At 49.6% G+C, this 280,719-nt stretch overlaps 19 protein-coding genes, 4 long non-coding RNA genes and 29 pseudogenes across 35 annotated transcripts in view; 25 read left to right on the forward strand and 27 right to left on the reverse strand.

Annotated features, from left to right (window-relative positions):
* LOC108158468 overlaps positions 1-961 on the reverse strand; it is a 1,342-nt gene extending 381 nt beyond the window's left edge. Inside the window, exons 1-3 of the mRNA XM_033394775.1 lie at positions 545-961; positions 241-446; positions 1-179 (exon numbers count right to left, since the gene is read on the reverse strand). The exon at positions 1-179 is cut by the window's left edge and continues 381 nt beyond it. Coding sequence (XP_033250666.1) covers positions 1-179; positions 241-446; positions 545-623 — 464 coding nt within the window. The 5' untranslated portion in view covers positions 624-961. The remainder of the gene's footprint in view (positions 180-240; positions 447-544) is intronic.
* A 17,273-nt stretch (positions 962-18,234) lies between these two features.
* LOC117189685 lies at positions 18,235-20,180 on the forward strand. The gene is made up of 2 exons (XM_033394786.1): positions 18,235-18,552; positions 19,533-20,180. Exons 1-2 carry the CDS (start codon positions 18,409-18,411, stop codon positions 20,088-20,090), a joined length of 702 nt encoding a protein of 233 aa, XP_033250677.1. The 5' UTR covers positions 18,235-18,408; the 3' UTR covers positions 20,091-20,180.
* A 3,450-nt stretch (positions 20,181-23,630) lies between these two features.
* Positions 23,631-30,483, reverse strand: LOC108158464. Its single transcript, XM_033394781.1, is given in 8 exon segments — positions 23,631-24,443; positions 24,506-24,832; positions 24,834-24,897; positions 24,964-25,196; positions 25,274-25,602; positions 25,605-25,713; positions 25,715-26,953; positions 30,411-30,483. Coding segments are annotated over 7 exon segments (2,583 nt in total). The 5' UTR covers positions 26,726-26,953; positions 30,411-30,483; the 3' UTR covers positions 23,631-23,933.
* A 114-nt stretch (positions 30,484-30,597) lies between these two features.
* On the forward strand, positions 30,598-46,345 carry LOC117189683 (annotated as a pseudogene).
* LOC117189682 lies at positions 34,141-57,747 on the reverse strand. 2 transcript variants are annotated; one of them, XM_033394784.1, is made up of 5 exons: positions 56,638-57,747; positions 56,328-56,560; positions 55,870-56,260; positions 55,365-55,807; positions 34,141-34,311 (listed from the first exon to the last, which is right to left on the reverse strand). In XM_033394784.1, exons 1-5 carry the CDS (start codon positions 57,652-57,654, stop codon positions 34,254-34,256), a joined length of 2,142 nt encoding a protein of 713 aa, XP_033250675.1. In that variant the 5' UTR covers positions 57,655-57,747; the 3' UTR covers positions 34,141-34,253. The 2 variants fall into 2 exon arrangements, with proteins under 2 accessions (XP_033250675.1, XP_033250674.1); XM_033394783.1 differs by lacking the exon at positions 34,141-34,311 and having other exon boundaries at positions 53,423-55,807.
* LOC117189675 lies at positions 35,221-43,755 on the reverse strand. 2 transcript variants are annotated; one of them, XM_033394779.1, is made up of 4 exons: positions 42,237-43,753; positions 41,927-42,159; positions 41,466-41,859; positions 40,790-41,403 (listed from the first exon to the last, which is right to left on the reverse strand). In XM_033394779.1, the coding sequence occupies exons 1-4, from the start codon at positions 43,698-43,700 to the stop codon at positions 40,903-40,905; spliced, it is 2,592 nt and encodes an 863-aa protein (XP_033250670.1). In that variant the 5' UTR covers positions 43,701-43,753; the 3' UTR covers positions 40,790-40,902. The 2 variants fall into 2 exon arrangements, with proteins under 2 accessions (XP_033250671.1, XP_033250670.1); XM_033394780.1 differs by lacking the exons at positions 40,790-41,403; positions 41,466-41,859 and adding an exon at positions 35,221-35,384 and having other exon boundaries at positions 42,061-42,159; positions 42,237-43,755.
* On the reverse strand, positions 35,686-37,098 carry LOC117189684. The gene has a single exon (XM_033394785.1). The coding sequence runs from the start codon at positions 36,876-36,878 to the stop codon at positions 35,901-35,903; it is 978 nt and encodes a 325-aa protein (XP_033250676.1). The 5' UTR covers positions 36,879-37,098; the 3' UTR covers positions 35,686-35,900.
* LOC117189670 (condensin complex subunit 3-like) lies at positions 37,285-69,437 on the forward strand. 3 transcript variants are annotated; one of them, XM_033394776.1, is made up of 6 exons: positions 37,285-37,714; positions 37,811-37,987; positions 38,054-38,871; positions 45,608-47,048; positions 68,440-68,544; positions 68,609-69,437. In XM_033394776.1, the coding sequence occupies exons 1-6, from the start codon at positions 37,454-37,456 to the stop codon at positions 68,945-68,947; spliced, it is 3,141 nt and encodes a 1,046-aa protein (XP_033250667.1). In that variant the 5' UTR covers positions 37,285-37,453; the 3' UTR covers positions 68,948-69,437. The 3 variants fall into 3 exon arrangements, with proteins under 3 accessions (XP_033250667.1, XP_033250668.1, XP_033250669.1); XM_033394778.1 differs by lacking the exons at positions 37,285-37,714; positions 37,811-37,987; positions 38,054-38,871; positions 45,608-47,048 and adding exons at positions 65,304-65,782; positions 65,879-66,053; positions 66,120-66,937 and having other exon boundaries at positions 66,996-68,544; XM_033394777.1 differs by lacking the exons at positions 37,285-37,714; positions 37,811-37,987; positions 38,054-38,871; positions 45,608-47,048 and adding exons at positions 65,303-65,782; positions 66,120-66,937 and having other exon boundaries at positions 66,996-68,544.
* Positions 43,979-44,990, forward strand: LOC117189686 (condensin complex subunit 3-like). 2 transcript variants are annotated; one of them, XM_033394787.1, is made up of 3 exons: positions 43,985-44,393; positions 44,490-44,666; positions 44,733-44,990. In XM_033394787.1, exons 1-3 carry the CDS (start codon positions 44,133-44,135, stop codon positions 44,964-44,966), a joined length of 672 nt encoding a protein of 223 aa, XP_033250678.1. In that variant the 5' UTR covers positions 43,985-44,132; the 3' UTR covers positions 44,967-44,990. The 2 variants fall into 2 exon arrangements, with proteins under 2 accessions (XP_033250679.1, XP_033250678.1); XM_033394788.1 differs by lacking the exon at positions 44,490-44,666 and having other exon boundaries at positions 43,979-44,393.
* On the forward strand, positions 45,006-45,378 carry LOC117189687 (condensin complex subunit 3-like). The gene has a single exon (XM_033394789.1). It carries the CDS (start codon positions 45,021-45,023, stop codon positions 45,300-45,302), a length of 282 nt encoding a protein of 93 aa, XP_033250680.1. The 5' UTR covers positions 45,006-45,020; the 3' UTR covers positions 45,303-45,378.
* LOC117189689 lies at positions 47,886-50,784 on the reverse strand (annotated as a pseudogene).
* On the forward strand, positions 51,179-54,992 carry LOC117189672 (annotated as a pseudogene).
* LOC117190074 (condensin complex subunit 3-like) lies at positions 58,493-62,216 on the forward strand. The gene is made up of 5 exons (XM_033395156.1): positions 58,493-58,554; positions 58,661-58,835; positions 58,902-59,719; positions 59,778-61,323; positions 61,388-62,216. Exons 1-5 carry the CDS (start codon positions 58,493-58,495, stop codon positions 61,724-61,726), a joined length of 2,940 nt encoding a protein of 979 aa, XP_033251047.1. The 3' UTR covers positions 61,727-62,216.
* LOC117189681 lies at positions 62,404-158,773 on the reverse strand. Its single transcript, XM_033394782.1, has 5 exons — positions 158,543-158,773; positions 63,856-64,872; positions 63,546-63,778; positions 63,088-63,478; positions 62,404-63,025 (listed from the first exon to the last, which is right to left on the reverse strand). The coding sequence occupies exons 1-5, from the start codon at positions 158,756-158,758 to the stop codon at positions 62,516-62,518; spliced, it is 2,367 nt and encodes a 788-aa protein (XP_033250673.1). The 5' UTR covers positions 158,759-158,773; the 3' UTR covers positions 62,404-62,515.
* Positions 90,798-94,859, forward strand: LOC117189688 (annotated as a pseudogene).
* LOC117189673 lies at positions 106,293-117,652 on the forward strand (annotated as a pseudogene).
* Positions 109,930-113,707, reverse strand: LOC117189678 (annotated as a pseudogene).
* Positions 113,743-117,646, forward strand: LOC117189674 (annotated as a pseudogene).
* Positions 117,844-121,180, reverse strand: LOC117189680 (annotated as a pseudogene).
* LOC117189679 lies at positions 136,212-139,253 on the forward strand (annotated as a pseudogene).
* On the reverse strand, positions 139,445-143,213 carry LOC117189671 (annotated as a pseudogene).
* LOC117189676 lies at positions 143,436-146,590 on the forward strand (annotated as a pseudogene).
* LOC117189669 lies at positions 146,859-158,535 on the reverse strand (annotated as a pseudogene).
* LOC117189677 lies at positions 150,374-153,974 on the forward strand (annotated as a pseudogene).
* Positions 158,774-159,355: 582 nt separating the features above from the next.
* On the forward strand, positions 159,356-171,576 carry LOC117189703 (condensin complex subunit 3-like). 4 transcript variants are annotated; one of them, XR_004473505.1, is made up of 6 exons: positions 159,418-159,678; positions 159,775-159,951; positions 160,018-160,835; positions 160,894-161,581; positions 169,326-169,990; positions 170,059-171,576. XR_004473505.1 is itself a non-coding variant. In XM_033394794.1 (5 exons), the coding sequence occupies exons 1-5, from the start codon at positions 159,418-159,420 to the stop codon at positions 169,617-169,619; spliced, it is 2,238 nt and encodes a 745-aa protein (XP_033250685.1). In that variant the 5' UTR covers positions 159,356-159,417; the 3' UTR covers positions 169,620-171,576. The 4 variants fall into 4 exon arrangements, 2 of the variants coding, with proteins under 2 accessions (XP_033250685.1, XP_033250686.1); XM_033394794.1 differs by having other exon boundaries at positions 159,356-159,678; positions 169,326-171,576; XR_004473506.1 differs by lacking the exons at positions 169,326-169,990; positions 170,059-171,576 and adding an exon at positions 162,315-163,832 and having other exon boundaries at positions 160,894-162,246.
* Positions 163,264-164,432, reverse strand: LOC117189715. The gene is made up of 2 exons (XR_004473510.1): positions 163,371-164,432; positions 163,264-163,314 (listed from the first exon to the last, which is right to left on the reverse strand). It is a non-coding gene; the product is annotated as an uncharacterized LOC117189715 (long non-coding RNA).
* Positions 171,008-172,176, reverse strand: LOC117189716. The gene is made up of 2 exons (XR_004473511.1): positions 171,115-172,176; positions 171,008-171,058 (listed from the first exon to the last, which is right to left on the reverse strand). It is a non-coding gene; the product is annotated as an uncharacterized LOC117189716 (long non-coding RNA).
* A 17,252-nt stretch (positions 172,177-189,428) lies between these two features.
* Positions 189,429-191,230, forward strand: LOC117190407 (annotated as a pseudogene).
* An 82-nt stretch (positions 191,231-191,312) lies between these two features.
* LOC117189700 lies at positions 191,313-195,450 on the reverse strand (annotated as a pseudogene).
* Positions 195,451-195,541: 91 nt separating this feature from the next.
* LOC117189702 lies at positions 195,542-198,949 on the forward strand (annotated as a pseudogene).
* Positions 198,950-199,739: 790 nt separating this feature from the next.
* LOC117189699 lies at positions 199,740-203,010 on the reverse strand (annotated as a pseudogene).
* Positions 203,011-203,592: 582 nt separating this feature from the next.
* Positions 203,593-206,312, forward strand: LOC117189704 (annotated as a pseudogene).
* Positions 206,313-206,679: 367 nt separating this feature from the next.
* LOC117189694 lies at positions 206,680-210,426 on the reverse strand (annotated as a pseudogene).
* LOC117189711 lies at positions 210,426-217,809 on the reverse strand. Its single transcript, XM_033394803.1, has 2 exons — positions 217,346-217,809; positions 210,426-210,539 (listed from the first exon to the last, which is right to left on the reverse strand). Exons 1-2 carry the CDS (start codon positions 217,592-217,594, stop codon positions 210,450-210,452), a joined length of 339 nt encoding a protein of 112 aa, XP_033250694.1. The 5' UTR covers positions 217,595-217,809; the 3' UTR covers positions 210,426-210,449.
* LOC117189698 lies at positions 210,790-213,744 on the forward strand (annotated as a pseudogene).
* LOC117189696 lies at positions 213,567-217,254 on the reverse strand (annotated as a pseudogene).
* A 163-nt stretch (positions 217,810-217,972) lies between the features above and the next one.
* On the forward strand, positions 217,973-220,941 carry LOC117189701 (annotated as a pseudogene).
* Positions 220,942-221,480: 539 nt separating this feature from the next.
* LOC117189693 lies at positions 221,481-225,203 on the reverse strand (annotated as a pseudogene).
* LOC117189710 lies at positions 224,938-232,482 on the reverse strand. Its single transcript, XM_033394802.1, has 2 exons — positions 231,920-232,482; positions 224,938-225,082 (listed from the first exon to the last, which is right to left on the reverse strand). The coding sequence occupies exons 1-2, from the start codon at positions 232,166-232,168 to the stop codon at positions 224,993-224,995; spliced, it is 339 nt and encodes a 112-aa protein (XP_033250693.1). The 5' UTR covers positions 232,169-232,482; the 3' UTR covers positions 224,938-224,992.
* LOC117189697 lies at positions 225,313-229,708 on the forward strand (annotated as a pseudogene).
* Positions 228,139-231,828, reverse strand: LOC117189695 (annotated as a pseudogene).
* A 321-nt stretch (positions 232,483-232,803) lies between the features above and the next one.
* LOC117189705 lies at positions 232,804-237,366 on the forward strand (annotated as a pseudogene).
* LOC117189692 (condensin complex subunit 3-like) lies at positions 235,178-239,427 on the reverse strand. Of its 2 annotated transcripts, XM_033394791.1 has the most exons (5): positions 238,822-239,425; positions 238,549-238,725; positions 237,669-238,486; positions 236,065-237,610; positions 235,178-236,000 (listed from the first exon to the last, which is right to left on the reverse strand). In XM_033394791.1, the coding sequence occupies exons 1-5, from the start codon at positions 239,080-239,082 to the stop codon at positions 235,662-235,664; spliced, it is 3,141 nt and encodes a 1,046-aa protein (XP_033250682.1). In that variant the 5' UTR covers positions 239,083-239,425; the 3' UTR covers positions 235,178-235,661. The 2 variants fall into 2 exon arrangements, with proteins under 2 accessions (XP_033250682.1, XP_033250683.1); XM_033394792.1 differs by lacking the exon at positions 238,549-238,725 and having other exon boundaries at positions 238,822-239,427.
* A 7,068-nt stretch (positions 239,428-246,495) lies between these two features.
* Positions 246,496-263,266, forward strand: LOC117189713. Of its 2 annotated transcripts, none has more exons than XR_004473508.1 (2): positions 246,496-246,710; positions 263,094-263,266. It is a non-coding gene; the product is annotated as an uncharacterized LOC117189713 (long non-coding RNA). The 2 variants fall into 2 exon arrangements; XR_004473507.1 differs by having other exon boundaries at positions 263,113-263,266.
* Positions 252,974-261,055, forward strand: LOC117189714. The gene is made up of 2 exons (XR_004473509.1): positions 252,974-253,182; positions 260,989-261,055. It is a non-coding gene; the product is annotated as an uncharacterized LOC117189714 (long non-coding RNA).
* A 2,151-nt stretch (positions 263,267-265,417) lies between the features above and the next one.
* Positions 265,418-266,148, reverse strand: LOC117189712 (condensin complex subunit 3-like). Its single transcript, XM_033394804.1, has 2 exons — positions 265,933-266,148; positions 265,418-265,874 (listed from the first exon to the last, which is right to left on the reverse strand). The coding sequence occupies exons 1-2, from the start codon at positions 266,109-266,111 to the stop codon at positions 265,430-265,432; spliced, it is 624 nt and encodes a 207-aa protein (XP_033250695.1). The 5' UTR covers positions 266,112-266,148; the 3' UTR covers positions 265,418-265,429.
* LOC117189708 (condensin complex subunit 3-like) lies at positions 266,123-267,556 on the reverse strand. 2 transcript variants are annotated; one of them, XM_033394798.1, is made up of 3 exons: positions 267,064-267,548; positions 266,791-266,967; positions 266,123-266,724 (listed from the first exon to the last, which is right to left on the reverse strand). In XM_033394798.1, exons 1-3 carry the CDS (start codon positions 267,322-267,324, stop codon positions 266,143-266,145), a joined length of 1,020 nt encoding a protein of 339 aa, XP_033250689.1. In that variant the 5' UTR covers positions 267,325-267,548; the 3' UTR covers positions 266,123-266,142. The 2 variants fall into 2 exon arrangements, with proteins under 2 accessions (XP_033250689.1, XP_033250690.1); XM_033394799.1 differs by lacking the exon at positions 266,791-266,967 and having other exon boundaries at positions 267,064-267,556.
* A 606-nt stretch (positions 267,557-268,162) lies between these two features.
* LOC117190408 lies at positions 268,163-271,615 on the forward strand (annotated as a pseudogene).
* Positions 271,616-271,631: 16 nt separating this feature from the next.
* Positions 271,632-280,719, reverse strand: part of LOC117190409 — a 16,492-nt pseudogene continuing 7,404 nt past the window's right edge.
* Positions 275,002-277,794, forward strand: LOC117190079 (annotated as a pseudogene).
* On the reverse strand, positions 279,113-280,403 carry LOC117189707. Its single transcript, XM_033394797.1, has 2 exons — positions 280,140-280,403; positions 279,113-280,081 (listed from the first exon to the last, which is right to left on the reverse strand). Exons 1-2 carry the CDS (start codon positions 280,385-280,387, stop codon positions 279,205-279,207), a joined length of 1,125 nt encoding a protein of 374 aa, XP_033250688.1. The 5' UTR covers positions 280,388-280,403; the 3' UTR covers positions 279,113-279,204.
* The window catches only part of LOC117189709, an 878-nt gene continuing 646 nt past the window's right edge, over positions 280,488-280,719 (reverse strand). For both annotated transcript variants that reach the window (XM_033394801.1, XM_033394800.1), the window contains one exon: positions 280,488-280,717. In XM_033394801.1, coding sequence (XP_033250692.1) covers positions 280,508-280,717 — 210 coding nt within the window. In that variant the 3' untranslated portion in view covers positions 280,488-280,507. The remainder of the gene's footprint in view (positions 280,718-280,719) is intronic.

The raw sequence follows: 280,719 nt of genomic DNA on the forward strand, positions 1-280,719 counted from the left end.
CCGCGGCCCGTATTGCAGAAAGACTCCTCGCAACAGGAGGTGCAGGCGTAGAGCTTGGTCCGCTCCCCGATGATGATGCAGCCAGGCTCGCAGTTGGCGACACATCGGCGATCCAGGGACCACATCTTCGGAGAGCTCGTGGAGTTCTCTGTGCTGGTGGGATAGGAGAACCGCTTGACCTGAGGCAATAGACATGTAGTGTTGTCTGTTTAATGGCTCTCTTCTGGGACTGTCACTCACCATGCAGATGAACTCCTCGCCTTGGCACTTCTTAAACAGAGACGAATCATTGCGCACCGCCACGTCCACGCAGGACTCGACATCGTCCATCGTGTGGCAGGCGTAGCACCAGAGCTTGTTCACCCGTTCGATGGCCGCCGCAGTGCGGTGGATGTGCCCCGTCAGGGAGGTGCTGGACCCAGACCCGGGTGATCTGGTGCCCGTGACTGTCCGGGAATGCAGGCATTTTAAAGATTATTGATTTTTCTCTTCAGCGGCTGCTGGTGAACAAGGTCACATCGCTCCAAGGAGCACACACACTCACCATTGTTGACGCAGGCCGTAAACACAATGGACGAGATGGTCAGGAGGAAGTAGGCGAGCGTGAGGAGCACTCGGCACATGGTTCAAGCCACCAGCTTCTATTTAATCTACGCTGGTGTTCCAAATGCTCCGCCAACAGTCGCTTGCATGTTTGTTGATATTTTATCGATATATCGATATGGGACCTTATATTATAAGGATGTGCCATTTCATACATCAAACGTATCGCAGAAAACTAAATCCCAGATTATTTGGCTCATTATGAGCCAGCCAGGAGAGCAACGCTTTGCATTTGTTTTATTTTCGGTGCGATATTTTTTTCGACGATTAGATTAATAGAAATATCTAGACTGTAAGTGCTTACCAAATCACAAACCCAATTGCCTATTATATTCCAAGAAGGAAGAGTACGCAAATATTTCACAGCTCCTTATTATTATTATTCCGATATATCGATATATTAATGTTTTAAAATTGATACATTCGATACGGCAATATTAAAATTTATAAAATTTGATTTATCGATGTACGATATTTTTTAAAATTTACAATCCCAGTCGCTTGCTTATTATTTACATGCGTTGCCAGGACGAATGCCAGGCGAAGGCGCAGTGGACGAGGACATGCGCAGTGGACTGTGGATAGGACTAGCTGAGACCAAAACCACTGCTTCTTTGGCCCCTTTAATAAACTCGATTACAAGCCCATTCGATAAATGGTGCGACAGGAAATTTTGAAATGGAAGCTGGAAAAAGGATTAAATAAAAAAATCTCAGTGATCAATAGAGGCGCAGATACTGCAGTGCCTGGCGACTCTGCATCGGATACAGGTCGCCTACGTTGTACATGAGATCGACGACGTGGGTGGGGCGCAGCATGCGCCAGGGCATAAACTGGAGGGTCTTCTTGTCGCAGTGAACATCCTTGTCGATCTCCAGCGGCATCGGCACCTCGTTGTACAGCATCCGGCCGTCGACACTGCGCTCCAGGGTGCAGGGCAGGCCGATCTGATCGGCCAGGGCCTTGAAGAGGACTACTGAAAGTAGGACTGGGCCCAGAATCCAGTCCTAGTCCAAAATCGAGCATCCCTTGTCCTGGGTCCTGCCAGTGTCTGTTGATCCGTGCCCTCGCCCCTGTTCACGGCTGGCTGTTGGTGTGGTCTATTTTCCATGTGCATCCTGTTTATTCAGCGACAAGGATTTAGCACCGCGTGCACATACTGGTGACTGCGGTGAGGAAGGAGAAGAAAGAGAACAACCACGAAGCGCACAATATTCCACTAATTATTTTTGGCATATTTTCATTATTGGCGTGGAAATTCCTTCAAAGTTTAGCCAGATGCCATATTAATTCTTAAATTGAAGCATTGTTCTATCAACGTTTAATCGCAGCTTTTTAGTGTCCTTTTTGGACTGGATGACTGGAAAGCCTACGAGTGTAAGCCCAATTTTAAGTAGTTTATTTTCCATAATACATTATTGGAACCTCCGAACATTGCCAACATCCCAGTGAAGAGTCATTTGCCAGCCGCTGGCGAGACGCTGAGACTCGAGTCGACTTTTTGTCTGCCAAATATGGGAGGGGCATGCGACGGGGGTATGTCAACTTTGCCGCGTGGATGATGGAGTGCGCCATTGTTGCATTTTAATTGAAATTTCTGAGTGAACTTGGCGCGACACCCGCGCAGCAGCAGCAGCACCACCAACACTAACGAGAGCCTCGAATGATGGCAAAAAAGGAGCAAATAAAACAGTGTCGGGTGCAATCACAAGGCAAACAAGGACATGACAATGCCAAAGTGGCAATACATAAAAATGAATGAATAAAGCGGACAGCACAATGAAAGAAATGGGAAACGGCAGTACTCGTAGTAGTAGAGCAGAGTCAGTTAAATCTGTCACCGATTTTGCTCCAATTTGTGTAATTTTTGTAATATTAAGGAGTTTTTCATCAGACCACAGGAGTTCCCATTCCCATTCCCCCTTTCACCTCATAGTATGTTTAATGTGAACTCAGTTCGTGGCAATTAAAGTTATTCAAAAGCTGTCTCTTTTTATGCAAATTGACATTCCCATCCGCCTTTGGTTCTTGGGTCGTGGCTCGTGAAATCCGTCGCATTTTTGCGGCTCAACGCAAATATAATAATAAATTTTTGCATATTGCTGTTGCCATTATTTTTCGTAAATGAAACTGTTGTCAATGGCTCAGACGCCTCTTTTTGTTGTCCATCGCGGATGGCGCTCTCGCCGTGGCTCTGCCCCGCCCCCATCCACCTTTGAGGTGGGGTGACGGAGGATGAGACCGCTCGGCTCCCGTTGCGGTCACTTTATTGTTTGCCGGATACGTTCCGCCACATTTCGAAAAGTGCCCCCGAATGCGAAGGATGTCGGAGGACCAGGACGATGGAAACCACGTAATTTGCCGTCTGATGAAGATTTACGACATGGAAGCCGCAAAAATAATCGCCAAATACACGAAGGCCATATAAAGCAACAAAGCGCAAGGTTACTCAACCCACAGCAACCTTCCTCCATCCCAGAGCCACCACCCCAAACCCCTGTTGTCGGGGCCAGGCCATGATGGATTAAGCTCAAAATGAAGGGATTTGTCTCGGGCTTGTTAGCCAAGATGTAGGAACCTAGGAGCCGCGGCGAGGGAGTTCATCTAGAAGGCAGGCCAGGCATCCAAGCATCCCGGCAACATTTTAGCCCCGTCCAAATGTGCCTCCAGGACATATTCTGGTAAGTACCCAGCCATCACATTCTATTCGTTAACGAGGCGACTCTATGTGTGTTGGCGCTCCCAAATTAGTGGGCGTGTCGTGGTGGTGCATGATGGTAGTCCGAACGAGGTGGAACGTTGTGAGTTGCTGCGGACCCCGCAACTCTACAGTTATACCCGATACTAAGTCAGTATGGCTCTCCTCCGGCAGACGCCGCTAATAATGTACAACACGACAAAGAGTGCGTGCAAGAGAGACAGAAAATCAGTCTGAGCGTGACGTCGGGCGCTGCGTAGCCACTGAAAATTGATTTCTTGCTTTTGGCTACAAAAATGATCCGATCTGATCCAGATTCAGCAATCTGATAGTTATGGTCATTGTCTATGATTCTGCGTTTTTAGTTTTCTCGAATGTGCAATATTGTGGATGCAACAGATTTTCGTCTTTTGTGGGGGCGGAAGGGGGTGGGGCGAAATTCTGAGATATACGTTTTATAGTGAGATCTAACAGAAGTGCGGATACCAAATTTGGTTACTCTAGCCTTAATAGTCTCTGAGATTTGTGGATGCCCCAGATTTTCGTCCTTTGCGGGGGCGTAAGGGGGTGTGGCAAAATTTGGACACGAAACAGTCAAGGTCCGATATCACAGGAGTGTGGATACCAAATTTGGTTGCTCTGGCTCTTATAGGTTCTGAGATCCTTGAACTCATATTTTGCAATTGACAAAACCGACCATGAAACCTGTGTGTTAGAGAGAGACAGAGCGAGAAAGAATGAAATTGTTTTCTTGATTCTGGCTATAATCATTATACGATCTGGTTCAGATTTTGCACTGTAGAAGATATGGTCATCCCCACCGATTCTGCGTTTTTGGTTTTATCGTATCTTTAAAAATGTGGATGCCACAGATTTTCGTTTTTTGTGGGGGCGGAAGTGGGCGGGGCGAAGTTTTGAAATATTTTTGTAGCAGTGACATATCACAGAAGTCTGGATCCAAAACATCGTTGCTCTAGCTCTTATAGTCTTTGAGCACTAGGCGCTGAAGGGGACGGACGGACGGACGGACGGACGGACGGACGGACAGACGGACAGACAGACAGGGCTCAATCGACTCGGCTATTGATGCTGATCAAGAATATATATACTTTATGGGGTCGGAAACGATTCCTTCTGGACGTTACACACATCCACTTTTACCACAAATCTAATATACCCCAATACTCATTTTGAGTATCGGGTATAACTGTAGAGTTGCGGTGTCCGCAGCAACTCACAACGTTCCACCTCGTTACTTATTAGAACTAAGAGAACCAACACGTAAGAGAGACGCACACCACGGCTATACGAAGGCGAAGAGAACCAACACGAAAGAGATACGCTCTTACGCCCACGCAGCCAACGCAAGGAAGAGAACGGCTATACGCAGACGAAAAGAGACAACATGAAAGAGAACGAAGCGGCAGAGAAGCCGCCGATCGGTGTTACGCCCACGCAGCCGAGGAAAAGAGCCGACGGCGAAGCAGGCAATACGCACCCGCAGCCATACACCCACGCAGCCGAGACCGGCAGCCGACGGCGGCGCAGCAGCGAAGCGGCAAAGGAAGCCACCGAAGTGACAAGGACCCGCCGTGGGAGAACAGGACCCAAAGAAGGGACACAAGGGTGAGCCACCTCACGTATGTGAGCTCTGGGGGGGATAGATCGGTGCAGTAGGCAGGTATAAGCAGAACATTCCCGCAGTATCTTTACATATCTATGCCCACATGTTGTTCATGATATTTTTTGGCATTTATTTCCCCGCTGCAGGCGCGGGATTTTAAGTAGGGAAATGATCCGAAAACAATAAAGACACCAACCTCAACCCACCTGTCTCAGAACATTCGCCCGTAGGAGTCACTCACCCCCCCCCTCCCCCACCCCTCTCACCCCTTTTCCCGGGAGGCCCGGCGAAGTGGATGTGAGTCGTGGATCATGCGGCATTCACCAAGCTGGGTTTTCCCTCTCCTATACCTTTCTCCCCTGGGGACCCGGCGATGCTGGATGTGAGTCGTGGATTCACGCGGCATTCGCAAAGCTGGGTTCCCTCCCCTACACCCTCGCCCGGGGGACCCGGCGACGCAGATGTGAGTCGTGGATCATGCGGCATCTGCTAGGCTGGGCTCCCCTCTCCCACACCTTTCCGATCCCTGACCCAAACCCCGTCTCCCGCCACACATGACCCCAACGCCCGTCTCTGCAGCTCCCAAGCACGGCTTCACCCACGCCTCGTGGCCGGGCCAGGCCCGACCGTCCCACGATCCACCCCACGGGCGCGCTTTCGCCACGAGCGGCTCTCCCCTTAGGTCCTCACACAACAAATTTTTGCTGTGGGGAAGGACCGGGCCCTGGACAGACTGAGAAGCTGTACCTCGGCCTGAGAACTTCCTTACAGATGGCGCCCGAGCAGGGACTCACGAGGGGAGAGTCGGTGAGCATAGGGAATAAGTGAAAAGCAGTTAAAAGTGGAAAGGGAACCAAGCAGCAGCCAACAATTAAAAGGCAAGACCCACAAAAGCAAAACAGCAAACGATGATTAGGAGCCACGGATCAGGAAAAGCAGCAGGAGAAATGGAAGGAAAACTTAAAATCAGTGATTAGCAGCCAAAAATCAGAGTCCCGGCGAATAGCCAGCACCAATCTTTGATCCCTCGACTTATGTACAGCTGAGGCTGGTTTCTCTAATACCCCCCAAACAACAGCCGCCGGCACGTGTCCCAGACGCGCCGGCAAAAACCACGCGGAAAAAAAAAACCACGCAGCCAGCCACCTACGAGGCAGAAAGAGACGGGGAGAGACGCGAAAAACCACGCGGCCAGCCACCTACGCGACAGAAAGAGACGGGGAGAGACGCCGAAGACACAGCACCGCGTGCCGGGAGAAAATGGCTGCGGACGGCGCCTAAAACTTTGGCACACGACGGCGACAAAGCGGCACCAGCGACAGAGTAGCAAAGCAGCAGCAGCGGCGCAGCGGCAGAGCAGCAAAGCAGCGGCGACAGAGCAACGAGGCAGCGGCAGAGCGGAGAAGGCGCAGCGACAGAGCAGCGAGGCAGTGACAGAGCAGCGAGACAGTGACAGAGCAGCCAAGCAGTGACAGAGCAGCGAGGCAGTGACAGAGCAGCGAGACAGTGACAGAGCAGCCAAGCAGTGACAGAGCAGCCAAGCAGTGACAGAGCAGCCAAGCAGCGAAGCAGCGGTAGAACAACGGAGCAGCGAAGGACAGCCGGCGATCGCAGAGGAGCAGCTACAGCCATGGCCACGGCCAATATAAGGCGGAGCAGGAACACCGGTCAAGACAGTTGTTACCGAGCAGTCAGACAGTCATTACCGAGCAGTCAGACAGTTGTTACCGAGCAGTCACACAGTTACCACCGAGCAGTCAGACAGAACCTTTTTCGAGTACCGTGCCACGTGCCCTTCGAACAGGATCCCTCACCCAGTGCTGTGTATCCTAGTACAGGATCACCGATCTAGTACCGTGCCGCGTGCCCTTCGAACAGGATCCCTCACCCCAGTGCCGTGTATCCCAGTATAGGATCACCGATCCAGTACCTCGCCACGTATCCTTCGACAGGATCCCCCCACCCCAGTGCCGTGTATCCTAGTATAGGATCACCGATCCAGTACCGTACCGCGTGTCCTTCGAACAGGACTCTCCACCCAGTGCCGCGTATCCTAGTACAGAAGCCCCAGACCCAGTACCGTGCTGATAAGGACTCGTACCGGTGCCCCGATTAGTGTACCAGGATCAGGATGAACATCCGCTGGATAGCGTCCCGCAGGAAGGACGAGCTGCAGAGCCTAGCTAAGGAGTTTGGACTAGGAGAAACTGGGACTGTAGAGGACCTACGGAGCCAGATCACCGCATTCATCGCACGCCCTGGAGGGGGTGAGATCTCGTACTCGTTACTGGCGGACAAACTCCGGAAATGGGGATTTACTTTCGACGGCCACGCGAACCCACTAGCGTTCATCGAAAGGCTCGAGGAGCGAGTGGAATCATACGGCGGGAGCCCAGAGCAGTTGCCGCGAGCCATCTCCGGTCTCCTTACAGGTAAGGCCGAAGGATGGTTCCGAACTTTTCAGATGCAGGGACAGAATTGGACAGACTTTCGGAAAGAATTCCTAGAATTCTTCCTGCCCCCAGATACTTCCAGCGGCTGGAAGACACCATACGAAGTCGGGAACAGAAGCCCAAGGAATCCTTCCGGGATTACCTGATCGAGTTGCGTCTGATGATGCAACGAGCCCAGTATACTCGGGAACAGGAACTCGAGCGGATCTACGAAAATCTCCGTCCGGAGTATCAAATGTATACGCGCAGACAAGATTTCCGATCACTCACAGAATTGACCCAGCTCGTCTCGGCCTACGAAACCGCGCGGGACCGAGACGCACTCCGCAGCATCGGGACCACGCAGAACCATCGACCCCGTGCCGCCTTTACCGGCAATGGAACCAACCCCCAATGGGGCAACACACACGAGACGCCCGGGAAAACCGAGATCGCCAACCGAGGAATCGGCCAGGAGGAAGAGCAAGCGATCGATGTACAACGAACCTGCCGGAACTGTGGGGAAAACGGCCATTTCAGTGGTGCGTGCACAAACCGACAGAAGCTGTTCTGTTGGGAATGTGGCCACCGAGGGGTCCGGACCATCAACTGCTGCCGGAAACCAGCGTCGGGAAACGGGTCGGGTCTCCGCCCTAATGGGACATGGACGGAGGCGCGCACCCAGGAACAGGAGAAACCCACCCATTAAGCATGACCGGAGGAAGGATCGCTGCCTGGTGGACATCAATGAGAAAGCATTTGCGGCCACCCTCGACACTGGAGCCACACGATCCTTCATCACTGAGCGGCTGGCGAAGGAGATAGGGACGACCGAGAACAGGCGAAAGGTGAGGACCAGGATCCGCCTGGCAGATGGAACCAGGAAGGAGATCAACCAAGCGATAGCAGTCACAGTGCGCCTGGATCAGCAAGAAACACAGGTATCTCTTCTTATACTCCCCACGGTATTAGACGACTTCATCTTGGGGCTCGACTTCCTCTGTGGCATCCGCGCAAGGATCCACTGCGGACGGGCATATCTACAGCTGAAGCTGCAGCAGAAACCCGCCGGGACGATACCATCATGCACCGCCCAGCCACGCCCACGGTCTGTCACGTTTGCGGACTCCACTGCCATCCGAGACCAGCCGCAGACCAACACCCCACAGCCAACCACGAACCATCCAACCGCAGTGACTACAAAGCCCTACCAGACAAGATCAAGCAACAAACCCAGGACTACGCCACCACAACAGGACACGAAGAAAGCTACGACGGAAAGAACTGTGACACCGATGGAACCAACCATGGCCAGTTCCCCAGCACGAACCCCGACACCAACAGGACAACGCAACAAAACGAAGACTTTGGCAGAGACAGCTACGGCTCCACTGGATCAATCCAGGGCCAGCTCGTCGAACCAGGAGTCACTAACAGGACACAGCAGGAAGCAAGGGACTTTGGCAGAGACAGCTACGGCTCCACTGGATCAATTCAGGGCCAGCTCGTCGAACCAGGAGTCACCAACAGGAGACAGCAGGAAACAAAGGACTTGGGCAGAGACAGCTACGGCTCCACTGGATCAGTCCAGGGCCAGCTCGTCGAACCAGGAGTCACCAACAGGACACAGCAGGAAGCAAGGGACTTTGGCAGAGACAGCTACGGCTCCACTGGATCAATCCAGGAACAGCTCGTCGAACCAGGAGTCACTAACAGGACACAGCAGGAAGCAAGGGACTTTGGCAGAGACAGCTACGGCTCCACTGGATCAATCCAGGGCCAGCTCGTCGAACCAGGAGTCACCAACAGGACACAGCAGGAAGCAAGGGACTTTGGCAGAGACAGCTACGGCTCCACTGGATCAATCCAGGGCCAGCTCGTCGAACCGGGAGTCAGCAACAGGACCCAGGAATAAACAGGATACTCCAGCAAAGATAGCTGCGGCCCCGCGGGATCAATCCAGGGCCAGCTCATCGAACCGGGAGTCACCACGTAGTCACCCAACACGACAGACATCACGCAAGCCACGAACCCCGATACCACAGGACGAGATCACAGAAACCCCGACGACGGACTACCAACTGGAGCCATTAGCCGACGCCGAGATAGCTCGGGAACGCAACCCGTTTCGCCCAGCCGACTCGGATGACTACGAGAACGCGATCTTGGCCACCATTACCGCCCTGTAACTGGAGGACCTATCGCCGTGGCAGCAAGCCCTATACCCCACAACAAAACCCCACGGAACGAGCCAACAGGACGATCAAAACCATGATCGCCCAGTACATCGATGGAGACCAGCGGACATGGGACGAGCTGCTGCCCGAACTCAGTCTAGCCATCAACAGCAGCACATCAAACACCACAGGCTTCAGCCCAGCATTCATCGTACTCGGCCGGGAACCTCGGTTGCCTGGAGCCTTGTACGAAGAGACGACCCCAGGACTAGGCGAATTGACAGATACCCCAACCAACAAGGCCAAGCGACTCAAGGAAATCTTCGCCATCGTACAAGAAAATACCCAGCAGGCATCACAGACGCTGAGTAGGACCTACAACCTACGTCGACGCGAATGGAGACCCACGATCGGGACGCTCGTGATGCTACGCCAACATCACCTGTCCAAAGCTGCGGACAACTTCGCTGCCAAACTGGCTCCCAAATATGAGAGCCTTACAAAGTAATTAAATTTATTTCTCCCACCATAGCACGACTCCAGAAGCATCCGGGAAGACAACGACGAACGGCCGGACTAGCCGACCTCAAGGCCTACCACGACAACGAGCACACACTCGCCAGCGAAGACAACGAAGACAACGATGACGACGACCCCAGCACCAGGAAAACCGCGAGTTCATGAGGGCCACTTATGGTAGTGCGCTGCCGTAATGTCCTCGCCCCGCAAGGGGCAACCGCGTACACACGCAGTAAGATAGCTTAACTCCCCTTAAGGGATTAGAGTAAGAAATAGCCAGAAACTAGAAAATGCACCGATCAGGGAAAGCCAGGGCACAGGGCACATCAGTGGCACAGGTCAGGTTCTAACCAAACAAGGTTTCTTCCCCCCACCAGATCCAACATGGACAACCCAAGGACGAGCGACGCACAGCCTCTAGAGGCAGAGGATGGCACGGAGGGGCATCCTAGGGGTGCGTCGCCGCCCAGCTCAAGGCAACCACGGTCCACGACCAGCCAACCACAAGCAAGACACCACTCCCCGACCCAGCAAGCAGAACCGGGCAACACCACGCAGCATGGACCATCAACAGGAGCCGTACCACGACCACCCAGGCCACCTAGGCCATCCCGACGTCGGGCCCGCCCCGAAGGCCCACCGTCGCCCCGCCGGGCGACAACCATTACCTGGGCATGGCTCAACGACGTCGTCCGTCCGAACACGTCACGAAAAAACCTGTCTGGGATCATCACAGTGGAGGCGATGCGGCCATCGGACTCAGACGAGGAGGTCCGAGCAGGCCGGGCCCAGCAGGAGCCATCCAGTCCAAGGAACAGGCACCGCCGTCACCCCACGCGCGACTCGAAGACGCGTCGAGCCAGGACACGTCAACCTGGACCCCAACTCCGAGGGGCAGAGCAGCTCCCCAGTCGCGCACAAACTGCGGCTGCGGGCCCCACCACCACCGCCTTATTACCTGTACCGCATGGGAGAACCGCTGACCCCACAGCCGAACTACGACAGCAGCTCCGACGAAGGGTTCACCAGCCCGACGATGGAGGCCGACAAGCACTGGGAGCCAACCTGCCAGGCAAGCACCGATGAAGAGTTCTTGCACGACCGACGCTTTGGAAAAGCGGGTGGCCGCCCATGGGTCAAGCACTCCGTCCGGGAGCTAAACCGCCAACTGGAGGCCGAGCGGGCCACGACGGGCCCATACTCGGACGTGAGCGAGGACGAAGATGGGCCGGCCAACTGCCAGAAGAACACTCCAGCCAACATCGCGGTTGACGTAGCACCTTGGACCACCTGGAAGGACGCCGACAGGACCCTGCAACTGCTGCTCGCCCATCCACGGCCCATCACCCCACCCAGGCCCGAGAGGGAGATCATCCCCGCGTCGGACAACGACACAACAAGCGACGACGAGGTACAGCTCCTAGGAGAGGACGACACCACTCCGCTACGGATCAGCGACGGCAGTCTGGGCGATGCGCTGCCCCGACGGCAATGAGCTGCCCCAACTGCTCCAGGAACTCGGCCTGGGGGACGGACCCGTGTCCCCGATACCCAGGGATGACGGAGACGAGGAGGTAGCCTGGATCCTGGGAGGGCAGGAGACCCCAAACGGCCCGATCCCGGACACCAGCTGGGACGACGGGTGGCACGCCAGACTGCAGGAGTGGGACGCGCAGGAGGAGGCGGCAGCCCCGGAAAGAGGGGAGAATCCCGATTGGCAGCCGCTGGACCACGCACCAATGAAGTGGCTATCGCCAGTTCCCACCGACCACAACGCCCCGAACCCGGAACCGACGAGCTGCACGGCCCGAGAGGCCGAACCAGGAAACCCGAGCCAACCAAAGGAGGACAGCGACCTGTCATTGGGCTTGGAAGAGGCAGAGGCGGGCGGACTGCTCACAGCGTTCGAGGAGATGCCCGAGCTAAACGCGCTGCAGGAGGAGCAGAAATGGCCAATCGCCCCAGTCGCCTGGCGGGTAAGCACGCCTGACCGCCGCATCCCGCAAAGCCTGCTGGAAGGCGCCAGCGCTCAGGCAAACGCGGCGCGTCACGGGCGCAGCCGGATCCGCAGCCTAGAACACCACGACGGCCAACGCTTCCGCGTCTGCATCAGCGGAAATTTGGTGCGCATTTCACCGCGCCCCACCCCGAAGTAGGAAGGGAGTGTGAAGGCATAAGCCTCCACAACACTGACCACGACACCATCCCCTGAAGGGACCGCCCCGACGGCTTGTTATCTAATTTCATTATTATCTCAGTTCATTATCACTATTATCCGATTTTATTACTTCTATTATTATTAGTATTACCAAGACAAACAACAATGAATCCTTATTTTCACCCATTAAAGTAAGAAATAGGTTAAGAAACCCCAAAACCTTAGGCCTTTTTACTTATTAGAACTAAGAGAACCAACACGTAAGAGAGACGCACACTACGGCCACGCAGCGAAGAGAGACGCACACCACGGCTATACGAAGGCGAAGAGAACCAACACGAAAGAGATACGCTCTTACGCCCACGCAGCCAACGCAAGGAAGAGAACGGCTATACGCAGACGAAAAGAGACAACATGAAAGAGAACGAAGCGGCAGAGAAGCCGCCGATCGGTGTTACGCCCACGCAGCCGAGGAAAAGAGCCGACGGCGAAGCAGGCAATACGCACCCGCAGCCATACACCCACGCAGCCGAGACCGGCAGCCGACGGCGGCGCAGCAGCGAAGCGGCAAAGGAAGCCACCGAAGTGACAAGGACCCGCCGTGGGAGAACAGGACCCAAAGAAGGGACACAAGGGTGAGCCACCTCACGTATGTGAGCTCTGGGGGGGATAGATCGGTGCAGTAGGCAGGTATAAGCAGAACATTCCCGCAGTTTCTTTACATATCTATGCCCACATGTTGTTCATGATATTTTTTGGCATTTATTTCCCCGCTGCAGGCGCGGGATTTTAAGTAGGGAAATGATCCGAAAACAATAAAGACACCAACCTCAACCCACCTGTCTCAGAACATTCGCCCGTAGGAGTCACTCACCCCCCCCCCCCTCCCCCACCCCCTCTCACCCCTTTTCCCGGGAGGCCCGGCGAAGTGGATGTGAGTCGTGGATCATGCGGCATTCACCAAGCTGGGTTTTCCCTCTCCTATACCTTTCTCCCCTGGGGACCCGGCGATGCTGGATGTGAGTCGTGGATTCACGCGGCATTCGCAAAGCTGGGTTCCCTCCCCTACACCCTCGCCCGGGGGACCCGGCGACGCAGATGTGAGTCGTGGATCATGCGGCATCTGCTAGGCTGGGCTCCCTCTCCCACACCTTTCCGATCCCTGACCCAAACCCCGTCTCCCGCCACACATGACCCCCAACGCCCGTCTCTGCAGCTCCCAAGCACGGCTTCACCCACGCCTCGTGGCCGGGCCAGGCCCGACCGTCCCACGATCCACCCCACGGGCGCGCTTTCGCCACGAGCGGCTCTCCCCTTAGGTCCTCACACAACAAATTTTTGCTGTGGGGAAGGACCGGGCCCTGGACAGACTGAGAAGCTGTACCTCGGCCTGAGAACTTCCTTACAGATGGCGCCCGAGCAGGGACTCACGAGGGGAGAGTCGGTGAGCATAGGGAATAAGTGAAAAGCAGTTAAAAGTGGAAAGGGAACCAAGCAGCAGCCAACAATTAAAAGGCAAGACCCACAAAAGCAAAACAGCAAACGATGATTAGGAGCCACGGATCAGGAAAAGCAGCAGGAGAAATGGAAGGAAAACTTAAAATCAGTGATTAGCAGCCAAAAATCAGAGTCCCGGCGAATAGCCAGCACCAATCTTTGATCCCTCGACTTATGTACAGCTGAGGCTGGTTTCTCTAATACCCCCCAAACAACAGCCGCCGGCACGTGTCCCAGACGCGCCGGCAAAAACCACGCGGAAAAAAAAAAAAACCACGCAGCCAGCCACCTACGAGGCAGAAAGAGACGGGGAGAGACGCGAAAAACCACGCGGCCAGCCACCTACGCGACAGAAAGAGACGGGGAGAGACGCCGAAGACACAGCACCGCGTGCCGGGAGAAAATGGCTGCGGACGGCGCCTAAAACTTTGGCACACGACGGCGACAAAGCGGCACCAGCGACAGAGTAGCAAAGCAGCAGCAGCGGCGCAGCGGCAGAGCAGCAAAGCAGCAGCGACAGAGCAACGAGGCAGCGGCAGAGCGGAGAAGGCGCAGCGACAGAGCAGCGAGGCAGTGACAGAGCAGCGAGACAGTGACAGAGCAGCCAAGCAGTGACAGAGCAGCGAGGCAGTGACAGAGCAGCGAGACAGTGACAGAGCAGCCAAGCAGTGACAGAGCAGCCAAGCAGTGACAGAGCAGCCAAGCAGCGAAGCAGCGGTAGAACAACGGAGCAGCGAAGGACAGCCGGCGATCGCAGAGGAGCAGCTACAGCCATGGCCACGGCCAATATAAGGCGGAGCAGGAACACCGGTCAAGACAGTTGTTACCGAGCAGTCAGACAGTCATTACCGAGCAGTCAGACAGTTGTTACCGAGCAGTCACACAGTTACCACCGAGCAGTCAGACAGAACCTTTTTCGAGTACCGTGCCACGTGCCCTTCGAACAGGATCCCTCACCCAGTGCTGTGTATCCTAGTACAGGATCACCGATCTAGTACCGTGCCGCGTGCCCTTCGAACAGGATCCCTCACCCCAGTGCCGTGTATCCCAGTATAGGATCACCGATCCAGTACCTCGCCACGTATCCTTCGACAGGATCCCCCACCCCAGTGCCGTGTATCCTAGTATAGGATCACCGATCCAGTACCGTACCGCGTGTCCTTCGAACAGGACTCTCCACCCAGTGCCGCGTATCCTAGTACAGAAGCCCCAGACCCAGTACCGTGCTGATAAGGACTCGTACCGGTGCCCCGATTAGTGTACCAGGATCAGGATGAACATCCGCTGGATAGCGTCCCGCAGGAAGGACGAGCTGCAGAGCCTAGCTAAGGAGTTTGGACTAGGAGAAACTGGGACTGTAGAGGACCTACGGAGCCAGATCACCGCATTCATCGCACGCCCTGGAGGGGGTGAGATCTCGTACTCGTTACTGGCGGACAAACTCCGGAAATGGGGATTTACTTTCGACGGCCACGCGAACCCACTAGCGTTCATCGAAAGGCTCGAGGAGCGAGTGGAATCATACGGCGGGAGCCCAGAGCAGTTGCCGCGAGCCATCTCCGGTCTCCTTACAGGTAAGGCCGAAGGATGGTTCCGAACTTTTCAGATGCAGGGACAGAATTGGACAGACTTTCGGAAAGAATTCCTAGAATTCTTCCTGCCCCCCAGATACTTCCAGCGGCTGGAAGACACCATACGAAGTCGGGAACAGAAGCCCAAGGAATCCTTCCGGGATTACCTTATCGAGTTGCGTCTGATGATGCAACGAGCCCAGTATACTCGGGAACAGGAACTCGAGCGGATCTACGAAAATCTCCGTCCGGAGTATCAAATGTATACGCGCAGACAAGATTTCCGATCACTCACAGAATTGACCCAGCTCGTCTCGGCCTACGAAACCGCGCGGGACCGAGACGCACTCCGCAGCATCGGGACCACGCAGAACCATCGACCCCGTGCCGCCTTTACCGGCAATGGAACCAACCCCCAATGGGGCAACACACACGAGACGCCCGGGAAAACCGAGATCGCCAACCGAGGAATCGGCCAGGAGGAAGAGCAAGCGATCGATGTACAACGAACCTGCCGGAACTGTGGGGAAAACGGCCATTTCAGTGGTGCGTGCACAAACCGACAGAAGCTGTTCTGTTGGGAATGTGGCCACCGAGGGGTCCGGACCATCAACTGCTGCCGGAAACCAGCGTCGGGAAACGGGTCGGGTCTCCGCCCTAATGGGACATGGACGGAGGCGCGCACCCAGGAACAGGAGAAACCCACCCATTAAGCATGACCGGAGGAAGGATCGCTGCCTGGTGGACATCAATGAGAAAGCATTTGCGGCCACCCTCGACACTGGAGCCACACGATCCTTCATCACTGAGCGGCTGGCGAAGGAGATAGGGACGACCGAGAACAGGCGAAAGGTGAGGACCAGGATCCGCCTGGCAGATGGAACCAGGAAGGAGATCAACCAAGCGATAGCAGTCACAGTGCGCCTGGATCAGCAAGAAACACAGGTATCTCTTCTTATACTCCCCACGGTATTAGACGACTTCATCTTGGGGCTCGACTTCCTCTGTGGCATCCGCGCAAGGATCCACTGCGGACGGGCATATCTACAGCTGAAGCTGCAGCAGAAACCCGCCGGGACGATACCATCATGCACCGCCCAGCCACGCCCACGGTCTGTCACGTTTGCGGACTCCACTGCCATCCGAGACCAGCCGCAGACCAACACCCCACAGCCAACCACGAACCATCCAACCGCAGTGACTACAAAGCCCTACCAGACAAGATCAAGCAACAACCCCAGGACTACGCCACCACAACAGGACACGAAGAAAGCTACGACGGAAAGAACTGTGACACCGATGGAACCAACCATGGCCAGTTCCCCAGCACGAACCCCGACACCAACAGGACAACGCAACAAAACGAAGACTTTGGCAGAGACAGCTACGGCTCCACTGGATCAATCCAGGGCCAGCTCGTCGAACCAGGAGTCACTAACAGGACACAGCAGGAAGCAAGGGACTTTGGCAGAGACAGCTACGGCTCCACTGGATCAATTCAGGGCCAGCTCGTCGAACCAGGAGTCACCAACAGGAGACAGCAGGAAACAAAGGACTTGGGCAGAGACAGCTACGGCTCCACTGGATCAGTCCAGGGCCAGCTCGTCGAACCAGGAGTCACCAACAGGACACAGCAGGAAGCAAGGGACTTTGGCAGAGACAGCTACGGCTCCACTGGATCAATCCAGGAACAGCTCGTCGAACCAGGAGTCACTAACAGGACACAGCAGGAAGCAAGGGACTTTGGCAGAGACAGCTACGGCTCCACTGGATCAATCCAGGGCCAGCTCGTCGAACCAGGAGTCACCAACAGGACACAGCAGGAAGCAAGGGACTTTGGCAGAGACAGCTACGGCTCCACTGGATCAATCCAGGGCCAGCTCGTCGAACCGGGAGTCAGCAACAGGACCCAGGAATAAACAGGATACTCCAGCAAAGATAGCTGCGGCCCCGCGGGATCAATCCAGGGCCAGCTCATCGAACCGGGAGTCACCACGTAGTCACCCAACACGACAGACATCACGCAAGCCACGAACCCCGATACCACAGGACGAGATCACAGAAACCCCGACGACGGACTACCAACTGGAGCCATTAGCCGACGCCGAGATAGCTCGGGAACGCAACCCGTTTCGCCCAGCCGACTCGGATGACTACGAGAACGCGATCTTGGCCACCATTACCGCCCTGTAACTGGAGGACCTATCGCCGTGGCAGCAAGCCCTATACCCCACAACAAAACCCCACGGAACGAGCCAACAGGACGATCAAAACCATGATCGCCCAGTACATCGATGGAGACCAGCGGACATGGGACGAGCTGCTGCCCGAACTCAGTCTAGCCATCAACAGCAGCACATCAAACACCACAGGCTTCAGCCCAGCATTCATCGTACTCGGCCGGGAACCTCGGTTGCCTGGAGCCTTGTACGAAGAGACGACCCCAGGACTAGGCGAATTGACAGATACCCCAACCAACAAGGCCAAGCGACTCAAGGAAATCTTCGCCATCGTACAAGAAAATACCCAGCAGGCATCACAGACGCTGAGTAGGACCTACAACCTACGTCGACGCGAATGGAGACCCACGATCGGGACGCTCGTGATGCTACGCCAACATCACCTGTCCAAAGCTGCGGACAACTTCGCTGCCAAACTGGCTCCCAAATATGAGAGCCTTACAAAGTAATTAAATTTATTTCTCCCACCATAGCACGACTCCAGAAGCATCCGGGAAGACAACGACGAACGGCCGGACTAGCCGACCTCAAGGCCTACCACGACAACGAGCACACACTCGCCAGCGAAGACAACGAAGACAACGATGACGACGACCCCAGCACCAGGAAAACCGCGAGTTCATGAGGGCCACTTATGGTAGTGCGCTGCCGTAATGTCCTCGCCCCGCAAGGGGCAACCGCGTACACACGCAGTAAGATAGCTTAACTCCCTTAAGGGATTAGAGTAAGAAATAGCCAGAAACTAGAAAATGCACCGATCAGGGAAAGCCAGGGCACAGGGCACATCAGTGGCACAGGTCAGGTTCTAACCAAACAAGGTTTCTTCCCCCCACCAGATCCAACATGGACAACCCAAGGACGAGCGACGCACAGCCTCTAGAGGCAGAGGATGGCACGGAGGGGCATCCTAGGGGTGCGTCGCCGCCCAGCTCAAGGCAACCACGGTCCACGACCAGCCAACCACAAGCAAGACACCACTCCCCGACCCAGCAAGCAGAACCGGGCAACACCACGCAGCATGGACCATCAACAGGAGCCGTACCACGACCACCCAGGCCACCTAGGCCATCCCGACGTCGGGCCCGCCCCGAAGGCCCACCGTCGCCCCGCCGGGCGACAACCATTACCTGGGCATGGCTCAACGACGTCGTCCGTCCGAACACGTCACGAAAAAACCTGTCTGGGATCATCACAGTGGAGGCGATGCGGCCATCGGACTCAGACGAGGAGGTCCGAGCAGGCCGGGCCCAGCAGGAGCCATCCAGTCCAAGGAACAGGCACCGCCGTCACCCCACGCGCGACTCGAAGACGCGTCGAGCCAGGACACGTCAACCTGGACCCCAACTCCGAGGGGCAGAGCAGCTCCCCAGTCGCGCACAAACTGCGGCTGCGGTCCCCACCACCACCGCCTTATTACCTGTACCGCATGGGAGAACCGCTGACCCCACAGCCGACAAGCCGACAAGCACTGGGAGCCAACCTGCCAGGCAAGCACCGATGAAGAGTTCTTGCACGACCGACGCTTTGGAAAAGCGGGTGGCCGCCCATGGGTCAAGCACTCCGTCCGGGAGCTAAACCGCCAACTGGAGGCCGAGCGGGCCACGACGGGCCCATACTCGGACGTGAGCGAGGACGAAGATGGGCCGGCCAACTGCCAGAAGAACACTCCAGCCAACATCGCGGTTGACGTAGCACCTTGGACCACCTGGAAGGACGCCGACAGGACCCTGCAACTGCTGCTCGCCCATCCACGGCCCATCACCCCACCCAGGCCCGAGAGGGAGATCATCCCCGCGTCGGACAACGACACAACAAGCGACGACGAGGTACAGCTCCTAGGAGAGGACGACACCACTCCGCTACGGATCAGCGACGGCAGTCTGGGCGATGCGCTGCCCCGACGGCAATGAGCTGCCCCAACTGCTCCAGGAACTCGGCCTGGGGGACGGACCCGTGTCCCCGATACCCAGGGATGACGGAGACGAGGAGGTAGCCTGGATCCTGGGAGGGCAGGAGAACCCAAACGGCCCGATCCCGGACACCAGCTGGGACGACGGGTGGCACGCCAGACTGCAGGAGTGGGACGCGCAGGAGGAGGCGGCAGCCCCGGAAAGAGGGGAGAATCCCGATTGGCAGCCGCTGGACCACGCACCAATGAAGTGGCTATCGCCAGTTCCCACCGACCACAACGCCCCGAACCCGGAACCGACGAGCTGCACGGCCCGAGAGGCCGAACCAGGAAACCCGAGCCAACCAAAGGAGGACAGCGACCTGTCATTGGGCTTGGAAGAGGCAGAGGCGGGCGGACTGCTCACAGCGTTCGAGGAGATGCCCGAGCTAAACGCGCTGCAGGAGGAGCAGAAATGGCCAATCGCCCCAGTCGCCTGGCGGGTAAGCACGCCTGACCGCCGCATCCCGCAAAGCCTGCTGGAAGGCGCCAGCGCTCAGGCAAACGCGGCGCGTCACGGGCGCAGCCGGATCCGCAGCCTAGAACACCACGACGGCCAACGCTTCCGCGTATGCATCAGCGGAAATTTGGTGCGCATTTCACCGCGCCCCACCCCGAAGTAGGAAGGGAGTGTGAAGGCATAAGCCTCCACAACACTGACCACGACACCATCCCCTGAAGGGACCGCCCCGACGGCTTGTTATCTAATTTCATTTTTATCTCAGTTCATTATCACTATTATCCGATTTTATTACTTCTATTATTATTAGTATTACCAAGACAAACAACAATGAATCCTTATTTTCACCCATTAAAGTAAGAAATAGGTTAAGAAACCCCAAAACCTTAGGCCTTTTTACTTATTAGAACTAAGAGAACCAACACGTAAGAGAGACGCACACTACGGCCACGCAGCGAAGAGAGACGCACACCACGGCTATACGAAGGCGAAGAGAACCAACACGAAAGAGATACGCTCTTACGCCCACGCAGCCAACGCAAGGAAGAGAACGGCTATACGCAGACGAAAAGAGACAACATGAAAGAGAACGAAGCGGCAGAGAAGCCGCCGATCGGTATTACGCCCACGCAGCCGAGGAAAAGAGCCGACGGCGAAGCAGGCAATACACACCCGCAGCCATACACCCACGCATGATGCAATTATACAAGGTGGTCTCGTCGGGAGCCGAAGTTCGTTCGTGTTGTCCCTTATCGTCAGTGCATGCTTGCTTGTTGATGATGAAGGTTGGTCACGGACGAATTTTTTTATATATTCTTATATTTATATATTCTTTTATATACTCTATTCTTCTTTAATATAACTAAAAATGTTGAAGAAAAATTATTAATGGCTGCATAAAATTTAAATATTAATATATCAGTAAAATCATTTTATTTTAAAATTTTAAAACCCACGGGCCTGTTAAGGGTTAATCAACATCAACATATGTACATACATACGTTAAGGGACTAACTTTTGCCGACGAGACCACCTTGTATAATTGCATCATGCACCCACGCAGCCGAGACCGGCAGCCGAAGGCGGCGCAGCAGCGAAGCGGCAGAGAAGCTCCGAAAACGAAAAGCAGAGGCCTGGCACGGTCCAGCGCGAGCCAAGCTCGGGAGTGATCTCGGAGGGCTGATCCAGACCGGAGAACAGGACCCAAAGAAGGGACACAAGGGTGAGCCACCTCACGTATGTGAGCTCTGGGGGGGATAGATCGGTGCAGTAGGCAGGTATAAGCAGAACATTCACGCAGTTTCTTTACATATCTATGCCCACATGTTGTTCATGATATTTTTTGGCGTTTATTTCCCCGCTGCAGGCGCGGGATTTTAAGTAGGGAAATGATCCGAAAACAATAAAGACACCAACCTCAACCCACCTGTCTCAGAACATTCGCCCGTAGGAGTCACTCACCCCCCCCCCCCCTCCCCCTCTCACCCCTTTTCCCGGGAGGCCCGGCGAAGTGGATGTGAGTCGTGGATCATGCGGCATTCACCAAGCTGGGTTTTCCCTCTCCTATACCTTTCTCCCCTGGGGACCCGGCGATGCTGGATGTGAGTCGTGGATTCACGCGGCATTCGCAAAGCTGGGTTCCCTCCCCTACACCCTCGCCCGGGGGACCCGGTGACGCAGATGTGAGTCGTGGATCATGCGGCATCTGCTAGGCTGGGCTCCCCTCTCCCACACCTTTCCGATCCCTGACCCAAACCCCGTCTCCCGCCACACATGACCCCCAACGCACGTCTCTGCAGCTCCCAAGCACGGCTTCACCCACGCCTCGTGGCCGGGCCAGGCCCTACCGTCCCACGATCCACCCCACGGGCGCGCTTTCGCCACGAGCGGCTCTCCCCTTAGGTCCTCACACAACAAATTTTTGCTGTGGGGAAGGACCGGGCCCTGGACAGACTGAGAAGCTGTACCTCGGCCTGAGAACTTCCTTACAATGTTGCAACAGGATATCTATCCCAGCTGTTGCTCCGTGCGTCAGTCATTTAATTGTAGAACTAGCCTGAAGTAGATCGCTTCCTTATACCTAGAATTTTGCAATATACACCCGAAAATCTCTTTGATGACTTTGCGCGCTTTTATAATTTTTACTCGGCATTTGCATTGCAGATATTCACATAAACTAATGTGTCGAAAAGAAAATAGCACGTCCTTTCACAAGATCTTTAATTCCTGTCGATGAAATTAATATACCGGAGGATATAGCGACTCAAGCTAGAAGTTTTCTATCATTTTTAATGTTTCTTCATATTTACCCGTATTTTTTGATGGTTTTTTCCAATTTAAAATTTAAAAAAAAAGTACGAATTCTGTTTTTAGCACTCATTGATTGCATATGTTAGCTTCTGTTGGACTAGATCATTCCTACCATCTTCTTACTGCTCATATATTGTACTAAGCTGAATGTTGTAATTCGATTGGGAAAAATGTATTATACAACTAATTAGTGTTCTCTGCCTGGATTAGTGGATTATCAGCATTGAGTGGCTTATTGTAAGAGACCTAAAGCCTCAGTATGAGTGCGTTTGGGTTCTGCCTGTTAGACGATCCGCGGTCAAGAGGCTGATCCTGACGCTCTTCAAATGGAATGTGTAACATAAATAATAGTTGTTTATGTCACTGCGTTAATATACGCGCTTATGACTTTGCATGGGTTCACTACAAAAAAAACCAAGAGATCTGAGGTGAGAACAGTGTGTCCATGAGCTCACACAGTAGTGACAAAATAATCATTTATTATCACACGGAAAGATCATGGATTGTACTATCTACATACTTTCATAAAACGTAGCATACGTTAGCTTACAGGATCCGAAATCTACTTGGCTAGGAAATTAAAGATAATAGTAGATTTGAGCAACATTGGGTTCATCGAGTAAATTCATTGAGGTTGTACCGCGCAGATCTACGGGCTGCGCTACACGCCCGGAACTAGTGCTGCTTGATGAGGACGTGACCGGAGTGCCTCTTGTACAGGACCAGCGATATGTTGATCAGAAAAGGAGCAGCTAGCCAGAACATACGCGTGCCCCGTCAGGGAGGTGCTGGACCCAGACCCGGGTGAACTGGTGCCCGTGACTGTCCGGGAATGCAGGCATTTTAAAGATTATTGATTTTTCTCTTCAGCGGCTGCTGGTGAACAAGGTCACATCGCTCCAAGGAGCACACACACTCACCATTGTTGACGCAGGCCGTAAACACAATGGACGAGATGGTCAGGAGGAAGTAGGCGAGCGTGAGGAGCACTCGGCACATGGTTCAAGCCACCAGCTTCTATTTAATCTACGCTGGTGTTCCAAATGCTCCGCCAACAGTCGCTTGCATGTTTGTTGATATTTTATCGATATATCGATATGGGACCTTATATTATAAGGATGTGCCATTTCATACATCAAACGTATCGCAGAAAACTAAATCCCAGGTTATCTGGCTCATTATGAGCCAGCCAGGAGAGCAACGCTTTGCATGTGTTTTATTTTCGGTGCGATATTTTTTTCGACGATTAGATTAATAGAAATATCTAGACTGTAAGTGCTTACCAAATCACAGACCCAATTGCCTATTATATTCCAAGAAGGAAGAGTACGCAAATATTTCACAGCTCCTTATTATTATTATTCCGATATATCGATATATTAATGTTTTAAAATTGATACATTCGATATGGCAATATTAAAATTTATAAAATTTGATTTATCGATGTACGATATTTTTCAAAATTTACAATCCCAGTCGCTTGCTTATTATTTACATGCGTTGCCAGGACGAATGCCAGGCGAAGGCGCAGTCGACGAGGACATGCGCAGTGGACTGTGGATAGGACTAGCTGAGACCAAAACCACTGCTTCTTTGGCCCCTTTAATAAACTCGATTACAAGCCCATTCCATAAATGGTGGGACAGGAAATTTTGAAATGGAAGCTGGAAAAAGGATTAAATAAAAAAATCTGTGATCAATAGAGGCGCAGATACTGCAGTGCCTGGCGACTCTGCATCGGATACAGGTCGCCTACGTTGTACATGAGATCGACGACGTGGGTGGGGCGCAGCATGCGCCAGGGCATAAACTGGAGGGTCTTCTTGTCGCAGTGAACATCCTTGTCGATCTCCAGCGGCATCGGCACCTCGTAGTACAGCATCCGGCCGTCGACATTGCGCTCCAGGGTGCAGGGCAGGCCGATCTGATCGGCCAGGGCCTTGAAGAGGATGGCGCGCTCAAACTGGCAGCCACTGTGCACCATGCCCAGGGGTATGAAGTTAGTGTGGTAGACGTAGCGCAGTTCCTGAAGGTGGCATCGCACCGCGTGGCGGGAACACTCTTCCGTCGAGTTGAGGTCGAGGATCTTGAGGTTATCGTTCATCACATTGTGCACGACTTCGGCAATGATCTTGATGCGCTTGGCCACGTTATCAAAATCGATGGCGCTGCGCACCTTTGGCGGATTCTCCACCAGGCCGTGCATCTGTGAATCATCGGATGGGACATGGTTAGCAGCTTATTAAGGATTAGATGGGATAGACCCACCATCAGAGTTTGATTAAGCGTCTCCAGATATTTGGGTAGATGGGGATCGGCAGGACGCTTGCAGTAGCACCAGGTATGATCACCGGCACCATCGGACATCGGAAGGCAGAACGACGGAACTCTCATCAGATCCGCCTCATCCGCCTCCAATCGGTCAAAATTGACCACCAGAACGGCCTCCAGAGAGCAATTGTTGCGTAGAATGTCCTGGAGAGTGCGGAAGTCGTCAAACTTTTTTCTGGACACATAACAGTCCTTGCCGGCAGTAATGTCGGTGAAGGTTAGGCAGTTTCTAATGCAGAACTTCATCGTGGGGCACTTAGAGGGGCACTTCATCGATGGCCGGTCCCCAGGTGGACACGCAGAAGGCGTGTTTCTGGAACAGCATCAGGCTAAGATCGGGATTGGGATAGGAATATGATAATGCAGGGGGGTGAGAGTAGTTGGGAGCCGCTTACACTTCCAGAATGCCGCGATCTATGTAGGCGTCGATGAATTCGCTAAAGCGCGTGGTCTGCAGAATGAAGTTGGTCACAGCCGTCTTGACCAGATTAGAGAGCGACTTCAGAGCCCGCTTGATGGAGGACACAATGTAGTTCTCAAGCAGCACCTCACGAACATCCTGCTTATCGACGATGGTGCACAGGCAACGGAAGATGTTGTTCACGAGAATGGAATGGGCATAGGAGCGCTGTGGAAGTGGGTGAAAAATGCGTTATAGATGCCAAGACACCACAGAATGAGAGTGCTTCCTGAGACTGCCATTACCATCAAAAGTTGAGCAATTTGCTCGGTGAGCGGACGATGCTGGCCCAGGACTGTTCGGTACTCCTCGTTCTGGGCCAAACTCTCGACGATTACCAGCAGAGAGAGGATCAAATCAATGGAGAGAGTAGGCAGGCCCTGCTGAATGCTGGTGGTGAGGACGCCTGGAATGTCCAAGTCCGTCAGCTCTCCAGCCGTGTCGCGATAGGCTCCGGTCAGGAGGCGATTGATAAACTCGGCTGCCTGCTCCCGGGTCTTGATGATCACCTCCGGGGACTGGAAAATGGACACTAGCTTCTGCAGAGCCCCCTCATCAAACTCGGTCACAATTCACGCAGTGCGTCCGGATTATCGGCCATGTGGTTGTGCCCGAGGATCACGAACGTGGCCGGTGCCGGGTCGTTCTCCATGAGGCAGCCGAGGAACATGTCCGTGATCTCGGACAGTGTGCATCCTCACCAGATACTGCACGTACTTCGCAGTTTCCGCGAAGATGGATATGATGGTGCAGCGCAGCTCAAGGGACAGGATATCGATTTGGTCCTTCAGGTGCTCGACAATAAGGTCGAAGAGGTTATGCTCGAAGAACAGCTTGGTCATCTTCTCGGACCGGAGAGCCGTGGCCAGCACCTCAATGATCTCGACCGCATCCGGTCCTTGCAGATCTTCGCAAAATGCTTTGACCAGCTGCTCCAGGACATGGAAGCAGCGATGCAGCGGCTCAAACACACTCTGGTCGCTGGTGTCCACCAGGAGGGTCTTCAAGACTTTCAGGGCCGCAAGCCGAATCTCCTGGTATTTGCTGGTCACCTCACAGATAATGCGATCGATGGGAAAGTCGGGAAGAGTGGTAAACTCCAACATCTCCTCTGCACTCTGGATCAGAAGGATCTTGTGAACGGCCTCGATGGAGCTATGAATGGTGTCGGGATTCTCGGAGGTGGCAATCACTGCCTTTATCTTCTGCAAGAGCTCAAAGTTCTCCACAATTCCCTGGGCCACTTTGGGATCACGCAGGCACATGTTTAGCAGGTGCGAGAGATATTCTATGCAGAAATCGTCAGTTTCCTGCAGGTAGAAACTATAGGCCACCTCCAGGATGCCTTCAGTCGTCTCGGGCTCGAGCGTGTTCATGTCCGTGTTGTCCATTAAGGCGTTCATGAGGTACAAGGCGAAGCGTCGGATGATAACGTTCTCCGAATCAATGAAGATTTTCTTCTCCAGCAGCACTTCCAGCATTTTATGCTCCTTCAGCTCCAGTACATTCTCGTCCTGGCGCCGCGTAAAGTCCATTATGTGACTGAAGACGGTCAACAGGACGCATTCCTCCTTGGAGCTGAGCAAGTCCAAAGTCTTGACGAGGACATTAACCTCGGTGAATGACTTCTCCTCGGACTTTGTGCGGTCCGGGTAAATGGAGCGAGCTTCGTAAACTTTCTTCGTTACTTTAGACATTTTTGTTGAATATTTTGCTGCCGTGTTGTAACGGAATTTGTTTGTGTACTACATTTTTCTCACAGATCACTTTCTTTCTTTCATTTTTAAACAGTATCATTAGAAAGTAAACAAAAGTATAAATTGAAATACCCATTTTTTGTTAATTTTTTTAAATTCACAAGCGAATAGGTTGGAAAGAGGAATCAGATTAACGATGCGATATGTATCGATATATATGTAACATCCCTAGTGTGGAGATAATGTTTTTTATCCCCAATCGGCCGACTAATTATTTCGAATTAAACAAAACTCGGCGCAGAAATAAAATTACGATATGTTCTTTAATGCGTGACATCCAAATTGCAAGTGTGGCTTGCCTGCCCTTTACATTGCCGCTCCGATGGCTAAGCGCAGCTTCGCTCGGCCGACGTCGGTAGGCAGACGCAAAGCGGAGATAGCGAAGAGCGAGCTGGCAGAGAGCGTTTAGCAGGGCAAGCAAGCGCAAAGCTTTAACAAACAAATGAGTGACATAGACATAAGTAACAAACAAAATAAGCGGCTGAGGGCCAAGAATTAGGTGCTATTTGGCAAGCAGCTAATCGGCTGGGTTCTGCTCCGAACATTCACCCCCCGTTGGAAGGCAAAGGCTTTCAACAGATCCATCCTGAAGGGGCAGAACCGCTATTTTTCCAACGGCCCTCTTGAAGATGCTTGCTTGGGCGCAGCTGGCGGCTACGCTGGGATGATCGTCGAACGCAGCAATCGGCGCTTCTTTACGAAGGCGGCTTGTCGTGATTACGTCTTGATCATCGGGAACCTCTGTAATTGTATAGAATGGCAGGAAATTTGGCAATGTAGAAATTGTTGAAAGTTGAATTTCATTTAGCGTGGATATGTAGGTTTTTAATATATGGAAAAGTTCGCGCTGCAGTTCCTGATTCTCCGATCGCAGTTTTTCCACTTGCACCTGGCACTCGAGCAGCTGCTTCCTGCATTGCTGCTCTAAGTTTTGGTACTCCAGCGTTGTGAGTCGAAAATCGTCAATAGAGATGCACGAGGAATTTTCAAAAGCGGCTAAAGCTGCACGCTTATTCTCCGAGCTATCAATGCTTCCTGATACTATCCAACCAAGTTTTGTCTCCTGCAATGTTGGCAATTGGGCTGATAGTCGAATCTGTCCGACGCACATTAAATCGAAGAACAAACCAGAACCTATCAACAGATCGATACGTTGGGGCTTGGAGAAATTAGGATCAGCTAGTTTTAGATTATTCGGCATTGGCCAATCCTTTGCGTCTACGCCGAAGTTAGGCTGCATTTCCGTAATTGAGTTGGTGACAATTGCAGCGAAGGAAGCTCGATAGCTTGCGTCCTGGGATTGTACAACTATATGTACAGACTTGCTCGAAGGTAGAATGGAATCTCCGATTCCAGAGATGTGAACATAAGACGAGCGATGATCCAACTGCAACTGATCAGCAAGTCTAGATGTTACAAAGTTTGCCTGTGATGCAGAATCCAAAATGGCACGACATGGGATAAGTGCTCCATAACGATCTGTTACATGGACGAGGGCAGTAGGTAGCAACACGTTCTGGCTAGGCTGAGATTTCTGGATCGAGGGGGGAGGGCTGGAACACCCGCTTGCTAGAAGCACAGTCGCGGCCTCTTGCTGGATCGATTCCTCGGCCGGTGAAGAGGAAGATGAAGCACCAGTTCCCGATGGAATGTGGAGTAGCGTGTGATGTTTGGCCTGGCAATGCCTGCAAAGTCCTGACCTGCACCTCTGCAATTCATGGCCTTTGTTGAGGCAGTTCAAACACAAGCGGCTCTTCTTTGCTTCTTTGTATCGTTCAAACGCAGAGAGATTCAGGAATGCCTGACATCTAGATATGTAATGCTCGGAGGAATTGCAATGGTTACATATGGGGTTAGGATGGTCGTTACTGGAGGTGATAAGGGTGACAGGTTTGTCTTCTCCCACCTGTTGACTAGGACTTGTTGCCATGGCTGATCCCAAATTCTCCAGCATCCGACATCTCGCTTCCAGAAATGAGGCCATGCTTGACCACCGAGGCAATCCTGACGTCGGCAAGTTCTCTTCCCATTTCTCCTTTGTTTTGTGGTCCAGTTTCGTGCCTATGTTGAAGATTAGCAACCCATCGGATATCTCCTGCGGGGTCGCTAAGGTCTGAAGTGCACGCAAGTGCGAATTGATTTTGTCGCTGAGCGCGCGCAAGCCGATAGCCGAGCCCTTCTCCACCCCTTGCAGCCCGAAAATAGCCTTGACGTGTGCCTGAAAATGTAACAGTTTATTATCGAATCGCAACATTAGTAAATTCAACGCCTTGTCGTAATTCTCCTCAGAAAGTTCCAAGGAACGAATCGTATCCAGCGCAGCACCATCTAGACATCCACGAAGATATTGGAATTTTTCGATGATTGGTATACGATGGTCTTTGTGCACCATTGTCGAGAACATCGAGTGGAATTCTGGCCAATCCATGTAGTTCCCACCGAATCGCGGAAGCTGCAACTCGGGCATTCGAGAACGGCCTATACTATTATAGGCGAACAACGACGAATTCCCCTCGAGAGTATGCCGAGCCGTTGAATTGGCAACATTTACCGTGCGAGCAGCCATCAACTCCCGCGACAGCCTGGACCTAACCTTGACATAAACATTCGAAAAGTCCAGCCGGGCATCATGGGCTAACTGCAGGAAATCCAGCCTTTCAAGGCTCGTTTGAGCGGCATCGAAATCCGCATTCATTCGCTCGAATTGCTCTAAGCGAGCTTGAAGTTCTGCCTCATCTAACTCGGCAAGCTCTTCCTTCATAAGAAAGCGATCCATGGCCTTTAGTTGGCGCGCGATGGACTCGGCCTTGTGCTTGTAGAAATCTACATCACTCGGCATTGCTGCGTTCGCGACATTGGTAGGCTCAGGTGCTGCCATGTTGAGGTTTTAAAAGAGTCTCTCAGCACGACCGAAAAAGACACCCTGTATACGTATAAACGTGGGAACCGAAAGCAAAGGGATTACAGCTAATGCCTTTAGCTGTGCGGCTGTGCGAGCTGTCCGATTCCGCTTTGTACTCCGCTTGTGTGTATTAGTGAGTTCGCTGCCCTGCCTACCGCACTGCACTGACCGAATTGTCGCGACAGAGAAACTAATAGCCAGCAATGCGTGTATGTAGGTGTATGTAAGTGTGTTTTAGCACCGAATTGTGCTTAACCGCCGAAAATTTGCTAGGGCTAACGAATGTCGATCGCGAATGTTTATTAATTGACACTGCAACTCAGAGATCACGTCGGGGTCACCAAATTTTATGTGGAGATAATGTTTTTTATCCCCAATCGGCCGACTAATTATTTCGAATTAAACAAAACTCGGCGCAGAAATAAAATTACGATATGTTCTTTAATGCGTGACATCCAAATTGCAAGTGTGGTTTGCCTGACCTTTAAATTGCCGCTCCGATGGCTAAGCGCAGCTTCGCTCGGCCGACGTCGGTAGGCAGACGCAAAGCGGAGATAGCGAAGAGCGAGCTGGCAGAGAGCGTTTAGCAGGGCAAGCAAGCGCAAAGCTTTAACAAACAAATGAGTGACATAGACATAAGTAACAAACAAAATAAGCGGCTGAGGGCCAAGAATTAGGTGCTATTTGGCAAGCAGCTAATCGGCTGGGTTCTGCTCCGAACACCTAGCATCAGTCTAAAATGCACTAATATTACCGCACGCGTAGCGTTCTTTTTGAAATTAACAAACGAATGGGGGTGAAAAAGAAGAATGAGCAACAACGCTACGCTTGTTTGTGTTCCATCGTACACTCACGAAAATTTTACAAATTGTACAGTATAAAGTAATCGAGCAGTATTTAGTTAGTAAAAGCAAAACAAATCACGAAATGCCCAAACCAAAGGCAAAAGCGAAGCCAAAATCCAAAGCGGCGGCAGCAGCCGCATCAAAAAGGGAGGCGACCAAGAACAACAATGCCGTTTCGGCCGAAAAGGAAAACGAAATGGAGATCAGTGATCCGACCTCCGTTCCCATCCGGGAACAATGCAGAGGAGGCGCGGAATCCATGTACACAATAATGCGTCACGCGGAACTCAAGGAGTCACTCCACAAGCGCTACGAAAAGGAGCTGCAGCAACTGTACTCGAGGGTAAGGAACAGCGTCACTGGGACCCGCTGGCTAGCCAGCTGGCTCAGCCGATTAGAACTCGTCCAATCCAACTATGAATTGTCAATTGCCTTGCAGATGGGCCACCAAGAGTTTCTGAACACATTCATCAATGTGCTGAAGACTACTCTAGGCGGAGGAGAGCAACGAGAACGGTAACAAGGCCCTGTCCTTTTGCGCGAAATTCGTGACCAGCTTCGAGTCGGAGAAGACGCACCCCATGATGACTGAAACATTCCACTGGCTGTTGACTGTAAGGGTCTACTGTACTTTACCATTGAGATTCAATTGAATGCTTTTGTTTGTTTGTTTTTCCCAGACATATTCCAGCAGTCCGCACGTTCGCTATCGGATTTGCTACTTTGTGAATCTGATACTTGAGAAACTGGGACCCAATGCGGCACTCGACGACACGCAGTGCGACGAGATTTTCGAGACTATGCTGGAGCGCGTGAAGGACGTGTCGGCCGGTGTGCGCAAGCAAGCAGTCCTGGCCATGCAGCGTCTCCAGATTCCGGACAATACCGTCGATCCAGTTGTCTGCGCCTATCAGTTCCATCTGTCTGCGGATCCCTTGTCCAGCGTGCGCCAGTGCATTATCACCTGCATGGGCCGCAACTACATCACGGTGCCCTACATACTGCAGCGTCTGTGGGACGTGGACGAGAAGGTGCGCCGCCATACGTACGTCAACATGTGCAACTATCCAGTGCGCGCCTACAGGGTGGCGCAGCGCCTGACCCTCCTGGAGCAAGGTCTGAACGACAGCTCGGCCAACGTTAAAAAGACGGTGGTAAACATCATGCTTAAGGCCTGGATCGACTCCTACCAACAGAACTATGTGGCTCTGATAGCGGCCCTCAAGCTGGACTCCAGCGAGGAGGAGCTGATGCGTTTCCGGAGCGTGACCAAGCAAATGTTGCGTGAAATCTTTGAGCAGACCGACAATCAGCAACTGATGGCACAACTGCCCCTCGGTGACGACTGTGAGCTGCATCGATGTGTACCGCTGGAATGTTTCAACGTGGAGCTGTTGCTCTATTGGCAGTGCCTCGGCGACTATCTGGAGAGCACGCAGGCGGACGAAAGCGACCAGGTGCTGCCCAAACTGAGTGTCTTCTGCACCTATGTGAACAAGTGAGTTGAATGAGACCCAAACGAAATCCAAACAGTAAGTGATTGCTATCCATTGTAGGTTCTGTGAGAGCCAGAAACCGGACATGGACAAGTTCGCCCAGATAGAGTTCCAGAACATGCTGCTCTCGCTGGTGGAAATCCTGGACTCGTACGACCTGGGCGACGAGATTGGGCGTAGCAATATGAAGACGTTGAAAAAATCTATTGAAGGACTGTCTGCTCGACCACAAGATCGTCCACGTGCTCGTGCGTTGCATGGAGAAGCTGATCACCGACCTCAATGACCGGATGCAGTTCTTCATTGAGATCATCTACGAGACGTGTGACCTTAATACCAAGCAGAATGAGCTAGTGCACGATCGCAATCTGATCAGTACGTTGCTGGACGACTTGGACACGCCCTCGAAGATGAAGATATCCTCGTTGAAGGTTGAGATCTTAGAGCTGGAGGAACAGGAGGATAACTTTGGACTCCACATATAGGCTCAGTCCGTGAATAAGGAGAAGATGGCTGTCACAGAGGAGTACACGGAGCTGATCAAACCGCTGCTGGTGAAGCACGGCTTTCTGGACATGCCCGCCCGTCCGAAGCTCTCCAACCAGGAGCGTGTCCTGAAAGGCCTGTTCACCTCATACTATATGGTGGCCTCTCCGCATGTCCAGAAGCTCACTCCCAGCATATGTAAGCTGTACAAGGACTTCATTTGCGGCCATCTCCACTCCTCGGATGTGGACATCTTCGAATGGGCCATCAAATGCGGCGTTCTATGAGGCATACACCGAGACGGTGTTCCGGGTTGTATACCATCAGTTCTACAATAGGAAGGAGGTCCGTCTGTGCGAGACCTCTGTCAGCTGTCTTCTCGAGCTGATGGATCACTATGGCATCGACTATGTCGACAAGTTGAGCCGGAAGATAGGTGCTAGGGGGCTGGGGTCTAAGACGTCCAATCGCCGCCAGCTCTATACCGTGCACGATACATACGACGGGGAGGAAGATGGCGATCAGACAGTGCAGAACAGCGAGCATAGCGTCGACATCATTATGGCGATGGGCCGCTATATGGAAATGGTGGTCAACAAGGGCGTGAGCCTGGCCATAGTGCGAGGCCTTTGTCGCTTGGTCCTGCGCGGTCACATCGACGATCGGCCCGAGGTGCTCGAGCAGCTGCTCAAACGCTACTTCAATCCCAACGCAGAGCCAATCATCAGCCAGGTCTTGGGCATGTTCTTTGAGAACCTTGTCCGCCTCAAGAAGCAGGCGCTTCTGCAGACCTGCCTTCTGCCCACTCTGTGGACCGTCATGAACTGCAGCTTCGACGCGCCGCTGAACACCGTTCAGCCCGATTACGTGGTCAAGTTCTTCATCGATTTGACGATTCAGGAAGCCAGCTCCCCGAAGAGCAACATACACAACAGGATCGCTCTGAGCTTCCTGCACTACATACAGAACTATTTCACCGAGCGCAGGGAAATGTGTCGCCTGCTGGCCAAAGAGCTCACCAACCTCACTATTAACGTGCTCAACGGACAGGAAGTCAATGTAGTGCAGTCAGAGCAGGTGTCAGTCACAAATCCTGAAAAATCTGCGACCGAACAAACCCTGACAAACGCATCTGATCCACAGGCTGAAGCATCGGCTATAGCACCAACTGCAACGCAAGTTTCAGAGCCTATCTTAACCACTTTCGGCACTGAGAATCGTGCCCGTGACTGTCCGGGAATGCAGGAATTTTAAAGATTATTGATTTTTCTCTTCTGCTGCTGCTGGTGAACAAGGTCACAACGCTCCAAGGAGCACACACACTCACCATTGTTGACGCAGGCCGTAAACACAATGGACGAGATGGTCAGGAGGAAGTAGGCGAGCGTGAGAAGCACTCGGCACATGGTTCAAGCCACCAGCTTCTATTTAATCTACGCTGGTGTTCCAAATGCTCCGCCCACAATCGCTTGCATGTTTGTTGATATTTTATCGATATATCGATATGGGACCTTATATTATAAGGATGTGCCATTTCATACATCAAACGTATCGCAGAAAACTAAATCCCAGGTTATTTGGCTCATTATGAGCCAGCCAGGAGAGCAACGCTTTGCATGTGTTTTATTTTCGGTGCGATATTTGGCCCCTTTAATAAACTCGACTACAAGCCCATTCGATAAATGGTGCGACAGGAAATTTTGAAATGGAAGCTGGAAAAAGGATTAAATTAAATTAAATTAAAGATACTGCAGTGCCTGGCGACTCTGCATCGGATACAGGTCGCCTACGTTGTACATGAGATCGACGACGTGGGTGGGGCGCAGCATGCGCCAGGGCATAAGCTGGATCTCGATCTCCAGCGGCATCGGCACCTCGTTGTACAGCATCCGGCCGTCGACACTGCGCTCCAGGGTGCAGGGCAGGCCGATCTGATCGGCCAGGGCCTTGAAGAGGATGGCGCGCTCAAACTGGCAGCCACTGTGCACCATGCCCAGGGGTATGAAGTTAGTGTGGTAGACGTAGCGCAGTTCCTGAAGGTGGCATCGCGACGCGTGGCGGGAACACTCCTCCGTCGAGTTGAGGTCGAGGATCTTGAGGTTATCGTTCATCACATTGTGCACGACTTCGGCAATGATCTTGATGCGCTTGGCCACGTTATCAAAATCGATGGCGCTGCGCACCTTTGGCGGATTCTCCACCAGGCCGTGCATCTGTGAATCATCAGATGGGACATGGTTAGCAGCTTATTAAGGATTAGATGGGATAGACCCACCATCAGAGTTTGATTAAGCGTCTCCAGATATTTGGGTAGATGGGGATCGGCAGGACGCTTGCAGTAGCACCAGGTATGATCACCGGCACCATCGGACATCGGAAGGCAGGACTACGGTACTCTCATCAGATCCGCCTCATCCGCCTCCAATAGGTCAAAATTGACCACCAGAACGGCCTCCAGAGGAGAGCAATCGTTGCGTAGAATGTCCTGGAGAGTGCGGAAGTCGTCAAACTTTTTTCTGGACATATAAAAGTCCTTTCCGGCAGTAATGTCGGTGAAGGTTAGGCAGTTTCTAATGAAGAACTTCATCGTGGGGCACTTAGAGAGGATGCTCTCGATGGCCGGTCCCCAGGTGGACACGCAGAAGGCGTGTTTCTGGAACAGTATCAGGCTAAGATCGGGATTGGGATAGGAATATGATAATGCAGGGGGGGTGAGAGTAGTTGGGAGCCGCTTACACTTCCAGAATGCCGCGATCTATGTAGGCGTCGATGAATTCGCTAAAGCGCGTGGTCTGCAGAGTGAAGTTGGTCACAGCCGTCTTGACCAGATTAGAGAGCGACTTCAGAGCCCGCTTGATGGAGGACACAATGTAGTTCTCAAGTTCACGAACATCCTGCTTATCGACGATGGTGCACAGGCAACGGAAGATGTTGTTCACGAGAATGGAATGGGCATAGGAGCGCTGTGGAAGTGGGTGAAAAATGCGTTATAGATGCGAAGACACCACAGAATGAGAGTGCTTCCTGAGACTGCCATTACCATCAAAAGTTGAGCAATTTGCTCGGTGAGCGGACGATGCTGGCCCAGGACTGTTCGGTACTCCTCGTTCTGGGCCAAACTCTCGATGATTACCAGCAGTGAGAGGATCAAATCAATGGAGAGAGTCGGCAGGCCCTGCTGAATGGTGGTGGTGAGGACGCCTGGAATGTCCAAGTCCGTCAGCTCTCCAGCCGTGTCGCGATAGGCTCCGGTCAGGAGGCGATTGATAACCTCGGCTGCCTGCTCCTGGGTCTTGATGATCACCTCCGGGGACTGGAAAATGGACACTAGCTTCTGCAGAGCCCCCTCATCAAACTCGGTCACAATTCGACGCAGTGCGTCCGGATTATCGGCCATGTGGTTGAGCCCGAGGATCACGAAGGTGGCCGATGCCGGGTCGTTCTCCATGAGGCAGCCGAGGAACATGTCCGTGATCTCGGACAGTGTGCATCCTCACCAGATACTGCACGTACTTCGCAGTTTCCGCGAAGATGGATATGATGGTGCAGCGCAGCTCAAGGGACAGGATATCGATTTGGTCCTTCAGGTGCTCGACAATAAGGTCGAAGAGGTTATGCTCGAAGAACAGCTTGGTCATCTTCTCGGACCGGAGAGCCGTGGCCAGCACCTCAATGATCTCGACCGCATCCGGTCCTTGCAGATCTTCGCAAAATGCTTTGACCAGCTGCTCCAGGACATGGAAGCAGCGATGCAGCGGCTCAAACACACTCTGGTCGCTGGTGTCCACCAGGAGGGTCTTCAAGACTTTCAGGGCCGCAAGCCGAATCTCCTGGTATTTGCTGGTCACCTCACAGATAATGCGATCGATGGGAAAGTCGGGAAGAGTGGTAAACTCCAACATCTCCTCTGCACTCTGGATCAGAAGGATCTTGTGAACGGCCTCGATGGAGCTATGAATGGTGTCGGGATTCTCGGAGGTGGCAATCACTGCCTTGAACTTCTGCAAGAGCTCAAAGTTCTCCACAATTCCCTGGGCCACTTTGGGATCACGCAGGCACATGTTTAGCAGGTGCGAGAGATATTCTATGCAGAAATCGTCAGTTTCCTGCAGGTAGAAACTATAGGCCACCTCCAGGATGCCTTCAGTCGTCTCGGGCTCGAGCGTGTTCATGTCCGTGTTGTCCATTAAGGCGTTCATGAGGTACAAGGCGAAGCGTCGGATGATAACGTTCTCCGAATCAATGAAGATTTTCTTCTCCAGCAGCACTTCCAGCATTTTATGCTCCTTCAGCTCCAGTACATTCTCGTCCTGGCGCCGCCATGGCGGCTTATTATGTGACTGAAGACGGTCAACAGGACGCATTCCTCCTTGGAGCTGAGCAGCAGCAGCGCCGTGTCCAAAGTCTTGACGAGGACATTAACCTCGGTGAATGACTTCTCCTCGGACTTTGTGCGGTCCGGGTAAATGGAGCGAGCTTCGTAAACTTTCTTCGTTACTTTAGACATTTTTGTTGAATATTTTGCTGCCGTGTTGTAACGGAATTTGTTTGTGTACTACATTTTTCTCACAGATCACTTTCTTTACTTCATTTTTAAACAGTATCATTAGAAAGTAAACAAAAGTATAAATTGAAATACCCATTTTTTGTTAATTTTTTTAAATTCAAAAGCGAATAAGTTGGAAAGAGGAATCAGATTAACGATGCGATATGTATCGATATATATGTAACATCCCTAGCATCAGTCTTAAATGCACTAATATTACCGCACCCATAGCGTTCTTTTTGAAATTAACAAGCGAATGGGGGTGAAAAAGAAGAATGAGCAACAACGCTACGCTTGTTTGTGTTCCATCGTACACTCACGAAAATTTTACAAATTGTACAGTATAAAGTAATCGAGCAGTATTTAGCTAGTAAAAGCAAAACAAATCACGAAATGCCCAAACCAAAGGCAAAAGCGAAGCCAAAATCCAAAGCGGCGGCAGCAGCCGCATTAAAAAGGGAGGCGACCAAGAACAACAATGCCGTTTCGGCCGAAAAGGAAAACGAAATGGAGATCAGTGATCCGACCTCCGTTCCCATCCGGGAACAATGCAGAGGAGGCGCGGAATCCATGTACACAATAATGCGTCACGCGGAACTCAAGGAGTCACTCCACAAGCGCTACGAAAAGGAGCTGCAGCAACTGTACTCGAGGGTAAGGAACAGCGTCACTGGGACCCGGTGGCTAGCCAGCTGGCTCAGCCGATTAGAACTCGTCCAATCCAACTATGAATTGTCAATTGCCTTGCAGATGGGCCACCAAGAGTTTCTGAACACATTCATCAATGTGCTGAAGACTGTACTCGAGGCGGAGGAGAGCAACGAGAACGGTAACAAGGCCCTGTCCTTTTGCGCGAAATTCGTGACCAGCTTCGAGTCGGAGAAGACGCACCCCATGATGACTGAAACATTCCACTGGCTGTTGACTGTAAGGGTCTACTGTACTTTACCATTGAGATTCAATTGAATGCTTTTGTTGGTTTGTTTTTCCCAGACATATTCCAGCAGTCCGCACGTTCGCTATCGGATTTGCTACTTTGTGAATCTGATACTTGAGAAACTGGGACCCAATGCGGCACTCGACGACACGCAGTGTGACGAGATTCTCGAGACTATGCTGGAGCGCGTGAAGGACGTGTCGGCCGGTGTGCGCAAGCAAGCAGTCCTGGCCATGCAGCGTCTCCAGATTCCGGACAATCCCGTCGATCCAGTTGTCTGCGCCTATCAGTTCCATCTGTCTGCGGATCCCTTGTCCAGCGTGCGCCAGTGCATTATCACCTGCATGGGCCGCAACTACATCACGGTGCCCTACATACTGCAGCGTCTGTGGGACGTGGACGAGATGGTGCGCCGCCATACGTACGCCAACATGTGCAACTATCCAGTGCGCGCCTACAGGGTGGCGCAGCGCCTGACCCTCCTGGAGCAAGGTCTGAACGACAGCTCGGCCAACGTTAAAAAGACGGTGGTAAACATCATGCTTAAGGCCTGGATCGACTCCTACCAACAGAACTATGTGGCTCTGATAGCGGCCCTCAAGCTGGACTCCAGCGAGGAGGAGCTGATGCGTTTCCGGAGCGTGACCAAGCAAATGTTGCGTGAAATCTTTGAGCAGACCGACAATCAGCAACTGATGGCACAACTGCCCCTCGGTGACGACTGTGAGCTGCATCGATGTGTACCGCTGGAATGTCTCAACGTGGAGCTGTTGCTCTATTGGCAGTGCCTCGGCGACTATCTGGAGAGCACGCAGGCGGACGAAAGCGACCAGGTGCTGCCCGAACTGAGTGTCTTCTGCACCTATGTGAACAAGTGAGTTGAATGAGTTGATCAAAAATCTATTGAAGGACTGTCTGCTCGACCACAAGATCGTCCGCGTGCTCGTGCGTTGCATGGAGAAGCTGATCACCGACCTCAATGACCGGATGCAGTTCTTCATTGAGATTATCTACGAGACGTGTGACCTTAATACCAAGCAGAATGAGCTAGTGCACGATCGCAATCTGATCAGTACGTTGCTGGACGACTTGGACACGCCCTCGAAGATGAAGATATCCTCGTTGAAGGTTGAGATCTTAGAGCTGGAGGAACAGGAGGATAACTTTGGGCGCCAGAAGGAGTATATACAGGCTCAGTCCGTGAATAAGGAGAAGATGGCTGTCACAGAGGAGTACACGGAGCTGATCAAACCGCTGCTGGTGAAGCACGGCTTTCTGGACATGCCCGCCCGTCCGAAGCTCTCCAACCAGGAGCGTGTCCTGAAAGGCCTGTTCCCCTCATACTATATGGTGGCCTCTCCGCATGTCCAGAAGCTCACTCCCAGCATATGTAAGCATATGCCGCCATCTCCACTCCTCGGATGTGGACATCTTCGAATGGGCCATCAAATGCGGCGTTCTATGAGGCATACACCGAGACGGTGTTCCGGGTTGTATACCATCAGTTCTACAATAGGAAGGAGGTCCGTCTGTGCGAGACCTCTGTCAGCTGTCTTCTCGAGCTGATGGATCACTATGGCATCGACTATGTCGACAAGTTGAGCCGGAAGATAGGTGCTAGGGGGCTGGGGTCTAAGACGTCCAATCGCCGCCAGCTCTATACCGTGCAGGATACATACGACGGGGAGGAAGATGGCGATCAGACAGTGCAGAACAGCGAGCATAGCGTCGACATCATTATGGCGATGGGCCGCTATATGGAAATGGTGGTCAACAAGGGCGTGAGCCTGGCCATAGTGCGAGGCCTTTGTCGCTTGGTCCTGCGCGGTCACATCGACGATCGGCCCGAGGTGCTCGAGCAGCTGCTCAAACGCTACTTCAATCCCAACGCAGAGCCAATCATCAGCCAGGTCTTGGGCATGTTCTTTGAGAACCTTGTCCGCCTCAAGAAGCAGGCGCTTCTGCAGACCTGCCTTCTGCCCACTCTGTGGACCGTCATGAACTGCAGCTTCGACGCGCCGCTGAACACCGTTCAGCCCGATTACGTGGTCAAGTTCTTCATCGATTTGACGATTCAGGAAGCCAGCTCCCCGAAGAGCAACATACACAACAGGATCGCTCTGAGCTTCCTGCACTACATACAGAACTATTTCACCGAGCGCAGGGAAATGTGTCGCCTGCTGGCCAAAGAGCTCACTATTAACGTGCTCAACGGACAGGAAGTCAATGTAGTGCAGTCAGAGCAGGTGTCAGTCACAAATCCGAAATCTGCGACCGAACAAACCCTGACAAACGCATCTGATCCACAGGCTGAAGCATCGCCTATAGCACCAACTGCAACGCAAGTTTCAGAGCCTATCTTAACCACTTTCGGCACTGAGAATCGTGCCCGTGACTGTCCGGGAATGCAGGAATTTTAAAGATTATTGATTTTTCTCTTCTGCGGCTGCTGGTGAACAAGGTCACATCGCTCCAAGGAGCACACACACTCACCATTGTTGACGCAGGCCGTAAACACAATGGACGAGATGGTCAGGAGGAAGTAGGCGAGCGTGAGAAGCACTCGGCACATGGTTCAAGCCACCAGCTTCTATTTAATCTACGCTGGTGTTCCAAATGCTCCGCCAACAGTCGCTTGCATGTTTGTTGATATTTTATCGATATATCGATATGGGACCTTATATTATAAGGATGTGCCATTTCATACATCAAACGTATCGCAGAAAACTAAATCCCAGATTATTTGGCTCATTATGAGCCAGCCAGGAGAGCAACGCTTTGCATGTGTTTTATTTTCGGTGCGATATTTGGCCCCTTTAATAAACTCGACTACAAGCCCATTCGATAAATGGTGCGACAGGAAATTTTGAAATGGAAGCTGGAAAAAGGATTAAATTAAATTAAATTAAAGATACTGCAGTGCCTGGCGACTCTGCATCGGATACAGGTCGCCTACGTTGTACATGAGATCGACGACGTGGGTGGGGCGCAGCATGCGCCAGGGCATAAACTGGAGGGTCTTCTTGTCGCAGTGAACATCCTTGTCGATCTCCAGCGGCATCGGCACCTCGTTGTACAGCATCCGGCCGTCGACACTGCGCTCCAGGGAGCAGGGCAGGCCGATCTGATCGGCCAGGGCCTTGAAGAGGATGGCACGCTCAAACTGGCAGCCACTGTGCACCATGCCCAGGGGTATGAAGTTAGTGTGGTAGACGTAGCGCAGTTCCTGAAGGTGGCATCGCGACGCGTGGCGGGAACACTCCTCCGTCGAGTTGAGGTCGAGGATCTTGAGGTTATCGTTCATCACATTGTCCACGACTTCGGCAATGATCTTGATGCGCTTGGCCACGTTATCAAAATCGATGGCGCTGCGCACCTTTGGCGGATTCTCCACCAGGCCGTGCATCTGTGAATCATCAGATGGGACATGGTTAGCAGCTTATTAAGGATTAGATGGGATAGACCCACCATCAGAGTTTGATTAAGCGTCTCCAGATATTTGGGTAGATGGGGATCGGCAGGACGCTTGCAGCAGCACCAGGTATGATCACCGGCACCATCGGACATCGGAAGGCAGAACGACGGAACTCTCATCAGATCCGCCTCATCCGCCTCCAATCGGTCAAAATTGACCACCAGAACGGCCTCCAGAGGAGAGCAATCGTTGCGTAGAATGTCCTGGAGAGTGCGGTAGTCGTCAAACTTTTTTCTGGACACATAAAAGTCCTTGCCGGCAGTAATGTCGGTGAAGGTTAGGCAGTTTCTAATGCAGAACTTCATCGTGGGGCACTTAGAGAGGATGCTCTCGATGGCCGGTCCCCAGGTGGACACGCAGAAGGCGTGTTTCTGGAACAGCATCAGGCTAAGATCGGGATTGGGATAGGAATATGATAATGCAGGGGGGGTGAGAGTAGTTGGGAGCCGCTTACACTTCCAGAATGCCGCGATCTATGTAGGCGTCGATGAATTCGCTAAAGCGCGTGGTCTGCAGAATGAAGTTGGTCACAGCCGTCTTGACCATATTAGAGAGCGACTTCAGAGCCCGCTTGATGGAGGACACAATGTAGTTCTCAAGCAGCACCTCACGAACATCCTGCTTATCGACGATGGTGCACAGGCAACGGAAGATGTTGTTCACGAGAATGGAATGGGCATAGGAGCGCTGTGGAAGTGGGTGAAAAATGCGTTATAGATGCCAAGACACCACAGAATGAGAGTGCTTCCTGAGACTGCCATTACCATCAAAAGTTGACCAATTTGCTCGGTGAGCGGACGATGCTGGCCCAGGACTGTTCGGTACTCCTCGTTCTGGGCCAAACTCTCGACGATTACCAGCAGAGAGAGGATCAAATCAATGGAGAGAGTAGGCAGGCCCTGCTGAATGGTGGTGGTGAGGACGCCTGGAATGTCCAAGTCCGTCAGCTCTCCAGCCGTGTCGCGATAGACTCCGGTCAGGAGGCGATTGATAAACTCGGCTGCCTGCTCCCGGGTCTTGATGATCACCTCCGGGGACTGGAAAATGGACACTAGCTTCTGCAGAGCCCCCTCATCAAACTCGGTCACAATTCGACGCAGTGCGTCCGGATTATCGGCCATGCGGTTGAGCCCGAGGATCACGAAGGTGGCCGGTGCCGGGTCGTTCTCCATGAGGCAGCCGAGGAACATGTCCGTGATCTCGGCAGTGTGCATCCTCACCAGATACAGCACGTACTTCGCAGTTTCCGCGAAGATGGATATGATGGTGCAGCGCAGCTCAAGGGACAGGATATCGATTTGGTCCTTCAGGTGCTCGACAATAAGGTCGAAGAGGTTATGCTCGAAGAACAGCTTGGTCATCTTCTCGGACCGGAGAGCCGTGGCCAGCACCTCAATGATCTCGACCGCATCCGGTCCTTGCAGATCTTCGCAAAATGCTTTGACCAGCTGCTCCAGGACATGGAAGCAGCGATGCAGCGGCTCAAACACACTCTGGTCGCTGGTGTCCACCAGGAGGGTCTTCAAGACTTTCAGGGCCGCAAGCCGAATCTCCTGGTATTTGCTGGTCACCTCACAGATAATGAGATCGATGGGAAAGTCGGGAAGAGTGGTAAACTCCAACATCTCCTCTGCACTCTGGATCAGAAGGATCTTGTGAACGGCCTCGATGGAGCTATGAATGGTGTCGGGATTCTCGGAGGTGGCAATCACTGCCTTGAACTTCTGCAAGAGCTCAAAGTTCTCCACAATTCCCAGGGCCACTTTGGGACCACGCAGGCACATGTTTAGCAGGTGCGAGAGATATTCTATGCAGAAATCGTCAGTTTCCTGCAGGTAGAAACTATAGGCCACCTCCAGGATGCCTTCAGTCGTCTCGGGCTCGAGCGTGTTCATGTCCGTGTTGTCCATTAAGGCGTTCATGAGGTACAAGGCGAAGCGTCGGATGATAACGTTCTCCGAATCAATGAAGATTTTCTTCTCCAGCAGCACTTCCAGCATTTTATGCTCCTTCAGCTCCAGTACATTCTCGTCCTGGCGCCGCGTAAAGTCTATTATGTGACTGAAGACGGTCAACAGGACGCATTCCTCCTTGGAGCTGAGCAGCAGCAGCGCCGTGTCCAAAGTCTTGACGAGGACATTAACCTCGGTGAATGACTTCTCCTCGGACTTTGTGCGGTCCGGGTAAATGGAGCGAGCTTCGTAAACTTTCTTCGTTACTTTAGACATTTTTGTTGAATATTTTGCTGCCGTGTTGTAACGGAATTTGTTTGTGTACTACATTTTTCTCACAGATCACTTTTTTTCTTTCATTTTTAAACAGTATCATTAGAAAGTAAACAAAAGTATAAATTGAAATACCCATTTTTTGTTAATTTTTTTAAATTCACAAGCGAATAGGTTGGAAAGAGGAATCAGATTAACGATGCGATATGTATCGATATATATGTAACATCCCTAGCATCAGTCTAAAATGCACTAATATTACCGGACGCGTAGCGTTCATTTTGAAATTAACAAGCAAATGGGGGTGAAAAAGAAGAATGAGCAACAACGCTACGCTTGTTTGTGTTCCATCGTACACTCACGAAAATTTTACAAATTGTACAGTATAAAGTAATCGAGCAGTATTTAGTTAGTAAAAGCAAAACAAATCACGAAATGCCCAAACCAAAGGCAAAAGCGAAGCCAAAATCCAAAGCGGCGGCAGCAGCCGCATCAAAAAGGGAGGCGACCAAGAACAACAATGCCGTTTCGGCCGAAAAGGAAAACGAAATGGAGATCAGTGATCCGACCTCCGTTCCCATCCGGGAACAATGCAGAGGAGGCGCGGAATCCATGTACACAATAATGCGTCACGCGGAACTCAAGGAGTCACTCCACAAGCGCTACGAAAAGGAGCTGCAGCAACTGTACTCGAGGGTAAGGAACAGCGTCACTGGGACCCGCTGGCTAGCCAGCTGGCTCAGCCGATTAGAACTCGTCCAATCCAACTATGAATTGTCAATTGCCTTGCAGATGGGCCACCAAGAGTTTCTGAACACATTCATCAATGTGCTGAAGACTGTACTCGAGGCGGAGGAGAGCAACGAGAACGGTAACAAGGCCCTGTCCTTTTGCGCGAAATTCGTGACCAGCTTCGAGTCGGAGAAGACGCACCCCATGATGACTGAAACATTCCACTGGCTGTTGACTGTAAGGGTCTATTGTACTTTACCATTGAGATTCAATTGAATGCTTTTGTTTGTTTGTTTTTCCCAGACATATTCCAGCAGTCCGCACGTTCGCTATCGGATTTGCTACTTTGTGAATCTGATACTTGAGACACTGGGACCCAATGCGGCACTCGACGACACGCAGTGCGACGAGATTATCGAGACTATGCTGGAGCGCGTGAAGGACGTGTCGGCCGGTGGGCGCAAGCAAGCAGTCCTGGCCATGCAGCGTCTCCAGATTCCGGACAATCCCGTCGATCCAGTTGTCTGCGCCTATTAGTTCCATCTGTCTGCGGATCCCTTGTCCAGCGTGCGCCAGTGCATTATCACCTGCATGGGCCGCAACTACATCACGGTGCCCTACATACTGCAGCGTCTGTGGGACGTGGACGAGAAGGTGCGCCGCCATACGTACGTCAACATGTGCAACTATCCAGTGCGCGCCTACAGGGTGGCGCAGCGCCTGACCCTCCTGGAGAAAGGTCTGAACGACAGCTCGGCCAACGTTAAAAAGACGGTGGTAAACATCATGCTTAAGGCCTGGATCGACTCCTACCAACAGAACTATGTGGCTCTAATAGCGGCCCTCAAGCTGGACTCCAGCGAGGGGAGCTGATGCGTTTCCGGAGCGTGACCAAGCAAATGTTGCGTGAAATCTTTGAGCAGACCGACAATCAGCAACTGATGGCACAACTGCCCCTCGGTGACGACTGTGAGCTGCATCGATGTGTACCGCTGGAATGTCTCAACGTGGAGCTGTTGCTCTATTGGCAGTGCCTCGGCGACTATCTGGAGAGCACGCAGGCGGACGAAAGCGATCAGGTGCTGCGCGAACTGAGTGTCTTCTGCACCTATGTGAACAAGTGAGTTGAATGAGACCCAAACGAAATCCAAACAGTAAGTGATTGCTATCCATTGTAGGTTCTGTGAGAGCCAGAAACCGGACATGGACAAGTTCGCCCAGATAGAGTTCCAGAACATGCTGCTCTCGCTGGTGGAAATCCTGGACTCGTACGACCTGGGCGAAGAGATTGGGCGTAGCAATATGAAGACGTTGATCAAAAATCTATTGAAGGACTGTCTGCTCGACCACAAGATCGTCCGCGTGCTCGTGCGTTGCATGGAGAAGCTGATCACCGACCTCAATGACCGGATGCAGTTCTTCATTGAGATCATCTACGAGACGTGTGACCTTAATAACAAGCAGAATGAGCTAGTGCACGATCGCAATCTGATCAGTACGTTGCTGGACGACTTGGACACGCCCTCGAAGATGAAGATATCCTCGTTGAAGGTGAAGATCTTAGAGCTGGAGGAACAGGAGGATAACTTTGGGCGCCAGAAGGAGTATATACAGGCTCAGTCCGTGAATAAGGAGAAGATTGCTGTCACAGAGGAGTACACGGAGCTGATCAAACCGCTGCTGGTGAAGCACGGCTTTCTGGACATGCCCGCCCGTCCGAAGCTCTCCAACCAGGAGCGTGTCCTGAAAGGCCTGTTCACCTCATACTATATGGTGGCCTCTCCGCATGTCCAGAAGCTCACTCCCAGCATATGTAAGCTGTACAAGGACTTCATTTGCCGCCATCTCCACTCCTCGGATGTGGACATCTTCGAATGGGCCATCAAATGCGGCAACGCCTACAGTATGTTCTATGAGGCATACACCGAGACGGTGTTCCGGGTTGTATACCATCAGTTCGACAATAGCAAGGAGGTCCGTCTGTGCGAGACCTCTGTCAGCTGTCTTCTCGAGCTGATGGATCACTATGGCATCGACTATGTCGACAAGTTGAGCCGGAAGATAGGTGCTAGGGGGCTGGGGTCTAAGACGTCCAATCGCCGCCAGCTCTATACCGTGCAGGATACATACGACGGGGAGGAGGATGGCGATCAGACAGTGCAGAACAGCGAGCATAGCGTCGACATCATTATGGCGATTGTCGGCTATATGGAAATGGTGGTCGACAAGGGCGTGAGCCTGGCCATAGTGCGAGGCCTTTGTCGCTTGGTCCTGCGCGGTCACATCGACGATCGGCCCGAGGTGCTCGAGCAGCTGCTCAAACGCTACTTCAATCCCAAGGCAGAGCCAATCATCAGCCAGGTCCTGGGCATGTTCTTTGAGAACCTTGTCCGCCTCAAGAAGCAGGCGCTTCTGCAACCCTGCCTTCTGCCCACTCTGTGGACCGTCATGAACTGCAGCTTCGACGCGCCGCTGAACACCGTTCAGCCCGATTACGTGGTCAAGTTCTTCATCGATTTGACGATTCAGGAAGCCAGCTCCCCGAAAAGCAACATACACAACAGGATCGCTCTGAGCTTCCTGCACTACATACAGAACTATTTCACCGAGCGCAGGGAAATGTGTCGCCTGACTGAAATGTTGGAGATGGCTGACAAACTGATCACGGTGAGAACATTTTCTGAATATCCATTGCGGAAGCGCTGTATCATTCGTTTGGTTCGGTTTTCAGAGCGAACTAGAGCCGCGTGTGGTCAAGAACATTAAAGTCTTTAAGACGATGCTCGACGGTAGCTTTAATCCACCATCACGTGAGGCGCGCGACGATCTGGAAAGCGACGAGGAGTGCGACACTGCGACTGTGGCATCTGAAAATGTAGTGCAGTCAGAGCAGGTGTCAGTCACAAATCCTGAAAAATCTGCGACCGAACAAACCCTGACAAACGCATCTGATCCACAGGCTGAAGCATCGGCTATAGCACCAACTGCAACGCAAGTTTCAGAGCCTATCTTAACCACTTTCGGCACTGAGAATCGTGCCCGTGACTGTCCGGGAATGCAGGAATTTTAAAGATTATTGATTTTTCTCTTCTGCGGCTGCTGGTGAACAAGGTCACATCGCTCCAAGGAGCACACACACTCACCTTTGTTGACGCAGGCCGTAAACACAATGGACGAGATGGTCAGGAGGAAGTAGGCGAGCGTGAGGAGCACTCGGCACATGGTTCAAGCCACCAGCTTCTATTTAATCTACGCTGGTGTTCCAAATGCTCCGCCAACAGTCGCTTGCATGTTTGTTGATATTTTATCGATATATCGATATGGGACCTTATATTATAAGGATGTGCCATTTCATACATCAAACGTATCGCAGAAAACTAAATCCCAGGTTATCTGGCTCATTATGAGCCAGCCAGGAGAGCAACGCTTTGCATGTGTTTTATTTTCGGTGAGATATTTTTTTCGACGATTAGATTAATAGAAATATCTAGACTGTAAGTGCTTACCAAATCACAGACCCAATTGCCTATTATATTCCAAGAAGGAAGAGTACGCAAATATTTCACCGCTCCTTATTATTATTATTCCGATATATCGATATATTAATGTTTTAAAATTGATACATTCGATATAGCAATATTAAAATTTATAAAATTTGACTTATCGATGTACGATATTTTTTAAAAATTACAATCCCAATCGCTTGCGCAGTGGACTGTGGATAGGACTAGCTGAGACCAAAACCACTGCTTCTTTGGCCCCTTTAATAAACTCGATAACAAGCCCATTCGATAAATGGTGCGACAGGAAATTTTGAAATGGAAGCTGGAAAAAGGATTAAATAAAAAAATCTGTGATCAATAGAGGCGCAGATACTGCAGTGCCTGGCGACTCTGCATCGGATACAGGTCGCCTACGTTGTACATGAGATCGACGACGTGGGTGGGGCGCAGCATGCGCCAGGGCATAAACTGGAGGGTCTTCTTGTCGCAGTGAACATCCTTGTCGATCTCCAGCGGCATCGGCACCTCGTTGTACAGCATACGGCCGTCGACACTGCGCTCCAGGGTGCAGGGCAGGCCGATCTGATCGGCCAGGGCCTTGAAGAGGATGGCGCGCTCAAACTGGCAGCCACTGTGCACCATGCCCAGGGGTATGAAGTTAGTGTGGTAGACGTAGCGCAGTTCCTGAAGGTGGCATCGCACCGCGTGGCGGGAACACTCCTCCGTCGAGTTGAGGTCGAGGATCTTGAGGTTATCGTTCATCACATTGTGCACGACTTCGGCAATGATCTTGATGCGCTTGGCCACGTTATCAAAATCGATGGCGCTGCGCACCTTTGGCGGATTCTCCACCAGGCCGTGCATCTGTGAATCATCAGATGGGACATGGTTAGCAGCTTATTAAGGATTAGATGGGATAGACCCACCATCAGAGTTTGATTAAGCGTCTCCAGATAATTGGGTAGATGGGGATGGGCAGGACGCTTGCAGTAGCACCAGGTATGATCACCGGCACCATCGGACATCGGAAGGCAGAACGACGGAACTCTCATCAGATCCGCCTCATCCGCCTCCAATCGGTCAAAATTGACCACCAGAACGGCCTCAAGAGAGCAATCGTTGCGTAGAATGTCCTGGAGAGTGCGGAAGTCGTCAAACTTTTTTCTGGACACATAAAAGTCCTTGCCGGCAGTAATGTCGGTGAAGGTTAGGCAGTTTCTAATGCAGAACTTCATCGATGGTGCACAAGCAACGGAAGATGTTGTTCACGAGAATGGAATGGGCATAGGAGCGCTGTGGAAGTGGGTGAAAAATGCGTTATAGATGCCAAGACACCACAGAATGAGAGTGCTTCCTGAGACTGCCATTACCATCAAAAGTTGAGCAATTCGCTCGGTGAGCGGACGATGCTGGCCCAGGACTGTTCGGTACTCCTCGTTCTGGGCCAAACTCTCGACGATTACCAGCAGAGAGAGGATCAAATCAATGGAGAGAGTAGGCAGGCCCTGCTGAATGGTGGTGGTGAGGACGCCTGGAATGTCCAAGTTCGTCAGCTCTCCAGCCGTGTCGCGATAGGCTCCGGTCAGGAGGCGATTGATAAACTCGGCTGCCTGCTCCCGGGTCTTGATGATCACCTCCGGGGACTGGAAAATGGACACTAGCTTCTGCCGAGCCCCCTCATCAAACTCGGTCACAATTCGACGCAGTGCGTCCGGATAATCGGCCATGCGGTTGAGCCCGAGGATCACGAAGGTGGCCGGTGCCGGGTCGTTCTCCATGAGGCAGCCGAGGAACATGTCCGTGATCTCGGCAGTGTGCATCCTCACCAGATACTGCACGTACTTCGCAGTTTCCGCGAAGATGGATATGATGGTGCAGCGCAGCTCAAGGGACAGGATATCGATTTGGTCCTTCAGGTGCTCGACAATAAGGTCGAAGAGGTTATGCTCGAAGAACAGCTTGGTCATCTCGGACCGGAGAGCCGTGGCCAGCACCTCAATGATCTCGACCGCATCCGGTCTTTGCAGAACTTCGCAAAATGCTTTGACCAGCTGCTCCAGGACATGGAAGCAGCGATACAGCGGCTCAAACACACTCTGGTCGCTGGTGTCCACCAGGAGGGTCTTCAAGACTTTCAGGGCCGCAAGCCGAATCTCCTGGTATTTGCTGGTCACCTCACAGATAATGCGATCGATGGGAAAGTCGGGAAGAGTGGTAAACTCCAACATCTCCTCTGCACTCTGGATCAGCAGGATCTTGTGAACGGCCTCGATGGAGCTATGAATGGTGTCGGGATTCTCGGAGGTGGCAATCACTGCCTTGAACTTCTGCAAGAGCTCAAAGTTCTCCACAATTCCCTGGGCCACTTTGGGATCACGCAGGCACATGTTTAGCAGGTGCGAGAGATATTCTATGCAGAAATCGTCAGTTTCCTGCAGGTAGAAACTATAGGCCACCTCCAGGATGCCTTCAGTCGTCTCGGGCTCGAGCGTGTTCATGTCCGTGTTGTCCATTAAGGCGTTCATGAGGTACAAGGCGAAGCGTCGGATGATAACGTTCTCCGAATCAATGAAGATTTTCTTCTCCAGCAGCACTTCCAGCATTTTATGCTCCTTCAGCTCCAGTACATTCTAGTCCTGGCGCCGCGTAAAGTCCATTATGTGACTGAAGACGGTCAACAGGACGCATTCCTCCTTGGAGCTGAGCAGCAGCAGCGCCGTGTCCAAAGTCTTGACGAGGACATTAACCTCGGTGAATGACTTCTCCTCGGACTTTGTGCGGTCCGGGTAAATGGAGCGAGCTTCGTAAACTTTCTTCGTTACTTTAGACATTTTTGTTGAATATTTTGCTGCCGTGTTGTAACGGAATTTGTTTGTGTACTACATTTTTCTCACAGATCACTTTCTTTCTTTCATTTTTAAACAGTATCATTAGAAAGTAAACAAAAGTATAAATTGAAATACCCATTTTTTGTTAATTTTTTTAAATTCAGAAGCGAATAGGTTGGAAAGAGGAATCAGATTAACGATGCGATATGTATCGATATATATGTAACATCCCTAGCATCAGTCTAAAATGCACTAATATTACCGCACGCGTAGCGTTCTTTTTGAAATTAACAAGCGAATGGGTGAAAAAGAAGAATGAGCAACAACGCTACGCTTGTTTGTGTTCCATCGTACACTCACGAAAATTTTACAAATTGTACAGTATAAAGTAATCAAGCAGTATTTAGTTAGTAAAAGCAAAACAAATCACGAAATGCCCAAACCAAAGGGAAAAGCGAAGCCAAAATCCAAAGCGGCGGCAGCAGCCGCATCAAAAAGGGAGGCGACCAAGAACAACAATGCCGTTTCGGCCGAAAAGGAAAACGAAATGCAGATCAGTGATCCGACCTCCGTTCCCATCCGGGAACAATGCAGAGGAGGCGCGGAATCCATGTACACAATAATGCGTCACGCGGAACTCAAGGAGTCACTCCACAAGCGCTACGAAAAGGAGCTGCAGCAACTGTACTCGAGGGTAAGGAACAGCGTCACTGGGACCCGCTGGTTAGCCAGCTGGCTCAGCCGATTAGAACTCGTCCAATCCAACTATGAATTGTCAATTGCCTTGCAGATGGGCCACCAAGAGTTTCTGAACACATTCATCAATGTGCTGAAGACTGTACTCGAGGCGGAGGAGAGCAACGAGAACGGTAACAAGGCCCTGTCCTTTTGCGCGAAATTCGTGACCAGCTTCGAGTCGGAGAAGACGCACCCCATGATGACTGAAACATTCCACTGGCTGTTGACTGTAAGGGTCTACTGTACTTTACCATTGAGATTCAATTGAATGCTTTTTTTGTTTGTTTTTCCCAGACATATTCCAGCAGTCCGCACGTTCGCTATCGGATTTGCTACTTTGTGAATCTGATACTTGAGAAACTGGGACCCAATGCGGCACTCGACGTCACGCAGTGCGAAGAGATTCTCGAGACTATGCTGGAGCGCGTGAAGGACGTGTCGGCCGGTGTGCGCAAGTAAGCAGTCCTGGCCATGCAGCGTTTCCAGATTCCGGACAATCCCGTCGATCCAGTTGTCTGCGCCTATAAGTTCCATCTGTCTGCGGATCCCTTGTCCAGCGTGCGCCAGTGCATTATCACCTGCATGGGCCGCAACTACATCACGGTGCCCTACATACTGCAGCGTCTGTGGGACGTGGACGAGAAGGTGCGCCGCCATACGTACGTCAACATGTGCAACTATCCAGTGCGCGCCTACAGGGTGGCGCAGCGCCTGACCCTCCTGGAGAAAGGTCTGAACGACAGCTCGGCCAACGTTAAAAAGACGGTGGTAAACATCATGCTTAAGGCCTGGATCGACTCCTACCAACAGAACTATGTGGCTCTGATAGCGGCCCTCAAGCTGGACTCCAGCGAGGAGGAGCTGATGCGTTTCCGGAGCGTGACCAAGCAAATGTTGCGTGAAATTTTTGGCAGTGCCTCGGCGACTATCTGGAGAGCACGCAGGCGGACGAAAGCGACCAGGTGCTGCCCGAACTGAGTGTCTTCTGCACCTATGTGAACAAGTGAGTTGAATGAGACCCAAACGAAATCCAAACAGTAAGTGATTGCTATCCATTGTAGGTTCTGTGAGAGCCAGAAACCGGACATGGACAAGTTCGCCCAGATAGAGTTCCAGAACATGCTGCTCTCGCTGGTGGAAATCCTGGACTCGTACGACCTGGGCGACGAGATTGGGCGTAGCAATATGAAGACGTTGATCAAAAATCTATTGAAGGACTGTCTGCTCGACCACAAGATCGTCCGCGTGCTCGTGCGTTGCATGGAGAAGCTGATCACCGACCTCAATGACCGGATGCAGTTCTTCATTGAGATCATCTACGAGACGTGTGACCTTAATAACAAGCAGAATGAGCTAGTGCACGATCGCAATCTGATCAGTACGTTGCTGGACGACTTGGACACGCCCTCGAAGATGAAGATATCCTCGTTGAAGGTGAAGATCTTAGAGCTGGAGGAACAGGAGGATAACTTTGGGCGCCAGAAGGAGTATAAACAGGCTAAGTCCGTGAATAAGGAGAAGATTGCTGTCACAGAGGAGTACACGGAGCTGATCAAACCGCTGCTGGTGAAGCACGGCTTTCTGGACATGCCCGCCCGTCCGAAGCTCTCCAACCAGGAGCGTGTCCTGAAAGGCCTGTTCACCTCATACTATATGGTGGCCTCTCCGCATGTCCAGAAGCTCACTCCCAGCATATGTAAGCTGTACAAGGACTTTATTTGCCGCCATCTCCACTCCTCGGATGTGGACATCTTCGAATGGGCCATCAAATGCGGCAACGCCTACAGTATGTTCTATGAGGCATACACCGAGACGGTGTTCCGGGTTGTATACCATCAGTTCGACAATAGCAAGGAGGTCCGTCTGTGCGAGACCTCTGTCAGCTGTCTTCTCGAGCTGATGGATCACTATGGCATCGACTATGTCGACAAGTTGAGCCGGAAGATAGGTGCTAGGGGGCTGGGGTCTAAGACGTCCAATCGCCGCCAGCTCTATACCGTGCAGGATACATACGACGGGGAGGAGGATGGCGATCAGACAGTGCAGAACAGCGAGCATAGCGTCGACATCATTATGGCGATTGGCCGCTATATGGAAATGGTGGTCGACAAGGGCGTGAGCCTGGCCATAGTGCGAGGCCTTTGTCGCTTGGTCCTGCGCGGTCACATCGACGATCGGCCCGAGGTGCTCGAGCAGCTGCTCAAACGCTACTTCAATCCCAACGCAGAGCCAATCATCAGCCAGGTCCTGGGCATGTTCTTTGAGAACCTTGTCCGCCTCAAGAAGCAGGCGCTTCTGCAACCCTGCCTTCTGCCCACTCTGTGGACCGTCATGAACTGCAGCTTCGACGCGCCGCTGAACGCCGTTCAGCCCGATTACGTGGTCAAGTTCTTCATCGATTTGACGATTCAGGAAGCCAGCTCCCCGAAGAGCAACATACACAACAGGATCGCTCTGAGCTTCCTGCACTACATACAGAACTATTTCACCGAGCGCAGGGAAATGTGTCGCCTGCTTGCCAAAGAGCTCACCAACCTCACTATTAACGTGCTCAACGGACAGGAAGTCAAGACTGAAATGTTGGAGATGGCTGACAAACTGATCACGGTGAGAACATTTTCTGAATATCCATTGCGGAAGCGCTGTATCATTCGTTTGGTTCGGTTTTCAGAGCGAACTAGAGCCGCGTGTGGTCAAGAACATTAAAGTCTTTAAGACGATGCTCGACGGTAGCTTTAATCCACCATCACGTGAGGCGCGCGACGATCTGGAAAGCGACGAGGAGTGCGACACTGCGACTGTGGCATCTGAAAATGTAGTGCAGTCAGAGCAGGTGTCAGTCACAAATCCTGAAAAATCTGCGACCGAACAAACCCTGACAAACGCATCTGATCCACAGGCTGAAGCATCGGCTATAGCACCAACTGCAACGCAAGTTTCAGAGCCTATCTTAACCACTTTCGGCACTGAGAATCGTGCCCGTGACTGTCCGGGAATGCAGGAATTTTAAAGATTATTGATTTTTCTCTTCTGCGGCTGCTGGTGAACAAGGTCACATCGCTCCAAGGAGCACACACACTCACCTTTGTTGACGCAGGCCGTAAACACAATGGACGAGATGGTCAGGAGGAAGTAGGCGAGCATGAGGAGCACTCGGCACATGGTTCAAGCCACCAGCTTCTATTTAATCTACGCTGGTGTTCCAAATGCTCCGCCAACAGTCGCTTGCATGTTTGTTGATATTTTATCGATATATCGATATGGGACCTTATATTATAAGGATGTGCCATTTCATACATCAAACGTATCGCAGAAAACTAAATCCCAGGTTATCTGGCTCATTATGAGCCAGCCAGGAGAGCAACGCTTTGCATGTGTTTTATTTTCGGTGCGATATTTTTTTCGACGATTAGATTAATAGAAATATCTAGACTGTAAGTGCTTACCAAATCACAGACCCAATTGCCTATTATATTCCAAGAAGGAAGAGTACGCAAATATTTCACCGCTCCTTATTATTATTATTCCGATATATCGATATATTAATGTTTTAAAATTGATACATTCGATATGGCAATATTAAAATTTATAAAATTTGACTTATCGATGTACGATATTTTTTAAAAATTACAATCCCAATCGCTTGCGCAGTGGACTGTGGATAGGACTAGCTGAGACCAAAACCACTGCTTCTTTGGCCCCTTTAATAAACTCGATTACAAGACCATTCGATAAATGGTGCGACAGGAAATTTTGAAATGGAAGCTGGAAAAAGGATTAAATAAAAAAATCTCAGTGATCAATAGAGGCGCAGATACTGCAGTGCCTGGCGACTCTGCATCGGATACAGGTCGCCTACGTTGTACATGAGATCGACGACGTGGGTGGGGCGCAGCATGCGCCAGGGCATAAACTGGAGGGTCTTCTTGTCGCAGTGAACATCCTTGTCGATCTCCAGCGGCATCGGCACCTCGTTGTACAGCATCCGGCCGTCGACACTGCGCTCCAGGGTGCAGGGCAGGCCGATCTGATCGGCCAGGGCCTTGAAGAGGATGGCGCGCTCAAACTGGCAGCCACTGTGCACCATGCCCAGGGGTATGAAGTTAGTGTGGTAGACGTAGCGCAGTTCCTGAAGGTGGCATCGCACCGCATGGCGGGAACACTCCTCCGTCGAGTTGAGGTCGAAGATCTTGAGGTTATCGTTCATCACATTGTGCACGACTTCGGCAATGATCTTGATGCGCTTGGCCACGTTATCAAAATCGATGGCGCTGCGCACCTTTGGCGGATTCTCCACCAGGCCGTGCATCTGTGAATCATCAGATGGGACATGGTTAGCAGCTTATTAAGGATTAGATGGGATAGACCCACCATCAGAGTTTGATTAAGCGTCTCCAGATATTTGGGTAGATGGGGATGGGCAGGACGCTTGCAGTAGCACCAGGTATGATCACCGGCACCATCGGACATCGGAAGGCAGAACGACGGAACTCTCATCAGATCCGCCTCATCCGCCTCCAATCGGTCAAAATTGACCACCAGAACGGCCTCCAGAGAGCAATCGTTGCGTAGAATGTCCTGGAGAGTGCGGAAGTCGTCAAACTTTTTTCTGGACACATAAAAGTCCTTGCCGGCAGTAATGTCGGTGAAGGTTAGGCAGTTTCTAATGCAGAACTTTATCGTGGGGCACTTAGAGAGGATGCTCTCGATGGCCGGTCCCCAGGTGGACACGCAGAAGGCGTGTTTCTGGAACAGCATCAGGCTAAGATCGGGATTGGGATAGGAATATGATAATGCAGGGGGGGTGAGAGTAGTTGGGAGCCGCTTACACTTCCAGAATGCCGCGATCTATGTAGGCGTCGATGAATTCGCTAAAGCGCGTGGTCTGCAGAATGAAGTTGGTCACAGCCGTCTTGACCAGATTAGAGAGCGACTTCAGAGCCCGCTTGATGGAGGACACAATGTAGTTCTCAAGCAGCACCTCACGAACATCCTGCTTATCGACGATGGTGCACAGGCAACGGAAGATGTTGTTCACGAGAATGGAATGGGCATAGGAGCGCTGTGGAAGTGGGTGAAAAATGCGTTATAGATGCCAAGACACCACAGAATGAGAGTGCTTCCTGAGACTGCCATTACCATCAAAAGTTGAGCAATTTGCTCGGTGAGCGGACGATGCTGGCCCAGGACTGTTCGGTACTCCTCGTTCTGGGCCAAACTCTCGACGATTACCAGCAGAGAGAGGATCAAATCAATGGAGAGAGTAGGCAGGCCCTGCTGAATGGTGGTGGTGAGGACGCCTGGAATGTCCAAGTCCGTCAGCTCTCCAGCCGTGTCGCGATAGGCTCCGGTCAGGAGGCGATTGATAAACTCGGCTGCCTGCTCCCGGGTCTTGATGATCACCTCCGGGGACTGGAAAATGGACACTAGCTTCTGCAGAGCCCCCTCATCAAACTCGGTCACAATTCGACGCAGTGCGTCCGGATTATCGGCCATGCGGTTGAGCCCGAGGATCACGAAGGTGGCCGGTGCCGGGTCGTTCTCCATGAGGCAGCCGAGGAACATGTCCGTGATCTCGGCAGTGTGCATCCTCACCAGATACTGCACGTACTTCGCAGTTTCCGCGAAGATGGATATGATGGTGCAGCGCAGCTCAAGGGACAGGATATCGATTTGGTCCTTCAGGTGCTCGACAATAAGGTCGAAGAGGTTATGCTCGAAGAACAGCTTGGTCATCTCGGACCGGAGAGCCGTGGCCAGCACCTCAATGATCTCGACCGCATCCGGTCTTTGCAGAACTTCGCAAAATGCTTTGACCAGCTGCTCCAGGACATGGAAGCAGCGATGCAGCGGCTCAAACACACTCTGGTCGCTGGTGTCCACCAGGAGGGTCTTCAAGACTTTCAGGGCCGCAAGCCGAATCTCCTGGTATTTGCTGGTCACCTCACAGATAATGCGATCGATGGGAAAGTCGGGAAGAGTGGTAAACTCCAACATCTCCTCTGCACTCTGGATCAGCAGGATCTTGTGAACGGCCTCGATGGAGCTATGAATGGTGTCGGGATTCTCGGAGGTGGCAATCACTGCCTTGAACTTCTGCAAGAGCTCAAAGTTCTCCACAATTCCCTGGGCCACTTTGGGATCACGCAGGCACATGTTTAGCAGGTGCGAGAATATAACTAAACTATAGACGACGGCGTTAGATCAAAGTGATTGCCGAAGTGGCGGCGGCAGAGAGCCCCTTTAGCGGGAGAGCGCAGCAGCTCTGCAGAACGTCAACGTTTTACAACATAGGCGGCTCTCTCTGCTCATACAATAATAATGTTAAAGTTACGGTTATTCTTCAGCGGCTGGCCCGAACAGTTACTTTAGACATTTTTGTTGAATATTTTGCTGCCGTGTTGTAACGGAATTTGTTTGTGTACTACATTTTTCTCACAGATCACTTTCTTTCTTTCATTTTTAAACAGTATCATTAGAAAGTAAACAAAAGTATAAATTGAAATACCCATTTTTGTTAATTTTTTTAAATTCACAAGCGAATAGGTTGGAAAGAGGAATCAGATTAACGATGCGATATGTATCGATATATATATGTAACATCCCTAGCATCAGTCTAAAATGCACTAATATTACCGCACGCGTAGCGTTCTTTTTGAAATTAACAAGCGAATGGGGGTGAAAAAGAAGAATGAGCAACAACGCTACGCTTGTTTGTGTTCCATCGTACACTCACGAAAATTTTACAAATTGTACAGTATAAAGTAATCGAGCAGTATTTAGTTAGTAAAAGCAAAACAAATCACGAAATGCCCAAACCAAAGGCAAAAGCGAAGCCAAAATCCAAAGCGGCGGCAGCAGCCGCATCAAAAAGGGAGGCGGCCAAGAACAATGCCGTTTCGGCCGAAAAGGAAAACGAAATGGAGATCAGTGATCCGACTCCGTTCCCATCCGGGAACAATGCAGAGGAGGCGCGGAATCCATGTACACAATAATGCGTCACGCGGAACTCAAGGAGTCACTCCACAAGCGCTACGAAAAGGAGCTGCAGCAACTGTACTCGAGGGTAAGGAACAGCGTCACTGGGACCCGCTGGCTAGCCAGCTGGCTCAGCCGATTAGAACTCGTCCAATCCAACTATGAATTGTCAATTGCCTTGCAGATGGGCCACCAAGAGTCTGAACACATTCATCAATGTGCTGAAGACTGTACTCGAGGCGGAGGAGAGCAACGAGAACGGTAACAAGGCCCTGTCCTTTTGCGCGAAATTCGTGACCAGCTTCGAGTCGGAGAAGACGCACCCCATGATGACTGAAACATTCCACTGGCTGTTGACTGTAAGGGTCTACTGTACTTTACCATTGAGATTCAATTAAATGCTTTTGTTTGTTTGTTTTTCCCAGACATATTCCAGCAGTCCGCACGTTCGCTATCGGATTTGCTACTTTGTGAATCTGATACTTGAGAAACTGGGACCCAATGCGGCAGTCGACGACACGCAGTGCGACGAGATTCTCGAGACTATGCTGGAGCGCGTGAAGGACGTGTCGGCCGGTGTGCGCAAGCAAGCAGTCCTGGCCATGCAGCGTCTCCAGATTCCGGACAATCCCGTCGATCCAGTTGTCTTCGCCTATCAGTTCCATCTGTCTGCGGATCCCTTGTCCAGCGTGCGCCAGTGCATTATCACCTGCATGGGCCGCAACTACATCACGGTGCCCTACATACTGCAGCGTCTGTGGGACGTGGACGAGAAGGTGCGCCGCCATACGTACGTCAACATGTGCAACTATCCAGTGCGCGCCTACAGGGTGGCGCAGCGCCTGACCCTCCTGGAGCAAGGTCTGAACGACAGCTCGGCCAACGTTAAAAAGACGGCGGTAAACATCATGCTTAAGGCCTGGATCGGCTCCTACCAACAGAACTATGTGGCTCCGATAGCAGCCCTCAAGCTGGACTCCAGCGAGGAGGAGCTGATGCGTTTCCGGAGCGTGACCAAGCAAATGTTGCGTGAAATCTTTGAGCAGACCGACAATCAGCAACTGATGGCACAACTGCCCCTCGGTGACGACTGTGAGCTGCATCGATGTGTACCGCTGGAATGTCTCAACGTGGAGCTGTTGCTCTATTGGCAGTGCCTCGGCGACTATCTGGAGAGCACGCAGGCGGACGAAAGCGACCAGGTGCTGCCCGAACTGAGTGTCTTCTGCACTTATGTGAACAAGTGAGTTGAATGAGACCCAAACGAAATCCAAACAGTAAGTGATTGCTATCCATTGTAGGTTCTGTGAGAGCCAGAAACCGGACATGGACAAGTTCGCCCAGATAGAGTTCCAGAACATGCTGCTCTCGCTGGTGGAAATCCTGGACTCGTACGACCTGGGCGACGAGATTGGGCGTAGCAATATGAAGACGTTGATCAAAAATCTATTGAAGGACTGTCTGCTCGACCACAAGATCGTCCGCGTGCTCGTGCGTTGCATGGAGAAGCTGATCACCGACCTCAATGACCGGATGCAGTTCTTCATTGAGATCATCTACGAGACGTGTGACCTTAATAACAAGCAGAATGAGCTAGTGCACGATCGCAATCTGATCAGTACGTTGCTGGACGACTTGGACACGCCCTCGAAGATGAAGATATCCTCGTTGAAGGTGAAGATCTTAGAGCTGGAGGAACAGGAGGATAACTTTGGGCGCCAGAAGGAGTATAAACAGGCTCAGTCCGTGAATAAGGAGAAGATTGCTGTCACAGAGGAGTACACGGAGCTGATCAAACCGCTGCTGGTGAAGCACGGCTTTCTGGACATGCCCGCCCGTCCGAAGCTCTCCAACCAGGAGCGTGTCCTGAAAGGCCTGTTCACCTCATACTATATGGTGGCCTCTCCGCATGTCCAGAAGCTCACTCCCAGCATATGTAAGCTGTACAAGGACTTTATTTGCCGCCATCTCCACTCCTCGGATGTGGACATCTTCGAATGGGCCATCAAATGCGGCAACGCCTACAGTATGTTCTATGAGGCATACACCGAGACGGTGTTCCGGGTTGTATACCATCAGTTCGACAATAGCAAGGAGGTCCGTCTGTGCGAGACCTCTGTCAGCTGTCTTCTCGAGCTGATGGATCACTATGGCATCGACTATGTCGACAAGTTGAGCCGGAAGATAGGTGCTAGGGGGCTGGGGTCTAAGACGTCCAATCGCCGCCAGCTCTATACCGTGCAGGATACATACGACGGGGAGGAGGATGGCGATCAGACAGTGCAGAACAGCGAGCATAGCGTCGACATCATTATGGCGATTGGCCGCTATATGGAAATGGTGGTCGACAAGGGCGTGAGCCTGGCCATAGTGCGAGGCCTTTGTCGCTTGGTCCTGCGCGGTCACATCGACGATCGGCCCGAGGTGCTCGAGCAGCTGCTCAAACGCTACTTCAATCCCAACGCAGAGCCAATCATCAGCCAGGTCCTGGGCATGTTCTTTGAGAACCTTGTCCGCCTCAAGAAGCAGGCGCTTCTGCAACCCTGCCTTCTGCCCACTCTGTGGACCGTCATGAACTGCAGCTTCGACGCGCCGCTGAACGCCGTTCAGCCCGATTACGTGGTCAAGTTCTTCATCGATTTGACGATTCAGGAAGCCAGCTCCCCGAAGAGCAACATACACAACAGGATCGCTCTGAGCTTCCTGCACTACATACAGAACTATTTCACCGAGCGCAGGGAAATGTGTCGCCTGCTTGCCAAAGAGCTCACCAACCTCACTATTAACGTGCTCAACGGACAGGAAGTCAAGACTGAAATGTTGGAGATGGCTGACAAACTGATCACGGTGAGAACATTTTCTGAATATCCATTGCGGAAGCGCTGTATCATTCGTTTGGTTCGGTTTTCAGAGCGAACTAGAGCCGCGTGTGGTCAAGAACATTAAAGTCTTTAAGACGATGCTCGACGGTAGCTTTAATCCACCATCACGTGAGGCGCGCGACGATCTGGAAAGCGACGAGGAGTGCGACACTGCGACTGTGGCATCTGAAAATGTAGTGCAGTCAGAGCAGGTGTCAGTCACAAATCCTGAAAAATCTGCGACCGAACAAACCCTGACAAACGCATCTGATCCACAGGCTGAAGCATCGGCTATAGCACCAACTGCAACGCAAGTTTCAGAGCCTATCTTAACCACTTTCGGCACTGAGAATCGTGCCCGTGACTGTCCGGGAATGCAGGAATTTTAAAGATTATTGATTTTTCTCTTCTGCGGCTGCTGGTGAACAAGGTCACATCGCTCCAAGGAGCACACACACTCACCTTTGTTGACGCAGGCCGTAAACACAATGGACGAGATGGTCAGGAGGAAGTAGGCGAGCATGAGGAGCACTCGGCACATGGTTCAAGCCACCAGCTTCTATTTAATCTACGCTGGTGTTCCAAATGCTCCGCCAACAGTCGCTTGCATGTTTGTTGATATTTTATCGATATATCGATATGGGACCTTATATTATAAGGATGTGCCATTTCATACATCAAACGTATCGCAGAAAACTAAATCCCAGGTTATCTGGCTCATTATGAGCCAGCCAGGAGAGCAACGCTTTGCATGTGTTTTATTTTCGGTGCGATATTTTTTTCGACGATTAGATTAATAGAAATATCTAGACTGTAAGTGCTTACCAAATCACAGACCCAATTGCCTATTATATTCCAAGAAGGAAGAGTACGCAAATATTTCACCGCTCCTTATTATTATTATTCCGATATATCGATATATTGATGTTTTAAAATTGATACATTCGATATGGCAATATTAAAATTTATAAAATTTGACCTATCGATGTACGATATTTTTTAAAAATTACAATCCCAATCGCTTGCGCAGTGGACTGTGGATAGGACTAGCTGAGACCAAAACCACTGCTTCTTTGGCCCCTTTAATAAACTCGATTACAAGACCATTCGATAAATGGTGCGACAGGAAATTTTGAAATGGAAGCTGGAAAAAGGATTAAATAAAAAAATCTCAGTGATCAATAGAGGCGCAGATACTGCAGTGCCTGGCGACTCTGCATCGGATACAGGTCGCCTACGTTGTACATGAGATCGACGACGTGGGTGGGGCGCAGCATGCGCCAGGGCATAAACTGGAGGGTCTTCTTGTCGCAGTGAACATCCTTGTCGATCTCCAGCGGCATCGGCACCTCGTTGTACAGCATCCGGCCGTCGACACTGCGCTCCAGGGTGCAGGGCAGGCCGATCTGATCGGCCAGGGCCTTGAAGAGGATGGCGCGCTCAAACTGGCAGCCACTGTGCACCATGCCCAGGGGTATGAAGTTAGTGTGGTAGACGTAGCGCAGTTCCTGAAGGTGGCATCGCACCGCATGGCGGGAACACTCCTCCGTCGAGTTGAGGTCGAAGATCTTGAGGTTATCGTTCATCACATTGTGCACGACTTCGGCAATGATCTTGATGCGCTTGGCCACGTTATCAAAATCGATGGCGCTGCGCACCTTTGGCGGATTCTCCACCAGGCCGTGCATCTGTGAATCATCAGATGGGACATGGTTAGCAGCTTATTAAGGATTAGATGGGATAGACCCACCATCAGAGTTTGATTAAGCGTCTCCAGATATTTGGGTAGATGGGGATGGGCAGGACGCTTGCAGTAGCACCAGGTATGATCACCGGCACCATCGGACATCGGAAGGCAGAACGACGGAACTCTCATCAGATCCGCCTCATCCGCCTCCAATCGGTCAAAATTGACCACCAGAACGGCCTCCAGAGAGCAATCGTTGCGTAGAATGTCCTGGAGAGTGCGGAAGTCGTCAAACTTTTTTCTGGACACATAAAAGTCCTTGCCGGCAGTAATGTCGGTGAAGGTTAGGCAGTTTCTAATGCAGAACTTTATCGTGGGGCACTTAGAGAGGATGCTCTCGATGGCCGGTCCCCAGGTGGACACGCAGAAGGCGTGTTTCTGGAACAGCATCAGGCTAAGATCGGGATTGGGATAGGAATATGATAATGCAGGGGGGGTGAGAGTAGTTGGGAGCCGCTTACACTTCCAGAATGCCGCGATCTATGTAGGCGTCGATGAATTCGCTAAAGCGCGTGGTCTGCAGAATGAAGTTGGTCACAGCCGTCTTGACCAGATTAGAGAGCGACTTCAGAGCCCGCTTGATGGAGGACACAATGTAGTTCTCAAGCAGCACCTCACGAACATCCTGCTTATCGACGATGGTGCACAGGCAACGGAAGATGTTGTTCACGAGAATGGAATGGGCATAGGAGCGCTGTGGAAGTGGGTGAAAAATGCGTTATAGATGCCAAGACACCACAGAATGAGAGTGCTTCCTGAGACTGCCATTACCATCAAAAGTTGAGCAATTTGCTCGGTGAGCGGACGATGCTGGCCCAGGACTGTTCGGTACTCCTCGTTCTGGGCCAAACTCTCGACGATTACCAGCAGAGAGAGGATCAAATCAATGGAGAGAGTAGGCAGGCCCTGCTGAATGGTGGTGGTGAGGACGCCTGGAATGTCCAAGTCCGTCAGCTCTCCAGCCGTGTCGCGATAGGCTCCGGTCAGGAGGCGATTGATAAACTCGGCTGCCTGCTCCCGGGTCTTGATGATCACCTCCGGGGACTGGAAAATGGACACTAGCTTCTGCAGAGCCCCCTCATCAAACTCGGTCACAATTCGACGCAGTGCGTCCGGATTATCGGCCATGCGGTTGAGCCCGAGGATCACGAAGGTGGCCGGTGCCGGGTCGTTCTCCATGAGGCAGCCGAGGAACATGTCCGTGATCTCGGCAGTGTGCATCCTCACCAGATACTGCACGTACTTCGCAGTTTCCGCGAAGATGGATATGATGGTGCAGCGCAGCTCAAGGGACAGGATATCGATTTGGTCCTTCAGGTGCTCGACAATAAGGTCGAAGAGGTTATGCTCGAAGAACAGCTTGGTCATCTCGGACCGGAGAGCCGTGGCCAGCACCTCAATGATCTCGACCGCATCCGGTCTTTGCAGAACTTCGCAAAATGCTTTGACCAGCTGCTCCAGGACATGGAAGCAGCGATGCAGCGGCTCAAACACACTCTGGTCGCTGGTGTCCACCAGGAGGGTCTTCAAGACTTTCAGGGCCGCAAGCCGAATCTCCTGGTATTTGCTGGTCACCTCACAGATAATGCGATCGATGGGAAAGTCGGGAAGAGTGGTAAACTCCAACATCTCCTCTGCACTCTGGATCAGCAGGATCTTGTGAACGGCCTCGATGGAGCTATGAATGGTGTCGGGATTCTCGGAGGTGGCAATCACTGCCTTGAACTTCTGCAAGAGCTCAAAGTTCTCCACAATTCCCTGGGCCACTTTGGGATCACGCAGGCACATGTTTAGCAGGTGCGAGAATATAACTAAACTATAGACGACGGCGTTAGATCAAAGTGATTGCCGAAGTGGCGGCGGCAGAGAGCCCCTTTAGCGGGAGAGCGCAGCAGCTCTGCAGAACGTCAACGTTTTACAACATAGGCGGCTCTCTCTGCTCATACAATAATAATGTTAAAGTTACGGTTATTCTTCAGCGGCTGGCCCGAACAGTTACTTTAGACATTTTTGTTGAATATTTTGCTGCCGTGTTGTAACGGAATTTGTTTGTGTACTACATTTTTCTCACAGATCACTTTCTTTCTTTCATTTTTAAACAGTATCATTAGAAAGTAAACAAAAGTATAAATTGAAATACCCATTTTTGTTAATTTTTTTAAATTCACAAGCGAATAGGTTGGAAAGAGGAATCAGATTAACGATGCGATATGTATCGATATATATATGTAACATCCCTAGCATCAGTCTAAAATGCACTAATATTACCGCACGCGTAGCGTTCTTTTTGAAATTAACAAGCGAATGGGGGTGAAAAAGAAGAATGAGCAACAACGCTACGCTTGTTTGTGTTCCATCGTACACTCACGAAAATTTTACAAATTGTACAGTATAAAGTAATCGAGCAGTATTTAGTTAGTAAAAGCAAAACAAATCACGAAATGCCCAAACCAAAGGCAAAAGCGAAGCCAAAATCCAAAGCGGCGGCAGCAGCCGCATCAAAAAGGGAGGCGGCCAAGAACAATGCCGTTTCGGCCGAAAAGGAAAACGAAATGGAGATCAGTGATCCGACTCCGTTCCCATCCGGGAACAATGCAGAGGAGGCGCGGAATCCATGTACACAATAATGCGTCACGCGGAACTCAAGGAGTCACTCCACAAGCGCTACGAAAAGGAGCTGCAGCAACTGTACTCGAGGGTAAGGAACAGCGTCACTGGGACCCGCTGGCTAGCCAGCTGGCTCAGCCGATTAGAACTCGTCCAATCCAACTATGAATTGTCAATTGCCTTGCAGATGGGCCACCAAGAGTCTGAACACATTCATCAATGTGCTGAAGACTGTACTCGAGGCGGAGTAGAGCAACGAGAACGGTAACAAGGCCCTGTCCTTTTGCGCGAAATTCGTGACCAGCTTCGAGTCGGAGAAGACGCACCCCATGATGACTGAAACATTCCACTGGCTGTTGACTGTAAGGGTCTACTGTACTTTACCATTGAGATTCAATTAAATGCTTTTGTTTGTTTGTTTTTCCCAGACATATTCCAGCAGTCCGCACGTTCGCTATCGGATTTGCTACTTTGTGAATCTGATACTTGAGAAACTGGGACCCAATGCGGCAGTCGACGACACGCAGTGCGACGAGATTCTCGAGACTATGCTGGAGCGCGTGAAGGACGTGTCGGCCGGTGTGCGCAAGCAAGCAGTCCTGGCCATGCAGCGTCTCCAGATTCCGGACAATCCCGTCGATCCAGTTGTCTTCGCCTATCAGTTCCATCTGTCTGCGGATCCCTTGTCCAGCGTGCGCCAGTGCATTATCACCTGCATGGGCCGCAACTACATCACGGTGCCCTACATACTGCAGCGTCTGTGGGACGTGGACGAGAAGGTGCGCCGCCATACGTACGTCAACATGTGCAACTATCCAGTGCGCGCCTACAGGGTGGCGCAGCGCCTGCCCCTCCTGGAGCAAGGTCTGAACGACAGCTCGGCCAACGTTAAAAAGACGGCGGTAAACATCATGCTTAAGGCCTGGATCGGCTCCTACCAACAGAACTATGTGGCTCCGATAGCAGCCCTCAAGCTGGACTCCAGCGAGGAGGAGCTGATGCGTTTCCGGAGCGTGACCAAGCAAATGTTGCGTGAAATCTTTGAGCAGACCGACAATCAGCAACTGATGGCACAACTGCCCCTCGGTGACGACTGTGAGCTGCATCGATGTGTACCGCTGGAATGTCTCAACGTGGAGCTGTTGCTCTATTGGCAGTGCCTCGGCGACTATCTGGAGAGCACGCAGGCGGACGAAAGCGACCAGGTGCTGCCCGAACTGAGTGTCTTCTGCACCTATGTGAACAAGTGAGTTGAATGAGACCCAAACGAAATCCAAACAGTAAGTGATTGCTATCCATTGTAGGTTCTGTGAGAGCCAGAAACCGGACATGGACAAGTTCGCCCAGATAGAGTTCCAGAACATGCTGCTCTCGCTGGTGGAAATCCTGGACTCGTACGACCTGGGCGACGAGATTGGGCGTAGCAATATGAAGACGTTGATCAAAAATCTATTGAAGGACTGTCTGCTCGACCACAAGATCGTCCGCGTGCTCGTGCGTTGCATGGAGAAGCTGATCACCGACCTCAATGACCGGATGCAGTTCTTCATTGAGATCATCTACGAGACGTGTGACCTTAATACCAAGCAGAATGAGCTAGTGCACGATCGCAATCTGATCAGTAAGTTGCTGGACGACTTGGACACGCCCTCGAAGATGAAGAGGATATCCTCGTTGAAGGTGAAGATCTTAGAGCTGGAGGAACAGGAGGATAACTTTAGGCGCCAGAAGGAGTATATACAGGCTCAGTCCGTGAATAAGGAGAAGATGGCTGTCACAGAGGAGTACACGGAGCTGATCAAACCGCTGCTGGTGAAGCACGGCTTTCTGGACATGCCCGCCCGTCCGAAGCTCTCCAACCAGGAGCGTGTCCTGAAAGGCCTGTTCACCTCATACTATATGGTGGCCTCTCCGCATGTCCAGAAGCTCACTCCCAGCATATGTAAGCTGTACAAGGACTTCATTTGCCGCCATCTCCACTCCTCGGATGTGGACATCTTCGAATGGGCCATCAAATGCGGCAACGCCTACAGTATGTTCTATGAGGCATACACCGAGACGGTGTTCCGGGTTGTATACCATCAGTTCTACAATAGCAAGGAGGTCCGTCTGTGCGAGACCTCTGTCAGCTGTCTTCTCGAGCTGATGGATCACTATGGCATCGACTATGTCGACAAGTTGAGCCGGAAGATAGGTGCTAGGGGGCTGGGGTCTAAGACGTCCAATCGCAGCCAGCTCTATACCGTGCAGGATACATACGACGGGGAGGAGGATGGCGATCAGACAGTGCAGAACAGCGAGCATAGCGTCGACATCATTATGGCGATGGGCCGCTATATGGAAATGGTGGTCGACAAGGGCGTGAGCCTGGCCATAGTGCGAGGCCTTTGTCGCTTGGTCCTGCGCGGTCACATCGACGATCGGCCCGAGGTGCTCAAGCAGCTGCTCAAACGCTACTTCAATCCCAACGCAGAGCCAATCATCAGCCAGGTCCTGGGCATGTTCTTTGAGAATCTTGTCCGCCTCAAGAAGCAGGCGCTTCTGCAACCCTGCCTTCTGCCCACTCTGTGGACCGTCATGAACTGCAGCTTCGACGCGCCGCTGAACGCCGTTCAGCCCGATTACGTGGTCAAGTTCTTCATCGATTTGACGATTCAGGAAGCCAGCTCCCCGAAGAGCAACATACACAACAGGATCGCTCTGAGCTTCCTGCACTACATACAGAACTATTTCACCGAGCGCAGGGAAATGTGTCGCCTGCTGGCCAAAGAGCTCACCAACCTCACTATTAACGTGCTCAACGGACAGGAAGTCAAGACTGAAATGTTGGAGATGGCAGACAAACTGATCACGGTGAGAACATTTTCTGAATATCCATTGCGGAAGCGCTGTATCATTCGTTTGGTTCGGTTTTCAGAGCGAACTAGAGCCGCGTTTGGTCAAGAACATTAAAGTCTTTAAGACGATGCTCGACGGTAGCTTTAATCCACCATCACGTGAGGCGCGCGACGATCTGGAAAGCGACGAGGAGTGCGACACTGCGACTGTGGCATCTGAAAATGTAGTGCAGTCAGAGCAGGTGTCAGTCACAAATCCTGAAAAATCTGCGACCGAACAAACCCTGACAAACGCATCTGATCCACAGGCTGAAGCATCGGCTATAGCACCAACTGCAACGCAAGTTTCAGAGCCTATCTTAACCACTTTCGGCACTGAGAATCGTGCCCGTGACTGTCCGGGAATGCAGGAATTTTAAAGATTATTGATTTTTCTCTTCTGCGGCTGCTGGTGAACAAGGTCACATCGCTCCAAGGAGCACACACACTCACCATTGTTGACGCAGGCCGTAAACACAATGGACGAGATGGTCAGGAGGAAGTAGGCGAGCGTGAGGAGCACTCGGCACATGGTTCAAGCCACCAGCTTCTATTTAATCTACGCTGGTGTTCCAAATGCTCCGCCAACAGTCGCTTGCATGTTTGTTGATATTTTATCGATATATCGATATGGGACCTTATATTATAAGGATGTGCCATTTCATACATCAAACGTATCGCAGAAAACTAAATCCCAGGTTATCTGGCTCATTATGAGCCAGCCAGGAGAGCAACGCTTTGCATGTGTTTTATTTTCGGTGCGATATTTTTTTCGACGATTAGATTAATAGAAATATCTAGACTGTAAGTGCTTACCAAATCACAGACCCAATTGCCTATTATATTCCAAGAAGGAAGAGTACGCAAATATTTCACCGCTCCTTATTATTATTATTCCGATATATCGATATATTAAGGTTTTAAAATTGATACATTCGATATGGCAATATTAAAATTTATAAAATTTGAAGGGGAAGTGCTGTGGAAGTGGGTGAAAAATGCGTTATAGATGCCAAGACACCACAGAATGAGAGTGCTTCCTGAGACTGCCATTACCATCGAAAGTTGAGCAATTTGCTCGATGAGCGGACGATGCTGGCCCAGGACTGTTCGGTACTCCTCGATCTAGGCCAAACTCTCGACGATTACCAGCAGAGAGAGGATCAAATCAATGGAGAGAGTAGGCAGGCCCTGCTGAATGGTGGTGGTGAGGACGCCTGGAATGTCCAAGTCCGTCAGCTCTTGTAACGTGTCATCTACGCACGTCTGTGTATATAAATCCTGCCAGGCTAGCTGTCATTCAGCGAAGGGAAGCACACGCTTTGGGTTTCCGGCCTCTGCTCGTCGGCTATTGGAGTGATGTTCTTGCCCCCCTCCTGCTGGTGGCCTATTCGCATTATACCGCGAATGAAGTAGCGTGTCACGACGAAAATGCTTAACCGGGAGACACTGTTTATCCCTGAATAGAATTGTGGATGTGTGCTGGAAAGGTATCTCAACTCCGCCTCTGGTGTTGTCGAGGTCGTGTCGCCCACCCTACCACGGCCATTCCAAACCGTTCGATTTAATGACGGAATGGCCCCTTTGTCCGGGGCGTCCTACATGGGGAATTTGCCAGCGAAAGCAAAGCGGTAAATTAATACATTATAAAGTTTATTCACTTACTGGCTAAAACACTAACATTACCCGCAAATACCATAATATAATCACCCACATTAAAAGAGCAGCTAAATGAAATATATGTATAAAATTCCTACAAATACTTGGCTATGTGTCATACAAACGATATACTAAATAAGTCCGAAATGGACAAACTAACTTGCTTGCTGACTCCGTAATGTTACGAAACCAATTCGAGTGGGCACTTCTCCCTCTCACTCACCGACCGGCCCTAGTTCCCTTGTTTCAAGTTGTATTTATTAATAATAGAATTTAAGTCCACTCATACCTTTTCTCCAGTTTATGGCTCCATCGGCGAAAGCGCTTTCCTCGATGAATACCTAAAGCTGCTGTGGTGGAAGAACACTTAAATGGGCACAAGGTTGGGGGAAATCATATTTGCAGATCGGCGAGAGTCACGAGAAGCCACTACCGGAATCAAATCTAAATCTCTCCTAATTAACTCCGCACAGAAATCATAATTAATTACACATTTACAAACACGAATACAATTACTCCGTCAATCCGTTGCTTCCTCTTTTTTTTCTATTCTCTTTCTCCCGACGGTTATCTATGTTTCCTTTCCACCTCCTGGGCGAACGGGAACAGCTCAAATTCTTTCCCCTGCTTCTGCAGGTGAAAGGTACGCGAAAGCAAAGAAAAAGGCCAAACGGCCAATCTCCGACGGTGCTAGATTAACACTTTCTCTCCGCCGATCTGCTCGCGACCAAGGGACGGGCCCTCCTTATCTGCCGCGTCGCGCTCGACTACTAAAGTGCCGACGCCAACGCCTCGGGAAGCTAGCCGCTTGGGGGACCGAGCGTTCCCCAAATGTCTTCTCCCTCTGCTTCCACGCTCGCTTCTCCGATGGCTGAGCGCTTTCCAGACAATCCCAAAGGTTTAAACGCCACTTTGTTAGGCTTGCGGCTGCTGTTGTTTGCTGGCTGGCTTCCTTGGACGATCGAATCCGCACTGCTTAACTCGATTTACTAAGCGCCAAGACTACAAATGGGACAACTCTTTATTCTCCTTTAGCCCTTCTCTTCTCTTCCCGCAGCACTTACCCCAACCGGACTCAGCGCTATACGGCTTCTGACGACTGAATAGCCCACTCGCCTTCAACCAAGAATCTCGCAGTCGAATCTTGGATTTAGATATTTAGATTCCCTAGAGTTTTTCTCTTCACTAAATTCTTGGTTTTCCTTTCCGTCGGACCGATACGCAACCGACTCAATTGACTTTCACGAGGGAATAGCCGATAGGGACGCCAACGTTCTGGCGGCATATCCTCTAACAGGTCCCTGGATGCATTTTCAACAGAGATAGCCTGACGTTTTGACCTGTTACCGTCTTTTTGGTTTTCCCTTGACCTGTCGTTCGCCTGCCACTCTGAGCACTAGATGGCGCCACAAAAAACTCAGCATTCCCTGCTACAAGCGCTACAAAAGCCCGCCCGAAAGATCAGGCTTGGGGGTTACACTCCCAAGAATGATAACAGGACAGCTTGAAGCAGTTGGTTTACTGACGAAGATCTTTCGCGTGAAACCGTCCTACGTAACGACCCTGCAAATCCTCTAACTCATAGTAGGCCTGCCCTATCTTCTTTTTGACCCTGGCCTTCAGAAAGGCCGGACCCAACTTCGCGCTGTACCCTGACTGAAAATTGCTCTGCCTGAAATTTCTTCGGAACACCTCCTGGCCGACATTGTAGGATATGTCTCTCGACCGTAAGTTATACTGCCGTCCATTCTTATCGTTCTGTTTTTTCATGACTTCTAGAGCCTTGCTTCGAACCAAGTCTAATGAATCCTCCCGCGAGAAAACTGCTGACCTGTCGTCCATCACCCGCAATGCTATCAGAAGCTTGTTTGTTGCCCCGGAAGTGATGAAATGCTGTCCGAACACCATATAATAAGGAGTTGCATTCAGACTTGCATGAACCGCCGAACGCAATGCGCAGCAAATGCTGCTGAGGTGCTCGTCCCAGTCCTTCTGATCCTCGCGCACATAAGATCGGATTGCTGCAATCACCGAGCGATTTACACGTTCGGAAGCATTAGCTTGGGGTGCGTACAGGGCCGTGAGAGTGTGCGAAACTTTATATTCCCGGAGTAGCTTTTGGAATGCCTCAGACTTAAATTGTGTGCCATTGTCGGATACTATTGTCTCCGGAACCCCGAAAGCATGAAAAAGATCTTGCTGCATGTATTTGACTACCACGTCCGCGGTCAACTTCTTCACTGCCTTAAGAAACACATATTTAGAATAGTGATCGAGGACGATGAAGATGCCTATATGTCCACTTCTTGAACGGGGATATGGCCCCAGGAAATCTACATATAATTTCTGGAAGAAACGTTGTGACTCGGGCGCAATTCCAATCTTTGTAGCGCTTGTAGCAGGGAATGCTGAGTTTTTTTGTGGCGCCATCTAGTGCTCAGAGTGGCAGGCGAACGACAGGTCAAGGGAAAACCAAAAAGACGGTAACAGGTCAAAACGTCAGGCTATCTCTGTTGAAAATGCATCCAGGGACCTGTTAGAGGATATGCCGCCAGAACGTTGGCGTCCCTATCGGCTATTCCCTCGTGAAAGTCAATTGAGTCGGTTGCGTATCGGTCCGACGGAAAGGAAAACCAAGAATTTAGTGAAGAGAAAAACTCTAGGGAATCTAAATATCTAAATCCAAGATTCGACTGCGAGATTCTTGGTTGAAGGCGAGTGGGCTATTCAGTCGTCAGAAGCCGTATAGCGCTGAGTCCGGTTGGGGTAAGTGCTGCGGGAAGAGAAGAGAAGGGCTAAAGGAGAATAAAGAGTTGTCCCATTTGTAGTCTTGGCGCTTAGTAAATCGAGTTAAGCAGTGCGGATTCGATCGTCCAAGGAAGCCAGCCAGCAAACAACAGCAGCCGCAAGCCTAACAAAGTGGCGTTTAAACCTTTGGGATTGTCTGGAAAGCGCTCAGCCATCGGAGAAGCGAGCGTGGAAGCAGAGGGAGAAGACATTTGGGGAGCGCTCGGTCCCCCCAAGCGGCTAGCTTCCCGAGGCGTTGGCGTCGGCACTTTAGTAGTCGAGCGCGACGCGGCAGATAAGGAGGGCCCGTCCCTTGGTCGCGAGCAGATCGGCGGAGAGAAAGTGTTAATCTAGCACCGTCGGAGATTGGCCGTTTGGCCTTTTTCTTTGCTTTCGCGTACCTTTCACCTGCAGAAGCAGGGGAAAGAATTTGAGCTGTTCCCGTTCGCCCAGGAGGTGGAAAGGAAACATAGATAACCGTCGGGAGAAAGAGAATAGAAAAAAAAGAGGAAGCAACGGATTGACGGAGTAATTGTATTCGTGTTTGTAAATGTGTAATTAATTATGATTTCTGTGCGGAGTTAATTAGGAGAGATTTAGATTTGATTCCGGTAGTGGCTTCTCGTGACTCTCGCCGATCTGCAAATATGATTTCCCCCAACCTTGTGCCCATTTAAGTGTTCTTCCACCACAGCAGCTTTAGGTATTCATCAAGGAAAGCGCTTTCGCCGATGGAGCCATAAACTGGAGAAAAGGTATGAGTGGACTTAAATTCTATTATTAATAAATACAACTTGAAACAAGGGAACTAGGGCCGGTCGGTGAGTGAGAGGGAGAAGTGCCCACTCGAATTGGTTTCGTAACATTACGGAGTCAGCAAGCAAGTTAGTTTGTCCATTTCGGACTTATTTAGTATATCGTTTGTATGACACATAGCCAAGTATTTGTAGGAATTTTATACATATATTTCATTTAGCTACTCTTTTAATGTGGGTGATTATATTATGGTATTTGCGGGTAATGTTAGTGTTTTAGCCAGTAAGTGAATAAACTTTATAATGTATTAATCTACCGCTTTGCTTTCGCTGGCAAATTCCCCATGTAGGACGCCCCGGACAAAGGGGCCATTCCGTCATTAAATCGAACGGTTTGGAATGGCCATGGTAGGGTGGGCGACACGACCTCGACAACACCAGAGGCGGAGTTGAGATACCTTTCCAGCACACATCCACAATTCTATTCAGGGATAAACAGTGTCTCCCGGTTAAGCATTTTCGTCGTGACACGCTACTTCATTCGCGGTATAATGCGTATAGGCCACCAGCAGGAGGGGGGCAAGAACATCACTCCAATAGCCGACGAGCAGAGGCCGGAAACCCAAAGCGTGTGCTTCCCTTCGCTGAATGACAGCTAGCCTGGCAGGATTTATATACACAGACGTGCGTAGATGACACGTTACATTTATGAATCATAGATATAGTATTATAACTAAAAATTGGCGCCCAACGTGTAGCCACACCTTTTCAGGTGTGACACCATCAACACTGTGACATCCTTTTTTTTTGTCTTTAAAACTTCCCGATTCAGCATAGACGGCATTGACCAAAATTGTTTCTCTGGAAGTGGTCATTGCTCAAGAATATCTTCTTTTCTCAACACCAAGTAGAGGGCTTGTCAGACGATTCGGAAAACGGAAGCAGAAGTTTTGACTTTTCATCCGGCCACGTCTGAGGAGCGTTTCGAAAAGTGCATCGATCTTAATAATACCCTACTTTTTCTGAGGCAGGAGTCTTAAACATGGTCTTTCGGGCGCATAGGACTGCAGAGGGAATCTCGTTTACTTACGGAACCCTGCCCACGGCTGAAGGACTGTGCGGAAGGCTTAGCCATTGCTGCTGATGAGCTTTAGCGCGTTGGACATACTCGGATTAATCTTGATTATAGAATTCCGTTGGCCACGAGTGAAATCAGAAGCAGCATGCTCATTGCAAGTGTAGAGTGCCGAGCCGAGATGTTTGGACGACAGCGGCGCGAATCAAAGCAGCAGCTGGCCACGGCTCGCGCCTGCAGTTGTTGTTGGTTTTGATTAGACAGCGACAAGTGCAAGGCGTCTGCGCGCGTACACATTCTTTTCATTTTCTTTTGTGCTTAGGAATTGGGGTCTCAATTAGCATAGGGTCCGTTTCGCATGGGGATTAGCTATGCGTAAGGCAAACATTTTTATGACTTTATTTTATCGTATCATATTCTTTGCGTTCTATTCTTGTGGTTTACATTCCATGTGTGTTATTTGGTAGGGCTGTTGATTTGCTAGCTCTCTCGCTGTACAAGGGAAGCGAGACTTGAGAACAGCTGTGCCGTTTGCTGGGCCATTGACCCTAAGTTGGCAACGTAGGAAGCTATGAATTATAACACGAGGAATCAGTTCTCTTTGCAATTTGAGTTCACGTACAATTACTTACTATTTTTGAATTTTTAGGTCATCTTAGGTTTGCTAGCATAAGTTATCTGACTTTTAACTAGAATACTTAATTTAGTTTTACTATTAACACATTTTTAACTTTGGTTTTGTCTGCGTTTGATAAGTAAGTGTTTAGGTTTTGTCGTGTAGTTTTTGTGGGACATATTTTTGTCAGGACAGTTAGCAATTAAGTTTAATTTATTTTTTTTACAATGGAGAACCCCGATAACGAGCCTGAACCGGCTCCGGCGCCAAAATGCCAGTTGTGTGGGAAAACTTTGGCTTCGGCTCCTACATTGAAAACAAAGTGCAGCCACGAGTTTCACAAAACTTGTATTGAGTCACATGTCAAGACCCATACTACCTGTCCCACATGCAAGACGCTATGCGTCGATAGAAGTACTCCTCATAATACCAGGTCCCAGGCCAAGCAAAACGATGCAGCAGCCATAACCGCTGAAAGAGTTAGTAGCATGGTTACACAGGCCATCAGCACGATGCAAAACGAGGTGGTAGCCCAGCTCACGGACAAAATGGCTCAAATCATTCAGTCCAGCATAGCAGCACATTTCCAAGAGACTGGCAATAGCATTCCTCAAGGGAATAGACGTGGGGAAGCGGATAATCCGGTCCAACAAAATAGGGACAGAGAAGGGGAGGAAACATTCCGACAGGGACTGAATAGTCAGTATTCAGCGCAGTTTCCGAGCTACGACCGTCCAAGCAGTGCAGTCTCAGATCTGAGTCAGCGACCGGACAAAGTCGCCCATATCCTCAATAGTTGGAAATTACGTTTTAATGGTACCCAAGAAGGATTGAGCATTGATAATTTTCTCTATAGGGTAGAGGCTTTGACGCATCAGACTCTCGAAGGAAATTTTCCAGTTCTGTGCAGTAACGCCAGTCTGCTTTTTGACGGAAAGGCCAGAGATTTTTATTGGCGTTACCACAAGACTTCCGGATCGATGAGATGGGACCGGTTATGCCAAGCCCTAAGAAAGCAGTTTAGGGATTCTCGAACCGATGTGGATATCAGAGAAGCGATAAGGGACAGGAAGCAAAAAGAAAAAGAAAATTTCGATTCCTTCCACGACGCCCTGATACAGCTGATGGATGATTTGGAAACTCCCATGTCAGAGAAAGCGATTGTGGAAACTTTACGGCGCAATTTGCGACCTGAAATTAGACATGAGCTCCTGAATGTCCAAATCGACTCCGTAGAACGCTTGAGAGAAGTCTGTCGTAGAAGGGAGGGTTTTCTCGACGACGTTAGGCGGAGTCATGGGTACCAGAAATTGATTCCTTTCCGGAAACAGGTTGCGGAATTGGTAGAGGAAGCCCAATTAGAGGAGGCCTCCGAATTCTCGGATGTAGAAGAAGAGGACGAGGTGGCAGCCATGGCACTGATTTGCTGGAACTGCCGAAAGGAGGGGCATCGCTACCACGATTGCGATAGCAAAAGGAAAATTTTTTGCTTTGGGTGCGGAGCACCTAATAAATATAAGCCGTCGTGTAGCAAATGCCAAAAAAACGGCAAAGTGAACACCCAGCCTCGCCAGCCGGTCAGTGTTCAGCGCAAGCAGTCGAGTGCAGAGGCGAAATCCCAGTAGGGATACTTAAAACTACCGCCCAGCTTCCGTCTGAGAAATCAGAATCCGACATACATCAAGCTTTAGTCTGGCCACAACTAGTCCATGCCAGATCCCATTCGCTTTTCACCAACGACCAACCCAGTAATAAGTCCCTCACAAGGAGTGCAAGAAGGATGAGAGCGTTCCGGCAGGCGGCGAAAGCGATAAATTGCATTTGTTACAAGCAGAAGGACAAGCGTCCATATGCGGAAGTTCGCCTGTGGGATCAAACGGTCCTTGGTCTATTGGACACCGGAGCAGCTATGAGTGTTATAGGCGGAAAGTTAGCAGAACGCGTAATCCAAAGCCGAATTCCTTTTAAGAGAGGAGTTGTAAATGCTTCCACTGCGGATGGACGGAGGCAAGAGGTAGTGGGACGACTGCGGACACCGGTGCAGTATAAGGGTGCAGTGAAGGACCTTGAGCTGCACATTATTCCATCGCTCAGCCAGGACTTGTATTTAGGGATCGACTTTTGGTCAAGTTTCGATTTATTACCACCCAGCATGTCGCTGGCAGAGATAGTTCATGAACCGCAGAACCTCAGCCGAGGGGAAATGGACCAGTTGCAAGCGACCATCAATTTATTTCCTTCGTTTTCCGTTTCCGGTCTAGGAAAGACGGCTCTGCTTTCGCATTCAATTGATGTAGGTGATGCAAAAGCCGTGAAGCAGAGACACTTCCCTGTATCTCCTGCGGTAGAGAAATTGTTATATGCGGAGATAGATCGGATGCTCAGCTTAGGGGTGATAGAGGAATCCGATAGTGCGTGGTCATCACCGGTAGTATTGGTGCAGAAGCCAGGAAAGGTGAGGCTATGTTTAGATAGTAGGAAAGTTAACGCGGTGACCAAAAAAGACGCGTATCCGTTACCACAAATTGATGGGATTCTAGGACGTCTTCCTAAGGCGTTGTTTATTTCGAGCCTGGATCTTAAGGATGCCTATTGGCAAGTTCCCTTAGAGCCGAGCTCACGCGATAAAACAGCGTTCACGGTTCCGGGGAAACCTCTCTACCAGTATAAGGTAATGCCTTTTGGTCTCACTAATGCTTCGCAGACCATGACAAGGCTGATGGACAAGGTAATTCCGGCCAGTTTAAGAAATGAAGTTTTTGTGTACCTGGACGACCTTTTGATTGTGTCGGACAGTTTTGAGTCACATCGGAGGGTGTTGAGTGAAGTGGCAAGTTACATTAAAGCGGCAGGGTTAACGCTGAATGTGGAGAAAAGCAAGTTTTGCATGAAGTCAGTGCGGTATTTGGGGCATATAGTAGGCGAAGGGGTGATTCGTACAGATCCGGATAAGATTTCGGCCATGTCCGATTTTCCTTTGCCAAAATCCTTAAAGTCTCTGCGTCGCTTCCTAGGTATGGTAGGCTGGTACAGGAAGTTTATAAGCAACTTCGCATCGGTGGCCGCGCCTCTCACGGACTTGCTCAAACCCAGACAGAAATTTTCAATGACTCCAGAGGGTCAGGAGGCTTTTGAAAAGTTGAAGGAGATGCTTTGCTCAGCGCCAGTTTTGCGTAGTCCTGATTTTAGCAAACCATTCTATGTTCACTGCGACGCTAGCAAGACAGGCGTTGGGGGAGTGCTGGTGCAGAAGTCGCCGGAGGGGCACGAATATCCGATTGCGTTTGTATCGAAAAAACTCAACAAAGCCCAAAAGAATTATTCGGTCACCGAACAAGAATGTCTGGCCGCAATAGTTTGCATAAATAGGTTCAGAGCTTATATCGAGGGGCATGAATTTACTGTAATCACTGATCACGCCTCTTTAAAGTGGCTCATGTCACAAACTGACTTACACTCACGTCTAGCCCGATGGGCATTAAAGCTGCAGAGTTTCTCGTTTAAAATCGAGCATCGTAGCGGCAGGCTTAATGTGGTTCCGGATGCTCTTTCTCGCGTAAATGAGGAGGAAGTGGCGACTCTAGACGCGAGCAATGGGTTGTTGGTGGATTTGGAATCGCCAGAATTCAAGGCAGAAGATTACGTGGAGATCGTAGAAAGGGTTAGGGCCAATATTGATAAGTTGCCAGATCTCAAAATTGTAGATAACTTGTTGTATCGTAGGTCAGATCACGCAACAGGAGAGGTGCTACATGATGTGTTCATTTGGAAACTCTGGATTCCTCAAGGGTTAGTGGTTGACGTTTTGCGTAACGCGCACGACAATCCACTGGCTTCCCATGGAGGCATTCACAAAACCCTAGAAAGGATACGGCGGTATTATTACTGGCCTGGTTTGGTTGCCGATGTGAAGAAGTATATCCAGGCTTGTGATGTCTGCAAGACTACCAAGGCCCCCAATACAATCCAGAGACCGAAGATTGGAATTGCGCCCGAGTCACAACGTTTCTTCCAGAAATTATATGTAGATTTCCTGGGGCCATATCCCCGTTCAAGAAGTGGACATATAGGCATCTTCATCGTCCTCGATCACTATTCTAAATATGTGTTTCTTAAGGCAGTGAAGAAGTTGACCGCGGACGTGGTAGTCAAATACATGCAGCAAGATCTTTTTCATGCTTTCGGGGTTCCGGAGACAATAGTATCCGACAATGGCACACAATTTAAGTCTGAGGCATTCCAAAAGCTACTCCGGGAATATAAAGTTTCGCACACTCTCACGGCCCTGTACGCACCCCAAGCTAATGCTTCCGAACGTGTAAATCGCTCGGTGATTGCAGCAATCCGATCTTATGTGCGCGAGGATCAGAAGGACTGGGACGAGCACCTCAGCAGCATTTGCTGCGCATTGCGTTCGGCGGTGCATGCAAGTCTGAATGCAACTCCTTATTATATGGTGTTCGGACAGCATTTCATCACTTCCGGGGCAACAAACAAGCTTCTGAGAGCATTGCGGGTGATGGACGACAGGTCAGCAGTTTTCTCGCGGGAGGATTCATTAGACTTGGTTCGAAGCAAGCCTCTAGAAGTCATGAAAAAACAGAACGATAAGAATGGACGGCAGTATAACTTACGGTCGAGAGACATATCCTACAATGTCGGCCAGGAGGTGTTCCGAAGAAATTTCAGGCAGAGCAATTTTCAGTCAGGGTACAGCGCGAAGTTGGGTCCGGCCTTTCTGAAGGCCAGGGTCAAAAAGAAGATAGGGCAGGCCTACTATGAGTTAGAGGATTTGCAGGGTCGTTACGTAGGACGGTTTCACGCGAAAGATCTTCGTCAGTAAACCAACTGCTTCAAGCTGTCCTGTTATCATTCTTGGGAGTGTAACCCCCAAGCCTGATCTTTCGGGCGGGCTTTTGTAGCGCTTGTAGCAGGGAATGCTGAGTTTTTTGTGGCGCCATCTAGTGCTCAGAGTGGCAGGCGAACGACAGGTCAAGGGAAAACCAAAAAGACGGTAACAGGTCAAAACGTCAGGCTATCTCTGTTGAAAATGCATCCAGGGACCTGTTAGAGGATATGCCGCCAGAACGTTGGCGTCCCTATCGGCTATTCCCTCGTGAAAGTCAATTGAGTCGGTTGCGTATCGGTCCGACGGAAAGGAAAACCAAGAATTTAGTGAAGAGAAAAACTCTAGGGAATCTAAATATCTAAATCCAAGATTCGACTGCGAGATTCTTGGTTGAAGGCGAGTGGGCTATTCAGTCGTCAGAAGCCGTATAGCGCTGAGTCCGGTTGGGGTAAGTGCTGCGGGAAGAGAAGAGAAGGGCTAAAGGAGAATAAAGAGTTGTCCCATTTGTAGTCTTGGCGCTTAGTAAATCGAGTTAAGCAGTGCGGATTCGATCGTCCAAGGAAGCCAGCCAGCAAACAACAGCAGCCGCAAGCCTAACAAAGTGGCGTTTAAACCTTTGGGATTGTCTGGAAAGCGCTCAGCCATCGGAGAAGCGAGCGTGGAAGCAGAGGGAGAAGACATTTGGGGAGCGCTCGGTCCCCCAAGCGGCTAGCTTCCCGAGGCGTTGGCGTCGGCACTTTAGTAGTCGAGCGCGACGCGGCAGATAAGGAGGGCCCGTCCCTTGGTCGCGAGCAGATCGGCGGAGAGAAAGTGTTAATCTAGCACCGTCGGAGATTGGCCGTTTGGCCTTTTTCTTTGCTTTCGCGTACCTTTCACCTGCAGAAGCAGGGGAAAGAATTTGAGCTGTTCCCGTTCGCCCAGGAGGTGGAAAGGAAACATAGATAACCGTCGGGAGAAAGAGAATAGAAAAAAAAGAGGAAGCAACGGATTGACGGAGTAATTGTATTCGTGTTTGTAAATGTGTAATTAATTATGATTTCTGTGCGGAGTTAATTAGGAGAGATTTAGATTTGATTCCGGTAGTGGCTTCTCGTGACTCTCGCCGATCTGCAAATATGATTTCCCCCAACCTTGTGCCCATTTAAGTGTTCTTCCACCACAGCAGCTTTAGGTATTCATCAAGGAAAGCGCTTTCGCCGATGGAGCCATAAACTGGAGAAAAGGTGTGAGTGGACTTAAATTCTATTATTAATAAATACAACTTGAAACAAGGGAACTAGGGCCGGTCGGTGAGTGAGAGGGAGAAGTGCCCACTCGAATTGGTTTCGTAACATTACGGAGTCAGCAAGCAAGTTAGTTTGTCCATTTCGGACTTATTTAGTATATCGTTTGTATGACACATAGCCAAGTATTTGTAGGAATTTTATACATATATTTCATTTAGCTACTCTTTTAATGTGGGTGATTATATTATGGTATTTGCGGGTAATGTTAGTGTTTTAGCCAGTAAGTGAATAAACTTTATAATGTATTAATCTACCGCTTTGCTTTCGCTGGCAAATTCCCCATGTAGGACGCCCCGGACAAAGGGGCCATTCCGTCATTAAATCGAACGGTTTGGAATGGCCATGGTAGGGTGGGCGACACGACCTCGACAACACCAGAGGCGGAGTTGAGATACCTTTCCAGCACACATCCACAATTCTATTCAGGGATAAACAGTGTCTCCCGGTTAAGCATTTTCGTCGTGACACGCTACTTCATTCGCGGTATAATGCGTATAGGCCACCAGCAGGAGGGGGGCAAGAACATCACTGCAATAGCCGACGAGCAGAGGCCGGAAACCCAAAGCGTGTGCTTCCCTTCGCTGAATGACAGCTAGCCTGGCAGGATTTATATACACAGACGTGCGTAGATGACACATTACATCTTCGGTCTCTGGATTGTATTGGGGGCCTTGGTAGTCTTGCAGACATCACAAGCCTGGATATACTTCTTCACATCGGCACCCAAACCAGGCCAGTAATAATACCGCCGTATCCTTTCTAGGGTTTTGTGAATGCCTCCATAGGAAGCCAGTGGATTGTCGTGCGCGTTACGCAAAACGTCAACCACTAACCCTTGAGGAATCCAGAGTTTCCAAATGAACACATCATGTAGCACCTCTCCTGTTGCGTGATCTGACCTACGATACAAGTTATCTACAATTTTGAGATCTGGCAACTTATCAATATTGGCCCTAACCCTTTCTACGATCTCCACGTAATCTTCTGCCTTGAATTCTGGCGATTCCAAATCCACCAACAACCCATTGCTCGCGTCTAGAGTCGCCAATAACTACCAATTTACGCGAAAAAGAGCATCCGGAACCACATTAAGCCTGCCGCTACGATGCTCGATTTTAAACGAGAAACTCTGCAGCTTTAATGCCCATCGGGCTAGACGTGAGTGTAAGTCAGTTTGTGACATGAGCCACTTTAAAGAGGCGTGATCAGTGATTACAGTAAATTCACGACCCTCGATATAAGCTCTGAACCTATTTATGCAAACTATTGCGGCCAGACATTCTTGTTCGGTGACCGAATAATTCTTTTGGGCTTTGTTGAGTTTTTTCGATCCAAAAGCAATCGGATATTCGTCCCCCTCCGGCATCTTCTGCACCAGCACTCCCCCAACGCCTGTCTTGCTAGCGTCGCAGTGAAAATAGAATGGTTTGCTAAAATCAGGACTACGCAAAACTGGCGCTGAGCAAAGCATCTCCTTCAACTTTTCAAAAGCCTCCTGACCCTCTGGAGTCATTGAAAATTTCTGTCTGGGTTTGAGCAAGTCCGTGAGAGGCGCGGCTACCGATGCGAAGTTGCTTATAAACTTCCTGTACCAGCCTACCATACCTAGGAAGCGACGCAGAGACTTTAAGGATTTTGGCAAAGGAAAATCGGACATGGCCGAAATCTTATCCGGATCTGTACGAATCACCCCTTCGCCTACTATATGCCCCAAATACCGCACTGACTTCATGCAAAACTTGCTTTTCTCCACATTCAGCGTTAACCCTGCCGCTTTAATGTAACTTGCCACTTCACTCAACACCCTCCGATGTGACTCAAAACTGTCCGACACAATCAAAAGGTCGTCCAGGTACACAAAAACTTCATTTCTTAAACTGGCCGGAATTACCTTGTCCATCAGCCTTGTCATAATCTGCGAAGCATTAGTGAGACCAAAAGGCATTACCTTATACTGGTAGAGAGGTTTCCCCGGAACCGTGAACGCTGTTTTATCGCGTGAGCTCGGCTCTAAGGGAACTTGCCAATAGGCATCCTTAAGATCCAGGCTCGAAATAAACAACGCCTTAGGAAGACGTCCTAGAATCCCATCAATTTGTGGTAACGGATACGCGTCTTTTTTGGTCACCGCGTTAACTTTCCTACTATCTAAACATAGCCTCACCTTTCCTGGCTTCTGCACCAATACTACCGGTGATGACCACGCACTATCGGATTCCTCTATCACCCCTAAGCTGAGCATCCGATCTATCTCCGCATATAACAATTTCTCTACCGCAGGAGATACAGGGAAGTGTCTCTGCTTCACGGCTTTTGCATCACCTACATCAATTGAATGCGAAAGCAGAGCCGTCTTTCCTAGACCGGAAACGGAAAACGAAGGAAATAAATTGATGGTCGCTTGCAACTGGTCCATTTCCCCTCGGCTGAGGTTCTGCGGTTCATGAACTATCTCTGCCAGCGACATGCTGGGTGGTAATAAATCGAAACTTGACCAAAAGTCGATCCCTAAATACAAGTCCTGGCTGAGCGATGGAATAATGTGCAGCTCAAGGTCCTTCACTGCACCCTTATACTGCACCGGTGTCCGCAGTCGTCCCACTACCTCTTGCCTCCGTCCATCCGCAGTGGAAGCATTTACAACTCCTCTCTTAAAAGGAATTCGGCTTTGGATTACGCGCTCTGCTAACTTTCCGCCTATAACACTCATAGCTGCTCCGGTGTCCAATAGACCAAGGACCGTTTGATCCAACAGGCGAACTTCCGCATATGGACGCTTGTCCTTCTGCTTGTAACGAATGCAATTTATCGCTTTCGCCGCCTGCCGGAACGCTCTCATCCTTCTTGCACTCCTTGTGAGGGGCTTATTACTGGGTTGGTCGTTGGTGAAAAGCGAATGGGATCTGGCATGGACTAGTTGTGGCCAGACTAAAGCTTGGTGTATGTCGGATTCTGATTTCTCAGACGGAAGCTGGGCGGTAGTTTTAAGTATCCCTACTGGGATTTCGCCTCTGCACTCGACTGCTTGCGCTGAACACTGACCGGCTGGCGAGGCTTATATTTATTAGGTGCTCCGCACCCAAAGCAAAAAATTTTCCTTTTGCTATCGCAATCGTGGTAGCGATGCCCCTCCTTTCGGCAGTTCCAGCAAATCAGTGCCATGGCTGCCACCTCGTCCTCTTCTTCTACATCCGAGAATTCGGAGGCCTCCTCTAATTGGGCTTCCTCTACCAATTCCGCAACCTGTTTCCGGAAAGGAATCAATTTCTGGTACCCATGATTCCGCCTAACGGCGTCGAGAAAACCCTCCCTTCTACGACAGACTTCTCTCAAGCGTTCTACGGAGTCGATTTGGACATTCAGGAGCTCATGTCTAATTTCAGGTCGCAAATTGCGCCGTAAAGTTTCCACAATCGCTTTCTCTGACATGGGAGTTTCCAAATCATCCATCAGCTGTATCAGGGCGTCGTGGAAGGAATCGAAATTTTCTTTTTCTTTTTGCTTCCTGTCCCTTATCGCTTCTCTGATATCCACATCGGTTCGAGAATCCCTAAACTGCTTTCTTAGGGCTTGGCATAACCGGTCCCATCTCATCGGTCCGGAAGTTTTGTGGTAACGCCAATAAAAATCTCTGGCCTTTCCGTCAAAAAGCAGACTGGCGTTACTGCACAGAACTGGAAAATTTCCCTCGAGAGTCTGATGCGTCAAAGCCTCTACCCTATAGAGAAAATTATCAATGCTCAATCCTTCTTGGGTCCCATTAAAACGTAATTTCCAACTATTGAGGATATGGGCGACTTTGTCCGGTCGCTGACTCAGATCTGAGACTGCACTGCTTGGACGGTCGTAGCTCGGAAACTGTGCTGAATACTGACTATTCAGTCCCTGTCGGAATGTTTCCTCCCCTTCTCTGTCCCTATTTTGTTGGACCGGATTATCCGCTTCCCCACGTCTATTCCCTTGAGGAATGCTATTGCCAGTCTCTTGGAAATGTGCTGCTATGCTGGACTGAATGATTTGAGCCATTTTGTCCGTGAGCTGGGCTACCACCTCGTTTTGCATCGTGCTGATGGCCTGTGTAACCATGCTACTAACTCTTTCAGCGGTTATGGCTGCTGCATCGTTTTGCCTGGCCTGGGACCTGGTATTATGAGGAGTACTTCTATCGACGCATAGCGTCTTGCATGTGGGACAGGTAGTATGGGTCTTGACATGTGACTCAATACAAGTTTTGTGAAACTCGTGGCTGCACTTTGTTTTCAATGTAGGAGCCGAAGCCAAAGTTTTCCCACACAACTGGCATTTTGGCGCCGGAGCCGGTTCAGGCTCGTTATCGGGGTTCTCCATTGTAAAAAAATAAATCAAACTTAATTGCTAACTGTCCTGACAAAAATATGTCCCACAAAAACTACGCGACAAAACCTAAACACTTACTTATCAAACGCAGACAAAACCAAAGTTAAAAATGTGTTAATAGTAAAACTAAATTAATTATTCTAGTTAAAAATCAGATAACTTATGCTAGCAAACCTAAGATGACCTAAAAATTCAAAAATAGTAAGTAATTGTACGTGAACTCAAATTGCAAAGAGAACTGATTCCTCGTGTTATAATTCATAGCTTCCTCCGTTGCCAACTTAGGGTCAATGGCCCAGCAAACGGCACAGCTGTTCTCAAGTCTCGCTTCCCTTGTACAGCGAGAGAGCTAGCAAATCAACAGCCCTACCAAATAACACACATGGAATGTAAACCACAAGAATTGAACGCAAAGTCATAAAAATTTTTGCCTTACGCATAGCTAATCCCCATGCGAAACGGACCCTATGCTAATTGAGACCCCAATTCCTAAGCACAAAAGAAAATGAAAAGAATGTGTACGCGCGCAGACGCCTTGCACTTGTCGCTGTCTAATCAAAACCAACAACAACTGCAGGCGCGAGCCGTGGCCAGCTGCTGCTTTGATTCGCGCCGCTGTCGTCCAAACATCTCGGCTCGGCACTCTACACTTGAAATGAGCATGCTGCTTCTGATTTCACTCGTGGCCAACGGAATTCTATAATCAAGATTAATCCGAGTATGTCCAACGCGCTAAAGCTCATCAGCAGCAATGGCTAAGCCTTCCGCACAGTCCTTCAGCCGTGGGCAGGGTTCCGTAAGTAAACGAGATTCCCTCTGCAGTCCTATGCGCCCGAAAGACCATGTTTAAGACTCCTGCCTCAGAAAAAGTAGGGTATTATTAAGATCGATGCACTTTTCGAAACGCTCCTCAGACGTGGCCGGATGAAAAGTCAAAACTTCTGCTTCCGTTTTCCGAATCGTCTGACAAGCCCTCTACTTGGTGTTGAGAAAAGAAGATATTCTTGAGCAATGACCACTTCCAGAGAAACAATTTTGGTCAATGCCGTCTATGCTGAATCGGGAAGTTTTAAAGACAAAAAAAAAGGATGTCACAGTGTTGATGGTGTTACACCTGAAAAGGTGTGGCTACACGTTGGGCGCCAATTTTTAGTTATAATACTATATCTATGATTCATAAATGTAACGTGTCATCTACGCACGTCTGTGTATATAAATCCTGCCAGGCTAGCTGTCATTCAGCGAAGGGAAGCACACGCTTTGGGTTTCCAGCCTCTGCTCGTCGGCTATTGGAGTGATGTTCTTGCCCCCCCTCCTGCTGGTGGCCTATACGCATTATACCGCGAATGAAGTAGCGTGTCACGACGAAAATGCTTAACCGGGAGACACTGTTTATCCCTGAATAGAATTGTGGATGTGTGCTGGAAAGGTATCTCAACTCCGCCTCTGGTGTTGTCGAGGTCGTGTCGCCCACCCTACCATGGCCATTCCAAACCGTTCGATTTAATGACGGAATGGCCCCTTTGTCCGGGGCGTCCTACATGGGGAATTTGCCAGCGAAAGCAAAGCGGTAGATTAATACATTATAAAGTTTATTCACTTACTGGCTAAAACAGTAACATTACCCGCAAATACCAGAATATAATCAACCACATTAAAAGAGCAGCTAAATGAAATATACATATGTATAAAATTCCTACAAATACTTGGCTATGTGACATACAAACGATATACTAAATAAGTCCGAAATGGACAAACTAACTTGCTTGCTGACTCCGTAATGTTACGAAACCAATTCGAGTGGGCACTTCTCCCTCTCACTCACCGACCGGCCCTAGTTCCCTTGTTTCAAGTTGTATTTATTAATAATAGAATTTAAGTCCACTCATACCTTTTCTCCAGTTTATGGCTCCATCGGCGAAAGCGCTTTCCTCGATGAATACCTAAAGCTGCTGTGGTGGAAGAACACTTAAATGGGCACAAGGTTGGGGGAAATCATATTTGCAGATCGGCGAGAGTCACGAGAAGCCACTACCGGAATCAAATCTAAATCTCTCCTAATTAACTCCGCACAGAAATCATAATTAATTACACATTTACAAACACGAATACAATTACTCCGTCAATCCGTTGCTTCCTCTTTTTTTTCTATTCTCTTTCTCCCGACGGTTATCTATGTTTCCTTTCCACCTCCTGGGCGAACGGGAACAGCTCAAATTCTTTCCCCTGCTTCTGCAGGTGAAAGGTACGCGAAAGCAAAGAAAAAGGCCAAACGGCCAATCTCCGACGGTGCTAGATTAACACTTTCTCTCCGCCGATCTGCTCGCGACCAAGGGACGGGCCCTCCTTATCTGCCGCGTCGCGCTCGACTACTAAAGTGCCGACGCCAACGCCTCGGGAAGCTAGCCGCTTGGGGGGACCGAGCGTTCCCCAAATGTCTTCTCCCTCTGCTTCCACGCTCGCTTCTCCGATGGCTGACCGCTTTCCAGACAATCCCAAAGGTTTAAACGCCACTTTGTTAGGCTTGCGGCTGTTGTTGTTTGCTGGCTGGCTTCCTTGGACGATCGAATCCGCACTGATTAACTCGATTTACTAAGCGCCAAGACTACAAATGGGACAACTCTTTATTCTCCTTTAGCCCTTCTCTTCTCTTCCCGCAGCACTTACCCCAACCGGACTCAGCGCTATACGGCTTCTGACGACTGAATAGCCCACTCGCCTTCAACCAAGAATCTCGCAGTCGAATCTTGGATTTAGATATTTAGATTCCCTAGAGTTTTTCTCTTCACTAAATTCTTGGTTTTCCTTTCCGTCGGACCGATACGCAACCGACTCAATTGACTTTCACGAGGGAATAGCCGATAGGGACGCCAACGTTCTGGGGGCAAATCCTCTAACAGGTCCCTGGATGCATTTTCAACAGAGATAGCCTGACGTTTTGACCTGTTACCGTCTTTTTGGTTTTCCCTTGACCTGTCGTTCGCCTGCCACTCTGAGCACTAGATGGCGCCACAAAAAACTCAGCATTCCCTGCTACAAGCGCTACACTCTCCAGCCGTGTCGCGATAGGCTCCGGTCAGGAGGCGATTGATAAACTCGGCTGCCTGCTCCCGGGTCTTGATGATCACCTCCGGGGACTGGAAAATGGACACTAGCTTCTGCAGAGCCCCCTCATCAAACTCGGTCACAATTCGACGCAGTGCGTCCGGATTATCGGCCATGCGGTTGAGCCCGAGGATCACGAAGGTGGCCGGTGCCGGGTCGTTCTCCATGAGGCAGCCGAGGAACATGTCCGTGATCTCGGCAGTGTGCATCCTCACCAGATACTGCACGTACTTCGCAGTTTCCGCGAAGATGGATATGATGGTGCATCGCAGCTCAAGGGACAGGATATCGATTTGGTCCTTCAGGTGCTCGACAATAAGGTCGAAGAGGTTATGCTCGAAGAACAGCTTGGTCATCTTCTCGGACCGGAGAGCCGTGGCCAGCACCTCAATGATCTCGACCGCATCCGGACCTTGCAGATCTTCGCAAAATTCTTTGACCAGCTGCTCCAGGACATGGAAGCAGCGATGCAGCGGCTCAAACACACTCTGGTCGCTGGTGTCCACCAGGAGGGTCTTCAAGACTTTCAGGGCCGCAAGCCGAATCTCCCGGCCTCGATGGAGCTATGAATGGTGTCGGGATTCTCGGAGGTGGCAATCACTGCCTTGAACTTTTGCAAGAGCTCAAAGTTCTCCACAATTCCCTGGGCCACTTTGGGATCACGCAGACACATGTTTAGCAGGTGCGAGAGATATTCTATGCAGAAATCGTCAGTTTCCTGCAGGTAGAAACTATAGGCCACCTCCAGGATGCCTTCAGTCGTCTCGGGCTCGAGCGTGTTCATGTCCGTGTTGTCCACTAAGGCGTTCATGAGGTACAAGGCGAAGCGTCGGATGATAACGTTCTCCGAATCAATGACGATTTTCTTCTCCATTAGCACTTCCACCATTTTATGCTCCTTCAGCTCCAGTACATTCTCGTCCTGGCGCCGCGTAAAGTCCATTATGTGACTGAAGACGGTCAACAGGACGCATTCCTCCTTGGAGCTGAGCAGCAGCAGCGCCGTGTCCAAAGTCTTGACGAGGACATTAACCTCGGTGAATGACTTCTCGGACTTTGTGCGGTCCGGGTAAATGGAGCGAGCTTCGTAAACTTTCTTCGTTACTGTTTGAGATGCCAAGCTTTTTTGGCACCTATGTGTTTCAAAAATGAAAAGAGATTTTGGGTTAAACTTTATAATTCGTATTTAATCTTGGTGGCTTAGCGGAAGCCGATTGCTTGCTATTGCCAGATAAACTTTATGCGAGACCGATATGCAACCAATGCGCAGAGGGGTTAGCATAGAACTAAACTATAGACGACGGCGTTAGATCAAAGTGATTGCCGAAGTGGCGGCAGCAGATCAAAGTAGTTGCCGAAGTGGCGGCGGCAGAGAGCCCCTTTAGCGGGAGAGCGCAGCAGCTCTGCAGAACGTCAACGTTTTACAACATAGGCGGCTCTCTCTGCTCATACAATAATAATGTTAAAGTTACGGTTATTCTTCAGCGGCTGGCCCGAACAGTTACTTTAGACATTTTTGTTGAATATTTTGCTGCCGTGTTGTAACGAAATTTGTTTGTGTACTACATTTTTCTCACAGATCACTTTCTTTCTTTCATTTTTAAACAGTATCATTAGAAAGTAAACAAAAGTATAAATTGAAATACCCATTTTTTGTTAATTTTTTTAAATTCACAAGCGAATAGGTTGGAAAGAGGAATCAGATTAACGATGCGATATGTATCGATATATATGTAACATCCCTAGCATCAGTCTAAAATGCACTAATATTACCGCACGCGTAGCGTTCTTTTTGAAATTAACAAGCGAATGGGGGTGAAAAAGAAGAATGAGCAACAACGCTACGCTTGTTTGTGTTCCATCGTACACTCACGAAAATTTTACAAATTGTACAGTATAAAGTAATCGAGCAGTATTTAGTTAGTAAAAGCAAAACAAATCACGAAATGCCCAAACCAAAGGCAAAAGCGAAGCCAAAATCCAAAGCGGCGGCAGCAGCCGCATCAAAAAGGGAGGCGACCAAGAACAACAATGCCGTTTCGGCCGAAAAGGAAAACGAAATGGAGATCAGTGATCCGACCTCCGTTCCCATCCGGGAACAATGCAGAGGAGGCGCGGAATCTATGTACACAATAATGCGTCACGCGGAACTCAAGGAGTCCCTCCACAAGCGCTACGAAAAGGAGCTGCAGCAACTGTACTCGAGGGTAAGGAACAGCGTCACTGGGACCCGCTGGCTAGCCAGCTGGCTCAGCCGATTAGAACTCGTCCAATCCAACTATGAATTGTCAATTGCCTTGCAGATGGGCCACCAAGAGTCTGAACACATTCATCAATGTGCTGAAGACTGTACTCGAGGCGGAGGAGAGCAACGAGAACGGTAACAAGGCCCTGTCCTTTTGCGCGAAATTCGTGACCAGCTTCGAGTCGGAGAAGACGCACCCCATGATGACTGAAACATTCCACTGGCTGTTGACTGTAAGGGTCTACTGTACTTTACCATTGAGATTCAATTGAATGCTTTTGTTTGTTTGTTTTTCCCAGACATATTCCAGCAGTCCGCACGTTCGCTATCGGATTTGCTACTTTGTGAATCTGATACTTGAGAAACTGGGACCCAATGCGGCACTCGACGACAAGCAGTGCGACGAGATTCTCGAGACTATGCTGGAGCGCGTGAAGGACGTGTCGGCCGGTGTGCGCAAGCAAGCAGTCCTGGCCATGCAGCGTCTCCAGATTCCGGACAATCCCGTCGATCCAGTTGTCTGCGCCTATCAGTTCCATCTGTCTGCGGATCCCTTGTCCAGCGCGCGCCAGTGCATTATCACCTGCATGGGCCGCAACTACATCAAGGTGCCCTACATACTGCAGCGTCTGTGGGACGTGGACGAGAAGGTGCGCCGCCATACGTACGTCAACATGTGCAACTATCCAGTGCGCGCCTACAGGGTGGCGCAGCGCCTGACCCTCCTGGAGCAAGGTCTGAACGACAGCTCGGCCAACGTTAAAAAGACGGTGGTAAACATCATGCTTAAGGCCTGGATCGACTCCTACCAACAGAACTATGTGGCTCTGATAGCGGCCCTCAAGCTGGACTCCAGCGAGGATTAGCTGATGCGTTTCCGGAGCGTGACCAAGCAAATGTTTCGTGAAATCTTTGAGCAGACCGACAATCAGCAACTGATGGCACAACTGCCCCTCGGTGACGACTGTGAGCTGCATCGATGTGTACCGCTGGAATGTCTCAACGTGGAGCTGTTGCTCTATTGGCAGTGCCTCGGCGACTATCTGGAGAGCACGCAGGCGGACGAAAGCGACCAGGTGCTGCCCGAACTGAGTGTCTTCTGCACCTATGTGAACAAGTGAGTTGAATGAGACCCAAACGAAATCCAAACAGTAAGTGATTGCTATCCATTGTAGGTTCTGTGAGAGCCAGAAACCGGACATGGACAAGTTCGCCCAGATAGAGTTCCAGAACATGCTGCTCTCGCTGGTGGAAATCCTGGACTCGTACGACCTGGGCGACGAGATTGGGCGTAGCAATATGAAGACGTTGATCAAAAATCTATTAAAGGACTGTCTGCTCGACCACAAGATCGTCCGCGTGCTCGTGCGTTGCATGGAGAAGCTGATCACCGACCTCAATGACCGGATGAAGTTCTTTATTGAGATCATCTACGAGACGTGTGACCTTAATACCAAGCAGAATGAGCTAGTGCACGATCGCAATCTGATCAGTAAGTTGCTGGACGACTTGGACACGCCCTCGAAGATGAAGATATCCTCGTTGAAGGTGAAGATCTTAGAGCTGGAGGAACAGGAGGATAACTTTGGGCGCCAGAAGGAGTATATACAGGCTCAGTCCGTGAATAAGGAGAAGATGGCTGTCACAGAGGAGTACACGGAGCTGATCAAACCGCTGCTGGTGAAGCACGGCTTTCTGGACATGCCCGCCCGTCCGAAGCTCTCCAACCAGGAGCGTGTCCTGAAAGGCCTGTTCACCTCATACTATATGGTGGCCTCTCCGCATGTCCAGAAGCTCACTCCCAGCATATGTAAGCTGTACAAGGACTTCATTTGCCGCCATCTCCACTCCTCGGATGTGGACATCTTCGAATGGGCCATCAAATGCGGCAACGCCTACAGTATGTTCTATGAGGCATACACCGAGACGGTGTTCCGGGTTGTATACCATCAGTTCTACAATAGCAAGGAGGTCCGTCTGTGCGAGACCTCTGTCAGCTGTCTTCTCTGGCATCGACTATGTCGACAAGTTGAGCCGGAAGATAGGTGCTAGGGGGCTGGGGTCTAAGACGTCCAATCGCCGCCAGCTCTATACCGTGCAGGATACATACGACGGGGAGGAGGATGGCGATCAGACAGTGCAGAACAGCGAGCATAGCGTCGACATCATTATGGCGATGGGCCGCTATATGGAAATGGTGGTCGACAAGGGCGTGAGCCTGGCCATAGTGCGAGGCCTTTGTCGCTTGGTCCTGCGCGGTCACATCGACGATCGGCCCGAGGTGCTCGAGCAGCTGCTCAAACGCTACTTCAATCCCAACGCCAATCCTTGTCCGCCTCAAGAAGCAGGCGCTTCTGCAACCCTGCCTTCTGCCCACTCTGTGGACCGTCATGAACTGCAGCTTCGACGCGCCGCTGAACGCCGTTCAGCCCGATTACGTGGTCAAGTTCTTCATCGATTTGACGATTCAGGAAGCCAGCTCCCCGAAGAGCAACATACACAACAGGATCGCTCTGAGCTTCCTGCACTACATACAGAACTATTTCACCGAGCGCAGGGAAATGTGTCGCCTGCTGGCCAAAGAGCTCACCAACCTCACTATTAACGTGCTCAACGGACAGGAAGTCAAGACTGAAATGTTGGAGATGGCAGACAAACTGATCACGGTGAGAACATTTTCTGAATATCCATTGCGGAAGCGCTGTATCATTCGTTTGGTTCGGTTTTCAGAGCGAACTAGAGCCGCGTTTGGTCAAGAACATTAAAGTCTTTAAGACGATGCTCGACGGTAGCTTTAATCCACCATCACGTGAGGCGCGCGACGATCTGGAAAGCGACGAGGAGTGCGACACTGCGACTGTGGCATCTGAAAATGTAGTGCAGTCAGAGCAGGTGTCAGTCACAAATCCTGAAAAATCTGCGACCGAACAAACCCTGACAAACGCATCTGATCCACAGGCTGAAGCATCGGCTATAGCACCAACTGCAACGCAAGTTTCAGTGCCTATCTTAACCACTTTCGGCACTGAGAATCGTGCCCGTGACTGTCCGGGAATGCAGGAATTTTAAAGATTATTGATTTTTCTCTTCTGCGGCTGCTGGTGAACAAGGTCACATCGCTCCAAGGAGCACACACACTCACCATTGTTGACGCAGGCCGTAAACACAATGGACGAGATGGTCAGGAGGAAGTAGGCGAGCGTGAGGAGCACTCGGCACATGGTTCAAGCCACCAGCTTCTATTTAATCTACGCTGGTGTTCCAAATGCTCCGCCAACAGTCGCTTGCATGTTTGTTGATATTTTATCGATATATCGATATGGGACCTTATATTATAAGGATGTGCCATTTCATACATCAAACGTATCGCAGAAAACTAAATCCCAGGTTATCTGGCTCATTATGAGCCAGCCAGGAGAGCAACGCTTTGCATGTGTTTTATTTTCGGTGCGATATTTTTTTCGACGATTAGATTAATAGAAATATCTAGACTGTAAGTGCTTACCAAATCACAGACCCAATTGCCTATTATATTCCAAGAAGGAAGAGTACGCAAATATTTCACCGCTCCTTATTATTATTATTCCGATATATCGATATATTAAGGTTTTAAAATTGATACATTCGATATGGCAATATTAAAATTTATAAAATTTGAAGTGGAAGTGCTGTGGAAGTGGGTGAAAAATGCGTTATAGATGCCAAGACACCACAGAATGAGAGTGCTTCCTGAGACTGCCATTACCATCAAAAGTTGAGCAATTTGCTCGGTGAGCGGACGATGCTGGCCCAGGACTGTTCGGTACTCCTCGTTCTGGGCCAAACTCTCGACGATTACCAGCAGAGAGAGGATCAAATCAATGGAGAGAGTAGGCAGGCCCTGCTGAATGGTGGTGGTGAGGACGCCTGGAATGTCCAAGTCCGTCAGCTCTTGTAACGTGTCATCTACGCACGTCTGTGTATATAAATCCTGCCAGGCTAGCTGTCATTCAGCGAAGGGAAGCACACGCTTTGGGTTTCCTGCCTCTGCTCGTCGGCTATTGGAGTGATGTTCTTGCCCCCCCTCCTGCTGGTGGCCTATACGCATTATACCGCGAATGAAGTAGTGTGTCACGACGAAAATGCTTAACAGGGAGACACTGTTTATCCATGAATAGAATTGTGGATGTGTGCTGGAAAGGTATCTCAACTCCGCCTCTGGTGTTGTCGAGGTCGTGTCGCCCACCCTACCATGGCCATTCCAAACCGTTTGATTTAATGACGGAATGGCCCCTTTGTCCGGGGCGTCCTACATGGGGAATTTGCCAGCGAAAGCAAAGCGGTAGATTAATACATTATAAAGTTTATTCACTTACTGGCTAAAACACTAACATTACCCGCAAAAACCATAATATAATCACCCACATTAAAAGAGCAGCTAAATGAAATATATATATAAAATTCCTACAAATACTTGGCTATGTGTCATACAAACGATATACTAAATAAGTCCGAAATGGACAAACTAACTTGCTTGCTGACTCCGTAATGTTACGAAACCAATTCGAGTGGGCACTTCTCCCTCTCACTCACCGACCGGCCCTAGTTCCCTTGTTTCAAGTTGTATTTATTAATAATAGAATTTAAGTCCACTCATACCTTTTCTCCAGTTTATGGCTCCATCGGCGAAAGCGCTTTCCTCGATGAATACCTAAAGCTGCTGTGGTGGAAGAACACTTAAATGGGCACAAGGTTGGGGGAAACCATATTTGCAGATCGGCGAGAGTCCCGAGAAGCCACTACCGGAATCAAATGTAAATCTCTCCTAATTAGCTCCGCACAGAAATCATAATTAATTACACATTTACAAACACGAATACAATTACTCCGTCAATCCGTTGCTTCCTCTTTTTTTTCTATTCTCTTTCTCCCGACGGTTATCTATGTTTCCTTTCCACCTCATGGGCGAACGGGAACAGCTCAAATTCTTTCCCCTGCTTCTGCAGGTGAAAGGTACGCGAAAGCAAAGAAAAAGGCCAAACGGCCAATCTCCGACGGTGCTAGATTAACACTTTCTCTCCGCCGATCTGCTCGCGACCAAGGGACGGGCCCTCCTTATCTGCCGCGTCGCGCTCGACTACTAAAGTGCCGACGCCAACGCCTCGGGAAGCTAGCCGCTTGGGGGACCGAGCGTTCCCCAAATGTCTTCTCCCTCTGCTTCCACGCTCGCTTCTCCGATGGCTGAGCGCTTTCCAGACAATCCCAAAGGTTTAAACGCCACTTTGTTAGGCTTGCGGCTGTTGTTGTTTGCTGGCTGGCTTCCTTGGACGATCGAATCCGCACTGATTAACTCGATTTACTAAGCGCCAAGACTACAAATGGGACAACTCTTTATTCTCCTTTAGCCATTCTCTTCTCTTCCCGCAGCACTTACCCCAACCGGACTCAGCGCTATACGGCTTCTGACGACTGAATAGCCCACTCGCCTTCAACCAAGAATCTCGCAGTCGAATCTTGGATTTAGATATTTAGATTCCCTAGAGTTTTTCTCTTCACTAAATTCTTGGTTTTCCTTTCCGTCGGACCGATACGCAACCGACTCAATTGACTTTCACGAGGGAATAGCCGATAGGGACGCCAAAGTTCTGGCGGCAAAGCCTCTAACAGGACCCTGGATGCATTTTCAACAGAGATAGCCTGACGTTTTGACCTGTTACCGTCTTTTTGGTTTTCCCTTGACCTGTCGTTCGCCTGCCACTCTGAGCACTAGATGGCGCCACAAAAAACTCAGCATTCCCTGCTACAAGCGCTACAAAAGCCCGCCCGAAAGATCAGGCTTGGGGGTTACACTCCCAAGAATGATAACAGGACAGCTTGAAGCAGTTGGTTTACTGACGAAGATCTTTCGCGTGAAACCGTCCTACGTAACGACCCTGCAAATCCTCTAACTCATAGTAGGCCTGCCCTATCTTCTTTTTGACCCTGGCCTTCAGAAAGGCCGGACCCAACTTCGCGCTGTACCCTGACTGAAAATTGCTCTGCCTGAAATTTCTTCGGAACACCTCCTGGCCGACATTGTAGGATATGTCTCTCGACCGTAAGTTATACTGCCGTCCATTCTTATCGTTCTGTTTTTTCATGACTTCTAGAGCCTTGCTTCGAACCAAGTCTAATGAATCCTCCCGCGAGAAAACTGCTGACCTGTCGTCCATCACCCGCAATGCTCTCAGAAGCTTGTATGTTGCCCCGGAAGTGATGAAATGCTGTTCGAACACCATATAATAAGGAGTTGCATTCAGACTTGCATGCACCGCCGAACGCAATGCGCAGCAAATGCTGCTGAGGTGCTCGTCCCAGTCCTTCTGATCCTCGCGCACATAAGATCGGATTGCTGCAATCACCGAGCGATTTACACGTTCGGAAGCATTAGCTTGGGGTGCGTACAGGGCCGTGAGAGTGTGCGAAACTTTATATTCCCGGAGTAGCTTTTGGAATGCCTCAGACTTAAATTGTGTGCCATTGTCGGATACTATTGTCTCCGGAACCCCGAAAGCATGAAAAAGATCTTGCTGCATGTATTTGACTACCACGTCCGCGGTCAACTTCTTCACTGCCTTAAGAAACACATATTTAGAATAGTGATCGAGGACGATAAAGATGCCTATATGTCCACTTCTTGAACGGGGATATGGCCCCAGGAAATCTACATATAATTTCTGGAAGAAACGTTGTGACTCGGGCGCAATTCCAATCTTCGGTCTCTGGATTGTATTGGGGGCCTTGGTAGTCTTGCAGACATCACAAGCCTGGATATACTTCTTCACATCGGCAACCAAACCAGGCCAGTAATAATACCGCCGTATCCTTTCTAGGGTTTTGTGAATGCCTCCATAGGAAGCCAGTGGATTGTCGTGCGCGTTACGCAAAACGTCAACCACTAACCCTTGAGGAATCCAGAGTTTCCAAATGAACACATCATGTAGCACCTCTCCTGTTGCGTGATCTGACCTACGATACAACAAGTTATCTACAATTTTGAGATCTGGCAACTTATCAATATTGGCCCTAACCCTTTCTACGATCTCCACGTAATCTTCTGCCTTGAATTCTGGCGATTCCAAATCCACCAACAACCCATTGCTCGCGTCTAGAGTCGCCACTTCCTCCTCATTTACGCGAAAAAGAGCATCCGGAACCACATTAAGCCTGCCGCTACGATGCTCGATTTTAAACGAGAAACTCTGCAGCTTTAATGCCCATCGGGCTAGACGTGAGTGTAAGTCAGTTTGTGACATGAGCCACTTTAAAGAGGCGTGATCAGTGATTACAGTAAATTCATGACCCTCGATATAAGCTCTGAACCTATTTATGCAAACTATTGCGGCCAGACATTCTTGTTCGGTGACAGAAAAATTCTTTTGGGCTTTGTTGAGTTTTTTCGATCCAAAAGCAATCGGATATTCGTCCCCCTCCGGCATCTTCTGCACCAGCACTCCCCCAACGCCTGTCTTGCTAGCGTCGCAGTGAACATAGAATGGTTTGCTAAAATCAGGACTACGCAAAACTGGCGCTGAGCAAAGCATCTCCTTCAACTTTTCAAAAGCCTCCTGACCCTCTGGAGTCATTGAAAATTTCTGTCTGGGTTTGAGCAAGTCCGTGAGAGGCGCGGCTACCGATGCGAAGTTGCTTATAAACTTCCTGTACCAGCCTACCATACCTAGGAAGCGACGCAGAGACTTTAGGGATTTTGGCAAAGGAAAATCGGACATGGCCGAAATCTTATCCGGATCTGTACGAATCACCCCTTCGCCTACTATATGCCCCAAATACCGCTCTGACTTCATGCAAAACTTGCCTTTCTCCACATTCAGCGTTAACCCTGCCGCTTTAATGTAACTTGCCACTTCACTCAACACCCTCCGATGTGACTCAAAACTGTCCGACACAATCAAAAGGTCGTCCAGGTACACAAAAACTTCATTTCTTAAACTGGCCGGAATTACCTTGTCCATCAGCCTTGTCATAATCTGCGAAGCATTAGTGAGACCAAAAGGCATTACCTTATACTGGTAGAGAGGTTTCCCCGGAACCGTGAACGCTGTTTTATCGCGTGAGCTCGGCTCTAAGGGAACTTGCCAATAGGCATCCTTAAGATCCAGGCTCGAAATAAACAACGCCTTAGGAAGACGTCCTAGAATCCCATCAATTTGTGGTAACGGATACGCGTCTTTTTTGGTCACCGCGTTAACTTTCCTACTATCTAAACATAGCCTCACCTTTCCTGGCTTCTGCACCAATACTACCGGTGATGACCACGCACTATCGGATTCCTCTATCACCCCTAAGCTGAGCATCCGATCTATCTCCGCATATAACAATTTCTCTACCGCAGGAGATACAGGGAAGTGTCTCTGCTTCACGGCTTTTGCATCACCTACATCAATTGAATGCGAAAGCAGAGCCGTCTTTCCTAGACCGGAAACGGAAAACGAAGGAAATAAATTGATGGTCGCTTGCAACTGGTCCATTTCCCCTCGGCTGAGGTTCTGCGGTTCATGAACTATCTCTGCCAGCGACATGCTGGGTGGTAATAAATCGAAACTTGACCAAAAGTCGATCCCTAAATACAAGTCCTGGCTGAGCGATGGAATAATGTGCAGCTCAAGGTCCTTCACTGCACCCTTATACTGCACCGGTGTCCGCAGTCGTCCCACTACCTCTTGCCTCCGTCCATCCGCAGTGGAAGCATTTACAACTCCTCTCTTAAAAGGAATTCGGCTTTGGATTACGCGCTCTGCTAACTTTCCGCCTATAACACTCATAGCTGCTCCGGTGTCCAATAGACCAAGGACCGTTTGATCCAACAGGCGAACTTCCGCATATGGACGCTTGTCCTTCTGCTTGTAACGAATGCAATTTATCGCTTTCGCCGCCTGCCGGAACGCTCTCATCCTTCTTGCACTCCTTGTGAGGGGCTTATTACTGGGTTGGTCGTTGGTGAAAAGCGAATGGGATCTGGCATGGACTAGTTGTGGCCAGACTAAAGCTTGGTGTATGTCGGATTCTGATTTCTCAGACGGAAGCTGGGCGGTAGTTTTAAGTATCCCTACTGGGATTTCGCCTCTGCACTCGACTGCTTGCGCTGAACACTGACCGGCTGGCGAGGCTGGGTGTTCACTTTGCCGTTTTTTTGGCATTTGCTACACGACGGCTTATATTTATTAGGTGCTCCGCACCCAAAGCAAAAAATTTTCCTTTTGCTATCGCAATCGTGGTAGCGATGCCCCTCCTTTCGGCAGTTCCAGCAAATCAGTGCCATGGCTGCCACCTCGTCCTCTTCTTCTACATCCGAGAATTCGGAGGCCTCCTCTAATTGGGCTTCCTCTACCAATTCCGCAACCTGTTTCCGGAAAGGAATCAATTTCTGGTACCCATGATTCCGCCTAACGTCGTCGAGAAAACCCTCCCTTCTACGACAGACTTCTCTCAAGCGTTCTACGGAGTCGATTTGGACATTCAGGAGCTCATGTCTAATTTCAGGTCGCAAATTGCGCCGTAAAGTTTCCACAATCGCTTTCTCTGACATGGGAGTTTCCAAATCATCCATCAGCTGTATCAGGGCGTCGTGGAAGGAATCGAAATTTTCTTTTTCTTTTTGCTTCCTGTCCCTTATCGCTTCTCTGATATCCACATCGGTTCGAGAATCCCTAAACTGCTTTCTTAGGGCTTGGCATAACCGGTCCCATCTCATCGGTCCGGAAGTTTTGTGGTAACGCCAATAAAAATCTCTGGCCTTTCCGTCAAAAAGCAGACTGGCGTTACTGCACAGAACTGGAAAATTTCCCTCGAGAGTCTGATGCGTCAAAGCCTCTACACTATAGAGAAAAGTATCAATGCTCAATCCTTCTTGGGTCCCATTAAAACGTAATTTCCAACTATTGAGGATATGGGCGACTTTGTCCGGTCGCTGACTCAGATCTGAGACTGCACTGCTTGGACGGTCGTAGCTCGGAAACTGTGCTGAATACTGACTATTCAGTCCCTGTCGGAATGTTTCCTCCCCTTCTCTGTCCCTATTTTGTTGGACCGGATTATCCGCTTCCCCACGTCTATTCCCTTGAGGAATGCTATTGCCAGTCTCTTGGAAATGTGCTGCTATGCTGGACTGAATGATTTGAGCCATTTTGTCCGTGAGCTGGGCTACCACCTCGTTTTGCATCGTGCTGATGGCCTGTGTAACCATGCTACTAACTCTTTCAGCGGTTATGGCTGCTGCATCGTTTTGCCTGGCCTGGGACCTGGTATTAAGAGGAGTACTTCTATCGACGCATAGCGTCTTGCATGTGGGACAATTAGTATGGGTCTTGACATGTGACTCAATACAAGTTTTGTGAAACTCGTGGCTGCACTTTGTTTTCAATGTAGGAGCCGAAGCCAAAGTTTTCCCACACAAGTCTCGCTTCCCTTGTACAGCGAGAGAGCTAGCAAATCAACAGCCCTACCAAATAACACACATGGAATGTAAACCACAAGAATTGAACGCAAAGAATATGATACGATAAAATAAAGTCATAAAAATTTTTGCCTTACGCATAGCTAATCCCCATGCGAAACGGACCCTATGCTAATTGAGACCCCAATTCCTAAGCACACAAGAAAATGAAAAGAATGTGTACGCGCGCAGACGCCTTGCACTTGTCGCTGTCTAATCAAAACCAACAACAACTCCAGGCGCGAGCCGTGGCCAGCTGCTGCTTTGATTCGCGCCGCTGTCGTCCAAACATCTCGGCTCGGCACTCTACACTTGCAATGAGCATGCTGCTTCTGATTTCACTCGTGGCCAACGGAATTCTATAATCAAGATTAATCCGAGTATGTCCAACGCGCTAAAGCTCATCAGCAGCAATGGCTAAGCCTTCCGCACAGTCCTTCAGCCGTGGGCAGGGTTCCGTAAGTAAACAAGATTCACTCTGCAGTCCTATGCGCCCGAAAGACCATGTTTAAGACTCCTGCCTCAGAAAAAGTAGGGTATTATTAAGACCTATGCACTTTTCGAAACGCTCCTCAGACGTGGCCGGATGAAAAGTCAAAACTTCTGCTTCTGTTTTCCGAATCGTCTGACAAGCCCTCTACTTGGTGTTGAGAAAAGAAGATATTCTTGAGCAATGACCACTTCCAGAGAAACAATTTTGGTCAATGCCGTCTATGCTGAATCGGGAAGTTTTAAAGACAAAAAAAAAGGATGTCACAGTGTTGATGGTGTCACACCTGAATAGGTGTGGCCCCACGTTGGGCGCCAATTTTTAGTTATAATACTATATCTATGATTCATAAATGTAACGTGTCATCTACGCACGTCTGTGTATATAAATCCTGCCAGGCTAGCTGTCATTCAGCGAAGGGAAGCACACGCTTTGGGTTTCCTGCCTCTGCTCGTCGGCTATTGGAGTGATGTTCTTGCCCCCCTCCTGCTGGTGGCCTATACGCATTATACCGCGAATGAAGTAGCGTGTCACGACGAAAATGCTTAACAGGGAGACACTGTTTATCCATGAATAGAATTGTGGATGTGTGCTGGAAAGGTATCTCAACTCCGCCTCTGGTGTTGTCGAGGTCGTGTCGCCCACCCTACCCTGGCCATTCCAAACCGTTCGATTTAATGACGGAATGGCCCCTTTGTCCGGGGCGTCCTACATGGGGAATTTGCCAGCGAAAGCAAAGCGGTAGATTAGTACATTATAAAGTTTATTCACTTACTGGCTAAAACACTAACATTACCCGCAAATACCATAATATAATCACCCACATTAAAAGAGCAGCTAAATGAAATATATGTATAAAATTCCTACAAATACTTGGCTATGTGTCATACAAACGATATACTAAATAAGTCCGAAATGGACAAACTAACTTGCTTGCTGACTCCGTAATGTTACGAAACCAATTCGAGTGGGCACTTCTCCCTCTCACTCACCGACCGGCCCTAGTTCCCTTGTTTCAAGTTGTATTTATTAATAATAGAATTTAAGTCCACTCATACCTTTTCTCCAGTTTATGGCTCCATCGGCGAAAGCGCTTTCCTCGATGAATACCTAAAGCTGCTGTGGTCGAAGAACACTTAAATGGGCACAAGGTTGGGGGAAATCATATTTGCAGATTGGCGAGAGTCACGAGAAGCCACTACCGGAATCAAATCTAAATCTCTCCTAATTAACTCCGCACAGAAATCATAATTAATTACACATTTACAAACACGAATACAATTACTCCGTCAATCCGTTGCTTCCTCTTTTTTTTCTATTCTCTTTCTCCCGACGGTTATCTATGTTTCCTTTCCACCTCCTGGGCGAACGGGAACAGCTCAAATTCTTTCCCCTGCTTCTGCAGGTGAAAGGTACGCGAAAGCAAAGAAAAAGGCCAAACGGCCAATCTCCGACGGTGCTAGATTAACACTTTCTCTCCGCCGATCTGCTCGCGACCAAGGGACGGGCCCTCCTTATCTGCCGCGTCGCGCTCGACTACTAAAGTGCCGACGCCAACGCCTCGGGAAGCTAGCCGCTTGGGGGACCGAGCGTTCCCCAAATGTCTTCTCCCTCTGCTTCCACGCTCGCTTCTCCGATGGCTGACCGCTTTCCAGACAATCCCAAAGGTTTAAACGCCACTTTGTTAGGCTTGCGGCTGTTGTTGTTTGCTGGCTGGCTTCCTTGGACGATCGAATCCGCACTGATTAACTCGATTTACTAAGCGCCAAGACTACAAATGGGACAACTCTTTATTCTCCTTTAGCCCTTCTCTTCTCTTCCCGCAGCACTTACCCCAACCGGACTCAGCGCTATACGGCTTCTGACGACTGAATAGCCCACTCGCCTTCAACCAAGAATCTCGCAGTCGAATCTTGGATTTAGATATTTAGATTCCCTAGAGTTTTTCTCTTCACTAAATTCTTGGTTTTCCTTTCCGTCGGACCGATACGCAACCGACTCAATTGACTTTCATGAGGGAATAGCCAATAGGGACGCCAACGTTCTGGCGGCAAATCCTCTAACAGGTCCCTGGATGCATTTTCAACAGAGATAGCCTGACGTTTTGACCTGTTACAATCTTTTTGGTTTTCCCTTGACCTGTCGTTCGCCTGCCACTCTGAGCACTAGATGGCGCCACAAAAAACTCAGCATTCCCTGCTACAAGCGCTACACTCTCCAGCCGTGTCGCGATAGGCTCCGGTCAGGAGGCGATTGATAAACTCGGCTGCCTGCTCCCGGGTCTTGATGATCACCTCCGGGGACTGGAAAATGGACACTAGCTTCTGCAGAGCCCCCTCATCAAACTCAGTCACAATTCGACGCAGTGCGTCCGGATTATCGGCCATGCGGTTGAGCCCGAGGATCACGAAGGTGGCCGGTGCCGGGTCGTTCTCCATGAGGCAGCCGAGGAACATGTCCGTGATCTCGGCAGTGTGCATCCTCACCAGATACTGCACGTACTTCGCAGTTTCCGCGAAGATGGATATGATGGTGCAGCGCAGCTCAAGGGACAGGATATCGATTTGGTCCTTCAGGTGCTCGACAATAAGGTCGAAGAGGTTATGCTCGAAGAACAGCTTGGTCATCTTCTCGGACCGGAGAGCCGTGGCCAGCACCTCAATGATCTCGACCGCATCCGGTCCTTGCAGATCTTCGCAAAATTCTTTGACCAGCTGCTCCAGGACATGGAAGCAGCGATGCAGCGGCTCAAACACACTCTGGTCGCTGGTGTCCACCAGGAGGGTCTTCAAGACTTTCAGGGCCGCAAGCCGAATCTCCCGGCCTCGATGGAGCTATGAATGGGGTCGGGATTCTCGGAGGTGGCAATCACTGCCTTGAACTTCTGCAAGAGCTCAAAGTTCTCCACAATTCCCTGGGCCACTTTGGGATCACGCACATGTTTAGCAGGTGCGAGAGATATTCTATGCAGAAATCGTCAGTTTCCTGCAGGTAGAAACTATAGGCCACCTCCAGGATGCCTTCAGTCGTCTCGGGCTCGAGCGTGTTCATGTCCGTGTTGTCCATTAAGGCGTTCATGAGGTACAAGGCGAAGCGTCGGATGATAACGTTCTCCGAATCAATGAAGATTTTCTTCTCCAGCAGCACTTCCAGCATTTTATGCTCCTTCAGCTCCAGTACATTCTCGTCCTGGCGCCGCGTAAAGTCCATTATGTGACTGAAGACGGTCAACAGGACGCATTCCTCCTTGGAGCTGAGCAGCAGCAGCGCCGTGTCCAAAGTCTTGACGAGGACATTAACCTCGGTGAATGACTTCTCCTCGGACTTTGTGCGGTCCGGGTAAATGGAGCGAGCTTCGTAAACTTTCTTCGTTACTGTTTGAGATGCCAAGCTTTTTTGGCACCTATGTGTTTCAAAAATGAAAAGAGATTTTGGGTTACACTTTATAATTCGTATTTAATCTTGGTGGCTTAGCGGAAGCCGATTGCTTGCTATTGCCAGATAAACTTTATGCGAGATCGATATGCAACCAATGCGCAGAGGGGTTAGCATAGAACTAAACTATAGACGACGGCGTTAGATCAAAGTGATTGCCGAAGTGGCGGCAGCAGATCAAAGTAGTTGCCGAAGTGGCGGCGGCAGAGAGCCCCTTTAGCGGGAGAGCGCAGCAGCTCTGCAGAACGTCAACGTTTTACAACATACAATAATAATGTTAAAGTTACGGTCATTCTTCAGCGGCTGGCCCGAACAGTTACTTTAGACATTTTTGTTGAATATTTTGCTGCCGTGTTGTAACGAAATTTGTTTGTGTACTACATTTTTCTCACAGATCACTTTCTTTCTTTCATTTTTAAACAGTATCATTAGAAAGTAAACAAAAGTATAAATTGAAATACCCATTTTTTGTTAATTTTTTTAAATTCACAAGCGAATAGGTTGGAAAGAGGAATCAGATTAACGATGCGATATGTATCGATATATATGTAACATCCCTAGCATCAGTCTAAAATGCACTAATATTACCGCACGCGTAGCGTTTTTTTTGAAATTAACAAGCGAATGGGGGTGAAAAAGAAGAATGAGCAACAACGCTACGCTTGTTTGTGTTCCATCGTACACTCACGAAAATTTTACAAATTGTACAGTATAAAGTAATCGAGCAGTATTTAGTTAGTAAAAGCAAAACAAATCACGAAATGCCCAAACCAAAGGCAAAAGCGAAGCCAAAATCCAAAGCGGCGGAAGCAGCCGCATCAAAAAGGGAGGCGACCAAGAACAACAATGCCGTTTCGGCCGAAAAGGAAAACGAAATGGAGATCAGTGATCCGACCTCCGTTCCCATCCGGGAACAATGCAGAGGAGGCGCGGAATCCATGTACACAATAATGCGTCACGCGGAACTCAAGGAGTCCCTCCACAAGCGCTACGAAAAGGAGCTGCAGCAACTGTACTCGAGGGTAAGGAACAGCGTCACTGGGACCCGCTGGCTAGCCAGCTGGCTCAGCCGATTAGAACTCGTCCAATCCAACTATGAATTGTCAATTGCCTTGCAGATGGGCCACCAAGAGTCTGAACACATTCATCAATGTGCTGAAGACTGTACTCGAGGCGGAGGAGAGCAACGAGAACGGTAACAAGGCCCTGTCCTTTTGCGCGAAATTCGTGACCAGCTTCGAGTCGGAGAAGACGCACCCCATGATGACTGAAACATTCCACTGGCTGTTGACTGTAAGGGTCTACTGTACTTTACCATTGAGATTCAATTGAATGCTTTTGTTTGTTTGTTTTTCCCAGACATATTCCAGCAGTCCGCACGTTCGCTATCGGATTTGCTACTTTGTGAATCTTGAGATACTTGAGAAACTGGGACCCAATGCGGCACTCGACGACACGCAGTGCGACGAGATTCTCGAGACTATGCTGGAGCGCGTGAAGGACGTGTCGGCCGGTGTGCGCAAGCAAGCAGTCCTGGCCATGCAGCGTCTCCAGATTCCGGACAATCCCGTCGATCCAGTTGTCTGCGCCTATCAGTTCCATCTGTCTGCGGATCCCTTGTGCAGCGTGCGCCAGTGCATTATCACCTGCATGGGCCGCAACTACATCACGGTGCCCTACATACTGCAGCGTCTGTGGGACGTGGACGAGAAGGTGCGCCGCCATACGTACGTCAACATGTGCAACTATCCAGTGCGCGCCTACAGGGTGGCGCAGCGCCTGACCCTCCTGGAGCAAGGTCTGAACGACAGCTCGGCCAACGTTAAAAAGACGGCGGTAAACATCATGCTTAAGGCCTGGATCGACTCCTACCAACAGAACTATGTGGCTCTGATAGCGGCCCTCAAGCTGGACTCCAGCGAGGAGGAGCTGATGCGTTTCCGGAGCGTGACCAAGCAAATGTTGCGTGAAATCTTTGAGCAGACCGACAATCAGCAACTGATGGCACAACTGCCCCTCGGTGACGACTGTGAGCTGCATCGATGTGTACCGCTGGAATGTCTCAACGTGGAGCTGTTGCTCTATTGGCAGTGCCTCGGCGACTATCTGGAGAGCACGCAGGCGGACGAAAGCGACCAGGTGCTGCCCGAACTGAGTGTCTTCTGCACCTATGTGAACAAGTGAGTTGAATGAGACCCAAACGAAATCCAAACAGTAAGTGATTGCTATCCATTGTAGGTTCTGTGAGAGCCAGAAACCGGACATGGACAAGTTCGCCCAGATAGAGTTCCAGAACATGCTGCTCTCGCTGGTGGAAATCCTGGACTCGTACGACCTGGGCGACGAGATTGGGCGTAGCAATATGAAGACGTTGATCAAAAATCTATTGAAGGACTGTCTGCTCGACCACAAGATCGTCCGCGTGCTCGTGCGTTGCATGGAGAAGCTGATCACCGACCTTAATGACCGGATGCAGTTCTTCATTGAGATCATCTACGAGACGTGTGACCTTAATACCAAGCAGAATGAGCTAGTGCACGATCGCAATCTGATCAGTAAGTTGCTGGACGACTTGGACACGCCCTCGAAGATGAAGATATCCTCGTTGAAGGTGAAGATCTTAGAGCTGGAGGAACAGGAGGATTACTTTGGGCGCCAGAAGGAGTATATACAGGCTCTGTCCGTGAATAAGGAGAAGATGGCTGTCACAGAGGAGTACACGGAGCTGATCAAACCGCTGCTGGTGAAGCACGGCTTTCTGGACATGCCCGCCCGTCCGAAGCTCTCCAACCAGGAGCGTGTCCTGAAAGGCCTGTTCACCTCATACTATATGGTGGCCTCTCCGCATGTCCAGAAGCTCACTCCCAGCATATGTAAGCTGTACAAGGACTTCATTTGCCGGCATCTCCACTCCTCGGATGTGGACATCTTCGAATGGGCCATCAAATGCGGCAACGCCTACAGTATGTTCTATGAGGCATACACCGAGACGGTGTTCCGGGTTGTATACCATCAGTTCTACAATAGCAAGGAGGTCCGTCTGTGCGAGACCTCTGTCAGCTGTCTTCTCTGGCATCGACTATGTCGACAAGTTGAGCCGGAAGATAGGTGCTAGGGGGCTGGGGTCTAAGACGTCCAATCGCCGCCAGCTCTATACCGTGCAGGATACATACGACGGGGAGGAGGATGGCGATCAGACAGTGCAGAACAGCGAGCATAGCGTCGACATCATTATGGCGATGGGCCGCTATATGGAAATGGTGGTCGACAAGGGCGTGAGCCTGGCCATAGTGCGAGGCCTTTGTCGCTTGGTCCTGCGCGGTCACATCGACGATCGGCCCGAGGTGCTCGAGCAGCTGCTCAAACGCTACTTCAATCCCAACGCAGAGCCAATCATCAGCCAGGTCCTGGGCATGTTCTTTGAGAATCTTGTCCGCCTCAAGAAGCAGGCGCTTCTGCAACCCTGCCTTCTGCCCACTCTGTGGACCGTCATGAACTGCAGCTTCGACGCGCCGCTGAACGCCGTTCAGCCCGATTACGTGGTCAAGTTCTTCATCGATTTGACGATTCAGGAAGCCAGCTCCCCGAAGAGCAACATACACAACAGGATCGCTCTGAGCTTCCTGCACTACATACAGAACTATTTCACCGAGCGCAGGGAAATGTGTCGCCTGCTGGCCAAAGAGCTCACCAACCTCACTATTAACGTGCTCAACGGACAGGAAGTCAAGACTGAAATGTTGGAGATGGCAGACAAACTGATCACGGTGAGAACATTTTCTGAATATCCATTGCGGAAGCGCTGTATCATTCGTTTGGTTCGGTTTTCAGAGCGAACTAGAGCCGCGTTTGGTCAAGAACATTAAAGTCTTTAAGACGATGCTCGACGGTAGCTTTAATCCACCATCACGTGAGGCGCGCGACGATCTGGAAAGCGACGAGGAGTGCGACACTGCGACTGTGGCATCTGAAAATGTAGTGCAGTCAGAGCAGGTGTCAGTCACAAATCCTGAAAAATCTGCGACCGAACAAACCCTGACAAACGCATCTGATCCACAGGCTGAAGCATCGGCTATAGCACCAACTGCAACGCAAGTTTCAGAGCCTATCTTAACCACTTTCGGCACTGAGAATCGTGCCCGTGACTGTCCGGGAATGCAGGAATTTTAAAGATTATTGATTTTTCTCTTCTGCGGCTGCTGGTGAACAAGGAGCACACATACTCACCATTGTTGACGCAGGCCGTAAACACAATGGACGAGATGGTCAGGAGGAAGTAGGCGAGCGTGAGGAGCACTCGGCACATGGTTCAAGCCACCAGCTTCTATTTAATCTACGCTGGTGTTCCAAATGCTCCGCCAACAGTCGCTTGCATGTTTGTTGATATTTTATCGATATATCGATATGGGACCTTATATTATAAGGATGTGCCATTTCATACATCAAACGTATGCTTATTATTTACATGCGTTGCCAGGACGAATGCCAGGCGAAGGCGCAGTGGACGAGGACATGCGCAGTGGACGGTGGATAGGACTAGCTGAGACCAAAACCACTGATTCTTTGGCCCCTTTAATAAACTCGATTACAAGCCCATTCGATAAATGGTGCGACAGGAAATTTTGAAATGGAAGCTGGAAAAAGGATTAAATAAAAAAATCTCAGTGATCAATAGAGGCGCAGATACTGCAGTGCCTGGCGACTCTGCATCGGATACAGGTCGCCTACGTTGTACATGAGATCGACGACGTGGGTGGGGCGCAGCATGCGCCAGGGCATAAGCTGGAGGGTCTTCTTGTCGCAGTGAACATCCTTGTCGATCTCCAGCGGCATCGGCACCTCGTTGTACAGCATCCGGCCGTCGACACTGCGCGCCAGGGTGCAGGGCAGGCCGATCTGATCGGCCAGGGCCTTGAAGAGGATGGCGCGCTCAAACTGGCAGCCACTGTGCACCATGCCCAGGGGTATGAAGTTAGTGTGGTAGACGTAGCGCAGTTCCTGAAGGTGGCATCGCACCGCGTGGCGGGAACACTCCTCCGTCGAGTTGAGGTCGAGGATCTTGAGGTTATCGTTCATCACATTGTGCACGACTTCGGCAATGATCTTGATGCGCTTGGCCACGTTATCAAAATCGATGGCGCTGCGCACCTTTGGCGGATTCTCCACCAGGCCGTGCATCTGTGAATCATCAGATGGGACATGGTTAGCAGCTTATTAAGGATTAGCTGGGATAGACCCACCATCAGAGTTTGATTAAGCGTCTCCAGATATTTGGGTAGATGGGGATCGGCAGGACGCTTGCAGTAGCACCAGGTATGATCACCGGCACCTTCGGACATCGGAAGGCAGAACGACGGAACTCTCATCAGATCCGCCTCATCGGCCTCCAATCGGTCAAAATTGACCACCAGAACGGCCTCCAGAGGAGAGCAATCGTTGCGTAGAATGTCCTGGAGAGTGCGGAAGTCGTCAAACTTTTTTCTGGACACATAAAAGTCCTTGTCGGCAGTAATGTCGGTGAAGGTTAGGCAGTTTCTAATGCAGAACTTCATCGTGGGGCACTTAGAGAGGATGCTCTCGATGGCCGGTCCCCAGGTGGACACGCAGAAGGCGTGTTTCTGGAACAGCATCAGGCTAAGATCGGGATTGGGATAGGAATATGATAATGCAGGGGGGGTGAGAGTAGTTGGGAGCCGCTTACACTTCCAGAATGCCGCGATCTATGTAGGCGTCGATGAATTCGCTAAAGCGCGTGGTCTGCAGAATGAAGTTGGTCACAGCCGTCTTGACCAGATTAGAGAGCGACTTCAGAGCCCGCTTGATGGAGGACACAATGTAGTTCTCAAGCAGCACCTCACGAACATCCTGCTTATCGACGATGGTGCACAGGCAACGGAAGATGTTGTTCACGAGAATGGAATGGGCATAGGAGCGCTGTGGAAGTGGGTGAAAAATGCGTTATAGATGCCAAGACACCACAGAATGAGAGTGCTTCCTGAGACTGCCATTACCATCAAAAGTTGAGCAATTTGCTCGGTGAGCGGACGATGCTGGCCCAGGACTGTTCGGTACTCCTCGTTCTGGGCCAAACTCTCGACGATTACCAGAGAGAGGATCAAATCAATGGAGAGAGTAGGCAGGCCCTGCTGAATGGTGGTGGTGAGGACGCCTGGAATGTCCAAGTCCGTCAGCTCTCCAGCCGTGTCGCGATAGGCTCCGGTCAGGAGGCGATTGATAAACTCGGCTGCCTGCTCCCGGGTCTTGATGATCACCTCCGGGGACTGGAAAATGGACACTAGCTTCTGCAGCCCCCTCATCAAACTCGGTCACAATTCGACGCAGTGCGTCTGGATTATCGGCCATGCGGTTGAGCCCGAGGATCACGAAGGTGGCCGGTGCCGGGTCGTTCTCCATGAGGCAGCCGAGGAACATGTCCGTGATCTCGGCAGTGTACATCCTCACCAGATACTGCACGTACTTCGCAGTTTCCGCGAAGATGGATATGATGGTGCAGCGCAGCTCAAGGGACAGGATATCGATTTGGTCCTTCAGGTGCTCGACAATAAGGTCGAAGAGGTTATGCTCGAAGAACAGCTTGGTCATCTTCTCGGACCGGAGAGCCGTGGCCAGCACCTCAATGATCTCGACCGCATCCGGTCCTTGCAGATCTTCGCAAAATTCTTTGACCAGCTGCTCCAGGACATGGAAGCAGCGATGCAGCGGCTCAAACACACTCTGGTCGCTGGTGTCCACCAGGAGGGTCTTCAAGACTTTCAGGGCCGCAAGCCGAATCTCCCGGCCTCGATGGAGCTATGAATGGTGTCGGGATTCTCGGAGGTGGCAATCACTGCCTTGAACTTCTGCAAGAGCTCAAAGTTCTCCACAATTCCCTGGGCCACTTTGGGATCACGCAGGCACATGTTTAGCAGGTGCGAGAGATATTCTATGCAGAAATCGTCAGTTTCCTGCAGGTAGAAACTATAGGCCACCTCCAGGATGCCTTCAGTCGTCTCGGGCTCGAGCGTGTTCATGTCCGTGTTGTCCATTAAGGCGTTCATGAGGTACAAGGCGAAGCGTCGGATGATAACGTTCTCCGAATCAATGACGATTTTCTTCTCCAGCAGCACTTCCAGCATTTTATGCTCCTTCAGCTCCAGTACATTCTCGTCCTGGCGCCGCGTAAAGTCCATTATGTGACTGAAGACGGTCAACAGGACGCATTCCTCCTTGGAGCTGAGCAGCAGCAGCGCCGTGTCCAAAGTCTTGACGAGGACATTAACCTCGGTGAATGACTTCTCCTCGGACTTTGTGCGGTCCGGGTAAATGGAGCGAGCTTCGTAAACTTTCTTCGTTACTGTTTGAGATGCCAAGCTTTTTTGGCACCTATGTGTTTCAAAAATGAAAAGAGATTTTGGGTTAAACTTTATAATTCGTATTTAATCTTGGTGGCTTAGCGGAAGCCGATTGCTTGCTATTGCCAGATAAACTTTATGCGAGATCGATATGCAACCAATGCGCAGAGGGGTTAGCATAGAACTAAACTATAGACGACGGCGTTAGATCAAAGTGATTGCCGAAGTGGCGGCAGCAGATCAAAGTAGTTGCCGAAGTGGCGGCGGCAGAGAGCCCCTTTAGCGGGAGAGCGCAGCAGCTCTGCAGAACGTCAACGTTTTACAACATAGGCGGCTCTCTCTGCTCATACAATAATAATGTTAAAGTTACGGTTATTCTTCAGCGGCTGGCCCGAACAGTTACTTTAGACATTTTTGTTGAATATTTTGCTGCCGTGTTGTAACGAAATTTGTTTGTGTACTACATTTTTCTCACAGATCACTTTCTTTCTTTCATTTTTAAACAGTATCATTAGAAAGTAAACAAAAGTATAAATTGAAATACCCATTTTTTGTTAATTTTTTTAAATTCACAAGCGAATAGGTTGGAAAGAGGAATCAGATTAACGATGCGATATGTATCGATATATATGTAACATCCCTAGCATCAGTCTAAAATGCACTAATATTACCGCACGCGTAACGTTCTTTTTGAAATTAACAAGCGAATGGGGGTGAAAAAGAAGAATGAGCAACAACGCTACGCTTGTTTGTGTTCCATCGTACACTCACGAAAATTTTACAAATTGTACAGTATAAAGTAATCGAGCAGTATTTAGTTAGTAAAAGCAAAACAAATCACGAAATGCCCAAACCAAAGGCAAAAGCGAAGCCAAAATCCAAAGCGGCGGCAGCAGCCGCATCAAAAAGGGAGGCGACCAAGAACAACAATGCCGTTTCGGCCGAAAAGGAAAACGAAATGGAGATCAGTGATCCGACCTCCGTTCCCATCCGGGAACAATGCAGAGGAGGCGCGGAATCCATGTACACAATAATGCGTCACGCGGAACTCAAGGAGTCCCTCCACAAGCGCTACGAAAAGGAGCTGCAGCAACTGTACTCGAGGGTAAGGAACAGCGTCACTGGGACCCGCTGGCTAGCCAGCTGGCTCAGCCGATTAGAACTCGTCCAATCCAACTATGAATTGTCAATTGCCTTGCAGATGGGCCACCAAGAGTCTGAACACATTCATCAATGTGCTGAAGACTGTACTCGAGGCGGAGGAGAGCAACGAGAACGGTAACAAGGCCCTGTCCTTTTGCGCGAAATTCGTGACCAGCTTCGAGTCGGAGAAGACGCACCCCATGATGACTGAAACATTCCACTGGCTGTTGACTGTAAGGGTCTACTGTACTTTACCATTGAGATTCAATTGAATGCTTTTGTTTGTTTGTTTTTCCCAGACATATTCCAGCAGTCCGCACGTTCGCTATCGGATTTGCTACTTTGTGAATCTGATACTTGAGAAACTGGGACCCAATGCGGCACTCGACGACACGCAGTGCGACGAGATTCTCGAGACTATGCTGGAGCGCGTGAAGGACGTGTCGGCCGGTGTGCGCAAGCAAGCAGTCCTGGCCATGCAGCGTCTCCAGATTCCGGACAATCCCGTCGATCCAGTTGTCTGCGCCTATCAGTTTCATCTGTCTGCGGATCCCTTGTCCAGCGTGCGCCAGTGCATTATCACATGCATGGGCCGCAACTACATCACGGTGCCCTACATACTGCAGCGTCTGTGGGACGTGGACGAGAAGGTGCGCCGCCATACGTACGTCAACATGTGCAACTATCCAGTGCGCGCCTACAGGGTGGCGCAGCGCCTGACCCTCCTGGAGCAAGGTCTGAACGACAGCTCGGCCAACGTTAAAAAGACGGCGGTAAACATCATGCTTAAGGCCTGGATCGACTCCTACCAACAGAACTATGTGGCTCTGATAGCGGCCCTCAAGCTGGACTCCAGCGAGGAGGAGCTGATGCGTTTCCGGAGCGTGACCAAGCAAATGTTGCGTGAAATCTTTGAGCAGACCGACAATCAGCAACTGATGGCACAACTGCCCCTCGGTGACGACTGTGAGCTGCATCGATGTGTACCGCTGGAATGTCTCAACGTGGAGCTGTTGCTCTATTGGCAGTGCCTCGGCGACTATCTGGAGAGCACGCAGGCGGACGAAAGCGACCAGGTGCTGCCCGAACTGAGTGTCTTCTGCACCTATGTGAACAAGTGAGTTGAATGAGACCCAAACGAAATCCAAACAGTAAGTGATTGCTATCCATTGTAGGTTCTGTGAGAGCCAGAAACCGGACATGGACAAGTTCGCCCAGATAGAGTTCCAGAACATGCTGCTCTCGCTGGTGGAAATCCTGGACTCGTACGACCTGGGCGACGAGATTGGGCGTAGCAATATGAAGACGTTGATCAAAAATCTATTGAAGGACTGTCTGCTCGACCACAAGATCGTCCGCGTGCTCGTGCGTTGCATGGAGAAGCTGATCACCGACCTCAATGACCGGATGAAGTTCTTTATTGAGATCATCTACGAGACGTGTGACCTTAATACCAAGCAGAATGAGCTAGTGCACGATCGCAATCTGATCAGTAAGTTGCTGGACGACTTGGACACGCCCTCGAAGATGAAGATATCCTCGTTGAAGGTGAAGATCTTAGAGCTGGAGGAACAGGAGGATAACTTTGGGCGCCAGAAGGAGTATATACAGGCTCAGTCCGTGAATAAGGAGAAGATGGCTGTCACAGAGGAGTACACGGAGCTGATCAAACCGCTGCTGGTGAAGCACGGCTTTCTGGACATGCCCGCCCGTCCGAAGCTCTCCAACCAGGAGCGTGTCCTGAAAGGCCTGTTCACCTCATACTATATGGTGGCCTCTCCGCACGTCCAGAAGCTCACTCCCAGCATATGTAAGCTGTACAAGGACTCCATTTGCCGCCATCTCCACTCCTCGGATGTGGACATCTTCGAATGGGCCATCAAATGCGGCAACGCCTACAGTATGTTCTATGAGGCATACACCGAGACGGTGTTCCGGGTTGTATACCATCAGTTCTACAATAGCAAGGAGGTCCGTCTGTGCGAGACCTCTGTCAGCTGTCTTCTCTGGCAACGACTATGTCGACAAGTTGAGCCGGAAGATAGGTGCTAGGGGGCTGGAGTCTAAGACGTCCAATCGCCGCCAGCTCTATACCGTGCAGGATACATACGACGGGGAGGAGGATGGCGATCAGACAGTGCAGAACAGCGAGCATAGCGTCGACATCATTATGGCGATGGGCCGCTATATGGAAATGGTGGTCGACAAGGGCGTGAGCCTGGCCATAGTGCGAGGCCTTTGTCGCTTGGTCCTGCGCGGTCACATCGACGATCGGCCCGAGGTGCTCGAGCAGCTGCTCAAACGCTACTTCAATCCCAACGCAGAGCCAATCATCAGCCAGGTCCTGGGCATGTTCTTTGAGAACCTTGTCCGCCTCAAGAAGCAGGCGCTTCTGCAACCCTGCCTTCTGCCCACTCTGTGGACCGTCATGAACTGCAGCTTCGACGCGCCGCTGAACGCCGTTCAGCCCGATTACGTGGTCAAGTTCTTCATCGATTTGACGATTCAGGAAGCCAGCTCCCCGAAGAGCAACATACACAACAGGATCGCTCTGAGCTTCCTGCACTACATACAGAACTATTTCACCGAGCGCAGGGAAATGTGTCGCCTGCTGGCCAAAGAGCTCACCAACCTCACTATTAACGTGCTCAACGGACAGGAAGTCAAGACTGAAATGTTGGAGATGGCAGACAAACTGATCACGGTGAGAACATTTTCTGAATATCCATTGCGGAAGCGCTGTATCATTCGTTTGGTTCGGTTTTCAGAGCGAACTAGAGCCGCGTTTGGTCAAGAACATTAAAGTCTTTAAGACGATGCTCGACGGTAGCTTTAATCCACCATCACGTGAGGCGCGCGACGATCTGGAAAGCGACGAGGAGTGCGACACTGCGACTGTGGCATCTGAAAATGTAGTGCAGTCAGAGCAGGTGTCAGTCACAAATCCTGAAAAATCTGCGACCGAACAAACCCTGACAAACGCATCTGATCCACAGGCTGAAGCATCGGCTATAGCACCAACTGCAACGCAAGTTTCAGAGCCTATCTTAACCACTTTCGGCACTGAGAATCGTGCCCGTGACTGTCCGGGAATGCAGGAATTTTAAAGATTATTGATTTTTCGCTTCTGCGGCTGCTGGTGAACAAGGTCACATCGCTCCAAGGAGCACACACACTCACCATTGTTGACGCAGGCCGTAAACACAATGGACGAGATGGTCAGGAGGAAGTAGGCGAGCGTGAGGAGCACTCGGCACATGGTTCAAGCCACCAGCTTCTATTTAATCTACGCTGGTGTTCCAAATGCTCCGCCAACAGTCGCTTGCATGTTTGTTGATATTTTATCGATATATCGATATGGGACCTTATATTATAAGGATGTGCCATTTCATACATCAAACGTATCGCAGAAAACTAAATCCCAGGTTATCTGGCTCATTATGAGCCAGCCAGGAGAGCAACGCTTTGCATGTGTTTTATTTTCGGTGCGATATTTTTTTCGACGATTAGATTAATAGAAATATCTAGACTGTAAGTGCTTACCAAATCACAGACCCAATTGCCTATTATATTCCAAGAAGGAAAGTACGCAAATATTTCACCGCTCCTTATTATTATTATTCCGATATATCGATATATTAATGTTTTAAAATTGATACATTCGATATGGCAATATTAAAATTTATAAAATTTGATTTATCGATGTACGATATTTTTTTAAAATTACAATCCCAGTCGCTTGCGCAGTGGACTGTGGATAGGACTAGCTGAGACCAAAACCACTGCTTCTTTGGCCCCTTTAATAAACTCGATTACAAGCCCATTCGATAAATGGTGCGACAGGAAATTTTGAAATGGAAGCTGGAAAAAGGATTAAATAAAAAAATCTCAGTGATCAATAGAGGCGCAGATACTGCAGTGCCTGGCGACTCTGCATCGGATACAGGTCGCCTACGTTGTACATGAGATCGACGACGTGGGTGGGGCGCAGCATGCGCCAGGGCATAAACTGGAGGGTCTTCTTGTCGCAGTGAACATCCTTGTCGATCTCCAGCGGCATCGGCACCTCGTTGTACAGCATCCGGCCGTCGACACTGCGCTCCAGGGTGCAGGGCAGGCCGATCTGATCGGCCAGGGCCTTGAAGAGGATGGCGCGCTCAAACTGGCAGCCACTGTGCACCATGCCCAGGGGTATGAAGTTAGTGTGGTAGACGTAGCGCAGTTCCTGAAGGTGGCATCGCACCGCGTGGCGGGAACACTCCTCCGTCGAGTTGAGGTCGAGGATCTTGAGGTTATCGTTCATCACATTGTGCACGACTTCGGCAATGATCTTGATGCGCTTGGCCACGTTATCAAAATCGATGGCGCTGCGCACCTTTGGCGGATTCTCCACCAGGCCGTGCATCTGTGAATCATCGGATGGGACATGGTTAGCAGCTTATTAAGGATTAGATGGGATAGACCCACCATCAGAGTTTGATTAAGCGTCTCCAGATATTTGGGTAGATGGGGATCGGCAGGACGCTTGCAGTAGCACCAGGTATGATCACCGGCACCATCGGACATCGGAAGGCAGAACGACGGAACTCTCATCAGATCCGCCTCATCCGCCTCCAATCGGTCAAAATTGACCACCAGAACGGCCTCCAGAGGAGAGCAATCGTTGCGTAGAATGTCCTGGAGAGTGCGGAAGTCGTCAAACTTTTTTCTGGACACATAAAAGTCCTTGCCGGCAGTAATGTCGGTGAAGGTTAGGCAGTTTCTAATGCAGAACTTCATCGTGGGGCACTTAGAGAGGATGCTCTCGATGGCCGGTCCCCAGGTGGACACGCAGAAGGCGTGTTTCTGGAACAGCATCAGGCTAAGATCGGGATTGGGATAGGAATATGATAATGCAGGGGGGGTGAGAGTAGTTGGGAGCCGCTTACACTTCCAGAATGCCGCGATCTATGTAGGCGTCGATGAATTCGCTAAAGCGCGTGGTCTGCAGAATGAAGTTGGTTACAGCCGTCTTGACCAGATTAGAGAGCGACTTCAGAGCCCGCTTGATGGAGGACACAATGTAGTTCTCAAGCAGCACCTCACGAACATCCTGCTTATCGACGATGGTGCACAGGCAACGGAAGATGTTGTTCACGAGAATGGAATGGGCATAGGAGCGCTGTGGAAGTGGGTGAAAAATGCGTTATAGATGCCAAGACACCACAGAATGAGAGTGCTTCCTGAGACTGCCATTACCATCAAAAGTTGAGCAATTTGCTCGGTGAGCGGACGATGCTGGCCCAGGACTGTTCGGTACTCCTCGTTCTGGGCCAAACTCTCGACGATTACCAGCAGAGAGAGGATCAAATCAATGGAGAGAGTAGGCAGGCCCTGCTGAATGGTGGTGGTGAGGACGCCTGTCGCGATAGCCGTGTCGCGATAGGCTCCGGTCAGGAGGCGATTGATAAACTCGGCTGCCTGCTCCCGGGTCTTGATGATCACCTCCGGGGACTGGAAAATGGACACTAGCTTCTGCAGAGCCCCCTCATCAAACTCGGTCACAATTCGACGCAGTGCGTCCGGATTATCGGCCATGCGGTTGAGCCCGAGGATCACGAAGGTGGCCGGTGCCGGGTCGTTCTCCATGAGGCAGCCGAGGAACATGTCCGTGATCTCGGCAGTGTGCATCCTCACCAGATACTGCACGTACTTCGCAGTTTCCGCGAAGATGGATATGATGGTGCAGCGCAGCTCAAGGGACAGGATATCGATTTGGTCCTTCAGGTGCTCGACAATAAGGTCGAAGAGGTTATGCTCGAAGAACAGCTTGGTCATCTTCTCGGACCGGAGAGCCGTGGCCAGCACCTCAATGATCTCGACCGCATCCGGTCCTTGCAGATCTTCGCAAAATTCTTTGACCAGCTGCTCCAGGACATGGAAGCAGCGATGCAGCGGCTCAAACACACTCTGGTCGCTGGTGTCCACCAGGAGGGTCTTCAAGACTTTCAGGGCCGCAAGCCGAATCTCCCGGCCTCGATGGAGCTATGAATGGTGTCGGGATTCTCGGAGGTGGCAATCACTGCCTTGAACTTCTGCAAGAGCTCAAAGTTCTCCACAATTCCCTGGGCCACTTTGGGATCACGCAGGCACATGTTTAGCAGGTGCGAGAGATATTCTATGCAGAAATCGTCAGTTTCCTGCAGGTAGAAACTATAGGCCACCTCCAGGATGCCTTCAGTCGTCTCGGGCTCGAGCGTGTTCATGTCCGTGTTGTCCATTAAGGCGTTCATGAGGTACAAGGCGAAGCGTCGGATGATAACGTTCTCCGAATCAATGAAGATTTTCTTCTCCAGCAGCACTTCCAGCATTTTATGCTCCTTCAGCTCCAGTACATTCTAGTCCTGGCGCCGCGTAAAGTCCATTATGTGACTGAAGACGGTCAACAGGACGTATTCCTCCTTGGAGCTGAGCAGCAGCAGCGCCGTGTCCAAAGTCTTGACGAGGACATTAACCTCGGTGAATGACTTCTCCTCGGACTTTGTGCGGTCCGGGTAAATGGAGCGAGCTTCGTAAACTTTCTTCGTTACTTTAGACATTTTTGTTGAATATTTTGCTGCCGTGTTGTAACGGAATTTGTTTGTGTACTACATTTTTCTCACAGATCACTTTCTTTCTTTCATTTTTAAACAGTATCATTAGAAAGTAAACAAAAGTATAAATTGAAATACCCATTTTTTGTTAATTTTTTTAAATTCACAAGCGAATAGGTTGGAAAGAGGAATCAGATTAACGATGCGATATGTATCGATATATATGTAACATCCCTAGCATCAGTCTAAAATGCACTAATATTACCGCACGCGTAGCGTTCTTTTTGAAATTAACAAGCGAATGGGGGTGAAAAAAAAGAATGAGCAACAACGCTACGCTTGTTTGTGTTCCATCGTACACTCACGAATCAGAGGTTGTTCAACACTGGTATGGCGCGTACCTAAAATTGTTTGCGGAAGGAAAAAATTAACATATTTGTTCCAGTCCCACCTGAACGATAGGTGGCCAGGGCTGAGGGCGACGCGCCATCTAGCGGAAGTCCAGGGAGGCTCGATGGTGTATGGTGACATCGGGGGGAGCTGGAGCCGTTACTGGGGATATAAGGAAGAGAATAGGATTAGTTATATGTATTAGTAAGGGAAAAGGGGATAAATAGGAGTGAAAATATTAGAAAACGTGGATTGGATTATGGAAATTGTGGAGCGTGGACGTCGAAATTTGAAATTTTGTGCTTAAAACAGAAAGTTTGAAGTGAGTACAGAAAAGGCGGGCGATAAAATAGGTTGTAATGCAGAAAATTTTACTAACAGCCGGCAAGGAATATAGCCACCAGAACCGGGCCAGAAGGTTTCCTGGAGATGGACACTGGAGTTCGAGAAAGTCGACTGCAGAGAAGAAGACTGCCAACGGAACCTGAGTGAGTTCGTTCCAGTTGCGCGTGTGTGAGCCAAGTAGCGCGGGACGTGTGAAGGGGGAGGGTGAAAGAGGACGATTTAGCTGCCAGGGCGATTCTAGCCACACCGCACGATCGTTGCATCGCCTTCCAGTGCGTGCCACACGTTTGGTCTCATTCACCAAGTAACAACCCCGAAACCCTATTCACACACACACACACGCGCACACGTATACACGGACCTATGTATATAAATTTAGGGCTGACCGGCCACGGCCAGCGATCGCCCACGTCGTTTGAACTTAAAGAAAAAAAACATAATCCGCACTCCAAACACCGTTCCACATTAAATGTTATTTTGTTCCGTGTGTTGTCCTTTATTTAGTAATTAGTATTAGCTTAAACCGCTTAACGTAAAATCTTGGCCATTGAAAAAAAATATGTAAAAAAACCAACACCTTTCACGAACCTAAATCTGCGATCAGCTGTTCAGTGCCAGAAGATTAACCCTTAGTGGGTGACGCGGGGGTCCCATCAGTCCACCGTATATGGTCGAGCGATTTGTGGAAAAATATTGTTTATTGTTTATGTCCCGGGGACCCTTAACAAGAGCTCTTGGTAGGTTAAGTCTCCGTAGGGGCCCGAGTTAAATTAACTCACGTAAAACTAGATCCACTCATCTACACATATTCCATTACGTATGGGTGAGGGTATCCCTGTTGGTTGAACGAAATTTCAGCAGTTATTTCCTTGTTTGCCTTTGTGTCGAACGTTTTGGTGTTTCTTAGTGGTTAGTGATAATTTTGAGTATAGCTATTTATTAATGAGAAAGATGAAATTGTCAATTTACGATTATTAAAGCTTGGATATATATTGAAGCATGATGCATTAAATTTAAAATAGAGGGAGGACGCGTGGCGTAAGCCATGGATTAGGCCAGCCGTTACCGTTCCAGCAGAGGGTGGCCAAAATGAACGTTGTGTTTGGTCACAGGTAGGGCGGGCGCGCGAAGTGATAACACCCAAGCTTCACCCACTTGATAGCCGTCTGTTTATGATTTTCTTTGTTGTTGTTAGGTTGTTGTTAGTTTTGATGTCCCGAGAAGTAGTATGTCTCCTTTTTTGTCTACATTTGGTGGGCAAGGGGAACTACCCAGCCCTGGGGTCGACAGCTAGCCGGCATTGCCCTCTGGGAAACAAGCCAAGTGTAACAAATGGCGCCCAATTTATTTTCGAATTCGCATGCATCTGGACTGACGCAGGTTCGGGTGGTATTACAAGAAATGTCACTCGGGCTGGTAAAGGCAGATGAGGGGAATGAAAAAAAAAAATAAATTTAGTGGAGAAGAGGACAGCTCGCGAAGTGCAGTTTAGCTGTCCCGGCAGAAGTCGCTGCTGCAGGCTTAAGGTGAGCGTAAAGCTGGTCCTTAATGGCGCGGGGTGATTGATGCTAGGGATGGATAGACGGAGGCAGTCGACATTGCCCTCTGGGAAACAAGCCAAGTGTAACAAATGGCGCCCAATTTATTTTCGAATTCGCATGCATCTGGACTGACGCAGGTTCGGGTGGTATTACAAGAAATGTCACTCGGGCTGGTAAAGGCAGATGAGGGGAATGAAAAAAAAAAATAAATTTAGTGGAGAAGAGGACAGCTCGCGAAGTGCAGTTTAGCTGTCCCGGCAGAAGTCGCTGCTGCAGGCTTAAGGTGAGCGTAAAGCTGGTCCTTAATGGCGCGGGGTGATTGATGCTAGGGATGGATAGACGGAGGCAGTTAACGGATATATAAAATATGTGACAGGGACTTACGAATTACAGTTGAACATTTTGTCGCTATTCGATGTCGCAAGTGAACGTAAGTCACTGCCGTTCAACAAAAAAATGGACAGGGAGTTTGCGACGGACACATTGCCTGGTGGACTGTGATATCGAATAAGTCTGTGATGGAATGTGATATTGGAATAAGTTAGAGTAAGTCATGTAGGTAAATGTTCATTGTAGTTTCGCACCTGTTTGTTTAAAACAAAGCCGCTTTCGTGTTTTTGAACCTGTTGTCTGTCTGCCGAGAGGTGGTGAGGAGTAGGTGGCCCGGGAGTCGTAAAGACAACCCGCGATGCATCTGTTGTCATGGCAGATCGGGATGATGGATGACAGGAACAAATCACAAGCAAAGTGAGCTCATGCACCGTGAGGCTTCTCGTTTATCGGCCATCGCTTAGAGTGATGACTAGAGTAGATGACAGGCCACACAAAGGTGGTGTTCGTAATTGTAGGATATCCGTAGGGCGACTGTCAAGTGTAGCGCAGAAACTGGAGCGGTTACTGGTCCCGGCTAGTCACGTGTCCCCCTCTTAATGAATCTTGTAAGAAGAAGAAGAACTGTTAGGAATTTTTGTTGTTAGGTTTTGTGTTGTGTTGAATGTGTTTGAAGTTTGAGTGTCTTAGGTGTCGATCGAATATACATGTATGTTATTATTTATTTATTCAAATATTTAATTGCATATATCTCGTTAACGGCGCTGGTTGGCGCAATATTTATATCGGTATTTATTTATTTATTTATCGGAGTATTTATTGGTCCGAAGCGTGGTGTTATTTATTCTTACTAGTTATTTCTTTGGGTATTTATTTCTTTATTTATATATATTATCTTAGTTTAGGAGTTTCCCTTTTTTTTTGTAATATTGGTGTTGCTCGGTGCAGATGCCACAAGAAGGGGGTAGTCGACAGTATCATACGCGATCACGCGTAAACAAAACAGTGAACCAGATAGGAGAAGTGTCAGGGGCGATGTTTCATCAAGATCGGGAGGAACTTGGAGCTGTGGGTGGGTTGCCAAGAACACCGGTCCAGGCCAGGTCAGAAGAATGGCCAATGTCCGATCCTACACCCACGCTTGCTTCCGAACTGGCATCAGCAGTCAACCGCAGCGGGAGGAGGTTCACCACGAGCAGGAGTATCGAGGAGCAATCCCGAAAAGGAAGCCGTCAAGCACGACTGATGCGCCGATTCCGCCACCAAAACCATTTTTGGCTCGCTCGGGGCGAGGTGGTATTGGTCCTGAACCGTCTTCATCAGCAGCATCAACGGGGTGGGCATCAAGCGCGAAATTGGCGAAACCCGATAGCACTCAGACACTCGGGTCAGGGTCGTGGCGAGGGTAGGAGAGCTGGTGGGATTCCTCGAGAAGATCCGCATCCAAATCCCCCGGGTTATAGACCTTGGCCACGGTGGGGCCGAGTCGAAAAATGGGACGTGACGTTCGACGGAGACAGCAACAAAATGACAGTCGAGGATTTTGTGTTCCGAATTGAATTCCTACAAGCCCAATGCCGCTGTCCGTGGGATGAAGTTCTAAAGGGATTTCATCACCTGGTTACAGGAAACGCGCGGGAATGGTACTGGCAGTACATCCGTGATCATGGCGGTGGTGTTTGGCAGGAACTAAGGGGCGACTTAATTGCTCGTTTCCGAGGCACGGCGTCCGAGTTCGACCGCATGAGAGAACTGCGAGAAAGAATGCAGCGGTCAAACGAGAGTGTGGAAGACTTTTTCCATGTCATGAGAAAGCTCGCGTCGAGGTTGGAGATGCCACCACCTGAAAAGGAGATGGTAAAAATCGTCAAAAAGGCACTCACAGATGAGATAGCGAGTTTCGTCTACGGCTTACGGGTTTATTCCTTAGACCAACTGCGGGATGAGTGCGTGGAAATAGAGGCACATCTGAAGAGGAAGGCTCGATCTTCGTGGCGAGGAGCACCCAAAGCCACAAACTATGGTCGCGGGCCGAATGCGAACGTCAGCGAGGTCGCGCAGGATCGGTCGATTGGCGATGAAGAGGCAGAGGTCATTGAGGAAGCGCAAGTGACACAGCGTGTTCCACAGAAGTTGATTTGCTGGAACTGCGGGCAGACCGATCATGGCTTTAGAGACTGTATGGCATCGGAGATGCGAATTTTCTGCTACCGGTGTGGAAAGCCCGATGCATATTGTCCAACCTGTCCGAATTGCGCGGGAAACGTGAAGAGGGGTGCGATCCAAGCAGGCGAATCACGCTCACAGAAGGGGCCTGCGCAGAGAAAGTAGAAGAAAATAAAAATGAATTAGATAGACGTAAATTGCATGCTAGGTTAAGGAACTTATCATATGAAGAGCGCTTAAGAAATTATTTAGAAACCAGAAATAGAATATTTTCTGAACTACGAGTGGATGGTATGCGAGCACTGTCGGTGCGGGTGAGAAAGGCGAGATCCCGTTTTAAGCAAAGGCGAGCTATGAGGAGGCAGGTGATTGCTTCAGTAAAGCGTTGGTGCAAGAAAGACCCGAGAGTTTTCGCAGAAATCTCTATAATGGGCGAGTCCGTGCGAGGCCTGTTGGATTCAGGCGCTACACACAGCATGCTAGGGTATTATGGTCAGGAATTCCTGGAGAAGCTGGGCGTGGAGGCTCGTCGATATTCTTCTATAGTGAAGGTAGCGAATGGGGAAGATCGCGCAATCGTTGGCCGAGTGGAATTAACGGTGAAATACAAGGGAGAGGTAAAAAGATTAACGTTTTTCGTATGCCCTTTCTTGGAACAGGAAATTTACTTGGGGGTAGACTTTTGGCGGGTATTCTCATTGGCTCCTGAGGTGATGGGAGAAGGTCCAGTAGGGGCATCTCACAGATTAGTGGAAGAAGTGCTGGCTGATCAAGTCGCTCACTATGTGGAAGGCCCGGAGAAGGAGATAGTGCAGGAAAAATGGGAGTTGTCAGAAGAGCAAAGGGCAGCCTTGGATCAGGTGAAGGCAGAGTTTCTGACTTTCGAAGCCGTAGGCCTGGGGAGGACGTCGAGAGAGACTCACAAAATTCAGTTGGTGGAGAAGGTCGAGCCTGTGAAGGATCGACATTACCCGCTGTCGCCAGCGATGCAGGAAGTGGTGTGTGGTGAGGTGGACAAAATGTTGGCTTTGGGAGTCATCGAGTACAGTGATAGTCCGTGGAGCAACCGTACCACCGTGGTGCGAAGGCCGGGCAAAAATCGTTTCTGTCTCGATGCCCGAAAGCTCAACAAAGTAACCATCAAGGACGCTTACCCACTTCCTAGCATCGAGGGGATTTTGTCGCGTCTCGATCAGACGATATATATCTCCAGCGTCGACTTAAAATTCGCTTTTTGGCAAATCGAGCTGGACGAGCAGAGTCGACCATATACGGCGTTCACGGTGCCGGGACGGCCTCTGTACCAGTTCCGTATGATGCCCTTTGGCCTCTGCAACGCCGCACAACGCCTATGTAGACTGGTCGATAAGGTGATTCCGGTTGAGATGCGTTCAAACGTCTATGCGTATCTCGACGACTTGCTGATTATAGCTGAGGACTTCCAAACGCACGTGAAGATTCTGCGACAGGTTGCCGAGCGTCTACGAGAAGCAAATTTAACGATAGGGCTGAGCAAATCTCATTTTTGCTATAAAAACATTAAATACCTGGGATTTATAGTGGGAGGAGGAGCGCTGAAGATGGATCCGGATCGTGTGTCGGCCATTTTGCGCATTCCCGAGCCGCGATCTGTTCGAGAATTGCGTAGTTTCCTGGGAACTGCGGGCTGGTACCGGCGCTTTATGAAAAACTATGCTGAGATGGCCGGTCCGCTCACAGACGCCCTGAAAAAGTCGGGAAATGGAAAGTTTAAATTGACGGAGGAGGCAAAACGAGCCATGGGGGAGCTAAAAGCTGCACTCACCTCGGCACCAGTCCTGGTACACGCGGATTTCAAGCGGCACTTCTACATACAGTGCGACGCCTCACATTATGGAGTAGGAGCCGTACTCTTCCAAAGGGATGACGAGCAGAACGAGAGGCCCATAGCGTTTTTCTCTGCCAAACTGAATTGCCACCAAAAAAACTACTCGGTGACAGAGAAAGAGTGTCTGGCAGCCCTCATGGCGATCCTTAAGTTCCGTCCGTACGTAGAGCTTATGCCGTTTACAGTCATAACTGACCACGCCAGTCTCAAATGGCTCATGACCATGAAGAACCTGGATGGTCGCTTAGCTCGTTGGTCCCTTCAACTGCAGGCCTTCGATTTCGGCATAGAACACCGGAAAGGAGCGGACAATGTAGTGGCAGATACATTGTCACGCAGTATTGAAGAGCTGGAAGTGGATCCGAGTAGTATCCTGGGTTTTGAAACGGTGGAGTTTGAATCTGGAGAATATCAGGAGTTAAGGAAGGAAATAACAGAGAACCAAGACCGCTTACCTGATCTCCAGATTGTTGACGGCATGATATTCAAGCGCATGCGCTTTGAACGATTGGATGATCAACTGGAGGGCGCCGTCTGGATTGTGGGTTCCGAGTTCGCTGACGGCCGCGTTGATAGACAAAGCACATTTGGAAGAGAAGACAGCGCACGGAGGAATCGCGAAAACCTTGCACTTATTGCGTAGGCAGTTTTACTGGCCGAACATGGCGATAGAGGTGCGGGATTATATCCGACGGTGCACCGTGTGCAAGGAGTCGAAAGCGCCGAATTATCGGATGCAGGTCGGGATGGGGCAAGAAGTGGTCACTGAGCGCCCGTTCCAAAAACTTTATATTGATTTTTTGGGCGAATATCCGCGGTCAAAGAACGGTCAGGCGTGGATATTTATTGTAGTTGACCAGTTCTCTAAGTTCACATTCCGAAAGACCATGACCAAGGCCACAGCAAAGGAAGTTGTAAGATTCCTCGTTCACGAGGTGTTTTACAAGTTTGGAGTGCCGGAGATGATTCACTCGGACAATGGGGCTCAGTTCGTCTCGAAAACTTTTAAGGAGATGACCGATGCATTCGGAGTCACTCATATGAGGACGCCAGTGTATTCTCCGCAGAGTAACGCAGCCGAACGCGTGAATCGCACAGTACTCAGCGCGATTCGGGCGTATCTGGAAGACGATCACCGGGACTGGGCTGTGCATCTGCCGGAGATAGAACTGGCTATTAGGAACTCGGTTCACGAGGCAACAGGCGTAACACCATTCTTTGCAGTCTTCGGGCAGCAAATGTATTTGCATGGGTCATGCTACAAGCTGGCAAAGCGACTGCGGTCAATCGGCGAGCATGACATATCGCTGCTGGAGGGTCAGGACAAGCGACAACTCATCCAAGAGAGGATTCGCGCTAGTTTACATCAGGCATACGAGCGTAGTAGGGTAAGATACAACCAGCGAGCTCGGGTGTTTTACGCGAGGCCGGGACAAGAGGTATTCCGCCGAAATTTTGTCCTTAGTGACTTCGGAAAAGGCTTTAATGCCAAGTTCTCGCGCAAATTCATCCGATGCCGGGTAGTGAAGCCAGTAGGAGAGAACGCGTATGCTCTGGAGGACCTTAACGGCCGTCACATAGGAGTGTACCACGCCAAAGACCTGAGAATGTAGTGAGGTGTGGGTGTGGCCTACGTTGGGCGCGGCAGAAGAATGCAGGGCACGCCGGCGTGTGCTCAATAGTGTTCCGGAATCCGGTGGGCATGCCCGAGCGTATGTTGTCCCTCCTGGGACTGACGACATACTCGTGGTGGTGTTCCAGTCCCACCTGAACGATAGGTGGCCAGGGCTGAGGGCGAGGCGCCATCTAGCGGAAGTCCAGGGAGGCTCGATGGTGTATGGTGACATCGGGGGGAGCTGGAGCCGTTACTGGGGATATAAGGAAGAGAATAGGATTAGTTATATGTATTAGTAAGGGAAAAGGGGATAAAAAGGAGTGAAAATATTAGAAAACGTGGATTGGGTTATGGAAATCGTGGAGCGTGGACGGAGTAACGTCGAAATTTGAAATTTTGTGCTTAAAACAGAAAGTTTGAAGTGAGTACAGAAAAGGCGGGCGATAAAATAGGTTGTAATGCAGAAAATTTTACTAACAGCCGGCAAGGAATATAGCCACCAGAACCGGGCCAGAAGGTTTCCTGGAGAGGGACACTGGAGTTCGAGAAAGTCGACTGCAGAGAAGAAGACTGCCCAACGGAACCTGAGTGAGTTCGTTCCAGTTGCGCGTGTGTGAGCCAAGTAGCGCGGGACGTGTGAAGGGGGAGGGTGAAAGAGGACGATTTAGCTGCCAGGGCGATTCTAGCCACACCGCACGATCGTTGCATCGCCTTCCAGAGCGTGCCACACGTTTGGTCTCATTCACCAAGTAACAACCCCCGAAACCCTATTCACACACACACACACGCGCACACGTATACACGGACCTATATAAATTTAGGGCTGACCGGCCACGGCCAGCGAACGCCCACGTCGTTTGAACTTAAAGAAAAAAAACATAATCCGCACTCCAAACACCGTTCCACATTAAATGTTATTTTGTTCCGTGTGTTGTCCTTTATTTAGTAATTAGTATTAGCTTAAACCGTTTAACGTAAAATCTTGGCCATTGAAAAAAAATATGTAAAAACACCAACACCTTTCACGAACCTAAATCTGCGATCAGCTGTTCAGTGCCAGAAGATTAACCCTTAGTGGGTGACGCGGGGGTCCCATCAGTCCACCGTATTTGGTCGAGCGATTTGTGGAAAAATATTGTTTATTGTTTATGTCCCGGGGACCCTTAACAAGAGCTCTTGGTAGGTTAAGTCTCCGTAGGGGCCCAAATTAAATTAACTCCCGTAAAACTGGATCCACTCATCTACACATATTCCATTACGTATGGGTGGGGGTATCCCTGTTGGTTGAACGAAATTTCAGCAGTTATTTCCTTGTTTGCCTTTGTGTCGAACGTTTTGGTGTTTCTTAGTGGTTAGTGATAATTTTGAGTATAGCTATTTATTAATGAGAAAGATGAAATTGTCAATTTACGATTATTAAAGCTTGGATATATATTGAAGCATGATGCATTAAATTTAAAATAGAGGGAGGACGCGTGGCGTAAGCCATGGATTAGGCCAGCCGTTACCGTTCCAGCAGAGGGTGGCCAAAATGAACGTTGTGTTTGGTCACAGGTAGGGCGGGCGCGCGAAGTGATAACACCCAAGCTTCACCCACTTGATAGCCGTCTGTTTATGATTTTCTTTGTTGTTGTTAGGTTGTTGTTAGTTTTGATGTCCCGAGAAGTAGTATGTCTCCTTTTTTGTCTACATTTGGTGGGCAAGGGGAACTACCCAGCCCTGGGGTCGACAGCTAGCCGGCATTGCCCTCTGGGAAACAAGCCAAGTGTAACATATTTCAAGACGTTCGCTGATAGTTTTAATCAAAAAGACATCTTCCGAAGCTTCTGGGGGTGCCTCACACGCCTACGAAGACGGCGCGAAGAAATTCCCAAAGCTTCATCAATTAAGTCGAAAAACCTGGAATTTACTGCATGGCGTTCCGGAATAACTCTTAAAACGGCTCTTGGAACTCCGTCTGGACCCTGAGAAGCATGGCAAGCATAGGAAAGACAAGGATGGCCACGGAGAAGGCGACGGGAGTTAAAATTCGCATGGAAACGCTGAAAAAAAGGGAAGGAGAAGCTAAATCCGCCATGCGGGTAGGAGTAAAGATGGCGGCAAAAACGGCTCCGCAGCTTTTGGCTTCTAAACTGCTGTGCAAGAAACCAAACTTGTCGACGAACGTGTCGACAAACATGTCCACGAACACGACAACAAGCATGACATCAAACATTTCTACGACGAAAGAGAGTGAGAAGACTGACGCGGTTTGTGTGGCTTCCGTGAGTACGAAAAACGGAAGTAACCGCAAAATCATCGTTAACAAGTATTATGAGGGGCATAAAGGCCCATACATTGTTTGTATCGACAAAATGAGTGCGAATAATGCCAGAATTGATCTATCCGATCTACTGCTGAAACAGGGCATTAGCGATATCGAGGAGGTTGCTAGAATGGGCTATGGCAGGTGCAAGATTGTGTGCGGGTCGGCGGAGTGTGCAAACGGGCTAGTGGAAAACAGTGTTTTCGCTGCTCAAGGGTACTCAACCCGAATCTTTAGGCACTTCGTCCAAAAAGCAGGGTTAATTTTTGGGATCCCCGGGCACTACTCGGAGGAACAGCTAGCGGAGCTTGTAACCTCGGATATCCCAATTGAGGAGATAGTTCGGATTACGCGAAGGGATAGAGCATCGGGGAACGTGTACCTACTGGCAGGGTGAAACTCTGGTTCAGAGGAGAGCAGTTACCAACCAAAATCAATTTTCTATATTCTAAAGTAGAAGTGAAACCTTTTGTTCAGCTTATTCAATGTTTTAGGTGTTTTAGGTTTGGCCATCTGGCGCAACATTGCAAGAGTGGAGCGAAATGTTTCAAATGCGGACAAGATCACAGCAAAGATATTATCTGCTCAGGGCTGGTCTGTTCTAACTGCAAGGGGGAACATGCTGCCACCCACCCGCAGTGTGAGGCCAGGAAAAAAGCGTACGCCATTCAAAAGTGCATGACACTGGAAAACCTAACTAGAGCTGAGGTCAAGGCTAGATATCCGATCCTTTTTGATAGAACTTCCCCCAACCTAAGGGATCAAGGGGAATTTCCTAGACCCAGTTGGCAATCTAACCGCTCCCCTGAATTCTTAAATAACAGCTTAGAGTCCGCCAGGGAAATTCATTCTGTCACCTCTTTCGCGGAAGTGACCAAATCCAATAGGGTTGCCGCCCGGAACGCAGAGGCGGCCAAGGCAGCAGCCAACATGGCAGAGTGGAAGAACTCAATAAACTCAGACTACGTCCAAATGAGCGAGAAATTTGTGAGATCTTCATCCGTGGCATCTTCTCTGGCCCAGGATAAGCTAAACGCACTAGGAGCCAAACTCACAGCGTTCCTGATTGATCCAAACAACATCATTAAAGGGGATTCTTTAGCGAATAAATTTATTAAGGAAATTAGAGAATTTGTCAATGCTTCCAACGCAGAACTAGATAGGCGTCAGATTGCCCAAGGGATGGCAGTTGGTTCTCAAAACATCCAACAATGAAGATTCTTCAGCTAAATATTCAAAGTCTGACACACAACAACAACAAACAGCTCCTCTCAATGTTCCTAGACAAGAACGCAATAGATATTGCCATCCTCTCAGAGATTTGGGTGTTGAACAACGCGGACTGCAGCATTTTAGACTATAACTTTTTCTGCAGGCACAGAGAGGACGGCTACGGCGGGGTTGGCATCTACGTCAGGAAAAACATTCAATTCAGCATTTTAAAAATAGAGAACGACTTGGAAATTTTAGGAATAAAAACATTAAACCTCAAGAGCAATTTCAATATTTTTAGCATATATGCACCGCCATCAACAACAGTTTCACAGTTTAAATCGGGCACAAAAAAGTTTTTCGAATTCGCGGCTTCGCTTGACATACCCTCAATAGTGGGCGGGGACTTCAACGCTAGGTCTTCTATCTGGGGAAGTCCGATCTGTGATCGCAAGGGTCGCAGCATTGAGAATTCCACCCGAAGGCCGGATTTATCTGCCTAAACGACGGTTCGCCAACCTTCTCCAGGAGCCCATCTCAATTCTCCGTTCTTGACCTTTCTTTTTCGAACTACAGAAATGGAACTATTAACTGGCAAGTCCTCAAAACAAAAATTACGAACAGCAACCACTTCCCAATTGTATTATCAGTGCAAGGCCTAAATGCCCCCCTCCAAGGCAAGAAGATCCTTCACAACAGAATAGCCCGGATTCTGGGTGCAAGTGATTTCTCAAATCTGGAGGAGCTCAATGAAAAAGTGAAATCCCTGACCTTAAAAATCACGGTCACTTTCCCAAGCAAGAACAAGTACGTTCCTAAGAAATGGTGGAACGAGGAAACGGAAAAACTTTTTCGCGTGAGAAACGCTTGCAGGCAAAAATTCTACCTCACCAAAAAATTGGCTGATGCCAGAGCAACCTTAGAAGCTGACAAAAATCTACAAAATCACGTAAAAAATCTTAGAAAGCGCAACTTTTCCAAGTTTATAGAAGAGGTCTCCTCATCGCCCTCTATGTGGAGCAGGGTGAAGAACATCAAAAAATACGGTCAAATCAAAAATGTAGGGAACAAATGGACGAACGAAGATGACAAAAACTTTCTCAATATGGTTAAAGTAACCCCATCCACGTCAAACAGTAGGCCCCCTAAGAAAATTTCTGCCCCTTTGTTAGGACCAGACGACCCGGAACCCCTGGAACTGGAAGAATTCCTGGCCTTCCTAAAAACCAGGAACCCCAATTCGGCTAGAGGCCCTGATGGCATCTCGTTCAGGATGCTTCAAAAGCTACCAAGTGGGAAAAAACAAGACATTTTTGAAATTATAAATAAAGTATGGCTGAGTGGCGTCATCCCTGAAGTCTGGCGCAGGATAAAAGTGGTACCCATCCCCAAGAAGAATGCAGACCCTACTTCCTTCCAAAACCATAGGCCGATTTGTTTGATTAACACGCTGTTTAAATCCTTAGAGGGGTTGATAAAGTTGAAGTTGGACGAGCACATAGCAAACTGTGACCACGGCTCTTTGCATCAACGACCTTATCAACAAAGTTCTGGCGCTGAAGGCGAGGGGTTGTCAGGTTGTCGCAGCTTGCCTAGATTTACAAAGAGCGTTCGACTGCGTAAGAGTGGACACACTCGAGCACAGGATGAGGGATATGCGGTTCAATACAAGCCTCACGGCTTGGATCTCCAGCTTCCTTAACAGACGAATTCTCATAAAGGGCAAAAGCGAGGTAGAGGTGAACAGAGGTGTTAGCCAGGGTAGCTGTCTCAGCCCAACCCTTTTTAACCTTTACACAGCCGAACTACATGATATTAACAGTCATAACTGCTTACTGTTTCAGTATGCTGATGACTTTTTCATAGTTTGTTTTCATAAAGACGTATCCATTGCGAAAGGTGTGCTGGAAGACAGTATAGATAAGTTCGAAGAAAAATGCAATAGGCTAAACCTGTCATTCAATCCGGTGAAGTCTAAAGTGATTTACTTCAACAATCGTAGAGCTGCGCTAAATATCTCGCATCAAGGAGTTGAGATCAGACAAGTAGAGCAGATCAAATCCCTAGGCAGGACTATCTCAGCAAACAACTCAGCCTCTGGTCCGCCAGCCACATTGATCTGGCCATCTCGGAATCGAACAGAAACTGTGCATTTCTCAGATTACTCAGTGGGTGTCACTATGGTATCAGCCCCAAAAGAGGGCTTATATTTTACAAGGCATTTGTCAGAAGTAGGCTAGAGTACGCGTGCTCATCATTCTGCAACCTGTCCAAATCTGCCTTGGCCAAAATCAAATCCCACTGCAACCATCACCTCAGAAAGTCGCTGGGTCTGATAATCTGCACTCCCGTTCCTATCATATATCACATGGCAGGAGAACTTCCCCCGGACTACAGGATGAGATTCCTGGCGGCGAAAGAGTTGGTTAAGGTGTTTGCATTTAATCTCCCAGCAAGTGAAACAGTGTCAGCAAATAGGGATTTAAACACGGGCTACGCTAAGGCATATCGGGAGTTTGGCAGCATAATAGATAGAGTTGAGGTTTTCGAGAACACAGCTTCATTTTGCACTAAAATTAGCTCCGACTTAGAATTTTTCAAGGGTTCTGCACCCAACAAGCACGCTATAGACCAGGCAGGTATCATGCTGCTCCACGGGGAAAAGAAGGATCAGCTGACAAAGGGTGGTTTTGAAATCTATTACACGGATGGGTCAGATGGGCATTCCAGCGCCGCTTTCCTGCACGATAGGACAGGTTTTTTAGATAGCTATTACACGCACAAAACCCTTTCCTCGTTGTCCGCCGAGCTCCTTGCTATCGAGAAGGCATTAGACCATGCTATTTTGTACAATTTTCCTCGTGTCGCGCTCCTGACAGACAGCAGAAACGGGGCCCTCATTCTGGCGAAGAACATTCAGGATAACTCTATCGCCTACAAAATCAGAGAAAAGATCCAACAAAATCCACATCTAAGAACTGTAGAGGTTCACTACATTCCCGGACACGCTAACATCCCTCAGAACACTTCAGTTGACGCAGCAGCCAAAGAAGCCCACAGACGAGGAAAATACACAGTGGTTAAATGGAACCTTAAAGACGCTATGTGCGAAATACACAGAATCTTAAAAGCAGAATGGGAGAGAGAATACGCCGAGTTTGCTAGTATCAAGCACCGAGGTTACTGCTCGCTTTTCCCCTCAACATCATCCAAACCGTGGTTCCTAAATAAAACTAAGCTTAAAGCCATTGACGCTAAAAGAATCAACAGACTGCTTAGTGGTAACGCATTCGATAGGCACACTCTCGCCAAAATGCATGTAGTTCCTAGTAACATATGTGATACATGCGATAGTATCGATAACGCCTCGCATTTAATTTTCAATTGTACAAAGTACAACACAACAAGGCAAAACTTCCCATCTCTAAGAAAATATAATGATATTTACAAATTCTTTGAAAAAGAAAACATCAGCGCGTACCAAACACTAATTGACTTCATCGACGAAATTGATGTAAAGCTATAAACAGTACTCCAACATCTTCTATTCTTTGACTTGGCAATTTCCACCTTCAAAAGGCGGGCGGCCAAATAATCCCACGCTACTCACGGGTAGCTGGTAACTTAAAGCCTAAAAAAAAAAAAAAAAAAAAAAAAATGGGTATTTCAATTTATACTTTTGTTTACTTTCTAATGATACTGTTTAAAAATGAAAGAAAGAAAGTGATCTGTGAGAAAAATGTAGTACACAAACAAATTCCGTTACAACACGGCAGCAAAATATTCAACAAAAATGTCTAAAGTAACGAAGAAAGTTTACGAAGCTCGCTCCATTTACCCGGACCGCACAAAGTCCGAGGAGAAGTCATTCACCGAGGTTAATGTCCTCGTCAAGACTTTGGACACGGCGCTGCTGCTGCTCAGCTCCAAGGAGGAATGCGTCCTGTTGACCGTCTTCAGTCACATAATGGACTTTACGCGGCGCCAGGACGAGAATGTACTGGAGCTGAAGGAGCATAAAATGCTGGAAGTGCTGCTGGAGAAGAAAATCTTCATTGATTCGGAGAACGTTATCATCCGACGCTTCGCCTTGTACCTCATGAACGCCTTAATGGACAACACGGACATGAACACGCTCGAGCCCGAGACGAGTGAAGGCATCCTGGAGGTGGCCTATAGTTTCTACCTGCAGGAAACTGACGATTTCTGCATAGAATATCTCTCGCACCTGCTAAACATGTGCCTGCGTGATCCCAAAGTGGCCCAGGGAATTGTGGAGAACTTTGAGCTCTTGCAGAAGTTCAAGGCAGTGATTGCCACCTCCGAGAATCCCGACACCATTCATAGCTCCATCGAGGCCGGGAGATTCGGCTTGCGGCCCTGAAAGTCTTGAAGACCCTCCTGGTGGACACCAGCGACCAGAGTGTGTTTGAGCCGCTGCATCGCTGCTTCCATGTCCTGGAGCAGCTGGTCAAAGAATTTTGCGAAGATCTGCAAGGACCGGATGCGGTCGAGATCATTGAGGTGCTGGCCACGGCTCTCCGGTCCGAGAAGATGACCAAGCTGTTCTTCGAGCATAACCTCTTCGACCTTATTGTCGAGCACCTGAAGGACCAAATCGATATCCTGTCCCTTGAGCTGCGCTGCACCATCATATCCATCTTCGCGGAAACTGCGAAGTACGTGCAGTATCTGGTGAGGATGCACACTGCCGAGATCACGGACATGTTCCTCGGCTGCCTCATGGAGAACGACCCGGCACCGGCCACCTTCGTGATCCTCGGGCTCAACCGCATGGCCGATAATCCGGACGCACTGCGTCGAATTGTGACCGAGTTTGATGAGGGGGCTCTGCAGAAGCTAGTGTCCATTTTCCAGTCCCCGGAGGTGATCATCAAGACCCGGGAGCAGGCAGCCGAGTTTATCAATCGCCTCCTGACCGGAGCCTATCGCGACACGGCTATCGCGACAGGCGTCCTCACCACCACCATTCAGCAGGGCCTGCCTACTCTCTCCATTGATTTGATCCTCTCTCTGCTGGTAATCGTCGAGAGTTTGGCCCAGAACGAGGAGTACCGAACAGTCCTGGGCCAGCATCGTCCGCTCACCGAGCAAATTGCTCAACTTTTGATGGTAATGGCAGTCTCAGGAAGCACTCTCATTCTGTGGTGTCTTGGCATCTATAACGCATTTTTCACCCACTTCCACAGCGCTCCTATGCCCATTCCATTCTCGTGAACAACATCTTCCGTTGCCTGTGCACCATCGTCGATAAGCAGGATGTTCGTGAGGTGCTGCTTGAGAACTACATTGTGTCCTCCATCAAGCGGGCTCTGAAGTCGCTCTCTAATCTGGTCAAGACGGCTGTAACCAACTTCATTCTGCAGACCACGCGCTTTAGCGAATTCATCGACGCCTACATAGATCGCGGCATTCTGGAAGTGTAAGCGGCTCCCAACTACTCTCACCCCCCCTGCATTATCATATTCCTATCCCAATCCCGATCTTAGCCTGATGCTGTTCCAGAAACACGCCTTCTGCGTGTCCACCTGGGGACCGGCCATCGAGAGCATCCTCTCTAAGTGCCCCACGATGAAGTTCTGCATTAGAAACTGCCTAACCTTCACCGACATTACTGCCGGCAAGGACTTTTATGTGTCCAGAAAAAAGTTTGACGACTTCCGCACTCTCCAGGACATTCTACGCAACGATTGCTCTCCTCTGGAGGCCGTTCTGGTGGTCAATTTTGACCGATTGGAGGCGGATGAGGCGGATCTGATGAGAGTTCCGTCGTTCTGCCTTCCGATGTCCGATGGTGCCGGTGATCATACCTGGTGCTACTGCAAGCGTCCTGCCCATCCCCATCTACCCAAATATCTGGAGACGCTTAATCAAACTCTGATGGTGGGTCTATCCCATCTAATCCTTAATAAGCTGCTAACCATGTCCCATCTGATGATTCACAGATGCACGGCCTGGTGGAGAATCCGCCAAAGGTGCGCAGCGCCATCGATTTTGATAACGTGGCCAAGCGCATCAAGATCATTGCCGAAGTCGTGCACAATGTGATGAACGATAACCTCAAGATCCTCGACCTCAACTCGACGGAGGAGTGTTCCCGCCACGCGGTGCGATGCCACCTTCAGGAACTGCGCTACGTCTACCACACTAACTTCATACCCCTGGGCATGGTGCACAGTGGCTGCCAGTTTGAGCGCGCCATCCTCTTCAAGGCCCTGGCCGATCAGATCGGCCTGCCCTGCACCCTGGAGCGCAGTGTCGACGGCCGGATGCTGTACAACGAGGTGCCGATGCCGCTGGAGATCGACAAGGATGTTCACTGCGACAAGAAGACCCTCCAGTTTATGCCCTGGCGCATGCTGCGCCCCACCCACGTCGTCGATCTCATGTACAACGTAGGCGACCTGTATCCGATGCAGAGTCGCCAGGCACTGCAGTATCTGCGCCTCTATTGATCACTGAGATTTTTTTATTTAATCCTTTTTCCAGCTTCCATTTCAAAATTTCCTGTCGCACCATTTATCGAATGGGCTTGTAATCGAGTTTATTAAAGGGGCCAAAGAAGCAGTGGTTTTGGTCTCAGCTAGTCCTATCCACAGTCCACTGCGCAAGCGACTGGGATTGTAATTTTAAAAAAATATCGTACATCGATAAATCAAATTTTATAAATTTTAATATTGCCATATCGAATGTATCAATTTTAAAACATTAATATATCGATATATCGGAATAATAATAATAAGGAGCGGTGAAATATTTGCGTACTTTCCTTCTTGGAATATAATAGGCAATTGGGTCTGTGATTTGGTAAGCACTTACAGTCTAGATATTTCTATTAATCTAATCGTCGAAAAAAATATCGCACCGAAAATAAAACACATGCAAAGCGTTGCTCTCCTGGCTGGCTCATAATGAGCCAGATAACCTGGGATTTAGTTTTCTGCGATACGTTTGATGTATGAAATGGCACATCCTTATAATATAAGGTCCCATATCGATATATCGATAAAATATCAACAAACATGCAAGCGACTGTTGGCGGAGCATTTGGAACACCAGCGTAGATTAAATAGAAGCTGGTGGCTTGAACCATGTGCCGAGTGCTCCTCACGCTCGCCTACTTCCTCCTGACCATCTCGTCCATTGTGTTTACGGCCTGCGTCAACAATGGTGAGTGTGTGTGCTCCTTGGAGCGATGTGACCTTGTTCACCAGCAGCCGCAGAAGCGAAAAATCAATAATCTTTAAAATTCCTGCATTCCCGGACAGTCACGGGCACGATTCTCAGTGCCGAAAGTGGTTAAGATAGGCTCGGAAACTTGCGTTGCAGTTGGTGCTATAGCCGATGCTTCAGCCTGTGGATCAGATGCGTTTGTCAGGGTTTGTTCGGTCGCAGATTTTTCAGGATTTGTGACTGACACCTGCTCTGACTGCACTACATTTTCAGATGCCACAGTCGCAGTGTCGCACTCCTCGTCGCTTTCCAGATCGTCGCGCGCCACACGTGATGGTGGATTAAAGCTACCGTCGAGCATCGTCTTAAAGACTTTAATGTTCTTGACCACACGCGGCTCTAGTTCGCTCTGAAAACCGAACCAAACGAATGATACAGCGCTTCCGCAATGGATATTCAGAAAATGTTCTCACCGTGATCAGTTTGTCAGCCATCTCCAACATTTCAGTCTTGACTTCCTGTCCGTTGAGCACGTTAATAGTGAGGTTGGTGAGCTCTTTGGCCAGCAGGCGACACATTTCCCTGCGCTCGGTGAAATAGTTCTGTATGTAGTGCAGGAAGCTCAGAGCGATCCTGTTGTGTATGTTGCTCTTCGGGGAGCTGGCTTCCTGAATCGTCAAATCGATGAAGAACTTGACCACGTAATCGGGCTGAACGGCGTTCAGCGGCGCGTCGAAGCTGCAGTTCATGACGGTCCACAGAGTGGGCAGAAGGCAGGGTTGCAGAAGCGCCTGCTTCTTGAGGCGGACAAGGTTCTCAAAGAACATGCCCAGGACCTGGCTGATGATTGGCTCTGCGTTGGGATTGAAGTAGCGTTTGAGCAGCTGCTCGAGCACCTCGGGCCGATCGTCGATGTGACCGCGCAGGACCAAGCGACAAAGGCCTCGCACTATGGCCAGGCTCACTCCCTTGTCGACCACCATTTCCATATAGCGGCCAATCGCCATAATGATGTCGACGCTATGCTCGCTGTTCTGCACTGTCTGATCGCCATCCTCCTCCCCGTCGTATGTATCCTTGGACGTCTTAGACCCCAGCCCCCTAGCACCTATCTTCCGGCTCAACTTGTCGACATAGTCGATGCCATAGTGATCCATCAGCTCGAGAAGACAGCTGACAGAGGTCTCGCACAGACGGACCTCCTTGCTTTTGTCGAACTGATGGTATACAACCCGGAACACCGTCTCGGTGTATGCCACATGGAACATACTGTAGGCGTTGCCGCATTTGATGGCCCATTCGAAGATGTCCACATCCGAGGAGTGTAGATGGCGGCAAATGAAGTCCTTGTACAGCTTACATATGCTGGGAGTGAGCTTCTGGACATGCGGAGAGGCCACCATATAGTATGAGGTGAACAGGCCTTTCAGGACACGCTCCTGGTTGGAGAGCTTCGGACGGGCGGGCATGTCCAGAAAGCCGTGCTTCACCAGCAGCGGTTTGATCAGCTCCGTGTACTCCTCTGTGACAGCCATCTTCTCCTTATTCACGGACTGAGCCTGTATATACTCCTTCTGGCGCCCAAAGTTATCCTCCTGTTCCTCCAGCTCTAAGATCTTCACCTTCAACGAGGATATCTTCATCTTCGAGGGCGTGTCCAAGTCGTCCAGCAACGTACTGATCAGATTGCGATCGTGCACTAGCTCATTCTGCTTGGTATTAAGGTCACACGTCTCGTAGATGATCTCAATGAAGAACTGCATCCGGTCATTGAGGTCGGTGATCAGCTTCTCCATGCAACGCACGAGCACGCGGACGATCTTGTGGTCGAGCAGACAGTCCATCAATAGATTTTTGATCAACGTCTTCATATTGCTACGCCCAATCTCGTCGCCCAGGTCGTACGAGTCCAGGATTTCCACCAGCGAGAGCAGCATGTTCTGGAACTCTATCTGGGCGAACTTGTCCATGTCCGGTTTCTGGCTCTCACAGAACCTACAATGGATAGCAATCACTTACTGTTTGGATTTCGTTTGGGTCTCATTCAACTCACTTGTTCACATAGGTGCAGAAGACACTCAGTTCGGGCAGCACCTGGTCGCTTTCGTCCGCCTGCGTGCTCTCCAGATAGTCGCCGAGGCACTGCCAATAGAGCAACAGCTCCACGTTGAGACATTCCAGCGGTACACATCGATGCAGCTCACAGTCGTCACCGAGGGGCAGTTGTGCCATCAGTTGCTGATTGTCGGTCTGCTCAAAGATTTCACGCAACATTTGCTTGGTCACGCTCCGGAAACGCATCAGCTCTTCCTCGCTGGAGTCCAGCTTGAGGGCCGCTATCAGAGCCACAGTTCTGTTGGTAGGAGTCGATCCAGGCCTTAAGCATGATGTTTACCACCGTCTTTTTAACGTTGGCCGAGCTGTCGTTCAGACCTTGCTCCAGGAGGGTCAGGCGCTGCGCCACCCTGTAGGCGCGCACTGGATAGTTGCACATGTTGACGTACGTATGGCGGCGCACCTTCTCGTCCACGTCCCACAGACGCTGCAGTATGTAGGGCACCGTGATGTAGTTGCGGCCCATGCAGGTGATAATGCACTGGCGCACGCTGGACAAGGGATCCGCAGACAGATGGAACTGATAGGCGCAGACAACTGGATCGACGGGATTGTCCGGAATCTGGAGACGCTGCATGGCCAGGACTGCTTGCTTGCGCACACCGGCCGACACGTCCTTCACGCGCTCCAGCATAGTCTCGAGAATCTCGTCGCACTGCGTGTCGTCGAGTGCCGCATTGGGTCCCAGTGTCTCAAGTATCAGATTCACAAAGTAGCAAATCCGATAGCGAACGTGCGGACTGCTGGAATATGTCTGGGAAAAACAAACAAACAAAAGCATTCAATTGAATCTCAATGGTAAAGTACAGTAGACCCTTACAGTCAACAGCCAGTGGAATGTTTCAGTCATCATGGGGTGCGTCTTCTCCGACTCGAAGCTGGTCACGAATTTCGCGCAAAAGGACAGGGCCTAGTTACCGTTCTCGTTGCTCTCTTCCGCCTCGAGTACAGTCTTCAGCACATTAATGAATGTGTTCAGAAACTCTTGGTGGCCCATCTGCAAGGCAATTGACAATTCATAGTTGGATTGGACGAGTTCTAATCGGCTGAGCCAGCTGGCTAGCCAGCGGGTCCCAGTGACGCTGTTCCTTACCCTCGAGTACAGTTGCTGCAGCTCCTTGCTGACTCCTTAAATTCCGCGTGACGCATTATTGTGTACATGGATTCCGCGCCTCCTCTGCATTGTTCCCGGATGGGAACGGAGGTCGGATCACTGATCTCCCTTTCGTTTTCCTTTTCGGCCGAAACGGCATTGTTGTTCTTGGTCGCCTCCCTTTTTGATGCGGCTGCTGCCGCCGCTTTGGATTTTGGCTTCGCTTTTGCCTTTGGTTTGGGCATTTCGTGATTTGTTTTGCTTTTACTAATTACTTTACGATTACTTTATACTGTACAATTTATAAAATTTTCGTGAGTGTACGATGGAACACAAACAAGCGTAGCGTTGTTGCTCATTCTTCTTTTTCACCCCCATTCGCTTGTTAATTTCAAAAAGAACGCTACGCGTGCGGTAATATTAGTGCATTTTAGACTGATGCTAGGGATGTTACATATATATCGATACATATATATATCGCTTCGTTAATCTGATTCCTCTTTCCAACCTATTCGCTTGTGAATTTAAAAAAATTAACAAAAAATGGGTATTTCAATTTATACTTTTGTTTACTTTCTAATGATACTGTTTAAAAATGAAAGAAAGAAAGTGATCTGTGAGAAAAATGTAGTACACAAACAAATTCCGTTACAACACGGCAGCAAAATATTCAACAAAAATGTCTAAAGTAACGAAGAAAGTTTACGAAGCTCGCTCCATTTACCCGGACCGCACAAAGTCCGAGGAGAAGTCATTCACCGAGGTTAATGTCCTCGTCAAGACTTTGGACACGGCGCTGCTGCTGCTCAGCTCCAAGGAGGAACGCGTCCTGTTGACCGTCTTCAGTCACATAATGGACTTTACGCGGCGCCAGGACTAGAATGTACTGGAGCTGAAGGAGCATAAAATGCTGGAAGTGCTGCTGGAGAAGAAAATCTTCATTGATTCGGAGAACGTTATCATCCGACGCTTCGCCTTGTACCTCATGAACGCCTTAATGGACAACACGGACATGAACACGCTCGAGCCCGAGACGACTGAAGGCATCCTGGAGGTGGCCTATAGTTTCTACCTGCAGGAAACTGACGATTTCTGCATAGAATATCTCTCGCACCTGCTAAACATGTGCCTGCGTGATCCCAAAGTGGCCCAGGGAATTGTGGAGAACTTTGAGCTCTTGCAGAAGTTCAAGGCAGTGATTGCCACCTCCGAGAATCCCGACACCATTCATAGCTCCATCGAGGCCGTTCACAAGATCCTTCTGATCCAGAGTGCAGAGGAGATGTTGGAGTTTACCACTCTTCCCGACTTTCCCATCGATCGCATTATCTGTGAGGTGACCAGCAAATACCAGGAGATTCGGCTTGCGGCCCTGAAAGTCTTGAAGACCCTCCTGGTGGACACCAGCGACCAGAGTGTGTTTGAGCCGCTGCATCGCTGCTTCCATGTCCTGGAGCAGCTGGTCAAAGCATTTTGCGAAGTTCTGCAAGGACCGGATGCGGTCGAGATCATTGAGGTGCTGGCCACGGCTCTCCGGTCCGAGAAGATGACCAAGCTGTTCTTCGAGCATAACCTCTTCGACCTTATTGTCGAGCACCTGAAGGGCCAAATCGATATCCTGTCCCTTGAGCTGCGCTGCACCATCATATCCATCTTCGCGGAAACTGCGAAGTACGTGCAGTATCTGGTGAGGATGCACACTGCCGAGATCACTGACATGTTCCTCGGCTGCCTCATGGAGAACGACCCGGCACCGGCCACCTTCTTGATCCTCGGGCTCAACCGCATGGCCGATAATCCGGACGCACTGCGTCGAATTGTGACCGAGTTTGATGAGGGGGCTCTGCAGAAGCTAGTGTCCATTTTCCAGTCCCCGGAGGTGATCATCAAGACCCGGGAGCAGGCAGCCGAGTTTATCAATCGCCTCCTGACCGGAGCCTATCGCGACACGGCTGGAGAGCTGACGAACTTGGACATTCCAGGCGTCCTCACCACCACCATTCAGCAGGGCCTGCCTAGTCTCCATTGATTTGATCCTCTCTCTGCTGGTAATCGTCGAGAGTTTGGCCCAGAACGAGGAGTACCGAACAGTCAGCATCAGTCCTGGGCCAGCATCGTCCGCTCACCGAGCAAATTGGTCAACCTTTGATGGTGAACAAAATCTTCCGTTGCCTGTGCACCATCGTCGATAAGCAGGATGTTCGTGAGGTGCTGCTTGAGAACTACATTGTGTCCTCCATCAAGCGGGCTCTGAAGTCGCTCTCTAATCTGGTCAAGACGGCTGTGACCAACTTCATTCTGCAGACCACGCGCTTTAGCGAATTCATCGACGCCTACATATATCGCGGCATTCTGGAAGTGTAAGCGGCTCCCAACTACTCTCACCCCCCCTGCATTATCATGTTCCTATCCCAATCCCGATCTTAGCCTGATGCTGTTCCAGAAACACGCCTTCTGCGTGTCCACCTGGGGACCGGCCATCGAGAGCATCCTCTCTAAGTGCCCCACGATGAAGTTCTGCATTAGAAACTGCCTAACCTTCACCGACATTACTGCCGGCAAGGACTTTTATGTGTCCAGAAAAAAGTTTGACGACTTCCGCACTCTCCAGGACATTCTACGCAACGATTGCTCTCCTCTGGAGGCCGTTCTGGTGGTCAATTTTGACCGATTGGAGGCGGATGAGGCGGATCTGATGAGAGTTCCGTCGTTCTGCCTTCCGATGTCCGATGGTGCCGGTGATCATACCTGGTGCTACTGCAAGCGTCCTGCCCATCCCCATCTGCCCAAATATCTGGAGACGCTTAATCAAACTCTGATGGTGGGTCTATCCCATCTAATCCTTAATAAGCTGCTAACCATGTCCCATCTGATGATTCACAGATGCACGGCCTGGTGGAGAATCCGCCAAAGGTGCGCAGCGCCATCGATTTTGATAACGTGGCCAAGCGCATCAAGATCATTGCCGAAGTCGTGCACAATGTGATGAACGATAACCTCAAGATCCTCGACCTCAACTCGACGGAGGAGTGTTCCCGCCACGCGGTGCGATGCCACCTTCAGGAACTGCGCTACGTCTACCACACTAACTTCATACCCCTGGGCATGGTGCACAGTGGCTGCCAGTTTGAGCGCGCCATCCTCTTCAAGGCCCTGGCCGATCAGATCGGCCTGCCCTGCACCCTGGAGCGCAGTGTGATGCTGTGATGCCGCTGGAGATCGACAAGGATGTTCACTGCGACAAGAAGACCCTCCAGTTTATGCCCTGGCGCATGCTGCGCCCCACCCACGTCGTCGATCTCATGTACAACGTAGGCGACCTGTATCCGATGCAGAGTCGCCAGGCACTGCAGTATCTGCGCCTCTATTGATCACTGAGATGTTATTTAATCCTTTTTCCAGCTTCCATTTCAAAATTTCCTGTCGCACCATTTATCGAATGGGCTTGTAATCGAGTTTATTAAAGGGGCCAAAGAAGCAGTGGTTTTGGTCTCAGCTAGTCCTATCCACAGTCCACTGCGCCTTCGCCTGGCATTCGTCCTGGCAACGCATGTAAATAATAAGCAAGCGACTGGGATTGTAAATTTTAAAAAATATCGTACATCGATAAATCAAATTTTATAAATTTTAATATTGCCATATCGAATGTATCAATTTTAAAACATTAATATATCGATATATCGGAATAATAATAATAAGGAGCGGTGAAATATTTGCGTACTCTTCCTTCTTGGAATATGTTAGGCAATTGGGTCTGTGATTTGGTAAGCACTTACAGTCTAGATATTTCTATTAATCTAATCGTCGAAAAAAATATCGCACCGAAAATAAAACACATGCAAAGCGTTGCTCTCCTGGCTGGCTCATAATGAGCCAGATAACCTGCGATTTAGTTTTCTGCGATACGTTTGATGTATGAAATGGCACATCCTTATAATATAAGGTCCCATATCGATATATCGATAAAATATCAACAAACATGCAAGCGACTGTTGGCGGAGCATTTGGAACACCAGCGTAGATTAAATAGAAGCTGGTGGCTTAAACCATGTGCCGAGTGCTCCTCACGCTCGCCTACTTCCTCCTGACCATCTGGTCCATTGTGTTTACGGCCTGCGTCAACAATGGTGAGTGTGTGTGCTCCTTGGAGCGATGTGACCTTGTTCACCAGCAGCTGCAGAAGAGAAAAATCAATAATCTTTAAAATTCCTGCATTCCCGGACAGTCACGGGCACGATTCTCAGTGCCGAAAGTGGTTAAGATAGGCTCTGAAACTTGCGTTGCAGTTGGTGCTATAGCCGATGCTTCAGCCTGTGGATCAGATGCGTTTGTCAGGGTTTGTTCGGTCGCAGATTTTTCAGGATTTGTGACTGACACCTGCTCTGACTGCACTATATTTTCAGATGCCACAGTCGCAGTGTCGCACTCCTCGTCGCTTTCCAGATCGTCGCGCGCCTCACGTGATGGTGGATTAAAGCTACCGTCGAGCATCGTCTTAAAGACTTTAATGTTCTTGACCACACGCGGCTCTAGTTCGCTCTGAAAACCGAACCAAACGAATGATACAGCGCTTCCGCAATGGATATTCAGAAAATGTTCTCACCGTGATCAGTTTGTCTGCCATCTCCAACATTTCAGTCTTGACTTCCTGTCCGTTGAGCACGTTAATAGTGAGGTTGGTGAGCTCTTTGGCCAGCAGGCGACACATTTCCCTGCGCTCGGTGAAATAGTTCTGTATGTAGTGCAGGAAGCTCAGAGCGATCCTGTTGTGTATGTTGCTCTTCGGGGAGCTGGCTTCCTGAATCGTCAAATCGATGAAGAACTTGACCACGTAATCGTGCTGAACGGCGTTCAGCGGCGCGTCGAAGCTGCAGTTCATGACGGTCCACAGAGTGGGCAGAAGGCAGGGTTGCAGAAGCGCCTGCTTCTTGAGGCGGACAAGGTTCTCAAAGAACATGCCCAGGACCTGGCTGATGATTGGCTCTGCGTTGGGATTGAAGTAGCGTTTGAGCAGCTGCTCGAGCACCTCGGGCCGATCGTCGATGTGACCGCGCAGGACCAAGCGACAAAGGCCTCGCACTATGGCCAGGCTCACGCCCTTGTCGACCACCATTTCCATATAGCGGCCAATCGCCATAATGATGTCGACGCTATGCTCGCTGTTCTGCACTGTCTGATCGCCATCCTCCTCCCCGTCGTATGTATCCTGCACGGTATAGAGCTGGCGGCGATTGGACGTCTAGGTGCCCCCTAGCACCTATCTTCCGGCTCAACTTGTCGACATAGTCGATGCCAGAGAAGACAGCTGACAGAGGTCTCGCACAGACGGACCTCCTTGCTATTGTAGAACTGATGGTATACAACCCGGAACACCGTCTCGGTGTATGCCTCATAGAACATACTGTAGGCGTTGCCGCATTTGATGGCCCATTCGAAGATGTCCACATCCGAGGAGTGGAGATGGCGGCAAATGAAGTCCTTGTACAGCTTACATATGCTGTGAGTGAGCTTCTGGACATGCGGAGAGGCCACTATATAGTATGAGGTGAACAGGCCTTTCAGGACACGCTCCTGGTTGGAGAGCTTCGGACGGGCGGGCATGTCCAGAAAGCCGTGCTTCACCAGCAGCGGTTTGATCAGCTCCGTGTACTCCTCTGTGACAGCCATCTTCTCCTTATTCACGGACTGAGCCTGTATATACTCCTTCTGGCGCCCAAAGTTATCCTCCTGTTCCTCCAGCTCTAAGATCTTCACCTTCAACGAGGATATCTTCATCTTCGAGGGCGTGTCCAAGTCGTCCAGCAACTTACTGATCAGATTGCGATCGTGCACTAGCTCATTCTGCTTGGTATTAAGGTCACACGTCTCGTAGATGATCTCAATGAAGAACTGCATCCGGTCATTGAGGTCGGTGATCAGCTTCTCCATGCAACGCACGAGCACGCGGACGATCTTGTGGTCGAGCAGACAGTCCTTCAATAGATTTTTGATCAACGTCTTCATATTGCTACGCCCAATCTCGTCGCCCAGGTCGTACGAGTCCAGGATTTCCACCAGCGAGAGCAGCATGTTCTGGAACTCTATCTGGGCGAACTTGTCCATGTCCGGTTTCTGGCTCTCACAGAACCTACAATGGATAGCAATCACTTACTGTTTGGATTTCGTTTGGGTCTCATTCAACTCACTTGTTCACATAGGTGCAGAAGACACTCAGTTCGGGCAGCACCTGGTCGCTTTCGTCCGCCTGCGTGCTCTCCAGATAGTCGCCGAGGCACTGCCAATAGAGCAACAGCTCCACGTTGAGACATTCCAGCGGTACACATCGATGCAGCTCACAGTCGTCACCGAGGGGCAGTTGTGCCATCAGTTGCTGATTGTCGGTCTGCTCAAAGATTTCACGCAACATTTGCTTGGTCACGCTCCGGAAACGCATCAGCTCCTCCTCGCTGGAGTCCAGCTTGAGGGCCGCTATCAGAGCCACATAGTTCTGTTGGTAGGAGTCGATCCAGGCCTTAAGCATGATGTTTACCACAGTCTTTTTAACGTTGGCCGAGCTGTCGTTCAGACCTTGCTCCAGGAGGGTCAGGCGCTGCGCCACCCTGTAGGCGCGCACTGGATAGTTGCACATGTTGACGTACGTATGGCGGCGCTCCTTCTCGTCCACGTCCCACAGACGCTGCAGTATGTAGGGCACCGTGATGTAGTTGCGGCCCATGCAGGTGATAATGCACTGGCGCACGCTGGACAAGGGATCCGCAGACAGATGGAACTGATAGGCGCAGACAACTGGATCGACGGGATTGTCCGGAATCTGGAAACGCTGCATGGCCAGGACTGCTTGCTTGCGCACACCGGCCGACACGTCCTTCACGCGCTCCAGCATAGTCTCGAGAATCTCGTCGCACTGCGTGTCGTCGAGTGCCGCATTGGGTCCCAGTGTCTCAAGTATCAGATTCACAAAGTAGCAAATCCGATAGCGAACGTGCGGACTGCTGGAATATGTCTGGGAAAAACAAACAAACAAAAGCATTCAATTGAATCTCAATGGTAAAGTACAGTAGACCCTTACAGTCAACAGCCAGTGGAATGTTTCAGTCATCATGGGGTGCGTCTTCTCCGACTCGAAGCTGGTCACGAATTTCGCGCAAAAGGACAGGGCCTTGTTACCGTTCTCGTTGCTCTCCTCCGCCTCGAGTACAGTCTTCAGCACATTAATGAATGTGTTCAGAAACTCTTGGTGGCCCATCTGCAAGGCAATTGACAATTCATAGTTGGATTGGACGAGTTCTAATCGGCTGAGCCAGCTGGCTAGCCAGCGGGTCCCAGTGACGCTGTTCCTTACCCTCGAGTACAGTTGCTGCAGCTCCTTGCTGACTCCTTAAATTCCGCGTGACGCATTATTGTGTACATGGATTCCGCGCCTCCTCTGCATTGTTCCCGGATGGGAACGGAGGTCGGATCACTGATCTCCCTTTCGTTTTCCTTTTCGGCCGAAACGGCATTGTTGTTCTTGGTCGCCTCCCTTTTTGATGCGGCTGCTGCCGCCGCTTTGGATTTTGGCTTCGCTTTTGCCTTTGGTTTGGGCATTTCGTGATTTGTTTTGCTTTTACTAACTAAATACTGCTCGATTACTTTATACTGTACAATTTGTAAAATTTTCGTGAGTGTACGATGGAACACAAGCAAGCGTAGCGTTGTTGCTCATTCTTCTTTTTCACCCCCATTCGCTTGTTAATTTCAAAAAGAACGCTACGCGTGCGGTAATATTAGTGCATTTTAGACTGATGCTAGGGATGTTACATATACATCGATACATATCGCATCGTTAATCTGATTCCTCTTTCCAACCTATTCGCTTGTGAATTTAAAAAAATTAACAAAAAATGGGTATTTCAATTTATACTTTTGTTTACTTTCTAATGATACTGTTTAAAAATGAAAGAAAGAAAGTGATCTGTGAGAAAAATGTAGTACACAAACAAATTCCGTTACAACACGGCAGCAAAATATTCAACAAAAATGTCTAAAGTAACGAAGAAAGTTTACGAAGCTCGCTCCATTTACCCGGACCGCACAAAGTCCGAGGAGAAGTCATTCACCGAGGTTAATGTCCTCGTCAAGACTAAGGACTCAGCTCCAAGGAGGAATGCGTCCTGTTGACCGTCTTCAGTCACATAATGGACTTTACGCGGCGCCAGGACTAGAATGTACTGGAGCTGAAGGAGCATAAAATGCTGGAAGTGCTGCTGGAGAAGAAAATCTTCATTGATTCGGAGAACGTTATCATCCGACGCTTCGCCTTGTACCTCATGAACGCCTTAATGGACAACACGGACTTGAACACGCTCGAGCCCGAGACGAGTGAAGGCATCCTGGAGGTGGCCTATAGTTTCTACCTGCAGGAAACTGACGATTTCTGCATAGAATATCTCTCGCACCTGCTAAACATGTGCCTGCGTGATCCCAAAGTGGCCCAGGGAATTGTGGAGAACTTTGAGCTCTTGCAGAAGTTCAAGGCAGTGATTGCCACCTCCGAGAATCCCGACACCATTCATAGCTCCATCGAGGCCGTTCACAAGATCCTTCTGATCCAGAGTGCAGAGGAGATGTTGGAGTTTACCACTCTTCCCGACTTTCCCATCGATCGCATTATCTGTGAGGTGACCAGCAAATACCAGGAGATTCGGCTTGCGGCCCTGAAAGTCTTGAAGACCCTCCTGGTGGACACCAGCAACCAGAGTGTGTTTGAGCCGCTGCATCGCTGCTTCCATGTCCTGGAGCAGCTGGTCAAAGCATTTTGCGAAGTTCTGCAAGGACCGGATGCGGTCGAGATCATTGAGGTGCTGACCACGGCTCTCCGGTCCGAGAAGATGACCAAGCTGTTCTTCGAGCATAACCTCTTCGACCTTATTGTCGAGCACCTGATGGACGAAATCGATATCCTGTCCCTTGAGCTGCGCTGCACCATCATATCCATCTTCGCGGAAACTGCGAAGTACGTGCAGTATCTGGTGAGGATGCACACTGCGGAGATCACGGACATGTTCCTCCTCGGGCTCAACCGCATGGCCGATAATCCGGACGCACTGCGTCGAATTGTGACCGAGTTTGATGAGGGGGCTCTGCAGAAGCTAGTGTCCATTTTCCAGTCCCCGGAGGTGATCATCAAGACCCGGGAGCAGGCAGCCGAGTTTATCAATCGCCTCCTGACCGGAGCCTATCGCGACACGGCTGGAGAGCTGACGGACTTGGACATTCCAGGCGTCCTCACCACCACCATTCAGCAGGGCCTGCCTACTCTCTCCATTGATTTGATCCTCTCTCTGCTGGTAATCGTCGAGAGTTTGGCCCAGAACGAGGAGTACCGAACAGTCCTGGGCCAGCATCGTCCGCTCACCGAGCAAATTGGTCAACTTTTGATGGTAATGGCAGTCTCAGGAAGCACTCTCATTCTGTGGTGTCTTGGCATCTATAACGCATTTTTCACCCACTTCCACAGCGCTCCTATGCCCATTCCATTCTCGTGAACAACATCTTCCGTTGCCTGTGCACCATCGTCGATAAGCAGGATGTTCGTGAGGTGCTGCTTGAGAACTACATTGTGTCCTCCATCAAGCGGGCTCTGAAGTCGCTCTCTAATCTGGTCAAGACGGCTGTGACCAACTTCATTCTGCAGACCACGCGCTTTAGCGAATTCATCGACGCCTACATAGATCGCGGCATTCTGGAAGTGTAAGCGGCTCCCAACTACTCTCACCCCCCCTGCATTATCATATTCCTATCCCAATCCCGATCTTAGCCTGATGCTGTTCCAGAAACACGCCTTCTGCGTGTCCACCTGGGGACCGGCCATCGAGAGCATCCTCTCTAAGTGCCCCACGATGAAGTTCTGCATTAGAAACTGCCTAACCCTCACCGACATTACTGCCGGCAAGGACTTTTATGTGTCCAGAAAATAGTTTGACGACTTCCGCACTCTCCAGGACATTCTACGCAACGATTGCTCTCCTCTGGAGGCCGTTCTGGTGGTCAATTTTGACCGATTGGAGGCGGATGAGGCGGATCTGATGAGAGTTCCGTCGTTCTGCCTTCCGATGTCCGATGGTGCCGGTGATCATACCTGGTGCTACTGCAAGCGTCCTGCCCATCCCCATCTACCCAAATATCTGGAGACGCTTAATCAAACTCTGATGGTGGGTCTATCCCATCTAATCCTTAATAAGCTGCTAACCATGTCCCATCTGATGATTCACAGATGCACGGCCTGGTGGAGAATCCGCCAAAGGTGCGCAGCGCCATCGATTTTGATAACGTGGCCAAGCGCATCAAGATCATTGCCGAAGTCGTGCACAATGTGATGAACGATAACCTCAAGATCCTCGACCTCAACTCGACGGAGGAGTGTTCCCGCCACGCGGTGCGATGCCACCTTCAGGAACTGCGCTACGTCTACCACACTAACTTCATACCCCTGGGCATGGTGCACAGTGGCTGCCAGTTTGAGCGCGCCATCCTCTTCAAGGCCCTGGCCGATCAGATCGGCCTGCCCTGCACCCTGGAGCGCAGTGTCGACGGCCGGATGCTGTACAACGAGGTGCCGATGCCGCTGGAGATCGACAAGGATGTTCACTGCGACAAGAAGACCCTCCAGTTTATGCCCTGGCGCATGCTGCGCCCCACCCACGTCGTCGATCTCATGTACAACGTAGGCGACCTGTATCCGATGCAGAGTCGCCAGGCACTGCAGTATCTGCGCCTCTATTGATCACTGAGATTTTTTTATTTAATCCTTTTTCCAGCTTCCATTTCAAAATTTCCTGTCGCACCATTTATCGAATGGGCTTGTAATCGAGTTTATTAAAGGGGCCAAAGAAGCAGTGGTTTTGGTCTCAGCTAGTCCTATCCACAGTCCACTGCGCATGTCCTCGTCCACTGCGCCTTCGCCTGGCATTCGTCCTGGCAACGCATGTAAATAATAAGCAAGCGACTGGGATTGTAAATTTTAAAAAATATCGTACATCGATAAATCAAATTTTATAAATTTTAATATTGCCATATAGAATGTATCAATTTTAAAACATTAATATATCGATATATCGGAATAATAATAATAAGGAGCGGTGAAATATTTGCGTACTCTTCCTTCTTGGAATATGTTAGGCAATTGGGTCTGTGATTTGGTAAGCACTTACAGTCTAGATATTTCTATTAATCTAATCGTCGAAAAAAATATCGCACCGAAAATAAAACACATGCAAAGCGTTGCTCTCCTGGCTGGCTCATAATGAGCCAGATAGCCTGGGATTTAGTTTTCTGCGATACGTTTGATGTATGAAATGGCACATCCTTATAATATAAGGTCCCATATCGATATATCGATAAAATATCAACAAACATGCAAGCGACTGTTGGCGGAGCATTTGGAACACCAGCGTAGATTAAATAGAAGCTGATGGCTTGAACCATGTGCCGAGTGCTCCTCACGCTCGCCTACTTCCTCCTGACCATCTTGTCCATTGTGTTTACGGCCTGCGTCAACAATGGTGAGTGTGTGTGCTCCTTGGAGCGATGTGACCTTGTTCACCAGCAGCCGCAGAAGAGAAAAATCAATAATCTTTAAAATTCCTGCATTCCCGGACAGTCACGGGCACGATTCTCAGTGCCGAAAGTGGTTAAGATAGGCTCTGAAACTTGCGTTGCAGTTGGTGCTATAGCCGATGCTTCAGCCTGTGTATCAGATGCGTTTGTCAGGGTTTGTTCGGTCGCAGATTTTTCAGGATTTGTGACTGACACCTGCTCTGACTGCACTACATTTTCAGATGCCACAGTCGCAGTGTCGCACTCCTCGTCGCTTTCCAGATCGTCGCGCGCCTCACGTGATGGTGGATTAAAGCTACCGTCGAGCATCGTCTTAAAGACTTTAATGTTCTTGACCACACGCGGCTGTAGTTCGCTCTGAAAACCGAACCAAACGAATGATACAGCGCTTCCGCAATGGATATTCAGAAAATGTTCTCACCGTGATCAGTTTGTCAGCCATCTCCAACATTTCCGTTGAGCACGTTAATAGTGAGGTTGGTGAGCTCTTTGGCCAGCAGGCGACACATTTCCCTGCGCTCGGTGAAATAGTTCTGTATGTAGTGCAGGAAGCTCAGAGCGATCCTGTTGTGTATGTTGCTCTTCGGGGAGCTGGCTTCCTGAATCGTCAAATCGATGAAGAACTTGACCACGTAATCGGGCTGAACGGCGTTCAGCGGCGCGTCGAAGCTGCAGTTCATGACGGTCCACAGTGTGGGCAGAAGGCAGGGTTGCAGAAGCGCCTGCTTCTTGAGGCGGACAAGGTTCTCAAAGAACATGCCCAGGACCTGGCTGATGATTGGCTCTGCGTTGGGATTGAAGTAGCGTTTGAGCAGCTGCTCGAGCACCTCGGGCCGATCGTCGATGTGACCGCGCAGGACCAAGCGACAAAGGCCTCGCACTATGGCCAGGCTCACGCCCTTGTCGACCACCATTTCCATATAGCGGCCCATCGCCATAATGATGTCGACGCTATGCTCGCTGTTCTGCACTGTCTGATCGCCATCCTCCTCCCCGTCGTATGTATCCTGCACGGTATAGAGCTGGCGGCGATTGGACGTCTTAGACCCCAGCCCCCTAGCACCTATCTTCCGGCTCAACTTGTCGACATAGTCGATGTCAGAGAAGACAGCTGACAGAGGTCTCGCACAGACGGACCTCCTTGCTATTTTAGAACTGATGGTATACAACCCGGAACACCGTCTCGGTGTATGCCTCATGGAACATACTGTAGGCGTTGCCGCATTTGATGGCCCATTCGAAGATGTCCACATCCGAGGAGTGGAGATGGCGGCAAATGAAGTCCTTGTACAGCTTACATATGCTGGGAGTGAGCTTCTGGACATGCGGAGAGGCCACCATATAGTATGAGGTGAACAGGCCTTTCAGGACACGCTCCTGGTTGGAGAGCTTCGGACGGGCGGGCATGTCCAGAAAGCCGTGCTTCACCAGCAGCGGTTTGATCAGCTCCGTGTACTCCTCTGTGACAGCCATCTTCTCCTTATTCACGGACTGAGCCTGTATATACTCCTTCTGGCGCCCAAAGTTATCCTCCTGTTCCTCCAGCTCTAAGATCTTCACCTTCAACGAGGATATCTTCATCTTCGAGGGCGTGTCCAAGTCGTCCAGCAACTTACTGATCAGATTGCGATCGTGCACTAGCTCATTCTGCTTGGTATTAAGGTCACACGTCTCGTAGATGATCTCAATGAAGAACTGCATCCGGTCATTGAGGTCGGTGATCAGCTTCTCCATGCAACGCACGAGCACGCGGACGATCTTGTGGTCGAGCAGACAGTCCTTCAATAGATTTTTGATCAACGTCTTCATATTGCTACGCCCAATCTCGTCGCCCAGGTCGTACGAGTCCAGGATTTCCACCAGCGAGAGCAGCATGTTCTGGAACTCTATCTGGGCGAACTTGTCCATGTCCGGTTTCTGGCTCTCACAGAACCTACAATGGATAGCAATCACTTACTGTTTGGATTTCGTTTGGGTCTCATTCAACTCACTTGTTCACATAGGTGCAGAAGACACTCAGTTCGGGCAGCACCTGGTCGCTTTCGTCCGCCTGCATGCTCTCCAGATAGTCGCCGAGGCACTGCCAATAGAGCAACAGCTTCACGTTGAGACATTCCAGCGGTACACATCGATGCAGCTCACAGTCGTCACCGAGGGGCAGTTGTGCCATCAGTTGCTGATTGTCGGTCTGCTCAAAGATTTCACGCAACATTTGCTTGGTCACGCTCCGGAAACGCATCAGCTCTTCCTCGCTGGAGTCCAGCTTGAGGGCCGCTATCAGAGCCACATAGTTCTGTTGGTAGGAGTCGATCCAGGCCTTAAGCATGATGTTTACCACCGTCTTTTTAACGTTGGCCGAGCTGTCGTTCAGACCTTGCTCCAGGAGGGTCAGGCGCTGCGCCACCCTGTAGGCGCGCACTGGATAGTTGCACATGTTGACATACGTATGGCGGCGCACCTTCTCGTCCACGTCCCACAGACGCTGCAGTATGTAGGGCACCGTGATGTAGTTGCGGCCCATGCAGGTGATAATGCACTGGCGCACGCTGGACAAGGGATCCGCAGACAGATGGAACTGATAGGCGCAGACAACTGGATCGACGGGATTGTCCGGAATCTGGAGACGCTGCATGGCCAGGACTGCTTGCTTGCGCACACCGGCCGACACGTCCTTCACGCGCTCCAGCATAGTCTCGAGAATCTCGTCGCACTGCGTGTCGTCGAGTGCCGCATTGGGTCCCAGTTTCTCAAGTATCAGATTCACAAAGTAGCAAATCCGATAGCGAACGTGCGGACTGCTGGAATATGTCTGGGAAAAACAAACAAACAAAAGCATTCAATTGAATCTCAATGGTAAAGTACAGTAGACCCTTACAGTCAACAGCCAGTGGAATGTTTCAGTCATCATGGGGTGCGTCTTCTCCGACTCGAAGCTGGTCACGAATTTCGCGCAAAAGGACAGGGCCTTGTTACCGTTCTCGTTGCTCTCCTCCGCCTCGAGTACAGTCTTCAGCACATTGATGAATGTGTTCAGACTCTTGGTGGCCCATCTGCAAGGCAATTGACAATTCATAGTTGGATTGGACGAGTTCTAATCGGCTGAGCCAGCTGGCTAGCCAGCGGGTCCCAGTGACGCTGTTCCTTACCCTCGAGTACAGTTGCTGCAGCTCCTTTTCGTAGCGCTTGTGGAGTGACTCCTTGAGTTCCGCGTGACGCATTATTGTGTACATGTGTACATTATTGTGTACACTGGTGAGGACGCCTAGAATGTCCAAGTCCGTCAGCTCTCCAGCCGTGTCGCGATAGGCTCCGGTCAGGAAGCGATTGATAAACTCGGCTGCCTGCTCCCGGGTCTTGATGATCACCTCCGGGGACTGGAAAATGGACACTAGCTTCTGCCGAGCCCCCTCATCAAACTCGGTCACAATTCGACGCAGTGCGTCCGGATTATCGGCCATGCGGTTGAGCCCGAGGATCACGAAGGTGGCCGGTGCCGGGTCGTTCTCCATGAGGCAGCCGAGGAACATGTCCGTGATCTCGGCAGTGTGCATCCTCACCAGATACTGCACGTACTTCGCAGTTTCCGCGAAGATGGATATGATGGTGCAGCGCAGCTCAAGGGACAGGATATCGATTTGGTCCTTCAGGTGCTCGACAATAAGGTCGAAGAGGTTATGCTCGAAGAACAGCTTGGTCATCTTCTCGGACCGGAGAGCCGTGGCCAGCACCTCAATGATCTCGACCGCATCCGGTCCTTGCAGAACTTCGCAAAATGCTTTGACCAGCTGCTCCAGGACATGGAAGCAGCGATGCAGCGGCTCAAACACACTCTGGTCGCTGGTGTCCACCAGGAGGGTCTTCAAGACTTTCAGGGCCGCAAGCCGAATCTCCCGGCCTCGATGGAGCTATGAATGGTGTCGGGATTCTCGGAGGTGGCAATCACTGCCTTGAACTTCTGCAAGAGCTCAAAGTTCTCCACAATTCCCTGTTCCATGTTCCATGTTCCATGTTTAGCAGGTGCGAGAGATATTCTATGCAGAAATCGTCAGTTTCCTGCAGGTAGAAACTATAGGCCACCTCCAGGATGCCTTCAGTCGTCTCGGGCTCGAGCGTGTTTATGTCCGTGTTGTCTATTAAGGCGTTCATGAGGTACAAGGCGAAGCGTCGGATGATAACGTTCTCCGAATCAATGAAGATTTTCTTCTCCAGCAGCACTTCCAGCATTTGATGCTCCTTCAGCTCCAGTACATTCTAGTCCTGGCGCCGCGTAAAGTCCATTATGTGACTGAAGACGGTCAACAGGACGCATTCCTCCTTGGAGCTGAGCAGCAGCAGCGCCGTGTCCAAAGTCTTGACGAGGACATTAACCTCGGTGAATGACTTCTCCTCGGACTTTGTGCGGTCCGGGTAAATGGAGCGAGCTTCGTAACTTTCTTCGTTACTTTAGACATTTTTGTTGAATATTTTGCTGCCGTGTTGTAACGGAATTTGTTTGTGTACTACATTTTTCTCACAGATCACTTTCTTTCTTTCATTTTTAAACAGTATCATTAGAAAGTAAACAAAAGTATAAATTGAAATACCCATTTTTTGTTAATTTTTTTAAATTCACAAGCGAATAGGTTGGAAAGAGGAATCAGATTAACGATGCGATATGTATCGATATATATGTAACATCCCTAGCATCAGTCTAAAATGCACTAATATTACCGCACGCGTAGCGTTCTTTTTGAAATTAACAAGCGAATGGGGGTGAAAAAGAAGAATGAGCAACAACGCTACGCTTGTTTGTGTTCCATCGCACACTAACGAAAGTTTTACAAATTGTACAGTATAAAGTAATCGAGCAGTATTTAGTTAGTAAAAGCAAAACAAATCACGAAATGCCCAAACCAAAGGCAAAAGCGAAGCCAAAATCCAAAGCGGCGGCAGCAGCCGCATCAAAAAGGGAGGCGACCAAGAACAACAATGCCGTTTCGGCCGAAAAGGAAAACGAAATGGAGATCAGTGATCCGACCTCCGTTTCCATCCGGGAACAATGCAGAGGAGGCGCGGAATCCATGTACACAATAATGCGTCACGCGGAACTCAAGGAGTCACTCCACAAGCGCTACGAAAAGGAGCTGCAGCAACTGTACTCGAGGGTAAGGAACAGCGTCACTGGGACCCGCTGGTTAGCCAGCTGGCTCAGCCGATTAGAACTCGTCCAATCCAACTATGAATTGTCAATTGCCTTGCAGATGGGCCACCAAGAGTTTCTGAACACATTCATCAATGTGCTGAAGACTGTACTCGAGGCGGAGGAGAGCAACGAGAACGGTAACAAGGCCCTGTCCTTTTGCGCGAAATTCGTGACCAGCTTCGAGTCGGAGAAGACGCACCCCATGATGACTGAAACATTCCACTGGCTGTTGACTGTAAGGGTCTACTGTACTTTACCATTGAGATTCAATTGAATGCTTTTGTTTGTTTGTTTTTCCCAGACATATTCCAGCAGTCCGCACGTTCGCTATCGGATTTGCTACTTTGTGAATCTGATACTTGAGAAACTGGGACCCAATGCGGCACTCGACGACACGCAGTGCGACGAGATTCTCGAGACTATGCTGGAGCGCGTGAAGGACGTGTCGGCCGGTGTGCGCAAGCAAGCAGTCCTGGCCATGCAGCGTCTCCAGATTCCGGACAATCCCGTCGATCCAGTTGTCTGCGCCTATCAGTTCCATCTGTCTGCGGATCCCTTGTCCAGCGTGCGCCAGTGCATTATCACCTGCATGGGCCGCAACTACATCACGGTGCCCTACATACTGCAGCGTCTGTGGGACGTGGACGAGAAGGTGCGCCGCCATACGTACGTCAACATGTGCAACTATCCAGTGCGCGCCTACAGGGTGGCGCAGCGCCTGACCCTCCTGGAGCAAGGTCTGAACGACAGCTCGGCCAACGTTAAAAAGACGGTGGTAAACATCATGCTTAAGGCCTGGATCGACTCCTACCAACAGAACTATGTGGCTCTGATAGCGGCCCTCAAGCTGGACTCCAGCGAGGAAGAGCTGATGCGTTTCCGGAGCGTGACCAAGCAAATGTTGCGTGAAATCTTTGAGCAGACCGACAATCAGCAACTGATGGCACAACTGCCCCTCGGTGACGACTGTGAGCTGCATCGATGTGTACCGCTGGAATGTCTCAACGTGAAGCTGTTGCTCTATTGGCAGTGCCTCGGCGACTATCTGGAGAGCACGCAGGCGGACGAAAGCGACCAGGTGCTGCCCGAACTGAGTGTCTTCTGCACCTATGTGAACAAGTGAGTTGAATGAGACCCAAACGAAATCCAAACAGTAAGTGATTGCTATCCATTGTAGGTTCTGTGAGAGCCAGAAACCGGACATGGACAAGTTCGCCCAGATAGAGTTCCAGAACATGCTGCTCTCGCTGGTGGAAATCCTGGACTCGTACGACCTGGGCGACGAGATTGGGCGTAGCAATATGAAGACGTTGATCAAAAATCTATTGAAGGACTGTCTGCTCGACCACAAGATCGTCCGCGTGCTCGTGCGTTGCATGGAGAAGCTGATCACCGACCTCAATGACCGGATGCAGTTCTTCATTGAGATCATCTACGAGACGTGTGACCTTAATACCAAGCAGAATGAGCTAGTGCACGATCGCAATCTGATCAGTAAGGTGCTGGACGACTTGGACACGCCCTCGAAGATGAAGATATCCTCGTTGAAGGTGAAGATCTTAGAGCTGGAGGAACAGGAGGATAACTTTGGGCGCCAGAAGGAGTATATACAGGCTCAGTCCGTGAATAAGGAGAAGATGGCTGTCACAGAGGAGTACACGGAGCTGATCAAACCGCTGCTGGTGAAGCACGGCTTTCTGGACATGCCCGCCCGTCCGAAGCTCTCCAACCAGGAGCGTGTCCTGAAAGGCCTGTTCACCTCATACTATATGGTGGCCTCTCCGCATGTCCAGAAGCTCACTCCCAGCATATGTAAGCTGTACAAGGACTTCATTTGCCGCCATCTCCACTCCTCGGATGTGGACATTTTTCACAAGCTGGTTTGTAAATGTTTGGAATGCCACACCCATAGCAAAAGATCTTGCGTTTGGATTCGCAATCCTGGTACCGATGTCCTTCCTTATGGTAGTTCCAACATACCAAGGCCAACGCTCCTATTTCGCCTTCGCCCTCCCCTTCGGAAAACTCCGTTGCGTCATCATACATGTGCTCCTCCACCAACTCAGCCACTTGCCTACGGAAAGGGACACTCTTTTGATAACCATAATTCCGTCTCACGTCATCCAGGAAACTCTCTCTTCGTCTGCATATTTCCCTGAGCTCCCCAACCGAAGTTATGTTTATATTAAGCAACTCGTGCCTTACTTCGGGCCTCAAATTCCTTCGCAGTATGTCTACCACAGACTTTTCTGACAAGGGAGACTCTAAACTATCCATTAGCTGAACTATGGCGTCATAAAAAGCATCGAACCCTTCCTTTTCTTTTTGCTTCCGGTCTCTGATCGCTTCTCGAATGTCCACATCCGTGCGAGTGTCTCGGAACTGTTTCCTTAATGCCTGACAAAGCAAGTCCCATTGTACAACTACCACTGACTTATGAAACCTCCAAAAGAATTCACGAGCCTTTCCGTCAAAGAGGATGCTAGCGTTGCTACATAGCACCGCGAAGTTGCTTTCCAGCGTTGAATGGGTAAGAGCTTCTACTCTATAGATAAAATTATCAACGCTAATTCCTTCCGCATTCCCGCTAAATCGTAGCTTCCAACCATTCATAATGTGTACGACCTTGTCCGGCCTTTGGGACAGGTCGGAAGCTAAACTTCTAGGAGTGTCTCTGCCCTCTCTGTAAAATCCTGTCGATTCTCGGCCTCCGCCTGCTTCCTGACCCTGCGAACTATGGTCCTGAGCTAAGTTTCGAGTATGATGATCTCGGCCAGTCAGTTGAAGATGAGCAGCGACATTGGTTTGTATTATTTGCGCCATCTGCTCCGACAACTGGGATAAAAGGTCGTTTTGCATGGCCCGCACTGCTTGGGTAATCATGATCCCTATATTCCCGCTATCCACTGGAGCCGACCCTGGGTTATTAACGGGTGCTCCCGCCGCTGGGGTGCCTGAAGCTTTTTCTTTGCCTCCTGCCTGCTGTTTGGCGGTTTGCATGCCCGAGCCCGATGCGCCGCCTTGCAAGTCAAAAGTGACTCTTCCACACCTAGGACATTTGGCTTTTTCCCTCGAATATGGCACTATGCAAGCTTTATGAAATTCGTGGCCACACCTGGTCTTGTATAACTGCTGAGATCCAAACTCTTCTCCACACAGAATGCAGACGGACGGATCTACAGGTTCTCCCTCCATTATTAATACGTTCCCTTTATCTCCAACTGCTAACTTCCGCTTACTCTGTCACTCACTATCAACGAGATTTAACGATTCGAGATTCAAAACAGCTGACCCGCTCAATTCCCTTCGGTACTTCAACTAGCCTTTCCTTCTTCAGCGCTCACAACTCTCTGCCGGTCAATGACCTATCTCAACTGAACCAGCTGTTCCGCGTTTTATCACCCTTGTTCTCTCCTAACACCTTCGTTTGTGACACTTTTTTTTTTTTTTTTGTTTGCCGCTTGAGGAATTGAGACGCGTTTATTGTTGAAAACAAAACATAAAACAAATTATAAATAAAAAATAATATTTTGTAAAAACCGCAATATATAAAGAAATACAAAAACATTTATTTGCCTTCAAGCATAGCTTAGTTCCCCTGAAAAAAAAATCTTATTGGAACTGGTGTGAGAAGAAAGAACCAACATAATTTACCGCTACTTGTGCCGTGCTAATCAGCCCTCGCAACAACCAAACGTCTTGTTGCTTTGGCGCGCCGATCCGCAAGACAAAAACAACGACTGCAAGCTAAAGTGCGAGTAAATCGAAGCTAATCAGTTTCGTCTTCTTTACTCTCCTTCGCACTCTTGCTTCTGCGGACAGGTATGCTGGTTTTCCATCACCCGTGGCCAGGCAAACTCTTTATAAAGAGATTGTTCTGTCTTTCCAAGCGTTTGATGGCTAGCTCTGCCGCATACTATTGCTGAAAGTGGATGGGTCTTTGCCAAAACTTGTTATCCGTGGTCAGGGTAGACTTATCTAAAGACTTCTTCCCTGCTTTTCCAAACGTCTAACTAGTTGGGCTACGGACTCCATTACTGTAGGGTATTTAATCGCCTACTAAGCTCTACGACGTCAGCCGTGGCTTGTCGATCGCTGCTAGCAACTTCTCAACAATAACTCCTATGCGAATGATTTGCAAAATTTTGCTGACTGTGAAGCTCGTTATTCTGGCCCAGATGCTGCAGCAACCGTAGTTTGAGAATAAAAGCGGACAAACGTATATGCTTCTCTTCTCAAGCTCACTACATAGTATCTAGTTTGCCAGAAAAATCGAAAGTGTTTTTGATGTGTGTTCCTGCGATATTGTTGACCACATCGAGATGCGGTTCTACCAATTATTTTGGGTCCCATTGTTGGGCGCCACTAACTTTATAATAATGAAATTAATAATTACTTATAACTGTAACGAACTTGGCAGGTGTCGGGGAGTGAGAGAAGGGGGCACGCAGATATTCCCGGCTGGGAGGCTCGTCGGCTAGGTGGGGTGGTGATCTTGCCCTCCTCTCACTTAATGCCTATTCTCATTATTACAAGGTTATAATCTGTGCGTGCTACGACGAGAGTTAATTTGGACCTAAAATTCGACTGAACACATAATTGGCTCTTTCTTCTACCTGTTCCCGAACGCTTTTCCTCGCCTCCGATCTCGTTGAAGCGGATTGACCCTCCCTTCCTTGGCCATCCCTAGGTCGCAATTTTCACGGAATGACCCCTCTGCGTTCTCATGGGGCTCTCTGGGGCATTTGGCTAGCCGAAGGCAAACAAAAACTATATTCTAGAACATTATAAAATTGATTGAACCCTACATAAACAAATTTCTAAACTAAAACTAAACCTAACCCAAAAATAGGTACGCATAAAACAGATAAAATAGATGGAATTTCAAAATGACTTAATAATAGTGATAAACAAAATGAATAATTATTTCACATATAAAAAAGATTAACAACGGCCAAACCGAAAGGGGGAAGAAATAGAAACAGTAAGGGGGGAAGCATATAAAGTATTTGTCCCTCTCCTCTTTACTTTTTCAGTGGGACTCGAGTCAAATCGTTCGAGTTGAGTCTTTTACATTTCTCTTTCACACTCACCCGCAGATCCGCATGTCCACCGACGAAAGCGCTTTCCGGAGGCGAATCGGACCTGGAACGAGAACTCCGATAGGGAGTGGCATAAAGCACAACAAAACTCACTCACAAATTCCCCACTTTCCTCTCTCCACACTTACTTTGAGCGACTCATTACATAAAAAAAAACTTTCTCGCCCCTTTTCTTTTTCTCGTTCGCGCCGCCCCTTGCCGACTGCCGATGTCTTTCTCAAAAAAAACTAACAAAAAAAAAATTATTTAAATTAACATAAAACACTCGACAATACACATAATAATTCTTTTCAAATTTCTGCCTTCCCGATCTCTTCCCGATCTCTTCCCGACCTTCCGCAATCGGGCTGTTTTCGACGACCACTCGCGCCGCCACTCGAAATCTCAGACTGTTCTTGATTGCGCTCAGTCTACGCTATGTAGCCCTTCCTTGGCTCGCTCTCCAACCAGAAGATGGAGTTTTTTTTTCTTCCAAAAACCACTCAACTCCCGCTAGCGTCGTTGGTGCCCGGGTACTTGGGCCTGTAAATTTTCCACCGCAGCTTCGGCTGCTCCTCTGGACCTCTTTTGCGTCCCTCGGTCTCTCGATCTACTCGACGCCTCGGCGTCTTTGGATCCGTGAAGCTGAACCGGGTCGGTATTGTAATAAAAATGCGGCGACACGGCGTTCCTCTTCTGCCGTATAAACTGCGCCAATGGCCGGTCCTATGTGGATGAAATCATCTAACTAGTTTGACCAATTACTTTATCCCCTTCTCCATCTTACCTAGCTTGGAAAAACTAACGCCGGATTAACTCGAGACTTTCTCGTTTCAGAAGCACTTAGATACAAAAATATATTTTTTTTCTGATAAAAGAAAACGAATGCTCGGGTCGAGCGCCAAAACGGGAAGAGACCGACGCCAAGCCCCTCAACATGCTAGAACCTTCGGGCCCTCTCATAGAACAAGGGAAATGCCAGAGAAAGTTGACAATCTGGGCTGTTAAATCTATCACCCTTTCCTATGCCCCTTTTCGTGACCTCCCAAACCTAGCCCATAGAGGGTGTATGCTCTGCCACGGCCATTACGGTGCCGACCACTAGATGGCGCTGCGAACTAGCTCTCTCGGCTGATCCAAGCGTTACAAATACCCCCCGCCGAAGATCTGACTTAGTGGTATCACACAAGTCGGATCCCAAACTGCGCGGATCAGCTATTGTTTTAAGTCTTTCGCGTGGTATCGACCAATAGACCGTCCTTGCAGATCCTCTAATTCATAGTAAGCATTCCCTATTTTCTTGCGTATTCTGGCCTTCACATATGCTGGGCCCAGTTTGGCACTATAGCCAGCCTGGAAGTTACTCTGCTTGAAGTTCTTTCTGAGCACCTCTTGGCCCACTTGATACGAAATCTCCCTTGATCTCAAATTGTAAATCCGTTCGTTTTTCGCCCTTTGCTTCTCCATTATCGTTAAAGCCTTGCTACGTACCAACTCTAACGAATCCTCCTTGGAAAACACTAGGGATTTATCATCCAACAATCGAAGAGCTCTCAGAATTTTGTATGTTTCCCCGGAGCTAACGAACTGTTGCCCAAATACCATATAATACGGCGAAGTTCCGAGGCTGGAATGGACCGCGGTTCGCAATGCGCAACAGATACTGCTCAGCTCCTCGTCCCAATTTTTCTGATCTGCCCTCACGTATGAGCGAATGGCGGCAATTACCGACCGGTTTACTCGCTCTGACGCATTCGACTGCGGAGAGTATACTGCTGTGGCCGTATGTGATATCTTGTGCGCCTTGAGAAACTTCTGGAAAACTTCCGACTTAAATTGAGAGCCATTGACCGATACAATGATCTCCGGAAAGCCAAAAGTATGAAACAGATCTTGCTGCAGATACTTGATCACAAGATCAGCCGTTAGTTTTTTAACAGCTTTCAGAAAGACGAACTTTGAATAGTGATCTAACACTATAAATATACCAATGTTCCCGCTTTTTGAGCGTGGATACGGGCCTAGAAAGTCGACGTATAGCTTTTGGAAAAACCTCTGCGACTCAGGTGCCACTCCCATCGGGGGTCGATGGACAGAGTTCGGTGCTTTAGTAGATTTGCACGTGTCGCACGCGAGTACATATGCTTTTACATCTTTGACTAAACTTGGCCAATAGAGAAACTGTCGCACTCGCTCTAAAGTCTTATGAACTCCCCCATGCGATGCTAAGGGATGGTCGTGAGCATTGGCTAATACCTCTGGAATAAGACTCTGTGGGATCCATAACTTCCAGATAAAATTATCATGAAGAGTACTCCCTGTGGCGAAATCACACTTCCTGTACACAAGACCTTCGACCACCCTCAGATCCGGCAGGTTAACGTCATTGGCTTTTATTCTGCTTGCCAGTTCTACATACTCGGCGGACTTAAAAGCTGGGGACTCGAGATCAACTGCTTGACCATAACCAACATCCACGGCCGCCAAATCTTCTTCATTGACTCTGGACAAGGCATCGGGTACAACATTTAAACGACCACTCCGGTGTTCAATTTTGAAGTTAAAGCCCTGTAACTTTAATGCCCATCGGGCTAGCCGCGAATGAAGATCCGTCTGAGTCATGAGCCATTTCAGAGATGCATGATCGGTGATAACCGTAAAATCATGTCCTTCAATGTAGGCTCTGAAACGGTTGATGCAAACGATTGCCGCCAGACACTCTTGCTCGGTCACAGAATAATTTCTTTGCGCCTTATTAAGTTTTTTCGACACAAAAGCTATCGGAAATTCGTCTCCCTCTGGAGTCTTTTGAACCAAGACGCCTCCAACTCCCGATTTGCTGGCATCGCAATGCACAAAGAACGGCTGGTTGAAATCCGGACTGCGAAGAACTGGCGCAGAGCACAACAATTTTTTAAGTACCTCGAACGCTGTACGTCCTTCTGGTGTCATGACAAATCTGCACTTAGGTTTCAGCAAGTCAGTGAGAGGGGAAGCTATCGACGCAAAATTTGCTATAAATTTACGATACCATCCAACCATTCCAAGGAATCTCCGTAAGGCTTTCAGAGAGTTCGGTACTGGAAAGTCCATCATGGCCGAAATTTTCCCGGGATCCGTTCGAATGACACCCTCCCCGACGAAATGACCAAGATACTTCACCGAACGCATACAGAATTTGCTCTTTTCCACGTTAAGCGTTAATCCGGCCAATCGAACATGCTGCGCTACAACTCTCAATACCTTTAGATGCGACTCAAAGCTATCGGAAACGATTAACAAGTCATCCAAGTAGACGAAGACTTCATTGCGAAGTTCCGCCGGGATCACCTTGTCCATCAATCTGGTCATGGTTTGCGACGCGTTGGTGAGACCGAACGGCATGACCTTGAACTGATATAAAGGTTTACCCGGAATTGTGAAAGCAGTTTTGTCCCGAGACTCCGGATCCAAGGGTATCTGCCAATAGGCATCCTTGAGATCCAGACTTGAGATGAACATTGCTCTGGGGAGGCGACTTAGTATACCGTCTATTTGCGGCAACGGATAGGCATCCTTTCGTGTAACGGCATTGACCTTCCGGCTGTCTAGGCAAAGTCTAACCTTTCCCGGTTTCTGGACTAGCACAACTGGAGAGGACCAGGCGCTATCAGATTCCTCAATAACTCCTAATTTGAGCATCCTGTCCACTTCAGAATACAGCAATTTCTCCACTGCTGGTGACACGGGAAAATGCCGTTGTTTTACGGGCTTGGCATCTCCTGCATCGATCGAGTGCGACAAAACCGATGTTCTACCCAAACCAGAGACTGCAAAGGATGGAAATCCCGACACAACCTTCTGCAAATCCTCTTTCTGGCTTAGAGTTAGTTCATGCGATTCCTGACAAATTTCTACTACCTGCATCTCCGGAGGTAATAAATTGAACGTGGACCAAAAATCGATTCCTAAATATAAGTCCTGGCTAAGCGACGGAGTGATATGTAGTTCCAAGTCCTTTACAACCTTATCATAGGTGACTGGAGTTCTCAATCGCCCCAGAACCTCCTGCCGCTTGCCATCTGCAGTATGAGCAACTGAGATTCCCCGTTTAAATGGAATCCTACTGGTGATTATTTGTTTAGCCAAATTCCCACCAACTACACTCATCGCTGCCCCCGTATCTAACAACCCAAGCACTGGCCGCTCAAAAATGTTTACCTCTGCGTACGGACGTTTATCTAGCTCTTTGTACCTAATCGCATTTATTGATTTAGCTGCCTTCCAAAATGATCTCATCCGTTTGGAGTGTCTTGAATTGGATTTACGACGGAACAGTGTTTCTGCAGCCTCTGCATCTGAATGAGAATTAATGAAATTGTGCCATAAATTTGTTGCTACACTACTGACGGACTGGACTGGAATGGTTGTATCTATAACTGCCTGGTGTTGCTTTTCTACTGGCTGGCGTCTGGGTTCGCGGATTTTTGGCGACGCACACTTTGAAGCTGACGAGGCTGTGTGCTCGCCCTGCCGTTTTTTTTCTGACATTTTTCACAAGCTGGTTTGTAAATGTTTGGAATGCCACACCCATAGCAAAAGATCTTGCGTTTGGATTCGCAATCCTGGTACCGATGTCCTTCCTTATGGCAGTTCCAACATACCAAGGCCAACGCTCCTATTTCGCCTTCGCCCTCCCCTTCGGAAAACTCCGTTGCGTTATCAGACATGTGCTCCTCCACCAACTCAGCCACTTGCCTACGGAAAGGGACACTCTTTTGATAACCATAATTCCGTCTCACGTCATCCAGGAAACTCTCTCTTCGTCTGCATATTTCCCTGAGCTCCCCAACCGAAGTTATGTTTATATTGAGCAACTCGTGCCTTACTTCGGGCCTCAAATTCCTTCGCAGTATGTCTACCACAGACTTTTCTGACAAGGGAGACTCTAAACTATCCATTAGCTGAACTATGGCGTCATAAAAAGCATCGAACCCTTCCTTTTCTTTTTGCTTCCGGTCCCTGATCGCTTCTCGAATGTCCACATCCGTGCGAGTGTCTCGGAACTGTTTCCTTAATGCCTGACAAAGCAAGTCCCATCGTACAACTACCACTGACTTATGAAACCTCCAAAAGAATTCACGAGCCTTTCCGTCAAAGAGGATGCTAGCGTTGCTACATAGCACCGCGAAGTTGCTTTCCAGCGTTGAATGGGTAAGAGCTTCTACTCTTTAGATAAAATTATCAACGCTAATTCCTTCCGCATTCCCGCTAAATCGTAGCTTCCAACCATTCATAATGTGTACGACCTTGTCCGGCCTTTGGGACAGGTCGGAAGCTATACTTCTAGGAGTGTCTCTGCCCTCTCTGTAAAATCCTGTCGATTCTCGGCCTCCGCCTGCTTCCTGACCCTGCGAACTATGGTCCTGAGCTAAGTTTCGAGTATGATGATCTCGGCCAGTCAGTTGAAGATGAGCAGCGACATTGGTTTGTATTATTTGCGCCATCTGCTCCGACAACTGGGATAAAAGGTCGTTTTGCATGGCCCGCACTGCTTGGGTAATCATGATCCCTATATTCCCGCTATCCACTGGAGCCGACCCTGGGTTATTAACGGGTGCTCCCGCCGCTGGGGTGCCTGAAGCTTTTTCTTTGCCTCCTGCCTGCTGTTTGGCGGTTTGCATGCCCGAGCCCGATGCGCCGCCTTGCAAGTCAAAAGTGACTCTTCCACACCTAGGACATTTGGCATTTTCCCTCGAATATGGCACTATGCAAGCTTTATGAAATTCGTGGCCACACCTGGTCTTGTATAACTGCTGAGATCCAAACTCTTCTCCACACAGAATGCAGACGGACGGATCTACAGGTTCTCCCTCCATTATTAATACGTTCCCTTTATCTCCAACTGCTAACTTCCGCTTACTCTGTCACTCACTATCAACGAGATTTAACGATTCGAGATTCAAAACAGCTGACCCGCTCAATTCCCTTCGGTACTTCAACTAGCCTTTCCTTCTTCAGCGCTCACAACTCTCTGCCGGTCAATGACCTATCTCAACTGAACCAGCTGTTCCGCGTTTTATCACCCTTGTTCTCTCCTAACACCTTCGTTTGTGACACTTTTTTTTTTTTTTTTGTTTGCCGCTTGAGGAATTGAGACGCGTTTATTGTTGAAAACAAAACATAAAACAAATTATAAATAAAAAATAATATTTTGTAAAAACCGCAATATATAAAGAAATACAAAAACATTTATTTGCCTTCAAGCATAGCTTAGTTCCCCTGAAAAAAAAATCTTATTGGAACTGGTGTGAGAAGAAAGAACCAACATAATTTACCGCTACTTGTGCCGTGCTAATCAGCCCTCGCAACAACCAAACGTCTTGTTGCTTTGGCGCGCCGATCCGCAAGACAAAAACAACGACTGCAAGCTAAAGTGCGAGTAAATCGAAGCTAATCAGTTTCGTCTTCTTTACTCTCCTTCGCACTCTTGCTTCTGCGGACAGGTATGCTGGTTTTCCATCACCCGTGGCCAGGCAAACTCTTTATAAAGAGATTGTTCTGTCTTTCCAAGCGTTTGATGGCTAGCTCTGCCGCATACTATTGCTGAAAGTGGATGGGTCTTTGCCAAAACTTGTTATCCGTGGTCAGGGTAGACTTATCTAAAGACTTCTTCCCTGCTTTTCCAAACGTCTAACTAGTTGGGCTACGGACTCCATTACTGTAGGGTATTTAATCGCCTACTAAGCTCTACGACGTCAGCCGTGGCTTGTCGATCGCTGCTAGCAACTTCTCAACAATAACTCCTATGCGAATGATTTGCAAAATTTTGCTGACTGTGAAGCTCGTTATTCTGGCCCAGATGCTGCAGCAACCGTAGTTTGAGAATAAAAGCGGACAAACGTATATGCTTCTCTTCTCAAGCTCACTACATAGTATCTAGTTTGCCAGAAAAATCGAAAGTGTTTTTGATGTGTGTTCCTGCGATATTGTTGACCACATCGAGATGCGGTTCTACCAATTATTTTGGGTCCCATTGTTGGGCGCCACTAACTTTATAATAATGAAATTAATAATTACTTATAACTGTAACGAACTTGGCAGGTGTCGGGGAGTGAGAGAAGGGGGCACGCAGATATTCCCGGCTGGGAGGCTCGTCGGCTAGGTGGGGTGGTGATCTTGCCCTCCTCTCACTTAATGCCTATTCTCATTATTACAAGGTTATAATCTGTGCGTGCTACGACGAGAGTTAATTTGGACCTAAAATTCGACTGAACACATAATTGGCTCTTTCTTCTACCTGTTCCCGAACGCTTTTCCTCGCCTCCGATCTCGTTGAAGCGGATTGACCCTCCCTTCCTTGGCCATCCCTAGGTCGCAATTTTCACGGAATGACCCCTCTGCGTTCTCATGGGGCTCTCTGGGGCATTTGGCTAGCCGAAGGCAAACAAAAACTATATTCTAGAACATTATAAAATTGATTGAACCCTACATAAACAAATTTCTAAACTAAAACTAAACCTAACCCAAAAATAGGTACGCATAAAACAGATAAAATAGATGGAATTTCAAAATGACTTAATAATAGTGATAAACAAAATGAATAATTATTTCACATATAAAAAAGATTAACAACGGCCAAACCGAAAGGGGGGAAGAAATAGAAACAGTAAGGGGGGAAGCATATAAAGTATTTGTCCCTCTCCTCTTTACTTTTTCAGTGGGACTCGAGTCAAATCGTTCGAGTTGAGTCTTTTACATTTCTCTTTCACACTCACCCGCAGATCCGCATGTCCACCGACGAAAGCGCTTTCCGGAGGCGAATCGGACCTGGAACGAGAACTCCGATAGGGAGTGGCATAAAGCACAACAAAACTCACTCACAAATTCCCCACTTTCCTCTCTCCACACTTACTTTGAGCGACTCATTACATAAAAAAAAAACTTTCTCGCCCCTTTTCTTTTTCTCGTTCGCGCCGCCCCTTGCCGACTGCCGATGTCTTTCTCAAAAAAAACTAACAAAAAAAAAATTATTTAAATTAACATAAAACACTCGACAATACACATAATAATTCTTTTCAAATTTCTGCCTTCCCGATCTCTTCCCGATCTCTTCCCGACCTTCCGCAATCGGGCTGTTTTCGACGACCACTCGCGCCGCCACTCGAAATCTCAGACTGTTCTTGATTGCGCTCAGTCTACGCTATGTAGCCCTTCCTTGGCTCGCTCTCCAACCAGAAGATGGAGTTTTTTTTTCTTCCAAAAACCACTCAACTCCCGCTAGCGTCGTTGGTGCCCGGGTACTTGGGCCTGTAAATTTTCCACCGCAGCTTCGGCTGCTCCTCTGGACCTCTTTTGCGTCCCTCGGTCTCTCGATCTACTCGACGCCTCGGCGTCTTTGGATCCGTGAAGCTGAACCGGGTCGGTATTGTAATAAAAATGCGGCGACACGGCGTTCCTCTTCTGCCGTATAAACTGCGCCAATGGCCGGTCCTATGTGGATGAAATCATCTAACTAGTTTGACCAATTACTTTATCCCCTTCTCCATCTTACCTAGCTTGGAAAAACTAACGCCGGATTAACTCGAGACTTTCTCGTTTCAGAAGCACTTAGATACAAAAATATATTTTTTTTCTGATAAAAGAAAACGAATGCTCGGGTCGAGCGCCAAAACGGGAAGAGACCGACGCCAAGCCCCTCAACATGCTAGAACCTTCGGGCCCTCTCATAGAACAAGGGAAATGCCAGAGAAAGTTGACAATCTGGGCTGTTAAATCTATCACCCTTTCCTATGCCCCTTTTCGTGACCTCCCAAACCTAGCCCATAGAGGGTGTATGCTCTGCCACGGCCATTACGGTGCCGACCACTAGATGGCGCTGCGAACTAGCTCTCTCGGCTGATCCAAGCGTTACAAATACCCCCCGCCGAAGATCTGACTTAGTGGTATCACACAAGTCGGATCCCAAACTGCGCGGATCAGCTATTGTTTTAAGTCTTTCGCGTGGTATCGACCAATAGACCGTCCTTGCAGATCCTCTAATTCATAGTAAGCATTCCCTATTTTCTTGCGTATTCTGGCCTTCACATATGCTGGGCCCAGTTTGGCACTATAGCCAGCCTGGAAGTTACTCTGCTTGAAGTTCTTTCTGAGCACCTCTTGGCCCACTTGATACGAAATCTCCCTTGATCTCAAATTGTAAATCCGTTCGTTTTTCGCCCTTTGCTTCTCCATTATCGTTAAAGCCTTGCTACGTACCAACTCTAACGAATCCTCCTTGGAAAACACTAGGGATTTATCATCCAACAATCGAAGAGCTCTCAGAATTTTGTATGTTTCCCCGGAGCTAACGAACTGTTGCCCAAATACCATATAATACGGCGAAGTTCCGAGGCTGGAATGGACCGCGGTTCGCAATGCGCAACAGATACTGCTCAGCTCCTCGTCCCAATTTTTCTGATCTGCCCTCACGTATGAGCGAATGGCGGCAATTACCGACCGGTTTACTCGCTCTGACGCATTCGACTGCGGAGAGTATACTGCTGTGGCCGTATGTGATATCTTGTGCGCCTTGAGAAACTTCTGGAAAACTTCCGACTTAAATTGAGAGCCATTGACCGATACAATGATCTCCGGAAAGCCAAAAGTATGAAACAGATCTTGCTGCAGATACTTGATCACAAGATCAGCCGTTAGTTTTTTAACAGCTTTCAGAAAGACGAACTTTGAATAGTGATCTAACACTATAAATATACCAATGTTCCCGCTTTTTGAGCGTGGATACGGGCCTAGAAAGTCGACGTATAGCTTTTGGAAAAACCTCTGCGACTCAGGTGCCACTCCCATCGGGGGTCGATGGACAGAGTTCGGTGCTTTAGTAGATTTGCACGTGTCGCACGCGAGTACATATGCTTTTACATCTTTGACTAAACTTGGCCAATAGAGAAACTGTCGCACTCGCTCTAAAGTCTTATGAACTCCCCCATGCGATGCTAAGGGATGGTCGTGAGCATTGGCTAATACCTCTGGAATAAGACTCTGTGGGATCCATAACTTCCAGATAAAATTATCATGAAGAGTACTCCCTGTGGCGAAATCACACTTCCTGTACACAAGACCTTCGACCACCCTCAGATCCGGCAGGTTAACGTCATTGGCTTTTATTCTGCTTGCCAGTTCTACATACTCGGCGGACTTAAAAGCTGGGGACTCGAGATCAACTGCTTGACCATAACCAACATCCACGGCCGCCAAATCTTCTTCATTGACTCTGGACAAGGCATCGGGTACAACATTTAAACGACCACTCCGGTGTTCAATTTTGAAGTTAAAGCCCTGTAACTTTAATGCCCATCGGGCTAGCCGCGAATGAAGATCCGTCTGAGTCATGAGCCATTTCAGAGATGCATGATCGGTGATAACCGTAAAATCATGTCCTTCAATGTAGGCTCTGAAACGGTTGATGCAAACGATTGCCGCCAGACACTCTTGCTCGGTCACAGAATAATTTCTTTGCGCCTTATTAAGTTTTTTCGACACAAAAGCTATCGGAAATTCGTCTCCCTCTGGAGTCTTTTGAACCAAGACGCCTCCAACTCCCGATTTGCTGGCATCGCAATGCACAAAGAACGGCTGGTTGAAATCCGGACTGCGAAGAACTGGCGCAGAGCACAACAATTTTTTAAGTACCTCGAACGCTGTACGTCCTTCTGGTGTCATGACAAATCTGCACTTAGGTTTCAGCAAGTCAGTGAGAGGGGAAGCTATCGACGCAAAATTTGCTATAAATTTACGATACCATCCAACCATTCCAAGGAATCTCCGTAAGGCTTTCAGAGAGTTCGGTACTGGAAAGTCCATCATGGCCGAAATTTTCCCGGGATCCGTTCGAATGACACCCTCCCCGACGAAATGACCAAGATACTTCACCGAACGCATACAGAATTTGCTCTTTTCCACGTTAAGCGTTAATCCGGCCAATCGAACATGCTGCGCTACAACTCTCAATACCTTTAGATGCGACTCAAAGCTATCGGAAACGATTAACAAGTCATCCAAGTAGACGAAGACTTCATTGCGAAGTTCCGCCGGGATCACCTTGTCCATCAATCTGGTCATGGTTTGCGACGCGTTGGTGAGACCGAACGGCATGACCTTGAACTGATATAAAGGTTTACCCGGAATTGTGAAAGCAGTTTTGTCCCGAGACTCCGGATCCAAGGGTATCTGCCAATAGGCATCCTTGAGATCCAGACTTGAGATGAACATTGCTCTGGGGAGGCGACTTAGTATACCGTCTATTTGCGGCAACGGATAGGCATCCTTTCGTGTAACGGCATTGACCTTCCGGCTGTCTAGGCAAAGTCTAACCTTTCCCGGTTTCTGGACTAGCACAACTGGAGAGGACCAGGCGCTATCAGATTCCTCAATAACTCCTAATTTGAGCATCCTGTCCACTTCAGAATACAGCAATTTCTCCACTGCTGGTGACACGGGAAAATGCCGTTGTTTTACGGGCTTGGCATCTCCTGCATCGATCGAGTGCGACAAAACCGATGTTCTACCCAAACCAGAGACTGCAAAGGATGGAAATCCCGACACAACCTTCTGCAAATCCTCTTTCTGGCTTAGAGTTAGTTCATGCGATTCCTGACAAATTTCTACTACCTGCATCTCCGGAGGTAATAAATTGAACGTGGACCAAAAATCGATTCCTAAATATAAGTCCTGGCTAAGCGACGGAGTGATATGTAGTTCCAAGTCCTTTACAACCTTATCATAGGTGACTGGAGTTCTCAATCGCCCCAGAACCTCCTGCCGCTTGCCATCTGCAGTATGAGCAACTGAGATTCCCCGTTTAAATGGAATCCTACTGGTGATTATTTGTTTAGCCAAATTCCCACCAACTACACTCATCGCTGCCCCCGTATCTAACAACCCAAGCACTGGCCGCTCAAAAATGTTTACCTCTGCGTACGGACGTTTATCTAGCTCTTTGTACCTAATCGCATTTATTGATTTAGCTGCCTTCCAAAATGATCTCATCCGTTTGGAGTGTCTTGAATTGGATTTACGACGGAACAGTGTTTCTGCAGCCTCTGCATCTGAATGAGAATTAATGAAATTGTGCCATAAATTTGTTGCTACACTACTGACGGACTGGACTGGAATGGTTGTATCTATAACTGCCTGGTGTTGCTTTTCTACTGGCTGGCGTCTGGGTTCGCGGATTTTTGGCGACGCACACTTTGAAGCTGACGAGGCTGTGTGCTCGCCCTGCCGTTTTTTTTCTGACATTTTTCACAAGCTGGTTTGTAAATGTTTGGAATGCCACACCCATAGCAAAAGATCTTGCGTTTGGATTCGCAATCCTGGTACCGATGTCCTTCCTTATGGCAGTTCCAACATACCAAGGCCAACGCTCCTATTTCGCCTTCGCCCTCCCCTTCGGAAAACTCCGTTGCGTTATCAGACATGTGCTCCTCCACCAACTCAGCCACTTGCCTACGGAAAGGGACACTCTTTTGATAACCATAATTCCGTCTCACGTCATCCAGGAAACTCTCTCTTCGTCTGCATATTTCCCTGAGCTCCCCAACCGAAGTTATGTTTATATTGAGCAACTCGTGCCTTACTTCGGGCCTCAAATTCCTTCGCAGTATGTCTACCACAGACTTTTCTGACAAGGGAGACTCTAAACTATCCATTAGCTGAACTATGGCGTCATAAAAAGCATCGAACCCTTCCTTTTCTTTTTGCTTCCGGTCCCTGATCGCTTCTCGAATGTCCACATCCGTGCGAGTGTCTCGGAACTGTTTCCTTAATGCCTGACAAAGCAAGTCCCATCGTACAACTACCACTGACTTATGAAACCTCCAAAAGAATTCACGAGCCTTTCCGTCAAAGAGGATGCTAGCGTTGCTACATAGCACCGCGAAGTTGCTTTCCAGCGTTGAATGGGTAAGAGCTTCTACTCTTTAGATAAAATTATCAACGCTAATTCCTTCCGCATTCCCGCTAAATCGTAGCTTCCAACCATTCATAATGTGTACGACCTTGTCCGGCCTTTGGGACAGGTCGGAAGCTATACTTCTAGGAGTGTCTCTGCCCTCTCTGTAAAATCCTGTCGATTCTCGGCCTCCGCCTGCTTCCTGACCCTGCGAACTATGGTCCTGAGCTAAGTTTCGAGTATGATGATCTCGGCCAGTCAGTTGAAGATGAGCAGCGACATTGGTTTGTATTATTTGCGCCATCTGCTCCGACAACTGGGATAAAAGGTCGTTTTGCATGGCCCGCACTGCTTGGGTAATCATGATCCCTATATTCCCGCTATCCACTGGAGCCGACCCTGGGTTATTAACGGGTGCTCCCGCCGCTGGGGTGCCTGAAGCTTTTTCTTTGCCTCCTGCCTGCTGTTTGGCGGTTTGCATGCCCGAGCCCGATGCGCCGCCTTGCAAGTCAAAAGTGACTCTTCCACACCTAGGACATTTGGCATTTTCCCTCGAATATGGCACTATGCAAGCTTTATGAAATTCGTGGCCACACCTGGTCTTGTATAACTGCTGAGATCCAAACTCTTCTCCACACAGAATGCAGACGGACGGATCTACAGGTTCTCCCTCCATTATTAATACGTTCCCTTTATCTCCAACTGCTAACTTCCGCTTACTCTGTCACTCACTATCAACGAGATTTAACGATTCGAGACTCAAAACAGCTGACCCGCTCAATTCCTTTCGGTACTTCAACTAGCCTTTCCTTCTTCAGCGCTCACAACTCTCTGCCGGTCAATGACCTATCTCAACTGAACCAGCTGTTCCGCGTTTTATCACCCTTGTTCTCTCCTAACACCTTCGATTGTGACACTTTTTTTTTTTGTTTGCCGCTTGAGGAATTGAGACGCGTTTATTGTTGAAAACAAAACATAAAAAAAATTATAAATAAAAAATAATATCTTGTAAAAACCGCAATATATAAAGAAATACAAAAACATTTATTTGCCTTCAAGCATAGCTTAGTTCCCCTGAAAAAAAAATCTTATTGGAACTGGTGTGAGAAGAAAGAACAAACATAATTTACCGCTACTTGTGCAGTGCTAATCAGCCCTCGCAACAACCAAACGTTTTGTTGCTTTGGCGCGCCGATCCGCAAGACAAAAACAACGACTGCAAGCTAAAGTGCGAGTAAATCGAAGCTAATCAGTTTCGTCTTCTTTACTCTCCTTCGCACTCTTGCTTCTGCGGACAGGTATGCTGGTTTTCCATCACCCGTGGCCAGGCAAACTCTTTATAAAGAGATTGTTCTGTCTTTCCAAGCGTTTGATGGCTAGCTCTGCCGCATACTATTGCTGAAAGTGGATGGGTCTTTGCCAAAACTTGTTATCCGTGGTCAGGGTAGACTTATCTAAAGACTTCTTCCCTGCTTTTCCAAACGTCTAACTAGTTGGGCTACGGACTCCATTACTGTAGGGTATTTAATCGCCTACTAAGCTCTACGACGTCAGCCGTGGCTTGTCGATCGCTGCTAGCAACTTCTCAACAATAACTCCTATGCGACTGATTTGCAAAATTTAGCTGACTGTGAAGCTCGTTATTCTGGCCCAGATGCTGCAGCAACCGTAGTTTGAGAATAAAAGCGGACAAACGTATATGCTTCTCTTCTCAAGCTCACTACATAGTATCTAGTTTGCCAGAAAAATCGAAAGTGTTTTTGATGTGTGTTCCTGCGATATTGTTGACCACATCGAGATGCGGTTCTACCAATTATTTTGGGTCCCATTGTTGGCCGCCACTAACTTTATAATAATGAAATTAATAATTACTTATAACTGTAACGAACTTGGCAGGTGTCGGGGAGTGAGAGAAGGGGGCACGCAGATATTCCCGGCTGGGAGGCTCGTCGGCTAGGTGGGGTGGTGATCTTGCCCTCCTCTCACTTAATGCCTATTCTCATTATTACAAGGTTATAATCTGTGCGTGCTACGACGAGAGTTAATTTGGACCTAAAATTCGACTGAACACATAATTGGCTCTTTCTTCTACCTGTTCCCGAACGCTTTTCCTCGCCTCCGATCTCGTTGAAGCGGATTGACCCTCCCTTCCTTGGCCATCCCTAGGTCGCAATTTTCACGGAATGACCCCTCTGCGTTCTCATGGGGCTCTCAGGGGCATCTGGCAAGCCGAAGGCAAACAAAAACTATATTCTAGAACATTATAAAATTTATTGAACCCTACATAAACAAATTTCTAAACTAAAACTAAACCTAGCCCAAAAATAGGTACGCATAAAACAGATAAAATAGATGGAATTTCAAAATGACTTAATAATAGTGATAAACAAAAATGAATAATTATTTCACATATAAAAAGATTAACAACGGCCAAACCGAAAGGGGGGAAGAAATAGAAACAGTAAGGGGGGAAGCATATAAAGTATTTGTCCCTCTCCTCTTTACTTTTTCAGTGGGACTCGAGTCAAATCGTTCGAGTTGAGTCTTTTACATTTCTCTTTCACACTCACCCGCAGATCCGCATGTCCACCGACGAAAGCGTTTCCGGAGGAGAATCGGACCTGGAACGAGAACTCCGATAGGGAGTGGCATAAAGCACAACAAAAACTCACTCACAAATTCCCCACTTTCCTCTCTCCACACTTACTTTGAGCGACTCATTACATTCAAAAAAAAACTTTCTCGCCCCTTTTCTTTTTCTCGTTCGCGCCGCCCCTTGCCGACTGCCGATGTCTTTCTCAAAAAAAAACTAACAAAAAAAATTATTTAAATTAACATAAAACACTCGACAATACACATATTAATTCTTTTCAAATTTCTGCCTTCCCGATCTCTTCCCGACCTTCCGCAATCGGGCCGTTTTCGACGACCACTCGCGCCGCCACTCGAAATCTCAGACTGTTCTTGATGGCGCTCAGTCTACGCTATGTAGCCCTTCCTTGGATCGCTCTCCAACCAGAAGATGGAGTTTTTTTTTCTTCCAAAAACCACTCAACTCCCGCTAGCGTCGTTGGTGCCCGGGTACTTGGGCCTGTAAATTTTCCACCGCAGCTTCGGCTGCTCCTCTGGACCTCTTTTGCGTCCCTCGGTCTCTCGATCTACTCGACGCCTCGGCGTCTTTGGATCCGTGAAGCTGAACCGGGTCGGTATTGTAATAAAAATGCGGCGACACGGCGTTCCTCTTCTGCCGTATAAACTGCGCCAATAGCCGGTCCTAGCTTGGAAAAACTAACGCCGGATTAACTCGAGACTTTCTCGTTTCAGAAGCACTTAGATAAAAAATATATTTTTTTTTTCTGATAAAAGAAAACGAATGCTCGGGTCGAGCGCCAAAACGGGAAGAGACCGAAGCCAAGCCCCTCAACATGCTAGAACCTTCGGGCCCTCTCATAGAACAAGGGAAATGCCAGAGAAAGTTGACAATCTGGGCTGTTAAATCTATCACCCTTTCCTATGCCCCTTTTCGTGACCTCCCAAACCTAGCCCATAGAGGGTGTATGCTCTGCCACGGCCATTACGGTGCCGACCACTAGATGGCGCTGCGAACTAGCTCTCTCGGCTGATCCAAGCGTTACAAATACCCCCCGCCGAAGATCTGACTTAGTGGTATCACACAAGTCGGATCCCAAACTGCGCGGATCAGCTATTGTTTTAAGTCTTTCGCGTGGTATCGACCAATAGACCGTCCTTGCAGATCCTCTAATTCATAGTAAGCATTCCCTATTTTCTTGCGTATTCTGGCCTTCACATATGCTGGGCCCAGTTTGGCACTATAGCCAGCCTGGAAGTTACTCTGCTTGAAGTTCTTTCTGAACACCTCTTGGCCCACTTGATACGAAATCTCCCTTGATCTCAAATTGTAAATCCGTTCGTTTTTCGCCCTTTGCTTCTCCATTATCGTTAAAGCCTTGCTACGTACCAACTCTAACGAATCCTCCTTGGAAAACACTAGGGATTTATCCTCCAACAATCGAAGAGATCTCAGAATTTTGTATGTTTCCCCGGAGCTAACGAACTGTTGCCCAAATACCATATAATACGGCGAAGTTCCGAGGCTGGAATGGACCGCGGTTCGCAATGCGCAACAGATACTGCTCAGCTCCTCGTCCCAATTTTTCTGATCTGCCCTCACGTATGAGCGAATGGCGGCAATTACCGACCGGTTTACTCGCTCTGACGCATTCGACTGCGGAGAGTATACTGCTGTGGCCGTATGTGATATCTTGTGCGCCCTGAGAAACTTCTGGAAAACTTCCGACTTAAATTGAGAGCCATTGTCCGATACAATGATCTCCGAAAAGCCAAAAGTATGAAACAGATCTTGCTGCAGATACTTGATCACAAGATCAGCCGTTAGTTTTTTAACAGCTTTCAGAAAGACGAACTTTGAATAGTGATCTAACACTATAAATATACCAATGTTCCCGCTTTTTGAGCGTGGATACGGGCCCAGAAAGTCGACGTATAGCTTTTGGAAAAACCTCTGCGACTCAGGTGCCACTCCCATCGGGGGTCGATGGACAGAGTTCGGTGCTTTAGTAGATTTGCACGTGTCGCACGCGAGTACATATGCTTTTACATCTTTGACTAAACTTGGCCAATAGAGAAACTGTCGCACTCGCTCTAAAGTCTTATGAACTCCCCCATGCGATGCTAAGGGATGGTCGTGAGCATTGGCTAATACCTCTGGAATAAGACTCTGTGGGATCCATAACTTCCAGATAAAATTATCATGAAGAATACTCCCTGTGGCGAAATCACACTTCCTGTACAAAAGACCTTCGACCACCCTCAGATCCGGCAGGTTAACGTCATTGGCTTTTATTCTGCTTGCCAGTTCTACATACTCAGCGGACTTAAAAGCTGGGGACTCGAGATCAACTGCTTGACCATAACCACCATCCACGGCCGCCAAATCTTCTTCATTGACTCTGGACAAGGCATCGGGTACAACATTTAAGCGACCACTCCGGTGTTCAATTTTGAAGTTAAAGCCCTGTAACTTTAATGCCCATCGGGCTAGCCGCGAATGTAGATCCGTCTGAGTCATGAGCCATTTCAGAGATGCATGATCGGTGATAACCGTAAAATCATGTCCTTCAATGTAGGCTCTGAAACGGTTGATGCAAACGATTGCCGCCAGACACTCTTGCTCGGTCACAGAATAATTTCTTTGCGCCTTATTAAGTTTTTTCGACACAAAAGCTATCGGAAATTCGTCTCCCTCTGGAGTCTTTTGAACCAAGACGCCTCCAACTCCTGATTTGCTGGCATCGCAATGCACAAAGAACGGCTGGTTGAAATCCGGACTGCGAAGAACTGGCGCAGAGCACAACAATTTTTTAAGTTCCTCGAACGCTGTACGTCCTTCTGGTGTCATGACAAATCTGCACTTAGGTTTCAGCAAGTCAGTGAGAGGGGAAGCTATCGACGCAAAATTTGCTATAAATTTACGATACCATCCAACCATTCCAAGGAATCTCCGTAAGGCTTTCAGAGAGTTCGGTACTGGAAAGTCCATCATGGCCGAAATTTTCCCGGGATCCGTTCGAATGACACCCTCCCCGACGATATGACCAAGATACTTCACCGAACGCATACAGAATTTGCTCTTTTCCACGTTAAGCGTTAATCCGGCCAATCGAACATGCTGCGCTACAACTCTCAATACCTTTAGATGCGACTCAAAGCTATCGGAAACGATTAACAAGTCATCCAAGTAGACGAAGACTTCATTGCGAAGTTCCGCCGGGATCACCTTGTCCATCAATCTGGTCATGGTTTGCGACGCGTTGGTGAGACCGAACGGCATGACCTTGAACTGATATAAAGGTTTACCCGGAATTGTGAAAGCAGTTTTGTCCCGAGACTCCGGATCCAAGGGTATCTGCCAATAGGCATCCTTGAGATCCAGACTTGAGATGAACATTGCTCTGGGGAGGCGACTTAGTATACCGTCTATTTGCGGCAACGGATAGGCATCCTTTCGTGTAACGGCATTGACCTTCCGGCTGTCTAGGCAAAGTCTAACCTTTCCCGGTTTCTGGACTAGCACAACTGGAGAGGACCAGGCGCTATCAGATTCCTCAATAACTCCTAATTTGAGCATCCTGTCCACTTCAGAATACAGCAATTTCTCCACTGCTGGTGACACGGGAAAATGCCGTTGTTTTACGGGCTTGGCATCTCCTGCATCGATCGAGTGCGACAAAACCGATGTTCTACCCAAACCAGAGACTGCAAAGGATGGAAATCCCGACACAACCTTCTGCAAATCCTCTTTCTGGCTTAGAGTTAGTTCATGCGATTCCTGACAAATTTCTACTACCTGCATCTCCGGAGGTAATAAATTGAACGTGGACCAAAAATCGATTCCTAAATATAAGTCCTGGCTAAGCGACGGAGTGATATGTAGTTCCAAGTCCTTTACAACCTTATCATAGGTGACTGGAGTTCTCAATCGCCCCAGAACCTCCTGCCGCTTGCCATCTGCAGTATGAGCAACTGAGATTCCCCGTTTAAATGGAATCCTACTGGTGATTATTTGTTTAGCCAAATTCCCACCAACTACACTCATCGCTGCCCCCGTATCTAACAACCCAAGCACTGGCCGCTCAAAAATGTTTACCTCTGCGTACGGACGTTTATCTAGCTCTTTGTACCTAATCGCATTTATTGATTTAGCTGCCTTCCAAAATGATCTCATCCGTTTGGAGTGTCTTGAATTGGATTTACGACGGAACAGTGTTTCTGCAGCCTCTGCATCTGAATGAGAATTAATGAAATTGTGCCATAAATTTGTTGCTACACTACTGACGGACTGGACTGGAATGGTTGTATCTATAACTGCCTGGTGTTGCTTTTCTACTGGCTGGCGTCTGGGTTCGCGGATTTTTGGCGACGCACACTTTGAAGCTGACGAGGCTGTGTGCTCGCCCTGCCGTTTTTTTTCTGACATTTTTCACAAGCTGGTTTGTAAATGTTTGGAATGCCACACCCATAGCAAAAGATCTTGCGTTTGGATTCGCAATCCTGGTACCGATGTCCTTCCTTATGGCAGTTCCAACATACCAAGGCCAACGCTCCTATTTCGCCTTCGCCCTCCCCTTCGGAAAACTCCGTTGCGTTATCAGACATGTGCTCCTCCACCAACTCAGCCACTTGCCTACGGAAAGGGACACTCTTTTGATAACCATAATTCCGTCTCACGTCATCCAGGAAACTCTCTCTTCGTCTGCATATTTCCCTGAGCTCCCCAACCGAAGTTATGTTTATATTGAGCAACTCGTGCCTTACTTCGGGCCTCAAATTCCTTCGCAGTATGTCTACCACAGACTTTTCTGACAAGGGAGACTCTAAACTATCCATTAGCTGAACTATGGCGTCATAAAAAGCATCGAACCCTTCCTTTTCTTTTTGCTTCCGGTCCCTGATCGCTTCTCGAATGTCCACATCCGTGCGAGTGTCTCGGAACTGTTTCCTTAATGCCTGACAAAGCAAGTCCCATCGTACAACTACCACTGACTTATGAAACCTCCAAAAGAATTCACGAGCCTTTCCGTCAAAGAGGATGCTAGCGTTGCTACATAGCACCGCGAAGTTGCTTTCCAGCGTTGAATGGGTAAGAGCTTCTACTCTTTAGATAAAATTATCAACGCTAATTCCTTCCGCATTCCCGCTAAATCGTAGCTTCCAACCATTCATAATGTGTACGACCTTGTCCGGCCTTTGGGACAGGTCGGAAGCTATACTTCTAGGAGTGTCTCTGCCCTCTCTGTAAAATCCTGTCGATTCTCGGCCTCCGCCTGCTTCCTGACCCTGCGAACTATGGTCCTGAGCTAAGTTTCGAGTATGATGATCTCGGCCAGTCAGTTGAAGATGAGCAGCGACATTGGTTTGTATTATTTGCGCCATCTGCTCCGACAACTGGGATAAAAGGTCGTTTTGCATGGCCCGCACTGCTTGGGTAATCATGATCCCTATATTCCCGCTATCCACTGGAGCCGACCCTGGGTTATTAACGGGTGCTCCCGCCGCTGGGGTGCCTGAAGCTTTTTCTTTGCCTCCTGCCTGCTGTTTGGCGGTTTGCATGCCCGAGCCCGATGCGCCGCCTTGCAAGTCAAAAGTGACTCTTCCACACCTAGGACATTTGGCATTTTCCCTCGAATATGGCACTATGCAAGCTTTATGAAATTCGTGGCCACACCTGGTCTTGTATAACTGCTGAGATCCAAACTCTTCTCCACACAGAATGCAGACGGACGGATCTACAGGTTCTCCCTCCATTATTAATACGTTCCCTTTATCTCCAACTGCTAACTTCCGCTTACTCTGTCACTCACTATCAACGAGATTTAACGATTCGAGACTCAAAACAGCTGACCCGCTCAATTCCCTTCGGTACTTCAACTAGCCTTTCCTTCTTCAGCGCTCACAACTCTCTGCCGGTCAATGACCTATCTCAACTGAACCAGCTGTTCCGCGTTTTATCACCCTTGTTCTCTCCTAACACCTTCGATTGTGACACTTTTTTTTTTTGTTTGCCGCTTGAGGAATTGAGACGCGTTTATTGTTGAAAACAAAACATAAAAAAAATTATAAATAAAAAATAATATCTTGTAAAAACCGCAATATATAAAGAAATACAAAAACATTTATTTGCCTTCAAGCATAGCTTAGTTCCCCTGAAAAAAAAATCTTATTGGAACTGGTGTGAGAAGAAAGAACAAACATAATTTACCGCTACTTGTGCAGTGCTAATCAGCCCTCGCAACAACCAAACGTTTTGTTGCTTTGGCGCGCCGATCCGCAAGACAAAAACAACGACTGCAAGCTAAAGTGCGAGTAAATCGAAGCTAATCAGTTTCGTCTTCTTTACTCTCCTTCGCACTCTTGCTTCTGCGGACAGGTATGCTGGTTTTCCATCACCCGTGGCCAGGCAAACTCTTTATAAAGAGATTGTTCTGTCTTTCCAAGCGTTTGATGGCTAGCTCTGCCGCATACTATTGCTGAAAGTGGATGGGTCTTTGCCAAAACTTGTTATCCGTGGTCAGGGTAGACTTATCTAAAGACTTCTTCCCTGCTTTTCCAAACGTCTAACTAGTTGGGCTACGGACTCCATTACTGTAGGGTATTTAATCGCCTACTAAGCTCTACGACGTCAGCCGTGGCTTGTCGATCGCTGCTAGCAACTTCTCAACAATAACTCCTATGCGACTGATTTGCAAAATTTAGCTGACTGTGAAGCTCGTTATTCTGGCCCAGATGCTGCAGCAACCGTAGTTTGAGAATAAAAGCGGACAAACGTATATGCTTCTCTTCTCAAGCTCACTACATAGTATCTAGTTTGCCAGAAAAATCGAAAGTGTTTTTGATGTGTGTTCCTGCGATATTGTTGACCACATCGAGATGCGGTTCTACCAATTATTTTGGGTCCCATTGTTGGCCGCCACTAACTTTATAATAATGAAATTAATAATTACTTATAACTGTAACGAACTTGGCAGGTGTCGGGGAGTGAGAGAAGGGGGCACGCAGATATTCCCGGCTGGGAGGCTCGTCGGCTAGGTGGGGTGGTGATCTTGCCCTCCTCTCACTTAATGCCTATTCTCATTATTACAAGGTTATAATCTGTGCGTGCTACGACGAGAGTTAATTTGGACCTAAAATTCGACTGAACACATAATTGGCTCTTTCTTCTACCTGTTCCCGAACGCTTTTCCTCGCCTCCGATCTCGTTGAAGCGGATTGACCCTCCCTTCCTTGGCCATCCCTAGGTCGCAATTTTCACGGAATGACCCCTCTGCGTTCTCATGGGGCTCTCAGGGGCATCTGGCAAGCCGAAGGCAAACAAAAACTATATTCTAGAACATTATAAAATTTATTGAACCCTACATAAACAAATTTCTAAACTAAAACTAAACCTAGCCCAAAAATAGGTACGCATAAAACAGATAAAATAGATGGAATTTCAAAATGACTTAATAATAGTGATAAACAAAAATGAATAATTATTTCACATATAAAAAGATTAACAACGGCCAAACCGAAAGGGGGGAAGAAATAGAAACAGTAAGGGGGGAAGCATATAAAGTATTTGTCCCTCTCCTCTTTACTTTTTCAGTGGGACTCGAGTCAAATCGTTCGAGTTGAGTCTTTTACATTTCTCTTTCACACTCACCCGCAGATCCGCATGTCCACCGACGAAAGCGTTTCCGGAGGAGAATCGGACCTGGAACGAGAACTCCGATAGGGAGTGGCATAAAGCACAACAAAAACTCACTCACAAATTCCCCACTTTCCTCTCTCCACACTTACTTTGAGCGACTCATTACATTCAAAAAAAAACTTTCTCGCCCCTTTTCTTTTTCTCGTTCGCGCCGCCCCTTGCCGACTGCCGATGTCTTTCTCAAAAAAAAACTAACAAAAAAAATTATTTAAATTAACATAAAACACTCGACAATACACATATTAATTCTTTTCAAATTTCTGCCTTCCCGATCTCTTCCCGACCTTCCGCAATCGGGCCGTTTTCGACGACCACTCGCGCCGCCACTCGAAATCTCAGACTGTTCTTGATTGCGCTCAGTCTACGCTATGTAGCCCTTCCTTGGATCGCTCTCCAACCAGAAGATGGAGTTTTTTTTTCTTCCAAAAACCACTCAACTCCCGCTAGCGTCGTTGGTGCCCGGGTACTTGGGCATGTAAATTTTCCACCGCAGCTTCGGCTGCTCCTCTGGACCTCTTTTGCGTCCCTCGGTCTCTCGATCTACTCGACGCCTCGGCGTCTTTGGATCCGTGAAGCTGAACCGGGTCGGTATTGTAATAAAAATGCGGCGACACGGCGTTCCTCTTCTGCCGTATAAACTGCGCCAATAGCCGGTCCTAGCTTGGAAAAACTAACGCCGGATTAACTCGAGACTTTCTCGTTTCAGAAGCACTTAGATAAAAAATATATTTTTTTTTTCTGATAAAAGAAAACGAATGCTCGGGTCGAGCGCCAAAACGGGAAGAGACCGAAGCCAAGCCCCTCAACATGCTAGAACCTTCGGGCCCTCTCATAGAACAAGGGAAATGCCAGAGAAAGTTGACAATCTGGGCTGTTAAATCTATCACCCTTTCCTATGCCCCTTTTCGTGACCTCCCAAACCTAGCCCATAGAGGGTGTATGCTCTGCCACGGCCATTACGGTGCCGACCACTAGATGGCGCTGCGAACTAGCTCTCTCGGCTGATCCAAGCTTTACAAGACTTTAATGTTCTTGACCACACGCGGCTGTAGTTCGCTCTGAAAATCGAACCAAACGAATGATACAGCGCTTCCGCAATGGATATTCAGAAAATGTTCTCACCGTGATCAGTTTGTCTGCCATCTCCAACATTTCAGTCTTGACTTCCTGTCCGTTGAGCACGTTAATAGTGAGGTTGGTGAGCTCTTTGCCCAGCAGGCGACACATTTCCCTGCGCTCGGTGAAATAGTTCTGTATGTAGTGCAGGAAGCTCAGAGCTATCCTGTTGTGTATGTTGCTCTTCGGGGAGCTGGCTTCCTGAATCGTCAAATCGATGAAGAACTTGACCACGTAATCGGGCTGAACGGCGTTCAGCGGCGCGTCGAAGCTGCAGTTCATGACGGTCCACAGAGTGGGCAGAAGGCTTGGACATTCCAGGCGTCCTCACCACCACCATTCAGCAGGGCCTGCCTACTCTCTCCATTGATTTGATCCTCTCTCTGCTGGTAATCGTCGAGAGTTTGGCCCAGAACGAGGAGTACCGAACAGTCCTGGGCCAGCATCGTCCGCTCACCGAGCAAATTGCTCAACTTTTGATGGTAATGGCAGTCTCAGGAAGCACTCTCATTCTGTGGTGTCTTGGCATCTATAACGCATTTTTCACCCACTTCCACAGCGCTCCTATGCCCATTCCATTCTCGTGAACAACATCTTCCGTTGCCTGTGCACCATCGTCGATAAGCAGGATGTTCGTGAGGTGCTGCTTGAGAACTACATTGTGTCCTCCATCAAACGGGCTCTGAAGTCGCTCTCTAATCTGGTCAAGACGGCTGTGACCAACTTCATTCTGCAGACCACGCGCTTTAGCGAATTCATCGACGCCTACATAGATCGCGGCATTCTGGAAGTGTAAGCGGCTCCCAACTACTCTCACCCCCCCTGCATTATCATATTCCTATCCCAATCCCGATCTTAGCCTGATGCTGTTCCAGAAACACGCCTTCTGCGTGTCCACCTGGGGACCGGCCATCGAGAGCATCCTCTCTAAGTGCCCCACGATGAAGTTCTGCATTAGAAACTGCCTAACCTTCACCGACATTACTGCCGGCAAGGACTTTAATGTGTCCAGAAAAAAGTTTGACGACTTCCGCACTCTCCAGGACATTCTACGCAACGATTGCTCTCTGGAGGCCGTTCTGGTGGTCAATTTTGACCGATTGGAGGCGGATGAGGCGGATCTGATGAGAGTTCCGTCGTTCTGCCTTCCGATGTCCGATGGTGCCGGTGATCATACCTGGTGCTACTGCAAGCGTCCTGCCGATCCCCATCTACCCAAATATCTGGAGACGCTTAATCAAACTCTGATGGTGGGTCTATCCCATCTAATCCTTAATAAGCTGCTAACCATGTCCCATCTGATGATTCACAGATGCACGGCCTGGTGGAGAATCCGCCAAAGGTGCGCAGCGCCATCGATTTTGATAACGTGGCCAGGCGCATCATGATCATTGCCGAAGTCGTGCACAATGTGATGAACGATAACCTCAAGATCCTCGACCTCAACTCGACGGAGGAGTGTTCCCGCCACGCGGTGCGATGCCACCTTCAGGAACTGCGCTACGTCTACCACACTAACTTCATACCCCTGGGCATGGTGCACAGTGGCTGCCAGTTTGAGCGCGCCATCCTCTTCAAGGCCCTGGCCGATCAGATCGGCCTGCCCTGCACCCTGGAGCGCAGTGTCGACGGCCGGATGCTGTACAACGAGGTGCCGATGCCGCTGGAGATCGACAAGGATGTTCACTGCGACAAGAAGACCCTCCAGTTTATGCCCTGACGCATGCTGCGCCCCACCCACGTCGTCGATCTCATGTACAACGTAGGCGACCTGTATCCGATGCAGAGTCGCCAGGCACTGCAGTATCTGCGCCTCTATTGATCACTGAGATTTTTTTATTTAATCCTTTTTCCAGCTTCCATTTCAAAATTTCCTGTCGCATCATTTATCGAATGGGCTTGTAATCGAGTTTATTAAAGGGGCCAAAGAAGCAGTGGTTTTGGTCTCAGCTAGTCCTATCCACAGTCCACTGCGCATGTCCTCGTCCACTGCGCCTTCGCCTGGCATTCGTCCTGGCAACGCATGTAAATAATAAGCAAGCGACTGGGATTGTAAATTTTAAAAAATATCGTACATCGATAAATCAAATTTTATACATTTTAATATTGCCATATCGAATGTATCAATTTTAAAACATTAATATATCGATATATCGGAATAATAATAATAAGGAGCGGTGAAATATTTGCGTACTCTTCCTTCTTGGAATATAATAGGCAATTGGGTCTGTGATTTGGTAAGCACTTACAGTCTAGATATTTCTATTAATCTAATCGTCGAAAAAAATATCTCACCGAAAATAAAACACATGCAAAGCGTTGCTCTCCTGGCTGGCTCATAATGAGCCAGATAACCTGCGATTTAGTTTTCTGCGATACGTTTGATGTATGAAATGGCACATCCTTATAATATAAGGTCCCACATCGATATATCGATAAAATATCAACAAACATGCAAGCGACTGTTGGCGGAGAATTTGGAACACCAGCGTAGATTAAATAGAAGCTGGTGGCTTGAACCATGTGCCGAGTGCTCCTCACGCTCGCCTACTTCCTCCTGACCATCTCGTCCATTGTGTTTACGGCCTGCGTCAACAATGGTGAGTGTGTGTGCTCCTTGGAGCGATGTGACCTTGTTCACCAGCAGCCGCAGAAGAGAAAAATCAACAATCTTTAAAATTCCTGCATTCCCGGACAGTCACGGGCACGATTCTCAGTGCCGAAAGTGGTTAAGATAGGCTCTGAAACTTGCGTTGCAGTTGGTGCTATAGCCGATGCTTCAGCCTGTGGATCAGATGCGTTTGTCAGGGTTTGTTCGGTCGCAGATTTTTCAGGATTTGTGACTGACACCTGCTCTGACTGCACTACATTTTTTAGATGCCACAGTCGCAGTGTCGCACTCCTCGTCGCTTTCCAGATCGTCGCGCGCCTCACGTGATGGTGGATTAAAGCTACCGTCGAGCATCGTCTTAAAGACTTTAATGTTCTTGACCAAACGCGGCTCTAGTTCGCTCTGAAAACCGAACCAAACGAATGATACAGCGCTTCCGCAATGGATATTCAGAAAATGTTCTCACCGTGATCAGTTTGCTGCCATCTCCAACATTTCAGTCTTGACTTCCTGTCCGTTGAGCACGTTAATAGTGAGGTTGGTGAGCTCTTTGGCCAGCAGGCGACACATTTCCCTGCGCTCGGTGAAATAGTTCTGTATGTAGTGCAGGAAGCTCAGAGCGATCCTGTTGTGTATGTTGCTCTTCGGGCAGCTGGCTTCCTGAATCGTCAAATCGATGAAGAACTTGACCACGTAATCGGGCTGAACGGCGTTCAGCGGCGCGTCGAAGCTGCAGTTCATGACGGTCCACAGAGTGGGCAGAAGGCAGGGTTGCAGAAGCGCCTGCTTCTTGAGGCGGGCAAGGTTCTCAAAGAACATGCCCAGGACCTGGCTGATGATTGGCTCTGCGTTGGGATTGAAGTAGCGTTTGAGCAGCTGCTCGAGCACCTCGGGCCGATCGTCGATGTGACCGCGCAGGACCAAGCGACAAAAGCCTCGCACTATGGCCAGGCTCACGCCCTTGTCGACCACCATTTCCATATAGCGGCCCATCGCCATAATGATGTCGACGCTATGCTCGCTGTTCTGCACTGTCTGATCGCCATCCTCCTCCCCGTCGTATGTATCCTGCACGGTATAGAGCTGGCGGCGATTGGACGTCTTAGACCCCAGCCCCCTAGCACCTATCTTCCGGCTCAACTTGTCGACATAGTCGATGCCAGAGAAGACAGCTGACAGAGGTCTCGCACAGACGGACCTCCTTGCTATTGTAGAACTGATGGTATACAACCCGGAACACCGTCTCGGTGTATGCCTCATAGAACATACTGTAGGCGTTGCCGCATTTGATGGCCCATTCGAAGATGTCCACATCCGAGGAGTGGAGATGCCGGCAAATGAAGTACTTGTACAGCTTACATATGCTGGGAGTGAGCTTCTGGACATGCGGAGAGGCCACCATATAGTATGAGGTGAACAGGCCTTTCAGGACACGCTCCTGGTTGGAGAGCTTCGGACGGGCGGGCATGTCCAGAAAGCCGTGCTTCACCAGCAGCGGTTTGATCAGCTCCGTGTACTCCTCTGTGACAGCCATCTTCTCCTTATTCACGGACAGAGCCTGTATATACTCCTTCTGGCGCCCAAAGTAATCCTCCTGTTCCTCCAGCTCTAAGATCTTCACCTTCAACGAGGATATCTTCATCTTCGAGGGCGTGTCCAAGTCGTCCAGCAACTTACTGATCAGATTGCGATCGTGTACTAGCTCATTCTGCTTGGTATTAAGGTCACACGTCTCGTAGATGATCTCAATGAAGAACTGCATCCGGTCATTAAGGTCGGTGATCAGCTTCTCCATGCAACGCACGAGCACGCGGACGATCTTGTGGTCGAGCAGACAGTCCTTCAATAGATTTTTGCTACGCCCAATCTCGTCGCCCAGGTCGTACGAGTCCAGGATTTCCACCAGCGAGAGCAGCATGTTCTGGAACTCTATCTGGGCGAACTTGTCCATGTCCGGTTTCTGGCTCTCACAGAACCTACAATGGATAGCAATCACTTACTGTTTGGATTTCGTTTGGGTCTCATTCAACTCACTTGTTCACATAGGTGCAGAAGACACTCAGTTCGGGCAGCACCTGGTCGCTTTCGTCCGCCTGCGTGCTCTCCAGATAGTCGCCGAGGCACTGCCAATAGAGCAACAGCTCCACGTTGAGACATTCCAGCGGTACACATCGATTCAGCTCACAGTCGTCACCGAGGGGCAGTTGTGCCATCAGTTGCTGATTGTCGGTCTGCTCAAAGATTTCACGCAACATTTGCTTGGTCACGCTCCGGAAACGCATCAGCTCCTCCTCGCTGGAGTCCAGCTTGAGGGCCGCTATCAGAGCCACATAGTTCTGTTGGTAGGAGTCGATCCAGGCCTTAAGCATGATGTTTACCGCCGTCTTTTTAACGTTGGCCGAGCTGTCGTTCAGACCTTGCTCCAGGAGGGTCAGGCGCTGCGCCACCCTGTAGGCGCGCACTGGATAGTTGCACATGTTGACGTACGTATGGCGGCGCACCTTCTCATCCACGTCCCACAGACGCTGCAGTATGTAGGGCACCGTGATGTAGTTGCGGCCCATGCAGGTGATAATGCACTGGCGCACGCTGGACAAGGGATCCGCAGACAGATGGAACTGATAGGCGCAGACAACTGGATCGACGGGATTGTCCGGAATCTGGAGACGCTGCATGGCCAGGACTGCTTGCTTGCGCACACCGGCCGACACGTCCTTCACGCGCTCCAGCATAGTCTCGAAAATCTCGTCGCACTGCTTGTCGTCGAGTGCCGCATTGGGTCCCAGTTTCTCAAGTATCAGATTCACAAAGTAGCAAATCCGATAGCGAACGTGCGGACTGCTGGAATATGTCTGGGAAAAACAAACAAAAGCATTCAATTGAATCTCAATGGTAAAGTACAGTAGACCCTTACAGTCAACAGCCAGTGGAATGTTTCAGTCATCATGGGGTGCGTCTTCTCCGACTCGAAGCTGGTCACGAATTTCGCGCAAAAGGACAGGGCCTTGTTACCGTTCTCGTTGCTCTCCTCCGCCTCGAGTACAGTCTTCAGCACATTGATGAATGTGTTCAGACTCTTGGTGGCCCATCTGCAAGGCAATTGACAATTCATAGTTGGATTGGACGAGTTCTAATCGGCTGAGCCAGCTGGCTAGCCAGCGGGTCCCAGTGACGCTGTTCCTTACCCTCGAGTACAGTTGCTGCAGCTCCTTTTCGTAGCGCTTGTGGAGTGACTCCTTGAGTTCCGCGTGACGCATTATTGTGTACATGGATTCCGCGCCTCCTCTGCATTGTTCCCGGATGGGAACGGAGGTCGGATCACTGATCTCCATTTCGTTTTCCTTTTCGGCCGAAACGGCATTGTTGTTCTTGGTCGCCTCCCTTTTTGATGCGGCTGCTGCCGCCGCTTTGGATTTTGGCTTCGCTTTTGCCTTTGGTTTGGGCATTTCGTGATTTGTTTTGCTTTTACTAACTAAATACTGCTCGATTACTTTATACTGTACAATTTGTAAAATTTTCGTGAGTGTACGATGGAACACAAACAAGCGTAGCGTTGTTGCTCATTCTTCTTTTTCACCCCCATTCGCTTGTCAATTTCAAAAAGAACGCTACGCGTGCGGTAATATTAGTGCATTTTAGACTGATGCTAGGGATGTTACATATATATCGATACATATCGCATCGTTAATCTGATTCCTCTTTCCAACCTATTCGCTTGTGAATTTAAAAAAATTAACAAAAAATGGGTATTTCAATTTATACTTTTGTTTACTTTCTAATCATACTGTTTAAAAATGAAAGAAAGAAAGTGATCTGTGAGAAAAATGTAGTACACAAACAAATTTCGTTACAACACGGCAGCAAAATATTCAACAAAAATGTCTAAAGTAACTGTTCGGGCCAGCCGCTGAAGAATAACCGTAACTTTCACATTATTATTGTATGAGCAGAGAGAGCCGCCTATGTTGTAAAACGTTGACGTTCTGAAGAGCTGCTGCGCTCTCCCGCTAAAGGGGCTCTCTGCCGCCGCCACTTCGGCAACTACTTTGATCTGCTGCCGCCACTTCGGCAATAGTTTAGTTCTATGCTAACCTCTCTGCGCATTGGTTGCATATCGGTCTCGCATAAAGTTTATCTGGCAATAGCAAGCAATCGGCTTCCGCTAAGCCACCAAGATTAAATACGAATTATAAGTTTAACCCAAAATCTCTTTTCATTTTTGAAACACATAGGTGCCAAAAAAGCTTGGCATCTCAAACAGTAACGAAGAAAGTTTACGAAGCTCGCTCCATTTACCCGGACCGCACAAAGTCCGAGGAGAAGTCATTCACCGAGGTTAATGTCCTCGTCAAGACTTTGGACACGGCGCTGCTGCTGCTCAGCTCCAAGGAGGAATGCGTCCTGTTGACCGTCTTCAGTCACATAATGGACTTTACGCGGCGCCAGGACTAGAATGTACTGGAGCTGAAGGAGCATAAAATGCTGGAAGTGCTGCTGGAGAAGAAAATCTTCATTGATTCGGAGAACGTTATCATCCGACGCTTCGCCTTGTACCTCATGAACGCCTTAATGGACAACACGGACATGAACACGCTCGAGCCCGAGACGACTGAAGGCATCCTGGAGGTGGCCTATAGTTTCTACCTGCAGGAAACTGACGATTTCTGCATAGAATATCTCTCGCACCTGCTAAACATGTGCCTGCGTGATCCCAAAGTGGCCCAGGGAATTGTGGAGAACTTTGAGCTCTTGCAGAAGTTCAAGGCAGTGATTGCCACCTCCGAGAATCCCGACACCATTCATAGCTCCATCGAGGCCGGGAGATTCAGCGACCAGAGTGTGTTTGAGCCGCTGCATCGCTGCTTCCATGTCCTGGAGCAGCTGGTCAAAGAATTTTGCGAAGATCTGCAAGGACCGGATGCGGTCGAGATCATTGAGGTGCTGGCCACGGCTCTCCGGTCCGAGAAGATGACCAAGCTGTTCTTCGAGCATAACCTCTTCGACCTTATTGTCGAGCACCTGAAGGACCAAATCGATATCCTGTCCCTTGAGCTGCGCTGCACCATCATATCCATCTTCGCGGAAACTGCGAAGTACGTGCAGTATCTGGTGAGGATGCACACTGCCGAGATCACGGACATGTTCATCGGCTGCCTCATGGAGAACGACCCGGCACCGGCCACCTTCGTGATCCTCGGGCTCAACCGCATGGCCGATAATCCGGACGCACTGCGTCGAACTGTGACCGAGTTTGATGAGGGGGCTCTGCAGAAGCTAGTGTCCATTTTCCAGTCCCCGGAGGTGATCATCAAGACCCGGGAGCAGGCAGCCGAGTTTATCAATCGCCTCCTGACCGGAGCCTATCGCGACACGGCTGGAGAGCTGACGGACTTGGACATTCCAGGCGTCCTCACCACCACCATTCAGCAGGGCCTGCCTACTCTCTCCATTGATTTGATCCTCTCTCTGCTGGTAATCGTCGAGAGTTTGGCCCAGAACGAGGAGTACCGAACAGTCCTGGGCCAGCATCGTCCGCTCACCGAGCAAATTGCTCAACTTTTGATGGTAATGGCAGTCTCAGGAAGCACTCTCATTCTGTGGTGTCTTGGCATCTATAACGCATTTTTCACCCACTTCCACAGCGCTCCTATGCCCATTCCATTCTCGTGAACAACATCTTCCGTTGCCTGTGCACCATCGTCGATAAGCAGGATGTTCGTGAGGTGCTGCTTGAGAACTACATTGTGTCCTCCATCAAGCGGGCTCTGAAGTCGCTCTCTAATCTGGTCAAGACGGCTGTGACCAACTTCATTCTGCAGACCACGCGCTTTAGCGAATTCATCGACGCCTACATAGATCGCGGCATTCTGGAAGTGTAAGCGGCTCCCAACTACTCTCACCCCCCCCTGCATTATCATATTCCTATCCCAATCCCGATCTTAGCCTGATGCTGTTCCAGAAACACGCCTACTGCGTGTCCACCTGGGGACCGGCCATCGAGAGCATCCTCTCTAAGTGCCCCACGATGAAGTTCTGCATTAGAAACTGCCTAACCTTCACCGACATTACTGCCGGCAAGGACTTTTATGTGTCCAGAAAAGTTTGACGACTTCCGCACTCTCCAGGACATTCTACGCAACGATTGCTCTCTGGAGGCCGTTCTGGTGGTCAATTTTGACCGATTGAAGGCGGATGAGGCGGATCTGATGAGAGTTCCGTCGTTCTGCCTTCCGATGTCCGATGGTGCCGGTGATCATACCTGGTGCTACTGCAAGCGTCCTGCCGATCCCCATCTACCCAAATATCTGGAGACGCTTAATCAAACTCTGATGGTGGGTCTATCCCATCTAATCCTTAATAAGCTGCTAACCATGTCCCATCTGATGATTCACAGATGCACGGCCTGGTGGAGAATCCGCCAAAGGTGCGCAGCGCCATCGATTTTGATAACGTGGCCAAGCGCATCAAGATCATTGCCGAAGTCGTGCACAATGTGATGAACGATAACCTCAAGATCCTCGACCTCAACTCGACGGAGGAGTGTTCCCGCCACGCGGTGCGATGCCACCTTCAGGAACTGCGCTACGTCTACCACACTAACTTCATACCCCTGGGCATGGTGCACAGTGGCTGCCAGTTTGAGCGCGCCATCCTCTTCAAGGCCCTGGCCGATCAGATCGGCCTGCCCTGCACCCTGGAGCGCAGTGTCGACGGCCGGATGCTGTACAACGAGGTGCCGATGCCGCTGGAGATCGACAAGGATGTTCACTGCGACAAGAAGACCCTCCAGTTTATGCCCGGGCGCATGCTGCGCTCCACCCACGTCGTCGATCTCATGTACAACGTAGGCGACCTGTATCCGATGCAGAGTCGCCAGGCACTGCAGTATCTGCGCCTCTATTGATCACTGAGATTTTTTTATTTAATCCTTTTTCCAGCTTCCATTTCAAAATTTCCTGTCGCACCATTTATCGAATGGGCTTGTAATCGAGTTTATTAAAGGGGCCAAAGAAGCAGTGGTTTTGGTCTCAGCTAGTCCTATCCACAGTCCACTGCGCATGTCCTCGTCCACTGCGTCTTCGCCTGGCATTCGTCCTGGCAACGCATGTAAATAATAAGCAAGCGACTGGGATTGTAAATTTTAAAAAATATCGTACATCGATAAATCAAATTTTATAAATTTTAATATTGCCATATCGAATGTATCAATTTTAAAACCTTAATATATCGATATATCGGAATAATAATAAGGAGCGGTGAAATATTTGCGTACTCTTCCTTCTTGGAATATAATAGGCAATTGGGTCTGTGATTTGGTAAGCACTTACAGTCTAGATATTTCTATTAATCTAATCGTCGAAAAAAATATCGCACCGAAAATAAAACACATGCAAAGCGTTGCTCTCCTGGCTGGCTCATATTGAGCCAGATAACCTGGGATTTAGTTTTCTGCGATACGTTTGATGTATGATATGGCACATCCTTATAATATAAGGTCCCATATCGATATATCGATAAAATATCAACAAACATGCAAGCGACTGTTGGCGGAGCATTTGGAACACCAGCGTAGATTAAATAGAAGCTGGTGGCTTGAACCATGTGCCGAGTGCTCCTCACGCTCGCCTACTTCCTCCTGACCATCTCGTCCATTGTGTTTACGGCCTGCGTCAACAATGGTGAGTGTGTGTGCTCCTTGGAGCGATGTGACCTTGTTCACCAGCAGCCGCAGAAGAGAAAAATCAATAATCTTTAAAATTCCTGCATTCCCGGACAGTCACGGGCACTATTCTCAGTGCCGAAAGTGGTTAAGATAGGCTCTGAAACTTGCGTTGCAGTTGGTGCTATAGCCGATGCTTCAGCCTGTAGATCAGATGCGTTTGTCAGGGTTTGTTCGGTCGCAGATTTTTCAGGATTTGTGACTGACACCTGCTCTGACTGCACTACATTTTCAGATGCCACAGTCGCAGTGTCGCACTCCTCGTCGCTTTCCAGATCGTCGCGCGCCTCACGTGATGGTGGATTAAAGCTACCGTCGAGCATCGTCTTAAAGACTTTAATGTTCTTGACCAAACGCGGCTCTAGTTCGCTCTGAAAACCGAACCAAACGAATGATACAGCGCTTCCGCAATGGATATTCAGAAAATGTTCTCACCGTGATCAGTTTGCTGCCATCTCCAACATTTCAGTCTTGACTTCCTGTCCGTTGAGCACGTTAATAGTGAGGTTGGTGAGCTCTTTGGCCAGCAGGCGACACATTTCCCTGCGCTCGGTGAAATAGTTCTGTATGTAGTGCAGGAAGCTCAGAGCGATCCTGTTGTGTATGTTGCTCTTCGGGCAGCTGGCTTCCTGAATCGTCAAATCGATGAAGAACTTGACCACGTAATCGGGCTGAACGGCGTTCAGCGGCGCGTCGAAGCTGCAGTTCATGACGGTCCACAGAGTGGGCAGAAGGCAGGGTTGCAGAAGCGCCTGCTTCTTGAGGCGGGCAAGGTTCTCAAAGAACATGCCCAGGACCTGGCTGATGATTGGCTCTGCGTTGGGATTGAAGTAGCGTTTGAGCAGCTGCTCGAGCACCTCGGGCCGATCGTCGATGTGACCGCGCAGGACCAAGCGACAAAGGCCTCGCACTATGGCCAGGCTCACGCCCTTGTCGACCACCATTTCCATATAGCGGCCCATCGCCATAATGATGTCGACGCTATGCTCGCTGTTCTGCACTGTCTGATCGCCATCCTCCTCCCCGTCGTATGTATCCTGCACGGTATAGAGCTGGCGGCGATTGGACGTCTTAGACCCCAGCCCCTAGCACCTATCTTCCGGCTCAACTTGTCGACATAGTCGATGCCAGAGAAGACAGCTGACAGAGGTCTCGCACAGACGGACCTCCTTGCTATTGTAGAACTGATGGTATACAACCCGGAACACCGTCTCGGTGTATGCCTCATAGAACATACTGTAGGCGTTGCCGCATTTGATGGCCAATTCGAAGATGTCCACATCCGAGGAGTGGAGAAGCCGGCAAATGAAGTCCTTGTACAGCTTACATATGCTGGGAGTGAGCTTCTGGACATGCGGAGAGGCCACCATATAGTATGAGGTGAACAGGCCTTTCAGGACACGCTCCTGGTTGGAGAGCTTCGGACGGGCGGGCATGTCCAGAAAGCCGTGTTTCACCAGCAGCGGTTTGATCAGCTCCGTGTACTCCTCTGTGACAGCCATCTTCTCCTTATTCACGGACTGAGCCTGTATATACTCCTTCTGGCGCCCAAAGTTATCCTCCTGTTCCTCCAGCTCTAAGATCTTCACCTTCAACGAGGATATCTTCATCTTCGAGGGCGTGTCCAAGTCGTCCAGCAACTTACTGATCAGATTGCGATCGTGCACTAGCTCATTCTGCTTGGTATTAAGGTCACACGTCTCGTAGATGATCTCAATAAAGAACTTCATCCGGTCATTGAGGTCGGTGATCAGCTTCTCCATGCAACGCACGAGCACGCGGACGATCTTGTGGTCGAGCAGACAGTCCTTCAATAGATTTTTGATCAACGTCTTCATATTGCTACGCCCAATCTCGTCGCCCAGGTCGTACGAGTCCAGGATTTCCACCAGCGAGAGCAGCATGTTCTGGAACTCTATCTGGGCGAACTTGTCCATGTCCGGTTTCTGGCTCTCACAGAACCTACAATGGATAGCAATCACTTACTGTTTGGATTTCGTTTGGGTCTCATTCAACTTACTTGTTCACATAGGTGCAGAAGACACTCAGTTCGGGCAGCACCTGGTCGCTTTCGTCCGCCTGCGTGCTCTCCAGATAGTCGCCGAGGCACTGCCAATAGAACAACAGCTCCACGTTGAGACATTCCAGAAGTACACATCGATGCAGCTCACAGTCGTCACCGAGGGGCAGTTGTGCCATCAGTTGCTGATTGTCGGTCTGCTCAAAGATTTCACGCAACATTTGCTTGGTCACGCTCCGGAAACGCATCAGCTCCTCCTCGCTGGAGTCCAGCTTGAGGGCCGCTATCAGAGCCACATAGTTCTGTTGGTAGGAGTCGATCCAGGCCTTAAGCATGATGTTTACCGCCGTCTTTTTAACGTTGGCCGAGCTGTCGTTCAGACCTTGCTCCAGGAGGGTCAGGCGCTGCGCCACCCTGTAGGCGCGCACTGGATAGTTGCACATGTTGACGTACGTATGGCGGCGCACCTTCTCGTCCACGTCCCACAGACGCTGCAGTATGTAGGGCACCGTGATGTAGTTGCGGCCCATGCAGGTGATAATGCACTGGCGCACGCTGGACAAGGGATCCGCAGACAGATGGAACTGATAGGCGCAGACAACTGGATCGACGGGATTGTCCGGAATCTGGAGACGCTGCATGGCCAGGACTGCTTGCTTGCGCACACCGGCCGACACGTCCTTCACGCGCTCCAGCATAGTCTCGAGAATCTCGTCGCACTGCGTGTCGTCGAGTGACGCATTGGGTCCCAGTTTCTCAAGTATCAGATTCACAAAGTAGCAAATCCGATAGCGAACGTGCGGACTGCTGGAATATGTCTGGGAAAAACAAACAAACAAAAGCATTCAATTGAATCTCAATGGTAAAGTACAGTAGACCCTTACAGTCAACAGTCTTCAGCACATTGATGAATGTGTTCAGACTCTTGGTGGCCCATCTGCAAGGCAATTGACAATTCATAGTTGGATTGGACGAGTTCTAATCGGCTGAGCCAGCTGGCTAGCCAGCGGGTCCCAGTGACGCTGTTCCTTACCCTCGAGTACAGTTGCTGCAGCTCCTTTTCGTAGCGCTTGTGGAGTGACTCCTTGAGTTCCGCGTGACGCATTATTGTGTACATGGATTCCGCGCCTCCTCTGCATTGTTCCCGGATGGGAACGGAGGTCGGATCACTGATCTCCATTTCGTTTTCCTTTTCGGCCGAAACGGCATTGTTGTTCTTGGTCGCCTCCCTTTTTGATGCGGCTGCTGCCGCCGCTTTGGATTTTGGCTTCGCTTTTGCCTTTGGTTTGGGCATTTCGTGATTTGTTTTGCTTTTACTAACTAAATACTGCTCGATTACTTTATACTGTACAATTTGTAAAATTTTCGTGAGTGTACGATGGAACACAAACAAGCGTAGCGTTGTTGCTCATTCTTCTTTTTCACCCCCATTCGCTTGTTAATTTCAAAAAGAACGCTACGCGTGCGGTAATATTAGTGCATTTTAGACTGATGCTAGGGATGTTACATATACATCGATACATATCGCATCGTTAATCTGATTCCTCTTTCCAACCTATTCGCTTGTGAATTTAAAAAAATTAACAAAAAATGGGTATTTCAATTTATACTTTTGTCTACTTTCTAATGATACTGTTTAAAAATGAAAGAAAGAAAGTGATCTGAGAGAAAAATGTAGTACACAAACAAATTTCGTTACAACACGGCAGCAAAATATTCAACAAAAATGTCTAAAGTAACTGTTCGGGCCAGCCGCTGAAGAATAACCGTAACTTTAACATTATTATTGTATGAGCAGAGAGAGCCGCCTATGTTGTAAAACGTTGACGTTCTGCAGAGCTGCTGCGCTCTCCCGCTAAAGGGGCTCTCTGCCGCCGCCACTTCGGCAACTACTTTGATCTGCTGCCGCCACTTCGGCAATCACTTTGATCTAACGCCGTCGTCTATAGTTTAGTTCTATGCTAACCCCTCTGCGCATTGGTTGCATATCGATCTCGCATAAAGTTTATCTGGCAATAGCAAGCAATCGGCTTCCGCTAAGCCACCAAGATTAAATACGAATTATAAAGTTTAACCCAAAATCTCTTTTCATTTTTGAAACACATACATAGGTGCCAAAAAAGCTTGGCATCTCAAACAGTAACGAAGAAAGTTTACGAAGCTCGCTCCATTTACCCGGATCGCACAAAGTCCGAGGAGAAGTCATTCACCGAGGTTAATGTCCTCGTCAAGACTTTGGACACGGCGCTGCTGCTGCTCAGCTCCAAGGAGGAATGCGTCCTGTTGACCGTCTTCAGTCACATAATGGACTTTACGCGGCGCCAGGACGAGAATGTACTGGAGCTGAAGGAGCATAAAATGCTGGAAGTGCTGCTGGAGAAGAAAATCTTCATTGATTCGGAGAACGTTATCATCCGACGCTTCGCCTTGTACCTCATGAACGCCTTAATGGACAACACGGACATGAACACGCTCGAGCCCGAGACGACTGAAGGCATCCTGGAGGTGGCCTATAGTTTCTACCTGCAGGAAACTGACGATTTCTGCATAGAATATCTCTCGCACCTGCTAAACATGTGCCTGCGTGATCCCAAAGTGGCCCAGGGAATTGTGGAGAACTTTGAGCTCTTGCAGAAGTTCAAGGCAGTGATTGCCACCTCCGAGAATCCCGACACCATTCATAGCTCCATCGAGGCCGGGAGATTCGGCTTGCGGCCCTGAAAGTCTTGAAGACCCTCCTGGTGGACACCAGCGACCAGAGTGTGTTTGAGCCGCTGCATCGCTGCTTCCATGTCCTGGAGCAGCTGGTCAAAGAATTTTGCGAAGATCTGCAAGGACCGGATGCGGTCGAGATCATTGAGGTGCTGGCCACGGCTCTCCGGTCCGAGAAGATGACCAAGCTGTTCTTCGAGCATAACCTCTTCGACCTTATTGTCGAGCACCTGAAGGACCAAATCGATATCCTGTCCCTTGAGCTGCGCTGCACCATCATATCCATCTTCGCGGAAACTGCGAAGTACGTGCAGTATCTGGTGAGGATGCACACTGCCGAGATCACGGACATGTTCCTCGGCTGCCTCATGGAGAACGACCTGGCACCGGCCACCTTCGTGATCCTCGGGCTCAACCGCATGGCCGATAATCCGGACGCACTGCGTCGAATTGTGACCGAGTTTGATGAGGGGGCTAGGCAGAAGCTAGTGTCCATTTTCCAGTCCCCGGAGGTGATCATCAAGACCCGGGAGCAGGCAGCCGAGTTTATCAATCGCCTCCTGACCGGAGCCTATCGCGACACGGCTGGAGAGGTGACGGACTTGGACATTCCAGGCGTCCTCACCACCACCATTCAGCAGGGCCTGCCTACTCTCTCCATTGATTTGATCCTATCTCTGCTGGTAATCGTCGAGAGTTTGGCCCAGAACGAGGAGTACCGAACAGTCCTGGGCCAGCATCGTCCGCTCACCGAGCAAATTGCTCAACTTTTGATGGTAATGGCAGTCTCAGGAAGCACTCTCATTCTGTGGTGTCTTGGCATCTATAACGCATTTTTCACCCACTTCCACAGCGCTTCCGTTGCCTGTGCACCATCGTCGATAAGCAGGATGTTCGTGAGGTGCTGCTTGAGAACTACATTGTGTCCTCCATCAAGCGGGCTCTGAAGTCGCTCTCTAATCTGGTCAAGACGGCTGTGACCAACTTCATTCTGCAGACCACGCGCTTTAGCGAATTCATCGACGCCTACATAGATCGCGGCATTCTGGAAGTGTAAGCGGCTCCCAACTACTCTCACCCCCCCTGCATTATCATATTCCTATCCCAATCCCGATCTTAGCCTGATGCTGTTCCAGAAACACGCCATTACTGCCGGCAAGGACTTTTATGTGTCCAGAAAAAAGTTTGACGACTTCCGCACTCTCCAGGACATTCTACGCAACGATTGCTCTACTCTGGAGGCCGTTCTGGTGGTCAATTTTGACCGATTGGAGGCGGATGAGGCGGATCTGATGAGAGTTCCGTCGTTCTGCCTTCCGATGTCCGATGGTGCCGGTGATCATACCTGGTGCTACTGCAAGTGTCCTGCCGATCCCCATCTACCCAAATATCTGGAGACGCTTAATTAAACTCTGATGGTGGGTCTATCCCATCTAATCCTTAATAAGCTGCTAACCATGTCCCATCTGATGATTCACAGATGCACGGCCTGGTGGAGAATCCGCCAAAGGTGCGCAGCGCCATCGATTTTGATAACGTGGCCAAGCGCATCAAGATCATTGCCGAAGTCGTGCACAATGTGATGAACGATAACCTCAAAATCCTCGACCTCAACTCGACGGAGGAGTGTTCCCGCCACGCGGTGCGATGCCACCTTCAGGAACTGCGCTACGTCTACCACACTAACTTCATACCCCTGGGCATGGTGCACAGTGGCTGCCAGTTTGAGCGCGCCATCCTCTTCAAGGCCCTGGCCGATCAGATCGGCCTGCCCTGCACCCTGGAGCGCAGTGTCGACGGCCGGATGCTGTACAACGAGGTGCCGATGCCGCTGGAGATCGACAAGGATGTTCACTGCGACAAGAAGACCCTCCAGCTTATGCCCTGGCGCATGCTGCGCCCCACCCACGTCGTCGATCTCATGTACAACGTAGGCGACCTGTATCCGATGCAGAGTCGCCAGGCACTGCAGTATCTGCGCCTCTATTGATCACTGAGATTTTTTTATTTAATCCTTTTTCCAGCTTCCATTTCAAAATTTCCTGTCGCACCATTTATCGAATGGGCTTGTAATCGAGTTTATTAAAGGGGCCAAAGAAGCAGTGGTTTTGGTCTCAGCTAGTCCTCTCCACCGTCCACTGCGCATGTCCTCGTCCACTGCGCCTTCGCCTGGCATTCGTCCTGGCAACGCATGTAAATAATAAGCAAGAGACTGGGATTGTAAATTTTAAAAAATATCGTACATCGATAAATCAAATTTTATAAATTTTAATATTGCCATATCGACTGTATCAATTTTAAAACCTTAATATATCGATATATCGGAATAATAATAATAAGGAGCGGTGAAATTTTTTCGTACTCTTCCTTCTTGGAATATAATAGGCAATAGGGTCTGTGATTTGGTAAGCACTTACAGTCTAGATATTTCTATTAATCTAATCTTCGAAAAAAATATCGCACCGAAAATAAAACACATGCAAAGCGTTGCTCTCCTGGCTGGCTCATAATGAGCCAGATAACCTGGGATTTTGTTTTCTGCGATACGTTTGATGTATGAAATGGCACATCCTTATAATATAAGGTCCCATATCGATATATCGATAAAATATCAACAAACATGCAAGCGACTGTTGGCGGAGCATTTGGAACACCAGCGTAGATTAAATAGAAGCTGGTGGCTTGAACCATGTGCCGAGTGCTCCTCACGCTCGCCTACTTCCTCCTGACCATCTGGTCCATTGTGTTTACGGCCTGCGTCAACAATGGTGAGTGTGTGTGCTCCTTGGAGCGATGTGACCTTGTTCACCAGCAGCCGCAGAAGAGAAAAATCAATAATCTTTAAAATTCCTGCATTCCCGGACAGTCACGGGCACGATTCTCAGTGCCGAAAGTGGTTAAGATAGGCTCTGAAACTTGCGTTGCAGTTGGTGCTATAGCCGATGCTTCAGCCTGTGGATCAGATGCGTTTGTCAGGGTTTGTTCGGTCGCAGATTTTTCACTATTTGTGACTGACACCTGCTCTGACTGCACTACTTGTTCAGATGCCACAGTCGCAGTGTCGCACTCCTCGTCGCTTTCCAGATCGTCGCGCGCCTCACGTGATGGTGGATTAAAGCTACCGTCGAGCATCGTCTTAAAGACTTTAATGTTCTTGACCACACGCGGCTCTAGTTCGCTCTGAAAACCGAACCAAACGAATGATACAGCGCTTCCGCAATGGATATTCAGAAAATGTTCTCACCGTGATCAGTTTGTCTGCCATCTCCAACATTTCAGTCTTGACTTCATGTCCGTTGAGCACCTTAATAGTGAGGTTGGTGAGCTCTTTGGCCAGCAGGCGACACATTTCCCTGCGCTCGGTGAAATAGTTCTGTATGTAGTGCAGGAAGCTCAGAGCGATCCTGTTGTGTATGTTGCTCTTCGGGGAGCTGGCTTCCTGAATCGTCAAATCGATGAAGAACTTGACCACGTAATCGGGCTGAACGGCGTTCAGCGGCGCGTCGAAGCTGCAGTTCATGACGGTCCACAGAGTGGGCAGAAGGCAGGGTTGCAGAAGCGCCTGCTTCTTGAGGCGGACAAGGTTCTCAAAGAACATGCCAGGACCTGGCTAATGATTGGCTCTGCGTTGGGATTGAAGTAGCGTTTGAGCAGCTGCTCGAGCACCTCGGGCCGATCGTCGATGTGACCGCGCAGGACCAAGCGACAAAGGCCTCGCACTATGGCCAGGCTCACGCCCTTGTCGACCACCATTTCCATATAGCGGCCAATCGCCATAATGATGTCGACGCTATGCTCGCTGTTCTGCACTGTCTGATCGCCATCCTCCTCCCCGTCGTATGTATCCTGCACGGTATAGAGCTGGCGGCGATTGGACGTCTTAGACCCCAGCCCCCTAGCATCTATCTTCCGGCTCAACTTGTCGACATAGTCGATGCCAGAGAAGACAGCTGACAGAGGTCTCGCACAGACGGACCTCCTTGCTATTGTAGAACTGATGGTATACAACCCGGAACACCGTCTCGGTGTATGCCTCATAGAACATACTGTAGGCGTTGCCGCATTTGATGGCCCATTCGAAGATGTCCACATCCGAGGAGTGGAGATGGCGGCAAATGAAGTCCTTGTACAGCTTACATATGCTGGGAGTGAGCTTCTGGACATGCGGAGAGGCCACTATATAGTATGAGGTGAACAGGCCTTTCAGGACACGCTCCTGGTTGGAGAGCTTCGGACGGGCGGGCATGTCCAGAAAGCCGTGCTTCACCAGCAGCGGTTTGATCAGCTCCGTGTACTCCTCTGTGACAGCCATCTTCTCCTTATTCACGGACTGAGCCTGTATATACTCCTTCTGGCGCCCAAACTTATCCTCCTGTTCCTCCAGCTCTAAGATCTTCACCTTCAACGAGGATATCTTCATCTTCGAGGGCGTGTCCAAGTCGTCCAGCAACTTACTGATCAGATTGCGATCGTGCACTAGCTCATTCTGCTTGGTATTAAGGTCACACGTCTCGTAGATGATCTCAATAAAGAACTTCATCCGGTCATTGAGGTCGGTGATCAGCTTCTCCATGCAACGCACGAGCACGCGGACGATCTTGTGGTCGAGCAGACAGTCCTTCAATAGATTTTTGATCAACGTCTTCATATTGCTACGCCCAATCTCGTCGCCCAGGTCGTACGAGTCCAGGATTTCCACCAGCGAGAGCAGCATGTTCTGGAACTCTATCTGGGCGAACTTGTCCATGTCCGGTTTCTGGCTCTCACAGAACCTACAATGGATAGCAATCACTTACTGTTTGGATTTCGTTTGGGTCTCATTCAACTCACTTGTTCACATAGGTGCAGAAGACACTCAGTTCGGGCAGCACCTGGTCGCTTTCGTCCGCCTGCGTGCTCTCCAGATAGTCGCCGAGGCACTGCCAATAGAGCAACAGCTTCACGTTGAGACATTCCAGCGGTACACATCGATGCAGCTCACAGTCGTCACCGAGGGGCAGTTGTGCCATCAGTTGCTGATTGTCGGTCTGCTCAAAGATTTCACGGAACATTTGCTTGGTCACGCTCCGGAATCGCATCAGCTCCTTCTCGCTGGAGTCCAGCTTGAGGGCCGCTATCAGAGCCACATAGTTCTGTTGGTAGGTTTACCACCGTCTTTTTAACGTTGGCCGAGCTGTCGTTCAGACCTTGCTCCAGGAGGGTCAGGCGCTGCGCCACCCTGTAGGCGCGCACTGGATAGTTGCACATGTTGACGTACGTATGGCGGCGCACCTTCTCGTCCACGTCCCACAGACGCTGCAGTATGTAGGGCACCGTGATGTAGTTGCGGCCCATGCAGGTGATAATGAACTGGCGCACGCTGGACAAGGGATCCGCAGACGGATGGAACTGATAGGCGCAGACAACTGGATCGACGGGATTGTCCGGAATCTGGAAACGCTGCATGGCCAGGACTGCTTGCTTGCGCACACCGGCCGACACGTCCTTCACGCGCTCCAGCATAGTCTCGAGAATCTCGTCGCACTGCGTGTCGTCGAGTGCCGCATTGGGTCCCAGTTTCTCAAGTATCTGAATCACAAAGTAGCAAATCCGATAGCGAACGTGCGGACTACTGGAATATGTCTGGGAAAAACAAACAAACAAAAGCATTCAATTGAATCTCAATGGTAAAGTACAGTAGACCCTTACAGTCAACAGCCAGTGGAATGTTTCAGTCATCATGGTCTTCTCCGACTCGAAGCTGGTCACGAATTTCGCGCAAAAGGACAGGGCCTTGTTACCGTTCTCGTTGCTCTCCTCCGCCTCGAGTACAGTCTTCAGCACATTGATGAATGTGTTCAGAAACTCTTGGTGGCCCATCTGCAAGGCAATTGACAATTCATAGTTGGATTGGACGAGTTCTAATCGGCTGAGCCAGCTGGCTAGCCAGCGGGTCCCAGTGACGCTGTTCCTTACCCTCGAGTACAGTTGCTGCAGCTCCTTTTCGTAGCGCTTGTGGAGTGACTCCTTGAGTTCCGCGTGACGCATTATTGTGTACATGGATTCCGCGCCTCCTCTGCATTGTTCCCGGATGGGAACGGAGGTCGGATCACTGATCTGCATTTCGTTTTCCTTTTCGGCCGAAACGGCATTGTTGTTCTTGGTCGCCTCCCTTTTTGATGCGGCTGCTGCCGCCGCTTTGGATTTTGGCTTCGCTTTTGCCTTTGGTTGGGGCATTTCGTGATTTGTTTTGCTTTTACTAACTAAATACTGCTCGATTACTTTATACTGTACAATTTGTAAAATTTTCGTGAGTGTACGATGGAACACAAACAAGCGTAGCGTTGTTGCTCATTCTTCTTTTTCACCCCCATTCGCTTGTTAATTTCAAAAAGAACGCTACGCGTGCGGTAATATTAGTGCATTTTAGACTGATGCTAGGGATGTTACATATATATCGATACATATCGCATCGTTAATCTGATTCCTCTTTCCAAACTATTCGCTTGTGAATTTAAAAAAATTAACAAAAAATGGGTATTTCAATTTATACTTTTGCTTACTTTCTAATGATACTGTTTAAAAATGAAAGAAAGAAAGTGATCTGTGAGAAAAATATAGTACACAAACAAATTCCGTTACAACACGGCAGCAAAATATTCAACAAAAATGTCTAAAGTAACGAAGAAAGTTTACGAAGCTCGCTCCATTTACCCGGACCGCACAAAGTCCGAGGAGAAGTCATTCACCGAGGTTAATGTCCTCGTCAAGACTTTGGACACGGCGCTGCTGCTGCTCAGCTCCAAGGAGGAATGCGTCCTGTTGACCGTCTTCAGTCACTTAATGGACTTTACGCGGCGCCAGGACTAGAATGTACTGGAGCTGAAGGAGCATAAAATGCTGGAAGTGCTGCTGGAGAAGAAAATCTTCATTGATTCGGAGAACGTTATCATCTGACGCTTCGCCTTGTACCTCATGAACGCCTTAATGGACAACACGGACATGAACACGCTCGAGCCCGAGACGACTGAAGGCATCCTGGAGGTGGCCTATAGTTTCTACCTGCAGGAAACTGACGATTTCTGCATAGAATATCTCTCGCACCTGCTAAACATGTGCCTGCGTGATCCCAAAGTGGCCCAGGGAATTGTGGAGAACTTTGAGCTCTTGCAGAAGTTCAAGGCAGTGATTGCCACCTCCGAGAATCCCGACACCATTCATAGCTCCATCGAGGCCGTTCACAAGATCCTGCTGATCCAGAGTGCAGAGGAGATGTTGGAGTTTACCACTCTTCCCGACTTTCCCATCGATCGCATTATCTGTGAGGTGACCAGCAAATACCAGGAGATTCGGCTTGCGGCCCTGAAAGTCTTGAAGACCCTCCTGGTGGACACCAGCGACCATCGCTGCTTCCATGTCCTGGAGCAGCTGGTCAAAGCATTTTGCGAAGTTCTGCAAGGACGCTGGCCACGGCTCTCCGGTCCGAGAAGATGACCAAGCTGTTCTTCGAGCATAACCTCTTCGACCTTATTGTCGAGCACCTGAAGGACCAAATCGATATCCTGTCCCTTGAGCTGCGCTGCACCATCATATCCATCTTCGCGGAAACTGCGAAGTACGTGCAGTATCTGGTGAGGATGCACACTGCCGAGATCACGGACATGTTCCTCGGCTGCCTCATGGAGAACGACCTGGCACCGGCCACCTTCGTGATCCTCGGGCTCAACCGCATGGCCGATAATCCGGACGCACTGCGTCGAATTGTGACCGAGTTTGATGAGGGGGCTCGGCAGAAGCTAGTGTCCATTTTCCAGTCCCCGGAGGTGATCATCAAGACCCGGGAGCAGGCAGCCGAGTTTATCAATCGCCTCCTGACCGGAGCCTATCGCGACACGGCTGGAGAGCTGACGGACTTGGACATTCCAGGCGTCCTCACCACCACCATTCAGCAGGGCCTGCCTACTCTCTCCATTGATTTGATCCTCTCTCTGCTGGTAATCGTCGAGAGTTTGGCCCAGAACGAGGAGTACCGAACAGTCCTGGGCCAGCATCGTCCGCTCACCGAGCAAATTGCTCAACTTTTGATGGTAATGGCAGTCTCAGGAAGCACTCTCATTCTGTGGTGTCTTGGCATCTATAACGCATTTTTCACCCACTTCCACAGCGCTCCTATGCCCATTCCATTCTCGTGAACAACATCTTCCGTTGCCTGTGCACCATCGTCGATAAGCAGGATGTTCGTGAGGTGCTGCTTGAGAACTACATTGTGTCCTCCATCAAGCGGGCTCTGAAGTCGCTCTCTAATCTGGTCAAGACGGCTGTAACCAACTTCATTCTGCAGACCACGCGCTTTAGCGAATTCATCGACGCCTACATAGATCGCGGCATTCTGGAAGTGTAAGCGGCTCCCAACTACTCTCACCCCCCTGCATTATCATATTCCTATCCCAATCCCGATCTTAGCCTGATGCTGTTCCAGAAACACGCCTTCTGCGTGTCCACCTGGGGACCGGCCATCGAGAGCATCCTCTCTAAGTGCCCACGATGAAGTTCTGCATTAGAAACTGCCTAACCTTCACCGACATTACTGCCGGCAAGGACTTTTATGTGTCCAGAAAATAGTTTGAAGACTTCAACACTCTCCAGGACATTCTACGCAACGATTGCTCTCCTCTGGAGGCCGTTCTGGTGGTCAATTTTGACCGATTGGAGGCGGATCTGATGAGAGTTCCGTCGTTCTGCCTTCCGATGTCCGATGGTGCCGGTGATCATACCTGGTGCTACTGCAAGCGTCCTGCCGATCCCCATCTACCCAAATATCTGGAGACGCTTAATCAAACTCTGATGGTGGGTCTATCCCATCTAATCCTTAATAAGCTGCTAACCATGTCCCATCTGATGATTCACAGATGCACGGCCTGGTGGAGAATCCGCCAAAGGTGCGCAGCGCCATCGATTTTGATAACGTGGCCAAGCGCATCAAGATCATTGCCGAAGTCGTGCACAATGTGATGAACGATAACCTCAAGATCTTCGACCTCAACTCGACGGAGGAGTGTTCCCGCCACGCGGTGCGATGCCACCTTCAGGAACTGCGCTACGTCTACCACACTAACTTCATACCCCTGGGCATGGTGCACAGTGGCTGCCAGTTTGAGCGCGCCATCCTCTTCAAGGCCCTGGCCGATCAGATCGGCCTGCCCTGCACCCTGGAGCGCAGTGTCGACGGCCGGATGCTGTACAACGAGGTGCCGATGCCGCTGGAGATCGACAAGGATGTTCACTGCGACAAGAAGTCCCTCCAGTTTATGCCCTGGCGCATGCTGCGCCCCACCCACGTCGTCGATCTCATGTACAACGTAGGCGACCTGTATCCGATGCAGGTGAAATATTTGCGTACTCTTCCTTCTTGGAATATAATAGGCAATTGGGTCTGTGATTTGGTAAGCACTTACAGTCTAGATATTTCTATTAATCTAATCGTCGAAAAAAATATCGCACCGAAAATAAAACACATGCAAAGCGTTGCTCTCCTGGCTGGCTCATAATGAGCCAGATAACCTGGGATTTAGTTTTCTGCGATACGTTTGATGTATGAAATGGCACATCCTTATAATATAAGGTCCCATATCGATATATCGATAAAATATCAACAAACATGCAAGCGACTGTTTGCGGAGCATTTGGAACACCAGCGTAGATTAAATAGAAGCTGGTGGCTTGAACCATGTGCCGAGTGCTCCTCACGCTCGCCTACTTCCTCCTGACCATCTGGTCCATTGTGTTTACGGCCTGCGTCAACAATGGTGAGTGTGTGTGCTCCTTGGAGCGATGTGACCTTGTTCACCAGCAGCCGCAGAAGAGAAAAATCAATAATCTTTAAAATTCCTGCATTCCCGGACAGTCACGGGCACGATTCTCAGTGCCGAAAGTGGTTAAGATAGGCTCTGAAACTTGCGTTGCAGTTGGTGCTATAGCCGATGCTTCAGCCTGTGGATCAGATGCGTTTGTCAGGGTTTGTTCGGTCGCAGATTTTTCAGGATTTGTGACTGACACCTGCTCTGACTGCACTACATTTTCAGATGCCACAGTCGCAGTGTCGCACTCCTCGTCGCTTTCCAGATCGTCGCGCGCCTCACGTGATGGTGGATTAAAGCTACCGTCGAGCATCGTCTTAAAGACTTTAATGTTCTTGACCAAACGCGGCTCTAGTTCGCTCTGAAAACCGAACCAAACGAATGATACAGCGCTTCCGCAATGGATATTCAGAAAATGTTCTCACCGTGATCAGTTTGTCTGCCATCTCCAACATTTCAGTCTTGACTTCCTGTCCGTTGAGCACGTTAATAGTGAGGTTGGTGAGCTCTTTGGCCAGCAGGCGACACATTTCCCTGCGCTCGGTGAAATAGTTCTGTATGTAGTGCAGGAAGCTCAGAGCGATCCTGTTGTGTATGTTGCTCTTCGGGGAGCTGGCTTCCTGAATCGTCAAATCGATGAAGAACTTGACCACGTAATCGGGCTGAACGGCGTTCAGCGGCGCGTCGAAGCTGCAGTTCATGACGGTCCACAGAGTGGGCAGAAGGCAGGGTTGCAGAAGCGCCTGCTTCTTGAGGCGGACAAGGTTCTCAAAGAACATGCCCAGGACCTGGCTGATGATTGGCTCTGCGTTGGGATTGAAGTAGCGTTTGAGCAGCTGCTCGAGCACCTCGGGCCGATCGTCGATGTGACCGCGCAGGACCAAGCGACAAAGGCCTCGCACTATGGCCAGGCTCACGCCCTTGTCGACCACCATTTCCATATAGCGGCCAATCGCCATAATGATGTCGACGCTATGCTCGCTGTTCTGCACTGTCTGATCGCCATCCTCCTCCCCGTCGTATGTATCCTGCACGGTATAGAGCTGGCGGCGATTGGACGTCTTAGACCCAGCCCCTAGCATCTATCTTCCGGCTCAACTTGTCGACATAGTCGATGCCAGAGAAGACAGCTGACAGAGGTCTCGCACAGACGGACCTCCTTGCTATTGTAGAACTGATGGTATACAACCCGGAACACCGTCTCGGTGTATGCCTCATAGAACATACTGTAGGCGTTGCCGCATTTGATGGCCCATTCGAAGATGTCCACATCCGAGGAGTGGAGATGGCGGCAAATGAAGTCCTTGTACAGCTTACATATGCTGGGAGTGAGCTTCTGGACATGCGGAGAGGCCACTATATAGTATGAGGTGAACAGGCCTTTCAGGACACGCTCCTGGTTGGAGAGCTTCGGACGGGCGGGCATGTCCAGAAAGCCGTGCTTCACCAGCAGCGGTTTGATCAGCTCCGTGTACTCCTCTGTGACAGCCATCTTCTCCTTATTCACGGACTGAGCCTGTATATACTCCTTCTGGCGCCCAAACTTATCCTCCTGTTCCTCCAGCTCTAAGATCTTCACCTTCAACGAGGATATCTTCATCTTCGAGGGCGTGTCCAAGTCGTCCAGCAACTTACTGATCAGATTGCGATCGTGCACTAGCTCATTCTGCTTGGTATTAAGGTCACACGTCTCGTAGATGATCTCAATAAAGAACTTCATCCGGTCATTGAGGTCGGTGATCAGCTTCTCCATGCAACGCACGAGCACGCGGACGATCTTGTGGTCGAGCAGACAGTCCTTCAATAGATTTTTGATCAACGTCTTCATATTGCTACGCCCAATCTCGTCGCCCAGGTCGTACGAGTCCAGGATTTCCACCAGCGAGAGCAGCATGTTCTGGAACTCTATCTGGGCGAACTTGTCCATGTCCGGTTTCTGGCTCTCACAGAACCTACAATGGATAGCAATCACTTACTGTTTGGATTTCGTTTGGGTCTCATTCAACTCACTTGTTCACATAGGTGCAGAAGACACTCAGTTCGGGCAGCACCTGGTCGCTTTCGTCCGCCTGCGTGCTCTCCAGATAGTCGCCGAGGCACTGCCAATAGAGCAACAGCTTCACGTTGAGACATTCCAGCGGTACACATCGATGCAGCTCACAGTCGTCACCGAGGGGCAGTTGTGCCATCAGTTGCTGATTGTCGGTCTGCTCAAAGATTTCACGCAACATTTGCTTGGTCACGCTCCGGAAACGCATCAGCTCCTCCTCGCTGGAGTCCAGCTTGAGGGCCGCTATCAGAGCCACATAGTTCTGTTGGTAGGTTTACCACCGTCTTTTTAACGTTGGCCGAGCTGTCGTTCAGACCTTGCTCCAGGAGGGTCAGGCGCTGCGCCACCCTGTAGGCGCGCACATGTTGACGTACGTATGGCGGCGCACCTTCTCGTCCACGTCCCACAGACGCTGCAGTATGTAGGGCACCGTGATGTAGTTGCGGCCCATGCAGGTGATAATGCACTGGCGCACGCTGGACAAGGGATCCGCAGACAGATGGAACTGATAGGCGCAGACAACTGGATCGACGGGATTGTCCGGAATCTGGAAACGCTGCATGGCCAGGACTGCTTGCTTGCGCACACCGGCCGACACGTCCTTCACGCGCTCCAGCATAGTCTCGAGAATCTCGTCGCACTGCGTGTCGTCGAGTGCCGCATTGGGTCCCAGTTTCTCAAGTATCAGATTCACAAAGTAGCAAATCCGATAGCGAACGTGCGGACTGCTGGAATATGTCTGGGAAAAACAAACAAACAAAAGCATTCAATTGAATCTCAATGGTAAAGTACAGTAGACCCTTACAGTCAACAGCCAGTGGAATGTTTCAGTCATCATGGTCTTCTCCGACTCGAAGCTGGTCACGAATTTCGCGCAAAAGGACAGGGCCTTGTTACCGTTCTCGTTGCTCTCCTCCGCCTCGAGTACAGTCTTCAGCACATTGATGAATGTGTTCAGAAACTCTTGGTGGCCCATCTGCAAGGCAATTGACAATTCATAGTTGGATTGGACGAGTTCTAATCGGCTGAGCCAGCTGGCTAGCCAGCGGGTCCCAGTGACGCTGTTCCTTACCCTCGAGTACAGTTGCTGCAGCCGCTTTGGATTTTGGCTTCGCTTTTGCCTTTGGTTTGGGCATTTCGTGATTTGTTTTGCTTTTACTAACTAAATACTGCTCGATTACTTTATACTGTACAATTTGTAAAATTTTCGTGAGTGTACGATGGAACACAAACAAGCGTAGCGTTGTTGCTCATTCTTCTTTTTCACCCCCATTCGCTCCTTTTCGTAGCGCTTGTGGAGTGACTCCTTGAGTTCCGCGTGACGCATTATTGTGTACATGGATTCCGCGCCTCCTCTGCATTGTTCCCGGATGGGAACGGAGGTCGGATCACTGATCTGCATTTCGTTTTCCTTTTCGGCCGAAACGGCATTGTTGTTCTTGGTCGCCTCCCTTTTTGATGCGGCTGCTGCCGCCGCTTTGGATTTTGGCTTCGCTTTTGCCTTTGGTTTGGGCATTTCGTGATTTGTTTTGCTTTTACTAACTAAATACTGCTCGATTACTTTATCCTGTACAATTTGTAAAATTTTCGTGAGTGTACGATGGAACACAAACAAGCGTAGCGTTGTTGCTCATTCTTCTTTTTCACCCCCATTCGCTTGTTAATTTCAAAAAGAACGCTACGCGTGCGGTAATATTAGTGCATTTTAGACTGATGCTAGGGATGTTACATATATATCGATACATATCGTATCGTTAATCTGATTCCTCTTTCCAACCTCGTCGCTTGTGAATTTTAAAAAATTAACAAAAAATGGGTATTTCAATTTATACTTTTGTTTACTTTCTAATGATACTGTTTAAAAATGAAAGAAAGAAAGTGATCTGAGAGAAAAATGTAGTACACAAACAAATTCCGTTACAACACGGCAGCAAAATATTCAACAAAAATGTCTAAAGTAACGAAGAAAGTTTACGAAGCTCGCTCCATTTACCCGGACCGCACAAAGTCCGAGGAGAAGTCATTCACCGAGGTTAATGTCCTCGTCAAGACTTTGGACACGGCGCTGCTGCTGCTCAGCTCCAAGGAGGAATGCGTCCTGTTGACCGTCTTCAGTCACATAATGGACTTTACGCGGCGCCAGGACTAGAATGTACTGGAGCTGAAGGAGCATAAAATGCTGGAAGTGCTGCTGGAGAAGAAAATCTTCATTGATTCGGAGAACGTTATCATCCGACGCTTCGCCTTGTACCTCATGAACGCCTTAATGGACAACACGGACATGAACACGCTCGAGCCCGAGACGACTGAAGGCATCCTGGAGGTGGCCTATAGTTTCAACCTGCAGGAAACTGACGATTTCTGCATAGAATATCTCTCGCACCTGCTAAACATGTGCCTGCGTGATCCCAAAGTGGCCCAGGGAATTGTGGAGAACTTTGAGCTCTTGCAGAAGTTCAAGGCAGTGATTGCCACCTCCGAGAATCCCGACACCATTCATAGCTCCATCGAGGCCGGGAGATTCGGCTTGCGGCCCTGAAAGTCTTGAAGACCCTCCTGGTGGACACCAGCGACCAGAGTGTGTTTGAGCCGCTGCATCGCTGCTTCCATGTCCTGGAGCAGCTGGTCAAAGAATTTTGCGAAGATCTGCAAGGACCGGATGCGGTCGAGATCATTGAGGTGCTGGCCACGGCTCTCCGGTCCGAGAAGATGACCAAGCTGTTCTTCGAGCATAACCTCTTCGACCTTATTGTCGAGCACCTGAAGGACCAAATCGATATCCTGTCCCTTGAGCTGCGCTGCACCATCATATCCATCTTCGCGGAAACTGCGAAGTACGTGCAGTATCTGGTGAGGATGCACACTGCCGAGATCACGGACATGTTCCTCGGCTGCCTCATGGAGAACGACCTGGCACCGGCCACCTTCGTGATCCTCGGGCTCAACCGCATGGCCGATAATCCGGACGCACTGCGTCGAATTGTGACCGAGTTTGATGAGGGGGCTCGGCAGAAGCTAGTGTCCATTTTCCAGTCCCCGGAGGTGATCATCAAGACCCGGGAGCAGGCAGCCGAGTTTATCAATCGCCTCCTGACCGGAGCCTATCGCGACACGGCTGGAGAGCTGACGGACTTGGACATTCCAGGCGTCCTCACCACCACCATTCAGCAGGGCCTGCCTACTCTCTCCATTGATTTGATCCTCTCTATGCTGGTAATCGTCGAGAGTTTGGCCCAGAACGAGGAGTAACGAACAGTCCTGGGCCAGCATCGTCCGCTCACCGAGCAAATTGCTCAACTTTTGATGGTAATGGCAGTCTCAGGAAGCACTCTCATTCTGTGGTGTCTTGGCATCTATAACGCATTTTTCACCCACTTCCACAGCGCTCCTATGCCCATTCCATTCTCGTGAACAACATCTTCCGTTGCCTGTGCACCATCGTCGATAAGCAGGATGTTCGTGAGGTGCTGCTTGAGAACTACATTGTGTCCTCCATCAAGCGGGCTCTGAAGTCGCTCTCTAATCTGGTCAAGACGGCTGTAACCAACTTCATTCTGCAGACCACGCGCTTTAGCGAATTCATCGACGCCTACATAGATCGCGGCATTCTGGAAGTGTAAGCGGCTCCCAACTACTCTCACCCCCCCTGCATTATCATATTCCTATCCCAATCCCGATCTTAGCCTGATGCTGTTCCAGAAACACGCCTTCTGCGTGTCCACCTGGGGACCGGCCATCGAGAGCATCCTCTCTAAGTGCCCCACGATGAAGTTCTGCATTAGAAACTGCCTAACCTTCACCGACATTACTGCCGGCAAGGACTTTTATGTGTCCAGAAAAAAGTTTGACGACTTCCGCACTCTCCAGGACATTCTACGCAACGATTGCTTTACTCTGGAGGCCGTTCTGGTGGTCAATTTTGACCGATTGGAGGCGGATGAGGCGGATCTGATGAGAGTTCCGTCGTTCTGCCTTCCGATGTCCGATGGTGCCGGTGATCATACCTGGTGCTACTGCAAGTGTCCTGCCGATCCCCATCTACCCAAATATCTGGAGACGCTTAATCAAACTCTGATGGTGGGTCTATCCCATCTAATCCTTAATAAGCTGCTAACCATGTCCCATCTGATGATTCACAGATGCACGGCCTGGTGGAGAATCCGCCAAAGGTGCGCAGCGCCATCGATTTTGATAACGTGGCCAAGCGCATCAAGATCATTGCCGAAGTCGTGCACAATGTGATGAACGATAACCTCAAAATCCTCGACCTCAACTCGACGGAGGAGTGTTCCCGCCACGCGGTGCGATGCCACCTTCAGGAACTGCGCTACGTCTACCACACTAACTTCATACCCCTGGGCATGGTGCACAGTGGCTGCCAGTTTGAGCGCGCCATCCTCTTCAAGGCCCTAGCCGATCAGATCGGCCTGCCCTGCACCCTGGAGCGCAGTGTCGACGGCCGGATGCTGTACAACGAGGTGCCGATGCCGCTGGAGATCGACAAGGATGTTCACTGCGACAAGAAGACCCTCCAGCTTATGCCCTGGCGCATGCTGCGCCCCACCCACGTCGATCTCATGTACAACGTAGGCGACCTGTATCCGATGAAGAGTCGCCAGGCACTGCAGTATCTGCGCCTCTATTGATCACTGAGATTTTTTTATTTAATCCTTTTTCCAGCTTCCATTTCAAAATTTCCTGTCGCACCATTTATCGAATGGGCTTGTAATCGAGTTTATTAAAGGGGCCAAAGAAGCAGTGGTTTTGGTCTCAGCTAGTCCTATCCACCGTCCACTGCGCATGTCCTCGTCCACTGCGCCTTCGCCTGGCATTCGTCCTGGCAACGCATGTAAATAATAAGCAAGAGACTGGGATTGTAAATTTTAAAAAATATCGTACATCGATAAATCAAATTTTATAAATTTTAATATTGCCATATCGACTGTATCAATTTTAAAACCTTAATATATCGATATATCGGAATAATAATAATAAGGAGCGGTGAAATTTTTTCGTACTCTTCCTTCTTGGAATATAATAGGCAATTGGGTCTGTGATTTGGTAAGCACTTACAGTCTAGATATTTCTATTAATCTAATCGTCGAAAAAAATATCGCACCGAAAATAAAACACATGCAAAGCGTTGCTCTCCTGGCTGGCTCATAATGAGCCAGATAACCTGGGATTTAGTTTTCTGCGATACGTTTGATGTATGAAATGGCACATCCTTATAATATAATGCCCCATATCGATATATCGATAAAATATCAACAAACATGCAAGCGACTGTTGGCGGAGCATTTGGAACACCAGCGTAGATTAAATAGAAGCTGGTGGCTTGAACCATGTGCCGAGTGCTCCTCACGCTCGCCTACTTCCTCCTGACCCTATGGTCAATTGTGTTTACGGCCTGCGTCAACAATGGTGAGTGTGTGTGCTCCTTGGAGCGATGTGACCTTGTTCACCAGCAGCCGCAGAAGAGAAAAATCAATAATCTTTAAAATTCCTGCATTCCCGGACAGTCACGGGCACGATTCTCAGTGCCGAAAGTGGTTAAGATAGGCTCTGAAACTTGCGTTGCAGTTGGTGCTATAGCCGATGCTTCAGCCTGTGGATCAGATGCGTTTGTCAGGGTTTGTTCGGTCGCAGATTTTTCAGGATTTGTGACTGACACCTGCTCTGACTGCACTACATTTTCAGATGCCACAGTCGCAGTGTCGCACTCCTCGTCGCTTTCCAGATCGTCGCGCGCCTCACGTGATGGTGGATTAAAGCTACCGTCGAGCATCGTCTTAAAGACTTTAATGTTCTTGACCACACGCGGCTCTAGTTCGCTCTGAAAACCGAACCAAACGAATGATACAGCGCTTCCGCAATGGATATTCAGAAAATGTTCTCACCGTGATCAGTTTGTCTGCCATCTCCAACATTTCAGTCTTGACTTCATGTCCGTTGAGCACCTTAATAGTGAGGTTGGTGAGCTCTTTGGCCAGCAGGCGACACATTTCCCTGCGCTCGGTGAAATAGTTCTGTATGTAGTGCAGGAAGCTCAGAGCGATCCTGTTGTGTATGTTGCTCTTCGGGGAGCTGGCTTCCTGAATCGTCAAATCGATGAAGAACTTGACCACGTAATCGGGCTGAACGGCGTTCAGCGGCGCGTCGAAGCTGCAGTTCATGACGGTCCACAGAGTGGGCAGAAGGCAGGGTTGCAGAAGCGCCTGCTTCTTGAGGCGGACAAGGTTCTCAAAGAACATGCCCAGGACCTGGCTAATGATTGGCTCTGCGTTGGGATTGAAGTAGCGTTTGAGCAGCTGCTCGAGCACCTCGGGCCGATCGTCGATGTGACCGCGCAGGACCAAGCGACAAAGGCCTCGCACTATGGCCAGGCTCACGCCCTTGTCGACCACCATTTCCATATAGCGGCCAATCGCCATAATGATGTCGACGCTATGCTCGCTGTTCTGCACTGTCTGATCGCCATCCTCCTCCCCGTCGTATGTATCCTGCACGGTATAGAGCTGGCGGCGATTGGACGTCTTAGACCCCAGCCCCCTAGCATCTATCTTCCGGCTCAACTTGTCGACATAGTCGATGCCAGAGAAGACAGCTGACAGAGGTCTCGCACAGACGGACCTCCTTGCTATTGTAGAACTGATGGTATACAACCCGGAACACCGTCTCGGTGTATGCCTCATAGAACATACTGTAGGCGTTGCCGCATTTGATGGCCCATTCGAAGATGTCCACATCCGAGGAGTGGAGATGGCGGCAAATGAAGTCCTTGTACAGCTTACATATGCTGGGAGTGAGCTTCTGGACATGCGGAGAGGCCACTATATAGTATGAGGTGAACAGGCCTTTCAGGACACGCTCCTGGTTGGAGAGCTTCGGACGGGCGGGCATGTCCAGAAAGCCGTGCTTCACCAGCAGCGGTTTGATCAGCTCCGTGTACTCCTCTGTGACAGCCATCTTCTCCTTATTCACGGACTGAGCCTGTATATACTCCTTCTGGCGCCCAAAGTTATCCTCCTGTTCCTCCAGCTCTAAGATCTTCACCTTCAACGAGGATATCTTCATCTTCGAGGGCGTGTCCAAGTCGTCCAGCAACTTACTGATCAGATTGCGATCGTGCACTAGCTCATTCTGCTTGGTATTAAGGTCACACGTCTCGTAGATGATCTCAATAAAGAACTTCATCCGGTCATTGAGGTCGGTGATCAGCTTCTCCATGCAACGCACGAGCACGCGGACGATCTTGTGGTCGAGCAGACAGTCCTTCAATAGATTTTTGATCAACGTCTTCATATTGCTACGCCCAATCTCGTCGCCCAGGTCGTACGAGTCCAGGATTTCCACCAGCGAGAGCAGCATGTTCTGGAACTCTATCTGGGCGAACTTGTCCATGTCCGGTTTCTGGCTCTCACAGAACCTACAATGGATAGCAATCACTTACTGTTTGGATTTCGTTTGGGTCTCATTCAACTCACTTGTTCACATAGGTGCAGAAGACACTCAGTTCGGGCAGCACCTGGTCGCTTTCGTCCGCCTGCGTGCTCTCCAGATAGTCGCCGAGGCACTGCCAATAGAGCAACAGCTTCACGTTGAGACATTCCAGCGGTACACATCGATGCAGCTCACAGTCGTCACCGAGGGGCAGTTGTGCCATCAGTTGCTGATTGTCGGTCTGCTCAAAGATTTCACGGAACATTTGCTTGGTCACGCTCCGGAAACGCATCAGCTCCTTCTCGCTGGAGTCCAGCTTGAGGGCCGCTATCAGAGCCACATAGTTCTGTTGGTAGGTTTACCACCGTCTTTTTAACGTTGGCCGAGCTGTCGTTCAGACCTTGCTCCAGGAGGGTCAGGCGCTGCGCCACCCTGTAGGCGCGCACTGGATAGTTGCACATGTTGACGTACGTATGGCGGCGCACCTTCTCGTCCACGTCCCACAGACGCTGCAGTATGTAGGGCACCGTGATGTAGTTGCGGCCCATGCAGGTGATAATGAACTGGCGCACGCTGGACAAGGGATCCGCAGACAGATGGAACTGATAGGCGCAGACAACTGGATCGACGGGATTGTCCGGAATCTGGAAACGCTGCATGGCCAGGACTGCTTGCTTGCGCACACCGGCCGACACGTCCTTCACGCGCTCCAGCATAGTCTCGAGAATCTCGTCGCACTGCGTGTCGTCGAGTGCCGCATTGGGTCCCAGTTTCTCAAGTATCAGAATCACAAAGTAGCAAATCCGATAGCGAACGTGCGGACTACTGGAATATGTCTGGGAAAAACAAACAAACAAAAGCATTCAATTGAATCTCAATGGTAAAGTACAGTAGACCCTTACAGTCAACAGCCAGTAGAATGTTTCAGTCATCATGGTCTTCTCCGACTCGAAGCTGGTCACGAATTTCGCGCAAAAGGACAGGGCCTTGTTACCGTTCTCGTTGCTCTCCTCCGCCTCGAGTACAGTCTTCAGCACATTGATGAATGTGTTCAGAAACTCTTGGTGGCCCATCTGCAAGGCAATTGACAATTCATAGTTGGATTGGACGAGTTCTAATCGGCTGAGCCAGCTGGCTAGCCAGCGGGTCCCAGTGACGCTGTTCCTTACCCTCGAGTACAGTTGCTGCAGCTCCTTTTCGTAGCGCTTGTGGAGTGACTCCTTGAGTTCCGCGTGACGCATTATTGTGTACATGGATTCCGCGCCTCTTCTGCATTGTTCCCGGATGGGAACGGAGGTCGGATCACTGATCTGCATTTCGTTTTCCTTTTCGGCCGAAACGGCATTGTTGTTCTTGGTCGCCTCCCTTTTTGATGCGGCTGCTGCCGCCGCTTTGGATTTTGGCTTCGCTTTTGCCTTTGGTTTGGGCATTTCGTGATTTGTTTTGCTTTTACTAACTAAATACTGCTCGATTACTTTATACTGTACAATTTGTAAAATTTTCGTGAGTGTACGATGGAACACAAACAAGCGTAGCGTTGTTGCTCATTCTTCTTTTTCACCCCCATTCGCTTGTTAATTTCAAAAAGAACGCTACGCGTGCGGTAATATTAGTGCATTTTAGACTGATGCTAGGGATGTTACATATATATCGATACATATCGCATCGTTAATCTGATTCCTCTTTCCAAACTATTCGCTTGTGAATTTAAAAAAATTAACAAAAAATGGGTATTTCAATTTATACTTTTGCTTACTTTCTAATGATACTGTTTAAAAATGAAAGAAAGAAAGTGATCTGTGAGAAAAATATAGTACACAAACAAATTCCGTTACAACACGGCAGCAAAATATTCAACAAAAATGTCTAAAGTAACGAAGAAAGTTTACGAAGCTCGCTCCATTTACCCGGACCGCACAAAGTCCGAGGAGAAGTCATTCACCGAGGTTAATGTCCTCGTCAAGACTTTGGACACGGCGCTGCTGCTGCTCAGCTCCAAGGAGGAATGCGTCCTGTTGACCGTCTTCAGTCACTTAATGGACTTTACGCGGCGCCAGGACTAGAATGTACTGGAGCTGAAGGAGCATAAAATGCTGGAAGTGCTGCTGGAGAAGAAAATCTTCATTGATTCGGAGAACGTTATCATCTGACGCTTCGCCTTGTACCTCATGAACGCCTTAATGGACAACACGGACATGAACACGCTCGAGCCATCCTGGAGGTGGCCTATAGTTTCTACCTGCAGGAAACTGACGATTTCTGCATAGAATATCTCTCGCACCTGCTAAACATGTGCCTGCGTGATCCCAAAGTGGCCCAGGGAATTGTGGAGAACTTTGAGCTCTTGCAGAAGTTCAAGGCAGTGATTGCCACCTCCGAGAATCCCGACACCATTCATAGCTCCATCGAGGCCGTTCACAAGATCCTGCTGATCCAGAGTGCAGAGGAGATGTTGGAGTTTACCACTCTTCCCGACTTTCCCATCGATCGCATTATCTGTGAGGTGACCAGCAAATACCAGGAGATTCGGCTTGCGGCCCTGAAAGTCTTGAAGACCCTCCTGGTGGACACCAGCGACCAGAGTGTGGTTGAGCCGCTGCATCGCTGCTTCCATGTCCTGGAGCAGCTGGTCAAAGAATTTTGCGAAGATCTGCAAGGACCGGATGTGGTCGAGATCATTGAGGTGCTGGCCACGGCTCTCCGGTCCGAGAAGATGACCAAGCTGTTCTTCGAGCATAACCTCTTCGACCTTATTGTCGAGCACCTGAAGGACCAAATCGATATCCTGTCCCTTGAGCTGCGCTGCACCATCATATCCATCTTCGCGGAAACTGCGAAGTACGTGCAGTATCTGGTGAGGATGCACACTGCCGAGATCACGGACATGTTCCTCGGCTGCCTCATGGAGAACGACCCGGCACCGGCCACCTTCGTGATCCTCGGGCTCAACCGCATGGCCGATAATCCGGACGCACTGCGTCGAATTGTGACCGAGTTTGATGAGGGGGCTCGGCAGAAGCTAGTGTCCATTTTCCAGTCCCCGGAGGTGATCATCAAGACCCGGGAGCAGGCAGCCGAGTTTATCAATCGCCTCCTGACCGGAGCCTATCGCGACACGGCTGGAGAGCTGACGGACTTGGACATTCCAGGCGTCCTCACCACCACCATTCAGCAGGGCCTGCCTACTCTCTCCATTGATTTGATCCTCTCTCTGCTGGTAATCGTCGAGAGTTTGGCCCAGAACGAGGAGTACCGAACAGTCCTGGGCCAGCATCGTCCGCTCACCGAGCAAATTGCTCAACTTTTGATGGTAATGGCAGTCTCAGGAAGCACTCTCATTCTGTGGTGTCTTGGCATCTATAACGCATTTTTCACCCACTTCCACAGCGCTCCTATGCCCATTCCATTCTCGTGAACAACATCTTCCGTTGCCTGTGCACCATCGTCGATAAGCAGGATGTTCGTGAGGTGCTGCTTGAGAACTACATTGTGTCCTCCATCAAGCGGGCTCTGAAGTCGCTCTCTAATCTGGTCAAGACGGCTGTAACCAACTTCGCTTCATTTAGCGAATTCATCGACGCCTACATAGATCGCGGCATTCTGGAAGTGTAAGCGGCTCCCAACTACTCTCACCCCCCCTGCATTATCATATTCCTATCCCAATCCCGATCTTAGCCTGATGCTGTTCCAGAAACACGCCTTCTGCGTGTCCACCTGGGGACCGGCCATCGAGAGCATCCTCTCTAAGTGCCCCACGATGAAGTTCTGCATTAGAAACTGCCTAACCTTCACCGACATTACTGCCGGCAAGGACTTTTATGTGTCCAGAAAATAGTTTGACGACTTCCGCACTCTCCAGGACATTCTACGCAACGATTGCTCTCCTCTGGAGGCCGTTCTGGTGGTCAATTTTGACCGATTGGAGGCGGATGAGGCGGATCTGATGAGAGTTCCGTCGTTCTGCCTTCCGATGTCCGATGGTGCCGGTGATCATACCTGGTGCTACTGCAAGCGTCCTGCCGATCCCCATCTACCCAAATATCTGGAGACGCTTAATCAAACTCTGATGGTGGGTCTATCCCATCTAATCCTTAATAAGCTGCTAACCATGTCCCATCTGATGATTCACAGATGCACGGCCTGGTGGAGAATCCGCCAAAGGTGCGCAGCGCCATCGATTTTGATAACGTGGCCAAGCGCATCAAGATCATTGCCGAAGTCGTGCACAATGTGATGAACGATAACCTCAAGATCTTCGACCTCAACTCGACGGAGGAGTGTTCCCGCCACGCGGTGCGATGCCACCTTCAGGAACTGCGCTACGTCTACCACACTAACTTCATACCCCTGGGCATGGTGCACAGTGGCTGCCAGTTTGAGCGCGCCATCCTCTTCAAGGCCCTGGCCGATCAGATCGGCCTGCCCTGCACCCTGGAGCGCAGTGTCGACGGCCGGATGCTGTACAACGAGGTGCCGATGCCGCTGGAGATCGACAAGGATGTTCACTGCGACAAGAAGACCCTCCAGTTTATGCCCTGGCGCATGCTGCGCCCCACCCACGTCGTCGATCTCATGTACAACGTAGGCGACCTGTATCCGATGCAGGTGAAATATTTGCGTACTCTTCCTTCTTGGAATATAATAGGCAATTGGGTCTGTGATTTGGTAAGCACTTACAGTCTAGATATTTCTATTAATCTAATCGTCGAAAAAAATATCGCACCGAAAATAAAACACATGCAAAGCGTTGCTCTCCTGGCTGGCTCATAATGAGCCAGATAACCTGGGATTTAGTTTTCTGCGATACGTTTGATGTATGAAATGGCACATCCTTATAATATAAGGTCCCATATCGATATATCGATAAAATATCAACAAACATGCAAGCGACTGTTGGCGGACCATTTGGAACACCAGCGTAGATTAAATAGAAGCTGGTGGCTTGAACCATGTGCCGAGTGCTCCTCACGCTCGCCTACTTCCTCCTGACCATCTGGTCCATTGTGTTTACGGCCTGCGTCAACAATGGTGAGTGTGTGTGCTCCTTGGAGCGATGTGACCTTGTTCACCAGCAGCCGCAGAAGAGAAAAATCAATAATCTTTAAAATTCCTGCATTCCCGGACAGTCACGGGCACGATTCTCAGTGCCGAAAGTGGTTAAGATAGGCTCTGAAACTTGCGTTGCAGTTGGTGCTATAGCCGATGCTTCAGCCTGTGGATCAGATGCGTTTGTCAGGGTTTGTTCGGTCGCAGATTTTTCAGGATTTGTGACTGACACCTGCTCTGACTGCACTATATTTTCAGATGCCACAGTCGCAGTGTCGCACTCCTCGTCGCTTTCCAGATCGTCGCGCGCCTCACGTGATGGTGGATTAAAGCTACCGTCGAGCATCGTCTTAAAGACTTTAATGTTCTTGACCAAACGCGGCTCTAGTTCGCTCTGAAAACCGAACCAAACGAATGATACAGCGCTTCCGCAATGGATATTCAGAAAATGTTCTCACCGTGATCAGTTTGTCTGCCATCTCCAACATTTCAGTCTTGACTTCCTGTCCGTTGAGCACGTTAATAGTGAGGTTGGTGAGCTCTTTGGCCAGCAGGCGACACATTTCCCTGCGCTCGGTGAAATAGTTCTGTATGTAGTGCAGGAAGCTCAGAGCGATCCTGTTGTGTATGTTGCTCTTCGGGGAGCTGGCTTCCTGAATCGTCAAATCGATGAAGAACTTGACCACGTAATCGGGCTGAACGGCGTTCAGCGGCGCGTCGAAGCTGCAGTTCATGACGGTCCACAGAGTGGGCAGAAGGCAGGGTTGCAGAAGCGCCTGCTTCTTGAGGCGGACAAGGTTCTCAAAGAACATGCCCAGGACCTGGCTGATGATTGGCTCTGCGTTGGGATTGAAGTAGCGTTTGAGCAGCTGCTCGAGCACCTCGGGCCGATCGTCGATGTGACCGCGCAGGACCAAGCGACAAAGGCCTCGCACTATGGCCAGGCTCACGCCCTTGTCGACCACCATTTCCATATAGCGGCCAATCGCCATAATGATGTCGACGCTATGCTCGCTGTTCTGCACTGTCTGATCGCCATCCTCCTCCCCGTCGTATGTATCCTGCACGGTATAGAGCTGGCGGCGATTGGACGCCTTAGACCCCAGCCCCCTAGCACCTATCTTCCGGCTCAACTTGTCGACATAGTCGATGCCAGAGAAGACAGCTGACAGAGGTCTCGCACAGACGGACCTCCTTGCTATTGTAGAACTGATGGTATACAACCCGGAACACCGTCTCGGTGTATGCCTCATAGAACATACTGTAGGCGTTGCCGCATTTGATGGCCCATTCGAAGATGTCCACATCCGAGGAGTGGAGATGGCGGCAAATGAAGTCCTTGTACAGCTTACATATGCTGGGAGTGAGCTTCTGGACATGCGGAGAGGCCACTATATAGTATGAGGTGAACAGGCCTTTCAGGACACGCTCCTGGTTGGAGAGCTTCGGACGGGCGGGCATGTCCAGAAAGCCGTGCTTCACCAGCAGCGGTTTGATCAGCTCCGTGTACTCCTCTGTGACAGCCATCTTCTCCTTATTCACGGACTGAGCCTGTATATACTCCTTCTGGCGCCCAAAGTTATCCTCCTGTTCCTCCAGCTCTAAGATCTTCACCTTCAACGAGGATATCTTCATCTTCGAGGGCGTGTCCAAGTCGTCCAGCAACTTACTGATCAGATTGCGATCGTGCACTAGCTCATTCTGCTTGGTATTAAGGTCACACGTCTCGTAGATGATCTCAATAAAGAACTTCATCCGGTCATTGAGGTCGGTGATCAGCTTCTCCATGCAACGCACGAGCACGCGGACGATCTTGTGGTCGAGCAGACAGTCCTTCAATAGATTTTTGATCAACGTCTTCATATTGCTACGCCCAATCTCGTCGCCCAGGTCGTACGAGTCCAGGATTTCCACCAGCGAGAGCAGCATGTTCTGGAACTCTATCTGGGCGAACTTGTCCATGTCCGGTTTCTGGCTCTCACAGAACCTACAATGGATAGCAATCACTTACTGTTTGGATTTCGTTTGGGTCTCATTCAACTCACTTGTTCACATAGGTGCAGAAGACACTCATTTCGGGCAGCACCTGGTCGCTTTCGTCCGCCTGCGTGCTCTCCAGATAGTCGACGAGGCACTGCCAATAGAGCAACAGCTTCACGTTGAGACATTCCAGCGGTACACATCGATGCAGCTCACAGTCGTCACCGAGGGGCAGTTGTGCCATCAGTTGCTGATTGTCGGTCTGCTCAAAGATTTCACGCAACATTTGCTTGGTCACGCTCCGGAAACGCATCAGCTCCTCCTCGCTGGAGTCCAGCTTGAGGGCCGCTATCAGAGCCACATAGTTCTGTTGGTAGGTTTACCACCGTCTTTTTAACGTTGGCCGAGCTGTCGTTCAGACCTTGCTCCAGGAGGGTCAGGCGCTGCGCCACCCTGTAGGCGCGCACATGTTGACGTACGTATGGCGGCGCAACTTCTCGTCCACGTCCCACAGACGCTGCAGTATGTAGGGCACCGTGATGTAGTTGCGGCCCATGCAGGTGATAATGCACTGGCGCACGCTGGACAAGGGATCCGCAGACAGATGGAACTGATAGGCGCAGACAACTGGATCGACGGGATTGTCCGGAATCTGGAAACGCTGCATGGCCAGGACTGCTTGCTTGCGCACACCGGCCGACACGTCCTTCACGCGCTCCAGCATAGTCTCGAGAATCTCGTCGCACTGCGTGTCGTCGAGTGCCGCATTGGGTCCCAGTTTCTCAAGTATCAGATTCACAAAGTAGCAAATCCGATAGCGAACGTGCGGACTGCTGGAATATGTCTGGGAAAAACAAACAAACAAAAGCATTCAATTGAATCTCAATGGTAAAGTACAGTAGACCCTTACAGTCAACAGCCAGTGGAATGTTTCAGTCATCATGGTCTTCTCCGACTCGAAACTGGTCACGAATTTCGCGCAAAAGGACAGGGCCTTGTTACCGTTCTCGTTGCTCTCCTCCGCCTCGAGTACAGTCTTCAGCACATTGATGAATGTGTTCAGAAACTCTTGGTGGCCCATCTGCAAGGCAATTGACAATTCATAGTTGGATTGGACGAGTTCTAATCGGCTGAGCCAGCTGGCTAGCCAGCGGGTCCCAGTGACGCTGTTCCTTACCCTCGAGTACAGTTGCTGCAGCCGCTTTGGATTTTGGCTTCGCTTTTGCCTTTGGTTTGGGCATTTCGTGATTTGTTTTGCTTTTACTAACTAAATACTGCTCGATTACTTTATACTGTACAATTTGTAAAATTTTCGTGAGTGTACGATGGAACACAAACAAGCGTAGCGTTGTTGCTCATTCTTCTTTTTCACCCCCATTCGCTCCTTTTCGTAGCGCTTGTGGAGTGACTCCTTGAGTTCCGCGTGACGCATTATTGTGTACATGGATTCCGCGCCTCCTCTGCATTGTTCCCGGATGGGAACGGAGGTCGGATCACTGATCTGCATTTCGTTTTCTTTTTCGGCCGAAACGGCATTGTTGTTCTTGGTCGCCTCCCTTTTTGATGCGGCTGCTGCCGCCGCTTTGGATTTTGGCTTCGCTTTTGCCTTTGGTTTGGGCATTTCGTGATTTGTTTTGCTTTTACTAACTAAATACTGCTCGATTACTTTATACTGTACAATTTGTAAAATTTTCGTGAGTGTACGATGGAACACAAACAAGCGTAGCGTTGTTGCTCATTCTTCTTTTTCACCCCCATTCGCTTGTTAATTTCAAAAAGAACGCTACGCGTGCGGTAATATTAGTGCATTTTAGACTGATGCTAGGGATGTTACATATATATCGATACATATCGCATCGTTAATCTGATTCCTCTTTCCAAACTATTCGCTTGTGAATTTAAAAAAATTAACAAAAAATGGGTATTTCAATTTATACTTTTGCTTACTTTCTAATGATACTGTTTAAAAATGAAAGAAAGAAAGTGATCTGTGAGAAAAATGTAGTACACAAACAAATTCCGTTACAACACGGCAGCAAAATATTCAACAAAAATGTCTAAAGTAACTGTTCGGGCCAGCCGCTGAAGAATAACCGTAACTTTAACATTATTATTGTATGAGCAGAGAGAGCCGCCTATGTTGTAAAACGTTGACGTTCTGCAGAGCTGCTGCGCTCTCCCGCTAAAGGGGCTCTCTGCCGCCGCCACTTCGGCAACTACTTTGATCTGCCGCCGCCACTTCGGCAATCACTTTGATCTAACGCCGTCGTCTATAGTTTAGTTATATTCTCGCACCTGCTAAACATGTGCCTGCGTGATCCCAAAGTGGCCCAGGGAATTGTGGAGAACTTTGAGCTCTTGCAGAAGTTCAAGGCAGTGATTGGCACATCCGAGAATCCCGACACCATTCATAGCTCCATCGAGGCCGTTCACAAGATCCTGCTGATCCAGAGTGCAGAGGAGATGTTGGAGTTTACCACTCTTCCCGACTTTCCCATCGATCCCATGACCAGCAAATACCAGGAGATTCGGCTTGCGGCCCTGAAAGTCTTGAAGACCCTCCTGGTGGACACCAGCGACCAGAGTGTGGTTGAGCCGCTGCATCGCTGCTTCCATGTCCTGGAGCAGCTGGTCAAAGAATTTTGCGAAGATCTGCAAGGACCGGATGTGGTCGAGATCATTGAGGTGCTGGCCACGGCTCTCCGGTCCGAGAAGATGACCAAGCTGTTCTTCGAGCATAACCTCTTCGACCTTATTGTCGAGCACCTGAAGGACCAAATCGATATCCTGTCCCTTGAGCTGCGCTGCACCATCATATCCATCTTCGCGGAAACTGCGAAGTACGTGCAGTATCTGGTGAGGATGCACACTGCCGAGATCACGGACATGTTCCTCGGCTGCCTCATGGAGAACGACCCGGCACCGGCCACCTTCGTGATCCTCGGGCTCAACCGCATGGCCGATAATCCGGACGCACTGCGTCGAATTGTGACCGAGTTTGATGAGGGGGCTCGGCAGAAGCTAGTGTCCATTTTCCAGTCCCCGGAGGTGATCATCAAGACCCGGGAGCAGGCAGCCGAGTTTATCAATCGCCTCCTGACCGGAGCCTATCGCGACACGGCTGGAGAGCTGACGGACTTGGACATTCCAGGCGTCCTCACCACCACCATTCAGCAGGGCCTGCCTACTCTCTCCATTGATTTGATCCTCTCTCTGCTGGTAATCGTCGAGAGTTTGGCCCAGAACGAGGAGTACCGAACAGTCCTGGGCCAGCATCGTCCGCTCACCGAGCAAATTGCTCAACTTTTGATGGTAATGGCAGTCTCAGGAAGCACTCTCATTCTGTGGTGTCTTGGCATCTATAACGCATTTTTCACCCACTTCCACAGCGCTCCTATGCCCATTCCATTCTCGTGAACAACATCTTCCGTTGCCTGTGCACCATCGTCGATAAGCAGGATGTTCGTGAGGTGCTGCTTGAGAACTACATTGTGTCCTCCATCAAGCGGGCTCTGAAGTCGCTCTCTAATCTGGTCAAGACGGCTGTAACCAACTTCATTCTGCAGACCACGCGCTTTAGCGAATTCATCGACGCCTACATAGATCGCGGCATTCTGGAAGTGTAAGCGGCTCCCAACTACTCTCACCCCCCTGCATTATCATATTCCTATCCCAATCCCGATCTTAGCCTGATGCTGTTCCAGAAACACGCCTTCTGCGTGTCCACCTGGGGACCGGCCATCGAGAGCATCCTCTCTAAGTGCCCCACGATGAAGTTCTGCATTAGAAACTGCCTAACCTTCACCGACATTACTGCCGGCAAGGACTTTTATGTGTCCAGAAAATAGTTTGACGACTTCCGCACTCTCCAGGACATTCTACGCAACGATTGCTCTCCTCTGGAGGCCGTTCTGGTGGTCAATTTTGACCGATTGGAGGCGGATGAGGCGGATCTGATGAGAGTTCCGTCGTTCTGCCTTCCGATGTCCGATGGTGCCGGTGATCATACCTGGTGCTACTGCAAGCGTCCTGCCGATCCCCATCTACCCAAATATCTGGAGACGCTTAATCAAACTCTGATGGTGGGTCTATCCCATCTAATCCTTAATAAGCTGCTAACCATGTCCCATCTGATGATTCACAGATGCACGGCCTGGTGGAGAATCCGCCAAAGGTGCGCAGCGCCATCGATTTTGATAACGTGGCCAAGCGCATCAAGATCATTGCCGAAGTCGTGCACAATGTGATGAACGATAACCTCAAGATCTTCGACCTCAACTCGACGGAGGAGTGTTCCCGCCACGCGGTGCGATGCCACCTTCAGGAACTGCGCTACGTCTACCACACTAACTTCATACCCCTGGGCATGGTGCACAGTGGCTGCCAGTTTGAGCGCGCCATCCTCTTCAAGGCCCTGGCCGATCAGATCGGCCTGCCCTGCACCCTGGAGCGCAGTGTCGACGGCCGGATGCTGTACAACGAGGTGCCGATGCCGCTGGAGATCGACAAGGATGTTCACTGCGACAAGAAGACCCTCCAGTTTATGCCCTGGCGCATGCTGCGCCCCACCCACGTCGTCGATCTCATGTACAACGTAGGCGACCTGTATCCGATGCAGGTGAAATATTTGCGTACTCTTCCTTCTTGGAATATAATAGGCAATTGGGTCTGTGATTTGGTAAGCACTTACAGTCTAGATATTTCTATTAATCTAATCGTCGAAAAAAATATCGCACCGAAAATAAAACACATGCAAAGCGTTGCTCTCCTGGCTGGCTCATAATGAGCCAGATAACCTGGGATTTAGTTTTCTGCGATACGTTTGATGTATGAAATGGCACATCCTTATAATATAAGGTCCCATATCGATATATCGATAAAATATCAACAAACATGCAAGCGACTGTTGGCGGACCATTTGGAACACCAGCGTAGATTAAATAGAAGCTGGTGGCTTGAACCATGTGCCGAGTGCTCCTCACGCTCGCCTACTTCCTCCTGACCATCTGGTCCATTGTGTTTACGGCCTGCGTCAACAATGGTGAGTGTGTGTGCTCCTTGGAGCGATGTGACCTTGTTCACCAGCAGCCGCAGAAGAGAAAAATCAATAATCTTTAAAATTCCTGCATTCCCGGACAGTCACGGGCACGATTCTCAGTGCCGAAAGTGGTTAAGATAGGCTCTGAAACTTGCGTTGCAGTTGGTGCTATAGCCGATGCTTCAGCCTGTGGATCAGATGCGTTTGTCAGGGTTTGTTCGGTCGCAGATTTTTCAGGATTTGTGACTGACACCTGCTCTGACTGCACTATATTTTCAGATGCCACAGTCGCAGTGTCGCACTCCTCGTCGCTTTCCAGATCGTCGCGCGCCTCACGTGATGGTGGATTAAAGCTACCGTCGAGCATCGTCTTAAAGACTTTAATGTTCTTGACCAAACGCGGCTCTAGTTCGCTCTGAAAACCGAACCAAACGAATGATACAGCGCTTCCGCAATGGATATTCAGAAAATGTTCTCACCGTGATCAGTTTGTCTGCCATCTCCAACATTTCAGTCTTGACTTCCTGTCCGTTGAGCACGTTAATAGTGAGGTTGGTGAGCTCTTTGGCCAGCAGGCGACACATTTCCCTGCGCTCGGTGAAATAGTTCTGTATGTAGTGCAGGAAGCTCAGAGCGATCCTGTTGTGTATGTTGCTCTTCGGGGAGCTGGCTTCCTGAATCGTCAAATCGATGAAGAACTTGACCACGTAATCGGGCTGAACGGCGTTCAGCGGCGCGTCGAAGCTGCAGTTCATGACGGTCCACAGAGTGGGCAGAAGGCAGGGTTGCAGAAGCGCCTGCTTCTTGAGGCGGACAAGGTTCTCAAAGAACATGCCCAGGACCTGGCTGATGATTGGCTCTGCGTTGGGATTGAAGTAGCGTTTGAGCAGCTGCTCGAGCACCTCGGGCCGATCGTCGATGTGACCGCGCAGGACCAAGCGACAAAGGCCTCGCACTATGGCCAGGCTCACGCCCTTGTCGACCACCATTTCCATATAGCGGCCAATCGCCATAATGATGTCGACGCTATGCTCGCTGTTCTGCACTGTCTGATCGCCATCCTCCTCCCCGTCGTATGTATCCTGCACGGTATAGAGCTGGCGGCGATTGGACGTCTTAGACCCCAGCCCCCTAGCATCTATCTTCCGGCTCAACTTGTCGACATAGTCGATGCCATAGTGATCCATCAGCTCGAGAAGACAGCTGACAGAGGTCTCGCACAGACGGACCTCCTTGCTATTGTCGAACTGATGGTATACAACCCGGAACACCGTCTCGGTGTATGCCTCATAGAACATACTGTAGGCGTTGCCGCATTTGATGGCCCATTCGAAGATGTCCACATCCGAGGAGTGGAGATGGCGGCAAATGAAGTCCTTGTACAGCTTACATATGCTGGGAGTGAGCTTCTGGACATGCGGAGAGGCCACCATATAGTATGAGGTGAACAGGCCTTTCAGGACACGCTCCTGGTTGGAGAGCTTCGGACGGGCGGGCATGTCCAGAAAGCCGTGCTTCACCAGCAGCGGTTTGATCAGCTCCGTGTACTCCTCTGTGACAGCCATCTTCTCCTTATTCACGGACTGAGCCTGTATATACTCCTTCTGGCGCCCAAAGTTATCCTCCTGTTCCTCCAGCTCTAAGATCTTCACCTTCAACGAGGATATCTTCATCTTCGAGGGCGTGTCCAAGTCGTCCAGCAACGTACTGATCAGATTGCGATCGTGCACTAGCTCATTCTGCTTGGTATTAAGGTCACACGTCTCGTAGATGATCTCAATGAAGAACTGCATCCGGTCATTGAGGTCGGTGATCAGCTTCTCCATGCAACGCACGAGCACGCGGACGATCTTGTGGTCGAGCAGACAGTCCTTCAATAGATTTTTGATCAACGTCTTCATATTGCTACGCCCAATCTCGTCGCCCAGGTCGTACGAGTCCAGGATTTCCACCAGCGAGAGCAGCATGTTCTGGAACTCTATCTGGGCGAACTTGTCCATGTCCGGTTTCTGGCTCTCACAGAACCTACAATGGATAGCAATCACTTACTGTTTGGATTTCGTTTGGGTCTCATTCAACTCACTTGTTCACATAGGTGCAGAAGACACTCAGTTCGGGCAGCACCTGGTCGCTTTCGTCCGCCTGCGTGCTCTCCAGATAGTCGCCGAGGCACTGCCAATAGAGCAACAGCTCCACGTTGAGACATTCCAGCGGTACACATCGATGCAGCTCACAGTCGTCACCGAGGGGCAGTTGTGCCATCAGTTGCAGATTGTCGGTCTGCTCAAAGATTTCACGCAACATTTGCTTGGTCACGCTCCGGAAACGCATCAGCTCCCCCTCGCTGGAGTCCAGCTTGAGGGCCGCTATCAGAGCCACATAGTTCTGTTGGTAGGAGTCGATCCAGGCCTTAAGCATGATGTTTACCACCGTCTTTTTAACGTTGGCCGAGCTGTCGTTCAGACCTTGCTCCAGGAGGGTCAGGCGCTGCGCCACCCTGTAGGCGCGCACTGGATAGTTGCACATGTTGACGTACGTATGGCGGCGCACCTTCTCGTCCACGTCCCACAGACGCTGCAGTATGTAGGGCACCGTGATGTAGTTGCGGCCCATGCAGGTGATAATGCACTGGCGCACGCTGGACAAGGGATCCGCAGACAGATGGAACTGATAGGCGCAGACAACTGGATCGACGGGATTGTCCGGAATCTGGAAACGCTGCATGGCCAGGACTGCTTGCTTGCGCACACCGGCCGACACGTCCTTCACGCGCTCCAGCATAGTCTCGAGAATCTCGTCGCACTGCGTGTCGTCGAGTGCCGCATTGGGTCCCAGTTTCTCAAGTATCAGATTCACAAAGTAGCAAATCCGATAGCGAACGTGCGGACTGCTGGAATATGTCTGGGAAAAACAAACAAAAGCATTCAATTGAATCTCAATGGTAAAGTACAGTAGACCCTTACAGTCAACAGCCAGTGGAATGTTTCAGTCATCATGGGGTGCGTCTTCTCCGACTCGAAGCTGGTCACGAATTTCGCGCAAAAGGACAGGGCCTTGTTACCGTTCTCGTTGCTCTCCTCCGCCTCGAGTACAGTCTTCAGCACATTGATGAATGTGTTCAGAAACTCTTGGTGGCCCATCTGCAAGGCAATTGACAATTCATAGTTGGATTGGACGAGTTCTAATCGGCTGAGCCAGCTGGCTAGCCAGCGGGTCCCAGTGACGCTGTTCCTTACCCTCGAGTACAGTTGCTGCAGCTCCTTTTCGTAGCGCTTGTGGAGTGACTCCTTGAGTTCCGCGTGACGCATTATTGTGTACATGGATTCCGCGCCTCCTCTGCATTGTTCCCGGATGGGAACGGAGGTCGGATCACTGATCTCCATTTCGTTTTCCTTTTCGGCCGAAACGGCATTGTTGTTCTTGGTCGCCTCCCTTTTTGATGCGGATACTGCCGCCGCTTTGGATTTTGGCTTCGCTTTTGCCTTTGGTTTGGGCATTTCGTGATTTGTTTTGCTTTTACTAACTAAATTCTGCTCGATTACTTTATACTGTACAATTTGTAAAATTTTCGTGAGTGTTTTTTTTTTTTTTTTTTTTTTTTTTTTTTTTAGTATTTAAGTTACCAAGCTACCCGTGAGTAGCGTGGGATTATTTGGCCGCCCGCCTTTTTAAGGTGGAAATTGCCAGGTCAAAAAATAGAAGATGTTGGAGTACTGTTTAGAGCTTTACATCAATTTCGTCGTTGAAGTCAATTAGTGTTTGGTACGCGCTGATGTTTTCTTTGTCAAAGAATTTGTAAATATCATTATATTTTCTTAGAGATGGGAAGTTTTGCCTTGTTGTGTTGTACTTTGTACAATTGAAAATTAAATGCGAGGCGTTATCGATACTATCGCATGTATCACATATGTTACTAGGAACTACATGCATTTTGGCGAGAGTGTGCCTATCGAATGCGTTACCACTAAGCAGTCTGTTGATTCTTTTAGCGTCAATGGCTTTAAGCTTAGTTTTATTTAGGAACCACGGTTTGGATGATGTTGAGGGGAAAAGCGAGCAGTAACCTCGGTGCTTGATACTAGCAAACTCGGCGTATTCTCTCTCCCATTCTGCTTTTAAGATTCTGTGTATTTCGCACATAGCGTCTTTAAGGTTCCATTTAACCACTGTGTATTTTCCTCGTCTGTGGGCTTCTTTGGCTGCTGCGTCAACTGAAGTGTTCTGAGGGATGTTAGCGTGTCCGGGAATGTAGTGAACCTCTACAGTTCTTAGATGTGGATTTTGTTGGATCTTTTCTCTGATTTTGTAGGCGATAGAGTTATCCTGAATGTTCTTCGCCAGAATGAGGGCCCCGTTTCTGCTGTCTGTCAGGAGCGCGACACGAGGAAAATTGTACAAAATAGCATGGTCTAATGCCTTCTCGATAGCAAGGAGCTCGGCGGACAACGAGGAAAGGGTTTTGTGCGTGTAATAGTTATCTAAAAAACCTGTCCTATCGTGCAGGAAAGCGGCGCTGGAATGCCCATCTGACCCATCCGTGTAATAGATTTCAAAACCACCCTTTGTCAGCTGATCCTTCTTTTCCCCGTGGAGCAGCATGATACCTGCCTGGTCTATAGCGTGCTTGTTGGGTGCAGAACCCTTGAAAAATTCTAAGTCGGAGCTAATTTTAGTGCAAAATGAAGCTGTGTTCTCGAAAACCTCAACTCTATCTATTATGCTGCCAAACTCCCGATATGCCTTAGCGTAGCCCGTGTTTAAATCCCTATTTGCTGACACTGTTTCACTTGCTGGGAGATTAAATGCAAACACCTTAACCAACTCTTTCGCCGCCAGGAATCTCATCCTGTAGTCCGGGGGAAGTTCTCCTGCCATGTGATATATGATAGGAACGGGAGTGCAGATTATCAGACCCAGCTACTTTCTGAGGTGATGGTTGCAGTGGGATTTGATTTTGGCCAAGGCAGATTTGGACAGGTTGCAGAATGATGAGCACGCGTACTCTAGCCTACTTCTGACAAATGCCTTGTAAAATATAAGCCCTCTTTTGGGGCTGATACCATAGTGACACCCACTGAGTAATCTGAGAAATGCACAGTTTCTGTTCGATTCCGAGATGGCCAGATCAATGTGACCAGAGGCTGAGTTGTTTGCTGAGATAGTCCTGCCTAGGTATTTGATCTGCTCTACTTGTCTGATCTCAACTCCTTGATGCGAGATATTTAGCGCAGCTCTACGATTGTTGAAGTAAATCACTTTAGACTTCACCGGATTGAATGACAGGTTTAGCCTATTGCATTTTTCTTCGAACTTATCTATACTGTCTTCCAGCACACCTTTCGCAATGGATACGTCTTTATGAAAACAGACTATGAAAAAGTCATCAGCATACTGAAACAGTAAGCAGTTATGACTGTTAATATCATGTAGTTCGGCTGTGTAAAGGTTAAAAAGGGTTGGGCTGAGACAGCTACCCTGGCTAACACCTCTGTTCACCTCTACCTCGCTTTTGCCCTTTATGAGAATTCGTCTGTTAAGGAAGCTGGAGATCCAAGCCGTGAGGCTTGTATTGAACCGCAGTCGAACGCTCTTTGTAAATCTAGGCAAGCTGCGACAACCTGACAACCCCTCGCCTTCAGCGCCAGAACTTTGTTGATAAGGTCGTTGATGCAAAGAGCCGTGGACCTGTTTCTCCTGAAGGCATAGGACCTGACCGGCAGCAGGTCACAGTTTGCTATGTGCTCGTCCAACTTCAACTTTATCAACCCCTCTATGGATTTAAACAGCGTGTTAATCAAACAAATCGGCCTATGGTTTTGGAAGGAAGTAGGGTCTGCATTCTTCTTGGGGATGGGTACCACTTTTATCCTGCGCCAGACTTCAGGGATGACGCCACTCAGCCATACTTTATTTATAATTTCAAAAATGTCTTGTTTTTTCCCACTTGGTAGCTTTTGAAGCATCCTGAACGAGAGGCCATCAGGGCCTCTAGCCGAATTGGGGTTCCTGGTTTTTAGGAAGGCCAGGAATTCTTCCAGTTCCAGGGGTTCCGGGTCGTCTGGTCCTAACAAAGGGGCAGGAATTTTCTTAGGGGGCCTACTGTTTGACGTGGATGTGGTTACTTTAACCATATTGAGAAAGTTTTTGTCATCTTCGTTCGTCCATTTGTTCCCTACATTTTTGATTTGACCGTATTTTTTGATGTTCTTCACCCTGCTCCACATAGAGGGCGATGAGGAGACCTCTTCTATAAACTTGGAAAAGTTGCGCTTTCTAAGATTTTTTACGTGATTTTGTAGATTTTTGTCAGCTTCTAAGGTTGCTCTGGCATCAGCCAATTTTTTGGTGAGGGAGAATTTTTGCCTGCAAGCGTTTCTCACGCGGAAAAGTTTTTCCGTTTCCTCGTTCCACCATTTCTTAGGAACGTACTTGTTCTTGCTTGGGAAAGTGACCGTGATTTTTAAGGTCAGGGATTTCACTTTTTCATTGAGCTCCTCCAGATTTGAGAAATCACTTGCACCCAGAATCCGGGCTATTCTGTTGTGAAGGATCTTCTTGCCTTGGAGGGGGGCATTTAGGCCTTGCACTGATAATACAATTGGGAATTTTTGTTTTGAGGACTTGCCAGTTAATAGTTCCATTTCTGTAGTTCGAAAAAGAAAGGTCAAGAACGGAGAATTGAGATGGGCTCCTGGAGAAGGTTGGCGAACCGTCGTTTAGGCAGATAAATCCGGCCTCCCGGGTGGAATTCTCAATGCTGCGACCCTTGCGATCACAGATCGGACTTCCCCAGATAGAAGACCTAGCGTTGAAGTCCCCGCCCACTATCCTTATATCCCCAGTAACGGCTCCAGCTCCCCCGATGTCACCATACACCATCGAGCCTCCCTGGACTTCCGCTAGATGGCGCGTCGCCCTCAGCCCTGGCCACCTATCGTTCAGGTGGGACTGGAACACCACCACGAGTATGTCGTCAGTCCCAGGAGGGACAACATACGCGTGGGCATGCCCACCGGATTCCGGAACACTATTGAGCACACGCCGGCGTGCCCTGCATTCTTCTGCCGCGCCCAACGTAGGCCACACCCACACCTCACTACATTCTCAGGTCTTTGGCGTGGTACACTCCTATGGGACGGCCGTTAAGGTCCTCCAGAGCATACGCGTTCTCTCCTACTGGCTTCACTACCCGGCATCGGATGAATTTGCGCGAGAACTTGGCATTAAAGCCTTTTCCGAAGTCACTAAGGACAAAATTTCGGCGGAATACCTCTTGTCCCGGCCTCGCGTAAAACACCCGAGCTCGCTGGTTGTATCTTACCCTACTACGCTCGTATGCCTGATGTAAACTAGCGCGAATCCTCTCTTGGATGAGTTGTCGCTTGTCCTGACCCTCCAGCAGCGATATGTCATGCTCGCCGATTGACCGCAGTCGCTTTGCCAGCTTGTAGCATGACCCATGCAAATACATTTGCTGCCCGAAGACTGCAAAGAATGGTGTTACGCCTGTTGCCTCGTGAACCGAGTTCCTAATAGCCAGTTCTATCTCCGGCAGATGCACAGCCCAGTCCCGGTGATCGTCTTCCAGATACGCCCGAATCGCGCTGAGTACTGTGCGATTCACGCGTTCGGCTGCGTTACTCTGCGGAGAATACACTGGCGTCCTCATATGAGTGACTCCGAATGCATCGGTCATCTCCTTAAAAGTTTTCGAGACGAACTGAGCCCCATTGTCCGAGTGAATCATCTCCGGCACTCCAAACTTGTAAAACACCTCGTGAACGAGGAATCTTACAACTTCCTTTGCTGTGGCCTTGGTCATGGTCTTTAGGAATGTGAACTTAGAGAACTGGTCAACTACAATAAATATCCACGCCTGACCGTTCTTTGACCGCGGATATTCGCCCAAAAAATCAATATAAAGTTTTTGGAACGGGCGCTCAGTGACCACTTCTTGCCCCATCCCGACCTGCATCCGATAATTCGGCGCTTTCGACTCCTTGCACACGGTGCACCGTCGGATATAATCCCGCACCTCTATCGCCATGTTCGGCCAGTAAAACTGCCTACGCAATAAGTGCAAGGTTTTCGCGATTCCTCCGTGCGCTGTCTTCTCTTCCGAATGTGCTTTGTCTATCAACGCGGCCGTCAGCGAACTCGGAACCCACAATCCAGACGGCGCCCTCCAGTTGATCATCCAATCGTTCAAAGCGCATGCGCTTGAATATCATGCCGTCAACAATCTGGAGATCAGGTAAGCGGTCTTGGTTCTCTGTTATTTCCTTCCTTAACTCCTGATATTCTCCAGATTCAAACTCCACCGTTTCAAAACCCAGGATACTACTCGGATCCACTTCCAGCTCTTCAATACTGCGTGACAATGTATCTGCCACTACATTGTCCGCTCCTTTCCGGTGTTCTATGCCGAAATCGAAGGCCTGCAGTTGAAGGGACCAACGAGCTAAGCGACCATCCAGGTTCTTCATGGTCATGAGCCATTTGAGACTGGCGTGGTCAGTTATGACTGTAAACGGCATAAGCTCTACGTACGGACGGAACTTAAGGATCGCCATGAGGGCTGCCAGACACTCTTTCTCTGTCACCGATTAGTTTTTTTGGTGGCAATTCAGTTTGGCAGAGAAAAACGCTATGGGCCTCTCGTTCTGCTCGTCATCCCTTTGGAAGAGTACGGCTCCTACTCCATAATGTGAGGCGTCGCACTGTATTTATAAGTTCCTCTTGAAATCCGCGTGTACCAGGACTGGTGCCGAGGTGAGTGCAGCTTTTAGCTCCCCCATGGCTCGTTTTGCCTCCTCCGTCAATTTAAACTTTCCATTTCCCGACTTTTTCATGGCGTCTGTGAGCGGACCGGCCATCTCAGCATAGTTTTTCATAAAGCGCCGGTACCAGCCCGCAGTTCCCAGGAAACTACGCAATTCTCGAACAGATCGCGGCTCGGGAATGCGCAAAATGGCCGACACACGATCCGGATCCATCTTCAGCGCTCCTCCTCCCACTATAAATCCCAGGTATTTAATGTTTTTATAGCAAAAATGAGATTTGCTCAGCCCTATCGTTAAATTTGCTTCTCGTAGACGCTCGGCAACCTGTCGCAGAATCTTCACGTGCGTTTGGAAGTCCTCAGCTATAATCAGCAAGTCGTCGAGATACGCATAGACGTTTGAACGCATCTCAACCGGAATCACCTTATCGACCAGTCTACATAGGCGTTGTGCGGCGTTGCAGAGGCCAAAGGGCATCATACGGAACTGGTACAGAGGCCGTCCCGGCACCGTGAACGCCGTATATGGTCGACTCTGCTCGTCCAGCTCGATTTGCCAAAAAGCGAATTTTAAGTCGACGCTGGAGATATATATCGTCTGATCGAGACGCGACAAAATCCCCTCGATGCTAGGAAGTGGGTAAGCGTCCTTGATGGTTACTTTGTTGAGCTTTCGGGCATCGAGACAGAAACGATTTTTGCCCGGCCTTCGCACCACGGTGGTACGGTTGCTCCACGGACTATCACTGTACTCGATGACTCCCAAAGCCAACATTTTGTCCACCTCACCACACACCACTTCCTGCATCGCTGGCGACAGCGGGTAATGTCGATCCTTCACAGGCTCGGCCTTCTCCACCAACTGAATTTTGTGAGTCTCTCTCGACGTCCTCCCCAGGCCTACGGCTTCGAAAGTCAGAAACTCTGCCTTCACCTGATCCAAGGCTGCCCTTTGCTCTTCTGACAACTCCCATTTTTCCTGCACTATCTCCTTCTCCGGGCCTTCCACATAGTGAGCGACTTGATCAGCCAGCACTTCTTCCACTAATCTGTGAGATGCCCCTACTGGACCTTCTCCCATCACCTCAGGAGCCAATGAGAATCCCCTCCAAAAGTCTACCCCCAAGTAAATTTCCTGTTCCAAGAAAGGGCATACGAAAAACGTTAATCTTTTTACCTCTCCCTTGTATTTCACCGGTAATTCCACTCGGCCAACGATTGCGCGATCTTCCCCATTCGCTACCTTCACTATAGAAGAATATCGACGAGCCTCCACGCCCAGCTTCTCCAGGAATTCCTGACCATTACACCCTAGCATGCTGTGTGTAGCGCCTGAATCCAACAGGCCTCGCACGGACTCGCCCATTATAGAGATTTCTGCGAAAACTCTCGGGTCTTTCTTGCACCAACGCTTTACTGAAGCAATCACCTGCCTCCTCATAGCTCGCCTTTGCTTAAAACGGGATCTCGCCTTTCTCACCCGCACCGACAGTGCTCGCATACCATCCACTCGTAGTTCAGAAAATATTCTATTTCTGGTTTCTAAATAATTTCTTAAGCGCTCTTCATATGATAAGTTCCTTAACCTAGCATGCAATTTACGTCTATCTAATTCATTTTTATTTTCTTCTACTTTCTCTGCGCAGGCCCCTTCTGTGAGCGTGATTCGCCTGCTTGGATCGCAGCCCTCTACACGTTTCCCGCGCAATTCGGACAGGTTGGACAATATGCATCGGGCTTTCCACACCGGTAGCAGAAAATTCGCCTCTCCGATGCCATACAGTCCCTAAAGCCATGATCGGTCTGCCCGCAGTTCCAGCAAATCAACTTCTGTGGAACACGCTGTGTCACTTGCGCTTCCTCAATGACCTCTGCCTCTTCATCGCCAATCGACCGATCCTGCGCGACCTCGCTGACGTTCGCATTCGGCCCGCGACCATAGTTTGTGGCTTTGGGTGCTCCTCGCCACGAAGATCGAGCCTTCCTCTTCAGATGTGCCTCTATTTCCACGCACTCATCCCGCAGTTGGTCTAAGGAATAAACCCGTAAGCCGTAGACGAAACTCGCTATCTCATCTGTGAGTGCCTTTTTGACGATTTTTACCATCTCCTTTTCAGGTGGTGGCATCTCCAACCTCGACGCGAGCTTTCTCATGACATGGAAAAAGTCTTCCACACTCTCGTTTGACCGCTGCATTCTTTCTCGCAGTTCTCTCATGCGGTCGAACTCGGACGCCGTGCCTCGGAAACGAGCAATTAAGTCGCCCCTTAGTACCTTCCAAACACCACCGCCATGATCACGGATGTACTGCCAGTACCATTCCCGCGCGTTTCCTGTAACCAGGTGATGAAATCCCTTTAGAACTTCATCCCACGGACAGCGGCATTGGGCTTGTAGGAATTCAATTCGGAACACAAAATCCTCGACTGTCATTTTGTTGCTGTCTCCGTCGAACGTCACGTCCCATTTTTCGACTCGGCCCCACCGTGGCCAAGGCCTATAACCCGGGGGATTTGGATGCGGATCTTCTCGAGGAATCCCACCAGCTCTCCTACCCTCGCCACGACCCTGACCCGAGTGTCTGAGTGCTATCGGGTTTCGCCAATTTCGCGCTTGATGCCCACCCCGTTGATGCTGCTCACTGGATGCGGTCGGTCCTACTCCTGAAGACGGTTCAGGACCAATACCACCTCGCCCCGAGCGAGCCAAAAATGGTTTTGGTGGCGGAATCGGCGCATCAGTCGTGCTAGACGGCTTCCTTTTCGGGATTGCTCCTCGATACTCCTGCTCGTGGTGAACCTCCTCCCGCTGCGGTTGACTGCTGATGCCAGTTCGGAAGCAAGCGTGGGTGTAGGATAGGACATTGGCCATTCTTCTGACCTGGCCTGGACCGGTGTTCTTGGCAACCCACCCACAGCTCCAAGTTCCTCCCGATCTTGATCAAACATCGCCCCTGACACTTCTCCTATCTGGTTCACTGTTTTGTTTACGCGTGATCGCGTATGATACTGTCGACTACCCCCTTCTTGTGGCATCTGCACCGAGCAACACCAATATTACAAAAAAAAAGGGAAACTCCTAAACTAAGATAATATATATAAATAAAGAAATAAATACCCAAAGAAATAACTTGTAAGAATAAATAACACCACGCTTCGGACCAATAAATACTCCGATAAATAAATAAATAAATACCGATATAAATATTGCGCCAACCAGCGCCGTTAACGAGATATATGCAATTAAATATTTGAATAAATAAATAATAACATACATGTATATTCGATCGACACCTAAGACACTCAAACTTCAAACACATTCAACACAACACAAAACCTAACAACAAAAATTCCTAACAGTTCTTCTTCTTCTTACAAGATTCATTAAGAGGGGGACACGTGACTAGCCGGGACCAGTAACCGCTCCAGTTTCTGCGCTACACTTGACAGTCGCCCTACGGATATCCTACAATTACGAACACCACCTTTGTGTGGCCTGTCATCTACTCTAGTCATCGCTCTAAGCGATGGCCGATAAACGAGAAGCCTCACGGTGCATGAGCTCACTTTGCTTGTGATTTGTTCCTGTCATCCATCATACCGATCTTCCATGACAACAGATGCATCGCGGGTTGTCTTTACGACTCCCGGGCCACCTAATCCTCACCACCTCTCGGCAGACAGACAACAGGTTCAAAAACACGAAAGCGGCTTTGTTTTAAACAAACAGGTGCGAAACTACAATGAACATTTACCTACATGACTTACTCTAACTTATTCCAATATCACATTCCATCACAGACTTATTCGATATCACAGTCCACCAGGCAATGTGTCCGTCGCAAACTCCCTGTCCATTTTTTTGTTGAACGGCAGTGACTTACGTTCACTTGCGACATCGAATAGCGACAAAATGTTCAACTGTAATTCGTAAGTCCCTATCACATATTTTATATATCCGTTAACTGCCTCCGTCTATCCATCCCTAGCATCAATCACCCCGCGCCATTAAGGACCAGCTTTACGCTCACCTTAAGCCTGCAGCAGCGACTTCTGCCGGGACAGCTAAACTGCACTTCGCGAGCTGTCCTCTTCTCCACTAAATTTATTATTTTTTTTCATTCCCCTCATCTGCCTTTACCAGCCCGAGTGACATTTCTTGTAATACCACCCGAACCTGCGTCAGTCCAGATGCATGCGAATTCGAAAATAAATTGGGCGCCATTTGTTACACTTGGCTTGTTTCCCAGAGGGCAATGCCGGCTAGCTGTCGACCCCAGGGCTGGGTAGTTCCCCTTGCCCGCCAAATGTAGACAAAAAAGGAGACATACTACTTCTCGGGACATCAAAACTAACAACAACCTAACAACAACAAAGAAAATCATAAACAGACGGCTATCAAGTGGGTGAAGCTTGGGTGTTATCACTTCGCGCGCCCGCCCTACCTGTGACCAAACACAACGTTCATTTTGGCCACCCTCTGCTGGAACGGTAACGGCTGGCCTAATCCATGGCTTACGCCACGCGTCCTCCCTCTATTTTAAATTTAATGCATCATGCTTCAATATATATCCAAGCTTTAATAATCGTAAATTGACAATTTCATCTTTCTCATTAATAAATAGCTATACTCAAAATTATCACTAACCACTAAGAAACACCAAAACGTTCGACACAAAGGCAAACAAGGAAATAACTGCTGAAATTTCGTTCAACCAACAGGGATACCCTCACCCATACGTAATGGAATATGTGTAGATGAGTGGATCCAGTTTTACGGTAGTTAATTTAACTCGGGCCCCTACGGAGACTTAACCTACCAAGAGCTCTTGTTAAGGGTCCCCGGGACATAAACAATAAACAATATTTTTCCACAAATCGCTCGACCAAATACGGTGGACTGATGGGACCCCCGCGTCACCCACTAAGGGTTAATCTTCTGGCACTGAACAGCTGATCGCAGATTTAGGTTCGTGAAAGGTGTTGGTGTTTTTACATATTTTTTTTCAATGGCCAAGATTTTACGTTAAACGGTTTAAGCTAATACTAATTACTAAATAAAGGACAACACACGGAACAAAATAACATTTAATGTGGAACGGTGTTTGGAGTGCGGATTATGTTTTTTTTCTTTAAGTTCAAACGACGTGGGCGATCGCTGGCCGTGGCCGGTCAGCCCTAAATTTATATACATAGGTCCGTGTATACGTGTGCGCGTGTGTGTGTGTGTGAATAGGGTTTCGGGGTTGTTACTTGGTGAATGAGACCAAACGTGTGGCACGCACTGGAAGGCGATGCAACGATCGTGCGGTGTGGCTAGAATCGCCCTGGCAGCTAAATCGTCCTCTTTCACCCTCCCCCTTCACACGTCCCGCGCTACTTGGCTCACACACGCGCAACTGGAACGAACTCACTCAGGTTCCGTTGGGCAGTCTTCTTCTCTGCAGTCGACTTTCTCGAACTCCAGTGTCCCTCTCCAGGAAACCTTCTGGCCCGGTTCTGGTGGCTATATTCCTTGCCGGCTGTTAGTAAAATTTTCTGCATTACAACCTATTTTATCGCCCGCCTTTTCTGTACTCACTTCAAACTTTCTGTTTTAAGCACAAAATTTCAAATTTCGACGTTACTCCGTCCACGCTCCACGATTTCCATAACCCAATCCACGTTTTCTAATATTTTCACTCCTTTTTATCCCCTTTTCCCTTACTAATACATATAACTAATCCTATTCTCTTCCTTATATCCCCAGTAACGGCTCCAGCTCCCCCCGATGTCACCATACACCATCGAGCCTCCCTGGACTTCCGCTAGATGGCGCGTCGCCCTCAGCACTGGCCACCTATCGTTCAGGTGGGACTGGAACACCACCACGAGTATGTCGTCAGTCCCAGGAGGGACAACATACGCGTGGGCATGCCCACCGGATTCCGGAACACTATTGAGCACACGCCGGCGTGCCCTGCATTCTTCTGCCGCGCCCAACGTAGGCCACACCCACACCTCACTACATTCTCAGGTCTTTGGCGTGGTACACTCCTATGTGACGGCCGTTAAGGTCCTCCAGAGCATACGCGTTCTCTCCTACTGGCTTCACTACCCGGCATCGGATGAATTTGCGCGAGAACTTGGCATTAAAGCCTTTTCCGAAGTCACTAAGGACAAAATTTCGGCGGAATACCTCTTGTCCCGGCCTCGCGTAAAACACCCGAGCTCGCTGGTTGTATCTTACCCTACTACGCTCGTATGCCTGATGTAAACTAGCGCGAATCCTCTCTTGGATGAGTTGTCGCTTGTCCTGACCCTCCAGCAGCGATATGTCATGCTCGCCGATTGACCGCAGTCGCTTTGCCAGCTTGTAGCATGACCCATGCAAATACATTTGCTGCCCGAAGACTGCAAAGAATGGTGTTACGCCTGTTGCCTCGTGAACCGAGTTCCTAATAGCCAGTTCTATCTCCGGCAGATGCACAGCCCAGTCCCGGTGATCGTCTTCCAGATACGCCCGAATCGCGCTGAGTACTGTGCGATTCACGCGTTCGGCTGCGTTACTCTGCGGAGAATACACTGGCGTCCTCATATGAGTGACTCCGAATGCATCGGTCATCTCCTTAAAAGTTTTCGAGACGAACTGAGCCCCATTGACCGAGTGAATCATCTCCGGCACTCCAAACTTGAAAAACACCTCGTGAACGAGGAATCTTACAACTTCCTTTGCTGTGGCCTTGGTCATGGTCTTTAGGAATGTGAACTTAGAGAACTGGTCAACTACAATAAATATCCACGCCTGACCGTTCTTTGACCGCGGATATTCGCCCAAAAAATCAATATAAAGTTTTTGGAACGGGCGCTCAGTGACCACTTCTTGCCCCATCCCGACCTGCATCCGATAATTCGGCGCTTTCGACTCCTTGCACACGGTGCACCGTCGGATATAATCCCGCACCTCTATCGCCATGTTCGGCCAGTAAAACTGCCTACGCAATAAGTGCAAGGTTTTCGCGATTCCTCCGTGCGCTGTCTTCTCTTCCGAATGTGCTTTGTCTATCAACGCGGCCGTCAGCGAACTCGGAACCCACAATCCAGACGGCGCCCTCCAGTTGATCATCCAATCGTTCAAAGCGCATGCGCTTGAGTATCATGCCGTCAACAATCTGGAGATCAGGTAAGCGGTCTTGGTTCTCTGTTATTTCCTTCCTTAACTCCTGATATTCTCCAGATTCAAACTCCACCGTTTCAAAACCCAGGATACTACTCGGATCCACTTTCAGCTCTTCAATACTGCGTGACAATGTATCTGCCACTACATTGTCCGCTCCTTTCCGGTGTTCTATGCCGAAATCGAAGGCCTGCAGTTGAAGGGACCAACGAGCTAAGCGACCATCCAGGTTCTTCATGGTCATGAGCCATTTGAGACTGGCGTGGTCAGTTATGACTGTAAACGGCATAAGCTCTACGTACGGACGGAACTTAAGGATCGCCATGAGGGCTGCCAGACACTCTTTCTCTGTCACCGAGTAGTTTTTTTGGTGGCAATTCAGTTTGGCAGAGAAAAACGCTATGGGCCTCTCGTTCTGCTCGTCATCCCTTTGGAAGAGTACGGCTCCTACTCCATAATGTGAGGCGTCGCACTGTATTTATAAGTTCCTCTTGAAATCCGCGTGTACCAGGACTGGTGCCGAGGTGAGTGCAGCTTTTAGCTCCCCCATGGCTCGTTTTGCCTCCTCCGTCAATTTAAACTTTCCATTTCCCGACTTTTTCAGGGCGTCTGTGAGCGGACCGGCCATCTCAGCATAGTTTTTCATAAAGCGCCGGTACCAGCCCGCAGTTCCCAGGAAACTACGCAATTCTCGAACAGATCGCGGCTCGGGAATGCGCAAAATGGCCGACACACGATCCGGATCCATCTTCAGCGCTCCTCCTCCCACTATAAATCCCAGGTATTTAATGTTTTTATAGCAAAAATGAGATTTGCTCAGCCCTATCGTTAAATTTGCTTCTCGTAGACGCTCGGCAACCTGTCGCAGAATCTTCACGTGCGTTTGGAAGTCCTCAGCTATAATCAGCAAGTCGTCGAGATACGCATAGACGTTTGAACGCATCTCAACCGGAATCACCTTATCGACCAGTCTACATAGGCGTTGTGCGGCGTTGCAGAGGCCAAAGGGCATCATACGGAACTGGTACAGAGGCCGTCCCGGCACCGTGAACGCCGTATATGGTCGACTCTGCTCGTCCAGCTCGATTTGCCAAAAAGCGAATTTTAAGTCGACGCTGGAGATATATATCGTCTGATCGAGACGCGACAAAATCCCCTCGATGCTAGGAAGTGGGTAAGCGTCCTTGATGGTTACTTTGTTGAGCTTTCGGGCATCGAGACAGAAACGATTTTTGCCCGGCCTTCGCACCACGGTGGTACGGTTGCTCCACGGACTATCACTGTACTCGATGACTCCCAAAGCCAACATTTTGTCCACCTCACCACACACCACTTCCTGCATCGCTGGCGACAGCGGGTAATGTCGATCCTTCACAGGCTCGGCCTTCTCCACCAACTGAATTTTGTGAGTCTCTCTCGACGTCCTCCCCAGGCCTACGGCTTCGAAAGTCAGAAACTCTGCCTTCACCTGATCCAAGGCTGCCCTTTGCTCTTCTGACAACTCCCATTTTTCCTGCACTATCTCATTCTCCGGGCCTTCCACATAGTGAGCGACTTGATCAGCCAGCACTTCTTCCACTAATCTGTGAGATGCCCCTACTGGACCTTCTCCCATCACCTCAGGAGCCAATGAGAATACCCGCCAAAAGTCTACCCCCAAGTAAATTTCCTGTTCCAAGAAAGGGCATACGAAAAACGTTAATCTTTTTACCTCTCCCTTGTATTTCACCGGTAATTCCACTCGGCCAACGATTGCGCGATCTTCCCCATTCGCTACCTTCACTATAGAAGAATATCGACGAGCCTCCACGCCCAGCTTCTCCAGGAATTCCTGACCATTACACCCTAGCATGCTGTGTGTAGCGCCTGAATCCAACAGGCCTCGCACGGACTCGCCCATTATAGAGATATCTGCGAAAACTCTCGGGTCTTTCTTGCACCAACGCTTTACTGAAGCAATCACCTGCCTCCTCATAGCTCGCCTTTGCTTAAAACGGGATCTCGCCTTTCTCACCCGCACCGACAGTGCTCGCATACCATCCACTCGTAGTTCAGAAAATATTCTATTTCTGGTTTCTAAATAATTTCTTAAGCGCTCTTCATATGATAAGTTCCTTAACCTAGCATGCAATTTACGTCTATCTAATTCATTTTTATTTTCTTCTACTTTCTCTGCGCAGGCCCCTTCTGTGAGCGTGATTCGCCTGCTTGGATCGCACCCCTCTTCACGTTTCCCGCGCAATTCGGACAGGTTGGACAATATGCATCGGGCTTTCCACACCGGTAGCAGAAAATTCGCCTCTCCGATGCCATACAGTCCCTAAAGCCATGATCGGTCTGCCCGCAGTTCCAGCAAATCAACTTCTGTGGAACACGCTGTGTCACTTGCGCTTCCTCAATGACCTCTGCCTCTTCATCGCCAATCGACCGATCCTGCGCGACCTCGCTGACGTTCGCATTCGGCCCGCGACCATAGTTTGTGGCTTTGGGTGCTCCTCGCCACGAAGATCGAGCCTTCCTCTTCAGATGTGCCTCTATTTCCACGCACTCATCCCGCAGTTGGTCTAAGGAATAAACCCGTAAGCCGTAGACGAAACTCGCTATCTCATCTGTGAGTGCCTTTTTGACGATTTTTACCATCTCCTTTTCAGGTGGTGGCATCTCCAACCTCGACGCGAGCTTTCTCATGACATGGAAAAAGTCTTCCACACTCTCGTTTGACCGCTGCATTCTTTCTCGCAGTTCTCTCATGCGGTCGAACTCGGACGCCGTGCCTCGGAAACGAGCAATTAAGTCGCCCCTTAGTTCCTGCCAAACACCACCGCCATGATCACGGATGTACTGCCAGTACCATTCCCGCGCGTTTCCTGTAACCAGGTGATGAAATCCCTTTAGAACTTCATCCCACGGTCAGCGGCATTGGGCTTGTAGGAATTCAATTCGGAACACAAAATCGTCGACTGTCATTTTGTTGCTGTCTCCGTCAAACGTCACGTCCCATTTTTCGACTCGGCCCCACCGTGGCCAAGGTCTATAACCCGGGGGATTTGGATGCGGATCTTCTCGAGGAATCCCACCAGCTCTCCTACCCTCGCCACGACCCTGACCCGAGTGTCTGAGTGCTATCGGGTTTCGCCAATTTCGCGCTTGATGACCACCCCGTTGATGCTGCTCACTGGATGCGGTCGGTCCTACTCCTGAAGACGGTTCAGGACCAATACCACCTCGCCCCGAGCGAGCCAAAAATGGTTTTGGTGGCGGAATCGGCGCATCAGTCGTGCTAGACGGCTTCCTTTTCGGGATTGCTCCTCGATACTCCTGCTCGTGGTGAACCTCCTCCCGCTGCGGTTGACTGCTGATGCCAGTTCGGAAGCAAGCGTGGGTGTAGGATAGGACATTGGCCATTCTTCTGACCTGGCCTGGACCGGTGTTCTTGGCAACCCACCCACAGCTCCAAGTTCCTCCCGATCTTGATCAAACATCGCCCCTGACACTTCTCCTATCTGGTTCACTGTTTTGTTTACGCGTGATCGCGTATGATACTGTCGACTACCCCCTTCTTGTGGCATCTGCACCGAGCAACACCAATATTACAAAAAAAAAGGGAAACTCCTAAACTAAGATAATATATATAAATAAAGAAATAAATACCCAAAGAAATAACTTGTAAGAATAAATAACACCACGCTTCGGACCAATAAATACTCCGATAAATAAATAAATAAATACCGATATAAATATTGCGCCAACCAGCGCCGTTAACGAGATATATGCAATTAAATATTTGAATAAATAAATAATAACATACATGTATATTCGATCGACACCTAAGACACTCAAACTCAACACAACACAAAACCTAACAACAAAAATTCCTAACAGTTCTTCTTCTTCTTACAAGATTCATTAAGAGGGGGACACGTGACTAGCCGGGACCAGTAACCGCTCCAGTTTCTGCGCTACACTTGACAGTCGCCCTACGGATATCCTACAATTACGAACACCACCTTTGTGTGGCCTGTCATCTACTCTAGTCATCGCTCTAAGCGATGGCCGATAAACGAGAAGCCTCACGGTGCATGAGCTCACTTTGCTTGTGATTTGTTCCTGTCATCCATCATACCGATCTTCCATGACAACAGATGCATCGCGGGTTGTCTTTACGACTCCCGGGCCACCTAATCCTCACCACCTCTCGGCAGACAGACAACAGGTTCAAAAACACGAAAGCGGCTTTGTTTTAAACAAACAGGAGTGAAACTACAATGAACATTTACCTACATGACTTACTCTAACTTATTCCAATATCACATTCCATCACAGACTTATTCGATATCACAGTCCACCAGGCAATGTGTCCGTCGCAAACTCCCTGTCCATTTTTTTGTTGAACGGCAGTGACTTACGTTCACTTGCGACATCGAATAGCGACAAAATGTTCAACTGCAATTCGTAAGTCCCTATCACATATTTTATATATCCGTTAACTGCCTCCGTCTATCCATCCCTAGCATCAATCACCCCGCGCCATTAAGGACCAGCTTTACGCTCACCTTAAGCCTGCAGCAGCGACTTCTGCCGGGACAGCTAAACTGCACTTCGCGAGCTGTCCTCTTCTCCACTAAATTTATTATTTTTTTTCATTCCCCTCATCTGCCTTTACCAGCCCAAATGACATTTCTTGTAATACCACCCGAACCTGCGTCAGTCCAGATGCATGCGAATTCGAAAATAAATTGGGCGCCATTTGTTACACTTGGCTTGTTTCCCAGAGGGCAATGCCGGCTAGCTGTCGACCCCAGGGCTGGGTAGTTCCCCTTGCCCGCCAAATGTAGACAAAAAAGGAGACATACCACTTCTCGGGACATCAAAACTAACAACAACCTAACAACAACAAAGAAAATCATAAACAGACGGCTATCAAGTGGGTGAAGCTTGGGTGTTATCACTTCGCGCGCCCGCCCTACCTGTGACCAAACACAACGTTCATTTTGGCCACCCTCTGCTGGAACGGTAACGGCTGGCCTAATCCATGGCTTACGCCACGCGTCCTCCCTCTATTTTAAATTTAATGCATCATGCTTCAATATATATCCAAGCTTTAATAATCGTAAATTGACAATTTCATCTTTCTCATTAATAAATAGCTATACTCAAAATTATCACTAACCACTAAGAAACACCAAAACGTTCGACACAAAGGCAAACAAGGAAATAACTGCTGAAATTTCGTTCAACCAACAGGGATACCCTCACCCATACGTAATGGAATATGTGTAGATGAGTGGATCCAGTTTTACGGGAGTTAATTTAACTCGGGCCCCTACGGAGACTTAACCTACCAAGAGCTCTTGTTAAGGGTCCCCGGGACATAAACAATAAACAATATTTTTCCACAAATCGCTCGACCAAATACGGTGGACTGATGGGACCCCCGCGTCACCCACTAAGGGTTAATCTTCTGGCACTGAACAGCTGATCGCAGATTTAGGTTCGTGAAAGGTGTTGGTGTTTTTACATATTTTTTTTCAATGGCCAAGATTTTACGTTAAACGGTTTAAGCTAATACTAATTACTAAATAAAGGACAACACACGGAACAAAATAACATTTAATGTGGAACGGTGTTTGGAGTGCGGATTATGTTTTTTTTCTTTAAGTTCAAACGACGTGGGCGATCGCTGGCCGTGGCCGGTCAGCCCTAAATTTATATACATAGGTCCGTGTATACGTGTGCGCGTGTGTGTGTGTGTGAATAGGGTTTCGGGGTTGTTACTTGGTGAATGAGACCAAACGTGTGGCACGCACTGGAAGGCGATGCAACGATCGTGCGGTGTGGCTAGAATCGCCCTGGCAGCTAAATCGTCCTCTTTCACCCTCCCCCTTCACACGTCCCGCGCTACTTGGCTCACACACGCGCAACTGGAACGAACTCACTCAGGTTCCGTTGGGCAGTCTTCTTCTCTGCAGTCGACTTTCTCGAACTCCAGTGTCCCTCTCCAGGAAACCTTCTGGCCCGGTTCTGGTGGCTATATTCCTTGCCGGCTGTTAGTAAAATTTTCTGCATTACAACCTATTTTATCGCCCGCCTTTTCTGTACTCACTTCAAACTTTCTGTTTTAAGCACAAAATTTCAAATTTCGACGTTACTCCGTCCACGCTCCACGATTTCCATAACCCAATCCACGTTTTCTAATATTTTCACTCCTTTTTATCCCCTTTTCCCTTACTAATACATATAACTAATCCTATTCTCTTCCTTATATCCCCAGTAACGGCTCCAGCTCCCCCCGATGTCACCATACACCATCGAGCCTCCCTGGACTTCCGCTAGATGGCGCGTCGCCCTCAGCACTGGCCACCTATCGTTCAGGTGGGACTGGAACACCACCACGAGTATGTCGTCAGTCCCAGGAGGGACAACATACGCGTGGGCATGCCCACCGGATTCCGGAACACTATTGAGCACACGCCGGCGTGCCCTGCATTCTTCTGCCGCGCCCAACGTAGGCCACACCCACACCTCACTACATTCTCAGGTCTTTGGCGTGGTACACTCCTATGTGACGGCCGTTAAGGTCCTCCAGAGCATACGCGTTCTCTCCTACTGGCTTCACTACCCGGCATCGGATGAATTTGCGCGAGAACTTGGCATTAAAGCCTTTTCCGAAGTCACTAAGGACAAAATTTCGGCGGAATACCTCTTGTCCCGGCCTCGCGTAAAACACCCGAGCTCGCTGGTTGTATCTTACCCTACTACGCTCGTATGCCTGATGTAAACTAGCGCGAATCCTCTCTTGGATGAGTTGTCGCTTGTCCTGACCCTCCAGCAGCGATATGTCATGCTCGCCGATTGACCGCAGTCGCTTTGCCAGCTTGTAGCATGACCCATGCAAATACATTTGCTGCCCGAAGACTGCAAAGAATGGTGTTACGCCTGTTGCCTCGTGAACCGAGTTCCTAATAGCCAGTTCTATCTCCGGCAGATGCACAGCCCAGTCCCGGTGATCGTCTTCCAGATACGCCCGAATCGCGCTGAGTACTGTGCGATTCACGCGTTCGGCTGCGTTACTCTGCGGAGAATACACTGGCGTCCTCATATGAGTGACTCCGAATGCATCGGTCATCTCCTTAAAAGTTTTCGAGACGAACTGAGCCCCATTGTCCGAGTGAATCATCTCCGGCACTCCAAACTTGTAAAACACCTCGTGAACGAGGAATCTTACAACTTCCTTTGCTGTGGCCTTGGTCATGGTCTTTAGGAATGTGAACTTAGAGAACTGGTCAACTACAATAAATATCCACGCCTGACCGTTCTTTGACCGCGGATATTCGCCCAAAAAATCAATATAAAGTTTTTGGAACGGGCGCTCAGTGACCACTTCTTGCCCCATCCCGACCTGCATCCGATAATTCGGCGCTTTCGACTCCTTGCACACGGTGCACCGTCGGATATAATCCCGCACCTCTATCGCCATGTTCGGCCAGTAAAACTGCCTACGCAATAAGTGCAAGGTTTTCGCGATTCCTCCGTGCGCTGTCTTCTCTTCCGAATGTGCTTTGTCTATCAACGCGGCCGTCAGCGAACTCGGAACCCACAATCCAGACGGCGCCCTCCAGTTGATCATCCAATCGTTCAAAGCGCATGCGCTTGAATATCATGCCGTCAACAATCTGGAGATCAGGTAAGCGGTCTTGGTTCTCTGTTATTTCCTTCCTTAACTCCTGATATTCTCCAGATTCAAACTCCACCGTTTCAAAACCCAGGATACTACTCGGATCCACTTCCAGCTCTTCAATACTGCGTGACAATGTATCTGCCACTACATTGTCCGCTCCTTTCCGGTGTTCTATGCCGAAATCGAAGGCCTGCAGTTGAAGGGACCAACGAGCTAAGCGACCATCCAGGTTCTTCATGGTCATGAGCCATTTGAGACTGGCGTGGTCAGTTATGACTGTAAACGACATAAGCTCTACGTACGGACGGAACTTAAGGATCGCCATGAGGGCTGCCAGACACTCTTTCTCTGTCACCGAGTAGTTTTTTTGGTGGCAATTCAGTTTGGCAGAGAAAAACGCTATGGGCCTCTCGTTCTGCTCGTCATCCCTTTGGAAGAGTACGGCTCCTACTCCATAATGTGAGGCGTCGCACTGTATTTATAAGTTCCTCTTGAAATCCGCGTGTACCAGGACTGGTGCCGAGGTGAGTGCAGCTTTTAGCTCCCCCATGGATCGTTTTGCCTCCTCCGTCAATTTAAACTTTCCATTTCCCGACTTTTTCAGGGCGTCTGTGAGCGGACCGGCCATCTCAGCATAGTTTTTCATAAAGCGCCGGTACCAGCCCGCAGTTCCCAGGAAACTACGCAATTCTCGAACAGATCGCGGCTCGGGAATGCGCAAAATGGCCGACACACGATCCGGATCCATCTTCAGCGCTCCTCCTCCCACTATAAATCCCAGGTATTTAATGTTTTTATAGCAAAAATGAGATTTGCTCAGCCCTATCGTTAAATTTGCTTCTCGTAGACGCTCGGCAACCTGTCGCAGAATCTTCACGTGCGTTTGGCAGTCCTCAGCTATAATCAGCAAGTCGTCGAGATACGCATAGACGTTTGAACGCATCTCAACCGGAATCACCTTATCGACCAGTCTACATAGGCGTTGTGCGGCGTTGCAGAGGCCAAAGGGCATCATACGGAACTGGTACAGAGGCCGTCCCGGCACCGTGAACGCCGTATATGGTCGACTCTGCTCGTCCAGCTCGATTTGCCAAAAAGCGAATTTTAAGTCGACGCTGGAGATATATATCGTCTGATCGAGACGCGACAAAATCCCCTCGATGCTAGGAAGTGGGTAAGCGTCCTTGATGGTTACTTTGTTGAGCTTTCGGGCATCGAGACAGAAACGATTTTTGCCCGGCCTTCGCACCACGGTGGTACGGTTGCTCCACGGACTATCACTGTACTCGATGACTCCCAAAGCCAACATTTTGTCCACCTCACCACACACCACTTCCTGCATCGCTGGCGACAGCGGGTAATGTCGATCCTTCACAGGCTCGGCCTTCTCCACCAACTGAATTTTGTGAGTCTCTCTCGACGTCCTCCCCAGGCCTACGGCTTCGAAAGTCAGAAACTCTGCCTTCACCTGATCCAAGGCTGCCCTTTGCTCTTCTGACAACTCCCATTTTTCCTGCACTATCTCCTTCTCCGGGCCTTCCACATAGTGAGCGACTTGATCAGCCAGCACTTCTTCCACTAATCTGTGAGATGCCCCTACTGGACCTTCTCCCATCACCTCAGGAGCCAATGAGAATACCCGCCAAAAGTCTACCCCAAAGTAAATTTCCTGTTCCAAGAAAGGGCATACGAAAAACGTTAATCTTTTTACCTCTCCCTTGTATTTCACCGGTAATTCCACTCGGCCAACGATTGCGCGATCTTCCCCATTCGCTACCTTCACTATAGAAGAATATCGACGAGCCTCCACGCCCAGCTTCTCCAGGAATTCCTGACCATTACACCCTAGCATGCTGTGTGTAGCGCCTGAATCCAACAGGCCTCGCAAGGACTCGCCCATTATAGAGATTTCTGCGAAAACTCTCGGGTCTTTCTTGCACCAACGCTTTACTGAAGCAATCACCTGCCTCCTCATAGCTCGCCTTTGCTTAAAACGGGATCTCGCCTTTCTCACCCGCACCGACAGTGCTCGCATACCATCCACTCGTAGTTCAGAAAATATTCTATTTCTGGTTTCTAAATAATTTCTTAAGCGCTCTTCATATGATAAGTTCCTTAACCTAGCATGCAATTTACGTCTATCTAATTCATTTTTATTTTCTTCTACTTTCTCTGCGCAGGCCCCTTCTGTGAGCGTGATTCGCCTGCTTGGATCGCACCCCTCTTCACGTTTCCCGCGCAATTCGGACAGGTTGGACAATATGCATCGGGCTTTCCACACCGGTAGCAGAAAATTCGCCTCTCCGATGCCATACAGTCCCTAAAGCCATGATCGGTCTGCCCGCAGTTCCAGCAAATCAACTTCTGTGGAACACGCTGTGTCACTTGCGCTTCCTCAATGACCTCTGCCTCTTCATCGCCAATCGACCGATCCTGCGCGACCTCGCTGACGTTCGCATTCGGCCCGCGACCATAGTTTGTGGCTTTGGGTGCTCCTCGCCACGAAGATCGAGCCTTCCTCTTCAGATGTGCCTCTATTTCCACGCACTCATCCCGCAGTTGGTCTAAGGAATAAACCCGTAAGCCGTAGACGAAACTCGCTATCTCATCTGTGAGTGCCTTTTTGACGATTTTTACCATCTCCTTTTCAGGTGGTGGCATCTCCAACCTCGACGCGAGCTTTCTCATGACATGGAAAAAGTCTTCCACACTCTCGTTTGACCGCTGCATTCTTTCTCGCAGTTCTCTCATGCGGTCGAACTCGGACGCCGTGCCTCGGAAACGAGCAATTAAGTCGCCCCTTAGTTCCTGCCAAACACCACCGCCATGATCACGGATGTACTGCCAGTACCATTCCCGCGCGTTTCCTGTAACCAGGTGATGAAATCCCTTTAGAACTTCATCCCACGGACAGCGGCATTGGGCTTGTAGGAATTCAATTCGGAACACAAAATCGTCGACTGTCATTTTGTTGCTGTCTCCGTCGAACGTCACGTCCCATTTTTCGACTCGGCCCCACCGTGGCCAAGGTCTATAACCCGGGGGATTTGGATGCGGATCTTCTCGAGGAATCCCACCAGCTCTCCTACCCTCGCCACGACCCTGACCCGAGTGTCTGAGTGCTATCGGGTTTCGCCAATTTCGCGCTTGATGACCACCCCGTTGATGCTGCTCACTGGATGCGGTCGGTCCTACTCCTGAAGACGGTTCAGGACCAATACCACCTCGCCCCGAGCGAGCCAAAAATGGTTTTGGTGGCGGAATCGGCGCATCAGTCGTGCTAGACGACTTCCTTTTCGGGATTGCTCCTCGATACTCCTGCTCGTGGTGAACCTCCTCCCGCTGCGGTTGACTGCTGATGCCAGTTCGGAAGCAAGCGTGGGTGTAGGATCGGACATTGGCCATTCTTCTGACCTGGCCTGGACCGGTGTTCTTGGCAACCCACCCACAGCTCCAAGTTCCTCCCGATCTTGATCAAACATCGCCCCTGACACTTCTCCTATCTGGTTCACTGTTTTGTTTACGCGTGATCGCGTATGATACTGTCGACTACCCCCTTCTTGTGGCATCTGCACCAAGCAACACCAATATTACAAAAAAAAAGGGAAACTCCTAAACTAAGATAATATATATAGATAAAGAAATAAATACCCAAAGAAATAACTTGTAAGAATAAATAACACCACGCTTCGGACCAATAAATACTCCGATAAATAAATAAATAAATACCGATATAAATATTGCGCCAACCAGCGCCGTTAACGAGATATATGCAATTAAATATTTGAATAAATAAATAATAACATACATGTATATTCGATCGACACCTAAGACACTCAAACTTCAAACACATTCAACACAACACAAAACCTAACAACAAAAATTCCTAACAGTTCTTCTTCTTCTTACAAGATTCATTAAGAGGGGGACACGTGACTAGCCGGGACCAGTAACCGCTCCAGTTTCTGCGCTACACTTGACAGTCGCCCTACGGATATCCTACAATTACGACCCCCACCTTTGTGTGGCCTGTCATCTACTCTAGTCATCGCTCTAAGCGATGGCCGATAAACGAGAAGCCTCACGGTGCATGAGCTCACTTTGCTTGTGATTTGTTCCTGTCATCCATCATACCGATCTGCCATGACAACAGATGCATCGCGGGTTGTCTTTACGACTCCCGGGCCACCTACTCCTCACCACCCCTCGGCAGACAGACAACAGGTTCAAAAACCCGAAAGCGGCTTTGTTTTAAACAAACAGGTGCGAAACTACAATGAACATTTACCTACATGACTTACTCTAACTTATTCCAATATCACATTCCATCACAGACTTATTCGATATCACAGTCCACCAGGCAATGTGTCCGTCGCAAACTCCCTGTCCATTTTTTTGTTGAACGGCAGTGACTTACGTTCACTTGCGACATCGAATAGCGACAAAATGTTCAACTGTAATTCGTAAGTCCCTATCACATATTTTATATATCCGTTAACTGCCTCCGTCTATCCATCCCTAGCATCAATCACCCCGCGCCATTAAGGACCAGCTTTACGCTCACCTTAAGCCTGCAGCAGCGACTTCTGCCGGGACAGCTAAACTGCACTTCGCGAGCTGTCCTCTTCTCCACTAAATTTATTATTTTTTTCATTCCCCTCATCTGCCTTTACCAGCCCGAGTGACATTTCTTGTAATACCACCCGAACCTGCGTCAGTCCAGATGCATGCGAATTCGAAAATAAATTGGGCGCCATTTGTTACACTTGGCTTGTTTCCCAGAGGGCAATGCCGGCTAGCTGTCGACCCCAGGGCTGGGTAGTTCCCCTTGCCCGCCAAATGTAGACAAAAAAGGAGACATACTACTTCTCGGGACATCAAAACTAACAACAACCTAACAACAACAAAGAAAATCATAAACAGACGGCTATCAAGTGGGTGAAGCTTGGGTCTTATCACTTCGCGCGCCCGCCCTACCTGTGACCAAACACAACGTTCATTTTGGCCACCCTCTGCTGGAACGGTAACGGCTGGCCTAATCCATGGCTTACGCCACGCGTCCTCCCTCTATTTTAAATTTAATGCATCATGCATCAATATATATCCAAGCTTTAATAATCGTAAATTGACAATTTCATCTTTCTCATTAATAAATAGCTATACTCAAAATTATCACTAACCACTAAGAAACACCAAAACGTTCGACACAAAGGCAAACAAGGAAATAACTGCTGAAATTTCGTTCAACCAAGAGGGATACCCTCACCCATACGTAATGGAATATGTGTAGATGAGTGGATCTAGTTTTACGTGAGTTAATTTAACTCGGGCCCCTACGGAGACTTAACCTACCAAGAGCTCTTGTTAAGGGTCCCCGGGACATAAACATAAACAATATTTTTCCACAAATCGCTCGACCAAATACGGTGGACTGATGGGACCCCCGCGTCACCCACTAAGGGGTAATCTTCTGGCACTGAACAGCTGATCGCAGATTTAGGTTCGTGAAAGGTGTTGGTTTTTTTACATATTTTTTTTCAATGGCCAAGATTTTACGTTAAACGGTTTAAGCTAATACTAATTACTAAATAAAGGACAACACACGGAACAAAATAACATTTAATGTGGAACGGTGTTTGGAGTGCGGATTATGTTTTTTTTCTTTAAGTTCAAACGACGTGGGCGATCGCTGGCCGTGGCCGGTCAGCCCTAAATTTATATACATAGGTCCGTGTATACGTGTGCGCGTGTGTGTGTGTGTGAATAGGGTTTCGGGGTTGTTACTTGGTGAATGAGACCAAACGTGTGGCACGCACTGGAAGGCGATGCAACGATCGTGCGGTGTGGCTAGAATCGCCCTGGCAGCTAAATCGTCCTCTTTCACCCTCCCCCTTCACACGACCCAACCAACTTGGCTCACACACGCGCAACTGGAACGAACTCACTCAGGTTCCGTTGGGCAGTCTTCTTCTCTGCAGTCGACTTTCTCGAACTCCAGTGTCCCTCTCCAGGAAACCTTCTGGCCCGGTTCTGGTGGCTATATTCCTTGCCGGCTGTTAGTAAAATTTTCTGCATTACAACCTATCTTATCGCCCGCCTTTTCTGTACTCACTTCAAACTTTCTGTTTTAAGCACAAAATTTCAAATTTCGACGTCCACGCTCCACGATTTCCATAATCCAATCCACGTTTTCTAATATTTTCACTCCTATTTATCCCCTTTTCCCTTACTAATACATATAACTAATCCTATTCTCTTCCTTATATCCCCAGTAACGGCTCCAGCTCCCCCCGATCTTCACCTTCAACGAGGATATCTTCATCTTCGAGGGCGTGTCCAAGTCGTCCAGCAACGTACTGATCAGATTGCGATCGTGCACTAGCTCATTCTGCTTGGTATTAAGGTCACACGTCTCGTAGATGATCTCAATAAAGAACTTCATCCGGTCATTGAGGTCGGTGATCAGCTTCTCCATGCAACGCACGAGCACGCGGACGATCTTGTGGTCGAGCAGACAGTCCTTCAATAGATTTTTGATCAACGTCTTCATATTGCTACGCCCAATCTCGTCGCCCAGGTCGTACGAGTCCAGGATTTCCACCAGCGAGAGCAGCATGTTCTGGAACTCTATCTGGGCGAACTTGTCCATGTCCGGTTTCTGGCTCTCACAGAACCTACAATGGATAGCAATCACTTACTGTTTGGATTTCGTTTGGGTCTCATTCAACTCACTTGTTCACATAGGTGCAGAAGACACTCAGTTCGGGCAGCACCTGGTCGCTTTCGTCCGCCTGCGTGCTCTCCAGATAGTCGCCGAGGCACTGCCAATAGAGCAACAGCTTCACGTTGAGACATTCCAGCGGTACACATCGATGCAGCTCACAGTCGTCACCGAGGGGCAGTTGTGCCATCAGTTGCTGATTGTCGGTCTGCTCAAAGATTTCACGCAACATTTGCTTGGTCACGCTCCGGAAACGCATCAGCTCCTCCTCGCTGGAGTCCAGCTTGAGGGCCGCTATCAGAGCCACATAGTTCTGTTGGTAGGTTTACCACCGTCTTTTTAACGTTGGCCGAGCTGTCGTTCAGACCTTGCTCCAGGAGGGTCAGGCGCTGCGCCACCCTGTAGGCGCGCACTGGATAGTTGCACATGTTGACGTACGTATGGCGGCGCACCTTCTCGTCCACGTCCCACAGACGCTGCAGTATGTAGGGCACCGTGATGTAGTTGCGGCCCATGCAGGTGATAATGCACTGGCGCACGCTGGACAAGGGATCCGCAGACAGATGGAACTGATAGGCGCAGACAACTGGATCGACGGGATTGTCCGGAATCTGGAAACACTGCATGGCCAGGACTGCTTGCTTGCGCACACCGGCCGACACGTCCTTCACGCGCTCCAGCATAGTCTCGAGAATCTCGTCGCACTGCGTGTCGTCGAGTGCCGCATTGGGTCCCAGTTTCTCAAGTATCAGATTCACAAAGTAGCAAATCCGATAGCGAACGTGCGGACTGCTGGAATATGTCTGGGAAAAACAAACAAACAAAAGCATTCAATTGAATCTCAATGGTAAAGTACAGTAGACCCTTACAGTCAACAGCCAGTGGAATGTTTCAGTCATCATGGGGTGCGTCTTCTCCGACTCGAAGCTGGTCACGAATTTCGCGCAAAAGGACAGGGCCTTGTTACCGTTCTCGTTGCTCTCCTCCGCCTCGAGTACAGTCTTCAGCACATTGATGAATGTGTTCAGAAACTCTTGGTGGCCCATCTGCAAGGCAATTGACAATTCATAGTTGGATTGGACGAGTTCTAATCGGCTGAGCCAGCTGGCTAGCCAGCGGGTCCCAGTGACGCTGTTCCTTACCCTCGAGTACAGTTGCTGCAGCTCCTTTTCGTAGCGCTTGTGGAGTGACTCCTTGAGTTCCGCGTGACGCATTATTGTGTACATGGATTCCGCGCCTCCTCTGCATTGTTCCCGGATGGGAACGGAGGTCGGATCACTGATCTCCATTTCGTTTTCCTTTTCGGCCGAAACGGCATTGTTGTTCTTGGTCGCCTCCCTTTTTGATGCGGCTGCTGCCGCCGCTTTGGATTTTGGCTTCGCTTTTGCCTTTGGTTTGGGCATTTCGTGATTTGTTTTGCTTTTACTAACTAAATACTGCTCGATTACTTTATACTGTACAATTTGTAAAATTTTCGTGAGTGTACGATGGAACACAAACAAGCGTAGCGTTGTTGCTCATTCTTCTTTTTCACCCCCATTCGCTTGTTAATTTCAAAAAGAACGCTACGCGTGCGGTAATATTAGTGCATTTTAGACTGATGCTAGGGATGTTACATATATATCGATACATATCGTATCGTTAATCTGATTCCTCTTTCCAACCTCGTCGCTTGTGAATTTTAAAAAATTAACAAAAAATGGGTATTTCAATTTATACTTTTGTTTACTTTCTAATGATACTGTTTAAAAATGAAAGAAAGAAAGTGATCTGAGAGAAAAATGTAGTACACAAACAAATTTCGTTACAACACGGCAGCAAAATATTCAACAAAAATGTCTAAAGTAACTGTTCGGGCCAGCCGCTGAAGAATAACCGTAACTTTAACATTATTATTGTATGAGCAGAGAGAGCCGCCTATGTTGTAAAACGTTGACGTTCTGCAGAGCTGCTGCGCTCTCCCGCTAAAGGGGCTCTCTGCCGCCGCCACTTCGGCAACTACTTTGATCTGCTGCCGCCACTTCGGCAATCACTTTGATCTAACGCCGTCGTCTATAGTTTAGTTCTATGCTAACCCCTCTGCGCATTGGTTGCATATCGATCTCGCATAAAGTTTATCTGGCAATAGCAAGCAATCGGCTTCCGCTAAGCCACCAAGATTAAATACGAATTATAAAGTTTAACCCAAAATCTCTTTTCATTTTTGAAACACATAGGTGCCAAAAAAGCTTGGCATCTTAAACAGTAACGAAGAAAGTTTACGAAGCTTGCTCCATTTACCCGGACCGCACAAAGTCCGAGGAGAAGTCATTCACCGAGGTTAATGTCCTCGTCAAGACTTTGGACACGGCGCTGCTGCTGCTCAGCTCCAAGGAGGAATACGTCCTGTTGACCGTCTTCAGTCACATAATGGACTTTACGCGGCGCCAGGACTAGAATGTACTGGAGCTGAAGGAGCATAAAATGCTGGAAGTGCTGCTGGAGAAGAAAATCTTCATTGATTCGGAGAACGTTATCATCCGACGCTTCGCCTTGTACCTCATGAACGCCTTAATGGACAACACGGACATGAACACGCTCGAGCCCGAGACGACTGAAGGCATCCTGGAGGTGGCCTATAGTTTCTACCTGCAGGAAACTGACGATTTCTGCATAGAATATCTCTCGCACCTGCTAAACATGTGCCTGCGTGATCCCAAAGTGGCCCAGGGAATTGTGGAGAACTTTGAGCTCTTGCAGAAGTTCAAGGCAGTGATTGCCACCTCCGAGAATCCCGACACCATTCATAGCTCCATCGAGGCCGGGAGATTCGGCTTGCGGCCCTGAAAGTCTTGAAGACCCTCCTGGTGGGCACCCGCGACCAGAGTGTGTTTGAGCCGCTGCATCGCTGCTTCCATGTCCTGGAGCAGCTGGTCAAAGAATTTTGCGAAGATCTGCAAGGACCGGATGCGGTCGAGATCATTGAGGTGCTGGCCACGGCTCTCCGGTCCGAGAAGATGACCAAGCTGTTCTTCGAGCATAACCTCTTCGACCTTATTGTCGAGCACCTGAAGGACCAAATCGATATCCTGTCCCTTGAGCTGCGCTGCACCATCATATCCATCTTCGCGGAAACTGCGAAGTACGTGCAGTATCTGGTGAGGATGCACACTGTCCGAGATCACGGACATGTTCCTCGGCTGCCTCATGGAGAACGACCCGGCACCGGCCACGTTCGTGATCCTCGGGCTCAACCACATGGCCGATAATCCGGACGCACTGCGTCGAATTGTGACCGAGTTTGATGAGGGGGCTGCAGAAGCTAGTGTCCATTTTCCAGTCCCCGGAGGTGATCATCAAGACCCGGGAGCAGGCAGCCGAGTTTATCAATCGCCTCCTGACCGGAGCCTATCGCGACACGGCTGGAGAGCTGACGGACTTGGACATTCCAGGCGTCCTCACCACCACCATTCAGCAGGGCCTGCCTACTCTCTCCATTGATTTGATCCTCTCTCTGCTGGTAATCGTCGAGAGTTTGGCCCAGAACGAGGAGTACCGAACAGTCCTGGGCCAGCATCGTCCGCTCACCGAGCAAATTGCTCAACTTTTGATGGTAATGGCAGTCTCAGGAAGCACTCTCATTCTGTGGTGTCTTGGCATCTATAACGCATTTTTCACCCACTTCCACAGCGCTCCTATGCCCATTCCATTCTCGTGAACAACATCTTCCGTTGCCTGTGCACCATCGTCGATAAGCAGGATGTTCGTGAGGTGCTGCTTGAGAACTACATTGTGTCCTCCATCAAGCGGGCTCTGAAGTCGCTCTCTAATCTGGTCAAGACGGCTGTAACCAACTTCATTCTGCAGACCACGCGCTTTAGCGAATTCATCGACGCCTACATAGATCGCGGCATTCTGGAAGTGTAAGCGGCTCCCAACTACTCTCACCCCCCCTGCATTATATATTCCTATCCCAATCCCGATCTTAGCCTGATGCTGTTCCAGAAACACGCCTTCTGCGTGTCCACCTGGGGACCGGCCATCGAGAGCATCCTCTCTAAGTGCCCCACGATGAAGTTCTGCATTAGAAACTGCCTAACCTTCACCGACATTACTGCCGGCAAGGACTTTTATGTGTCCAGAAAAAAGTTTGACGACTTCCGCACTCTCCAGGACATTCTACGCAACGATTGCTCTCTGGAGGCCGTTCTGGTGGTCAATTTTGACCGATTGGAGGCGGATGAGGCGGATCTGATGAGAGTTCCGTCGTTCTGCCTTCCGATGTCCGATGGTGCCGGTGATCATACCTGGTGCTACTGCAAGCGTCCTGCCCATCCCCATCTACCCAAATATCTGGAGACGCTTAATCAAACTCTGATGGTGGGTCTATCCCATCTAATCCTTAATAAGCTGCTAACCATGTCCCATCTGATGATTCACAGATGCACGGCCTGGTGGAGAAGCCGCCAAAGGTGCGCAGCGCCATCGATTTTGATAACGTGGCCAAGCGCATCAAGATCATTGCCGAAGTCGTGCACAATGTGATGAACGATAACCTCAAGATCCTCGACCTCAACTCGACGGAGGAGTGTTCCCGCCACGCGGTGCGATGCCACCTTCAGGAACTGCGCTACGTCTACCACACTAACTTCATACCCCTGGGCATGGTGCACAGTGGCTGCCAGTTTGAGCGCGCCATCCTCTTCAAGGCCCTGGCCGATCAGATCGGCCTGCCCTGCACCCTGGAGCGCAGTGTCGACGGCCGGATGCTGTACAACGAGGTGCCGATGCCGCTGGAGATCGACAAGGATGTTCACTGCGACAAGAAGACCCTCCAGTTTATGCCCTGGCGCATGCTGCGCCCCACCCACGTCGTCGATCTCATGTACAACGTAGGCGACCTGTATCCGATGCAGAGTCGCCAGGCACTGCAGTATCTGCGCCTCTATTGATCACTGAGATTTTTTTATTTAATCCTTTTTCCAGCTTCCATTTCAAAATTTCCTGTCGCACCATTTATCGAATGGGCTTGTAATCGAGTTTATTAAAGGGGCCAAAGAAGCAGTGGTTTTGGTCTCAGCTAGTCCTATCCACAGTCCACTGCGCAAGCGACTGGGATTGTAATTTTTAAAAAATATCGTACATCGATAAATCAAATTTTATAAATTTTAATATTGCCATATCGAATGTATCAATTTTAAAACATTAATATATCGATATATCGGAATAATAATAATAAGGAGCGGTGAAATATTTGCGTACTCTTCCTTCTTGGAATATAATAGGCAATTGGGTCTGTGATTTGGTAAGCACTTACAGTCTAGATATTTCTATTAATCTAATCGTCGAAAAAAATATCGCACCGAAAATAAAACACATGCAAAGCGTTGCTCTCCTGGCTGGCTCATAATGAGCCAGATAACCTGGGATTTAGTTTTCTGCGATACGTTTGATGTATGAAATGGCACATCCTTATAATATAAGGTCCCATATCGATATATCGATAAAATATCAACAAACATGCAAGCGACTGTTGGCGGAGCATTTGGAACACCAGCGTAGATTAAATAGAAGCTGGTGGCTTGAACCATGTGCCGAGTGCTCCTCACGCTCGCCTACTTCCTCCTGACCATCTCGTCCATTGTGTTTACGGCCTGCGTCAACAATGGTGAGTGTGTGTGCTCCTTGGAGCGATGTGACCTTGTTCACCAGCAGCCGCAGAAGAGAAAAATCAATAATCTTTAAAAAAGATAGGCTCTGAAACTTGCGTTGCAGTTGGTGCTATAGCCGATGCTTCAGCCTGTGGATCAGATGCGTTTGTCAGGGTTTGTTCGGTCGCAGATTTTTCAGGATTTGTGACTGACACCTGCTCTGACTGCACTACATTTTCAGATGCCACAGTCGCAGTGTCGCACTCCTCGTCGCTTTCCAGATCGTCGCGCGCCTCACGTGATGGTGGATTAAAGCTACCGTCGAGCATCGTCTTAAAGACTTTAATGTTCTTGACCACACGCGGCTGTAGTTCGCTCTGAAAACCGAACCAAACGAATGATACAGCGCTTCCGCAATGGATATTCAGAAAATGTTCTCACCGTGATCAGTTTGTCAGCCATCTCCAACATTTCAGTCTTGACTTCCTGTCCGTTGAGCACGTTAATAGTGAGGTTGGTGAGCTCTTTGGCCAGCAGGCGACACATTTCCCTGCGCTCGGTGAAATAGTTCTGTATGTAGTGCAGGAAGCTCAGAGCGATCCTGTTGTGTATGTTGCTCTTCGGGCAGCTGGCTTCCTGAATCGTCAAATCGATGAAGAACTTGACCACGTAATCGGGCTGAACGGCGTTCAGCGGCGCGTCGAAGCTGCAGTTCATGACGGTCCACAGAGTGGGCAGAAGGCAGGGTTGCAGAAGCGCCTGCTTCTTGAGGCGGGCAAGGTTCTCAAAGAACATGCCCAGGACCTGGCTGATGATTGGCTCTGCGTTGGGATTGAAGTAGCGTTTGAGCAGCTGCTCGAGCACCTCGGGCCGATCGTCGATGTGACCGCGCAGGACCAAGCGACAAAGGCCTCGCACTATGGCCAGGCTCACGCCCTTGTCGACCACCATTTCCATATAGCGGCCCATCGCCATAATGATGTCGACGCTATGCTCGCTGTTCTGCACTGTCTGATCGCCATCCTCCTCCCCGTCGTATGTATCCTGCACGGTATAGAGCTGGCGGCGATTGGACGTCTTAGACCCCAGCCCCCTAGCACCTATCTTCCGGCTCAACTTGTCGACATAGTCGATGCCATAGTCGAGAAGACAGCTGACAGAGGTCTCGCACAGACGGACCTCCTTGCTATTGTAGAACTGATGGTATACAACCCGGAACACCGTCTCGGTGTATGCCTCATAGAACATACTGTAGGCGTTGCCGCATTTGATGGCCCATTCGAAGATGTCCACATCCGAGGAGTGGAGATGGCGGCAAATGAAGTCCTTGTACAGCTAACATATGCTAGGAGTGAGCTTCTGGACATGCGGAGAGGCCACCATATAGTATGAGGTGAACAGGCCTTTTAGGACACGCTCCTGGTTGGAGAGCTTCGGACGGGCGGGCATGTCCAGAAAGCCGTGTTTCACCAGCAGCGGTTTGATCAGCTCCGTGTACTCCTCTGTGACAGCCATCTTCTCCTTATTCACGGACTGAGCCTGTATATACTCCTTCTGGCGCCCAAAGTTATCCTCCTGTTCCTCCAGCTCTAAGATCTTCACTTTCAACGAGGATATCTTCATCTTCGAGGGCGTGTCCAAGTCGTCCAGCAACTTACTGATCAGATTGCGATCGTGCACTAGCTCATTCTGCTTGGTATTAAGGTCACACGTCTCGTAGATGATCTCAATGAAGAACTGCATCCGGTCATTGAGGTCGGTGATCAGCTTCTCCATGCAACGCACGAGCACGCGGACGATCTTGTGGTCGAGCAGACAGTCCTTCAATAGATTTTTGATCAACGTCTTCATATTGCTACGCCCAATCTCGTCGCCCAGGTCGTACGAGTCCAGGATTTCCACCAGCGAGAGCAGCATGTTCTGGAACTCTATCTGGGCGAACTTGTCCATGTCCGGTTTCTGGCTCTCACAGAACCTACAATGGATAGCAATCACTTACTGTTTGGATTTCGTTTGGGTCTCATTCAACTCACTTGTTCACATAGGTGCAGAAGACACTCAGTTCGGGCAGCACCTGGTCGCTTTCGTCCGCCTGCGTGCTCTCCAGATAGTCGCCGAGGCACTGCCAATAGAGCAACAGCTCCACGTTGAGACATTCCAGCGGTACACATCGATGCAGCTCACAGTCGTCACCGAGGGGCAGTTGTGCCATCAGTTGCTGATTGTCGGTCTGCTCAAAGATTTCACGCAACATTTGCTTGGTCACGCTCCGGAAACGCATCAGCTCCTCCTCGCTGGAGTCCAGCTTGAGGGCCGCTATCAGAGCCACATAGTTCTGTTGGTAGGTTTACCACCGTCTTTTTAACGTTGGCCGAGCTGTCGTTCAGACCTTGCTCCAGGAGGGTCAGGCGCTGCGCCACCCTGTAGGCGCGCACTGGATAGTTGCACATGTTGACGTACGTATGGCGGCGCACCTTCTCGTCCACGTCCCACAGACGCTGCAGTATGTAGGGCACCGTGATGTAGTTGTGGCCCATGCAGGTGATAATGCACTGGCGCACGCTGGACAAGAGATCCGCAGACAGATGGAACTGATAGGCGCAGACAACTGGATCGACGGGATTGTCCGGAATCTGGAAACGCTGCATAGCCAGGACTGCTTGCTTGCGCACACCGGCCGACACGTCCTTCACGCGCTCCAGCATAGTCTCGAGAATCTCGTCGCACTGCGTGTCGTCGAGTGCCGCATTGGGTCCCAGTTTCTCAAGTATCAGATTCACAAAGTAGCAAATCCGATAGCGAACGTGCGGACTGCTGGAATATGTCTGGGAGAAACAAACAAACAAAAGCATTCAATTGAATCTCAATGGTAAAGTACAGTATACCCTTACAGTCAACAGCCAGTGGAATGTTTCAGTCATCATGGGGTGCGTCTTCTCCGACTCGAAGCTGGTCACGAATTTCGCGCAAAAGGACAGGGCCTTGTTACCGTTCTCGTTGCTCTCCTCCGCCTCGAGTACAGTCTTCAGCACATTGATGAATGTGTTCAGAAACTCTTGGTGGCCCATCTGCAAGGCAATTGACAATTCATAGTTGGATTGGACGAGTTCTAATCGGCTGAGCCAGCTGGCTAACCAGCGGGTCCCAGTGACGCTGTTCCTTACCCTCGAGTACAGTTGCTGCAGCTCCTTTTCGTAGCGCTTGTGGAGTGACTCCTTGAGTTCCGCGTGACGCATTATTGTGTACATGGATTCCGCGCCTCCTCTGCATTGTTCCCGGATGGAAACGGAGGTCGGATCACTGATCTCCATTTCGTTTTCCTTTTCGGCCGAAACGGCATTGTTGTTCTTGGTCGCCTCCCTTTTTGATGCGGCTGCTGCCGCCGCTTTGGATTTTGGCTTCGCTTTTGCCTTTGGTTTGGGCATTTCGTGATTTGTTTTGCTTTTACTAACTAAATACTGCTCGATTCCTTTATACTGTACAATTTGTAAAATTTTCGTGAGTGTACGATGGAACACAAACAAGCGTAGCGTTGTTGCTCATTCTTCTTTTTCACCCCCATTCGCTTGTTAATTTCAAAAAGAACGCTACGCGTGCGGTAATATTAGTGCATTTTAGACTGATGCTAGGGATGTTACATATATATCGATACATATCGCATCGTTAATCTGATTCCTCTTTCCAACCTATTCGCTTGTGAATTTAAAAAAATTAACAAAAAATGGGTATTTCAATTTATACTTTTGTTTACTTTCTAATGATACTGTTTAAAAATGAAAGAAAGAAAGTGATCTGTGAGAAAAATATAGTACACAAACAAATTCCGTTACAACACGGCAGCAAAATATTCAACAAAAATGTCTAAAGTAACGAAGAAAGTTTACGAAGCTCGCTCCATTTACCCGGACCGCACAAAGTCCGAGGAGAAGTCATTCACCGAGGTTAATGTCCTCGTCAAGACTTTGGACACGGCGCTGCTGCTGCTCAGCTCCAAGGAGGAATGCGTCCTGTTGACCGTCTTCAGTCACATAATGGACTTTACGCGGCGCCAGGACTAGAATGTACTGGAGCTGAAGGAGCATAAAATGCTGGAAGTGCTGCTGGAGAAGAAAATCTTCATTGATTCGGAGAACGTTATCATCCGACGCTTCGCCTTGTACCTCATGAACGCCTTAATGGACAACACGGACATGAACACGCTCGAGCCCGAGACGACTGAAGGCATCCTGGAGGTGGCCTATAGTTTCTACCTGCAGGAAACTGACGATTTCTGCATAGAATATCTCTCGCACCTGCTAAACATGTGCCTGCGGGATCCCAAAGTGCAGAAGTTCAAGGCAGTGATTGCCACCTCCGAGAATCCCGACACCATTCATAGCTCCATCGAGGCCGTTCACAAGATCCTGCTGATCCAGAGTGCAGAGGAGATGTTGGAGTTTACCACTCTTCCCGACTTTCCCATCGATCGCATTATCTGTGAGGTGACCAGCAAATACCAGGAGATTCGGCTTGCGGCCCTGAAAGTCTTGAAGACCCTCCTGGTGGACACCAGCGACCAGAGTGTGTTTGAGCCGCTGCATCGCTGCTTCCATGTCCTGGAGCAGCTGGTCAAAGCATTTTGCGAAGTTCTGCAAGGACCGGATGCGGTCGAGATCATTGAGGTGCTGGCCACGGCTCTCCGGTCCGAGAAGATGACCAAGCTGTTCTTCGAGCATAACCTCTTCGACCTTATTGTCGAGCACCTGAAGGACCAAATCGATATCCTGTCCCTTGAGCTGCGCTGCACCATCATATCCATCTTCGCGGAAACTGCGAAGTACGTGCAGTATCTGGTGAGGATGCACACTGCCGAGATCACGGACATGTTCCTCGGCTGCCTCATGGAGAACGACCCGGCACCGGCACCCTCGTGATCCTCGGGCTCAACCGCATGGCCGATAATCCGGACGCACTGCGTCGAATTGTGACCGAGTTTGATGAGGGGGCTCGGCAGAAGCTAGTGTCCATTTTCCAGTCCCCGGAGGTGATCATCAAGACCCGGGAGCAGGCAGCCGAGTTTATCAATCGCCTCCTGACCGGAGCCTATCGCGACACGTCTGGAGAGCTGACGGACTTGGACATTCCAGGCGTCCTCACCACCACCATTCAGCAGGGCCTGCCTACTCTCTCCATTGATTTGATCCTCTCTCTGCTGGTAATCGTCGAGAGTTTGGCCCAGAACGAGGAGTACCGAACAGTCCTGGGCCAGCATCGTCCGCTCACCGAGCAAATTGCTCAACTTTTGATGGTAATGGCAGTCTCAGGAAGCACTCTCATTCTGTGGTGTCTTGGCATCTATAACGCATTTTTCACCCACTTCCACAGCGCTCCTATGCCCATTCCATTCTCGTGAACAACATCTTCCGTTGCCTGTGCACCATCGTCGATAAGCAGGATGTTCGTGAACTTGAGAACTACATTGTGTCCTCCATCAAGCGGGCTCTGAAGTCGCTCTCTAATCTGGTCAAGACGGCTGTGACCAACTTCATTCTGCAGACCACGCGCTTTAGCGAATTCATCGACGCCTACATAGATCGCGGCATTCTGGAAGTGTAAGCGGCTCCCAACTACTCTCACCCCCCCTGCATTATCATATTCCTATCCCAATCCCGATCTTAGCCTGATACTGTTCCAGAAACACGCCTTCTGCGTGTCCACCTGGGGACCGGCCATCGAGAGCATCCTCTCTAAGTGCCCCACGATGAAGTTCTGCATTAGAAACTGCCTAACCTTCACCGACATTACTGCCGGCAAGGACTTTTATGTGTCCAGAAAATAGTTTGACGACTTCCGCACTCTCCAGGACATTCTACGCAACGATTGCTCTCCTCTGGAGGCCGTTCTGGTGGTCAATTTTGACCGATTGGAGGCGGATGAGGCGGATCTGATGAGAGTTCCGTCGTTCTGCCTTCCGATGTCCGATGGTGCCGGTGATCATACCTGGTGCTACTGCAAGCGTCCTGCCGATCCCCATCTACCCAAATATCTGGAGACGCTTAATCAAACTCTGATGGTGGGTCTATCCCATCTAATCCTTAATAAGCTGCTAACCATGTCCCATCTGATGATTCACAGATGCACGGCCTGGTGGAGAATCCGCCAAAGGTGCGCAGCGCCATCGATTTTGATAACGTGGCCAAGCGCATCAAGATCATTGCCGAAGTCGTGCACAATGTGCACTTACAGTCTAGATATTTCTATTAATCTAATCGTCGAAAAAAATATCGCACCGAAAATAAAACACATGCAAAGCGTTGCTCTCCTGGCTGGCTCATAATGATCCAGATAACCTGGGATTTAGTTTTCTGCGATACGTTTGATGTATGAAATGGCACATCCTTATAATATAAGGTCCCATATCGATATATCGATAAAATATCAACAAACATGCAAGCGACTGTTGGCGGAGCATTTGGAACACCAGCGTAGATTAAATAGAAGCTGGTGGCTTGAACCATGTGCCGAGTGCTCCTCACGCTCGCCTACTTCCTCCTGACCATCTGGTCCATTGTGTTTACGGCCTGCGTCAACAATGGTGAGTGTGTGTGCTCCTTGGAGCGATGTGACCTTGTTCACCAGCAGCCGCAGAAGAGAAAAATCAATAATCTTTAAAATTCCTGCATTCCCGGACAGTCCCGGGCACGATTCTCAGTGCCGAAAGTGAAGCCGATGCTTCAGCCTGTGGATCAGATGCGTTTGTCAGGGTTTGTTCGGTCGCAGATTTTTCAGGATTTGTGACTGACACCTGCTCTGACTGCACTATATTTTCAGATGCCACAGTCGCAGTGTCGCACTCCTCGTCGCTTTCCAGATCGTCGCGCGCCTCACGTGATGGTGGATTAAAGCTACCGTCGAGCATCGTCTTAAAGACTTTAATGTTCTTGACCAAACGCGGCTCTAGTTCGCTCTGAAAACCGAACCAAACGAATGATACAGCGCTTCCGCAATGGATATTCAGAAAATGTTCTCACCGTGATCAGTTTGTCTGCCATCTCCAACATTTCAGTCTTGACTTCCTGTCCGTTGAGCACGTTAATAGTGAGGTTGGTGAGCTCTTTGGCCAGCAGGCGACACATTTCCCTGCGCTCGGTGAAATAGTTCTGTATGTAGTGCAGAGCGATCCTGTTGTGTATGTTGCTCTTCGGGGAGCTGGCTTCCTGAATCGTCAAATCGATGAAGAACTTGACCACGTAATCGGGCTGAACGGCGTTCAGCGGCGCGTCGAAGCTGCAGTTCATGACGGTCCACAGAGTGGGCAGAAGGCAGGGTTGCAGAAGCGCCTGCTTCTTGAGGCGGACAAGGTTCTCAAAGAACATGCCCAGGACCTGGCTAATGATTGGCTCTGCGTTGGGATTGAAGTAGCGTTTGAGCAGCTGCTCGAGCACCTCGGGCCGATCGTCGATGTGACCGCGCAGGACCAAGCGACAAAGGCCTCGCACTATGGCCAGGCTCACGCCCTTGTCGACCACCATTTCCATATAGCGGCCAATCGCCATAATGATGTCGACGCTATGCTCGCTGTTCTGCACTGTCTGATCGCCATCCTCCTCCCCGTCGTATGTATCCTGCACGGTATAGAGCTGGCGGCGATTGGACGTCTTAGACCCCAGCCCCCTAGCACCTATCTTCCGGCTCAACTTGTCGACATAGTCGATGCCAGAGAAGACAGCTGACAGAGGTCTCGCACAGACGGACCTCCTTGCTATTGTAGAACTGATGGTATACAACCCGGAACACCGTCTCGGTGTATGCCTCATAGAACATACTGTAGGCGTTGCCGCATTTGATGGCCCATTCGAAGATGTCCACATCCGAGGAGTGGAGATGGCGGCAAATGAAGTCCTTGTACAGCTTACATATGCTGGGAGTGAGCTTCTGGACATGCGGAGAGGCCACCATATAGTATGAGGTGAACAGGCCTTTCAGGACACGCTCCTGGTTGGAGAGCTTCGGACGGGCGGGCATGTCCAGAAAGCCGTGCTTCACCAGCAGCGGTTTGATCAGCTCCGTGTACTCCTCTGTGACAGCCATCTTCTCCTTATTCACGGACTGAGCCTGTATATACTCCTTCTGGCGCCCAAAGTTATCCTCCTGTTCCTCCAGCTCTAAGATCTTCACCTTCAACGAGGATATCTTCATCTTCGAGGGCGTGTCCAAGTCGTCCAGCAACTTACTGATCAGATTGCGATCGTGCACTAGCTCATTCTGCTTGGTATTAAGGTCACACGTCTCGTAGATGATCTCAATAAAGAACTTCATCCGGTCATTGAGGTCGGTGATCAGCTTCTCCATGCAACGCACGAGCACGCGGACGATCTTGTGGTCGAGCAGACAGTCCTTCAATAGATTTTTGATCAACGTCTTCATATTGCTACGCCCAATCTCGTCGCCCAGGTCGTACGAGTCCAGGATTTCCACCAGCGAGAGCAGCATGTTCTGGAACTCTATCTGGGCGAACTTGTCCATGTCCGGTTTCTGGCTCTCACAGAACCTACAATGGATAGCAATCACTTACTGTTTGGATTTCGTTTGGGTCTCATTCAACTCACTTGTTCACATAGGTGCAGAAGACACTCAGTTCGGGCAGCACCTGGTCGCTTTCGTCCGCCTGCGTGCTCTCCAGATAGTCGCCGAGGCACTGCCAATAGAGCAACAGCTTCACGTTGAGACATTCCAGCGGTACACATCGATGCAGCTCACAGTCGTCACCGAGGGGCAGTTGTGCCATCAGTTGCTGATTGTCGGTCTGCTCAAAGATTTCACGCAACATTTGCTTGGTCACGCTCCGGAAACGCATCAGCTCCTCGCTGGAGTCCAGCTTGAGGGCCGCTATCAGAGCCACATAGTTCTGTTGGTAGGTTTACCACCGTCTTTTTAACGTTGGCCGAGCTGTCGTTCAGACCTTGCTCCAGGAGGGTCAGGCGCTGCGCCACCCTGTAGGCGCGCACTGGATAGTTGCACATGTTGACGTACGTATGGCGGCGCACCTTCTCGTCCACGTCCCACAGACGCTGCAGTATGTAGGGCACCGTGATGTAGTTGCGGCCCATGCAGGTCCCAGTTTCTCAGGTATCAGATTCACAAAGTAGCAAATCCGATAGCGAACGTGCGGACTGCTGGAATATGTCT

The sequence above is a fragment of the Drosophila miranda genome, assembly GCF_003369915.1.
Source record: "Drosophila miranda strain MSH22 chromosome Y unlocalized genomic scaffold, D.miranda_PacBio2.1 Contig_Y1_pilon, whole genome shotgun sequence".
Lineage (NCBI taxonomy): Eukaryota > Metazoa > Arthropoda > Insecta > Diptera > Drosophilidae > Drosophila > Drosophila miranda.

What these genes read in the sequence shown, in the direction of transcription:
- LOC117189685 (XM_033394786.1), top strand. Translation starts at nt 18,409, where the DNA reads ATGGCACGGAGGGGCATCCTAGGGGTGCGTCGCCGCCCAGCTCAAGGC. An exon ending in GCAGCATGGACCATCAACAG is followed by an intron (nt 18,553 to 19,532) that starts GAGCCGTACCAC and finishes CTGGGAGGGCAG; the next exon opens with GAGAACCCAAACGGCCCGAT.
- LOC117189684 (XM_033394785.1), bottom strand. Translation starts at nt 36,878, where the DNA reads ATGCGTCCTGTTGACCGTCTTCAGTCACATAATAAGCCGCCATGGCGG.
- LOC117189670 (XM_033394776.1), top strand. Translation starts at nt 37,454, where the DNA reads ATGCCCAAACCAAAGGCAAAAGCGAAGCCAAAATCCAAAGCGGCGGCA. An exon ending in CATTCCACTGGCTGTTGACT is followed by an intron (nt 37,988 to 38,053) that starts GTAAGGGTCTAC and finishes TGTTTTTCCCAG; the next exon opens with ACATATTCCAGCAGTCCGCA. An exon ending in ATTTCACCGAGCGCAGGGAA is followed by an intron (nt 47,049 to 68,439) that starts ATGTGTCGCCTG and finishes GAGCGCAGGGAA; the next exon opens with ATGTGTCGCCTGCTGGCCAA.
- LOC117189675 (XM_033394779.1), bottom strand. Translation starts at nt 43,700, where the DNA reads ATGTCTAAAGTAACGAAGAAAGTTTACGAAGCTCGCTCCATTTACCCG. An exon ending in GATCGCGGCATTCTGGAAGT is followed by an intron (nt 41,860 to 41,926) that starts GTAAGCGGCTCC and finishes TCCCGATCTTAG; the next exon opens with CCTGATGCTGTTCCAGAAAC. An exon ending in CGCTTAATCAAACTCTGATG is followed by an intron (nt 41,404 to 41,465) that starts GTGGGTCTATCC and finishes GATGATTCACAG; the next exon opens with ATGCACGGCCTGGTGGAGAA.
- LOC117189686 (XM_033394787.1), top strand. Translation starts at nt 44,133, where the DNA reads ATGCCCAAACCAAAGGCAAAAGCGAAGCCAAAATCCAAAGCGGCGGCA. An exon ending in TGCAGCAACTGTACTCGAGG is followed by an intron (nt 44,394 to 44,489) that starts GTAAGGAACAGC and finishes ATTGCCTTGCAG; the next exon opens with ATGGGCCACCAAGAGTTTCT. An exon ending in CATTCCACTGGCTGTTGACT is followed by an intron (nt 44,667 to 44,732) that starts GTAAGGGTCTAT and finishes TGTTTTTCCCAG; the next exon opens with ACATATTCCAGCAGTCCGCA.
- LOC117189687 (XM_033394789.1), top strand. Translation starts at nt 45,021, where the DNA reads ATGGGCCGCAACTACATCACGGTGCCCTACATACTGCAGCGTCTGTGG.
- LOC117189682 (XM_033394783.1), bottom strand. Translation starts at nt 57,654, where the DNA reads ATGTGCCTGCGTGATCCCAAAGTGGCCCAGGGAATTGTGGAGAACTTT. An exon ending in AAATTGCTCAACTTTTGATG is followed by an intron (nt 56,561 to 56,637) that starts GTAATGGCAGTC and finishes CCACTTCCACAG; the next exon opens with CGCTCCTATGCCCATTCCAT. An exon ending in GATCGCGGCATTCTGGAAGT is followed by an intron (nt 56,261 to 56,327) that starts GTAAGCGGCTCC and finishes TCCCGATCTTAG; the next exon opens with CCTGATGCTGTTCCAGAAAC.
- LOC117190074 (XM_033395156.1), top strand. Translation starts at nt 58,493, where the DNA reads ATGCGTCACGCGGAACTCAAGGAGTCACTCCACAAGCGCTACGAAAAG. An exon ending in GAAAAGGAGCTGCAGCAACT is followed by an intron (nt 58,555 to 58,660) that starts GTACTCGAGGGT and finishes ATTGCCTTGCAG; the next exon opens with ATGGGCCACCAAGAGTCTGA. An exon ending in CATTCCACTGGCTGTTGACT is followed by an intron (nt 58,836 to 58,901) that starts GTAAGGGTCTAC and finishes TGTTTTTCCCAG; the next exon opens with ACATATTCCAGCAGTCCGCA.
- LOC117189681 (XM_033394782.1), bottom strand. Translation starts at nt 158,758, where the DNA reads ATGCTGGAAGTGCTGCTGGAGAAGAAAATCTTCATTGATTCGGAGAAC. An exon ending in ATCTCTCGCACCTGCTAAAC is followed by an intron (nt 64,873 to 158,542) that starts ATGGAACATGGA and finishes CACCTGCTAAAC; the next exon opens with ATGTGCCTGCGTGATCCCAA. An exon ending in CGCTTAATCAAACTCTGATG is followed by an intron (nt 63,026 to 63,087) that starts GTGGGTCTATCC and finishes GATGATTCACAG; the next exon opens with ATGCACGGCCTGGTGGAGAA.
- LOC117189703 (XM_033394794.1), top strand. Translation starts at nt 159,418, where the DNA reads ATGCCCAAACCAAAGGCAAAAGCGAAGCCAAAATCCAAAGCGGCGGCA. An exon ending in TGCAGCAACTGTACTCGAGG is followed by an intron (nt 159,679 to 159,774) that starts GTAAGGAACAGC and finishes ATTGCCTTGCAG; the next exon opens with ATGGGCCACCAAGAGTTTCT. An exon ending in TTCTGCACCTATGTGAACAA is followed by an intron (nt 160,836 to 160,893) that starts GTGAGTTGAATG and finishes TATCCATTGTAG; the next exon opens with GTTCTGTGAGAGCCAGAAAC.
- LOC117189711 (XM_033394803.1), bottom strand. Translation starts at nt 217,594, where the DNA reads ATGCCCAAACCAAAGGCAAAAGCGAAGCCAAAATCCAAAGCGGCGGCA. An exon ending in ACGAAAAGGAGCGAATGGGG is followed by an intron (nt 210,540 to 217,345) that starts GTGAAAAAGAAG and finishes AAGCGAATGGGG; the next exon opens with GTGAAAAAGAAGAATGAGCA.
- LOC117189710 (XM_033394802.1), bottom strand. Translation starts at nt 232,168, where the DNA reads ATGCCCAAACCAAAGGCAAAAGCGAAGCCAAAATCCAAAGCGGCGGCA. An exon ending in ACGAAAAGGAGCGAATGGGG is followed by an intron (nt 225,083 to 231,919) that starts GTGAAAAAGAAG and finishes AAGCGAATGGGG; the next exon opens with GTGAAAAAGAAGAATGAGCA.
- LOC117189692 (XM_033394791.1), bottom strand. Translation starts at nt 239,082, where the DNA reads ATGCCCAAACCAAAGGCAAAAGCGAAGCCAAAATCCAAAGCGGCGGCA. An exon ending in TTCTGCACCTATGTGAACAA is followed by an intron (nt 237,611 to 237,668) that starts GTGAGTTGAATG and finishes TATCCATTGTAG; the next exon opens with GTTCTGTGAGAGCCAGAAAC. An exon ending in TGGCAGACAAACTGATCACG is followed by an intron (nt 236,001 to 236,064) that starts GTGAGAACATTT and finishes TTCGGTTTTCAG; the next exon opens with AGCGAACTAGAGCCGCGTTT.
- LOC117189712 (XM_033394804.1), bottom strand. Translation starts at nt 266,111, where the DNA reads ATGGCACAACTGCCCCTCGGTGACGACTGTGAGCTGCATCGATGTGTA. An exon ending in TTCTGCACCTATGTGAACAA is followed by an intron (nt 265,875 to 265,932) that starts GTGAGTTGAATG and finishes TATCCATTGTAG; the next exon opens with GTTCTGTGAGAGCCAGAAAC.
- LOC117189708 (XM_033394798.1), bottom strand. Translation starts at nt 267,324, where the DNA reads ATGCCCAAACCAAAGGCAAAAGCGAAGCCAAAATCCAAAGCGGCGGCA. An exon ending in TGCAGCAACTGTACTCGAGG is followed by an intron (nt 266,968 to 267,063) that starts GTAAGGAACAGC and finishes ATTGCCTTGCAG; the next exon opens with ATGGGCCACCAAGAGTTTCT. An exon ending in CATTCCACTGGCTGTTGACT is followed by an intron (nt 266,725 to 266,790) that starts GTAAGGGTCTAC and finishes TGTTTTTCCCAG; the next exon opens with ACATATTCCAGCAGTCCGCA.
- LOC117189707 (XM_033394797.1), bottom strand. Translation starts at nt 280,387, where the DNA reads ATGCGTTTCCGGAGCGTGACCAAGCAAATGTTGCGTGAAATCTTTGAG. An exon ending in TTCTGCACCTATGTGAACAA is followed by an intron (nt 280,082 to 280,139) that starts GTGAGTTGAATG and finishes TATCCATTGTAG; the next exon opens with GTTCTGTGAGAGCCAGAAAC.